General features: G+C 29.8%; 15 protein-coding genes across 28 annotated transcripts; 7 read left to right on the top strand and 8 right to left on the bottom strand.

Annotated features, from left to right (window-relative positions):
• Positions 1-39,363: 39,363 nt before the first annotated feature.
• On the bottom strand, positions 39,364-42,341 carry ergic53 (protein ERGIC-53). The gene is made up of 5 exons (XM_065503368.1): positions 42,135-42,341; positions 41,195-41,916; positions 40,463-40,947; positions 40,270-40,395; positions 39,364-40,200 (listed from the first exon to the last, which is right to left on the bottom strand). The coding sequence occupies exons 1-5, from the start codon at positions 42,328-42,330 to the stop codon at positions 40,164-40,166; spliced, it is 1,566 nt and encodes a 521-aa protein (XP_065359440.1). The 5' UTR covers positions 42,331-42,341; the 3' UTR covers positions 39,364-40,163.
• A 2,935-nt stretch (positions 42,342-45,276) lies between these two features.
• foi (fear-of-intimacy) lies at positions 45,277-50,856 on the bottom strand. Its single transcript, XM_065503992.1, has 6 exons — positions 50,144-50,856; positions 48,317-48,719; positions 48,010-48,179; positions 47,137-47,929; positions 46,592-46,860; positions 45,277-46,514 (listed from the first exon to the last, which is right to left on the bottom strand). Exons 1-6 carry the CDS (start codon positions 50,609-50,611, stop codon positions 46,377-46,379), a joined length of 2,241 nt encoding a protein of 746 aa, XP_065360064.1. The 5' UTR covers positions 50,612-50,856; the 3' UTR covers positions 45,277-46,376.
• A 17,514-nt stretch (positions 50,857-68,370) lies between these two features.
• Positions 68,371-70,296, bottom strand: Rcd5 (microspherule protein Rcd5). Its single transcript, XM_065505585.1, has 4 exons — positions 70,132-70,296; positions 69,305-70,025; positions 68,605-69,243; positions 68,371-68,546 (listed from the first exon to the last, which is right to left on the bottom strand). Exons 1-4 carry the CDS (start codon positions 70,236-70,238, stop codon positions 68,454-68,456), a joined length of 1,560 nt encoding a protein of 519 aa, XP_065361657.1. The 5' UTR covers positions 70,239-70,296; the 3' UTR covers positions 68,371-68,453.
• Positions 70,297-71,171: 875 nt separating this feature from the next.
• On the top strand, positions 71,172-74,797 carry LOC135955250 (uncharacterized). Its single transcript, XM_065505584.1, has 4 exons — positions 71,172-71,497; positions 72,589-74,097; positions 74,167-74,277; positions 74,347-74,797. Exons 1-4 carry the CDS (start codon positions 71,493-71,495, stop codon positions 74,468-74,470), a joined length of 1,749 nt encoding a protein of 582 aa, XP_065361656.1. The 5' UTR covers positions 71,172-71,492; the 3' UTR covers positions 74,471-74,797.
• Positions 74,798-80,748: 5,951 nt separating this feature from the next.
• Positions 80,749-83,053, bottom strand: ZC3H3 (Zinc finger CCCH domain-containing protein 3). The gene is made up of 3 exons (XM_065505583.1): positions 81,710-83,053; positions 81,456-81,651; positions 80,749-81,340 (listed from the first exon to the last, which is right to left on the bottom strand). The coding sequence occupies exons 1-3, from the start codon at positions 83,005-83,007 to the stop codon at positions 80,951-80,953; spliced, it is 1,884 nt and encodes a 627-aa protein (XP_065361655.1). The 5' UTR covers positions 83,008-83,053; the 3' UTR covers positions 80,749-80,950.
• A 1,552-nt stretch (positions 83,054-84,605) lies between these two features.
• LOC135955253 (coiled-coil domain-containing protein 6) lies at positions 84,606-88,320 on the top strand. The gene is made up of 6 exons (XM_065505586.1): positions 84,606-84,881; positions 85,372-85,489; positions 85,573-85,663; positions 85,747-85,896; positions 85,965-86,690; positions 86,759-88,320. The coding sequence occupies exons 2-6, from the start codon at positions 85,374-85,376 to the stop codon at positions 87,185-87,187; spliced, it is 1,512 nt and encodes a 503-aa protein (XP_065361658.1). The 5' UTR covers positions 84,606-84,881; positions 85,372-85,373; the 3' UTR covers positions 87,188-88,320.
• Positions 88,321-88,826: 506 nt separating this feature from the next.
• SMSr (Sphingomyelin synthase related) lies at positions 88,827-95,648 on the top strand. The gene is made up of 4 exons (XM_065505582.1): positions 88,827-89,847; positions 92,444-92,789; positions 92,877-93,034; positions 93,809-95,648. Exons 1-4 carry the CDS (start codon positions 89,136-89,138, stop codon positions 94,525-94,527), a joined length of 1,935 nt encoding a protein of 644 aa, XP_065361654.1. The 5' UTR covers positions 88,827-89,135; the 3' UTR covers positions 94,528-95,648.
• A 1,765-nt stretch (positions 95,649-97,413) lies between these two features.
• On the bottom strand, positions 97,414-137,986 carry LOC135955247 (uncharacterized). Of its 2 annotated transcripts, XM_065505581.1 has the most exons (7): positions 110,393-110,558; positions 108,093-108,300; positions 102,726-103,038; positions 101,051-102,297; positions 98,651-100,988; positions 98,309-98,578; positions 97,414-98,231 (listed from the first exon to the last, which is right to left on the bottom strand). In XM_065505581.1, the coding sequence occupies exons 2-7, from the start codon at positions 108,122-108,124 to the stop codon at positions 98,025-98,027; spliced, it is 4,407 nt and encodes a 1,468-aa protein (XP_065361653.1). In that variant the 5' UTR covers positions 108,125-108,300; positions 110,393-110,558; the 3' UTR covers positions 97,414-98,024. The 2 variants fall into 2 exon arrangements, with proteins under 2 accessions (XP_065361653.1, XP_065361652.1); XM_065505580.1 differs by lacking the exons at positions 108,093-108,300; positions 110,393-110,558 and adding an exon at positions 136,992-137,986.
• A 2,865-nt stretch (positions 137,987-140,851) lies between these two features.
• akirin lies at positions 140,852-149,192 on the top strand. 2 transcript variants are annotated; one of them, XM_065504224.1, is made up of 4 exons: positions 140,852-141,132; positions 141,791-142,268; positions 142,327-142,483; positions 147,679-149,192. In XM_065504224.1, the coding sequence occupies exons 2-4, from the start codon at positions 141,831-141,833 to the stop codon at positions 147,687-147,689; spliced, it is 606 nt and encodes a 201-aa protein (XP_065360296.1). In that variant the 5' UTR covers positions 140,852-141,132; positions 141,791-141,830; the 3' UTR covers positions 147,690-149,192. The 2 variants fall into 2 exon arrangements, with proteins under 2 accessions (XP_065360296.1, XP_065360295.1); XM_065504223.1 differs by having other exon boundaries at positions 140,853-141,058.
• A 2,353-nt stretch (positions 149,193-151,545) lies between these two features.
• Positions 151,546-162,301, top strand: Sh3beta. 4 transcript variants are annotated; one of them, XM_065503287.1, is made up of 6 exons: positions 151,546-151,797; positions 151,861-152,007; positions 156,346-156,768; positions 157,954-158,071; positions 158,160-158,227; positions 160,980-162,301. In XM_065503287.1, exons 2-6 carry the CDS (start codon positions 151,963-151,965, stop codon positions 161,979-161,981), a joined length of 1,656 nt encoding a protein of 551 aa, XP_065359359.1. In that variant the 5' UTR covers positions 151,546-151,797; positions 151,861-151,962; the 3' UTR covers positions 161,982-162,301. The 4 variants fall into 4 exon arrangements, with proteins under 4 accessions (XP_065359359.1, XP_065359362.1, XP_065359360.1 ...); XM_065503290.1 differs by having other exon boundaries at positions 151,546-152,007; positions 160,980-161,093; positions 161,172-162,301; XM_065503288.1 differs by having other exon boundaries at positions 151,546-152,007; positions 158,163-158,227.
• Positions 162,302-164,692: 2,391 nt separating this feature from the next.
• On the bottom strand, positions 164,693-169,040 carry Sec63 (translocation protein Sec63). The gene is made up of 5 exons (XM_065503285.1): positions 168,544-169,040; positions 166,450-167,159; positions 165,741-166,387; positions 165,055-165,671; positions 164,693-164,980 (listed from the first exon to the last, which is right to left on the bottom strand). Exons 1-5 carry the CDS (start codon positions 168,665-168,667, stop codon positions 164,802-164,804), a joined length of 2,277 nt encoding a protein of 758 aa, XP_065359357.1. The 5' UTR covers positions 168,668-169,040; the 3' UTR covers positions 164,693-164,801.
• Positions 169,041-170,290: 1,250 nt separating this feature from the next.
• Positions 170,291-182,492, top strand: velo (veloren). 6 transcript variants are annotated; one of them, XM_065505515.1, is made up of 10 exons: positions 170,291-170,716; positions 171,257-171,359; positions 174,253-177,663; positions 177,777-177,891; positions 178,945-179,057; positions 179,130-179,355; positions 179,433-179,628; positions 179,698-180,179; positions 180,256-180,989; positions 181,068-182,492. In XM_065505515.1, the coding sequence occupies exons 2-10, from the start codon at positions 171,267-171,269 to the stop codon at positions 181,383-181,385; spliced, it is 5,688 nt and encodes a 1,895-aa protein (XP_065361587.1). In that variant the 5' UTR covers positions 170,291-170,716; positions 171,257-171,266; the 3' UTR covers positions 181,386-182,492. The 6 variants fall into 6 exon arrangements, with proteins under 6 accessions (XP_065361587.1, XP_065361585.1, XP_065361583.1 ...); XM_065505513.1 differs by having other exon boundaries at positions 171,257-171,383; XM_065505511.1 differs by having other exon boundaries at positions 170,291-170,741.
• A 2,611-nt stretch (positions 182,493-185,103) lies between these two features.
• On the top strand, positions 185,104-187,307 carry Ist1 (IST1-like protein). 4 transcript variants are annotated; one of them, XM_065502834.1, is made up of 6 exons: positions 185,105-185,344; positions 185,402-185,790; positions 185,943-186,250; positions 186,449-186,532; positions 186,747-186,809; positions 186,944-187,307. In XM_065502834.1, the coding sequence occupies exons 1-6, from the start codon at positions 185,163-185,165 to the stop codon at positions 187,157-187,159; spliced, it is 1,242 nt and encodes a 413-aa protein (XP_065358906.1). In that variant the 5' UTR covers positions 185,105-185,162; the 3' UTR covers positions 187,160-187,307. The 4 variants fall into 4 exon arrangements, with proteins under 4 accessions (XP_065358908.1, XP_065358906.1, XP_065358907.1 ...); XM_065502836.1 differs by lacking the exon at positions 186,449-186,532 and having other exon boundaries at positions 185,104-185,344; XM_065502835.1 differs by lacking the exon at positions 186,747-186,809.
• Positions 186,943-188,228, bottom strand: Sbds (SBDS ribosome maturation factor). The gene is made up of 2 exons (XM_065502839.1): positions 187,998-188,228; positions 186,943-187,930 (listed from the first exon to the last, which is right to left on the bottom strand). The coding sequence occupies exons 1-2, from the start codon at positions 188,126-188,128 to the stop codon at positions 187,300-187,302; spliced, it is 762 nt and encodes a 253-aa protein (XP_065358911.1). The 5' UTR covers positions 188,129-188,228; the 3' UTR covers positions 186,943-187,299.
• Positions 188,229-195,019: 6,791 nt separating this feature from the next.
• Rsph3 (Radial spoke head protein 3) lies at positions 195,020-214,052 on the bottom strand. The gene is made up of 6 exons (XM_065503914.1): positions 213,483-214,052; positions 210,593-210,968; positions 210,409-210,535; positions 196,827-196,914; positions 196,017-196,432; positions 195,020-195,939 (listed from the first exon to the last, which is right to left on the bottom strand). Exons 1-6 carry the CDS (start codon positions 214,050-214,052, stop codon positions 195,447-195,449), a joined length of 2,070 nt encoding a protein of 689 aa, XP_065359986.1. The 3' UTR covers positions 195,020-195,446.
• Positions 214,053-268,149: the final 54,097 nt, after the last annotated feature.

The raw sequence follows: 268,149 nt of genomic DNA, 5'->3' as shown, positions 1-268,149 counted from the left end.
CAGAAACGTTAAAACTTTTTGCATCAAAATATATGAAAACTTTGTTCAGATGCATGAATCTAACAAGGTGAAATAAAATAAAATCGGGAGAACTAGATTAATGTTTTTATACAAAATGCACAACACTCGTTGCCCCTATTATTTTGGTGGTAGCCAAATATAACACAAACTCTTACTTCTTAAAGTTTATTTCGGATTTAGAGTCTTGATTTTTGTTAACATTTTCAAAATTTTAAAGAAAACTCAAGAGAATTTATAAAAAAAATCTTTGAAACTTAAGAATCAACTACAATAAATACTAAAAAAAACATAAAATCTTTTATTTTACTTTTCAGCCTAACCTCGTCCATGAACTCTTATACAACATGCAAAAACACACATTGTATGAATGGATTCCAAACACGAAACTTTAAAATATGGATCAAGTGGCCATAATGAATGCGAAATACACACATTATCTAGTAGATAGATGTATGTGTGTGAATTTGAACATTTATAAATTAATAAAACACCCACCATCACATCACAATGGCAAAATAATTACTGGCTAAACAAATGTAATTTAAACTACAAAAATTCAATTGAAAAGTCTTGTTTTTTTCTAAACAAACTATTCCAAAATGAAACTAAATAAAATCATAACAACAGCAAAAAAAAGCAGACTGTTCTACCGAGAACCATATGTTGCTGCTCATCGTTTACGAATACTACAACTCAGCTCATCAACACCAAAATACAAGAACAAAAAACGATAAACGAAATCCATATGTATAGAACGTAGTACATACATATAGTATATCGTATCTGTACAACACCATTTCAAATCGTTTTAGGGGCTAAAATATACACGATGCGTATATTAATATTTTTTTTTAATTTCTTCTTGTCTCCTCACTTCATTTTTTGTATGTTTAAATATTGTTGTTAGTTGGTTTTTTTTTATTATTCGTTTTGTTTAATTACTAACAATATCTTTATTTTATGTATTTATTTTTTTTGTTTTTGTAGTTGTTTTGGTATCAGAATCACACGGTTTTTACGTTTCGCCGTTTATTTCACTTACGAGTACACTAAGTAGCAGCTACACAAACTAACTGAATTCACTTTTAGTCTGACTAACAGCTCCAATCGGTTGTTGGTTACCTCAACACACAAAAAATATGAAAACAAATAATAACCATTCCATACATACACATGCAAGAAAGAGCTCCCTCTCTCTCATCAAAGAGCAGTCGAATTCTTTAAAGACTTGGTATTGGTGATGCCAGCTAATTGATGGGGTTTTCGGATTTTCCCGTTATAGAGATTTTAAATGAGAATTTTCGAATTAACGCTGAAATATAGGTAACATTATATTTTATATTATTTTACCGACCAGTAAAAAAACATTTTATTTAAGTGTTTGAACTTCCAAAATGTATTCAAGAAGAGATTTGGATCTTAATTTTGAAAAAAAAACATCTTTAATAAAATTATAAGTTTAGAAGAGGCTATCAGCAAAAGTGGTGCAACCCCAAACTATTTATTTAGGGGTAGGGGTAACTTACACTACTTTCGCTCTATTGCTTTGTTATTTATGCCCCGTGCAAAAATGATTTTTTCAGCTCCATCTGCTTTTGAATGTCAAAAGGTGGCTTCCTCCACTTTTATATTGATAGTTGGTAATGTATGGAACGTATGTAACACCAGAACAGCAACCAACAAAAATTGTCAGTTACACCACATTTGCACTGATGGCCTCATATATAATCAACCATATGATACCCTACACCTTGTTTTCCAACATAATGAAAACGTGCCCACGTCAATTGGATCTTCACTGAAACGACCTTAATAGTTTTCCTAATCTGAAAAAATTGCCTTAGAATTTCCAAGAATATTTTTTTTAAATTTCCGAAAAATTTTTGTCGCGAAATTTCGGGAATTTTTTTATTTATTTTTTAAGTTACAATATTAATTCTGCACAGATAAAACAAAATCGTTATGATTTCTTGTCAATCTACTAATTCGATTATATCCATAAACAGGAAATTTTTTGTCTACGCAACCAATTCCAATGTTATTAAACAGTATCGGGAGAACTTTTCCGTTGATAGAAAACCTGGTTCATGTAGAAGGAATGGTCCACCTGATGTTTCTAAAGCCAATAAATAGAAAGCATTTTCAAAAGAGCTCCCAACACATCCAGAAGGAAAGCAGTCCGATTAGCTCAGTACTCGGAATATTTGGTACGAAAAATTAAAGCAAATGCAGGTTTAAAAACATACAAGGCTCAAAAAAGTTCCTGACAATAAACTCTGCTAAGGCAAAGACAGGGGAAATTGAATTCAAATTTTATACAAAAAATATACCAGCTGCATAATGGATGACGAAACGTACGTATGGAAAATTTTTCGCAGCTTCAAGGTTGCTAATGCTCGAGGGAATGTTGTAGAAATGCTTAGCACCCAAAAGCAGAAAATGTTCCCAAAAAGTTCTTAGCATGGCAAGCAATATGAAGTTGCGGCAAAAGAAGCCAAACATTTGTTACAAAGGGCTCTATAAATACCGAAATTTACATCAAGGAATCTTTGCAAAAAAGGATGCTTATATTCATAAGACTTCTTAATGTATCCACTTATTTGTCAACCTGTTACTATGGTAAGCAAGGTGTGGTAGATTTTAAATGGAAATGGACCTAATGGAAGGCTTTCCGAAAAAGGTTCAAAAATTCATCACTTATGAGAGTGATGCCCTATTATAGACCGATCGTCATACAATTTGAAAATGATCTTCCAAAATGGGCCTTACAATTTTATGAGATTTATTCGCTTTAAAGTAATTTTAAGAATTGGGTGAGTGTTTTGACCCATTATGGACCGATTAGCATACAATTTTATAGCATAATATGTATCATAGGAACTTATTTCTGTTAAATTTCATTGATTTGTAAGAGATTTAAGTATGTTAAAGTATTTTTCGGAAGTAGGCCTTATAGATACATATATGGGAACCGTGACAATTTTTGGGTTTTTTTTTTTTTTTTGATAAAAGATTCCAAATTTTTCAATAAAAGTTTTGCAAACTTTCTGAACCATGTGAATGCCCAGATTTAATATATTATTTCTGGCAACATCTCTATTATTCCCCACTCACGCCTTTTAGTTGTATGGGTGATTTGTTTTCTTTTGATCTCTGTAAACAATATTTCTCAAAGATCACTACTACTTATTATACTCCCCAATTGGAGCGTACAATATTGAAGTACAAATTTAGTAAACAAGAGAAGAAAAAGACACAAGAGATAATAAGAGTACATATCTATAATATATACAATGTAGGTATATACATGATAATATACATATGTTAGTGCGTTAATGTTTGTAGATAAAGCAAATGAAGAAAACAAATTTGTTAATATAGAATTGTTGTTGATTGTAAAACAAAAACAATAAAATATATAATAAACTGCACGTAGTGAAGAAGAATGCAGTACAAATATATCACAACAAAATGAGAGAATACCCTCGCGCATTTGTTTATTTAATTTTTATTTTTTTTTTTTACATAAACGAGTCAATAAAAGATGACTAATTGAACGTGTAAATTATTGTTGTATTTAGTTGGCTCCTTTATAGTTTTCTTTAAGAAATGTATAATTGAAAAAAAACGTTCACTTTGAAGATTACTGTATTATTTGACAATATTTAGAATTAGTAAATAAAGATTTATAGAATAATTTTATAGTTTATAGATCTATAACTAGCTTGTTGAAAATATTTGCTAAAACAAATAATACTATTCCAATACTTGAAACAAAACCTATTAATGGGGGTAGCTTAAAGTACCCTCACTTTTTAAAACTATTATTTATGGGAACAAAATAGATATAAACTTTTTTTATAAATTGTTTTTATATGTAGAAAGTCTAATTGCTTATGGAGACCATAATAATGATCGAATTGTTATATTAGGAAAAGGAAGTATTGTCCACCCCTAGACTGAGAATATTAAAAAATGTTAGCATGCTTTTGTCTAGCAAGCGTTATTTCCAAAGTAGTAACACTCTATCACACTTTTTCATTTATGCTGATCAATTAAAACCATAAAACTGAAATAAAAATGTGATTTGCATAAAAAATTTAAAAAAGGCATAAAAAGAAATAAATAATTTTAGCACTCTATGCTTTGTTGCCATCATTGTTAACTTTTGTAATGTTTTTTTTTAGTTTTTTGCAATTTAAATTTTATGGACATTATCGTCATTAAGTGGCGTCAGAGTCAACTCCCTAAAAATTTAAAGCGACAAAATACTTATTGGTTTGCCCGTCCGCCAAAGCACACACTTGCCGGTTGCTACCGTTCATTCGTGCGACCGTCCCCCCTTTTGCCCCATCTAATATTAACAAACCAGGCAGGCAACTCATTTACATACTGCAATTATTCGTATTATGATGGTTTTGGTGTTATGAAGTGTTGTGGCATGGCATGTGTGTGCCCCGTCTGCTGTGAACATGTTGAATGTTCAATAATGATGATAATGAGTACAACACACATTGATGATGAATTATTTTAATCGGCAAAAGCACCAACAACAACAAAATTTATATTTCTTAACACAACACCCAGTTCTAGTCTTTTTTTTTTTGTTACCAAATCATAAAAACAGATGACACCTCACCCTGAAATCTTTTTTGCTTAGTTCGTTTAATTTCTTTAGTTGTATTGTTTTGATTTGTTTCTTTAAATTTAGCATTATTATTATGTCAGTGTTATTAGTAGCACATAATACGCCCTTTTTATTATTATTTATTATATTTATTTAATTAGATTCTTTTTTTAACACTTCACCTTATTCATTATTTCCTCCACCTCTTCCATGTTATTCTATCATTATTTCTTAATTTTGTGACTTTTTCTGGAGATGATGGGCAGAATGTTTTTTTGTGTCAAAATGCAGGTGAAATTTCATTTATATTGAACTAATTTTCTAACAAAACCACTCAATTACTTAGTTATTTTTCATACTTTTTATATTATATAGAGGTTTAATTAATTGTAACTCACTTTTATTTTCACATCAAACACACTTTAATTACTTAATTATTTAGTTGAAAAAAACTTATTAAAAAACTTCGTCATCTGTGAGAAAACTAAAAAAAATACTCACTCATATTGGTTTATACAGCACTAGCGAGTACTTACTACGCGATTGTCAAGTAACGAGTACTTGTCAGGTTGGTTGACGCAAAAACAGGGTTGTTAACTGAATTCATTGTACCGTTAATCAGGTTTTGTTTATTTTAATGAAATATTTAAATAGAATATACCTAACAATTTTGTAATTAATAATATATAAACATACATACATAAAGTACATTGACAGTAATGCAACTAGTATTTCTTTAGTAAAAGTAATTTAAGAAATTAGTATCACACGCTCAACAATTTTGTTAACATTGAGCTGACGACATATTTTATTTGACTTATTTTTATAGTGTAGGAATTCAAGAAATGTACAGGTAAAAATAATTAAAAGTTTGGTTTAAGTTTGCGTAAATAAATGGTTGAAATTAAATTTAGCAATTAATAAAATATTGCTTAAGTGTTTTTGAATTGTTGTTTTCTGAAACAAAAAAACATATCATCAATTTACATTTTTATGAAAAAATAAAAACTTAATTAAAAATATTTTTTTTTTAGTTTTCATTTTAAAATTTTTTTTATTTTAATTACTAACCCAGTAAGCACCAAAGCCCCAAAAATTCAAGCACTTGAACATTTTGTTGGAATTTGACATGAATGCAAATGTAATTATACTTTAGACATGAAAAATATTTGAAAATTTATTTATTTTTCAAACAAAAAACATATGGCTTGAATTTATGTTTCCTTTTTACTGGAGAATGCTATTGAAATAAAGTGTAATACAACTGTATTTCAATTGCTTGACTATAATTCAAGGCTTGAATTACACTTGCTTTCAACATGAATTCCAGTAAAAATGCTTATTGGGTAACAACTACTTTTTTAGACTAAAAAAAGTTACTTCATTAAATTTTCATAAAGACTGCAAAAATTATTAATTGCAACAATTTAAAAAAAAAATAGGATACTACCTAAAATAAGGTAAAAACGATTTATTAATTAATTACTCAAAGAGTATACGTTATTTTGTTTAAGAAAATCATGTACTTGATGATACTTTAGTTTAAATTTTGGTTATAACTTGGTTATTTTTGATAGTAAAAGTTTAAAAACTTTGTACACATATGTAATATGATGATAATAAATTGAATTTCGAATGTTTTGATGCTACGTTGTTTTGCATTTTAGGTGACGATATGCAATTTTTTTCACCATTTTTAACAAATAATAAAAATGATTTTTATTATTTTTAATATAAAAAATGTTAATATGAAATTAATATTAGTGCAATAAAATTGATTGTGGGACAAGAAATACTACTATATAAAATATTCCACAATTGAAAAAAGAAATATTTTAGTTTATTACAATATTTTAACAACATAATTAGAAATAGTGAATAATGTTTTACAAAATTTAAATGGGTACCCAATATGAATAAAATTATTAAACTACTCCTAAGTAATATTGACGGTATATAGTTGTCATTGAAGATTGTAAGGCATTACCTGGGATAAAATCAGAATTTTTAAATAGCGACAACAAACGTCAAATGTTTCTATTTTATGATTTTCATTTCTAAAACGTCTGTATTCTTTAACACTTCGAACGTATTAAAATTCCATATTGAATCTTTCAAGTTTTCTTTAATTCAAATAGAACTTAGAGAAATTTATGTAGATAGTCAGGCATCACTGAGGGCTTTGAAATGTCATATGGAACACTCACAATCAGATTGGGTTGGGTACCGGGGCACTGTAACATATAGGGAAATGAGTTATTTAACTAGCATGGCAAGGTTGTTATCTGGACTATATTAATAGGGACTGGGAGGTTAAACCTCTTATATGGAGGTTTATATAGATCTTCGAAAGATTCCGGGACTCTACGAACCAATCCTGGTGTCCAAGGCTATTTGGCCAAAGTTGGATGCAAATGAAACCGGAATACTAATTGGGTTGGATAGGAAAAGTCTCAGGTCTTTAGTAGGAGTGATAACCGGGTACTGCACAATTGAAGCCTTCATTGGTAAATGGGATATGGGCGCACAGGACTTCTGTAGGTTGTGCGAGGATAATGAGAAACTGGAAACATTGTAACATATTCTATGTAACAGTCTTAGATTACAGGGTCTCAGGCAAAAATGGCTAGGGGAAAGATTCCATGATGAATTGGGGGATATAGCTAGATATGATCTGGGAAATCTATTAGGCTTTATGAGGGGAATAGGCTGGCTATTTGAGGTAATGGGACTCTGAGAATCCCAGTCGTTGCATTTGAACTACAAAATACCCAGAAAGTCTTAAAGTTTCCCGATAATACCAATACATTTTAATTGGTGATTGGACTTTGTTTTCTAATGTTTTTAAACATTATCAATACTTGAATTGTTAATTGTTTTTCTTTAACAAAACTTCATACATCAAAACTTCATTCTTTACTTTTTAAAAAAAAATGAAATTATTCGAATAATTAGATTAATTTTAAACGTATGATCGAATTATTCGAACAAGTTAAAATCTCTTATTCATTTTATTCGAACAAAAGAAAAATCGAATAATTCGAATACCCTAATATGTACTATGTATTTATATTTAATTTATTTTATTTAGTATATATGTACATATTTTTATTTTATCTAAAATCATTAAAGCCATAAATAAATAAATTTTATTGTTATTTATATACAAATTGTTCAGCAACTTCCATAAAAACAGTAGACATATTTTTTATTGGTATTTTATACTACAATTGTTTATAAGACTGCTGCTGTTTCTACTTATACTTTTAATCTTGTTGTTGCTGTTGGTAGTATAATTTATGATTAATAGTTGAGATAAAATCGCACAAACTTTTCAATTTTTTTTTTTTGTTATATATTTTTCTGCTTAGCCACTATCCTCTACATATGTATTGGCGGCGAAACGTTGTTGTCGTTATATTTTACAAATCTTAACGGATTTGACAAATTTATGTTTGTTTCCCCCACTTGGAAGGAAGAAAATTTTGCAAACGATCATCATTTCCGCTAAAAACAAAACAACAAGAAACAAAATCTTCCCCCTTATAACGTCAAATGCTTGAATAAATTTTTCAAAAAAAATATAAATAAAAGAAGAAAAAAGTATGACGCCACACCAGGCAAATTCTAAGGACAATGTTAAATAAAAAAACAAGTAAGAAAGTATGGTCGGTCAAGCCCGACCATATAATACCCTACACTAAGTAAAAGAGCAAAACAAATTTTTCTTTTAAAATTTCAATAATTTATATTTTTGAGTGATTTTCGGAAGTGGGGTTATATGGGGGCTATGACCAATTATGGACCGATCACCATGAAATTAGGTCGTGTGATTTATGTCTATATTAAAGTTAACTATGTTGAATTTTGTGTGTTTACCAAAATTTTTAAGCGATTTATGCACGTTAAAGTGATTTTCGGAAGCGGGTCTATATGGGAGCTATGACTAATTATGGACCGATCGTAACAAAATTTGGTGACATGAATTTTGTGTATATAAAACTTATTTTGAGCGGAATTTGTGGAGATACATATATAAATTAAACATTTATGACCGATAAAGTCCAATTTCGGGAGGACATTTGTATGGGGGCTAGGTGAAATAGTGGACCGATTTCAGCCAGTTTCAATAGGCTTGGTCCTTGAGCCGAAAAAATAATATGTACCAAATTTTATCGAAATATCTTCAAAATTGCGACCTGTACTCTGCGCACAAGGTTTACATGGACAGCCAGCCAGCCAGCCAGCCAGCCAGCCAGCCAGCCAGCCAGCCAGCCAACCAGACGGACGGACGGACGGACGGACGGACATCGCTTAATCGACTCAGAAAGTGATTCTAAGTCGATCGGTATACTTTAAGGTGGGTGTTAGACTAATATTTTTGGGCGTTACAAACATCTGCACAAACGCATAATACCCTCCCCACTATGGTGGTGTAGGGTATAAAAATTATAAGTGAAACAAATCTTATTGTGAAATAGAAAAGAAATAAAGAGAGAGAGAGAGTAGTGACAAAACTATGACTGTATAATACAAATGCACAAGTTTGTCAAAGTCATTGGTCCGTAATTCAATGTGGAGGAGGATTAAAAATAAAAAAGTCAACAAAAACAAATTTAATACAAGATGTACATTAAGGTGGGACGATTTGTATGAAAGCAAAAATCGCAGGGGGAAATAATACTACGAAGAATTCGCGGCAATTCTGCCCTAGAAACCATAGGTCTAAAATAGATTTTGAACTTGCGGAAATTCTAAAATATGTTGTAAGTAGTGACTTTCTGTGTAAACTTTGCTTTAACAGGTAAGTATTGTGAACCTGGATAATAATTCTCTTTCATTTGTCAATTCGGCTCTCTGGTTTTACTAACACTTCAGAAGAAAATCTTATGGATTCTAGGGCAAAGTTGTCCCGAATTCTTTGTAGTATCATTCCACCCCCTACGATATTTTGTAAAAGAATCGACCCACCCTAATGTACGTATGTGTGTATTAGTGTTATTCGATGGCAAGGATATTAAGAAAACATATTCAATGTGGCGTCTTGCTGCGTGCGTACAAGAACTAAAATCTATAAAAAAAAATAAAGCAAATCATTTTATGGCTAGATATTTGAATGTTTCTTTTTACTGCACAGTGTTTCAGAGCTTAAAATAACCAAGGAACTGCTTCAGGATGTTTTAAGTCACTCTTAAACTTTACATCATTAAAGAGCCCGAAATACAGGCGTATTCCAAAGCGAACCTAAACTTTTTCTTATTTTTACCAATTTCTAAAATAATTAAATGCTCTAAATTTAATAGTTTGATTTTTGTTCGGTTCTATTTTGTTTCTTAATTTTGAACTATATTTTGAGAAATGGTTATTCTGGATGGCTTTTAAAAATCGATTGGTTTCTTAATAACTAACTTTTCCTAGGATTTGGATTATGAACAATTTAAAAATATATAAAGTATGTGATAAATATATATTACGAAAATAAAAAGCACAGATTCAAAACATAGTTGTCAAAAAAGTAATATCGAACCGTATGTTTATTTGGAAATTATACAACCATAATGGTTATGGTTTGCAGAGCAAGAGAAAAAATTCAATTATCAATAGCCAACGAGTATGATATATAGTTGTTCGTCTTTCAAAACCCCAACCATTTTGACATTTTCTTTTGTTTGTTTTCTATTGCCATATTACTAGAACCAGCTGATTCATATCTCTGTAATCTGCGATGAAAAGATTTGAAATCGAAAAAAGGATTTGAGGTATTTATTATTTTCGTTTTATTTATTGTGTAAACATAAATTTGTATACTTTTTTATTAATGGGGGCTATTCCTGTTCTCACTTTCACCATTCACCGTATTTTTGGCAGCATAATTACAACAATATTATGTAATTTCCTGAGCGTTTCTAATTATAAATGTTTACATGAGATTTTTTTAAATTTAATTATATAATTTTCGAAACTTTATTTAAATAAATATTGTTGTAATTATGCTTCCAAAAATAGGGTGAATGGTGAAACTGAGAAGGTCTCTCGTCAATTTGTATGGTAACAAATTTCCCTGCTTTTGAATGAATCCTGCTGCTCGCAAACGTTTTGAATTGAAGAAATGATTCCAATTTTTGGTTTTCAAACTTTTTTGGCTGGCCTGTGCGACCTTTGTCTTTCGTGTCAAAATCACAACTTCTGAACCTCACAAACCATCTCTACACGTTGAAACCGATGGAACACATCAACCATAAGCTTTGTTGAGCAATCGGTGTGCTTCAGCGGCACTTTTTATACCCTACATCAGCATAGTGGGGAGGATATTAAGCATTTGTGCAGATGTTTGTAACGCCCAAAAATATTAGTCTAACACCCACCCACCAGAATCACTTTCTGAGTCGATTAAACTATGTCCGTCCGTCTGGCTGTCCTTGTGCGCAGAGTACAGGTCGCAATTTTGAAGATATTTCGATGAAATTTGGCACATATAATTTTTTCGGCCCAAGGACGAAACTGACAGAAATCGGTCCATTATTTCACCTAGCCCCCATACAAATGTCCTCCCGAAATTGGACTTTATCCGTCATAAATAGTTAAATCATATAGGTAGTATCTACAAAAATTTCGCTTCAAATAAGTTTTATATATATGGAAATCATGTCATCTAATTTTATGATGATCGGTCCAAAAAAAATGTAGGTAGCCACATAAAATTCAACACAAACAACTTTCATATAGACATAAATAATGTGACCTAATTTCATGGTGATCAGTCCATAATTAGTCATAGCTCCCATATACGGCCCGCTTCCGAAAATCACTTTAGCGAGCATAAATCTCTTAAAAATGTTGGTATACACATAAAATTCAACACAAATAACTTTCATATAGACATAAATCACACGACCTAATTTCATGGTGATCGGTGCAATTGCAGGGTAGGGTATTATATGGTCGGGCTTGACCGACCATACTTTCTTACTTGTTTGAAATTAAAGAAGTAAAGCTAAACTTGCCGCATATGACGATTGGTTGGTACAAAATTCAAAATTTTCGAAGCAAAAAAACTTTGTTGTTTACACTATAATGTTAAAGAAATATAAATTATTTAAAACAAAAACCGCGTTGAAAAGATACGCCATATATTGAAAATTCCGCATTTTTAAGTCATACACCCAATACATTATAGTCAAATTCATAGAGATTATACATAGAGACACTCCGTTTTGTCAAACAAAATATACAATCATATATTTGTTACAACAAAAAAATATATTGAACAACATGTATTTTGTTGTTGCAAGAGTTAGGTTTTTGACAATGACTTCTCATCTTTATGGTCAAATCCAAACACTGTACATACAGTACTATAAGTTAATACAAACAAATAAACATGTCTTTAAGATTTTTCATGTAAAGAAAACAGTGGTTAATACATAAATATCATTTGTTTTTTTAAAGCATAAAATAAAATTGAATTAAAATCAATCGGACGCCTGTCGTTCACTTCCGCAAACACGCTTGCAAAAAGTCCATCCTTGTACCATAACACTGTTGTTTGTCAGTGCCGGAAGTATTGAAATAAGCAAAAGTATTCGTTTGTATTATCATTCATTCATTGATTCACTCATTCTTTTATTTACTTAACCCTCAAATATGTAAGTACTAGCAGCATACGAGCAATGCGTCTTGTATCACACACCAAGGAGTAATGAATAATAAAATAAAATGATGGGAATCAATATTTTTATGTACGACTACGAGGATGTATTAATTTTTTAAGCGTTTCACAAAATAACATTAACAAATAAGCGTAGCAATCGATAGAAGAATAATTTAATATTTTTGCAATTCACACACACTAGATGTGCACAAAGTTACTAGTAACGATTGTGTCTGTCACCCGTTTTGCCATTGCATTGCTACTGATGATGATACTGCTACTAATTCCATGTCCATGGTTCACAAGTGTCTGGTATTACAAAACAAAACATTTTACTTACTTATGGTTCACTTTGTTAACCATAAATCTCTTTCTTCATTGCTAGACATTAGGGTGGTCTTTTCATTTTCATTTCAAAGGACATCAAAGGATACATGTGATACATTTTATACATCACAACACAGCGTGATATATGTATGAGTTTGCTTGCTGATATGGATTTTTGTTTTTTAGTTCCGGTACTTTAAGATTTTAGTTTTGGTTACAAGATTTATGTTCGCAAATGGCAACTCAATTTCCACACATGCAATGAGACAACAATGAATCCATAATATTCCCTCAAATTTCGTTTCCATTGGGACACATTGACCAACCAACGTTCTAATTAAGTGATCTTCCGGTTTATCATTCTCATAATATTTTCATTAAAGTCTTTCTTTCTTTCTATCTTTTTTTTTTGGGAAAAAAGAGACTCTCGAAAAAATGCTGTGATAATTTGACTTTTTCCTATAATTTAATGGTCAAAATGAGATTTATTACTTTCTGCTATTAAATCATGTAGAAAGGGTTGGATTTAAATGCATTCGGATTTGTTGTTGATAAAGGATTTACATTTAAAAAGATTTATTTGTTAATATGAGAGGCAATCAAGTGATTTATAAGTTTAGTTCATTACAAGTTAATTGTATTAAAATGGAAATGTAATAATCATTGCAAAACAAGTTAAAATGATAAATGACCAGTAACCAGTGTAAGTATTACTTCGTAATGCCTTATATATAATTCTAAACAGGGTTTAATTAAATGTTTAAATGGAATTACTTATACAAAATCATCCAGGGTAAGTTGTTTTAATAGTTGGTTTTTTTTATAGCAAAATGTTAAATTTCACTAGCTCTAAAAATTGTTTTGGTCTGAAAGCTTTTTAGTGATCCTGTATTTCCCTTATTAACCCTCTAATGGTTAAGCATGCCTCAAGGCACTCATCATTCAAAAACTTTGAAAGCTTTTTAAAATAATTTAAGTGCGTTTTTTAGCAAATGTTACATGAGTTTTTGAAATGCAAAATTAGTTTGAATTTGTTGGCATTTTTGCTTTGGTGAGTGCCTTGGGTATGCTTAGGCATTCGAGGGTTAAATGCAAGATGGTAGTACAGCACAAACTATATGAGACGGCACAAAACAGGTGGACCAATAAACAATCCTGTGCTATAACGTGGTCGACTTTTTCCGTATATAATGCTGGCAGGACGAATCTACTTATGGAATTCTATCGTGAGCAAATACAACTACTGTGAAAGGTGACATAATGAAGAAGAGGTGGAGATTGTGTTTCACCTATTCTGCCAATGCCCGGCTCCGATAAACCTGAGGGAACGTATCCTCGGAATCCCATTCCTATCATGTTTGGATGAGCTGTCAAAGATGAATCTAAGACGAATCTACACCTTCATCAGATAATCTGGTCGGTTCAGCTCGGAGACGTATTCTAAATACCCTGTTGTTTAAACCTTGGGTATCACAATGGTATCAGTTTTGAATGGACCCAAGTGAGCTGCCCATGAAACCTAATCTAGTGATCCGAAAAAAATGTGGATCCCTAATAAAAGGTGAGATTTTCTATCGATTCGAAATGCTAATTCGGCTTATTTCGGTAACGAAATATTTCTAAGGAGACGATTTAATGTTTAAAAGCAAGTTTTTTGACTTGAAGATCAAATAGAAATTAATGATCAGATTAGTTCTAAAAATAAATATAATCTAACGTTAATCAACTTTAATGTTTTTAGGTTCCAGTTTAAACTTCATAGTATTACCAATAAAGCGTCATATGCGGGAAGTTTTGCTTTACTTCTTTAATTTGAAAAAAAGTACCGCTGAAGCATACCGATTGCTCTCCAAAGTTTATGGTGAATGTGTTTCATCGATTTCAAAGTAAGATAATTGATTCCATTACTCCATGAAGATTGTTTTAAAACTCAACAACTGCTTGCAACATCATTTGGAGCTACTCAAGCAGCAATTTCAAAATGTTTGCGAGCAGCAGGATTCATCCAAAAGCGAAATTGGATACCATTCGAATTGAAGCCAAGAGATCTTGAAAGGCGATTTTGCATATCCGAAATTATGCTTAAACGATATAAAAGAAAATCATTTTTGCGATGAAAAATGGATCCATTACGATAACCCGAAGCGTAAGAGATCGTATGGTAAGCCCGGCCAACCAGCCGAATCAACACCAAAGCCAAATTGTGTACTAAATCTTCGGAAATTTATTTCATTAAAACCTGTTAACCATCTTACAAAAACCGGTTTGTCAAAAAACCGAAAAGATAGTGTCAAGATGGTTGTGAAAGAGGAACAAATATATATCCAACTCGTTGCCTAATAAAAATTGTATTTTTTTTCTCTCGTTCTGCAAACCACAACCATTGTAGTAAGTCAAAATAATCATACGGGTCGATATTACTTTTTTGAGAACTGTAATAATCTATGGTAATTACTACAGATTTCATTAAAACAATTAAGGAAAACTATTTTTTTTTATAACTTAGAATTGTTTCTAGAATAGCGGTAACCGTATTTTGCAGCAAGGATATTTTAGCGGTAACTATAGTTCAGCTGAAAGGGTATTACAAGGGTACGGTAGCCAACCTTGATGTACTAAATTATTTAAATAAATATTAAAATGAAAGATAAATATTATCGTTTTTATTTGAATAAACTTAAAAAAACTAAAGTGCTTTAAAACTATTTGTAAAAAAACCATACAATTTAATGATGTTTTTCTTAAAATTTTGTAAAAACAAATTAAAATATAATGGTTTTGAATAAAAATAAGATATGCAACGACAATAATAATAACAACGATATTATCCTTGTAAAATTTTAGATATTTTATCACATATTTTTTTATTTATTTATTATTCATTTCAAGAGGGTTGTCGTCATTCAGTCAGTAGCTTTAAATCACATTCTCAGTCTACATCATTTTCACCCTAAAAAAATAAAGCCACAAATTATTTTTATGGGCACTCAACTACTACTATTACTTACTACGCATCCTTTATACAATCGTATCCATTCGTCGTCGAATAAATGTAAAGGAAAGCGTTTCAAAATCATTCATTTTACAAAGCACCACAAAACAAAAAAACTTTTAAGGATGACTCTGACAATTGTTGTCATAATTTCATATTTTATGATTTTCATCCGAAAAATAAGGACATCATCACAATCATCATCGTAATCGAACAAAAAAAATTAAAAACAAACAGCAACCCCCTTCTTGACGACAGGCAGGCAAGGCACACTTAACAATTTAAACAAATTTAAACGATACACGAAACAAATGGGGGGAATGGTGTAGAAATTTTAATTGATGACAATTTCATTAAGTTTTTATGTTCCTCAAAATAAAAATAGATGGACAATTTATGGGCGGCTAGGTCGAATATCATATTCACTGCAATGATAGTTAAAATGATGCCTCATATACATGTTAGGTATTGAAATTCGGAAAAAAGTTTTGCCCACACTGGCACGGGTCCTAAATTTTATTCTTTAATAAATTGATCCAAACCATAAAAAATATTTCATTCCAAACCCCAAATAGATTTCGGAATAGCTTAAATGTGTTTTGTTTAAACTAGAGTTGCTTTTTTGGAATATTCTCCGGTCCTGTAAACCGAATCCTAGTTTCGTTTTTAAAAGGAATTCACATATTTTGATGTTTTGTAAATTGAATACTTTCTAGTAAACAAACCTGTTTTAATCATGCGATTTGCAGAACATCAATCTGTCAATTATTCGTTTTTGAAATCACCAGATTTACAGAACATGGGCGAATGTGTTGATCATCATTATGTAGTTAGAAAAATATGTACGTTACTAACAAAATGATAAACCTATAATGCCAACATTCTAGGTCTCTAATAAATAAATAAAACTCAACTTAATTTTAAGAAAAGTATAAACATTTGTGTATGCTCATGATTTGATCATAAAAATGGAAAATTTATTTCACAAGTATGAGAGATTTAAATTTTTTGCGTTGGGGATAATTTTTATTTAAAACATGACATGGGATTGCAAAATACAATCCCATGACCCAAACACTTTTTGGCCAAAGTCATAGCGCGTAAAATATTTATACAGGCGGAATAGAAAGGAAGACAATTTTTAAACGCTCAGGCGGACAGATGCGTTAATGGTCTTCTTTCTATTAATGCCTTCTGTCGTCAGCAGTGTATAGAATACAATTTTGTATTGGTGCATGTGCGAAATAAAAAGGGAATGTCGTCGCAGTTTGAGTAACAATGTCATTAAGTGAATTGAAAGAAAATTTATGACTGTATAAATTGTTTAATGACTTTCAACACTGCCATCTACAAATGTATAAATATTCATACATTCACATTAATAAACATTAAATTAAGATTTCATTTTCACTTCACATATTTTGGGCATGTTTTCAATACGACAGGACTTTATTTTATTCCACATTCTCATTTAAAATTAAACCACATGTCTTGTTTTAAAACCTTAATTGTTGTACTATTTTAACAGTTTGGAATTTTATGATTTTTTTTTTATATGGATGTATGTATGCATTTCAATTCTATGGCAATTTTAATGTGCTGTTTGCTCAAAACATCTATTAAATTGATTTTATTGTTTTGAAATAAAATATCAATAGTTTTTAATATACTCTTACTTACTACAGATAATAAAATAGTTTTAGAGATCGAATCGTGATTAAAGTGGAAAAATTTTGAAATTAAACAAAGGCTGTCACTCAAAATTTTTTAGTTACTGATTACAAACAAGCATTTTGAGTCAAAATCACTTTTGACAATTTATCTTTCCGAATCGAAGAATTTGCAACAAAATGGCATCGATTTGTTTTTGCATATTTCGTTATAAGTGCATATTTTGCATATTTTTCTTTAAAATGCATATATTTAACATATTTTTCCATTTTATTGCATATTGAAGACCAATGTTTTGATCTAAGGGCTATAGACCTCAAGTATCCACTTCTAGTATTTATCTACCAGATCTTTGTTCCTACCACCCTAATGTCAGAATTAATGCTTGCAAGAAATCATTAAACTTTTGCTAACGAAATAATTCGATAATACCTGCAGAAGAGTCTGCATTTACCGTCGAATGTATACATATGCTATAGATAATTCGACAAAATTTGGTACAATCTTTTCTATTGCTCCAAGGACGAAGTCTTTTGAATTTGGTTAGAATCGATCCATTATTTCTCCTAGCCCCCATATAATTGCCCTATCTGAAAATAATGAAATTTATATTTTTCTTTTATTAATAAATACATTTCAAATAAAAAACTTGTTTTTATTGCTTATTTTTGTAATTTTTAGTGCATATTTTCTCTCTTTATAGTGCATATTATAAGCGCATATTTTTAATTTTTTAGTGCATGAAAATCCTTGCCTTGATTATTACAATCATTAGAATAGAAATCATGTTATTTGAACAGTTATTTATCTTCCAGGAAATTTGTTTCTATTTAAAAGCAAGTTTGGATACCTAATATTATAATACTAAATTATGGAAATACCCATTTTTATTTTCCGTAATCGAGTTTATTGAAATCTACAGAACTTAAAATGTAAAATAATACCATCAATGTTAATTTAATTTACATATTATTAATATTGGGTGTACACTTAAAAATGCGGAATTTTTTTTAAATTTTTATCGGATATTCTGTTCCAAAGGAAAGCGTATGCCAGAGAGAGCGTTCTGCATGGATTGAAACAAATAGTAGTCAGACATGGTCCTGTAGGGCACGGTCTGGACTATAAACAAAAATTAATTTGAATTCAAATTTTTTTACATATTTTACAGACAAATTTACGTTCATCTGGAGATATAGGGTTAATCTCCAAAAGATTTTTTACTGTAATTTTCATTAAAATAAATAAATCTACATATTTCTGTAAAATAATGCCGAAAGTTAAGGAGTTCCACAAATTTATTTCATATATGTAAATAGTAAAATTTTGCATATATCTGACCTCTATGTACGTCCCGAAATAGTTGTCCGATTTGGCTCAAGTTTTCACTTTTAGACCTAGTGTCACAATATTCCGGCCGGCAACCTTAAAAATTCAAACAAAAATTGTATCATACAACTAATTGTCACTCTATTAATTAATGAAAACATTCTCTCCACAGCTGCATTAGTTCCTGGCAGACTAAAGTCAATTTGAACAAGTTTGGACAGAAAAAAACAGGTGACCGGCGTGAAATAAAATTAGTTTTAATGTATAAAAATAAATATTGATCATACTTTTAAAAATTAAGATGACAAAAGATGTCAAATTATTGATAAAGATGACAGAAAGAGGACACAAATTTTATAGATGACAACCAGTTAAAATAGATGATTGTCCTCTAAAAAAAGAGGACGTATGGTCACCTTAATAAAGCGAATGAAGCAAAATTTCCCAACCACTTCATTCTAAATACTTTTTAACAGGTACTGCAATATGTGGCCGACCGTTGTAATGATGGAATATTACGGTTTCATGTCTGGCCGCATATTCTGTACGTATTTCGACGTTGGCCTGGCTTCACGTTCGATCTCTTAAGCTTCGGATTATCGTAATGGATCCATTTTTCATCGCAAGTAATACTTTGGTAATTTTGGACCAATCGTCTTTCAATTCGTATAGTACCCAATTTTCCTGCTTTTGAATGAATCCTGCTGCTCGCAAACGTTATGAAACTACGGCTTGAGTAGTTCCCAATGATTTTTTAGTGTCACTTTTTTTAAATTAAAGAAGTAAAGCAAAACTTCCCGCATTCGAAGCAAAAGAAAACGTTGTTGTATGACAGAGATGTAGATGAATCCCGGGAATTCCGCTAAATTTTCAATCCCGGGAAATTGTGCGAGAATTCCCGGGAATTATTTTCTTTAGTTTAAAGTGAAGTTTTTTGAACTTGACTTTTTCTAAAAGATGTTCATTCATTATTCAAAATATTCCAAAAACTCGTGAATATTTTGCTCTTTTACAAAGAGTAAACGAAAATTTTTGGAATAAAACCACCTTCCGTGGAATTGTATTTTGTTTAATATTATTGGGTGCGAGAATTAAAGTTTTAATTAGCATCTTTACTTAAACATTGCCAATTCAAAATTAAAAAAAAAATATTTATTTTTTGCGAATTAACAGAATTAATTGCAACAAAATCTAATGGAAAATAAAAGCCATTTCGATACAAATGACAAATTGTGACAGGTTTGTATATAACTAAAATTAGAAACCGAGTCAGTTTATCTCTTTATATTAAATTTTTGTTGGATTTTTTATTTGTATCCAATTACATTTTAAAACCAGACATTTTTATAGATTTTTAACGAAGTCTACATTCTTAAAATTGAATAATTTGTTCTAGTCGAGAATTCCCGTGATCCCGGGAAAAACAAAAACCGCGTTAAAAAGATACACCATCTATCGTAAATCCTGCATTTTTAAGTCATACACCCAATATTTTCATTCAAAAAATACAGAAAACAAATATTTCGTTTCTTTATTAAAATTTCTTCAATTGTTTTTCGAAAAAATTCTTAATTCAATTTTCAAAATCAAATTAAATTTTATCTTAATCATTCCCCTAAGGAATTCATTATGAATTAATTTGTAGCCTTAATTCTTTGGTAATTTTTCTTCAATTCAAATACATATATTTCAAAAAGTTTTTAGACAATTTTTTTCAATTCATTTTGTAAATGATTAAAAGCAAAACAAAAATAAACTGAATAAAGCAAAAATATTTTCATTCAATTTGTATTAGATTTGAATTCACAAAAATTTAATCATTCAAAGATTGAATGAAGTTTATTATGAATTAATGCAACAATGAATTAATTATATTCAAAAAAATCCTTTGAATGAAGCTAAAGAATTTGTTTTGTTGGGAATGGTTTTATGGAATGAATTGCTGACATTTATTATTCTGAATTAAGCTTAAATTAAATAATTCGATGCTCGTCTTTCGAATCTAATTAAGTTAATTAGTAATAAAATCAAAAATTAATAACTTCTATTTAAATAAAATCCTTTGAATGAAGCTAAAGAATTTGTTTAGTTGGTTTTATGGAATGACTTGCTGACATTTTGCAATTCTGAAATGTTAATAAGAAAAATACTAAATACTAAAGTTCTATTCGAATTTGCCTTGCCTTTAATTTTAATATTATTTATCTATTTGGATGTATGTGACTTTGCATCTTATTTTATATTAAACAAATTGGTTACAGAAGTAATAAATTTATGTCTGGCAAAAATACAATTTTGACATTTTAATAATTTTAAGTGAATTTTTGCCACAACCAAAAACGCATGAAGTATAATAATATTCGTGGTAGTTTGGATTGGTTTGTAAAACATTCACATAAAATCTGTTGAGATTTTTTCATCTTTATACTCTGAATGAATGAATGAATGAATGAATAAATACATAAATAAATTGTCAAACCTAAACGAATTTCATTTGTTCGACATGTTAAAATCAAATAGAATTAAATTAGTGGAACAGAACATCCATAAATATATTTATTGTTTAGAAATATTAGTCATGTGTTTAGCTTAAACAATTTTGGTTTAAAAAATTATGATTATGAGATGATGTGACTTTGTGATTTTCTCATCCCATTAAGCTGCTTAAAATAGTATTGCAAATAAAAAAGAATTTGCAACATTAACCATAAGGCGTAATATTGATAGAGTTCGCTAATAGTTGGGATAAACACACTCAATCTAGCTCTATTCCAAATTGTAGTGCAATCAATATACATATGTATGTGAATAAATGCTTAAACCACCCTTAAAAGAAAAAAAAAGAGGTTGTGCAAAAAAATCTTTTTAAACCGAAATATGCAGTGTATTTAACTACTTACTATACATGCAATTGTCATCAGAATTTTGAAAGAGTGTTGTCTTTAAATAGCGATTCAATTAAATAAATAATTTGAAAATTATAAAATTTTGCCATTCCCAAGATAATTCTTGATTAAAATGCAGGCTTGTATTCAGTAACCCAAAATCAATTTTGACCAAATACTCTTCCGAATCGAGGTATTTGCCATCAAATGGTAACAATTTGTTGTTGGAAATTTTTGCATATTTTATAATAAATGCCTAATTCTGCATATTTTAAGGGAATTAATTCATAATTAAATTCATTCAATCTTTGAATGATTACATTTTTTTTAATTCAAATCTAATAGGTATACACTTTACGATAAATCGTACAAAACTAATTGGGTGTATGTCTTAAAAATGCGGAATTTACAATAGATGTCGTATCTTTTGAACGTGGTTTTTATTTTAATAACTTATGAAGAATACATATCTGTCATTTAATCTCACTTAGTTATTGATCAATATAGTATAAACACAAAGTTTGTTTGCTTCGAAAATTTCGAATCGTCAATGCGGGAAGTTTTGCTTTATTTTTTTTTATTTGAAAAAAATGCTGCTGAAGCACACCGATTGCTCACCAAACCTTATGGTGAATGTGTTCCATCGATTTCAACGTGCTAGGGATGGTTTGTGCAGTTCAGAAGTTTTGATTTTGACACGGAAGACAAAGATCGCACAGTTTGATGACCAAGAATTGTAGGCATTAATCCATAATGGTTGTTGTAAAACTCAATCTTTGGGAGCTACTTAAGCAGAAATTTCAAAACGTTTGCTAGCAGCAGTATTCATCCAAAAGCAGGGAAATTGGGTGCCAGACGAATTGAAGCCGGGAGATCTTGAAAGACGATTTTGCATGTCCGAAATGATGCTTGAATGTTAAAAAAGAAAATAATTTTTGCACCGAATCATTACTTGCGATGAAAAATGGATCCATTACAATAACCCGAGATCGTATGTGAAGCCCGGCCAACCAGCCGAATCGACACCACAGCCAAATCCATGACGCTAAGATAATTATCTGTATTTGGTTGGGCCAAAAGGGTTTTATCTATTATGAGCTTCTGAAATTTGACCAGATCATCACAGGGAAGCTGTATCGAACTCAACTCATTCGTTTGAAGCGAGCATTGGCCGAAAAACAGCCAGAATATATGTGTGGCCAGACATGAAACCGTAATATTCCATCATAACAACGTTCGGTCACATGTTATAATAACTGTCAAAAAGTATTTAGAATGAAGTGGTTGGGAAGTTTTGCCTCACCCACTTTATAGTTCAGGTCGTGTCCAGTGCGACTACTATTTGTTTCGATCGATGCAGAACGCTCCCTCTAGGATACGCTTCTCTTTGTAACAGAGTATCCGAAATTGACTTGATTCGTTCTTGGCCTAAAAGATGAGCAATTCTTTTGGCTCGGAATCCATATGTTGCCAGAATGATGGGAAAAGATCATATTACACAAACGTTTCAAAATAAAAGCTAAACATTTTAAAAAAATTCAGCATTTTTAGGTCATAATCCCAATAGTAAACGTTAACATATTAGCTGTGTTCGCGTACTTTCCAGTAAAAAATATCCAGTAACTTTATTTTAGAGAGTAAAAATAAATTACTCTCAATCTGAAAAGTAACAAAAAAAGTACGCGAACAACAATTTGTAAAAATAAGTTTTATTTTATTATAAATTAATTTAAAACGTTTGTTTTGGGCTATCTTACTTCTTTTCTTTGCAAAACTTGTAAATTGTATTAATTTTCAACTTTTTAGTTTTGTTTGCATTTGCAACCATATGTTTTAAACGTTTTTTATGTTGATAGTTTTACTGGACAAAAAATGTACAGTAAACAATATCATGTTCTCTATCTACGAACTGTCACTTTTAACACTCTCTTGCTCTCTCGTTACAAGTTTTTAAAAGTAAACGAACGGAATCAAGGCGAATTTATACAAGGTGGAGTCAGTCAAACAGCTGATAATTTTTTTTTTCGCTTTTTGGTTCTAACAATTGTCAAATCTTGTTTTTATATTTAAATATCTACATATTCTAAGCTTATTAACAAAATATTTATTGTTTACATAAATAAGTAAAGCCCTCACTATTCAATTATCTACACTATATTAAGTTTAAATACTTATTTGTTAAATTTTTCATTTTGGTTTTTTGACATTTGTTAAGACCAATCGTTGTTTTTGTAGAACTAACACCACCTTGTATTAATTCGCCTTGAACGGAATCCCGTAACTTCCAGTGATAATTTGTACAAATTATTACAAATTATCAAGTACGCGAACACAACTATTGTTGTCGTACTAACGAAGTATGAATATCTAACATTTTTGATTTTTTGAGGGCGGAGCTTCGATAAGTGGGTAATTAGTATCGTGTGATTAGTATGAAATTTATATTTGTTCTTCATTCAGTTTGGTTTTGCTTTTAATTGAATAGAAGTTTAATCATTCAATACATTTTATTAAGCTATTTTGTAATAGATTTGAGTTAGAGAAAACTTCAATGATTCAATAAGGAATTAATTCTATAAAGAATAAATTCTCCAAAAATGTAATCAATGAATTAAGGCAGTGACTTAATTCCGTGTGAATGCTTAAATGAATTGGTTAAGAGAATATATTTAAGCAAAACTATCGATCAATTTTTAATATTTAGTAGTGCTACCATACTATATTTAATTTAAATGGCCAACGTTGACCATTTAAGTATCATTTAAAAAAGCTCTGAGAAACTCATTTTCGTATTTAAATAGAACTTAAAAATAATTTATATTTAAAAACGATCTCAAAAAATGGCCCTAAGAATTTGTTCACTGTATAGATATGTAAACAAAATTTATGAATTCACATTTTAAAGATCTGACTGATACTGCTGGTACTATGAATTTATTTTGCTCATTTTTTTAAATTATATCTATTTATACTAATAGAAAATCGTATGTGTTCTTATGCCGGATTTAAGGACGACGTTGTTGTTATTGTTTTCGAATACGATCGTACTCTAATAGTTTTATATGGCTATTGCATATGCTTTAATAAAAGAATGGAAAATATTGTACATATTTGTGCATCTATTACTAACTAACATTAATAAGTAAATGTGCAATCGAGCGTGGTTTCAATTCAATAATACTCATAAAAATTTATCAACACCCATGTCAAGTATTTTGTTGTGTTTACAAACTTTTACAAGACGATTTGACATGATGATAAGGGTGGTGATTTGGATGCTGTTGTAGTGCGTATGTCTCTCTGCTCTATAGTCAGTTATTTTGTTTATCGATGTCCCGTTTTATTTAACCCTGCTGTAAATACATACATACGATGACGATGACTACAACAAGAGCAATAACAACTCTAATAGCGACAGGATAAAAAAAAATCAAAAAAAGGCAGCAAATATTTTTATTTATGAGCACTTAATTCATTTGACATAGTGTTTTTGTAGCACATACCACCAAGTACACCACCTCCCCACCCCTTCTGTCAACGAGTGAGCTAGTATCTTTATACACATAAGAAAGCTGTTCCTGAAGTTCTTTAATAGCAGTATATGTAAATAGATTTAAGCTTTGAAGTTTAAGCACATAGACTACAGCATGCTATACAGCTACACGACTACAAATGCCGTTGCCAGAAATCGTCGCCCTGTAGTCAGCTACTTAATTATAATAAAAACGACCGCAACATCGTAAGCAGCTGACAAGAACAACTGTTTGCTAATCAAGCAGCAATCAAAGCGTTTTGCATATCCGAAATGATGCTTGAACGCTATAAAAGAAACAATTTTTGCAACGAATCATTACTTGCGATGAAAAATGGATTCATTACGATAACGCGAAGCGTAAGAGATCATATGTGAATCCCGGCCAACCAACCGAATCGACACCAAAGCCAGATATCCATGGAGCTAAGGTAATGCTCTGTATTTGGTAGGACCAAAGCAATCCTATCTATTATGAGCTGCTGAAATCTGGCCAGACCATCACAGGGAACCTGTACCAAACGCAACTGATTCGTTTGATGCGAGCATTGGCCGAAAACGCCAAGACATGAAACCGTAATATTACATCCTGACAATAACTGTTAAAAAGTATTTAGAATGAAGTGGTTGGGAAGTTTTGCCTTACCCGCCTTATAATCCAGACCTTGCGCCGTCCGACTACTATTTCCATCGATCGATGAAGAACGCTCTCTGGAATACGCTTCACTTCAGACAAGAGTATCCGAAATTGTCTTGATTCCTGATGATTTTTTGTTACAATAACAAAACACATGTAAAATTTAAACTTTAAGTACTCGCCTGTATTATAAAATCCGCACATAAGTTGGTTCCATCGGCAACGGTGGTCGTGTAGCTGCGATGGCGTCAAAATAATCGTATTGGTATTGTTGTCGGTAACCTGCTGTAGTATATTTATTTAAAGCATTAAAAATAACTTTTCAAATCGGCCTCGTACATTAGAACGCATCCATACATCATTATAATTTCTTTCCAGCCCAGAAGAAACAAAATTATGTGACGCAAAAAAAAAAATCTAAAAGTATTCTTGTCAAACATAAACATTAGTGGCAAGTTATGGTTAACTTTGTTTCAACTATCTATCCTTGTATGTATGTGTTCCTTTTAGATTTATCCCTAATCCACATCCAAAACCCATAATACAGTGCATGCGAATTCATGCTGCCATTCGAGTTTTAATTGCTTTGCTGATAGAAATCATGTTTACTTGTTTTTAGTTGCCCATTTTCCACATCTTTCCACAACTCACACATGTTGTAGGCTGAATGGCTACAAAAACAAGTGCATTTGAGGAAAATATAATAAATGAATTTGATGATGGACAGACAGACCGTTTAGATGAACATTACGGATAATGAATGGTTGACATCAATTTAAAACTCAATTGAGCTGAAGTTTTTCGATTCATTTTAAATAACTGCTAAACGCTACCAGTATTAACAACAACAATTAATACTCGTTCTTAAATGTTGTAATATGTTTCAAATAAGGGTTCGCAATATCGAATTTGGTGTAGTTCCGATTTTGGTATTCTTAATTAATATATGTTTTATACATCATCAATTGCCCAATTCAAACCCGGTTTGTGAACTGATTTTGTTAAAAATCGATTTTTCATATAAAATATGAGTGATCACAGATTAAGCTTGTTTTTCTTAAATTCGCAGTATTTACAAAGTTATTTGCGTTTTAAGATATTTGAGTTTTTTATACTAAAATTCGATTTTTCATATAAAATATGAGTGATCACAGATTAAGCTTATTTTGCTTAGAATCGCAGTATTTACAAAGTTATTAACGATTTAAGATATTTGAGTTTTTTATACTAAAAATCGATTTTCGATATAAAATATGAGTGATCACAGATTAAGCTTGTTTTTCTTAAATTCGCAGTATTTACAAAGTTATTAGCGTTTTAAGATATTTGAGTTTTTTATACTGAAAATCGATTTTTCATATAAAATATGAGTGATCACAGATTAAGCTTGTTTTTCTTAAATTCGCAGTATTTACAAAGTTATTAGCGTTTTAAGATATTTGAGTTTTTTATACTAAAAATCGATTTTTCATATAAAATATGAGTGATCACTGATTAAGCTTGTTTTTCTTAAATTCGCAGTATTTACAAAGTTATTAGCGTTTTAAGATATTTGAGTTTTTTTATACTAAAAATCGATTTTTCATATAAAATATGAGTGATCACAGATTAAGCTTGTTTTTCTTAAATTCGCAGTATTTACAAAGTTGTTAGCGTTTTAAGATATTTGAGTTTTTTATACTAAAAATCGATTTTTCATATAAAATATGAGTGATCACAGATTAAGCTTGTTTTTCTTAAATTCGCAGTATTTACAAAGTTATTAGCGTTTTAAGATATTTGAGTTTTTTTATACTAAAAATCGATTTTTCATATAAAATATGAGTGATCACAGATTAAGCTTGTTTTTCTTAAATTCGCAGTATTTACAAAGTTATTTGCGTTTTAAGATATTTGAGTTTTTTTATACTAAAAATCGATTTTTCATATAAAATATGAGTGATCACAGATTAAGCTTATTTTGCTTAGAATCGCAGTATTTACAAAATTATTTGCGTTTTAAGATATTTGAGTTTTTTATACTAAAAATCGATTTTTCATATAAAATAAGAGTGATCACAGATTAAGCTTGTTTTTCTTAAATTCGCAGTATTTACAAAGTTATTAGCGTTTTAAGATATTTGAGTTTTTTTATACTAAAAATCGATTTTTCAATATAAAATATGAGTGATCACAGATTAAGCTTATTTTGCTTAGAATCGCAGTATTTACAAAGTTATTAGCGTTTTAAGATATTTGAGTTTTTTATACTAAAAATCGGTTTTTCATATAAAATATGAGTGATCACAGATTAAGCATTCGCAGTATTTACAAAGTTATTAGCGTTTTAAGATATTTGAGTTTTTTATACTAAAAATCGATTTTTCATATAAAATAAGAGTGATCACAGATTAAGCTTGTTTTTCTTAAATTCGCAGTATTTACAAAGTTATTAGCGTTTTAAGATATTTGAGTTTTTTATACTAAAAATCGATTTTTCATATAAAATATGAGTGATCACAGATTAAGCTTGTTTTTCTTAAATTCGCAGTATTTACAAAGTTATTAGCGTTTTAAGATTTGAGTTTTTTATACTAAAAATCGATTTTAGCGTTTAAGATATTTGAGTTTTTTATACTAAAAATCGATTTTTCATATAAAATATGAGTGATCACAGATTAAGCTTATTTTGCTTAGAATCGCAGTATTTACAAAGTTATTAGCGTTTTAAGATATTTGAGTTTTTTATACTAAAAATCGATTTTTCATATAAAATATGAGTGATCACAGATTAAGCTTATTTTGCTTAGAATCGCAGTATTTACAAAGTTATTAGCGTTTTAAGATATTTGAGTTTTTTATACTAAAAATCGATTTTTCATATAAAATATGAGTGATCACAGATTAAGCTTATTTTGCTTAGAATCGCAGTATTTACAAAGTTATTAGCGTTTTAAGATATTTGAGTTTTTTATACTAAAAATCGATTTTTCATATAAAATATGAGTGATCACAGATTAAGCATTCGCAGTATTTACAAAGTTATTAGCGTTTTAAGATATTTGAGTTTTTTATACTAAAAATCGATTTTAGCGTTTAAGATATTTGAGTTTTTTTATACTAAAAATCGATTTTTCAATATAAAATATGAGTGATCACAGATTAAGCTTATTTTGCTTAGAATCGCAGTATTTACAAAGTTATTAGCGTTTTAAGATATTTGAGTTTTTTATACTAAAATCGATTTTTCATATAAAATAAGAGTGATCACAGATTAAGCTTGTTTTTCTTAAATTCGCAGTATTTACAAAGTTATTAGCGTTTTAAGATATTTGAGTTTTTTATACTAAAAATCGATTTTAGCGTATTAAGATATTTGAGTTTTTTTTATACTAAAAATCGATTTTTCAATATAAAATATGAGTGATCACAGATTAAGCTTATTTTGCTTAGAATCGCAGTATTTACAAAGTTATTAGCGTTTTAAGATATTTGAGTTTTTTATACTAAAAATCGATTTTTCATATAAAATAAGAGTGATCACAGATTAAGCTTGTTTTTCTTAAATTCGCAGTATTTACAAAGTTATTAGCGTTTTAAGATATTTGAGTTTTTTTATACTAAAAATCGATTTTTCATATAAAATATGAGTGATCACAGATTAAGCTTATTTTTCTTAAATTCGCAGTATTTACAAAGTTATTAGCGTTTTAAGATATTTGAGTTTTTTATACTAAAAAACTATTTTTCAATATAAAATATGAGTGATCACAGATTAAGCTTATTTTGCTTAGAATCGCAGTATTTACAAAGTTATTAGCGTTTTAAGATATTTGAGTTTTTTATACTAAAAATCGGTTTTTCATATAAAATATGAGTGATCACAGATTAAGCATTCGCAGTATTTACAAAGTTATTAGCGTTTTAAGATATTTGAGTTTTTTATACTAAAAATCGATTTTAGCGTATTAAGATATTTGAGTTTTTTTTATACTAAAAATCGATTTTTCAATATAAAATATGAGTGATCACAGATTAAGCTTATTTTGCTTAGAATCGCAGTATTTACAAAGTTATTAGCGTTTTAAGATATTTGAGTTTTTTATACTAAAATCGATTTTTCATATAAAATATGAGTGATCACAGATTAAGCTTATTTTTCTTAAATTCGCAGTATTTACAAAGTTATTAGCGTTTTAAGATATTTGAGTTTTTTATACTAAAAAACTATTTTTCAATATAAAATATGAGTGATCACAGATTAAGCTTATTTTGCTTAGAATCGCAGTATTTACAAAGTTATTAGCGTTTTAAGATATTTGAGTTTTTTTATACTAAAAATCGATTTTTCATATAAAATATGAGTGATCACAGATTAAGCTTATTTTTCTTAAATTCGCAGTATTTACAAAGTTATTAGCGTTTTAAGATATTTGAGTTTTTTATACTAAAAATCGATTTTTCAATATAAAATATGAGTGATCACAGATTAAGCTTATTTTGCTTAGAATCGCAGTATTTACAAAGTTATTAGCGTTTTAAGATATTTGAGTTTTTTATACTAAAAATCGGTTTTTCATATAAAATATGAGTGATCACAGATTAAGCATTCGCAGTATTTACAAAGTTATTAGCGTTTTAAGATATTTGAGTTTTTTATACTAAAAATCGATTTTTCATATAAAATAAGAGTGATCACAGATTAAGCTTGTTTTTCTTAAATTCGCAGTATTTACAAAGTTATTAGCGTTTTAAGATATTTGAGTTTTTTTATACTAAAAATCGATTTTTCATATAAAATATGAGTGATCACAGATTAAGCTTATTTTTCTTAAATTCGCAGTATTTACAAAGTTATTAGCGTTTTAAGATATTTGAGTTTTTTATACTAAAAAACTATTTTTCAATATAAAATATGAGTGATCACAGATTAAGCTTATTTTGCTTAGAATCGCAGTATTTACAAAGTTATTAGCGTTTTAAGATATTTGAGTTTTTTTATACTAAAAATCGATTTTTCATATAAAATATGAGTGATCACAGATTAAGCTTATTTTTCTTAAATTCGCAGTATTTACAAAGTTATTAGCGTTTTAAGATATTTGAGTTTTTTATACTAAAAATCGATTTTTCAATATAAAATATGAGTGATCACAGATTAAGCTTATTTTGCTTAGAATCGCAGTATTTACAAAGTTATTAGCGTTTTAAGATATTTGAGTTTTTTATACTAAAAATCGGTTTTTCATATAAAATATGAGTGATCACAGATTAAGCATTCGCAGTATTTACAAAGTTATTAGCGTTTTAAGATATTTGAGTTTTTTATACTAAAAATCGATTTTAGCGTATTAAGATATTTGAGTTTTTTTTATACTAAAAATCGATTTTTCAATATAAAATATGAGTGATCACAGATTAAGCTTATTTTGCTTAGAATCGCAGTATTTACAAAGTTATTAGCGTTTTAAGATATTTGAGTTTTTTATACTAAAATCGATTTTTCATATAAAATATGAGTGATCACAGATTAAGCTTATTTTTCTTAAATTCGCAGTATTTACAAAGTTATTAGCGTTTTAAGATATTTGAGTTTTTTATACTAAAAATCGATTTTTCATATAAAATAAGAGTGATCACAGATTAAGCTTGTTTTTCTTAAATTCGCAGTATTTACAAAGTTATTAGCGTTTTAAGATATTTGAGTTTTTTTATACTAAAAATCGATTTTTCAATATAAAATATGAGTGATCACAGATTAAGCTTATTTTGCTTAGAATCGCAGTATTTACAAAGTTATTAGCGTTTTAAGATATTTGAGTTTTTTTATACTAAAAATCGATTTTTCATATAAAATATGAGTGATCACAGATTAAGCTTATTTTTCTTAAATTCGCAGTATTTACAAAGTTATTAGCGTTTTAAGATATTTGAGTTTTTTATACTAAAAATCGATTTTTCAATATAAAATATGAGTGATCACAGATTAAGCTTATTTTGCTTAGAATCGCAGTATTTACAAAGTTATTAGCGTTTTAAGATATTTGAGTTTTTTATACTAAAAATCGGTTTTTCATATAAAATATGAGTGATCACAGATTAAGCATTCGCAGTATTTACAAAGTTATTAGCGTTTTAAGATATTTGAGTTTTTTATACTAAAAATCGATTTTTCATATAAAATAAGAGTGATCACAGATTAAGCTTGTTTTTCTTAAATTCGCAGTATTTACAAAGTTATTAGCGTTTTAAGATATTTGAGTTTTTTATACTAAAAATCGATTTTTCATATAAAATATGAGTGATCACAGATTAAGCTTGTTTTTCTTAAATTCGCAGTATTTACAAAGTTATTAGCGTTTTAAGATTTGAGTTTTTTATACTAAAAATCGATTTTAGCGTTTAAGATATTTGAGTTTTTTTATACTAAAAATCGATTTTTCATATAAAATATGAGTGATCACAGATTAAGCTTATTTTGCTTAGAATCGCAGTATTTACAAAGTTATTAGCGTTTTAATATATTTGAGTTTTTTATACTAAAAATCGATTTTTCATATAAAATATGAGTGATCACAGATTAAGCTTATTTTGCTTAGAATCGCAGTATTTACAAAGTTATTAGCGTTTTAAGATATTTGAGTTTTTTATACTAAAAATCGATTTTTCATATAAAATATGAGTGATCACAGATTAAGCTTATTTTGCTTAGAATCGCAGTATTTACAAAGTTATTAGCGTTTTAAGATATTTGAGTTTTTTATACTAAAAATCGATTTTAGCGTTTTAATATATTTGAGTTTTTTTATACTAAAAATCGATTTTTCAATATAAAATATGTGTGATCACAGATTAAGCTTATTTTGCTTAGAATCGCAGTATTTACAAAGTTATTAGCGTTTTAAGATATTTGAGTTTTTTATACTAAAAATCGATTTTTCATATAAAATAAGAGTGATCACAGATTAAGCTTGTTTTTCTTAAATTCGCAGTATTTACAAAGTTATTAGCGTTTTAAGATATTTGAGTTTTTTTATACTAAAAATCGATTTTTCATATAAAAATATGAGTGATCACAGATTAAGCTTATTTTGCTTAGAATCGCAGTATTTACAAAGTTATTAGCGTTTTAAGATATTTGAGTTTTTTATACTAAAAATCGATTTTTCATATAAATTATGAGTGATCACAGATTAAGCTTGTTTTTCTTAAATTCGCAATATTTACAAAGTTATTAGCGTTTTAAGATATTTGAGTTTTTTAAAATTGATTTTTTATATAAAATATGACTAAAAATCGACTTTCGATATAAAATATTAGTGATCACAGATTAAACTTGTTCTGTTTAGAATCGCACGAAAAAAAATTATTTTATAACAGATGAATGTTTTAAAAACTGTGTATGGATTTAAAATCTATTTGAGTAAAAAAATATACTAAAAAATGATAATTAATTAGAATGTGTGGTTTGTAAAACCATAAACAGATTTTAACATTTCCAATTAAATTCGACGCTCCTGAGACGTCCTTTTCGTGCAAAATATTAAGTAATTCAAGAAATGCCTTCGGCTCTATCCCAATCATAGGTACAATAAACTTCAAATGGCAACATTTAAAGTTTCCCAATGTCTTAAATGTTCTCTACACACTTTACTTAAAATGGAAGTAATTGTAATCGGTTTTCTAAACTTTTTGACTGCACCAAAATTGTTTTCTTTATTTGTTGACCTTTAGAATTATAATTAGTTTACAGGATATTTGGACGTTCGAGGAAAAAACTTGCATTTGCATATAAATCGTCCCCTAGTAATCGCTTTGATTTTATTTAATTAATTTTCAAAAAGTAATTCATAATAAACTGTGGAATGCTGAAGAAGAAAATGTTTTCTTTCGAAACAAATTATAAAAAATAATTATGTTTAAATTAAGCGTTTTATCATTTAAACAAAATTTCCTCAATTATATATTTTTTTTTTTGAAGATCACTGAAAAACTCACCATTTAGAATATACTGAACAATTAAATATCCAAATATTATGTAGTTATAAAGGTAATTATGTTGTAGTACCATATTTTAATATAACTAATTGTTTAACTTAAACAAAATTTAAAAATATTAAACAAACTCAAAACTAAAATTAATGGGGTTAAAAAAATATCTGGTTAAAAACAGTTATTGCTAACATTTCGAGTAGTTTCTAACGAAATCACTCAAATCATCTGGAACGCCATTTTCTTTGTATTTGGCCACAATGTGGTGATTGGTTAGAATTAAATGCTTTTTTGCGTTTTCCACCCCGTTGTTTATTTAACTCAGTAATGCAGCAACAACAAAAAAAAAAGAAGTATTTTATGACAAAGAGAATCCTGCGCGTATTACGACCAAACAAATATGTATGTACATACAATTACCGTTATTCATTGGGTTTTCCAATTTTTTTATGTAGGTACGTATGTGCAAATGTATATACATACATATGTATGGATGTTAATATAAATACTTGTACATACATATGTACAAGAACTGGCTCCATTTTGTCGGACAAATCCTGGCAATAAACTGTTAAAAATTCTTGCTACCGTTGATATTTATTGTCTGTGTAAAACTTTATTGTTGAAAATAAACATACATACATATGAATTTATACTTACGTATGTACATATGTATTTATATTAGGGTGTGTCCACTTTTTCACGTATACCCGTAAAATGGATTTTGAACTTGCGGATGTTCAGATAGATATAGGTTGTATAAGTGCTTCATGAGTTTGAATAAGAGTTTTATTTTTATTTTCAGTTTTAAATTTTAAATGATGATTACAACATAAAGAGTGAATCAGAAAAAACTTAAACTCACTTTTCCAGCCAAAACTTATTCTTGGTCCAACAAATAATTATTTTTTTAATCACGTTTTTAAATAGATGTATAGAGACTTTAGAGGAGTTGGTGATATTTTTTATGATTTTTCCGAAGCTTTTGACCTTGTAAATCATTCAATAATAGCTGAAAAACTAAAAGTTTATGGTGTAAGAGACAAGGAATTAGAATTTTTTAAAAGTTATTTGTTAAACCGCAAACAGTATGTACTATGTGCAAATTAATAAAAGCATAAGTTCAATGGCCAATGTTGAACATGGAGTTCCTCAAGGGAGTGTGCTGGAGCCTTTATTGTTTAACATTTATGTTAATGACATCAACAATTTGGGGCTATATGGAAAAATTATAATGTATGCTGATGATTTATGTCTACTATACCCATATAAGGAAAATTTAATTTTTAAAATATCTGCAGAAAGAGATGCATCTCTTAATTAAAGAATTTGCCAGAATAAATAAATTAGTGTTAAACCATAACAACACAAAACTAGTATGTTTCAGACCCCAACTTGAGAAGATCCTTTATTTTTAGATGGAAAAGAAATTATTGAAGTCGAATCAATAAAGTTTTTGGGAATTATCCTGCAAAATAATTTAACATGGAATCATCATATTAAATATGTTCGGTCGAAAATATCTCCATCACTTGGTATTCTTTTTAAACTGAGACATAAATTTGATGAAAAAACCAAATATATAATATTTCAAGCTCTGGTTCAAAGTCATCTTAATTATCTAACACTTGTTTATGGATTTAAAAAAAAAAGCTGATTTAAGGAGTTTACAAATTATACAAAATAAATCGCTAAAGGCTGTGTTTAATCTGCCGCAAACTGCAGCTATTGACTTACATTTATACAATAATACATGGAATTGGACATCACACAATCAGATTTTCTATCAACGCTCTGGAAAAACAGGCCAGGAATTTTTCGATTGAAATAAGGAGACAAAAATTTGGATCAGCCACACCTTCAGAAGGCACCTTAACAAATCACTAGAACTGCCATAGACTGGAAACCGCAAAGGAATTGAAGAAGGGGACGCCCAGCTCATACATGGAGAAAGCAGATTGAGGTCGAAGTAAATATCAGTGGCAAGAGTTGGGGAAAAGTAAAGGCGTTAGCACAAAATAGAGAGATGTGCACACATTTTATTGAGGCCCAATGTTCCTTGTAGGAACGACATGAACTTATATGTGACTAATTATGGACCGTTCGTTATAAAATTTGGTGACATGACTTTTATACGAAGATGTGTCAAAAATTCCGTGCCTTTTTGAATGAAACACAGGTTTTTTAAAAAATATTTTTTTTACTTTTCAACATAGTCTCCTGTGAGCTTTATACCCCCAAAAAAAATAAGATTTGTTGAGGTCATCCATATTTATTTTTTGTGAAACGATTTCATCGTTGGAGTCAAATCTATTTCCGCCGAGACATGTCACTCTGGTCTAAATCCGGAGAATAGGATCAAAGAGGGAGCATTTCGTAGCCTAATTCATGGATCTTTGCCATGGAAACTGAACATGTGTGTTCCTTTTTGTGCACCCGATTGTGAGCAAACGCGGCAGCCATCTTGTGGAAAGCTTTCTCATACCCAAGTGATCATTAAAAATTTAAACCACTGAGCAATGTAAGATGCCTATGTCTCGCACTTTTAATATCGGATAGGCCAACACCATATTGTGGTTTTTAGCCTGCTGAGCGTTCGACATCTTCCGTGCTTGTACTGCCACAATGAACTTCAGTAAATCGCTTTTTTACGATTAAAATGAATGGTGCAGAGTTCCCATAGTATTTATCAAGCTTATAATGCTTAATGAGCTGACGAAATTCACTTTTATTAAATTTCTCCTCAAGTCAAGTAGTCTGCTATCAATGGCTGACGAACAAAAACTAAATGACACAGCTTGTTCAAATTTTGACAGGAGTCAACTGAAAATGCCTGTTGAAAGGAGCAGTGCTGACCTTTCAGTTAAGAGCCGGAAAATTCAAAAAGTCGCGTAATTATTGACCCACCCACCACAACTATAGTGTATAAGCATATACACCATTTTATTGCACAATAATAATCTACATAACTGATTCTATTATGGTAACAAATTTTTGAAATTCTACTTCCACATAGTGGGTCAAAAGATCAATTGAAACATTACTTTTGTTCCAGATGTCTACCAACACAAACATTTTAAAGTCAATTGTTTCGAAATGGCAAAAAAATTATACACTATTGTTTTATTAAGGGGACGATATATAACTTATTTGTGTTGAAATTTATTTGAATACCAATATTTTTAAGAGATTTATACTCGGTAAAGTGATTTTCAGAAGTGGGTCTTATATGGGAGCTATGACTAATTATGGACTGATCGTTGTTGTTGTTGTTGTAGCAGCAGTGTTTGCTGAGTTGACAGCCCTTGGCCGAATGAACTCGGGTCATTCCGGTGCGTCGTAGGAATGATCGATCGGAACTGATCGTCATAAAATTTGGTGGCATGTTTTGTGTATACATATATGTAACTTATTTGTGTTGAATACTAACATATTTCCGAGATTTATGCTCATTAATGAAATTTTCGAGAGCGGTTATGGTAACTTATCCAATAGGCTTTGTCCTTTGTTTCTGCCAAATTTTGTCAAATTATATTTTAAAATGCGATCTGTAATTTGATTACAAGGTTTACATTAACGGACATAGCTTAATCGAACATCAGCAAAAAGCTTAACTAATGCCTGTTTTTGATCAACAACTAATTAAATAGTTTATGTTATTTAGTTTATTGTGTCAAATAACAATGTTTTTTACGTAATAGTCAAATCTATCTTAAATAAGATTAGATTTTAAGAATTTTGCACATTATTTTATACAATTTTGAACACCTAATAAACTGAGTAGTCACTATCCCGACAGAATTTCAATAACATTAAAAAAAAAAGGAATTGTTTTTGGCATACAATATTACAGCTATGGTAAGTGTTCTTCCATGAATCTTCGTAATGATTCAAATTTAATACTACATGATTCGGTTATATCCATCGATTCTTTCTCTGTCCCAATAAACCAAATGATATCATCTAGATCATTGGTAGGCGTTCATATTGTTGAGATTACGAACATTTTCGTGAATTTACACTTACACAACCCGAAAGTAAGCAAAACACACAGCAAGAGCGTAAAAAATACAAATAACTCATTTTGTTGGAAACAATAGAGCGTAATAATACAAATTATTCATTCTGTTGCTTGATGTTGTTGCGAATTTTTTATTTTTAACCCATACATGCACACAAACTACAATTTCTCTTTTTGCGCTTCCCTGATCTAGATGATATAAACCAGTGATGTTCAAAAATAAAAATGAAGATGTATTGGTGAGAGAGCTACCCAGCAAACATAATGTCAAACACTTAAAATAAGAACAAAATAAAGAATGTTTAGATTTAGAATTTTTGCCAGATATAACCGATTTATTAAATGAATGTAATTTAAATTTTAAGGAAATAAAAGAATACACATTATACGGCCGAAATTCTCTAAAATTTTTTATTTATTTCTGACTTTGTTGTTTTGTGTTCAATTGTAATTGAAACGCGTGTGTTTGCTTTGCTTCGTCCAAAAACCAACCAACAACAATGCTTAATGAATTTCTGGAAAAATGAGACATTTGTTACGCTCTTTTAAAGAGAATAAGAATATGTGTGTTGTTACTCAGCGCGAAAGCACAATGAAATGAACATCATTGATATAAACTATCATACATATCGTTTGCGTATCACAAACGACAGTATTTGCGCACTAAATTGTATTTACAATAAATCTGCATTAAGCCAACCTCATAACCTCAATCTGTTATAAACTTAAAAGTTTCATTAGATATAACATTTTTAATTGAAACATTTATACAATTTAAAATTGTACGTATACTACTCTGTTTAAGTAAAATGCAGTTTCTGGGAAAATTAGCATCATCTGTGATTACATCTACTCTTCTACGACCATATCAAAGTCTGTATAACTACTAGGGTATTCAATCGATTAACCGTTAATCGGTTAACCGATTAATTTTTGCCGGTTAACGGTTCGAATAATTTAAAATTGACGATTTTTAAATAACGAATAAACCGATTAATTTGTGTCGATTAACCGATTAACCGAAATGTCTATTTTTTTTGCACTTTATGCAGAATTATTTTGTAAAATTGAATTTTTTAACTCGTGAACATTCCCTTCTAGCAATAGTTTTTTGAAGTATAGTACGAAAACTGAAACTAAGGAATTTGGAAATGACATTTTTTCTAGAATATTCTATATTGAACTTTGTGATAATGAGTTGAAGGACGATATGGTAATAGACGAAACTAAAGACATTACTGAAACGAGTCTTTAATCAGAACTTAACGAAACTATTAAAGTATTAGAAATCTAAAAAATATGCTTAGAAAAAACTAAAAAAGAACTGAGAAATTGGACAGTGAGATAGTTTTTTCAAGTCAAGTTTAATTAAAAGAAAAAAAAATCGTTTAAAATTTCAGATTATTTCAGAAGATCTCCCTAAAATCGAAAAAAAAGAACTCACATGTGTATATTTTTATTTATTGTTTTGTAGAATTATTATGTTTTGTTTGTTTTTAACGATTTTGTTCTTTTTATTAACAAAATGCTTATTAAGTATACAAAATTCGTGTTTTTCTTTTCAATTTAAAATTAAAATAGAAATTATTCGGTTAATAGAATAATTTAATATTAACCGATTAAATCTAAACCCCGATACCCCTAATAACTACATAAATATCACATACCGCAGAAATCGAAAATAAAACACGTGTATGAATAATTTTTTTTTATTTCTTTTATTATCATCATAAAAAAAGACAAATTATATTCCTTAATAGAGAAGAACTTGATTCAAATTTATAATTATTAAGTAAATTTTTTAAGACTGGAATGTGGTCAAATTGATTGTAAAGAAAATTGCGTAGAAAATCAATTTAATAAAAAATTGTAATTTATAACTGTATAAAAACCAGTTAATATTTATAGTTATAAAAATAAAAAACTTAAATTAAAAAAAAGAAAAAAAAACTATAAAAGAATAAAACAACATAATTTTTTCGTCTAAAAACATTTAAAATAAATTGAGTTTGGAGAAAAACAAAAACCAATAAACATTAAGTAAGATGATATTATCATAGAAGATTTGCAATGAAACAACCTTTAAACAAATACATATTGAGAAATCGGCAGGAAACCAGTTATAAGAAATAATTATTTGTTTTTATGAGAAAACATGCAATAATAGTTCGTTGGAATTCAAAAGCTTTAATTTTTGACTTCAAAAAGTTTTAAAATCAACGCAATTCAGTCTGTCTGTTTGTATTTTTTTTGTTTCTTTTTGGATGGGCGGTATACAACATATAGATAGATATGATTTCGTTTTTAAGGTATTTTTACTTGTTTCTATTTGTTTTGCATATAAAATCTTTTCAATTTTTAAATTTCAATACATTAATTTTTGTTTTTTATAAGAAACAAACTTTAAAACATGGTATGTTTAAAAGAATAGCGGTTGCATTAATGTTCATTTATAACTTTTGTTGTTTTTTATCTTATCAAAACTTTTATTTTATTGACCTAATAGAATTTTTTAGCTTGAGCCTCACTTCTGCTCCTAGAAATATACAAAGAAATAAGTTTTAAAGACATTACAAACAAACACGAAATATTTTAATGAACTTACTTGAAAACAGTGTATAGAAAAACTAATAATAGCTGCACAGCCGTAACACTAAGGAACATGGTCACACCAACACAATTGCCAGTGGGGCAAGATGTCTGGCCTTGAGCTTGAGGAGATGCCCCCAATCTGAAAGGTAGCGTAAACAGTCAATTTAGTAATTTTATTAGTTTACTGCATTCGTTCATTAACTTACTTTTGGCCCACATGAGAAATGCCCTGTTTCACTTGATTCATGCCATCACGCATTTCTGCTATAACAGCCTGTATATCATAACCGCCAACAGGTTGTACTTGACCACTTGGAGCACGTTGTTGGTTTTGTAAGATGGTATCGGCTCTGGCGTGAATATCTCCAATAAGAGTGCGCAATTCTCTAGCAGTTGCCAACAAGGTATTTTGATTGGAAATTAGTATATCAACTTCAGGTCGTGTAATAGTACCAGCGATTACTGGTGCTGCCTGTCCGGCACCTGCTACTGGTGGCACTGCTGCAGCTTGTCCTGAAAGACCGCGTGATACTAAAGACAGTGTGTTTTCTTGTCTTCCAATCACTTCGTCCATTTTGCGTGATAATTCTCGTATGTGTTCAAAAATTTGACTTTGTCCTTGCCAAATTTGACGCAATTCACGTTGATTTTCTGATTCATAAAATTCATCCCATTCTTCATCGTCTTTGTGCTAAAATTTAGTTTATTAATATAAATAAAAGTATTTCGAAAATAAATAAATAACGATCGTTTTAGATTTTTTTTTTAACAAAAAGAGTAACAGTTTATCTACAAATATAAATTTGTACTAGAAATAATAGAACCTAAGCTGAGTAAATTTTTCTATAAATACTAAAAGATGAACATTTTACAAAGAGAGATTTTCAAACAGCAAAGTTCTTAAATAGTGTGTTAACAAAAAAATATGTATTACTTACATCATCAGGATGATCTTTTTTGTATTCCAGTTTTTGTTTATCCAATTTATCTTGATATTCTTTGTATTCCTGGGAGAGTTTCTCATTATCTTGTGGAACCTTAGCTTCGGTGGGTATTTGACCGGGTTGATGCAGAGATGTCGTCAAGAAGTGGAAGACATCGTGATCATCGGCCAAACCACCTGTGGCAGCTGATAAACCAAAGTAACCGTTCTTGGGTAACTGAACACCATCGGCACGCATACACATCTCATAGTCGTCATTATTGTTGGTCATGCCGTTGTGGAATAAGACAGTCAATACGTTGTTGTAGTACTCGATGCGGGCACGTGTTGGGAAAGGTTTGTTACGGAAATCACGTAAGCAACCAGACAAAAGCTGAGTGGTGCCATCATTTTGATGATCGAATTGTTTCGTGCCATCATTAACCACTCCCATAATGTAGGGATTGTTGTGTTTGTTATCGTTATCAAAGGAATCGAAGAATAGACCTAGACCATTCCAGCGGTCTGAGGAGCCAAAGACCGGTCCATTATAGTCACCCTTTTGTGTAGTATACCAAAAAGCTAAGCCATCAGCACCAATGCGGCCACGACCGGTTACGCGAAACACAATTTCGACTTCCCACCAGTCAAAATTTGTGGGATTCTTAGTCCAGATGGCACCTTTTTGGGAACGCAACGATGGTGCAACACGCACACTTTCCGAACTGGCAATGGCATCTGGAAAATATTAAACGTTTTTTTAATGATTTAAACGACCACAAAATGTAAACAATATTTTGTCTTTTCCAATGTCCACTTTTGCCACTCTGTCAACTTTTTTTCTTTCACTCTACCATCTCTTTTACTCTAACGGATAATCGGATTAACAGAGGAGACAATTGCATTTTCTCTGACGTGTCTGTGTTGTCAAAATGTTGTTATTGTTGTATACTTACTACCACCGTATTCCCAGAATGGCACTGTTCCATCCTTTTGTGCCAGATAAGGTGGCTTAAAGGAATATTTGTATTCAAATCTACGATGAACACCAACTTGACTAGGTACAGGATTCACTTGACCATTGGTAGTTAATACCAAAATTGGTAAAATTAATAAAAATGAACGCAGGAGAAACAATCCGGTCGCTGACATTTTTTCTGTTTGACACATACACCAAATTTAACAGGGTGCTCAATAAACTATTAATTCTATCACTCATTCATTGTATTCTTCTTCTTTTTCATGTAAGTAAAAATATGCTTAAAATGGTAGCACAATTATTTTTTTAAAAATTAAGTTAATTTTTTTAGTATGTATTAAAAAAATTTTTATTTTAAAGTTAAAAAAAGAATATTTATTGTTTTTTACGATTTTTATGTACATATGCTTGTATTTTAATAAACTTTAAAATATTAAATGTTATTAAACAAATTTCAAATAAAATAAGCAATATTTTAATTATTCTATGTAATTATTTGAGAGCTTAATGTTCCCCAATTATTGTTAGTCAATTTATTACTAAAACTATCCACTGTTTATTAACAATTTTTTAAATTTATAAAAGGTTTAAAAAACAAAATGTCGACAAAAAAATTGGTTTTTAAAACTTTGTTACGGTCCGTAACCAACGAGCTCATTGCTTGGAACCTCAGGGAGGTCCCAGCCGCGTATCCGCACAGTAAACAATGAAATGAACACTACACTGAACAGACACTATACAACCAGGGACAGGTGTTCGTCCATGTCGTAGCAGCATCCGCTTCACAAGTATCTACGACCCAAAACCCACTCCTAAACAAACTACCTCAATGTACAACATCATAACAAGAGCCGGCGTATTTGAACATTTTCATAAGGAAAATTCGACCGCAACATTTTTGATAAATTTAAAAACTGATTATGACTATAGGGGTAAAGTCATAGAATTCTCTTAAAATTATGCATGTAAATTTGGATCTTTAAAAATTTCAAAACATTAAATTTTGTTTTCGTTAGCTTAGTGTGTAGAGTATCCAAAACCGAAAACCGGTAAACCGGTTTTTTCATCTTTGTAAAGTCCATCGGTTTCGGTTTTTTTAACTATTCGGTTTTTTGGCAACCCGGTTTTTGGAAAACGGTTAACCGGTTTTAATTAAATATTTTTTCTAAAGCTCATTCAAACATATTTATGAAAAACTTTGATACCATTTTTAAAAATATTGATTTATTTTATAGAAAATTGTAGCATTTGACAACATCTCGTAAAAGATATTAAATAATTGCATAAAGAATTCAAAAATGCTAAATTTCCATTAAATAAAAATTTAATATAAACCGGTTAACCGGTTTTTTTGAAGATAAAAACCGAAACCACTTAACCGGTTTTTTTAAAAGACAATAATCGAAACCGGTTTTTTCCAAAACTCACATTTTCGGTTAAACCGGAAACCGGTTTTTTAAATTTGCCGGTTTTTTGGTCACTCTATTAGTGTGCAAAGGCGATTAATTGCATTTTTTAGTTATTATATATATCGTGTTATCGTATATATTGAGTTATGAATGTTTAAGTTTTACAATTGATGATTTATTAAAATCTACAAATTACATCATCTTTCAAAATTTCGTAGATGTTAAAAGTTTCGTTACCATTCTACAGCAAAATTGCAATTCAATCATATAAAAAGTTCTCTAAATTAGTTTTTAACAAAAGTTCTAGGCATCTTTGCCCTCAAAAGATTCACCAAAATAAATTCAAAAACACGTTTATTTTGTATTAAATTTATTTATTATTTTATTAATAAAAAATACACGCACTTAATAATTTATAAATAAATGTGTAAATTGATCTGTAGAATATTAAAGAAGTTTAAATAAAAAATAAAAAAAAATTCTTTATATTTTATGAACTAATAGTGCAGAGTGAAAAACAATAGTTAATTAGACTGTATGTACATTGTTAGATTTAATTTTTCTAAAAAATGTTTTTCTGAATTAGGATCAAAAAAACAGCCGTTGTTGTTCCCAAAAATATCAATATTTTCAAAATTTTCTCATATGTATTTGTTATTAATTGAACAATATAAAATATTGGTGGCACATATGTATAAAAATTAGAGTTGTGACGCTCTGAACTAAAACGCTCTTTTTAGAGATTCAGTTAATAAGTAGATGCAGTACAAACCTTTTAACTGAATCACTAAAAATAATGTTTTAGTTCAGAGCGTCACAACTCTAATCCAAAGGCAGAAACAATTTATAATACGTCGACCATACCAGCAAATTTGTTTCAGTTTAAATTTCAACCGAGTTATTCGATATACATACATTTTCAGGTTGTTTTAAGTTGAGATTTACCATAATAAATATGTATGTATGTAATTAGATCTATGTATGTAGTATAAATGTACATTTATAATTGAAGCCTTTTTTTTGTTTCTTGATGCCCCTATAAGTTGAAATAAAGAAATATTTGTAGAAAATTAGCTGATGTCATTTAAATTTTTTTGAATTTACATGACATGACGATTTATTTACAGACAGTCAATTGACTTCTGTTTTTCATTTTATTGTACCGTAAAAGCCTTTTTAGCATGCAGCTAGCTAACATTGAATTGAATTCAGCAGGGACGTCACACATTCAATTCGAAATGATTTCGATTTCGTTAGATTTAGTTAATTCCCAAAAAATTTAATAATTCTCTTTGATTGGTTTTAATTTTGATCTTACTTGTTTTGAATAACAAAAGAAAAACTTTATTTTTATTAAATTTATTGATCAAAAATGGAGAAAATCAAAAAATAAATACTAATAACAATTCCACTTACAAAACTAAAAGTTAGTTCATTCCGAAGCATATTTTTTGAAGAAGCAAATAACTACAGAATATTTCCGTTTTCGTTCGGAATGGATTTCTGCCACAACTATTTTTCAATCAAATACTTTGTCGGTTAGTCAACGAAAATTAGTTTTAAGACAAAATTCACTAGTTGCTAACACATTGTATGATTGGCTATTTATTTTTCATGCTGCACTGCCACACTTTTATATTGTTATATAGCGTACCAACCTTTGACTTGTTCTGTTTTTTTTTTATCAATTCATTTTGCTACGGACGAAAATAGTTTTAACTCGAATTGCATGTATTTCCATATAAAAAAATATCATAATTAAATCACTAAGTGATTGCTAATATAAAGAAGACAAAAAATATTTTCACAATTGAAAAACTTTATCTAATACTAATTATTCTTTTTCTTTTCAAATTATCTCATTTAAAATAACTTAAGACTAATTTTAAGTAAACGCATTATAAGGAAAACAAAATTAACAAGAACTAGAAGTTAAAAAAATATATATGTAGATTAATATATTAATTATAAAAAACGTATGTATACTAAATAATTAGTAGCAAAAATAAAGTAAATAAACAAATGTTGAATTAGAACACACTTTTAAAATAGTTTCAAATTTCAAATATTCAAAGACTTCTTTTCTCAGTTTGTAGGGTAGTGGCTTATTAAATTAGTGAATTGAATTAGTGTGTAGAAAATGTTTAAGTAAAATGATTTATTGTTGGTTCTTTTAAGCGTCAACAAGATAGTATGCTGAATTGTAAAACTGAAAATGTGTCTGAAATATGTATCGTTGCCTTAAATATATAAATAATTCTCCTTTAAAAACTGGAGAACAGCAAAATAATTATACTGTTGTAAAAAAAAAACTATAATATTAGATAGACAGAAGTTTTAAATTAAATTAAAATATCGTATTTAGAATTTTAAAAGATTTTAATTGTTTTCTTTTTTCTTTTGTTTAATTGATTGACTGTGTAATTAATGAGAAAAATATATTCGTGGTTTTTAGGCAACAAAAATAAATATTTATGTGTGTGTGTGTGTATGTACGTGTTTGATTGGCGATTGTGAATAATTAACATTTGAGCTTAATATACTTGGTATAAATACAAATGATTTTTCTTTTTTCATTTTTCATTTTTCTTGTTTTTAAATATATACTCGTATTACTAATATGACTAATAAATGGTTTGTTTATGTTCTGTTCCTAATGGTAGTTATATTGAAAGTGGTAGTTAGTAGTCGTGTGGTAGTTTCTTCTTGTTTCAAGTAAAAGAATACAGAGTTTGTTTTTAACAACTATTTTCATTTTTCTTATTTTTTTTAGGAATCCATTGTTTGTTCGGTTTAATAGCTGATTAATTTTAGGCGGTAGAAAACACATTTCTTAAATCATCTTCATAAATTGCTATCAAAAGCATAAGTAAAACGCCACTTGCCATTCCCAGAATTTGTAAAGCAAACTGTTGTAAAGACTTATGAGCTGCTGATATTTCGGGCATCTGCAATAAAATTGAATTGAATGATTTAGTTGTGCACTTTGTAGAAGTTGTTTTTTGTTTGTTTTGTGTATGCTTACCATGTCTACCATGGCTATGTAGATAAAAAGTCCAGCTGCTGCTGCAAACATCCATTGGGCAGTTTCATGTGACTGTCCGAAAACAATACCAAATATCATGCCTATAAAACTTAATACACCAGTCAAGAGATTATAGTACACGGCCGATTTTACAGACATGCCAGCCTTCATGAGTATTGCAAAATCTCCCAATTCATGTGGCAATTCATGACAAAATACGGCTAAGGCTGTGGAAAATCCACCGGCCATATTTTCAGCAAAGGCAGCACCTAAAAATTACAAAAGAATTCAAATAATTTTTACCATAAATAATACGTCATCATCATATTTCATATATACAATAAACAGAATACTTTTCACCAAAACTTTATTCGTATACCAACATTTTGTTTCAAAAAAAAATTATTTTATTAAATAAAGTTTTTTACTCAAAAAATTTGTTTTCACCAATAACAATTTTTCTTTAGATTTTTTATCTTAAAGTTATTTTATTTTATTAGCTATTTTTCTTGTTACTACATATTATCATTATTTGACATACATACCTATTGCCATGCCATCGGTGAAATTATGCAAACCATCACCCATAATAATCATCCAAACAACAGCACTTAATGATTCCGGTGGTGAATGTACGTGACCATGTTTGTGTGAGTGGCCATGATGGGAAGATTCATGTTCTCGCAGAATAACGGTAACGGTATTATCGTTTGCCAAATCTTTGCCATTCGTGGCTCCAGTTACGGTATTGATAGCACCATCACCCACAATATTTCCATCTAAATCGGTAGCAACTGTATTATTTTCGGGCATTGGTTCACAATGACCGTGTTGATGTTGATGTTGTTGTTGCTGCTGTTGGGTCTGTTGTTGCTGTTGATGATCATTATGATTGTGATTGTGTTGGTTGTGATTTCTCTCGGCTAATGGGGCATAATTATTTTGCGAAGTTGAGAGTAATGATTGTGTGGCGTTATCTCCACTTTCTGTGTCAACTTTTCCATTTCGTCCATTATTTTCAACATTTTCCAACGTTTTGTTAGGCAAATGTAGCCATACATCATTTTTGGTATCCATTGCAATATCATCATAACAATACGGATATGAACTGTATTTCGATTTGCAAACCTTGTCGCCAGCCACAGAATTATTTAAAGACGAATCGGGATCCCTCATAACTTTAGCTCTAGACGGCTGGTTGGCCTCTTTTTTGGCAACACTTTTACGCCACTCTGATATCATGGTCAAGCCATGTTCGGTTATATAAAAGAAAATAATGCCACCCATACAAGTAAGACCTTTAAAGATCATATTACTTTCATTTTGTCCAGCAAGTGACTATTCGAAAAGCAAAAGAAATTTTCAAAATTACATTATTTTTTCTCTCTCTCTCTTACTATATTAGTCATAAAACTTACATGGGGCAACAGATGGAGTAGAGCATCACCAGTCATAGTACCAACAGCCAATGATACCAAGAATTGAATAATGTGTTTATAGAAGCGTGAATTCATAAATGGTATAATTGCTACGCCAACTAAACCAAGAATACTGCAGGCTAAAACAGCGCTAAATGCATAAATCCATACTAAATAAAAAAAATAAAGAAAATATTATAACATTAATGAAAATATTGGAAAATAAAACGTTAGAAAAGATTTCAAAAATGTTAATATTCATGTGCGTTTTTTTATTTTTGAGTATCAATTCTGTTTTTATATTTACCCCAGAGTATATCCTCATTGTTTTGTTGAAATTGTTTTAGTTCGTGTTCATCTATTTCCAATAATAGCTCTTTGGATATACAACCTGGATTTGCGGGATTTATGGACGATGATAATTGATATAATAATATCGGACACACATTTACTATATCTTCCTGATTGAGAGCATAATTAAGATGTTCATTATCATCCTTATTTATATGCTCTGAGGTATTCGCTTGAGTACAACCTTCAGCTACGTTTGTACAATTTGTAGAGATTTCTTCGCTTCCATCATGATGATGATGATGGTGATGGTGATGATCATTACTGTGATTATGATGATTATTATTATTATTATGATGATCATGTAATGGAGGACTGTGAGGCTTAATATAATGTACCAATTTTGAATCAGCAATGCACTAAAAATAAATAAATTTTTTAGTTTTTTATTAAAAATGTTTGATATATTTTTGTTTAAATATTACATAATACTAAAAGCCTAAAGTCTTACAAAATCTACAATATACTAAAAATAATAGAAAATAGTTCAATTAAACCTTCAAATATAAACAATATATGTATGTTTTGCCATTGCACGTCTTATATATGACAGTTTAATGTAGATTAAACGATTTTTATAGTTAACATTGGTTTGGTTTGGTAAGAGCACGCTGTACAATCGTGATTTGTGATTGATTTCAATATTCATATTTTCCCTGCATTTTTCGAATCCCGGGAAATAAGAACATATTTTCATTACCAGGAATTCCCGCTTTTTAATACTAAATTAAGCAAAAAATTAGTAAAATTTTTTATTAATATATTTAAGAGGTTGAACTAGTTTTTCGCAATTCGTTTCGTTTTCAAATCAGAATGTATAATGTAAATTTGAACCAGTATTATTTTCGCTAAATTAGAAATTTTAATGTTCAACATATTAATAATACCTTTAAGAAATTATAATTTAGTTGAAAAATATATTTTCCAGTTTTAAATAAACATTTTTCTGTTTTTGTCACACAGAGAGGTTGTGATATCCGAATTATTCCTAATAAATGATTCAGTATAAATGGCCGAATTTCTCTGTTGTGGCTGAAAAATTTTAATTGAGGTGACAAAAATCCGGATATTTAAATAAAAATGTAAATAAAATTTTTCTGTTGCAAGTATAGAAACAAATCAATGGATATAATAGATTGGGAACAAATCTGTGCAGACTCATTTTCCCGATTAGGAACCCTTTTGCCAATCCAAATATGTCAGTCACTTGACAGTTTAATGAAGATTTATATTTTTTTTCAAGCGAACATAAAATTGAATTTAAATAATTAAAATAAAGGTTTGTATTTGCGTATGCTTTCGAATTGAAATTAAATTATTGTAAAATGAAACAAAAGTTTTATTTAAAAATATAATTAAAATTAAAGTACTTAGCATAGAATAGACATATAAAACGGAAGGAGAGAGAAATATCAATGGATACAATAACAAAATACATGGCAATACATTCTCATGAATTAGATTTTTGATAACAGACCTAGGTTTTTTGACTCTCAGTTACCTATCTAGTTGTCATCTATGGTACTTATGTAGTTTAAGTTCAGTTAAAGAATTTATTTTTAGTACACACATTTAAATACATATTATATTTTGTGTTCAAACGATTTTTCACTCATAACAATGCTAAACAATGTATATTAATAAAAGTAAACAAATATGTATGTACAATGTACATATCTAGGAATTACTTGTTTACTAATAACTAGGACAATATCTGTCGATAGATAAGGAAAACATTTGATTGTTATTTGTATCATTATAATAATAGAATATTTGCACTTACGGTTTCATTATCATTGATGTTGTCATCATGTTTATGTAAGTTTTGCGGTAGCAGTTGATGTAATCCTAATTTGTTTAACATTCGTTGGAAATCATGGACATGTATTGTATCATTTCCGCTACCAAATTCGTTGAAAATTCTTTTCAAGAAAGCTTCTGTAATTTCGGGTCTTGTATGTGAATCGTGCTCATCATGATCATGACCATGATCACCTGAATGTCGCTTTGTTCTTCTGCGTCTGCGATTATCACTACTCGATGTGGCATATGCAACGGTGGTTTCTGATGATTGTGTTTTAGATGCATGGGAGGAGGATAAATCGTTTGCATTGTATACAACAGCATTTAATTGTGTATACTCCGTATTAAGGTTTTGGGCAGGAAATAGTGTTTCAACATGTTGTTGGCACGGCAAATGATCTGCACATAACAGACATACCACACAAACAGCCATTATATGACGAGCCATTATGCATACTTTTAATTGTCAACCAATTTGATATCGTTAAACAATTCTAAGCTCAGGAACTTTTCTTCTTACTTTAAGTAATTAATTTAATTTAATTGTATTTATTTTGTAGTTGAATTTTATTTCAAATTCACCACTCACTACACTTGATTAACAAGTGTTTCTGCCGTTAGGTATACGTAGATAGTCTGGTGGTTACATACAAATGAGTTTCATAATCATGTAGTTATTCGTGAAAATAGAATCTGTAAGCAAAATTGTAAAAAATAAAATTAATTAAAATACAATTGAAACACATGTTTTTTTTTTTTTAATTATTATTGCCATATTAAGATATAATAAAAACAATTGAAAAAAACACTATCGAAAACCCACATTCTTTAAAAGAAAATCAAACAAAATTTGATCTATAGCATAAATGGATTGATTGTGTTAAGAGTTTCCGGTTTAACGAGAATGTATAGCAAACATTTATAAAAATAACGAATTTATTTAAACTCTTTTTTATAATTATAATCAAATACCTATTTAAATTTAACAAACAGAACAATTTTAATATGGTTACACTATTGTAGTTAGATATATTTAAAACAGCCGAACGCTTTATACAATTTTTAGGTGATACTATCGTGGGCGATGATCAATACTGAATGCGTCTATAACAATTCAAACTATAGTTAATTACTTTAAACAAACAATAGTAACCGAAAAAAATACGTCAACTATTTAAAATTTACCTAGTGTGTAGAATACAATAATTATGTTTGTACCTGTAGTAAATTGCACGTATTACCTGTACAAAATATTACCTGTTACTAAATTACTATCTTGAGCAAAATATTCAAATTCATAAATAGATTAGTAGCTGAAAATTGTTCACTAATGTGTGTATTTTTGCTACGTATAAACTACATATGACTAAGAGGTAGTTTTTGGGATAAATGTAACCTAAATGTTGTTTAAACCTAGCTTAAACTAAAATTTTGGGTTTTATTTTATTGTTTATAGTCTAGGTATGCACTATAGGACTGTCAATACACAAACAGCTGAAAAAAATAATTAAACAATTCAGCACATTAGTTTTGAAAGAAATTCCAAGGTTGCTAAGTTTTAAATATTATCTCAAATTATTTTTAAAAATTACTTTTGTGTGGTAACAACGATTGTGAAAATACCAATAAAATGCCACTAATAAATTAGAAAACCTTAAATAGATTGGACCAACATTGTACAACCAAATACATATATAGTTATTATTGTGATTTCAATTTCATATATATATTTATTTTATTAATAATAAAATTCATGTACAATACAATTCTCGTGGTTTTATTCTTAAGCCTAGTATTCCTTTTATTCTCCCTTCTCTATATTCATCTTTTGTAACTAAAGTTACCATATTGCTTATTATCTATAAGTGCTGCCAACACCTTCCCTTCTTAGTTAGTTCCTGGAAGGACTAAACCTATCTACAGGTTTCCGTTGTCTGGCTGATCTGCGTGGTGTTGAGGATTCAGCGACATTGCGGCTTAAAACTTCTTGTCCTCCTGGTACTTCAATGTGGGGTTTTATGTTTTCAAAAACAGTCGGGTTTAAAATTTGTCCTTCGTTCGGTATGTTACTGGCACAATCTTGAAGTTCACTGTTTTCCACAGTTGGTTGTTTATCCGATAATATAACTTCTGGGATGTAGTCCAGTCCAATGCCTAACCTACTGGGACTTGATGTTGTATCCCTGCTATTTCTTGGACGTAGTTGATTTTTGTGAGCACGAATCAACCTGCCGTTATCAAGCCTTACATTATACATGACGTTACCTCTACGCTCTACTATTTTTCCAGATTTCCAGACAAAACTCTTATTAGGTACGTGAATACTGGCGTAAACTTTGTCTCCTGTCTTAAATTCTTTTTCAATAACGCCGTGTTTCTTATCATATTGTTGTTTCATGCGTTCGACATGGCTATTTGTTTGAAAGGCGTTTTGGAATGTTGAAGGAGGATGGAGAAGATCTAGGTGTATACGCATTTTCCGGTTATATAAAAGCTCTGCTGGTGATTTATTATTGTTGCAGTATCGATTTGGTGTGGATCGGTAACACTGAAGAAATGTTTGTAAGTTTTCCCGTATATTACCCTCCTTATGTAGTTTTTTTAACGCTCTTTTGAATGTGTCCACGAATCTCTCAGCTTGCCCATTTGACATCGGGTAATATGGACTGGAGAAAAGTTGTTGAATACCCCTGGATGTAGTGAATTCTTGAAACGGTGTACTTTTGAATTGAGTTCCGTTATCGGAAACAATTGTGCGCGGTAGCCCATGTCTGGAGAATATTTCATTCAAAATATCTATTGTCTGCTGGGAGGTTATAGATTTAGTTGGAACTATTTCGGGCCATTTGGAAAAGGCATCGACCACAACCAAGAAATAATATCCTTCGATTGGGCCAGCGTAATCTATATGAATGCGCTCCCATGCGTTTTCAGGTGTAGGCCAGGGACTAAGCACAGTTTTTGTTGGCATTTTTGCTGCTGATGCACATTGGCCACACTGTTGTATAAATGCTTTTATATCCTGATCAATCCCAGGCCAAAACACATAGCTGCGGGCAATAGATTTTGTTCGTTCAATTCCAGGATGTCCCTTGTGAAGATCTTTTAGGAGGCGTTTGCGATAAACTTTAGGAACAACAACACGTTCTCCTACCATGATACACCCATCGATGACACTAATTGCTTCTTTGCGTTGGAAATACGATCGAAGTTCTGGATTAATATCACTGTTGTTTGGCCATCCGTTTTGGCAATATTCTATTATTGAACGTAAAGTCTGGTCCTTTTCTGATTGCTCTTTTATCATGATGTGTGTTATTGGAATTTTTGTGAGATTATCAGCAAGTACTTGATTGACTTCATTTTCGAATTGTATTGAGGCAATGACAAATTCGTCTGAATCAGTGTTTTGCTTATTTATAAGCCGTGATAATACATCGGCGTACCCAAAGCTGCTGGTAGATTCAAAACTGATTTCAAAATCGTATGCTAATAGTTTGGTTGCCCATCTCTGAAGCCGATTGGCTTGATGTGCACTTATACCACTCTTTTTTCCAAAAATTGCTATGAGAGGTTTGTGATCCGTTTTTAACTTAAACTTCCTGCCAAAAATCATTTTATGGAATTTTGTTGTTGCAAAAATGAGAGCCAGTGCTTCTTTCTCTATTTGGCTGTATGATTTTTCCGCTGCCGTGAGCGATCTTGATGCGTGTGAAATCGCTTTTATCGACCCGTCCTCAAATTCATGAAAGATGCATGCCCCCAGACCGTAATTAGAGGCATCGGCAGCTACTATAATATTTTTATTAGGATCATAATGAGTCAGTAGTAAGTCTGACATTATGATTTCTTTCAGTTTCATGAAACTATTACGACGTTTGGCATTCCATTCCCAAGGAATATTTGCTTTCAACAGTTCGTCAAGCGGACCTCGGTGCTTGTGCATCTGACTTACGAATTTTCCATAAAAGTTGATTGCCCCGAGAAATGACCGCAGCTCTGAGACGTCGGTTGGCTCTGGCATGTTGTAAATTGCTTCAGCTCGAACTGGGTTTGGTTTTAATCCATCTTTATTGATTTTGTAGCCCAAATAAACTATTTCGTGTGTTGAAAAGTTGCATTTTTCGAATTTCAATTTAAAGCCATATTCTTCGATGCGCTTTAGGACCTCGTATAGGTTTGTATCATGTTCCTCCTGATTTTTTCCAGACACAAATATATCATCTATATACGCAGCTGTGCCCTGTAACCCTGCAAGCATTGTGTCCATGATCTGTTGGAATATTGTTGGAAATATTTTAACACCAAACACCATCCGATTATACCGGTATAATCCCATGTGTGTGTTTATAGTCAATAGATGTTTTGATTGTTCATTCACTTCTACTTGAAGAAATGCATCTGCCAAATCAATGTGACTAAATACTTTTGCATTTGCCATTTTTGAAAAGATGTCATTTGGGTGTGGTAATGGATATTGGTGCATTTCTAGTGCGTCATTAAGGCCGGTTGAGAAGTCAGCACATAAGCGAATGCGTCCATCAGTTTTTCTTATGACCACTATTGGTGCTGCCCAATCCGTATAGTTGACTGGAGAAATTATACCTTCATCTTGGAGTCTGTGTAATTCATCTTCTACGAGATATCGAACTGCATATGCAACAGGCCGAGGAGGACGAAACACTGGTTGTTTATCTGGTTTCACTACCAGGTTTGCTGTTGTTTTATTGCACAGACCCATTTTTCCATCAAAGAGGCCTGAAAAATTCTTTTTGAGATTCAAAAAATTATCATTACTTTTACAGATACTTTCCTGATTGATTTGAACTGATTTGCAAATGGTGTTAATTGGTATGTCATTTAAATGTAAGGCGTTTATCCAATCAATGCCAAGTACATTTAAATTTTTAATTGATGTGACATAACCTGTTGTGGCAATATCATTGTTCATAAAATTTACATTGCAGTTGAATTGACCTATTAGTGGCAAATTTCCTGTAGCACTACGAGCGGTTTGTGTGACCTTTTGCAAGTCGTGTATGTGGAGTTTGTTGAAAACTTCTTCTGTAATAATTGTTATGTCCGACCCAGTGTCGAGTTGTAACTTTACATTAATTCCATTGATTTTAACTGTGGTGTATTTCCTCAATGAACTATTTATTGTGTTACATGTGAAAATACTTCTTGCTTCGGCACCAGAGTTGTATGAAGGGTTGGAGTGTTTTTTATTATTTTTCCCCTTGAAGCAATAACCCTCTTTGTGTCCCAGTTTGTTGCATTCTTCACACTTATGATTTTTATACATGCAAAGACGGGCATAATGCATGCCGCCACAATACCAGCATGGTGAATTTGGTTTGCTGTTACTCTTGTTTTTTTCCAGTTGTAACCGATGTACTTGATTTTCACCATGTGCATTTTCGATGAGAGCTGTATCAGTTTTTAGATTGATGATTCTTTGACATTCTCTTGATAAAATATCTAGTGTAATTACATTTGCTTCACTATCCAATTTACTTAAAAGTTTTGTACGCACATCAAAATCATCTGTTGACTTGAGTCCCATTACAAACATCAGACACTTGAACTGATCTAGAGTAAGATCATTTAATTTAAACTGCTCGCATTGTTTATTAACAAACCCTGTGTATGTAATGAAATCCATTTGTGGTTCTTTTGTTAATTGCAGACACTTGAAGCGAGTATTAAAAATTGATATTTGGCTTCCAAACAACTGTTTTAATTTTTCAACAGTCTCCTTAAAACTGAAGTCTCTAGGATGCTGTGGAAGAATATAATTTATGTATTTGTTATGCACTATTATGTTCATTTTCCGTAACAAGAGTCTGACTTTTGCAGCATCATCTAATTTGCTTGCATCTATTTCAAATAAGTCTTCATATCTTGCATACCATGAGTCGAAAGTTAGGTTAAGGTCGACATCATAGCAAAATTCACTTATATTGGATGCAAGTGCTTCAAGAATAAATTCATTTCCTTTCTCCATTTTAGGAATTGTATCGGACGAAGTTGTTGAAGCTGTAGACTGTTTGGACAGTATTTGGGACATAAGTTGATGTAATGCCATACTATCCTGATGGTTTTGACGTTGTTGAGCTTGCATTTGCTCCAACAACCCTTTGATATTTTCATCCATGCTTCTTGCACTTTATACAATATTTTTATTGTGTTAAAAATATGTATGTTCCTTTACTCCTCGTCGCCAATATTGTGATTTCAATTTCATATATATATTTATTTTATTAATAATAAAATTCATGTACAATACAATTCTCGTGGTTTTATTCTTAAGCCTAGTATTCCTTTTATTCTCCCTTCTCTATATTCATCTTTTGTAACTAAAGTTACCATATTGCTTATTATCTATAAGTGCTGCCAACAGTTATCCTTTTATGGTTATTATTTCCTCCCGGGAAAGGAAAATGTCCGGGAAATTAGGAACCCTAGTGGTCACCCACCCTATTATCTTCAATAGCGATTTAATGTTCCCCACCAACAGTGAGTTGTGGCTGTCCTTAAACCATGATATTCTTCAAAAAATGTGTATATCAATTGAGTCTTCTTATAACCTTAATTCATGGTTATAACAAAATTATCCCAAAGGTTAGTATAATCGACAATACTGTGTAAAGCGTTATGTTAATTAGTGAGATACAAAACTCAGATCTGTTTTACGACTTACAATTACCTACAAAAATTCGAGAAAATGAGTATGCAGTTGTTTTATTTTAAACGCGAAAACAAATTCCTGGGCAATTTTCAGAATTTCTTTATAAGTTTTCTACTTAAAGTAATGATTTGATGCCAGTCAAATAATTCAAATTTTTATCGTATCAACTAAAATTTTGCAGCCACCACATTTGATTAAAAATATGTTCGATTATCACAACCAAAACTACTTTCTGTGTGTGATAAAAAAAATATTTATTATACAAATTAAAATTGTAAGTTCTTAAATAAATTATTAAGACTACGATCGTCCGGTGGACAAAATTCGACCACTTTTAAAAAGCTTTTTACTTTTACCACTTTTATGAGAAAAATTAAAAAAAGAAACTGTGGCCTATTTATATATAAGATATGCTTAATATATAACATTCCAAGGACACTCGTATTTAGAGAAAATAAAAACTGGTTTATATTTGTTTGTGCATATATATTCTGATTTAAAAATGTTAGTGAATTTTGACCGATTATTTTAAACATTTTACAGGCATTTGTCTTAATTTAGCAAAAAGTCCGGGTAATTATGAACCCTAAATGAGACGTGTAAATTTGTTTCAAAAATTGTATACCTACTATAAGTTAACTTTCGGGTAAAGGAATATACATTTTTAGCAATAATTTTGTCTGTTTCACAATTATCATTTATACATCTGTTTACATAACACATACTTGATATATATATGTATGTACATACATACATATGTCTCTATTAAATTGTATTGGAAATATAAAGTAATTATTTTGCATTATTACTGATTTAAAGATAATGACAAACAAATTATTGTGTATTTTGTAAATACGTACTCATGTATTTATTTGATAATTAAAGGTACTTTCAAACTATGTTACAAGTCGTTAAATATTCTTTTAATTTTTTCAAAGCAAAACAAAATTATAGTAGTAATTGATATGATTATCAAAACTTTAACTTATTGTACATATTTCTTCTTCCGCTGTTTTCTATGCCTTCAGCAAGCTTCTTTTCCATGTGACCTTTGGCCAACCTCTTCTATTGCCTTGTGGATTCCAATCTAGGGATTGGTGGCTTATTTCATCTGGATCCTTCTTCTTTTAATAATAATTTGGATAGACTCAATGTTACATTTTCTATATAGTTCGTAGTTGGTTAGGACGTTTGACCACCAGATTTTCAAAATGTAACGCAAGCAGCAGTTTGTAATACCTTGTAGTTTACAGTTCAGTGAAATTATTGTCAGCCACGTTAAAAAAATAGAACGTTTGACTTGAATATGCTTATTTTAGTATTGAATGATATAATGTTGGAAGAACGCACGCGTCGATTAGTTGCAATAGTTTTTTCAAGCACATTGTCTATAACAATCAGAAAGAGTAGTGGGCGCATCCCTATCTTACACCCGATTTCGGAAGAAATGGTTCTCAGAGCCAGATTAGTTTATTAAGAGATTCCATGTTTTGCAACGGAATAAGCTGTCAAATGCGGTTCAGCGATAATTCTTAGTGTGTTGATGTAGTTCCTTACACAATTTTGATTATATTGTTTATTCTATTTAGGAAGATTCTTGTAAGTATTTTGGATGGTATAGAAAGAAGTGAGATTCCACGATAATTCTTACATTGTGAAAGATCCCCTTTTTTTTGGTATTTTTATAAGGATTCCTTGAAGCCAGTTGTCTGGTCATTTGTCTTCGTACCAAATTTTTTTCGAAGAGTTATTGAGGGTTTCCATAAAGTGCATCCTCCATCGTATTCATTGTTCATCTTTGTTCGTTAGTAGAGTTCCATCTTTGGATTTGTTGGAGTTTATGTCTACCAGTTCTCGTCTTCTCGTTATCTCATAAACAGTTTTAGTGTCGTTTTTGCTTGCGGCATCGTTTGCCTGGGCTGCAAGTTCATCGGTAAATATCCTTTTGTTTCTCCTGCAAGCTCTTCTTACTTCTTTATTCTTTATTGAATACGTATTGTCTAGTTCAATGCGTTTACTAAGCGACTTTTCTTTGATGATTTCAAAGATCGCCTTTCTATCAAGTCCAAAAAATGTTTCGTAAATTTTTTCGAAATGGGTTTCAAAATTTCAATCATGAATATTAATTCGATTTATCGAATGAATGAATAAAAGTTTTCTATCAGAGCTGTAAATGAATCATTAATTTTTGAATTAATTCGCGAATCATGCACACATAAAAATGAATTGAATGAAATTTGAATCAATTCTAATGAATTTGGTAAAAATGAATTGCAATTCGATTCGAATTCATTTGAATTGAATTGATTTTGAATTAATTCAAATGAATTAGAAAAAAGAATTAGAAATTCATTTTCAACTCATTTGAATTGATTTTGTAAGTAAATCAACAGTAAGCTGATAGTTTTATTTTTTGAAATAAATATAACATTCGTCGTTGGGTGGTCGTGGGTCACAAAATTTCAAAAATTATTAATTGCTTCTTGAATATTAAATGTGTTTTGTCGTTCAGCTTATTTCAAAATAAAAATCAGTTCTTCTTGAAGAAACAAACTCCAAGCACCATGTTTTCATTGATCTGGCGCGGATACAGGACAAGGCTTTTCAATTTTTGTACTGGATATTTTCATTTTGGTAGGAGACATTTTTCATTCCCCCCTAGAGATTTGCTCTTGAATTTGATTGATTGCAACTCATTTTTGATTCAGCCATTTGAATTGCTAATTCTTTTTTCTAATTCATTTGAATTAAGTCAAAATCAATTCAATTCAAATGAATTGGAAATTAATTGCAACTCATTTCTGCCTAATTCGTTTGAATTGATTCAAATTTCATTCAATTCATTTTTTCAATGCAATGAATTAATTCAAAATTTAAATATATTTTATTAAAATGTTGGAATAATATTTTTTACACGAAATTCTTTCGGATAATCGAGGAAATTTTAAAAATTAATCGATCACTCGAACAATAACGAAATTATAAACTTTTATTCGAATAAAATAAAACTCGAATAATTGACCACCTTTTTATCAATAGAGAGGTTAAAAGTCACATATTACACATATTGATAAATGTTACATTATATTTATAAATATTTTTATTTTATTGTTTCACCTCATATTAATTGAATTAATAAATAAATAAATGAAATGAAATAACGAAGGCCGAATTCAAACAAAATTCAAATTACATACATATGTATTGCCAATTAATTTCAATTTAAAAATAATGTATTTTTTTATATTTTGTACTCGTACAATTTTAATTTTATAAAACAATTTTTTGAAATCATCTGTTTGTTATTTTAATTATTTTATAATAAAGCACGATTTTTTTTTTTGATTTTGAATCATTCATTTTCACGAGTTCATTCTTAACAACATATTTAAGAGGGATATTTTTATAATTTTTAAACAAAATTAATATTTATTTTTTAAAATGTTTCGTACATTCCGTTAAACTTTTCAAAAACGTTTTTATATGCTCATATGTAAATTAACACTGCAAGAAAATGGTAAAACTTGAAATAAAAAAATCTAAAATAAAAAACGCAAAAATTATTGATAAAACTTATAGAATTTTGTTTAAAAGTTTGATGTTGAAGGTAATTTTTGTTTTTTGTTTTTTATCGGAAATAAACTTAAATGCCACATATTAAAATTACGTTAGAAAAACAGAAAGAAAAAAACTGTGGTTACACGCGATCATAATTTTTCAATGAACAATTACGCAGGATACATACATCAAAACTACCGTATGAAAATAACTTTGTATGTTTGATTGTGTTCGTTCACAAATAAGTTTTGCACTTCCACCCAACCAATAGACAACCACCCACCCGAATGACTGACTGACTGAATGATAATAACTATCAAAACAAAACAAAAAAAATAAAACAGAAAGTACAGTATAAACCTGTGTATGTACTTGTATGACATACGCAAATAACATTTTGTTGAGCCGTTATTTTTGAAATTTTGTTGCTTTTGTTGGTTTTTTCCAAATTAACATACCAAACATTTCAAGGGCAAGACAAAGTTTGTTATGCAGACAATGTTTTTACCAAAGTAACGAACGTACTAAAATTTGTAACATTTTAGAAGTCAACAAGTAGTGGCGTACATTGGAAAAAAATGTTCAACATGCGATTAATTCATTGAGCTAAAAATAAATATATATTTTCAATTTAAGTAGCCTAAAAAAATGTCGTAACCAAAAAAAAGAACGATATTTAAAGTACTTCTTTTAACTGCTTTAGTAACAGTACATATACATATGTATGTAATTAGCGATTAAGAATACTAATACAGTTTTTTTTGCCGTGACCCCAGAAAATTACAAAAATGTCCGGCTTTACCGGGAATTCGGGCTATTGAGTATACGCAAAAATATTTTTCACGTTTGTGTACAAATATACGTGTATTTAGATGTGCATAAACATGTTGTTTTTCAAGCCAATTTAAAACGCTTTTTACCACTTTTATGGAAAGATTTTTTAAAAATCTAGAGAAAATAACATTTTAAACTATATATTTTACATCAATATTGGTGGACAATAACATACTTAAAGTGTACCACAAAAAAAGTGTGGCCTATTTATATATAAGATGTGCGAATTTGTAGAGCGAAGCGTTGTAGAAATATAACATATCGTGCATATAGAATGAATGGGACGGATGAGAATTTCAGAGATTTTTTTCAAGTTGTGATCAAATGCAGTTATGGCTTAAATTAAAATCGATTGGTGTGCTCGGTACAAATAACATACAATATTTATTAAATCTTGATGAATTTAATGAAAATTCCAGAATGCCACAATTTTAGCCTGAAAAAATTTTCCCCATTTTCTTTCCGTAATATATCTATAAGCGAGCTTTGTGCGAATTCAATTGGAACTGATATCTGAGCATTATTCCTATATGCTTGAAGATTTTGGAGGTTTTACTAAGGGAACAGATTTTATTGTATTCGAGCTTAACTGGTAGTATATCTGATTTTCAGTCGGGTTTTAGAAGGAATCATTTCACCACCGGTGTTTTATAAAGGTTTTATAAAGATAAAGGGGATATTTCCAAATTAATTTTTTGGACTTTCGCAAATCATTTGATTTAATTAATATTTTCTCTGTTGATCTGAAATGTTTTGTATTGAAAACTGACAAACTCGATCAAACAGAAAAAACAATAAAAAAATAATTAAAACGCGAAAAAATCCAAATGGCGGGACACAAAAGCTAAATCTAAAATGTCAATGCAGTTTTTCCATTGGATAAAAATAAATAAATTTATAAATTTCTTTCGCTTTAGCATAACACGATTCCAAATATGATCTTCGAAATCCCGCTATTTGAACCATCTCACATGATAAAAAGCCATCTGGCCACGATGTATATGCCTAATGCGCACCTCAAAGTGCGTACATTTAAAAAAGTAACGAACTAATTGATTAACTGAAAATCAATTTCAACTTGCGGTCAAAGAATGATTTTTTTTATTTTTTTGCAATTATATTAAATTATTTTTAATTGAACTTAATTTAAAAAAATAAATCAAAGATTTGTTAAATTAATTTTTTTTTTATTAAATACCAGTATGTACGGGCCAAGCCTTTATCATTGTAATTTGATCAATAAAAGTATACAGAGAGCTATCTACTCAAAGCAATTAGAATATAACAAAATCATTAATTGGTCAAGTGTATACTTCTGTCCTCTTTTTAAAAATATTATAAATATCTATGTATATTTTTATGTTTTCATTCAATCATGATGTGTAATCGTTCATGCATTCGATCAAAAAAATAAAAACAAAAGTTTATTGGATCCTCATTTGTATGCAAAACACATAATTGTATGAAATTAAGTTTCAAAAAACGTATTGTAGGCAAAACCATTGTAATGTACAACAACCCGACATCAGAAATAAATAAAAATATTAAATGCAAAATGAACTCATATGTAAAAAATAACTTACATTTTTTTCTTCTGAATTTTCATGTGTTTTTACTTTTAGTTTTTATGTAATATTAACTATTTTAAAATTAATGATATAACTGCATTTTTCATTATACATACATATGTAATTATAATTTTGTATATCTCGTTTTAAGAACTAATTTTGAATACGTAAACATATCATATTATAAAATACGATAATGTATTAACTTTAAATTACAATTTATTTATAATTATTTATCAGTAGCACTATATCAAATATTTTGCTGTATATTATTTTAATTTTTATAAATTCAGCATTATTTATATTGAGAATACATATTATTGAAAATAGAAACTGGCTGGTAATTTTTTCTTTTTTTGATTCATTTAATACGTACACGTTTTTAATGATTTTTTTGTCAACGATGCGATCAACTTGCAAATTCTTTATAAACTAAACAATTTAAAGCGATATACTTATCATTTTATAGTCCCTACAGAATTGTTGTTGCACAACAAACAAATAATACTAATTTTGATAAAACTGAAATCCCTTTAATTAAAATAGGATAACAAATTTTATAATATAATTTAAATTCAGCATAAATAATTAGGAATATTAAATAGTATCAGTTATATTATATTCTAAATGAGTAATATTTAAACATTTCATGTATAATAATGTTAACAATAGAACAATTAAAATATCACAATGAGTTCAGTTTAAAGAAAACTGATCAATCAACGCAAACTTAAAAATCAATTTTAATAGAATTTCTAAACTTGTAGAATAATTAATTTTTTAAAAAGATAAATGTACTCACGAAAACTTTACGCATATTTAAATAAAATTACATCATCAAAATGTAAACAAATAATTGCTCTTATTTATCTCATATTCTTATATTTAATATTTATTGAACACGAAAATAAAATTAGTAAAAAAAAAAAACTGAATTAAGTTATTAAAATCACAAAGTTTTAAATACCGGAAATACGATTTGTAAAATAATAACTACCTTTTAATGCAACCGTTCAATTAACAAAAAGAACAACAAAACAACGACATGTAAGCACATTGTGGTCAACAATGCCATAAGTTAAATAGAATTATGACGATAAATTTTCTCGGATATAATTTCGAGATGTTACCGTATAAAATAGTTTTCGAGGTATCTGTTTTGAAGAAACAAACAAATTAATTATTTAAGGCATGAGCTTTTTCTACCTTTACATTTGCCAACTCATAGAAAAATTCTCTGAAATAAATTGTTTAGTTTTCGAGGTATTTCATTTATACAAACACAATTTTCATATAAGATGTGTGAGTCATACATTATTTCTGGTAATACTACATTTTGCAATTTATAAAACAATATAAATCTTTTTAAAAAAAAATACATGCATCTCGTACATATTTTCCAGATTTGTATTGAAAATTAGAAAATTTGTTCTAAAAATGGTGAAATTTTTAACAACTTTTATAATATTTGTTTTGTTATATTAAGCAAATGTTCTTTGTTATTTTTTATTACTAATGTTATATACAATTTAGCACAGCCGAAAACATATTTAAATTTTACATGTTTACCTTTCTTATCTACCTAAACTAGTTTTCGAGGTATCTGTTTTTAAGACATAAAACAAATAAATTACTTAAGGCATGTGCTTTTTCAAACCTTATATTTGCCAACTCATTAAAAAAATTAAAGTCTTTTCGAGTTCTTTATAACCATTTTCTTCTGTACATCGTTGAAATTACAATTTAGAATGAAGATACTAGGGTTTTTAATCATAAAATATTGATTGCAGACCCCATAATTTAAACATATTTTGGGTTCATATGAAATTTAAAACTATCTAGCATTGTCCGTAGGTTTGTCTGTAGAAGGTAAAAATATTTTTTCTATAAAATTTAAAATTTTGAAAGTTTGTATTGTAATTTGAAACCAAATTTTGTACATATTAGGAAGCCGCCATACATACAAAATATTGTTACGTTTTTACCTTTTAAAAAGGTGGTTTATTTCCTTTAAATAAACCGGATACTTTTAATTGCACGTAAAAGCAGTTTTTTATTTAAAATTGTAACAACTCTTTATTTATTCAAATGTAAAACAACAGAATTAAATAGTCAATCTGTGTTTTTTACACTTCTATAAATTCGCAGAAATACACACACTTTATAATACACTGGTAATGCAGTTGATGTCTTTATTTAACGATGCTATAAATTAGACTTACTCGTTTAGTGTTCTCACGGCCAATTTATATACGCTGCATTACCATGTAGAAAGCTCCATTTCTACAATGATGTTCAATATTCGAATTCTAGAGCTTTCGATGTTAATCATTAATCATTTAGTGTTGCCATACTTACAAACAATGCTATAATAATACCCAATAATACCCACAGATAACTTAAAGTTTGTGGAGCACTTTAAACCAGCCGTTAAAACAGTTATATTTAAATTCAAGTACAATTTCGTAACAATATCCATATTGTCATTAACATACACAATATGGATATTTAATGATAGAAATTTCAAAGACATTTCCAACAACGTATATAAAAATTCCATAGAAATGCGCACCGTAAATAAGATAAATTCGGAACAATTATTTTTAATCTGATTTTTTTTTCATCATAAGAATTCGTTGTTTTCTTAATATTTTGTTGCATATCAATTATTTCTAATAACAGCATCAAATCTTTTGGGGATTGAATTTAACAAACTTTCGCATGTAGATCGGGAAATTGCGTACCATATTTCCTGCCAAAGTTCTTCCTTGTTTTTCAATTTTTCAGGTCCGAGTTTGTCTTTTACTATTTTCCATAGGATTTAAGTCTGGTTATTGAGACGAATTTTGTTATATAAAAACCATTTTTTGGCAAGACCTGACGTGTGCTTTGGATCATTATCTTGCTGGAAGATATATTTTCTTTAATCCAATAAATTGGACCAACGCAATACCAAGAAAAGCATCCCCATATAATAATATTTCCCCAACCATGTTTAAACGTTTTTGGTTTTTGCCATTTTTTTGACGTCTAACCCATGTCTTATCATCACTACCAATTAAATTAATGGTCGTTTCGTCCGTCCACAACACATTTTGCCACTTTTTTATATTTTCTGGCCCACACCAATCCTTATGATTGCTCCTGGTTTTAAATGAAATATTGGTAATGATTCTATTGTAATGTCCGTCACTGTATATAACCGTAATTATGTACATATAAATACTACATACGAATCAACATAATTATTAACAATAAATAAATCATAATAAATTACACTTCCGTCAGTGATGCCCAATTAGTAATGATATCCTGGCATCGCGCAATTCAGACAAAATTGTTTTATTTATCGTTTTAGTTGTTTGCAAAAATTACTAATTTGGCAACACTTATGTATGATGCGATAAAGTGGAAAGAAATGGTTAACAAATATGGAAATATGTTTATGATTTATTTTTAAACTTTGTCATTCATACACACAGAACTTATATGGAGCATTTATGTTACAAAACCATGCAACTGTCGAACCATCCACGCACATTATGAAAATAGCATTTAATTAACGAAAACTTACCTCATTTTTCTTTAAACAAGAACTATTCCAATTTATCAATCTTATTTTTTACCCAAACAAAAATTGAATTTATTATCACTTATTCTCTATTCTTTTAACAAAATTTGCATTTTTATCGTAACACAAAATTAATTCTTTTATATACGACGATGTTATTTGAAACTTTATTTTTTCTCGGCGTGTCTAAGTGTTTTTCACCATTATCATATTTCTCTTTCTTTATATACTACATATACTACGAACATCATTATCGCATTTATTTATTTTTCCTACTTTTTATTTGCTAATTCGTTGAATTATGCTGTCAAGCATTATCTATTGTTTGCTTTTCCAAATTATCGATGTGTTCTTATGCTTATTTTAGTGACGTATTGAATAAAATTTATTAGCTTAATATTTTATTTTAGTTTTATGTTAGAAAAATATGTTATTTTTAATATTTAACCTATATTTTTTACCGCAACAGAGAATTAAAGACACACGGACAAAAGAAAATGCTGCCTCTTGATTTTTGGTGCTATTCACAACATGTGATTAGCAAGTAGGAAAACAGGGTTGTCGATGGTTTTTGTACTAAAAGCGTACTAAAACAAAATTTGAAGTAGGATGCTACCAGTGATGTAAAATTTAGAAAATGTTATGCCATTAACATAATTGCATGAAAAAGCTCCAAAAACTAGTTTTATATTTCCAAGAAAATGTACTTTATGCATAAAAGAAAATCCTTTAAGATAATTAAAGGATTTGTATACTTTAAGTGTTAATTAAAAACACGTAGTTAGTAATTTATATTAATTTATTGTAAGTTACAATTTGTAACATATCGAGGGACTATATTCAAAATCTCCTATCTTAAAAAACTGATGTTTTCAGGAGATTAATAAACAGTTTACTGTGCTAATTCATCAGGAATATTAAATTCTGTCTTGTACAATATATTGTTAAGTCCAATACTAAATTCTACATTTAATTTATTTTTAAAACTGCATTATTGGAAGTTTAATATTTAATTATTTTTTTCTGAATACCGACTGGTTCAAATGATCATAGAAAGAATTGTATTCAGTGAATTTTATGCTCTTCAAATCTTTTAAATTATTCCATATTCATTGGGTGTATTGTAAATGGACCAGAATCGAAGGGTTTCGGTTCAATATTACTTGTGTAAGGTTGAAATTGAAAATTTATTTTATACTTAAACAATAAATTGGTAAATACACGACCTTAGATCTGATACTGTGGCTTCCGAGTTTAATTTAATTAAACAATAACTGGCATAAATCAACATCAGCGAAACAGTTTGCATTTTTAAAATTTGTTTAGGGTTGATAGCTCTCATAATTAGAAGCACAAAAACGTTAACATTTTTGCCTGCTCTCTCTTAGTTTAAGAGTTATAGGAATTTAAAGTCAATACATATAATAGTACATTTCTCATATATTTGGAAAACAATCTGATCGTAATGATGGGTATCATTGAATAGTGCTTCACAATACCATTAATATGATATGTATATAATATGGTACAGTTTATTAATATTGTGAACCAAAAATTCCTTTTTGAATTTATATGACAGTACTTCAGAAAATATTGATATACAGAAAAAGTGATTTTAGCGGTGTTCGATACACCCCATAGTTCAAAGTCCCTTCGCCCGGCCAAAGACCGGCAATACCGAAAATATGAATATTAACAGAAAAAAAATTATGAAAATATAAACTGTTACGGGGATCTTGATTTGTTCCCAATAACTTTGAAGGGTATAAAAACTAGATAGTTGTTTTTTTTTTTCAGCTGTAGTTGATTTGACAATATTTTCCCGAGTTCGGTGCGAAGATCTAATTATTGTGGGAACTAAATTAGATAGTTGTTTATAATGTAAACTTAAATAACTTCTGGACTAATTTATTTACAAACGATAAAATCTCCTAAAAATTCCCGATCGCATACCTAATAATTTTATTTACAAATAAGACAGTTAATTAAAAGACAAAAATAATCCACCGTGAAATTTTATTAAAAATGTAACATATTGTATATGTAATGAAGAGATAAATCCTTTAATTTAATTAAGTGGCGACGTGGTTTTAGCACTTTCATGTCGTATAGCATTAATTAGTTCATAGTTAACCAAGAACACAAACCTCAGACCAGAAATCTAAAAAAATACATAAAGATTACGACTTATTTTTTTAAAAAAAAAATCATTAACTCACCTCTACGACGCAGTTGTTAGCCAATCTGGTTTTGTTGCCAGCCAATAAAGGAACTCCATCGATAAATATGGGTCGCTTACCTTCGTTGGCTATAAAGAAATCGCCATTACTGCGCAATTTAATGGTACCCTGTCTTCGTGAAATCTTTGTGGCTGGTCCTTCCAGAGACAGGTCAACATCAACAATACAATCTTTAGCATCGCGACCAAATGATATTTCCTTAGAACGCATAAGATATCTTACTAAACGTCCTCTTAAAACGGCCAATGTTTGACCATCAAATTCTGGTGCTATACCAACACCGGTCATCGAATCGACTAAAACATTCCAACGGCCGAGTTCGTTCTCTAACAATCGTATCTCTCTTTTATTTTGCCGATCTGTCAATGACAATTCTATTTCCAATGCTTCATCTCTTTGTTCATTTAACTCAGCATCCAATATTAAATCTTCGGCATCTGAGAAACTTAGTGGTTGATCACTAATATGAAGGGGTTTAACTACCTGATCGGTCAATAATTGATATTGTTTCATCATTTGCCAATGATTTTGTAATGATTTGGCTGTCCGAGCACTATAAAATATTGAAGCATTTTTGTCCAGTAATTCTTGAAATTGTTCCAGTTTTGGATTATCGGTCTAAATAAATGAGCATACAATACAGTGAATAGGATTAAATCAAATATTTCGCTATACTTACCGATTTTATATTGCTTAACAATTCTTCTTCTTGTGTGCTAAATAGAGCTTTTCTTTGAACCGATTCCACTAATTCTGGATGAAGATTACGCATAGCAGCAACAGCTATCCGCGAAATCGCAGGTTCATAGAGCAAAGAAAACCAACGTGCTTGTAACTCCGATAAAGTGAATTTACACGAAAATTTTGTTCCTCTATGGACCATACGCAAGTCGTTCGTTTGCAATATACCTATTATTAAAGCCAGGTCATCTATAGGTTTCCAACGGCCCAAATCTTTTGTCGTCACCTGACTAGGGGGACGACCGGATTTACGAGTCCTCTTTTGTTGAGAACGTGCTGGTCGTTTTCTCTCAGTTGTCATAAAACTCGATGGTCTATCCATGCTCATTACATTATGTGGTGTAATCGAACCCGTAACAATTTGAGCAGCAGCAGGTGGCGGCGGCACACTTACTACAGTTGGTACAGCTGCAACTGGTTTCTCACTATTTTTTATCAAATCCGGTGCCGTTGTTGTCAATGTTGAAACTGATGTAACCGCAATTGGCTGTAATATTGGTACTGGAGGAGGAGGAGGCGGCGGTTGCACAGACGGTAAATATGTCTGGGAAGTGGTACGTAGTCGTCCACCTCTAGATTGATCACTGCGCGATTGTAAATTTATACTATATTCCACAATTTCGTCATCAAAACGTTTACGTTTTATGGAACGTGAAGAACTAAATGGTTAATAAAAATAAAAAAAATTAGGAACACAGCAAAAAATTTCCAGCAGTCTCATTTGGATATAAACAAACAAAAAAAGCAGGCATCATGTCTACTTACCTTCTACGTTTTTGGTCGTTTTGCAATTCAATGGGAAGATTTTGAATGGGATTTGAGCCTGGTGGTATTTCGTTTACAGTGTCTGTACCAGACGTCGTAGTAGCCATTTATTTGCTGTTTTTTTTTAAATTTTCCAGCCTATTTGGTTAATTTTTTGTAATTTATTTATACTCGGTCGACCAAAACAAAACAATCAGAAAAAATTATTAAAGCATAACAGAGTTGCATTCAGCGTTGTCAGTATTTTGACAGTTCTCATCAGTGATGGCAAATTAAATTAACAATTTGTATCAAGTTTCATTACAAATTGTACCTTTTCTGATCTTTTGTAACAAATTTGACATTTCCTTTGAATTTACATATGCATAATAATTTTGCACATAAAACATGATTTACACATTCGGATTAAACTAGAAACAGTTCAAACGTGTAATCATTAACATTAAACTGTTTAAAATTTCACACTTTTTTCCATAAACTTAAGAAACATTTTTCATTTTGATTCATTGAAATATTAAAATCAAGTAATTTAAGCTCTTTAAATTCGGATAATATTTATACATATATCATCTTCTATCTTACAAAAACAATTAAGGTTCAGTTTGTATTCATTATATTTGTTAATAATATAGACTTTTCAAAAAATCGTCATTTTGAAAACTAAAATCGGTAAATCGTACTTTGCCATTTTTATAATCAAAAATCGCCAAAATGGCAACAGTGTCGTAACTAAAAACAGAGTCGTATTTTGAATTTGTTTGGCAATTTTCCACTATTGGAACGGCAGAGCAAAAAATATCGTTTGTCAAGCAAGCCTTTCAAGCAGCCAATTTAAAATCCCATAAGCGCTTGAAGTTGTTTGATGACCTAGGAAAAGTCATTTTATCATGCAGGTAAGAATTACATGTGTTCGTGTGAAGTAACTGCTTGAAGTTGCTTTCTGCTGCAGAGTTGTTTTTTGCCAGCAGAATTACATTTGTTTTTTTTGTTTTGACAAGTGAATAAAAAATACATTTTGTGTCGTAAAGAAAACGACGAACAACAAATAAAAGAATTTAAAGTAAGATAATAAATATTTAAATTAAATATATAAATAACTTTTTAAAATAAGTTATATTTCTACGGGTGTCATCATATTTTCGCACCAGCTTATAATAACTAATTATCGTTCGGACATAAATAAGTATCTAATAAAATTTTCACTGTTCTCATTGGTGTGAATAAATTTTGAAATAAAGAAAAACCAACAAAATCTTCAACAATTGCTGCTAAAATGTCACGGAATTACTAAAATAAAGTACAACGAATAAATATTTCTACATACATTATAATTAAGACATTTATTTAATATATCCAATACAATGAGGTAAATAAAACACAGTTCTTTTTTTGTTATAATTGTTAAAGATGATGACAAATCGATATACACACAGTCGCCGCTACACTGTCTTTAAAAAACTGATAAATATACGGAAATACATAAATAGCTAAATTACCGTCATTATATTCGTATCCTGCGAAGTTTGGTGATTGGACTCAATCTAATTTGTAATAAATAATTGGTTTGACTAATGAAATCGCTCATTTACTAGATAACATCATAACTCAAATTTTTCTATTTTTGAAAGGTGTACAATTCCCATCATATTTTCAACTTGAGAATGATATTTCTTCAGGAACGTTAGAATTAAAATTAATGTTTTTATATTTATTTATTAGTTGGTAATTTGTTTACCCTACACCACCGTAGTAGGGAGGGTAAATTGGGTTAGTGCTCAGGATCACTTTGTGAGTCGATTAAGCAATGTCCGTTAGTCCACGTAAACCTTGTAATCAAACTACAGTACGCAATTTCAAAGATAATTCGACAAAATACAGGAATTTGGTTACAATTGGTTCATTATTTCTCATAGAATCCATACAATTGCACTATCCGAAAACAGTTAATTTATCATAAATACCTTAATTATATAGATATCTAAACCAAATTCAGCACAAATAAGTATTATATAAGCCGAACCCGATTTAAAAAACGATCGGTTCATAATTAGTCATAGGTCCCATATAAGGACCACTTCCGAAAATCACTTTAACAAGCATAATTCTTTTAAAAATGTTGCTATTCCAATAAAATTCAATACAAATAAGTTATATGTTTTAATCAAGTACAACAAATCGCTTAATTTATTATTGAAAAAAGTTTTATAGCAAAAAAATTTTGTTGAAAAAAAAAATTCGGGTTAAAAAATATTTAAATATTTTTTTACTTTACATACTTTGTTTTTAATTTCTAAAATTTCAAAGAATTTTTTTCATGAGATTATAATGACGTTAATATCATTTATTTTATAAACACAATTTGACGGTGGACCCAGTTAATGGAAATGCCAAGTCTTTGACTATTATTTTTGCTATTTGTTATAAACATCCCATAGGGACAAATTTAACCACTTTCAGTTTGATTCATTCAGAGGATAGCCCATTGTCTGATGGTAAAATGGATATTTCCGAAACGACATCCTTAGATTCGGGGGGAACCTCCTTAAATGACAACACTGATCGAATGGTGAGAGAAAACCTCGACACCACATCTTTAATAGCGAAGAATACAACAAACTATAACAATCATGAATCACTGGTGGAGGAAAATACCAACACCAATTCGAGTGCTCTTGAAATGTATAATGACAACGAAGTTATGAATATTAAGACGACCACCTTAGACAACCGCATCTTAAAGCCTTTACAAAATCTCACTATTGAATCGCCAGAGGACACACAAACACAACAGCAGCAAAGACGCAGTAACATATCTCGCACATTAGCCGATAATCACCCGTTAATGCTATCGCCTACTTGCTCTGATTCGGATTCAGAATACGATAATCAGCTGCATAATCATCTTCAATGTGGTAAGCCTGTAGCCATGGATGATTTCATTGACGATGAGAAAATTAATGAAAATCAAAAAAACTATCCGGATGTTGTACCAACCCGCGAACGCTTACATATTCAAATACCTCAACCTTTAGAACAAGGGGAACAAGAAGTCTCTATATTGAATTCGAAAAATATCAACTGTGATAGAAAAACAATCTCTGAATTAGCGAAAAACAACAAACAGCAAATAACGTACAGTTTAAAGCCTAGCGCTTTAAAGGGTGCCACTACTAACTTTAGAACTAGTAGTCCGGATCTATTAAGTAGTGGATCAGAGATAAATGTCTCCCAATATCAGGCTACAGTAGATACCAACTATCAAACGGTAGCGTTGATGCCAAAGAAAGATGTAAATGAAGGTGCACAAAACAAACATTTAAAAAATGCCAAAAAAGCCGAAGACATTTCCTCTCTAGACTCTATTTCCAATCATAGTTTTGACGGTGATGAAGAACATAATTTGGCCTCTTTAAGTCCGTCGAGCTCTCTAATAGATGGTCTTGACGACGATGACGACGACAACGACGTCGATGATGATGACGATTGCGAAGGCCCCGAGTTGCTACAAGACGATGATGTTGATGATGAGCAACAGTTCTGTCATATTGCTGGTCATACAACACCTACTCCGGGTAGATTGTTGAATAGTCCCTGTAGGGATTCTTCAGATAATCAACAACTCCCTCAATATTCGGCCGCCGAAGAAAGACGTGATTCACGCAACTGGCAAAAGATCACATTGCCGGATGGTCGAACTCGTGATATCGATATGCGAGTTATTGAGCCATATAAACGTGTCTTATCACATGGTGGCTATCTTAAGGCCGGTGGTCATAATGCTATTGTCATCTTTTGTGCCTGCCATTTACCCGACCGTTCTCGTACCGATTACAGCTACGTTATGGATAATCTCTTCCTGTATGTTGTCAAAACGTTGGAACAGTTGGTTACAGATGATTATGTTTTGATATACTTGCATGGCGGATCGAGCCGTCGTAATATGCCACCTTTTCCATGGCTTAAAAAGTAAGTATAATTATTACTAGAAATAATACAATTGAAAATATATACCAAACAAATTAATTCTACTCTCAGATGTTACCAGCTATTGGATCGTCGTTTAAGAAAAAGCTTAAAAAATATGTATCTTGTACATCCAACATTTTGGATAAAATCTATAATTTGGATGACAAGACCTTTTGTTAGGTGAGTAATTGATTTTCTTTCTATTAATTTTAATAAAATGTGTGTACATTGTACATTTTATATTTACAGCACTAAATTTTGGCGCAAATTAGTTTATGTAAAATCCTTGGATGAACTTTCAAAGTATGTAACAGCTTTAGAAAAGGCTGCCATACCCGAAAAAGTTAAGCAATATGATTCTAAAAAACATTAAATGATCTACATATGTATATATATGTTTGTATATTCTTTTTCTCTAGAATACTCAATTACTCAGTTTACTACTTATTTATAACTTTCTATAATTTAATTTATCTCTATTTTTGTGATACATATTTAAGTTTGATTATTTTTTTCATTTACATACAAATATTTTTCTAAAACATGCCGTCATATACATACATACATACTTGCATAAAGAAATTATTATATATTTAAGTTTAATTTTCACAATAATATTTACATAATCGTACATTTTCCCATTACAGCGCAAATAAATAAATATGGTATATAATGATTTATGTATATCTATTAGAAAATATACAGCCCAATTATGAATAAAAAATTCCGCGGGAGTTTGTTCTCCGGGAGTTTTTTCTCATTGAAATTGAATAGGAAAAATGAGAAAAGGGAAAAAACTCCAGCAGAATTTTTATTCATAACTGGGCTGATAGTCTTCATTCTTCCACATCGTCACCTAAAATACAAAATCACATAAAATTCCATTATGTTAACGAAAATTAAGTATATATAGGAAATACTATTTATTTTTGCATTTTAGTGCAGGATATATCTCAATATGTGACTGAGATTATGATTGTGGTTTTGAAGGTTGAAGCATGAATTATAGATTTTTCCTCTAAAATGGGACTTTTTATCATTATTTTGGTCAATCAAACTCAAGAATGTAAGTTGCATAAAATAAAATATACATAAACGCTTGCGACGCTAAGTCTACCCTATGGAAAGTGGTATACATAGAGGAAGAAATAGCGAAGAAACTCTCCTGCTAAAAACCTAAGCATGTTGTTAAAAAACCTTATTGGAGAATGTATGTATTTGTAAAAAAAAATGCAATCAACGGAAATACAATCAGGCCTGTCACACATTTTATACGGAATGGTTCAATTCCGCAGCTATTCGATCAAGTTTGGTTTAGCTTCTTCAGATTCCGTACAAATATCAATTTCATTCCGAAAAAATTTTTAAATTTTTATTAAAACTTTAAATATTTCATTACATGTAAACTTAGTAACTACTATGTATAAATACATATGTTATTAAAACATTTACAACATTCCGCCTGAATAAATTATTTATACAATTTATTATATAAATATTAATTTAAGCTTGTCAGCACTAACTAACTTAGTGAGAAAATCTGCAACCATATTACTAGTGTCCACATATTTCAGTAACACATCATTAAGTTTCTTCTTCCAAAAGCATTCTAGCCGCTTCAAGCCAAAGAGCGATTTCTTTAAAAAGAAACACGACTGCTGCCGCCATTAAAACCTTTCGGCTTCATCTAGCTGATGAATTATTAGCTTATGTTTCGCTACCAAGGCAAGTAAAAGTCGTAACGATGTGTATCGCACTACAGGTGCACACGTCTTTTCGTAGTCTATGCCTTTTTCAACTAGTCTTGCTTTATGACATATTTCTTCACCATTTGCGTTGAATTTTGTTTTAAATACCCACTTAATGGGCTTTTTGCCTTGGGACAAATCAGTGGATTATTTGCCGTTTCAGAAATCATCGATGCCTCTCCTATATCAGCATTTGCAGATAAAATAGCTTCGTCGAAATTAGGACACTGTAAAAAACAATGCAAAAAAAGGTAAGAAAAAAAATAAAAATTATCAGCCCAATTATGAATAAAAAATTCCGCGGGAGTTTGTTCCCCGGGAGTTTTTTCCCATTGAATTTGAATAGGAAAAATGAGAAAAGGTGAAAAACTTCCGTGGAATTTTTATTCATAATTGGGCTGTATATTCGGCTTTATCGAAACTTATTACCAAGCCCCCATCATCATCATAATATTTTAAGATAAAGATTAAAAACAAATTTCTGCTGAACAGAATTTTGATGATAAAAAATGTTTGGTGAAACAAATTTTAAATAGAAATATAAAATTAGAAAAATGTTAAACAAATATACAAAAATGCAATATAATCCCTAAAAATGCAAAATATTCTCTAAAAAGTCAAAATATGTAATAAATTACTGTGAAAACAAAGAAATGCAAAAATATGCTCTTAAAGGCAAAAATATGTATTAGCAAACCGATGGCAAAATCCTTGAAATATTCTGAAACGGATACCTTACTTACGGCTCCATTGAACTAATAAAAAAAAAATGCATTTTCATGATTCCGGTTTCCCTGGTCAACACTAAGCAAGTTTTTCAATATTTATCCCATAGAGAACTACACAAGAGACGAGACACTCCGTTTTGTCAAACAAAAATACAACAAATCATATGTTACAATAATGAAATACATTAAATAACATGTATTTTGTTGTTGGAATAGTTAGATTTTTGAGAGCAACTTAGGTTTTTGAGAGGTTGCGTCTCGTCTCTATGTCATGGGTAGATTTATGGCAGTAAAATAAAGTAATTTTTTAGGATTTTCACAAAACACTATTTCATACAAAAGCTATTTTACTAAAATATATTAAGGGTATTCTTTTCCAAAAAAAAAATGGAAAATTTCACTCTGTTAAAAAAAAACAACTTTTTGTGTAATTTTTGTTCTTGTTGTGTAAAAGTGTAAAAAAAACAGTGTAATTTTCCCTTTTTTTTGAAATGAATATCCTTATTATTTAAAAACTATTTCGCTTTTCAAGAAATACAAATGATTCCATTTTAACAAAAGTTTAAAATTTTTTTTTTAATGTTTATCTTAAAGTATACTTTGGTGAAGATTATATAAGATTCTGCACAGCCGAATATAAGAATTCAATATGTATTAGATTTGAATTAACAAAAGTTTTGAACATTCAAAGTTAGAATGAATTGAATTACTACTATAAAAAAAATTTAAACAAAACTATTTGTGAGCGGTTTTATGGAATGAATTGTTAACACTTTTTCAAATTCTGAATTAAGTTTTAGTGCTTTTTGTTAGCATGTATGGTGAAAATTTGAGCTTATTGAAACGTATTAAAACAATACTATTTTCTAATCGACTTAAAACCTGCAGTACTTTCAGCTACAATATATTTTAAGCTCCTCATATTTCCTGCAAAACACTTGCCAAATCGAAAACAATATACTTATACAACAATGAAAATGTCAACAACTTTACCTTTATTTAACCCGCAATTTCACAATGTCTAGTTATTTTTTAACTTAAAGTTATACTGACAAAAAATATCCAGAAATCGTGAAAATTCCATCACAGCATTATACTTACATATAAATATTTTTTTTAAATAATGTAGCATTTTTTGTTAATCAAAAAGAGAGAAAACGGACACATCGAAAATGTATGTATATTAATTTTGAGTTAAAAATATTTATTTTACTTGTTATTAAAAAGTTTCAAAATTAAGTTATTTTAATATTTAAAAAAACATTCCTTTTCTATCGCCCATGTTCTGGAAAACGCAGCGTTTTCAAATCGCTTACGGTTTGAAAAACGCAAAACGCATTTCAGCATGTTCTGAAATCCACGCGATTTGCTTTCGTTTTGCTATTTTTCGAAGTTGTGTTCGAACAATGAAATCATATGTTTTATCATAACAAAACATAAACAAACAAATAAATTTAAAAAAAACACAAACAAATAAATTTTAAATTAAAATACCTACAGCGTTCTTGCTTTCTGTATTGGCTGTTTGCATAAATCGCCAGTTCATAAGTAAACAATTGAGACAGACAATTGACAAATTTACGGCATATTTTTAAATTGCATATTTTTAATTAAAATCGAGAAAAAATGTTACGGGTTATTCTTAAAATAAAAATAAAACATATTAAATTTTAATTGTGCATCATTTAATTCCCTCTTTAAAGTGCAGTTTAAATAAAATATACCAAATCGTTTCAGTATACACTAGCGGTTTGAAATCGCCAAATTTCTAGCGTTTTCGTTTGTCAGAACACCTGTTTGGCGGTTTCAAATCGAAAACGCCAAATTTCTAGCGTTTTCGTTTCTCGGAACACCTGTTCGGCGTTTTAAAATCGAAAACGCAAATTTTAAGCGATATGCGCTTTTCAGAACATGGGCGTATATCTTCAAATTACATACATACATACTAATTTACCATACCTACTTACATATGTATTTATAATTATTATATAATAATCCTGCATCATTATAAAAATATACCATTTGATATTATAGGTATATATGTTTTATGTGTATTGATTGATCATATCTCAAGCAAACATTAATTTACAACATAAATATTAAACATAATCAAATCCAATCATACATGCATAAGTATTAAATATTCCTTATACACATACATACTATATTTATTTTTACATATGTACGTAAACATTTGCAACACTGAACCACCTAAAAACTAAATTTAAACAAATCGAAACAGAAATAAACCCCATTACATATTACCTTAAGACTTACAATTTCTGTGAATAACATTATTGCTCCTAAGATCTCGTTCTACCTTTGACTTTTTAATTTCTGTTTAATGCATCAACAGAAAAATCTAAACAACACAATAATGAAAACAATTAATTCATAGCAGTTTTGGATCCAATTAATAACAACAATATGCTTTTTACACAAATTTGTTTAAGTAGTACCAATATATTTACATATATAAGTTTAAATAAAATAGGAACATTTAAATAAATCCATACTACATACTACTGACATAGTTAGATATATTGGTTTCATATACATACCCACATAATATTTATTATTAATTTAAAGCACTTCATCAAACAACAATAACAACAAAGTAAATTAATTATAAAACACAAATGTACTTATTGTTTATAAAATGTATTTGTCACTGTTTATTTAATTTAATAAGTAAAGAATATTGCAATATATACATACATATAAATAAATTAAAATAAATACAAATATGTAAGAAATATATGAAAAACCGTTCGGTATTTGTAGTTTTTATGTCTCCATTTGGATTCGAGTATGAATTTTAGCCGGCCTGGGGTCACATTAAAAAATAATTCAAAAGTTGTTGTTGCTGCGACGACACGAACCATCAAAATTTGTCATAGTTTATGTAAATTTCAGCTCAAATCATTGTATGCACCTACATATATATTTTTGAATTCCATTTTCAATTTTCGCCCGATTTTGGTATGGTAATTAATAATATGTAAAACAAGTAAGAGAGCTATATCTTATATACCCTTCACCAAATTATACTTCAAAATAAAAATTTTAAATATTTTTAGGTAAACAATTTTTTTTTCCAAGGTTGTTTTTTAATTTTTTGAAAAAAAAAATATTTCGAATTGTTTTTTTAAATTTAAAATTTTCTTTTTTATTTTTTTTCAACTTTTTTTTTAATATTTCGAAAAAAAAAACTTTTGGTGAATTTTGACCCATTGTAGGTCCAACTTACAAAAATCGAGTTTGTCCTGGTTTTTTCCTTATATCTCAGCCATTTGTGGACCGATTTTCTCGATTATAAATAGCAACGGAAAGTTGATTTCAACAGTCAGACAGACGGACATGGCTTAATCGACTCCGCTATCTATAAGGATCCAGAATATACTTTATAGAGTCAGAATATTATATTGTGCAAATTACAACTGAATGACAAACTTATATATCGATGCCTTAGTATAAAAAGGCCCTAACTCGTGTTTTTTTAAGTCGAGATTATTTTGGCTAATTATGATATATATTCGGACCATTTATCGAAATAAACGAAAATCTGGACTTACAAAATGTAATGTAACATATTGTCTATGTTAATGACTTAGTAATACAGATAAAGATAAAAACATGTAAGTGCTATATTCGGGTGTGCCGAATCTTATATGCGTACCCTTCATAGTTTTAGTGAAAAAGAAATTTTGGTGAAAAAAAATTGGCACATGTTAAAAAAAAAAATAAAAATAAGTGAAACAAGTAGGAATGTAAGTCGGGCTTGACCGATGGTCTAAAACTATAATACCCTACACTGAGCCGTATACGGGCATGGCTGTATCTAAAATGTCACAAAAGTAGCTAACAGTTTTAATTTTTTTAATACAATGTTAGAAAAAATGATTTGTTTATGAACATTTTTATCCCAAATGAATAGCGAAGATATGCTTATCAAAATGGCCCTACCATTGTCAAATATTCCATTGAAAGTTATTTAAAAAAATTAAATGAAATGTTTTATTTGTTTTTATCCAAAAATCGCAAATAGTAATTTTTATGTAAAACTAAAGGTTCTATACTATTTTTTATTTGTTTATTATATTCAATGTAATACTTAATACTTACATAGTTTTCCACAATTAATTTGTTGAAATAATTTTAAAATAACCATACAATTTACTTATTTTATATAATCACTTTTATTTTTAATTCTGAAAAAATGTTTTTTTATTAGACTACCACTCGATAGTCAATGATCAGTAAAACGTAATTGGATAAGACAATAAAAACTAAAAATAAAATTAATATAAAAAAACATACATGATATAATTTTGTACCTGACGTTTGGAATTTCTCTTGTTCCTCCACTCCTCTTTATCATAATGGTATATATGACGGTAGAACGCCTAATTTGGGTCGAGTTTTTCGACTAGGCTCAACATTTTCTACTAAACTTTCCTCCATATTTGTCTCAATGTTGTTGGCGTTGCCCTCGTTCGTAAATTGAGCCTTACTTTCTTTGATATCTTTAAAAGTTTTATCACATGGCTCTATGAAGTAACGATTAGATGACGGATTTTCTGTAACTTCAGCAGAGCTACTAGCTAAGGACAATTTCAAATTTGCATCTTTACTTTGAAGAACTTCCAATTTTTTCTCTATTTTCGATTCTTTTCGCCGTTTTGCTTTGCAATAAATACAGTTTTTGGTGGTACATATGTTGTTGCGTTCAATTTCAGGACATACAAATTCATGACGTTTGTTACACTTTTTAGTTATTTTTTATATATAAAAGAATAAAAGAAGAATTAAATAATTAACCTTTAGGATCTTATTAGATGCTAAGGAACAATTTCAAATTAGGAATAAACATTAAATTTACCTTATCGGCCAATTGGCAGAAACCTCTTAGAAATTCTGTACAGAGTTCAGCTTTGTTGCTTAATTTTTTGTGCAAGTATGGACAATCATTTCGTACACAAACTCCTTGTAGGAAAAACTTACACACAGGCATTTTCGATAACGAGATATTATGGGACAATAAACAGTTTGTATTAAGACATTCACCACGTAGAAATCTATAAATATATATTTTTTTTTTTGAAAATTACTTTTAATGACGAAATAAAAACTCACTTGCTGCATATGGTAACTTGCAACTTATTATGTACTTTAGAACATTTCCCTCTTTCGAATGCAGCACATTTGCCAATACGTTGAAATATTGGACATGGAATATTAGTTTTAACCAAACGTTTCGTTAGCATTTGCAAGCTCTTTTGTTTCGCATTGTGAACGTAAGCACGAGACAAATGATTTGTAGTCCTAATTAAAACATTTTTAGCAGAGTTGAGAGATATATAAGTATAGCCGCCAATATCAATACGTTGGCGTGTGGGAGCTTGGGAGCATTTGTTATTAGCCATAATATTGGTGGCAGCATTATCACTGTTTGTTACTCGAGTTAATTTAAACTTATTGGCGTCCATCACATATTTAGTTCCTCTTACAAATATAGTCAGACCTTGAACAGCTTTTAGGTTATTATTAGTATTTTTAATGCAAGAAGTTGCTTTGGATGATTTTAATATTGGATTATTGCAAGGCCGCACCGTAACTATGTTTTTCAACTTTAAAGAGTTTTGTGTGGATTTATAAAGCAATCCATTGATATTAAGAACTTGTAGCTTTTTGTTTGCGTTTTTATTAATTGCTATTGACTTCCTAGCTAATGTACTTGAAGATTGGCTACTGGAAGTTCTTCTCAATGCATATCGACCCACATACGATGTACGTTTAATTTTCGGGGTGGGTGGAAGTAGAGCTTTTTTTCTTACAACACGATTATCCAATTTATATTTTGTTATCCTTGCGTTAGAATCATCGCAGCACTCTGTTTCGGATTTTTTGAATGGTACTGGCGCAGCAGAAACCTTTCTTATTAGTTTACGTTTGCTTAACACTAACAATGGTGACAGAGGAATAGATGGTTTGGAAAGTTTTAAATGCTGGCAATCCGGTTTTTTTAACGGTTCTCGTATTAAACGATTTTTAGACTTGCAAATAATCTTGCGAGTTTCTGTAGTCTCACTTTGTTCACCTGGGCAATTTGTTGCAATTCCGTTGGCTTTATGTGTCAACAAATTATTTGGGCATTCTGGCAAGCTATTTCTTTTAATTGCTTCTTTTTCCTCATGTGCTTGTAGTTGCAATTGCTGGCGTTCTTGGATTTTTTGTAAAAATGCTGGATTCATATGTATTGTATGTCTGGATTTATGAGCCTCCAAGAATAATGGATTTATATGAGCATTCTTAGGAATAACAGATTGCGATTGCATCGAGACATCAGCTTCTGGTGTTGGCAGTATTCCTCTAAAATTAGGATTAATAAAAATCGTTTTATTTGATTTATTACTACTAAAATAAGGCAGCATCACGTTTGCTTAAGTTTAACAAATAATAATAAGTCTTTCAGAAAAATCACAAAAATTATCAGTAATCAAAATCACAAATTGACATTAATGTTACATATCAAGACGTATTCATTATAAGGTGAAATCGATTCTACAACATGTGAAACATTTACAAAAACCACATACACTTTGTTTTTGTTCATGTTGGCTGGAACTGTCAAATTCTGCCTGTTGTTTTTGTGGCTTTTACGTTTGTGTAGTATTCGCAACAACAAATACTAGCGATTTTGTCAATTCTAGCCTCTAAAAAAGTGAAGAAAAAATTGTCAGATGTACTATCGCCACCACCTAATGAATACGCCTTGTTACATATGATACATTACACTGAAGTTGGCTGCAGTTGGAGAAAACATGCTGCCATCCTTCGAAAATTTTACAAATGAGAAATTAACCTAAAATGTTCATTCAGTAATTTGCTACAGGGTGTCAGACATGGCGTAATTATTATAAGGTGTATGCTTTACGGCAACATATACAGCAATACAAAAACAAATAACTTATATAGTGTCAAAACTGCTGCTCAATGTGCAAATTACAGCAAAAAAAAATTTTACATGATGAAAGTTGTAATCAAACTCGAGCAAAAATCAGCTGTTTGATTAATGTCACCTTGTATATCATTACACCATGGTGTCAGAGTTCGACAAGCCAACTGTGATATTGCTTTGGAAATTAAAAATTGTAGTTTAACATGATTTTCATAAAAAAAAATTATTTTTTAAATTTATTATATATTAAATTAAATAAAAATGTCAAATAAAGTTAAATAACTATTTATTATATATATTTTTTGATGTTGACTTTAATCGAATAAATAGTATGAATTGATTTAAATTTTTCATTTATTTTATTTCCAAATAAAAAAAAAATTAAAAAAATTTTCAATTCTCATTTATAGTTGTTTTATTTATAATTATCAGCTACAAAATAAGAAAATATTCGCATTTTTGAAGTAGATGAAACGCTTTATTGTTAATGCATGTTTAATTATATGTTTAATGATATTCTTTACGTTTCAGATTTTGTTGATTCATCTTGAATGATTGATTGGTCAATATGAGGCTATTGTAAATATAAAATATCAACAAATTTATGTAAAAAAAGCTGAAAACAATCACGACTACCTCGATTTTTTGACCTATTTTTTACTTATACATATTTCGATAATTAATTCATGTACATAGACAGTGTGGATATCAAATGAAAGGCATTTCAAATACTCTTCCAATGACGTATATTAAGTCATAGGTATTCGACAAGTCGTCAACAATAGAAACACTTCCGAAGGAACTTTCTGATTCGATGTATATCGGAAATATTTACTAATATATAAAATAACTTTAAAGTCATTTATGTTTATAATTAAGAAATCTATCAATACAAAAAGAAAATTATTAAAATCCAAACTGTTATGATCTTGATTTATGCCACTTCACTACATTTTAAGACCATCGGTCCAATAAGTGGGCCTTAAAGGCCTTATACGTTCTAGTAACAACTTGTATTTGTTACAGAGATGTGGCAACACAGTCGCCTTGTTCGTCATTCATTTCATTTCTCTTCTTTTCTTTTGTAATTTCGGTCAAGTTGAAAAATCGTTTAAATAATTTTAATACCATGTAAATTATCGTATAATTTTTTATTATTCTTAATAAAAAATTAGCAAGTACATAAATCTATAAACCCTACCAACTATATATATTAATTATTAAACAAACGTTAAATTAATACAAAATAAAATTTTTGCAAACGATTGGCAGTGGCGACAGCTAAACAAAAAAAAGAAGAAAATCGCAGAAAAGAAAATAGGTGCAGACAAAAATTTCAAAAACCAAGTAAGTACAAGGATTAAAATAAAATATATTCTTAATTGTTAAACAATAATAAGAAGCCAAAAAATGTATAAGAACAAAAAAATAGAGGTTATTAAACTCGAATTTAACAAAAGACGCAAAAAATATTTAATTTACGATTGAGATACAATGTGATTTCTCGAAATAGAAAAAGAAGTCAAGTCGTAAGTACATGTACATACAGACACACTTACGTAGTGAATGCAGGCAAACAGGCGGCGCCATTGTGTCCACACAAAACATGCAATGATTGCAGTGGCAAAAAACGAAACGAAACCAATAAAAGAAATAAAATATTTTTCTTCTATGCTTCGTTGGGTTTGACAAAAGTGCAAAAAAAGCCAAATAAAATAAAGCGATTTTTTAATTGATAAATATATAAATAACTTTGCTAACATTTTGAATAAAAAATATAGATTTTCTGGAACATTCTATAATATTTATTAATATTAAACTTTTGCTTCCTTTTTAGGCATGGAAAGCCCCTGTGAATCCGAAAGCTCATTGGATGGTGGTACCATGTTACCACCAAGCCCCGTTTCTAGGGAACAATTGCAAAAACGCATAGAATCTTTAACGCAGCAAAATAAGTAAATAATCAACTGCCGCATTAACATTTAATGATTTTTTCTTTATCTGTTCTGATCATTATTATTTTATTTTTCATTTATAGAGTTCTTAAAGCTGAATTGGATACTATGAAAATCAAATGTAAAGTTGTCCAAGAAGAAAATCGCACTCTTAAACAAGCATCAGTAATAATTGTAAGTATTTACATACATGTACATAATAAATATGTAGAGAATTTTAAATAATAAACATACTGACTTACATTTAATTTCTGTAGCAAGCTAAAGCTGAACAAGAGGAGGAATATATATCTAATACACTTTTGAAAAAAATACAAGCTTTAAAAAAGGAGAAGGAAACATTAGCACATCACTACGAACGTGAAGAAGAATGTCTAACCAACGATTTGTCAAGAAAACTAGATCAGGTAATTTGAGAGACGAAGTCTTACAAAATATTATTAGTCTACAGTTTAACTAATGTTACCAATTATAGCTCCGTCAAGAAAAATGTAAATTAGAACAGACACTCGAACAAGAGCAGGAGTGTTTGGTCAATAAATTAATGCGAAAAATCGAAAAACTCCAAGCAGAAACGGATAACAAACAAACCAATCTCGAGCAGTTGCGAAGAGAAATGGTTGAACTTGAGAATACGTTGGAGCAGGAACAGGAGGCATTGGTAAATAAATTATGGAAGCGTATGGATAAATTGGAAACTGAGAAACGCTTGCTACAAATTAAACTTGATCAACCAGTATCGGATCCAACAACACCACGTGATATTACTAATGCTAACGGGGATACTGCCTCCAATTTAAGTTCGCACATACAAACATTAAGATCTGAAGTTATACGCCTAAGAGGTAACCTGGCTGCAGCCGAAAAAGAGGCTACTAAGAAAGTGCAACAGTTTGCCCAAGAGGAAAAGTCTATACGTGAAGAGAATGCTCGTCTTCAACGCAAATTGAAGCAGGAAGTGGAAAGACGGGAAGCATTATGTCGTCATTTATCTGAATCGGAGTCGTCATTGGAAATGGACGAGGAACGTTTTTACAATGAAAATATTTTGGCAACAGGAGCACCTTTGGCTGGATCAGCCCTGAATGCTCATCGCCAACGCACTATTAGTAGTCCAGTGTCACATAGTCCATCAAATAGCCGCCCCTTAAGTCCAGGCACTTCACAGCAAAATCGTTGTTACGCATGTGGACAAGTAGTTGTAGGTTTCATTGTGCAATTATATTATTGTTGTTTAATTAAATTTTGTTCTCTTTGATTCCGCTTTAGAATCGTCGTGCTAGTGAACGTTTTATAAAGCCAGCACTGCCTACACCCATGTTGGGTCTTAATACTTCAGCTCCAAATGTTTTGTCCGGCTCAACCGGAGCTGGCCCCACTGTTGTAGGTGGCTTATTCTCAAGTTCATCAAATGCTACGGGGCCATCAGCTAGTTTTCTCAATAGTTTGGGTAATGAACGTCTCTCTTTTAATTCAGCTTCTCTGCTAGGTTATAATGCTGCACCACCAGTTCTACCACCTACCAGTTCTTCCGCTCAAGCAAATCCGTTAAGTTTCAATTTACAAAATACGTCCAATTCAAATATGAATGTCAGTGGTACAAATTCCGCTTTTACACCAACTAACCCAACTGGTGGAGCCACTAATACTTTTGCCCAACCGGCCAGTCCCATGGACACTTCAACTTGCAAAGACTAGGAAGACGAAGCAAATAAAATAACAACAAACATAAACTGAAATTAACAATTATGTTACTACTAAATACATAAAAATTTATATGAACAGGCGAGGTAAAAGATTAGGAGGAGCCAAACAAAGATTGAGCTTTTAGAAAATGTTAAATTTGAATTAAATGATTTTGAGCAAAATAACTAACAAGTAATGAAAAAGAAATGAACAAATGGAATATTTTAAATGATTATTATATATCCTCCTATTCATTATGAATTTACTTTGTTTCTAAAATAAACTACATCTTTTTTGTATTATCGCAAACAGATTAAAATTTGTTGCAAGCTTAAAACTAATAGCATTAAATTTTCTCTCTTATGACAATTATGTGACAGATTTTTAAAAACATTTTGATCATTAAATGAGTTTAATGAAAAATATTCCTTTTATTGGTAATTGTTATAAATGCAATTGTAAAAGAAGGAAGAAAGAAAGGGTTTTTTCTCTATTTTAAATTTTCAAAAGCAAATACAAAAAAGTTTAAAAATCAATAGATATTAGATATTAACAAAAATAAAAACTTTAAAAATCTAATTAAATGCTACAGAAATTATAAGAAGAAAAAAAAACTATAAACTACTAACAACAATAAGTACTATAAACATACATATAAGTTAATGTAGGTATGCAGTGTTTCTTTGTTCTTTGAAATTATAAAAAAATGTCGTTGCACTCTCATCGCCTCTCATTTAAACTCTTATTTTTCTAATCTTATGGATTACTTTTAAAAATATAACAAGTCATTCAATGATTTTATATCTCTACACTATATAGTATGTATTTTAATTCATTTATTCTAAATTAAAAGTTGCATTTTATGTTTGTTATTAAGTTATTTCTTTTATTTTTAATTAAAAATGGGAAACAAAACAAGATTTTGTTTGAAATTCTTCAAAAGAAAATAACTAATTTATCTCTATACATATAAAATACAATTAAACATTAACCATTTTTCTCTTCATATACATAATGAATATATGAATATAAATAAATATATTTATTTAATTTAACGTTAAATCTAAACTAAAAGTACGAATAATGATTCAGACATCATAACAAATTAAGATTAAATAAAGAATTTAAAATAAATAAAAAAACAAGTGTTTGAATTAAACCTAATGAAGCTACTATATCTGTGTGCCGAATCTGTTTTCTATATATTCGCAATAAAAATATATAACCGAAATTTTCGCTTTTCTGAAAAAAACAATTTTTTGTTAAATAATGTTTAATTGGTGAGAAAAAAATCGTTTATGTGTGAAAAAAGGTCTTTTTTGAAATTTACATTTTTTTTAAATTTATGATTTTTGGTCTTGGCGTTAGTTATTGTGATAGAGGTTTTTATGAAATTATACTTTATTTTTGTAAACAAATAGTATGAGCCGGTTTATATGACTCGAATTATTATGAAATTTTATACTGACTGATTGAAAAGTACCACATTTCTTATTACATACTATTCTAATACAACGCTGTTTTCTTTTATTTGATTAATCAAATGGAAAACAAAGTAAAAGAGAAGAAAGAGAAACAACAAATATTCGCTGAAATTCCGTTTGTTGATTCATTTTATTTTTTTCGTGAAGTTTTTTAGTGCAGTTTACATCGAGAAATCCGTAGTGAAAATATATAAATATAATAAAATACTCATTTATAAAAAAACTGGTAACAGTTCCATCATTAAATTAATACAAAAATAATTCAATATAAACAAAAAACAAAGATCAGAGTGATAGTGATTAATTGAATAAAAGTAGAAAAATAAAGAATTTAATATAAATAAATGGGGATGTAATTGAGCGGCGCGTGACCTCATTTAGAAACTTAAAAAATTTCACTTCACCTGCATCACACAAAAATATAAGCACTTATAAACCAACTATAATTTAACAAAAATACAATATAGGTATAAATTATGAATCCATTGGAACCAAAATATGCATCAGCTAATATTCCAACAATCAAATGTGAAGAAAACAATACATTTAATAATATGGACAGCTTAAATGGCAATAACAGCAATTACATGGAAAAAGAAGATGTTGCTTCTGTCGATGTCAGTCAGTGGCAGGTTGACGATGTGGTGGAGTGGGCTACCAAAGTTATTCAATTTACACCAAACGTCATCAAATGTTTACAGCTGGAAGCAATTGATGGTCAGGTCTTATTAACGCTAACTGAAGAGGATATACGAGATTTCCGTTATCGCCTTAATTATAATTTACGTTTTGGAGAACTTAAAAAACTATGGCAAAGTGTCCACCATCTTCAGCAAAGTCGACTGCAGCAACGTTTCAACTCTCATACCGTTCATCATCTGCCAACAAATCACATACATCATAGTAAAAACTCAAGTAATAGAAATAATCCTAGTATAAGAATGGGTACTGCGGCAGATGGATCTCCACTTCATCATAATCACAATCATCATCGAGCAGCTCCCACATTCTCTTCGGCCGCCGCAGCTGTTGCCTTCTGTTGTAGTTGTGGCAATAGAAACTGCAGTACATTTCTAGATAGTTGTTCATTCAATGACTGCGAAAGTTGTGCGCCTGAAATGTCGTCTGTTTCGGAAGGTTGTTCTGCAAACATTCCACCAGAGTTCTTTAAAACTTCAATTAGTTTAGGTAAGTGTGTTTCCCAACAACATACATACAACATATATTCGTAACAAAGTGTGTGTCTATAATTCTTATAGCCTTATAAAACAATTTTTTTATGAAAATTTTGTTTTATAAACCTTTAATAAATTTAAAAAATGTTTATGCATATGGGGGTTATTTTCTAAATCCCGGCGTCAAGTGATAGTTTATATGAAAAAAAAACAACAAAATAACAATTTTAAAAATTTGTTTTATTTCCAATACAAAAAAAAAATAAATCAACTCCAAAATTTGTATTAGCTGCTTATTCTTCATATTTTAAACATTTTGTGAGATACCTTTGTCTTGTTTTAGCTGCGTTTCATTCGTGTTTTGTTGGTCTTAGCAGTTTTAAATACATTGCTACTGAGCAAATGATTTGGTTAAAGACCAAAAATAAATATATTTATCACTTGAAAAAAGAAAGTACGTACATATGTATGTAGGTAAATATTTTATTTGTAAACAAAGGCTGTTGTTAGATTCTAAGCAATCACAAGTGCAAGGTCACTCACTTATTGTTATTGATGACCAGGGCAACCAGAAATAGGCAACATCATATTTTTTGCTGTGCGTCGTCGTATAAACCTTTGAGTTAGTTATTTATCTGTTCAAGAATTTGTTAACGTTAATAAGAATATCTTTGTAGGTATACATAAGTATTTAAAAATTTGTTTACATTAATTGGACACCCTAATATACATATATGTAAATAATTGATATCTGAAGTTATTTATAAAACTGTTCGATTGTTCGATTAGTTGAGTAGTATACTTTGGTTGAGTATTTCAGTTACTAAAGTCTTATCAATTAAATTTAAATTATTCAAAACTGACGTCATTGTACATATGTTGCTCTTACATCGAAAACAATATTTATTTTCTAAATTTAAAGAACCTTGTTAATTATAAAAAGAAGCATGCATGTAAGAAAATTTTTCGTTTGTTATTATTTAATTTCTTCTAATCGCTATTGACAATTCTTTTATTTACATACGATTCGTTTTTTTCTTTGTCTTCAAATGTTTTCAATGAATATTTGTACTTTACATTAAAAACGAAATAGTAATAGACAAAAATAAATATTTTCAATTTATCAAACGTTTTATTTCGTAATTTAATTTGTTTATTTGCTTAGTGCATTACTACCCAAATGACCTTTATCTACATACACAAATTATTTTTATTTTTTGATGATACGTTTGGAAACTAAAACTTTTAAATTATTTAACATGTTATAAACAATCTCATGTAAACATAAGACTTGAGATTGAGACAATTTTAATATTATTTCAGAAAAGTTTGTTGAATTTTATATACAAAATATGTATTACCTAAAAAATGTTCCTTTATAATTTATACTAAAACTCCACTTTTGTTCAAATTCATATTACAACTGAATGAAATAAAATAAATTCCATTCCATCTGAATTATTAACTCAACTACACCATTTTCAATTGTATTTCAGAAATTTTCAATTATATTTCAGAATTTTTTAATTGAATTTCAGAATATTCCAATTATATTTTAGAATTTTCCATTTATATTTCAGACTTTTCTAATTGTATTTCAGAAACTTCCTTTTGTATTTCAGAATTTTCCAATTGTATTTCAGAATTTACCAATTGTATTTCATAAATTTACATTTGTATTTCAGAATATTCTAATAGCTATACAAATGGAAATTTCTGAAATACATTTGGAAAATTCTGAAATACAATTGGAAATTTCTGAAATACAAATGGAAGTTTCTGAAATATAAATGGACAATTCTGAAATATAATTGAAATATTCGAAATTCAATTAGAAAATTTTTATGTATGTATAAATTAAAAAGTCTGAAATACAAATGAAAACTTTTGAAATATAATTGAAATATTCTGAAATACAATTAGAAAATTCTGAAATATAATTAGTCAATATTGCCATGTCTGACCTTTAAATACGGATTGTTTTCGGATTTTTTTATCTATACCTGAATTACAAAGCCATTAACACTCATGGATATCTAATGATAGACATCTCAAAGACCTTTCTAACGACGTATATAACGCCAAAGAAATTCGGACCGATAATGTGTTAAAATAAGAAAAAATATTTTTTCACCAAAAACCTCTTGTTTTAATTTATTTTATTTTATTAATATTATATAGTACAATAAATGACACTACAATATAAGTTGGAAATGAGTGATAGTAACTATGACCTTCGACTCCACTGATTATAAAGTAATAAAAATATATATATTCTTAAAACATATATACTGAGGTAATTAAAATATATATATAAAATGTTTTAATTTATATTTAGAAACCTTACCAAAAAAAGGGGTTATCAGGGTTTCATTGTCTATAATACAAAGTCAAATTGATTGTCACACCTTTTGGATTTACACTACAATAATTTTATGAAAAGTTGATATGTATTAAATGATATGTAGGGAATATTTAAAAAATATAAACGTCTCTTGCTTAACGATATAAAGTTGCAGTGTTTGCACAAAAGTTTTAATAAGGATGGAAGAATAACTTTTGCCTTTTTCAAAAAATGTCTTTAAAAATTTGTTTATTTAAATTTTCAGGATATTCCTTTGTTGTAACATGGATAACATCATTTGTGATGGTTATCGTTCATGAACGAGTGCCTGATATGAAACGTTATCCTCCATTGCCCGACATATTCCTGGATAATGTACCGCACATCCCGTGGGCATTTCATATGTGTGAAATAACCGGTACGCTGTTGTTTAGTATTTGGGCATGTGTCTGTATCTTCCATAAATATCGCATGGTGTTACTGAGAAGATTTTTTGCACTGGCTGGTACAGTGTTTTTGTTGCGTTGTGTAACAATGTTAATAACTTCCTTAAGTGTACCGGGAACACATTTGCAGTGCAATCAAAATGATTACGCTATCGATGATACAGGGTAAGTTTTTATTAAGCTAAAATTAATTATGAACTCAAAAAATATTTCTAATATCATGTTTTTACTTAAATTCTTCTTTCCAAACAGTTTGACACTATCAGAAGCTTTGTATTTAAGAATCTCGAGAGCCTATACAATCTGGAGTGGTTTGGGCATGTCCATACAGGGTGTACGAACATGTGGTGATTATATGTTCAGCGGTCATACAGTGGCCTTAACATTGTTAAATTTTTTTATAACCGAATGTAAGTAAAATATGCGGCATGAAAGATAAAATTGTTGGTGAACAAATTAGGCATTGACCCCACTAGAGGCCTTAGAGAATTTTTAAAATATAAGTGCTTATAAATCGATAACTAATGACAATGAAATTATTTATATTTCTCCCCAAAATTCGATTTTTATATACAAATTGAAAAAATTTTAATTAGGGATGAAAATCTGTGATGATTTATGAAATCTAAAATCGATAGCAAAAGTTGTGTAATTAAAAAAAAATTCATTTTCATTTCAAAATTTTCTTAAAAAACATTTAAAAAAATTAATTTTTAATTTAAAAAAAAATGAATTTATTAATGAAAAAAATGTATGATAAAAAAATTTTTTTGCTGGAGAAAAAAAATCGGGTTAAAAAATAATTTTCCCGATTTTGACCCATTGTAGGTCCGACTTACTATTCGTCGTTGCAAGGACTCGATGAATAGTTTTTCCCTTTCGACTTAGATTTACAGTGTTTAGTTATGCCACAGCATAAAAGGTGTTTACTTTAAACTTTAGTACTTTATGACAATATGACTTGATAGTACACCGTGTGAATACCCCAAATGTGTTAATACAGTGTTGTCCGTTGTTAATATTTGTTTAACAAAACTCTTGAATCTTTACCTTAATGTATTCACTTTAGTGTAGGTAATATAAAATTCGGTAAAACCGAAGTACATATTATAATAGAGCTGAATAGGTAAATGTATATATAAAAGAGTAAATGTATTAAGTAGTTCTTTTTTTAATTTCTTTAGATACTCCACGCAACTTGTACTTTCTTCACACATTGAGTTGGCTGTTAAATATGTTTGGTATTTTCTTTATCTTAGCTGCCCATGAACATTATTCCATAGATGTTTTTGTGGCCTTTTATATAACATCTCGTTTGTTTCTGTACTATCACACATTGGCCAATAATCAAGCACTCATGCAACGTGATTCCAATCGTACTCGCATTTGGTTCCCAATGTTTAGCTACTTTGAAAGTTCCGTCGATGGTATTATACCGAATGAGTTTGATACAGTCGGCGAAATTGTCGATCAACTGACTCATTTGCTAATTGATATAAAAGATAATGTTATGATGACAGCGCATCGGTTTTGGTTGGAAGCGCCAAACTTAAACATGTCCTCGAGTAATGTGTTTTTCGTACCCAAAGAGGTTTTAAAGGCGAAACAACGTAACGCTGCTACATCGACATCAGCGACTGCCAGTAATACACCAACTGCAACAAAAGCTGACTTTTGGCGCAATGAAACCACTATAACGAATTCCACATCAATGCCAACTTCAACAACAACAACCAATAGTGTCTGTAATAACATTGAAGCGACCATATCAGATGCCAGACAAAGTGATAGCAGTAAAAATATTTCGAAAGTTAATGAAAATTTACAAAAACATGAACGACATCATTCTGTAACAAATAATAATACACAAAATAATGAGAATTCTAACAAGAAATCTATTTAACCCAATCGACAAAAGGACTAAAGCAGAAAACAAAACTAGCGCAAATCAAAATACATAATATTTAAATATGTTGTTCACTTTCCAAATATTATGATACAGTTTGTTTTATTTTTTCTTCTATTCTAACATTTTGCCAACATTTTCTATTTGTATTATTGTAATATCCATTTATTCATTCAATTAGTTTTGGTTATTAAAGTTATATAATTAAGCGTAGCTTGGTATAAACAACATTCCAAAATAACTAGAATGTCTTTTACATTTTTATTTTAAAAGAAGCTGTATATTGGTAACCATCTATATCTATACCTTCCATAATTGTACTAGTATTGGATTATTTTTTTTTGTTTATATTGTATAATATGAAACTACGACTGATTATTAATTATTTGAGTTTTTCTTTAATATGTAGGTAAATTATTTTTATTAAATTTCAGGGACCTTAAAACAAAATTATTACTTACTACTTTGATAAAGGAGTCTAGTTTGACTTACTTTAGCTTTTAAACCCCATTGTACATTATAACTAAAATTAAATTTTTTATTCGATAAAGTTAGAGTATTGAGCACAAAAACAATTAATTATAAAATAATAACGTAGTTTAAAACTATTAATTTTGTATAGAATATAGATCTGACATAAGTTATTTGCATCCTACATACTACATATACACGTAAACTCCTTCAGACTTAAACATTAATAATGCCTTTTTGATTCTGTAGAAAGAATTATTGTTTTTTTTTTTTGTTAAATATGTAAAATACTACTAATAGATTGTCTACTCACTCCATCAAAGAATTCATAACAATAATAAATTAGTATATTATATAAATTCTCATGCAAGATGACCATAGTTTTATTTTAATATTTCATTGTAATTAATTATTAGTGTTTTCGAATTTTAATTTTTCCTTCATTTAATAAGATGTGTATCTCTATATAATTTTTCATTGCATTTTACTTATTATTAAATAATTTATTAATACATATATTGAAATCAACGCATTTGTATTGAAAATTATAAATTCTTGTAATACAAAAGTTACAACTCTACCTAAATACATATAAAAAATAAAGAAATTCTATATTTGAATTTGATTCTGAAAATACATAACAAGAATTCTTATTTAATTTACAATTTAAATGGAAGAGTGTAATAAGATGAGAAAATAACTGCAAATAAGGATAATGAAATTACAACTTTGTGAACTTTGAAAGTACAATAAAGTATAAGGGCGGGTTTTTGACTTGAAGATTGGAGATTAAATTTAGTTTAATGTACGAATGTTGACACATACATTAGAAAATAACTTATAGCTGCATCATTCTCCTCATTGTGACAACCTCTGCAGTAATCATTATAATGGAGTCCAATACCTGGTTACTAAGTTGCATGATTTGTAAGCGCGAAAGATATACCGATATATTTGCACCAAGTCCAATCAAAGCCTTTACGTCCCCGCCCCCCGTATTATGTACGGTTTTTTCTTACTGTTTTAAATTCTCAATATTATTAGTTATGGGTGTGTTCGTAAATTCAGTATGATTGCATCACTGCAGCAAATTAAAAGTTTAGCGTTCGAAAAAGCATATTTGCGATTATTGCTTTACGTCAAACGTTTTTTAATGCAAATTGTTGGCAGTGATGCCGCAAATTTGTGCAACCAATGCATCATTAAGTTATATGTTGCAAAAGTTTGCAGGTCGTGACATCAGTGATGCACAAATTTACTGCATTTACGAACACACCCTATTTCTTTTTCATTTTGTTATACGTTTTTGTGCGATTTACTTTAGTATTTATTGTACGAGTGTATGAAATGTGATCGAAAAATTCACTGCTTGGGACGGAAAGGGTTATATGGAAACAAGAACTGTGCCCATTTTATTAAAAAAAAATTGGACAGTCAAAGTTAGTGTGTCAGCTTATAATTGTTTTGGCACACATCCAACAATTCGGTATTGAGAAAAACGACAAAGAAGTTTTACTTAAAGTTTTCTCAAAATGTTCGTCACAATTGTTTTTATTGTTTATACAATTAATTTCTAACTCAATTTATTTTGAAATGGTCGGTGGGCCAAAACAATAAATAATAAGCTGATTCAGTATGGGAATCAGTGATGTGTAATCTACAATTATCACGTTGCAGGATTACAAAATAAAGCAGTGGTAACACACCGCCACAAAGTATGCTTTATTTTCATTTTAATTTGATGAAACTGCATTACCATTATGAAACATCATTACCAATAATTTAATTTTTAATGCTGTGTTGCGTCAAGAGAATTGTAAAATTACACATTGAATTGTAATCACATTCATGCTTAACAGTTAGATAGCATTTTCCATACCTAACACCATAAACATTTCACAAATTTAGTATTCTTTAAAAATGACTTCTTAAGTTAATTTTGGAATAATCAATAATTATCGTATTAGTGAGATTCATAGTTTTTGCTGGTACAATGTCATGGCCGAAGTATTTCTTGAATTTTGAAACTACAATGAACAAATGTAAGAAATTGCTCCCAAATACAACTAACTTTTTTAAGAATCCTCATGATTTAGAGATTATTTTAACTGTTTTAACAAATGTTCGAACTTCATTTCGAATTTACCAACATAATATTGAATCGTCATCAGGTTTATGCATGATCGTGAGATTATTTAAGCAGTTTTATACATTTTTAGTACATAATTCGAATTCTTCGACTTTGATTTCGAATATTGGAATATCATGAATAAAAAAGCATGAATGCTAAATTTCAGCATATTTGGGTAACGAAAACTGATTCAAAATTCAGTTTCAAATTTTAACCTAAACTATCATATTTTACAAACTAAAATTAATAATAGCCATTTAAAAAAAAAAACAAAAACACAATTTTTTTTTAATTTAGTAATACAAAATTATTTTAATATTTGATTTGATTCTTTGTTTACAAAATTTAATAAATATTGCTTATAAATATTTGCGTATTGTTTTAAATTCCTGTGTTTCAGTTTGCAAAATAAATTAAAAGTAATGAATCTAAAGTTAGTTAGAACTAAGATTATTATTTATGTAATAAATACTATTGAATATTTGAACAATTTATAAATAGTGATTGTATAACTATATACAGTTCATAATTTGCAGAAGAAAAACAATCTACATACATTGTACATCTATGCACATTTCTTTTAAAAGAAATGCCAAATGAAATTATTTTTCTTAATTTTTTTCAATAAAACTAATGATGAAAATATACAACGTATGATTGCAATGAATGCAGGTATGTATGAATATGTATAAAGTCAATTAATGATATGATAATGTAATGATTGCATTATTTACAATATCTAATGATGGATGAGAGTGAGGATGGGAATGTGAGATTGAGTTTGTGATTGTTTGATGTGAATGAGTGTAAATTATACAATACTCGGTTTGGTTTGTTGTGGGCAATTATTAATTAATCGATTAGGTGGTGGTGGTGATGGTGGTGGTTGTCATCATCTAAAACTGATGCCACACTTTTTACTTATTTGAGGGGTGTGTATGGACGCAATTGATAGCAACAGTGGCACATCGTTTTCCGAAAGATTTAGGGCGGTTGTTACTGCACTCAATGAGCAAAAATCTGTTTCCAATAGAAATGCAGCTAATGTTTCAGAGTGTAAATAGATTTCTTGCAATTTAGATTCCATAAATGATAGACACTGAAAAATAAATAAATAAACAAACATACATACAACATTAATTTCGAATGTAAAATTGGAAATGTTGTCATTCGTACCTCATAGGCTGGTATGCCAGCATTGTGCATGGTCTGTACAGTTTCCAGCATTGTAGAGACCAATTGAGACATGCCTACGGGAGCACTCTGTCCGCCGGCATAAGGAAAATGCTGAGATTGAGATGATAGCAGTTTAACGTCCCAATTTTCCATATCGGCTATGATGGCAATGTTTTCAGCGGGCAGTGATATTAGAGAGGCAGAATGTGCAGCCAGTGCTAGATCTTCGCGTAAATTCATCTCCCATTTTTTAGGTGACGCAAGAGTTCCCTAAATAGATAGAAAATAAACAATAAGTAAAAAACCTCTAATACGATAATTGAAATGTAAATTGAAACTCACCTGTAATACCATATCGGGTATATAATGATCGTTGACACTTAAAAACAGTGACGGTACAAAGCCGACCGGCAACTTCATATCGCCTGGTGGTTCATCTTCCTGCGGCAATTCTTTTATGCCCGGCATGGGCAATTTTAATAGATGCATTGCCTCATTGACAGCAGCACATTTGGCCGCTACCGATGAGATGGAACCACGCTGAGATAATGGTTTCTTTTGATTCGCATTGAATTGTTTCTTGCGACCTTCTTTGGGTGATGTTACAATATTCGATTCGTTTCCGTCTACTTCCTGATTACAGCCACAACCACTGTCAATTGAATCCTTGTTGTTCGCAACGTCGCATGCATCCTCCTGACAGCCACCATGAGAAGTCGATGATATAAGGGTTTGTACAGAAGTTTGAGAACTGACCGTTGGTATTGAGGATGTTGAGGGGGGTGCTGTTATGTTAGTGTTAGCGTTGGCATTTGCATTTATATTGTTATTTGTAAAACTGTGCACCTCATCTGTCTCAAATTCTAGTTCCGTGGCATTGGAGGGGGTTTGGTAGGCATTAAGTAGACCATTGCATACCATACAGTTATTGGCATTATTCGTGGACGTTGCTGCTGCTGTTGTTGTTGTTGATTGGGGGAATGTAGTTTTGTTGGTTGCGGCTGTTGTGGATGTTGCCTGCAGAACTGTTGTTGGTGATTTGTCGAGATGTGTGGTTATAAAACCAACGCCACCACCACCACCACCTTGTAATTCGAGTTTTGAACATTTATCCATTAGCAAATCATAATTGGACATTAGCAAATTCTTACTTTTCATGTAGTTGGTTACGATTTGGGGGTATTGTTCGAAATTGAACTTAACTCCCGAGTGTTTTTTGCTCAGTTGTTGATGTGAGCTCGTGGCCGAATTGTGCATGCGTTGATGTAGGGGACACAACAATTGATTGTTACTCGTATCTTGGGTTGTCAATGATGGGGATGATGATGATTCATTTGGATCTGTTTGAGTCAAATCTTCGGTGCTCTTTTTAATATTTACTAGTGGCTCATTTTCGCCTAGAACGAAGACTACGCCACCACCACCACCACCAGATTTTGTCTCCTTGGACATGCAAATGCCGTGCTCACGTTCGATATTTTTCTGACACAAATCGAAATGAATTTTTTCTTCCAAGCAGAGGTTCTCCTTAACGGGTTCAATGCCCCATGTCATGCGTTCACCTTTACCCATACTGTTCTGGGTAATGAGATCTGATAAAGAGAGCTGTTGAGATTTTTTCTGTTGTTGCTGTTTTTGTTGCTGCTGCTGTTGTTGCATTTCTTGCTCCTGTTGTTTTCTAGTGAAGCACTGTTGTTGTATTTTGTTCAAATCATTTAAACTTAAACCTTCTTTGACCGTTGAAGAGGTCATGCCCCAAAAGAACGGTTTCTTCCTGAGTATATTCTTATTTTCTTTGCGTTTTAAATTAGCGGATTGATCATTTGGTAACGATTCTATTTCTATGGCCTCCATGGCACCATCTTCGTCAAGATGTGCGTCTTCCACATTCAGTTCAACATTATCGGGTGTGGTTAGAGTTAAACGTATACGTCCTTCGGATTGACGATTGCTCGTTGTCTCTTTCTGTTTGGATTGTTGATACTGTTGTATCGAGTTCTTCTCAATACCCGTATCCATGAGATAGTTACCAATACGCAATTCCTGTTGTACAAAACGTGAATCTCTAAATGCCAATACTGTGGGTATTTCGTTCTTTTTATAAGTTCTGATTGCTTCATCGGTCATTTGGTTATCATATTCATATTCATCGTTATCGTCGTCTTCCTCTTCATCTCTTTCCAACATTTCGTCGTTACTTTCACCGACGATGGAGCTGAGATTTTGTTTGCAAGTTGGCGTGCGCGTTAGAATTCCTTCCGATCGGTTTTGCACCAGCATCGGACCTTTTCTACCAAATAGAGTAGATTTTTTTAGTGGTTCATTTTTGTTCTGTGCCACAATATTGTTTAATCTCTCTTTGTTAAAATCTTCCTTTTTGGACGATCTGCGGACTTCGCCACATCTTATAAAATAGGTGAGTACATTTAACAGTCTTTCAATTGATAACTTTTCTGTGCCGTAGATGACGGTGCGCGCCAGTTTTGAGGGTAAACCGATGGCGCCAAATAAATCGCCCAGTTGGGCCCACAAAGCATTGTAAGGATGTTTTTGTGATACCTTCAGAAGTTTGGCTCTTTGTTCGATGGCTGCTGTTGAAGATGAGGAATTAAAGGGTGAAACGGTAGGTACCCAACCTAAATGATGAGTAAGAATAGCCGTTAACATGGTGCTAACAAAACTGAAAAAAATAACAATAAAATCATGATTTTAAATTACAATTACACAGATTTCCCAACTTACAAATTTGTATCTTTGGTATCGGCAAATGACAGCAGCCAACACAATTCCTTTATAAAACGATCCGCTACATTTTTCGAGTATTTACTACCACTGGTGGTAATGCTTAACCATACAGGACATTTTATTCGAGGTGCAGTAAATAAATCCGAAAACCATTGTTGAGTATCTTGCCATATTTGAAACATTATTTGTAAAAATTGACTGTGATGTATGTAGGCCCTCTCGGTGCTGGCCCTTAGACGGCTCAACATACTCTCCAAAAGAGCTATGTGTTCGCTACAAAATAATTCCATTTCCTCTTCAAACGATTCACTCATGGTTACACACACTGCCAGTCCTATGCGTGCTCTCCGTGAGTTTGCTTTCATAGTATGTGCATTTTCTCGTCTCTTACCCATTTCAGGATTGCTACGAGATTCGCTAGGACAATAATTTGCACGGGGATTATTAACGGCCAAATTCATGCCTTCACTACCGCCATGAGTGGTGGTGGTGGTAGCAACATTGGTATAATTGTCCGTCACAAAACCTATCAAATCATTCATAGAGTTCTCATTTTCAAACGAAGTCATCATGTTGCGCGATATACGTCTTTGCAAACTACCATCGCTAGACAATTCCAAAAGATTGCTACTCCCAGGACTGCTGCCACCAAAAAAATTCGAATCCATACTAAACTTTCGCACACGTTCCGATTCGGATGTCACCGAACCTAAACTGCTGCGGGTGGAATACTGATACGATGCAGACCACTGATCGCTAGACAATTGGCCACGACTAAGTGCCGAATAGCCCGAATCATTTCCCGTACTATACGTTGAGGAAAAGCGTGGCCCACTATCTGCAGCACTCTCACTGCTAGTGAGCAGTGATTGCTGATCTATTGAGGGCACATCCAGCGGCGAAGATACAACCGAAGAACTGAGATCACTGGGTGTCAGGCTAATGTGACGGCCAATACCAACTGAAAATGGCAGAGAATAGGAATTCATCGATACGCCATCCATAGAGCCATGCTCACTGCATATTGATGTTCGTGGAGTCGCAAGACTATTTGTGGATAGCGTGGAATATGGTGAATGACCACTGGCTTGTTTGGTTGGCGTTAAAAAGACCTGAGAACACAGTAGTCTAGAAGGCCCATCCAGCCAATGAACTTTTAAGGAGGTCCCACGAAATGACATGGCCAAAGCACCAAAAACCATTTCTCCCACACTGGATATATCCGAAGAATTTGGCCGATTGTGCTATAAATATAAAAGAAACAAACATTTATTTTTTATTTTCAATTTCTAAATACAATTAAATAATTATCCCAGGAAAAATATATTAGTTCCACAGCTAGTTCATGTACACAGCCATTGCTCGTTCTTGTTCTTCAATCAATGATTTTTGTTTAAAATTGTCACTCCCGGAACTAGTTCTAGAGAAGTTCTAGAACTAATTCAGTGTTGTAGTTATTTGTGATTTCTCAATATAGAACTAGTCTAGAACCAATGTATAACTAGTGCCATAGAACTTTTCCTGGGATCTTATAATTAGGACCTGATTCAGAAGCACGATTGAAATTTTTATTTTAAACTTTTTATATAGTGTTTGTTTATAAAAAATTAAAAACAATAGTTTTTGTTCGTGTTTCCAATTCAGGATGTTAAAATTGTCAAATTTAACTAACCTTGTAACCATATTCCTCACACACTTCAATAAAACTTCCATTGGAATGTCCTTTGTTGGATGTTTGTTGTTTGTTATTAAAATTTAAAATTTCTTTGTGATTGTTATTATTATTATTATGATTAATAGTTGCGTTGGCAGCAGCATGTCCACCGGTTGTTGATTTCACATTATGTTTGCTGCTTATATTCCCATTTTCTTCCTTTAAATAAACTTTTTCCAAAGCATTCGAATCGAATAGTAAACGTCTCCCTCGAGAATCGCACTCTCGGTAAACCAATATTCGTACTTGACTTCCATCAAAGGGAAACTGACTAAAATAATCAAAATAGAAAATGGTAAGGAAATTAGAAGATAACATTAACATAAAAAATCAATATGTATAAAAATTAAATAAAATTATACTTTTGTTTGTCTGGCTGTCTGCTGATTAGTTAGTTAGTCAGTCAGTCGAAGAATCAGTTTGTTTACCTTCTCTGACAATTTACTGTGAATTTCTTAAATGCAAAATTGCTTTAATCAAATGATCATTTCAATTAACACTTTTTGAACGTAGACACAGTCAGTTTATTTTAGAAATTGCTTTTGTTATGCTTATCATTCCTTATACGAATGTCTGCATCAGTGTTTCTTAAATATTAATTTTCATTATCGACATTATGTACTAATTCTATAGAAAACTTATTAGTTTCGAAATGCTTTTATTTCTTTTGGAAAAATAAAAAAAAATTAAAAAATTAAAAAAAATTACGGCACAAATCATTGAAAAATTAATTAATTTTTAACTGTCGATAGAACTAGCTCTAGAACTGTTCTTACGAATATGTGTTTGCTTTGTTTAGCTTCTCTAGAACTAGTTACGATGGTGGCAATATCAAATTAAAAATTAAAGAACTGGTTCGAGAACCGTTCTAAATAACGTGTGCTAGCTTCTCAACGCCTCTTTAGGAGCAGTTATGGTGTTGTTACTGGCTGTAAGCTTTTTTTCCTGGGAAAAAAAATATTTTAATTCAATTTGTATTAGATTTGAAATAAACGAACAATGAATGAATTCTGTTATGAATAAAAAAGCCTTTGAATTAAGCTAAGAATTAGATTTTAAGAATAGATTTATGAATGAATGAATTTTTTAATTCCGAATTAAGATTTTAATGAACTAAGCTCAAATTGAATTAATTCGAAAGTCTGGTTATTAAGAAGGTTTATTTTCTCAATTCAACTCACTGACATACCAGTAAAAAGAAACTTTAGATTGAAAACAGAAAATGTTAATTTTATAATTTTATCAAACTTTAAGAACCCCTCGACTTTTAAATCCTGGGAACTATTTTCGCATTGACAAATATGTTAGCTATAAAAAACCAAAATGGTTCCAAAGTTTTTAATCAAAATAAAAGAAATCCAACTACATATTTTTAGAATAGGAACTGTGATTTTTTTGTCAATAACTTTTATTGGATGAAATTTAACAACACAGCCTCGTATTGCTCATTTGTATAATACGCTATTTGCTGTTTTGTAATTGTCACTAATCATTTCATTGATACGTCTGTGGTCTTTGTAATGCAAAAACAAAACAATTGGTTACTTTATAGATCCCAGGTAATCTAGCGTGAAGTCAATTTCCACATTATTTGCTCTAAGTAATCTAAGATGTAGTCAATTTCAACTATATTGCACTCAACTTTAGAAAGTAGTTATTTTAAGATAGGGACCAACTAGCTGACTGAAATTTGCCAAAAATACTCTATGTTGATAAGGTATGGTTGGTATTTAAAATGGGAAATATCGGTCCATGATTTCACCTAGCCCCCATACAAATGTCCCCCCAGAATCGGATAACATTTGTCCCTAGTCCCCATACAAGGTTACCATCAGAAAATGAATTGAACATTCATAATTGTGTTATAATAATTAAAATCTTAATTGAATTGGACTAGTTTTATAAGAACCTGAATATATCTACCAACTTTTGTGAGGATCGGTCCATATACATATAGATATATGTAAGAGCTAGTGCAGAATTAAATAACCATCTTTAAAACTGCAGGGTACGTATTAACAGATACTTGTGTTATTTGTATGTGTACAAGTATTCGTATGAGAGTTATTAGTGTCCGTGACCGAGAATACATTTATTTGACGCATTTAGTGGGTTATTTTGTACTTAAGGTGCGAGTGAAAGCACAATATGTATAAAAGAGGTAGACTCTTCTATATTTAGAAAGCACGTGAGTATGATTACTCACGTCAAGGCATTTTTTTTTTCTAACAGATAATAATATTGTGTTATTTTATTTATACGTTGATAAATAAAGATACAAACAAATAAACAGCCAACTAAGGAACCCAACAACGTATCAATACAGCATACGATTAGATCAATTGATTGTCAATAGGGGCAAACATTTAATTTTAACTAAATTTCGCAATATTTTTTTTTTATATTTTATTTTTATTTTTGTAGTACATACGTAATAGAAAATATATAATTTGCGAAATAATAATAGTGCATATTGTGTATTTGTTTATAGCTTAAAATGCGTTTATACAAATTCTGTAACATCTTATAAGTACGATTTATTATTATAAATATTTTGTATTAATTCGATTAATCGATCAAAAAATTATATTTTAGTAACATTTCTCACAGAAATTTCAATAATTTTCAATGAAAATATATACATATTTTATGCTCAGTTTATTCCCATGAATAATAAAAAGTATTTGAAGATGTAAGTATTTAAATTAAGATAATTAATAAATTGGCAGAGTATTGCAGGTATCTTGGAAAATTTAAATCCAATGCTCAAAGTTTTTTCACTTATTTCACAATATTTAAATTTCAAATGTTGTGAAATAATATTTGGAATATATATATATAAGTGAGAAAAGAAATATAATTTTTATTCGAATGAATAACAATTTTTAATTTAGAATAAAAAATTAGTTAATCATTAATTGTCGATAATCGAATAGCCGAATAAATTTTCATGTTAAAATTTAAAAAAAAAATATGTATGGACAAAACTACGAGTTTATCAATGAAACAAGACCAATAGTTTATAATTGTATTCAATATTGGTTGCATTGAACATTTTATTAGAAACAAAATTCTACATTACACACCAATATCAGAACTAGAGTGTCCAAAAAAACCGCCAAATTTAAAAAACCGGTTTCCGTTTTAACCGAAGAAGTGTGTTTTTGAAAAAACCGGTTTTAATGTTTGTCTTTTAAAGAGTCTGGTTAAACGGTTTCGGTTTTTATCTTCAAAAAAACCGTTTAACCGGGTTATATTAAATTTTTATTCAATATGAAAAAGGTCTACTTAGATTTATTTTTATTTGTGGACGCTTATAAGTAATATGTTAGGAACTGTGTACAAAATTGTCGGAAATCTTAAGGCTCTATCTTTATGCAATTATTTTATATCTTTTACGAAATATTGTCAAATTTTCTATTAAATAACACAATATTTATTTTTAAAAATGGTATCAACGTTTCAAAAATATGTTTAAATGACCTTTAGAAAATATATTTTATTAAAACCGGTTAAACTCTTACAAAAACCAGTTTCTCAAAACAAAGATGAAAAAACCGGTTGACCGGTTTTCGGATACTCTAATCAGAACATTATGAAACCTAATTTTAAAACGAAGACCTAGGAAAGGTTAAAGTTCATTATTTTCAATTAATATTAAACAATAAATAAATAATTTATAATCTATTTTAGTGAAATGCCTCAAACATTTACTAAAAGTCTTATTCGAATTTAAAAATAAGAAATGCGCACGAAAAAAATTGTGTGTAAGTTTAGGTTTATAACTTTGTTTGCACACAAGCGAAATTGTTAATATTTTAGATTTTATATTTATCACTACCATCGAGAAACTTCATGCTTCTAAGTTGTATGCTTAGATTTCCTAAAAATTGAGAATTGGTAAAATGTACAGAAAAGTAATTTGAAAATAATGCTGTCCGGATTAAATAGTCTAAAGTTGAATTTCTTAATAATTACAGATATTAATTGAAACGAGAAAGAGTGTTATATTCGGCTGTGTCGAATCTTGTTTACCCACCACCAATATAAGGGGTAGGGTCAATTATGGACAGATACTCAGAATAGTTGGTAGAATGATTTAATTTTCTAAGACAATTATGAATGATGGGAATTTTGTAAGATTTTCGCTATAATTTATTATTGTATCAGGATTAACGCATAATCAACATATTTATGTTCCGGGGGAACATATGGATTAGGTAAAATCATGGAAATTTTCAGCAGCTAGCTCCTTTCGTTTGGGGCCTATCGTATTTTCAACAGACAGACGGACGGACAGACATAGCTAAATCTTCTTAGAATCTTATGAGGACCCAGAATGTACATACGGACGTAACTACACTTTAATTTATTTTTTACAGGAGAAGCCAAAAACTTTCAACGTCCGTTTGAGTTTCTTTAATAAAGTTGTGATTTTTGATCGCAGGGGTCTAAAAGTTTGCGTGAGTTTGATAAAAAGTACCATAATCAATGAAAAACTCGATTTTGAATTTTTGTGTAATTACGTCCGTTTGCATTTAAGGTGGCGATATATACGAAATAGGACCAATATTCCGATTTGTTGCAAACGCAATAACAACACCAATATAGCCCCCTCCTATTTTGATGGTGGATGGGATATTAAAAAATATGAAATTTAAAATATTAATAATAAAACAATTTCTAACTATGTACTCACGAACTGTCAAAATTGATTGATTAATTACTAAATTTTGTACATTGTGATTAAACAATTAATCATTTAAACGTACCTATTATTTAAATTAATATTTACTATATCTAAATATAAATATAAAAAAAAATGTTTACTAAACGAACAAAAAAAAAAGAAATAGACAATATTTAAAAATCAAACATATATAGAGTGAAATGTTTACGACTGGATCTTGTGACTAGAGCATCTTGTGACTTTCTTTATGAATACTGTGACAGTTTATTATTACTTTTAAAATACTTATACAAAATATGTATGTGAATGAATGAATGAATGTCTGAATGTTGTTTGTATATCTGAACATAACAATAGGATATTTTTTGTTTAAAGAATAGCGACGAGTATTTGTGATCTTTTGAATTGAATTGATTACAAAAAAATTAAATTAAAAAAATCACACACAAATAGAAATTAAGTCGCACTATTGTTGCGGCTTTTTTTTCGAACTTACAAAGAAAAAAAAAACTTAGTAGTTAGTTTGTAATTTATTTATTTTTAATTCTGTAATGATATATTGTTATTTAGTCCACATTCTATTATAAATATTTAAATATAAAAGAAAACTATCTTAAATGGTATTATTAACTTACTTTTTGGGTTTTATGTAAACTGGCGCCTTCATGCGTTTTATTCCAAAATGCAAATAAAGTCTTTGGATTTAATTATTAGTTTTCTTTATTTGTGTAATCAATATTTCAAAAGTAATTGTTTAATACTATTACTTAGTGGTGTTTTTGATGAATCAATTTATTGTAGTCTGTATGATAAATTTGTTTTTGCCGGTAACCTTTGAACAACCTAAATATTAATACACTTGAATTAACTATAATTCTACAATTCTAAGGACTGATAACACACAATGCATGATGCATGGGCGACATAAGCATAGAGCTTTTATACAAATTATTGGTCAAGAAAAATGTCAGTCAACAACCTCAACATTTCATTAATAATTATTTATGTGGTATTTAGGAACTCCTTCCTATAAGAAAATACGAACGGTTGTGAAGAAAAATGTATCAAACAAACATTAATATCATTTAATCTACGTTCTAGTAATCATCTTCTTATCGAATTCAATACTAACGGTTTTTAATGTTTTTTGAAATTTAAATTAAAGTAAAATTGTCACCTGTTTCTTTAATATAGTACGAAAATGCCAACGCCTTCCTTCCACGCCTTATTTAGTCAGTTTTAATCAAAATTATATTATTTTATCTTGAAACGTATCCCCACCTTTACTAAGAGTTGGTTTTTTTCATGTTAGCAACAGCGATCAAAACTGCTTTTATAAATTTTAAATTTGTAAAAAGTAAAAGTAAAGCAAATAAAAAGGATATTACAAATTATAATGATACAAAAATATCCAACAACTTTAAAACCAACGAAATATAATTTATAATAAAGCTGCTGTGCTGAATTGTTGATTTTATCAGATGTTTGTATTGTGAATGTTGTAATTTTAAACCTAGTTTATAATCTAAATAAACAGTAAGTGAAAAACATAAATTTAAGTTTAAGCTAGGTTTAAACAACGAATGTTGATTATCTTTATCCCAAAAACTAGCTTTAAGTGATAGATTAATATTTAACTAGGAGAATGTTTTGAAATTCCTATTATTGGGGGAGTCAGAAAAAACTTATATACATTATTCCAGCCAAAACTTATCCTTGGTCCAACAAATATTTATTTTTTTAATCACGTTAGCTTTTAAAAATATGTCAGATATTATCTTTTCTAAATCATTCATTTACAACTGTTATTTCGGTCAAAATGGTCACCGAAAAAATAATGAATAATGAAAAATTAGCTAAAGATTTGAAGGTAAATCGTCACACTGTTTAAAAAGCCATTAAACAGTATAAAGAAGACATGAGCATTGAAAGAAAACCTGGATCAGGAAGAAAAAAGGGTCTAACTGATATTGGTAAGGCAAAACAAGTCGAACAACTCTTTCGAAGAGCATCGAACACTTCTATGAGAAAAGCAGCTCGTAAAGTTAAATATTCCGATTCTTCCGATGCAGATCCAACTGTCCAGAACTTCGGTCTGTGGAAAGGTAAATTGAACAAATTTCTAATTAAGCTAAAATTCAGTCCATTCGAGGTCTCTATTTAATATCCGTAAAACCCAATTTTCCTCATAAAATAATACCTTTTCAATAAATTTGTAAGTTAATTGTTTTCAGCCCGGAAAAATTTCCATTTTTTTTTTTAAATTTCCAATGTCTCCTCACTCATGTTATTACATATTACAACATACAGACCTGTCACACATTTTGTTCGGAATGATAGTTTTTATTCCGATCGATTTCGTTATAGGTTCTTCAGATTCCGAGTAATTTATTAATTCTGTATTTCTGATTTTAATTTGACAGCATTTTTTATATTAAAACAAAAGTGAAGTTGTTGTATACAACATTTTAGAAAAACCGATAATTACAAAGAAATAGGTATCAATTCCAATTTGAAAACTGAAAGTGGTTAAATTTCGAAAGAAATTTTGGTTTTGCTTTTTCTAAAGAAGCGAAATACGGAATTAATTCGATCGGAATAGAATCCTGTGACAGGTCTGATAATAACAATCAATTTCAATAATTAAAATTTGTTTCATAGATTCAAATTCTATTTCATTCATATATCATCGACACTTGTTTAATTCTCTATAATCTTGAAAAACTCTCAATGTGGCAACACTTTATAAAGTGCGTTTTTTTTTATTGCACCCACGTAAAAAATTGTCAACATTTTTGTTGTTGCCGGAGATGTGACAAATTTCTGTATATTTTGCGATAATTATTTGAAGTTCAAGGCGCCAAAGAACCAACCAAGTATTAGATAACGAACTGACTGAATGAACTATATAGTAGATCCATATGTACGTACATACATACATGCTTACAATCACTTTCTGTTTTTCTTTACGTTTGTTGTATTTGTTGGTAAATTTGTATTATTAACTACAAGCATTGTTTTATTTTATGGACAAGTCATTCATTAAGTTTTGCATAGAATACGACCACTTTAAAGTATCTAAATATCCGAACATTTATTGCTATCATGATTTCAAGACGCGAGCTCGTTGATGACTGACTGCCTGCAGTACTCAGTGAAATAAACATTAAACATCAACAGTAACAGTAATAGTAACCAAACACATAGATATGTATGTATTAATAGAAGTGTGGTGGTGGTGGTAGAGTGTGTATGTGTGTATGTTGGTAACAACAGTCAACCAGCCATTTAGTCTGCCTCTTTGTCATTTAGTCGGCCGCAACAGTTAAATACGTTTTATGGTTTGCTCACATGATGTGTCCACAGATATCGAATTGCCTATCAAGCAAGCAACCAACCAACCGAACCAAAAACAAAAACCACAACAACAGTATCACAACTACTACTATTACCTAAATACTACTAGCTCTACAGCAACAATAACAACAATAAAAATAAAATTATCACACACCCCACTTTGTGTGACTCCCAATCAGTCCTGCCAGATTTGCTGATTTTTTTTCAAATCTAAAATATATGTGGCGATTTTTATTAAACTTAATTTAGGGAGTTAAAATTTCGAAAATTTAAAGACATTTTTCAAACGTCCCTAGTAAATAATAAATGTCAAATTCGAATATGCCTGTATTTTTAAGATGGTTGAATATTTTTTTTTAACTTTAACGATTTTTCAAAATCCAATTTCTGATAATAACTATAAATATGATGTATTTAACGATTTTTATACCCTTCAGCTTCGTGAGAAGGGTATATATAAGTTTGTCATTCCGTTTGTAATTTCTACATTTTTCATTTCCGACCCTATAAAGTATATATATTCTGGATCCTTATAGATAGCGGAGTCGATTAAGCCATGTCCGTCTGTCTGTCTGTCTGTCCGTCTGTCTGTCTGTTGAAATCAATTTTCTGAAGGCCCCAGATATCTCCGGGATCCAAATCTTCAACAATTCTGTCAGACATACTTTCGAGAATTTTGCTATTTAAAATCAGCAAAATCCGTCCATAAATAACGGAGATATGAGCAAAAATCCGAGACAACCTCTGAAAATTTCATCAAAAAACACAATGTATTGCATGCTTTGACAAAAAAACAACAAAACGATGTGCAAGTTTTGTGTATTTTGTTTTTTTTTGTGTTTTGTTTCTTTTGGCGTTGTTGTTGTTTTTTATACAACTAAACGGTTGTTTGGTTGTGTGTTGGTTTTTTTTTACAAAAAAGCAACAAAACGTAGGCTTGGATGTGCAGGCTTTGCGTATTTTGTTTTTTTTTGTGTTTTGTTTCTTTTGGCGTTGTTGTTGTTTTTTATACAATTAAACGTATGTTTGGATGTGTGTTGGTTTCATTGGCTTGCGTATTTTGTTTTTTCTTTTGGTGTTTTGTTTCGTTTGGCATTGTTGTTGTTTTTTGTGTTCTTGATAAATTTAGGATGCTGTACGCTGAAAGTGGGCAATGTACATACATATATACTAATTATAAAAAATAATAATGCATCCACAACAAAGGTGAAGGGTATATAAGATTCGGCATAGCCGAATATAGCACTCTTACTTGTTTTTTATTAAATTTATCTGGCAGCTCTACTCCTAACAGTTCGCTGCTATCTACTGTAGTTTTATTTACTCATTGAGAGACTCATCAAAACAATAAAATTTGCAAAATTCTTTTTTGGACATTAAACAAAAAATAACATTTGTTTACTATTTACACAAGTATCCAACATGTAAATTTATCTGTAGGAAAAATCTTACTGGCCTACCTAAACAAAAGCGTAAGGCGGAACGTTTTTTTCCACTTAGCTTTAACGCTGAAATGTCATACATAAATAAAAGCGTCAACGCTATGTCAAACAACAAAAACAAAATTATCAAAAAAATAAATATAACAACACGGATTATTTAAACAATAACGTAAATTACGATAAAAGTGTTTCTGATTTTTGTTTTGTGATTTGTAAACAAAAATTTTATAAAAAAAACTAAATATTAAAGTTTAAAAAATGAGTTTCTTGCTTATTTGTTTCTCCTTTTTTATTTATGTGTTTACATTTGTTGTGTTTTGCAACTAACTTCACTATTAAACGCACTGTCAAAATTGGATTTTCCAATTGCAAAGCGTTGCCGCCGCGTTATTTCGGTATGCTACATACAAATTGTATGGGCATGAGAATTTTTGACAACTAAAAAACGCTTGCCGCCCGTGTTTAGGTATGCCAGTTATGGTAAAACCAGGCGTTTTCACATATGAGAAAAATAGTTAAATGGCGCATGAAGTAGAGAAATGTCGCAGAAAGTCTGTGAGTTTCTCAAGTTATTAGATTAAGTTTTTACACAATAATCCAGATACCATTATTTCTATATTTATAAATTCGAATTAAAAATATTTTTTCTATTTTTATACCCTTCACCATGAGTGGCAAGGGTATATATAAGTTTGTCATTCCGTTTGTAATTTCTACATTTTTCATTTGCGACCCCACAAAGTATATATATTCTGAATCGTTATAGATAGCGGAGTCGATATAGCCATGTCCGTATGTCCGTCTGTGTGTTGAAATCAACTTTCTGAAGCCCCCAAATAACTTACATACACGAATGATACATCAATATCTCCGAAATTCTTCCGGCTCGGTTGCTATTTAAAATCGAGAAAATCGGTCCACAAATGGCTGAGATATAAGGTAAAAACTAGGACAACCTCGATTTTTTACTTATTTTTGACCCATATCTGGATTACTAAATCATTATTATAGACAATATGGATTAAAAACTAAAAAAAAAATTTTAAAATTAAAAAAAAATTTAAAAAAAAAAATTAAAAAAAAATTTTAAAAACAATTTCGAAAAACCAACTGGAAAAAAAATTTAAATTTTGTTTACCTAAAAATGTTTAAAATTTTTATTTTAAAGTATAATTTGGTGAAGGGTATATAAGATTCGGCACAGCCGAATATAGCTCTCTTACTTGTTTTTTACTTTTTTTGTTAGATATGGTTGGCATGCTGATTCAACCTCAAAACAGGATAGGTGATATGATCATATTATGGTTGAGCTCCACCATATAATGATAATAGCTCAATCATGTTGTGATTATTTCTAAACATATTAGATTATATGATCACATTATGGTTGTATACAATCAGAATATGACTGAGCCCAACCATATTATGATTTCAACTATAGAGTATTCAAAAACATGGAACCGAAAAACTCTTTCGAAGAGCACCGAATGCTTCTATCAGAAAAGCAGATCGTAAAGTTAAATGTTCTGATTGTTTTGTGCACAGAGCCAAATCTAAATGCTGGGTTGAAGTCGTATAAAGTTCAGAAAGTTTTAGAACGAGCGAAAAAATTGTGTTCACATTTTATAAAAAAATACACCTGATGTGTAATGGATGATGAAACTTATTTACTGGCAGACTTTTCACAACTTCCGGGTCAAGATTTTTAGGTGGCTGATGGACGAGGTAATGTTCAAGAACAATACCGGACAAGAAAATAAACAAAATTTCCGAAGAAGTTTCATGTGTAGCAATCAATTTGCAGTTGTGATAAAAGAAGCAATCTTTTGTGGCATCAGCCACGATAAACAGAGAAATTATATTACGGAGTGTCTACAAAAACTGCTTTTACCATTCTTAAAACAGCCCGATTTGGAATCATTCCACTATGGAAAAAGCCCATTGAGTGGTATTTAAACAATAATGTAAATTTTGTACCACGCGAGGATATTCCATCCAACAGTCCAGAACTTCGGCCTATGGAAAGATATTGCACACTTGTTAAAAAAAAGAATTAAAGAACACTGAAATATGTCCGATTTTAAGCGTAACGGTAGCAACGATAAAATCTTTAATGGGATTTACGGAAAAATTGGATAAATTTATAAAAAATAATAGTAATATTTTAATGTTTTATGAATTTGTACAATATTTTAATAAATTTACGTATTTTTTAGAATTTTTATATTGAATAGTTTATGTTTTATTTAACTTAACACTCTTTATTGTGAAAATAATAAACATAGTCTACAATTAATTGAAACATACGAATAGTGCGTAAAAATTTACACTGAATTTATACATATGTATAACATGATTACTTTGAATCATAATATGTTCACTTTGGATATTAATATTATTACTTCAGAACATATTACGATCATGTATGAAAATACTATAATCATATTGGGTTATACGATCATATTATGATTAATAGGAAAATATTATGATAAATATTACAATTATAATTGATCATGATATAATATTAATCATGATCATAATATGTTTTGACTACAATCATAAATCTTATCATAATCTAATGCTCTTAGATTATGATCACCAAAACCATGTTTTTTTCTCTGGGTGTATGTTTTTTCCCATTTAATATACATTTAATTTTATTGTTAATTTTTTGAACAGGATTCATGTGAGTTTAACTCACTAATCATATGTGTTGCAAACAATTTAAAGTCACAAGATCGCATTGCATGTTTGAATTTTCAACAATAAATGTGAATCACATATCTTCTGACCAAATATTAAAATTTGTGAGAATAAAAGTATATATTGTTTACTTTTGTTTAAAAATTCGTCATATTAAAATCAACATGTTAAGCTGTTTTGAAATTGTTTGTAAACTTTTCCGTGTTTTTTTTTTCTTTGGAAAATTCAATTTCTGTGGAATTGAAAATTTAATTTAGGTGTGCAACTTAATCACTAAATAAACGAAATATTAATATTAAATTGTAAACAAATAAAAACGCAAAGTCATATTGTCAAATACTATGTATCATCATGCATCATGGGAACTAATGATAACGCAAATAAAATATTTAGAAAATTAAAAAAAAATTGAAATAAAATCAAAAACGAAAAATGAGTAATATAATATGTATGTATGTATGTGCTATTAAGTTCGTCTTAAAATAGTCTATTTGATTAAATAAATGTCTTATCAAATATGTTTACCGGTGAATTATGGAGACTTTTAACCTCTTGTTGAGAACACAAAGTCCTCATTTACAGGTTTATTCATTTGTTAATCTAAATATTAGTGGTTACCTATGTTTGATAAATTGCTTGGATACGTAGAGGTAGTTGGGATATTATAATAATACACATATTGTGTGAATTAACTGATAACATTCTGAACAAATAAACAAATATGTATGTCTATCTATGAAGTAAATAAATGTTGATATATTTTCATACATTCATATGACTTTAATGTTATAATAAAGCACGCGCTGTTTATCTTAAATAAAAACAAATATATACAAATAAATAAAATAAAAATATTTATATTTATATGGCAGATACAATATGTTAGTGTTGGCATTTTCGTTGAAACCGAGAGGGGAATCCCATTATTGGTTCGCTGCTGCTTCGTTGATAAATAAATTTAGTAATAATATCATAATTAAACCCATTTAATACTTTCAAAACATATAATACGATATTAATAATTTATATTTTATTGCCCAGTATTGTTAACAAAAAAATAAAAAAAAAATAAAAAACCAAACGAAAATAATCGGTGTTGTGTTCGTTTACACAGCTGATTGACTGACTGACTTACTTACAGACACGTAAATTAAATTTTTGGTAGACATGTAGACGTCTTGTAACAATAATTATTATTGTTATTTTCTACAACGATGAAAATTTGTAGCCGCTAAATAAATAAGCAAATATTTACTGTAGTTTGATGATAACAAAAGAAATTAAAATTAAATAACAAGCTGTTTAAAAATGAAAATTTTTCCCATCGACTGGAATTGACAACAAATAAACATCATTCATTTCTTTATACGACATAGAAATATGCATTCATTAAGTTAAACTTATGTATTCAAAATTTATTTGTTGTTCAATAGGTCAATAACTTTTTTTAAATTGATTTATGATTAAAGAAATTATTTAAACCCTATAATTATCTTTCACTTTGCTTCCCATGATTATTAAATGTCAAATTAACAACACACGCAAAGTTAACAATAAACATGCGTGATTATGTTTTGAGACTTTAAACTCTCTCTATCTCTCTCTTGTCTGTTATTCAATCTAAAATGAAAAATCTATTGCTGGCAAAATAAAATTGGTTTAAAAAATTAAAAACTTGGGGGGACCCAGCTAATTTTTAGATTTTATGTCAAATTCTGAATGATTTGAAAATAATTTCAATAGCTTTTCCTATAAAAGCAAAATTTTTGAATTGTTCTCAAAGCTGTATCAAATTTAATGTTTTTTGATTTGGGAAGGATTTATTTTGATTTGAAAAATGTTTTTTTTTTGTCATTTAATTTAAAGGTAAAATTCAATAAAGAATTAAATTTGAGATCAATATCAACACAATTGTTCCAAATATTGACTTTATTAGTTGGGTAAGTATTAAATTTAAGCTTAATTCACTAAAATGTTAATTCGAAATTAAAAAATCCTTAAATTCATTACCGAAATCTAATTATTTAGCTTCATTCAAAAAAGGCTTTTATTTAAATAGAATTCATTCATCGTGATGAATGAATGATTAAATTTTTGTTAATTCAAATCTAATACAAATTGAATTGAAATATTTTTTCTTCATTCAATTCGTTATTGTTTTAAATCATTTACAAAAAGCATTGATAACACAGGGCAACAAAATCGAAAAAAAATTTATAAGCTTTTTAAACCACTACACAATTTTGATGTATTGTGGTTCCAGTAGTACAAAAATGGTAAAATTTTTAAATTCTATGGATAGATTTTTTAATTTATTTTTTTCTAAAATTGTGAACTTTTTTATATGTTTCTCCACATAATTTATGATAACTCAAAAACGGTTAGTACGATATTATTGAAGTAAACTTATGAAAGTTCAAATTTACATAACCTTTAATCTGTTTATATACTGCGTTTTAATCGACTCAGTAGTTTCGGAGTTATAATAACAAATTAAAGCAAAAAATATATTTTTTACGTGAAAATAGCAAATTCTTGTGTTTTTTAAAAAACTCATGAAAAATCGAAAACGGCAGAACTTGTTCAGGTTTTTTACTTTGTCGCAAAGCTGCATATAATACCAACAAAATGAGATATCGAAGATAATAATCGATATAAAATTTTTTTTTTGTTTAAATTTTTTAAGCCGATTAAAACGCAATATATATCCGAAAATTTGTACATTGCACGGGGAAAATGTTTTCAACGTTCAATCTATGAAAGAAGAACATTAACTACTCAATTTTATGTATATCAAACAAAAAAGTTAAATTTTGTGAAAATGAGCGAATTCACTTAATTGTGAATAAATTCGAAAAGAATCCATCGATTTTTATCTTCGATATATCATTCTGTTCCTATTATACGCGGCTTTGCGACAAAGTAATAAACCTGAACACGTTCTGCCGTTTTCGATTTTTCATGAGTTTTTTAAAACACAAGAATTTGCTATTTTCACGAAAAAATATATTTTTTGCTTCAATTTGTTATTATAACTCCGAAACTACTGAACCGATTAAAACGCTATACATATATAAACAGATTAAAGGCTATGTAAATTTGAACTTTTCTAAGTTTACTTCAATAATATCGGGCTAACCCTTTTTGATCATATGAGAAACATCTAAAAAAAATCACAATTTTAGAAAAAAAAAATTAAAAAAAAATCTATCCATAGAATTCAAAAATTTTACCATTTTTGTACTTAGGTAACCATGATGCATCATATCTATATAGTGGTTAGTAAAGCCTTTTTTACTGTTGACCTGTGTAATAGATAGCCTGCCCTATGTAAGTGACCTATATCAATAAAGCGAATGAACTTTGTGTTAGAACATTTAAAAGTTTCCATTCCCAAGTGCGAGTGCAAGAGCAAGTGCGAGTACATTCACTTTATTTCGCAAGCGTTTAGCTCATAAATAATATTTTAGTGCTGGCGTTATTGATAGTGATAAAAATAATTTTCAACACACATATCAACCATGAATAATTTTTATTGTTCACTTAATAAACATTAGTAGTAAGCAAGTAAGTAAGTAGGTAAGCATATTATTAAGTTTGAAAATCAGCAATATGATATTAATGATTTGTTATCAGAGCATTTGAAAATTGATTAGTATTTACTTATTTAAGCTACTATTTAATACGAATATGAGGCGTCGTCATGACAGCAACAGAAAAAAAAACAGCTTTTATCAGAATATAAACACATCCAACCGGTTAAATTTATGATTGATGAGCACAATTGATCGTTTTATTTAATTTATAACTCTCATATATTGCACTCAATTATGCCGTGGGAAATTAAACGTTAATCATATAAAACAGTTTAAATAAACAATTGAAAATGATAACAAAATTATATAAAATATATTAACACTTGACTTTAATAACAAATAGCGTTAGTTAGACACTTGAATTAACACTAACAGCAACCAGGCGGTTGTTATAATTTCAATGGCGGGATATTTATTATGAAACTGAAAATTGATATGAAAAAAAAAGAAATATTGCCTATAAATAACATTTTATTAACATATCAACCAACAATTACCGCTGCTGGGTTATAGTAGTGTTAAAAATGCCAATCGATACATTACCAGCTCAAATCAAATGTTAAATATTTACTTTGTGTGTATTCCCATAAATTTTGTTGTGGATGATCATGTGAGAAATTGTTATAAAAATAAATAGTAGTGGGGGAATAATAATAACAATAACAATAATAACATATGGCACGTGTTTTCATATATAAAATTTTTCCACAATAAAGAATTGAAACCAGTTAAAACACACAATAAAATTAACATAAAACAACTTGCACAGAAGACAATAAACAAATATGATAAAAATAATAATAAGGGTACTCATTTAAACGCTTAAGTTTCCCATTTGTTCAATTGTGCAAATTTGCACGACGTGTTTCATGAAACCACCTTTTAAATTTTGTGCAAGTTTATACATTAAATTTCTCTCTATTTGATATAAATGTCAAATAAAAATAAATTCAACAAAAGCCTTAAACAAAATTTTCAAATTCTATAAATTTTAATTTTAAAAATGTTGAATGAAAGTTAAATCTTTGGACAAACGGTGATATATGTACATAGTTTGCAAGATTTTGTTTATGTTCTAGCTGTTGGTTAATGTTTTCATACACAATGCCATTTAATACAATCATTCTGTTCCAAAGTTACACAATTTTCACATGCACAAAATTTTTATATTTTATTTGATTTTTGTTTCTTATGAATAAAAGCAAACAAAAGCAGCTGATTCATCAAATGCACAATAAATTCAAGTTTGCGAGTCTAAATTGTCGCGCAAACTTATCGGAGTTGTGCAAACGAATTTCCATACATTTTTTGACAGTTCATTTGCGAGAGTGTAAAAATGCACAGATTGCACAGTTTGCGAGGCATTTAAGCGTTTACATGAGGACCCTTAATATTGTATTCACAAATTGTGCAAAATTTTATTCATACATTAGGACTATAAGTTTTAGGCATTTTTAGCTAATATAAATAAAGAACTACGATTTAATTTAATTCACTAAAATCTTAATTCGGAATTAAAAAATGTCAGCCATTCATTCCATAAATCTATTCCCAAAATCTAATTCTTTCATTCAATACATTTTTAAAGCTTTTTGTAATGAATTAATTATTTAACACTTTCAAGACTAATTCTTGTACACAGCTCCAATAAAACTGTTAATTTTCAAAGATAATAAAAAACAAGTAAGAGAGCTAGCTATATTCGGCTGTGCCGAATCTTATATACCCTTCACTAAATTATACTTCAAAAAACAAATTTTTTTAGGTAAACAATTTTTTTTTCTAAAGTTTTTTTTTCATTTTTTTCCAATTGTTATTTTAAAATTTTTTAAATTTAAAAAAAAAATTTTTGGTGATAAAAAAAATCGGGTTAAAAAATATTTTTTCCGATTTTAACCCATTGTAGGTCCAACTTATATACGTCGTTGCAAAGGTCTTTTAAATATCTATTATTAGATATCCATATTGTACATATTAATGACTTAGTAATCCAGACATAGGTCATAAATCGAGGTTGTCCTGGTTTTTCCTCATATCTCAGTCATTTGTGGACCGATTTTCCTGATTTTAAATAGGAAACTTCTCGAAAGCATGTCTGACAGAATTATTGAAGATTTGGATACTGAAGATATCTGGGGTCTTGAAAAAATTGATTTCAACAGACAGGCGGACATAGCTTAATCGACTCCGCTATCTATAAGGATCCTGAATGTATATATAGGGACGGAAATTATAGGGTTGTGGAAATTACAAACGGAATGACAAACTTATATATACCCTTCTCACAAAGCTTCGCGAAGGTGAATGATTTAATGGAATTGTTAAAAAAAATATATTTAATTTAATTTTGAAAATTGTATTAAGAATTAATTCGTTCGAATCTTTGTATAAAACTAAATCAAAATATGTGAAATTTTATATTAATTTTTAAAACCATAACAGTGCATATTCTAAGTTTTCTGAGAGATGTGGTAACTATGAACAAATTCGGTATGACTTAAAAATGCTAGATTTTTTTTTAAATGTTTAGCTTTTATTTTGAAACATTTGTACAATATAAATTTACTCAAAGTATTGGCCATTGTTAGCTATGACTTTTTCTCATCATTCTGGCGAGTCAAAATAATTGTTCATCTTTTGAGGCCAAGAACAAATCAAGCCAATCCCAGAGAAAGCGTTATGCATCGATTGACACAAATTGTATTCGGATGGGGCAAGGTCTGGAATATAAGACGGGTGAGGCAAAACTTCTTCTTCCAACCACTTCATTCTAAATACTTTTTTCCAGGTATTGCACAGGCCGAGCGTTTTCATGATGGAATATTACGTTTTCATGTCTGACCGCATATTCTGGGCATTTTTCGGCCAATGATAGCTTCAAACGAATCAGTTGGGTTCGGTACAGGTTCCCTGTGATGGTCTCACCATGGATATTTGGCTTTGGTATCGATTCGGCTTGTTGTCCGGGCTTCACATACGATCTCTTACGCTCTGGATCCATTTTTCTAGACAGTAATGATTCGGTGAAAAAATCATTTCGGACATGCAAAATCGTCTTGGTACCCAATTTTCCTGCTTTTGGGTGAATCCAGCTGCTTTCAAACATTTTGAAATTGCTGCTTGTGTAGCTCTCATTGATTTTGCAAGTTCTTGTTGAATTTAACAACAATCTTCATGGAGTAATGGAACCAATTCTTGGTGTTCAAACTTTTTGGCTGGCCTGGGGCAATGTTTGTCATCCGTGTCAAAATCACAACTTCAGTACCGCACAAAACATCTCTCTCACGTTGAAACCTATGGAAAACATTCACCATAAGCTTTGGTAAGCATCGGTATGCTTTAGAGGCAGTTTTTTTTTCAAATTAAAGAAATAAAGCAAAACTTCCCGCATATGACGCTTTGTTGTCACAATATCCGTAATATTTTTGTATTTGTGAGAGTTAGGGCTGTGGTCACTAAGCCTACTATATCAAGGAATAAAATCTAGTGGGGAAAACCGAACGGCCTAATCCGGAACTAACCGAAACTATTTATAATGTATTACCGAAATCCAATGTTGGCTACCGATGGAATGGTTAAACTTTGTTATTTCTCTAACGATAGCTTAACTGTAACTGTACTCTAGTTGCATGGGTATTTAGCGGTAAAATTAGCCAACCTGGTTTTCTTCTTAAAATTATCGATTCGAGTTATTAAAGGATAAAGTTAACAATTTCCTTAATACCGAATTTAATATTTCCAAAATAAGCTGAATGTCATTAATGCAAATATTTTGCAACAGAAATATATATGACTGTTAATTAAAAGTTAAATATACATATCTGTGTGGACTGGACAACAGATGCTAACACATGCATGCAGTTAATTTACAATTGAAAATAGTTTCGGTTTTTTTTATCTATCTCAATATATGTAGATTGAGTTTGTACGATATCTACATATAATATGTGCTAATTTTGTCTATTTTATTTTTCATTGTTGATCTTTAGAAGAATAAAAAAAACCAACATCATATCAGGCCATTATTAAATGTGGCACAAGAAAGAGCTAATAACTTAAAAATAGCAAACAAATTTTATAATTTGAATGACAATAACAAGAAGAAAACAAAAACATATACAGATATTGTACAATACAAATGTTGGACACATTTTTAAAATAATAGAGTGGTGATGATGATGGTATGCCATGGAAAATTAAGTATAAAAATAAGCATAAACATATTTATATCTCTTTATAAATTTTGTATTTGATCTTTTAATTAGCAACATATTAAATATTCAAAAACACTTTGTACACAATTTCATTTGCATGTCTGTTTTCATGATTAAGACTACTATACTTTAATAATTGTGGATCTAAATATAGCTCTAATAAATTAGTTCAATCAAACATTAATTTGATTATCATTAATCATTTTAATTTAATAGTTAAGGAGATTTCATTTAATTATTTCTGTATGTGATGTTAAAAATAGTAAAAAAAAAAAAAAAAAAATAGTAAAAAAAAAAAAAAAAGTAATAAATATTTTTTTGTTTAAAAATTTAAAATGCCTGAAATAACTTTGAATTGTTCTTGTGGTAGACAAAAAGACAGACATAATAAAAATGATCAATGCCGTCAAACATACATAAATATGTATGTATTTTTAATCTTGCTTATTCTCATTTACGCAAAAAAATTTAACATTTTTAGGTTTCTTGCTAATTATAAACAAAGTCACGAGATTTTATTGTGTAAACGAAAAATCACCCAAAAACAACAGTCGACCACAATCTTAAAAAAACACACACACACACACATGCAAAATTTCATACACACGTCCAATATACATATAAATATGTATGTATTTGTGTGTCCATGTCCATTTATTTCAGAGTTGCCGTTTGGTAACAATTTGGATTTTACAGCCAGCCTACTTTCGCCACTTTTAATAATTGGAATCATTTAAATCACCATTTACACTTTTTTCACACTATAGTTCAACAAAAGTAATTGATAATAAAAACTAAGATTCGAAACGATTAAAAGGTAACGGTACCGCTAATTTGTATAATTTCGATAACGATATTTTGTATTATTACGGTATTAAAATAATAAAGGTCGGGCATCATCACTATACAAGTAACAACTTGTTATTATTATTTATTATTAGTTGACTAGTTTACTAATGTTAGTTCTTCAAGTTTCTCCAACCCACATACACCTGCCTGTTCTTATTCATTTGCAAATAAAATATATCAATTTGTACTGCATACTTTAGGGAGCTTTTTTATTACAGTTGAATGGAATCAAAAACAATTTTTTTTCGAGTTTTACCCGGAATTTTTTTTTTCTTTACAAACCATCTCCTGAAAACTTCGAATCGAATTAAAAAAAAAATCAGCCAAATCGCTCCAGCCGTTCTCACATGATGCCATTACATACATGGACCATTTCATTTTTATATATATAGAAGATTATATGCTTCATCATGATCCACTATGCACTATGCGGTTTACGCCTCTTTATAGCCATGTCACACAATAGTGTTGGAGGTTCAATAATTTTTTCGATGTTGTCTACAAGTTCCTCATCAAAACTGTAATCTTCACATTCTTCGTCACGTTCTGAACTTGTACTGAGTATTTTTTCTAACTCAGTATCCCATAAAAAATTATTTTTAGCCATTTCGTAAGACATTCTTATTTATAAAAAAAAACCTCTCTGTTTTTCAGCAGTAAATATTACTGACAGTAGACTAAATTCCAATATTGACGTTTTCGCAAAAAAAAAATGCTGTGGCCCCAGCATCTTATTAGCTGAAAGCGCCTTGGCAGTCAATGTGTTAACTTGTGTGGAACATTATAACATTGAATAAAAGCTTTGAGGTGATCATTGTAGAAATAGAACATTCAAGAAGCTTCGATAGATGGTGCTGGAAAGTTCTAGATGGTAATGCAGTGTATATAAGGTGGCCGAGAGAACATTAACATTTGAAGCGTCGCTAAGTAATGATAAATTTACTACATTGCAGTGTGATGCAGAAGTTGTGAAACTGTTGTTGTGTAGATCTAAATAAATAAAGTGTTGTTACAAATTTTAAACTACTAAACTGCTTTTATTTGCAATCAAAAGAATGCGGTATATTTAAAGGAAAAAAACTATAATTTTTAAAACGTAAAAACGTAACAATATATTCCGGATAGTTATAGATAGAGAAGTAGCCATATCCATTGAAATCAACTTGCTGAAGCCACCCAAATAACTTATATCAATCATGTATATATACCTCAATATATCTGCTATAGTCCCCGTTCGGTTGTTATCTGAGAAATCGGGCGATAAATGGCTGAGAATACCTTCAATTAAGCCATGTCCGTCTGTTGAAATCAACTTTCCGAAACCTCCAAATAACTTACATACACGATTCATACATCAATATCTCCTGATTTCTTCCGGCTCGGTTGTTTAAAATCGAGAAACATCGGTACTGAGATATAAGGAAAAAACCAGTACAACCTCGATTTTTGAACAATATGGATATCTAATGATAGATATTTCAAAGACCTTTGCAACGAAGTATATAAAACTATAGTAAGTTGGACCTACAATGGGTCAAAATATGAAAAAATATTTTTTAACCCGATTTTTTTCACCAAAAGTTTTTTTTTCGCTAAATATTAAAAAAAAAATTGAAAACACAAAAAAAATTTAAATTTAAAAAAACAATTCGAAAAAAAATTTTTTCATAAAAATTAAAAACCAATTTTGTTTACCTAAAAATATTAAAAAATTTTCTTCTCCACTAACACATTTTTTTATTACCAAAAAAATGTTCAATGACAATTTTTCATCGAAACAATTTTTTTTTAAAAAAATTTTCACCAACAACGAGTTTTTCACCCAAACATTATTTGAATCTTTATCTTAAAGTATATGTTGGTAAAGGGGATAAACGAAAATAGCACTCTTACTTGTTTGTATTATAACTATCAAACACTGGATATTTATTGACCAATCAAATAATTTTATACTCATTTACCGTGGAACATTGGCTGTAAAATTTGAAAGTATTTATATCTGACTATGATTAGTCAGAAATAAAGTACATTTTAAGAGAAATAAAGTCGTCTTTACTTAAGAGTGGACTTTAGGTCTACCATAGACAAGATAAAATATACTTTTGATGTTAAAGTCGACTGTAAATATAAAACTAGCTGAAGCTGTTTTTAACTCATTTAACAACAGCATCAGCTGTTCTTCACCAAGTAAAAAAGTTCGACAAAAAGACAAAAATGTTTATGTTACAATTTATTGGCAGAAATTTTGCAATTATTGAACAGTTGTCAATAAAATTGTACCAAAATATCTTTAATATGATATTAATCTTATTTATTCCATTTTTCCACCACAAACTGCTTTTTTCTGTAGATTCCGCGTTTACTTTTATTGTTTACCTTTTTGTTTTTTTTTTTTTTTAATTTTCTATATCAGCTGTTCAGCGGTGCCACTTGTCTATATTTTGTTGTATATTGTATGAAAACATTTTCTATATTTGAGGTGGCACCCAGTTAAAGTCGGTTCAATTTAAAACATACTTTAATTTTGATTATAGTTGCAAAATAATTAAAAGCTGGTTTTTATATTAAAGTTGTTTTTAAAAAGAACCGACTTTAGTGTTTGACTATGATTATGGGCCAATATTTATAATACAAAATTTTGAAATTTTCTTAAACTAATTCTAAAAATTAAAGTTTTATTAAATGCGATCGTTTTAACTTATTTATTTTTTTAATTGTTTTATTAACTGGAGATTTAATTACAATACATACTGGATATTTTACGTATGCACCAATGTATGAATATTTAATTTAATTTTGTTATTGTTGCCAGTTAAACAAAATGTTTCTTATCAAAATTGAGTAATTTTCTTCATTTATATTAAATTTATAAGTTTTCTACGAATTGCATGCAAAATTTATTATATGGCAACAAACAAATATGTGATAAACTTTTCTTCGATTTTATAGATTATTGCTATAATACAATGAATGATGAATAACAACAAAAAATGTAATTCTAAAGGCCATATTAGACTGTCATCATATGCATTTGCAAAGACATGGTTGATGGCCAAAACTTATCTGTATCTACCCATACGCTGCACCTATATTATATAATTTAAATTTTTATTTAATTTAGATTTCATTTCAATAAAAAATAAATTTTCTATTCCCAAAAATAACTTTTTGATGAACATGTTTTTTATTATAATTCTAAGCCCCATTTTCTCAATCTGTGGTTATTTTTTATCGCGACGATATACTGACAGTTCTCATACAAAAATTATATTAATTGGAAGTAATCGTTGTGAAAACCGATAACCAGAGATTGAGAAAATGAAATAATAAACTAATTCTTTTGGTTTAAAAAATGTGTTTACTAGAGAATATCGAGGATCATCTATTTAACACAATTTGAATAATGATGTTTACTGAATTTGATTATTTAATACGATCTTTTATATATTTCTTTATGTGATCAGTGAAAAATGTAACAGAATTATTATGTAATTTAAGATAAAAAGTTTTCCTTCCTTCCAATTACATGTGCAATTTTTGGAAATGCAAAATAAAATCATCTGTTAGTAAATTGATTTTCGCATTTTTTTTCTAACAGATCTAATCACATGATCTACAAAATACATTTTAACAATTTCGCCAGCGATAATTTTTACAAAGTCTTTATTTAAAATTCTGTTTATTTTTGTAAAACATGTACTACATACATATGTATGTATATAGATTTTATTTTATCATTAGGTTACTTTCACTACAATGAAAAGTTTACTGCCCTTTCCTAGATTTAATACAAATGCAAAACAGTAAATACAGTGTTGGTAAAAATAATAGCGATAATCACACCCTTTTAAATGAAATGTTTTAAACTTTTCCATAAACATGACACCGTTTAATAGGGATATACATTCCAAAATAATAATAAATTTTTAATAATAAAATTTCTATCAAGATTCACTTAAAACAATTCCAAAAAATTATAATGAAAATATAAATTATCAGTTCGATTCGATAAAGTTCTTATTCAATATCTGAAAAATAACCCATCTTGTTAAATTATACAGTTTTCATCTACAAACTCGACCAGTGATAGGATGAAGATAAAAGGTCAGAGTAAAAAATAGAACAACATACATATTAATCCATTACATGGACTTTGTGCATTCAAATCCTAGTTGGATACTTATGTACTAGGGTATTCATTCGACTAATGATCGTTCGATTAATCGAATAATTCCTTACGAATAATTATTCGAACAATTTAAAAATGGCCATTTTCGAATAACGAATAATTCGAACAATTTTATGTAGAATAATCGAATAAAACGAATAAATGTTCATATATATTTCAATTTATTAAATTGCTTAAAGTTAAATAAGTCATAAAGACTCACACAAATTGTATAGTTTCTGAAATTCGACAAATAATCACTCGATCACTGTAGATGAGTGTTCCAATAGCTTCTTCTATAAATATATAAATATTACTGCAAGAAGTTACAATTCTAAAATCAAATCTTTCAAAATATTTAACTTAGGACTTGAATCAATGAAAATAAAAGGTACGGAATGAAATATTTGTTATTTAGCTGTCGAAATATTAGAAGAATCGCAATTAATAATCAAAATTTAAACTTAGATTAAAGTGGAGTTGAATGTGATGGAGAATGTGATTTTGAAACGGTCGTCGAAAGTGATATTGAGGATGACATTTATAATGATTACATTGAAATATATATAAATGATGTTATTAACCGCGTACGTAAGTGTTGCAAAATATTTAATAAATCGAATGATAAACACAAATATTGCAAACTAACGTTTGTTGCAGGAAAAGCATGGAGTTCGTCTTATACATGATTTTGAACATCGTTGAACATCTTTGACTAACATGGTAATAAACTTTTTGTGTATTTGTAAATGCGTCAATCATGCACTGCCTGGCTTCAAATTAGCCACGTTCACTGACATTGATATCAAACTTTGGAAAGATTCCCTTTATTGTGTGTGTAATTCCCCAAGACCACTTTATTAAGCAAAGATTCGGCAAAGTTGATAGAGCTTGATGTATAATACAATTTGTTATAAATACTGTAGAAATAGTGAATTCGTAATGAATTTACTAAAGAATTAGTTACTCAATTTAAAACCCGAATTAATGAACGACATAACAAAGTTCTTAATACGTTTATATTGTATTTGAATTCAGGATCATGTCCAACTAGCTCAAATTTTTTAAAGCATAGCTCCAAAACGGTAACTAAAAAGTTTGCCAGTCAATTGTTTTGTAGATTGTTCGGGAGTTAATCTGATCAGAATATTTCTGATGAAAATTAAATGATGGACTTTGTTTTCAAATGTTTTTTAACATTATCAATACTTGAGTTGTTAACTTTAACGTTATTTTTTGTTTTTCTTTAACAATAAAATATTAAAAAACCGACATCCAAACTTTATACTTCAGTTTTTTAAAAAAAATTTAAATTATTCGAATAATTCGATTAATTTTAAACGTGTGATCGAATTATTCGAACAAGTTAAAATGTCTTATTCGAATTATTCGTTTTATTCGAACAATAGAAAAATTGAATACCCTAGTATGTACGTACATATGTACATACCGAGGGCCTATATTCAAAACCCTCTATCTTTGATTTTCACGAAATTTACTTTTTGATGGTAAAATGTTCACATTTTGATGGTAAAATTCACATCTAAGGTGTGAATTTCATAAAAAACATATGTTTTATTGCTGTTTTATTTGGATTTTTTATTCATCTATCTTATACAATTAATTTTTTCCTCTATCATTTCAAATAATTAATTTTCAACTATTTTTTTTTTAATAATTTCTTCTTACAATTCATTTTTTCTTACTAGTTTTTGCATGCTGAACATGAATTTTACATTTTTCAATCATTTATCAAAATAGTGAATTCCGATTCTGAATTGAATACCATGAAAATATTTTACCTTTTTGTTTTTGGAAAATATAATGTCCATGGCATAAAAATAAATGGCTAAAGTTGGAGTTTGCTTAAAAAAGTGTCTACTTTTAAAGTGTCATATATTATTTTACGATAATTTACAACAATAAAACTCCAAAAAACTTAAAAAAGCAAAAAAAAAAAATTTTTTTCTATAACAATTCGTTTAATATTATTTATTCTTAATTTTGTTTGTCTTATGTTGTATTATTAGCCGTTATCTTAAATAAATCACGTTAAAAACTGACAGATGGCATAAATGAAATCAAAATAATTTAATTTTATTAAAATGCAAAATCCTCTTTCTTATTTTCATACATACCTACACATTTAATATTTTGAGAAGAAAAACCCCCCTATAAAGTCCCCAATAATGCTAAATTTTAAAAACCAATTATATGTGAGATGCAGTAGTGGCTTTAAAAAATATTTGCCCAATTCACAATTGGTGTCGTAGAGTTGTATCGTTGTATGTCGTAATTTTTTGATTAATAATTTGTTTTTGTTTCGAATAATTTGTTTGAAAAATATTTATGACATACAATGCTACAACACTACGACATCAATTGTGAATTGGGCAATTATATAATACCGAATTTTAATAACTCATGTAATACTCGAAAAAAAAAAACAGCTTTTTGGGTCTCCTGAAAAGTTGTGTTTTTTAAGATAGAGGTTTTTGAATATAGGCCCTCGATATATCAAATAAAAAAAATTAACATGAGTTGAGGAATAAACTTCAAGGCATTCGAATCTATACGAAATTAGGGAGATCTATGAATCAGAAAAGTATAATAAATGTGACTTTCCGTAAATATGAAAATATTAAATAAATTCGATATATTTCTAAACAAAAAATAAAAATATAAAATGTCAAACGTTTTTATTCTAAAATAATTTATTTCAGAAATACTTGTATATATTTGGAATTTTTCAAGCTCTTTAAAATGTTGGTTTTACTTAATTGTACTATTTCCTGAAGGAAATATCAAAACTTTTGGTCGTCCCTATTATTTTTTCCAACACTTTTTATATACAATTTATAAAATAAACACAAGTGGTTTTAGGCTTAACAAATGAAATATTATTTTTATTATACGACTAAAGTCATATGAACAAACATTATTTAAAAAAAAAAAAAAAATTCCATCGTAGCAAATGATGTGCAACAGTAAATTCTCATGATCTTAATTTTCTTTGTACAAATTGTAGTAGTTTGTTTTTTTTTTTTAAAGAAAAAAATTTGCATGAACCAATTTTCAAAATGATTATAAATTAAGAAAGATTTTGTGTATATTTATGAACATACATCCGAAATGAGAATTTCTTTAATAGAAATATTAATTTAGAATGCATGAAAGAAGGAAAATAATAATTAATATTAATATTGTTTATAAATATGTAGTATATGATATGAATAAATATTTGTACCAGCAGCAACAACAACAACAACAAAACATACACACACAGAGTCATATTCATGAATATACACACTCACACTAGTGTATGACATAATAATCACGAGAGACATACAACGATTATCGAGCAAAAGTCATGTGATTGTTTTTTATTATTATTATTTTTTTATTTATTTACATTTTGTGAATATGCCTGTGCCTGCCTGCCTGGCTGGCTGGCGGGCTGATTGCTTTGCTTTGTTAGCTACTTGGTTCGTTGGTTGGTTGTTTGATTTGGTTTGGTTGGGTTTGCATGTGTGACTGCGTTGTCTGTGTGCACATTTACCTACCACCAAACACAGAACTGAGTACAATAAAAACAAATCTTGCGCCCCCTTTGACTCCCCTTGTACCCAGTTTTCTATATTATCACTAGTTTATTATTAAACAAGAAATTTCTATAAAGGGAACATTTACTCTCTCCCTCTCACTCATTTTCTTAATTGTTCTCTATTTGTAGCCAGCCACATACAATTTAACGAGTACTGTGAATTAAATGAGGTTTGCCTTAGAATTCAAAACAATAAGTTTAAAGTACTAAATGGTAAACAAAAAAATATGTAGTAGTAATTATAATAATAAAATTAAAACCATATAATTCTTTATAACAACTCTAACCGATATCGTGGAAAATTTATTATTCAGCCGTAAGTTTCTTTTATATTCATTTGTTGTCTGCCTCGAATCGTATACATAAAGCACAGGCCCTAATGTAATAAAACATATTAATACTTATTTTATGCTTTTGTTTTGCCATAAATATGTCTGAAAATGGCTGCAAATAGACACAAATTTAAATTTGGCCATCATTATTAATCAAGTTTTTGACACGTTTGCTGACATCTTAATTGGTTTGGATTTAATTGTCAAATTAGATTGTACAATATATGACTCTACATCAATAAAGATTACATGCATAGACTGGTTTAAAAAAAACCCACAGATTTTGATACCAAGGATTCATTTGGTAATATTTGAACAATAATTTTTATATTTTATAATAATACATTTAGTCTCAAATTGATGGGATAACCATTTTGTTCATACCAAAATACAAAAAATTAAAAATTTATTTATAAATTTAATTCAAATTTAAAAAAAAAAACACATTTTTTTTTTTTTTTTACAATTACTTATCTTCTTGTTAAATTTAAATGGTATGTTTAAAGTTTAACTAAACTCATGTTTTTTTCATACCTAACCTCTGCAGTGCATCAGTGCACTGATGAGATCAGTTTCTTTTTTAGTTCTAATATTTTATTATTCTAAACATTTATTTTTATATATATCATAATCGCATCCCACTAAGCGAACAAATATGTCTTAAAGGAATAGACCTAATTTTGCCAAAAAGTGAGTTACAAAATATTTATTTTGTTAGATATCCCACTTACTAAGCTACCAAAAAGGTCTTCAAGGAAAAGACGTAAGCTTTCTTTAGAGCAAAAAAAAATAAATCAACATAATTTTTCACACAGAAGAAAGTTTCAACATAAATAGTATGATTTGATTTCATTCAAAGTATGTATAAATATACAAAAAAACAACATTAATTTTGTTTGTGTAAAATATTAAGGGTCCTCATGTAAACGCTTAAAAGCCTCGCAAACTGTGCAATCTGTGCATTTTTACACTCTCGCAAATGAAATGTCAAAAAATGTATGGAAATTCGTTTGCACAACTCCGATAAGTTTGCGCGACAATTTAGACTCGCAAACTTGAATTTATTGTGCATTTGATGAATCAGCTGCTTTTGTTTACTTTTATTTATAAGAAATAAAAATCAAATAAAATATAAAAATTTTGTGCATGTTAAAATTGTGTAACTTTGTAACAGAATGATTGTATTAAATGACATTGTGTATGAAAACATTAATCAACAGCTAGAACATAAACAAAGTCCTCCAAACTATGTATACCACCGTTTGTTCCAAAGATTTAACTATCATTCAACATTTTAAAATTAAAATTTATACAATTTGAAAAAAAATTATTAAAGCTTTTGTTGAATTTATGTATTTTTATTTGACAAATATAAATTTTCTGTATAAACTTGCACAAAATTGAAAAGGTGGGTTCATGAAACATGTCGCGCAAATTTGCCCATTTGCACAAATGGAAAACTTAAGCGTTTAAATGAGTACCCTTATTGTGAGATTGTCAAAAACAATTGAAAATTTTTGCCACAAATTTCACTCACGTTGCCTTTTAATCGGGTCTTTTCGCACATAGAATAAGTCACCACTGCCACTTGTACATCTTTTTTGCACAATGATCAAAAACACATAATTTCAATTGTTATTTTTACTTTTATTGTTAAAAATTTTCAAAATTAATTTTTTTTTATTAATATTTTCATATACAAAAAATGTAAACAAACAGAAAGAAAAACAAAAAAAGTATAAAATTTTGACAATCTCACAAGTATTTACAAAGGAGAAAAATTTGAACAGCTGATCACGTACTTGTGCAAGGCGTATTAACAAGGTGAGTGCATAAAATCAGCTGTTTCTTAATTCGCTGTGGTTTTATGTACACTATATGTCAAACTTTGTTTATGTTTGATTTTGACATTTACCGTACATTTTAACAAAAACAAATTGCCTGTTGTTTTTGCATTTGTTGCCGGGACGCACTCACCTTGTTAATACGCCTTGTACTTGTGTGAATATACTTTGATTTCAAAAATATTTCAATTTTCATTTACAGTGCCGAACTTAAGTATTGGCACAGGATGCTCATTGTACTTTAAGGTCTATTTAGAGGCAGTATTGTAGAGATTTTTAATAAAAAAATATATTTACCAGATAGACTGTTGAATTTCCTATAAAATATTACCAACTTCATTTCAACAATTTAACCACTATTTATTAATAACAAAACAACATAAAAAATACTTCATTTCAATGCTAAAAAAAACATTTGATTTAGGAAGCAACATTGCAAAATTTAGTATAAAGTGATTTTTGCTTTATAACTGCCTCGAGTAGCTTAGGCATGAATCCACCAACTTGTTTGTGATATCAGACCCAATACTTTGCCATTCTTCAACAAATTCCTTTTTCACTCGCTTATCTAGCTCTTCCCACAGATGCTCTATTGGGTTGAGATCCGGAGATTGTGGAGGATGTGGTACGGCATGCGAAATATTGTATGAAAGCCACATACGTCCAGTATAGGCCGAATTTTTGGGGTCATTGTCATTTTGAAAAGTGAAAGAAAATGGTAAAATTAACTTTTCTGCACTTTTTCTGAGGTGTATCCATATATTTCACTTTGTCCATTATTTCGTCAATGAACACCAGCTCTCCAACCTCTGCAGCGGACATACAACCCCACACAATTACCTCTCCAGCACCATGTTTTACTGTTGAAGCAATATTTTGTTTTTCCAGCTCTTTATTGGGTTTTCTCCATACCGTTTGACGGCCATCAGAGCGAAAATTATTAATTTTGCTTTCATCAGAGAGTAGCACTTGGTGCTAAAAATCATGTGGCTTACGTAAATTCCTAAACGGCATATTTTAAACGCTTCTTTTGGTTCACAGATGAAATAAATGGTTTACGTCTAGCAATACGACAACTATAGTTTGTCTTCTGGAGCATTCTTCTGGCTATTGCTGCGTGAACTTCTTTCCCAAACTCTTCTTTAATCTCTGCAGCAACCTCTGTTAAAGATATTTTTGGACATAACTTGACCTTTTTGATTATATGGCTGCATTTACGCTCACTTAAGGATCTAGCACGACCTGCATGTTTAGCACTTTCAATTGTTGATGCAGTTTTTGATTTCCGAAAAAAATTTCAAACATTTTTTTTTTTTTCGAAATATTGAAGAAATGGCTATATAAACTATTTGGGACATACTAAGAACAATAGGTAATAAGTTACATGGATGAGAAAACACCAGCTTGGCCAAAATGTAAAATGTTGACCCCCTGTAACTAAGAGAGTTGACGTGAAATGCCCCATATATTTATTGGCCAATAATGGCTTTTTATATTACTATGAATGAAATAAAAATAAACCAAATATCGGCCTATTCTGTATTCAGTTAAAATTAGGTCCAAAAGAAAGTCTTTGGAAAATGATAAAAATATTTAAAATGCACGATTTATTAGCATAAATCTGACTAACAGTTCTAAAGTTTTTAACAGTTTCACTGTTAAACCTATATAAAATCTAAACTAAATCGAATTTCAAAATTCTGAAGAACTGTAAATTTTATATGGGCTGTAATACCATGTATACCAAATATTAACGAATTCGTTTCGTCCCAATAATATTGTTACGAACTTGATGTTTCTTAATACAATAGATAATTCTAAACATGAATTATGAACATGTAATAAATAAAAATTTTACAAATTACAAAATTGCATTTTAAAATTGTAAATTTTTTATTTCTTTCATTACAGATTAGATAAAGAATGATTAAAATATCTTTAATATCGAAATGAAAATGTCTTCTTTTTATGATTAATTTACAACTAAGAAATAAATTAAGTAAATTTTAAAAAAACATACTCCTACAAGTCCAAAAAAAGTTGGTGCCAAGAGCAAAATATATATAATAATTATTTTTACTTCTTTTAATTATTAATTAAAAACAGTTAAAACTATATCAAATTTGCTTATTTTTTCTTAGTATTGTTTTTTATATAAACAGAAGTTATTTGGATTTCTCCACACATTCATAACAATAAACATTTTCGAAAAAAAAAAAAAAAAACTATAGAGATACACATAAGCATAGAGCAAATAATGTATTTTTAAAATTGTTTACATTTTACAAGCCAAAATAAACAAGAGCATTATCAATTTGTTGTGGCAATTAGTTTAGTAAATATTTAAACAAGGGATTTATTCCTATACTTCTTTAATATTTATGAATTTATGTATTTAAAAAGAACAAAGAAACCGCTTTTATTAGTTTAGCGGTACGTTTGCATTATTTAAACAACTTTTAATATTAAAAAAAATAACTTAAACATTTTGCAAATAAAACATATGTTTAACTAAGAGAACAAAGGCGTTAAGATCATTCATAAATTTAACTAAGGGCGGGTTTTTTACTTGAAGATCAATTGCCAATTAATTATAACATTAGTTAATATAAAAATAAGTATAATCTAATGTTAATCCTCTTTGATGTTTTTGGGTTGTAGTTTAATCTTCGTAGTATTTCCATAGGCAGCGTAACAAAGTGTTACATTTTGTTATCAAACCCGTGTTTAATTTCTGAAGAAGAAGAAAAGTGTAGCAGGCTGCGTGTGTTGAGAAAATAAATTGGATAAATTTATGTTTTCCTGCATAAATACTTATTCATCAGCTGTTTGTACTTTCAGATTTTTTGAAAGTATATTGGCCGCTTAAACTACACAGTAGAAAGTCGGACCTACAATGGGTCAAAATCGGGAAAAATATTTTTAAAAGCTACTTTTTTTTTAAAAAAAATTTTTTGTCATACAATTTTTTGTTCACTAATAAATTATAAAATAAATTTTGAAAAAAATTTGTTTGCCATAAAATTTTTTTGCACTAATAAAAAATTAAAGATTTTTTTTTTTGTTGGAACAAGAACATAAAATCTACAATAGTTGCCCTCACGAGACAAACAGATATCTTGTCGATACCGGAGGAAAATTATGGAAAAACGTAATTTAGAAAATGTTTATAAGCTCATATATGACTTTTGATGAGCCAACTGCAAAAATTGTGTCATTTGAACAATTTAAACTAATTTAAATATAGAACAGTAGTTGGAGCAGCCCACATTTTGTTGCAGTCATACTGGTATTCTCTTTATTTCAATTAAGGTTATAGCTTAAATATTATTTTTGTTTAATCTGTTTAAAGTATGAATTTATTCAGTCCATTTTTTCGAAAACTTTGAATGAATCCTATAGAACAAAAGAAAATCCAAACTCACCTTAAATAGTTTTTTGAATGTGTTGTTTGATTGTAATTAGATTTTTTATTGCTGACGCCACATTTACCAGCTGTATTGCGTTGTGAAGACAATGATGATGTGGATGCAGCTGTCGCAGTAGCAGCGCCACTACTTGACGATAAAATACTCGCCAATGAAGATGTACGTGACAAGGTGTTTGTTTGGCTTTGGTGTTGTGTAGACGACGAAGATGGTGTTGCTAATGCAGCAGCAGCTGCCGCCGGTAACGGTGATGGAGTTGGAGTTGTTGTCGTTGATGATGGAAAAAATAGTTTATTCAACAAGGCCATAATAATGCGTAGTAATAGAGTAGTAGTATTTGCGTGTGTACATAAACAAACAAGATATAGTACATATATTTATGACCGTTATGACTGTGTAATTGAAGTTTGCCGTTAAGAGATGTTTGTTTGTAGTTGCTGCTGTTGTTGTTGTTTTTGTAAATTTTTATGATTTCTGGTTCACTGTAATTGGTTTCTTTCTTACTTTTCTTTTCAACAACTTTCTTTAAAAATTTGTTTAAACAACGTTTTTAGTAAGACCAACATATTTTCAACCGGTTTTTGTGTTTAGCTATTTACTTTTATTTTAAACGGAATGTTGTACAAATATTTGTCCAATAGAAATAATTTTCACACAACAAAAGCACTGTTATTTTGTTTACATAAATAAGCACTTTAACCTTTATTTTTTATTATTTTCTTTCTTTTACATTCATCCATCTATTTGTATATCTATCTCGCTCGTTCTTCTTCTTTTTTAACCCATTATGAAATTTATTTCTTTAAATATTTGCAATTGATTTTTTTGTTTGTGCATGTGTGCAAGTACATACTACATGCATATCTATCTATATACGATTTTTCTTTCTTTTAATTGCAAAGCTATAAGTGCAATTTTCTTTTTGCTCTATATTGATTATTTTCTTTATTTCACTTTTATATCTTTGATATTTTTAAACTATAATAAATCTTAAAATATTGCAATATTATAGATATTTTAAATCAATTCACTTTATATATGTAAATTATATCGTAACGTTTATTTAATTATAAATATTTTTTTTGATTATAGAAAAAAAACTTTTAAATACACTTTAAACCGTAGGAAACAACTGAACTTTGTCATGTCTTTGTTAAATGAATACTTGGAGATCACTAAAATATTATTTTGCTGCATATATTCAATTTACTCAAAAAAAAAAGTATTTTCTTGTGATTTTCTGATGTAGTAGTGTTCGCTTGTTCGTTAATTTCTTTGTTTAGTTGTTTTTTGCCAAACGAAGATCGTACCAACAAACAACCTCACTTTTTGCCCCCCACTGGTTTTTGTATATACATTTATTAGTACTTTTGTGTCAGTGACGTGATAAAACAAATTATTTTTCTCACTCTCTCTCTTTTACACATATTTTCTTTAATTTTGCACCTTGTGTTTAGTTTAAGTGATGTCTATATATATTCGCCTTCGAAAAACGCTGGATATAAACATTAAATATTTTGAGAAATGTAGGAATTTTTAAATTTAATTGTAACAATTTTTTTTTTGTAAAATTGAATTTGAAGAGTGCGATGAAAGTGTGTTGAACACCAATACATATAAATCAAATGTTACTAATACATTCTTAGAGTTAGGTTTTTTATGACAACCGACTTTGGTTTTTTGACAGTGTTTCACTTCTTGTTATTCTTTGTATAAAGTTTTATTTATTTTTGGAATTCCCTTATTCGATATCGGTTATAATTTATAGACATTTATAATGCTAAGAGCATTTGTTTCGATTACGAATGCGATAATTAGCACCCAATCAAATAGTACATATACTAATATGTACATTAGGGTAGGTCGATTTTTTTCATGAAAAATCGTATAGCAGAAACGCATTCTATGGAAAATTCTAAGAAAGTTTCCTCAAGAAACCATAGGTCTAAAATCAAATCCTATCTTGCGAAATATCATTGGATAAAATACGAAATGCGCAAGATAGGGTTTGATTTTAGACCCATGGTTTCTTGAGGAAACTTTCTTAAAATTTTCTATAGAATGCGTTTCTGCTATACGATTTTCATGAAAAAAATCGAGCAAATGTACATATTAGTATAAATAGAAAAAATTGTTTTATTTATCAAAAACTAATTTTGGGTTGGGTATTTCGAAAGCAGAATTACAAAATATTACGTCTAAAATTGGAACGTTAATTTTAACAAAAATCAGTAAAATTTGGTAAATAAAGGATTAATACTTTAAAATTTAATGAGTTATTAAAATTTACTAAAACTTATAAAAAAAAAATATTTTTCAAGTTGACATCACCGATTTAAATAAATGAGAGAAAATGAGTACGAAAAAAAAAACGAACGCGCCTTCCGGTAAACTAACAAAAAATAGTGTACACAAGAAAACAAAATAATATATTTACCACAAACAAAGGCACATAGATATTAAAGTATACATCTGGATTGCATTTAGTTATTTACCTTATACATACTTATCTATATAAGTGTGTACTTCCTACTTAAATCCCTTTTCACTAACAAAAAAAATGCATCTGGCACTTCCATTTGTTTTGTTATATTTTGTTGTTGTTTACAATAATAGTATTTAAATGATGTATTTTAACTTTTTTTGTTTCTGTTTTTGGAACTGTCACGTGTTTTTTTTATAAATCATTAATTCACTCACACATCAAATATTTTTTTCTTCTTATTTCCGTCTAAAGGTTATTAAATTAAACTTTAGCACATCAAATATTAAATTAAATCCTCTGTTTTCAACACATCCATGGTGTTTCAATGATTTTTTAAAAGTTATAGGTATTATATTTTAAATTCAATTATTTTTTTAATATTCATAAAACTGAGACTCAATCCATAAAAATAAATTTGCTTCTGTTTGTAATAAACAAGAATAGATTTTTGCAATTCGTCAGAAATGCTAAAAAACACAGAGTTGTTTTAAGTGTTTTAATGTATACGAAAATACGCACAAAAGAAGAAATACAAAAATCCAATTTGAATTGATAACAAATAGAAATCGTAACCGAAAACGATTTGATATATTAGAAACAGTTATGATATTTACTCCCTGTCTATACTTGACAAATATTTATCATAACAATGACGTTTGTTGTCAAGACAAAGTTGTCTGAGCAAAAGCACTAACAATTTTGTCATAACGAAGCAATAATACTAATAAATGAAGACTATACCTGATAATTTTTTATCTTGACAACGATGTTGACGTTTATCATGATAAAAATTTATCAGGTATAGACAGGGAGTTAATCTGTAATAGCATCTTACTGACATTAGCTCTTGTTGGTTTTTGATTATGTATTTAAACTACAAAAGTTGCTCAGCCAACTTTGCCTTGATAACAAACGTCAGTAATTGTTATGATAATTATTTGTCAAGTATAGACAGGGGCTAATACACTAATGAAAGTCGTTGTTTGCATGTGACTGAAATGAAAACGTCTCCGTTAGTCAAAATATAAATATTTATCCTACTTGGTAACTCAAGCCCTTTTAAATGATGAAAACATTTGGGTTAATTAAATACTTTATTTAAGATTATACTGCTTTAGAGATCTAAATTAATAATATCCTGGTTCTGGCAAACTTATAATAGGACTTTGCAAATTAAGTACACATTTCTGAAAATCTAAGTTTTTTCTACAAAAAACTATTAACATCAACGATTTCTTCCTTGTATAACAGTTAACATTTCTGAATACAACTCTGTTTCTAACAGAAATGAGACAACTATATTATGAAAGCATACATAAAAAAGTTGAAAGAATAATGCACGATTACCAACCTTTACGCAGCCATATTGCTTTTTTAGAAGTCTAAATCCATTGTCGTTTCGTATTCACACATACAATTTTGAAAAATAAAAATATATTTAAAAGCATTTAAGTATTTTTAAAAAATACTATCTCACAAAAACCAAAAAATAACTTTCAACTACTCAATAGTAAAAAAACATTCATTGAATAATTGACTTCAAAATTAATCAACAAAAATCATTTCTTTGTGCATCAGAGTGAGTGTGGCCTTTAATAATTTGTGTGAAAAAAAATATCAAAAGTTCTGTAGAAATATTAACGTAGTTATAAAGTAAGTGTAAAATTATTACGCGTCCATTTCCAAAATTTGTGAAATTCGAATTTGAGAAAAAAAAATGTATTTGTGTTACACACGAATTAAAAATTTCGTAGTCATTTTTACTTATTTACGCCTTCCATTTTAAATTTAATCATTTTTGACAAATGGCTGTGGCTAGTTTAAGTGTTTTTATTTCTCTTTTGTGATTCCTTTCTCCACATTTTCTTTGCGTTTGTGTGCTTGTGTTTGTAGAAGAAGAAAACTCATGCATTCCTTTAAAATCGTATTAAAATCAAAACAAAACAAAAAAAATATTTTTCATTTTTAGAGTTGAAAGATGAAATGCGTATAAAAGGAATAGACAGATGTTTAAAAAAAGAGCAAGAAGATTGCATTGTTTTGTTGTAAATAGACCTACCGATTTTGTTGTTGTTAATTCATGAAATAGGCATGTTCTTAATTTCGGTAAAAAAAAGAAAAGAAAACAAAATGAAATCCATTCTCTACATCCCTACATAACACAATAATTTGGTGGTTAATCTGTTGTATGAAAGTATTCACACAAGCCACCTGCCTTTTTTGAGAATTTATTATTTAAAAAGATTTTTTAGTGAAACGTGTTAACAATTGAAAATATAATTGACTAAAGCTAATTTTCTTTTCTGCTAAGATTTTAATATCCACAAACACCATAATAACATTACACTAACATGGCTTGTGCAACTTTAAAACGCACTCTTGACTGGGAAGCTTTAAACCAACGTCCCACCAAACGTCGGCGTTGCAATCCTTTTGGACAAACTGGAGCTAATGGCTCACCATCGCGTTCAGCTGGCAATGATGGCGTAACTGGTTCATCGAATCCTCAATCACCCTCAACACGTTTTGCTAGGGAACCTCAACCCAGTCCGTTTGCCGAGGCCAATAATCTATCGAAAATGTCGCCGGACAAGATGTCACAGAATATACGCGATGAAATCAAAAGATTGCACAGACGTAAACAGTTGCCTTTCACATCGGCCGCACTTGAACGCATGCAAGACTCAGAATCCAGTGGTTCAGAAATGGGACCAGATAGTCCCAGACGTCCAGACAGCCCACCAAGTATGGTCCGTCATCCAGAAAAGGCATTATTTACTTTCAAACAGGTGAGTAATTTTTTTTTATTCTACATTGAATTTCTTTATTAAAGTCATTCTTCTGCAGGTGCAATTAATATGTGAGCGTATGCTTAAGGAACGTGAAGACGAATTGCGCGAAAAATACGATGCTGTACTGACCACAAAACTTGCTGAACAATATGATGCTTTTGTTAAATTTACTTATGATCAGATTCAAAGACGCTATGAAGCTGCCCCCAGCTGTAAGTTATACATATATTTTTAGACTTTTCCTTGCACACATTTTTAGGGACTCTACTTAGAGTAGATGTTTAAAATATTAACAATTTTATTTACAAAATTTTAAGAAACTAATATGAATTCTGTATTTGAAAGAGCCGTACATATCGCATTTACATGTTCGTTTTTATAAAACGTACGAAATACTAAAAAAGGAAAACAATTTCGGCAAAAAAGAAAATATTCATTGTTTTTAAATTTGCGGTTTTCTTCAGTCTTATCATGTAAGGCGTAGTCGTTTTACGACAACGACAGTTTCGTACTAGATTTATTTATTTCTGTTTTATAGTAATACAAAGCCAAAGTATCATATATTTTGAGTAAATATCAATAAAATAACAATATAAAAATATTTATATATCATAATCATTTATAAATGAATTTAATTGAATAATTTCTTTAATCTAGTACGAAACTGTCGTTGTCGTAAAACTACTACGCCTTTCATGATAAGGCTGCTTATAAAATTGTTGTTACCAGAAATATACAGTATTAATACATTAACTAAACGAAAACTGTTATTGCATTATTCACCACAGCAATTGTTTGGTTACAAAATAATGTGATTCACAAAAGCAGCTAATCAATATGATTGTTATGAATATACGAAGAGCTTTTTGAGTAAATATACAATTTCCTATATATGAGTATGTTTGAATTAAAAGCATCATTTTCAATATTTTTTATTATTTCGGAGTTCATTGTATCAAAATAAGACGAAATTTTGTTCTTGAACCATGCGCGATAACGTATTTAAAACACATTAATGCACTGAGTTTGTACTATGCATTCAACTTATCATCGAGCTTTTGTATATCATTTGAATACTTTGCATACAATATCAAAACACAGTAATCATTTTTGAGTTGTGTTGTATATTTAAAAAATTATTGAGAAAAATGACAACCAATTGTGAAAGGGCAACACAGCAAGCAATTTAATTAGCACATGTTGATGATTGAAAAAACAACAAGTGCAGTGATTTCATTTCATTTATTATCACAATCATATAGAAAAAAATCGAATCAACTCATGTTCATCTCTGATTCGCAATACAAACCCAACACGTCTTATAGGTTATTAAAAAGTTTCTAAGCAACCCATTAGCTAAACTTAAAACTGTCATCTGTTCAAAATGAAGTAAGTGTTGTAATTAGGGTTCCTAATCGGAAAAAAATTCCCGGGAAAATTTCGGAAATTTTATTAAAGTTACAGTATTATTTCCGTTCAATCCAATCGAATAATTCAATTATATGCATAGGTTTTTCCGATACTAGCAACAGAAAATCAGTTGACACCGAAGAATAGCTATTTGAATTACCATTTTAAGCGATTATTTGAATAATTTTACTTGTTTTTGGCTTTGGATTATATCCATTATGATCTTTATTTCTTCGACACTCTGTTAAAATTCGCGTAAAAAGAATCGAAGAAGTTAAGAGTGTACATATGGATAATTTTAGTTCATAGTTCAATATTGAACTAAGTGACCAAACGATTTGAACTAGTTCATTTAGTTCAAATAAGGGAATCGTCCAATTGAAATAGTTCGTTCATAAACTACCCAAGTCTAGTTTAAATCTTAGCTTTGGTTTTCTCGCTTACAATTGATCGTTTATTTCTAGAGTGTGACCGAAAGTTTTTTTAAAGCCAAAACCGTGCCGAATCTAGTATTTCTCATATTAAGGTTCCCTGCTGCTACCCACTTTACATTGTGGACTCTGCTTATTCTTTTAATTATATTCAATACTAGCTTCTCCTTTATAATAGATTCGGTATATACCGCCCCGCCCGGCTTCGCCCTGTGGCATTTACTAATGTTAGTTCAAGTTTCTCCAACCCACCTGCCTGTTCTTATTTATTTGAAAATAAAATAAATAAATTTGTACTGCAGTTTTATTACAGTTGACTGGACTGAAAAAAAATTTTTCCGAGTTTACCCGGAATGTTTGATTTTTTCTTTACAAACCATCTCCTGAAAATTTCGAATCGAATAAAAAAATCAGCCAAATCGCTCCAGCCGTTCTCACGTTATGCCATTACATACAAGGACCGTTTCATTTTTATACCCTTCACCTTCGTGAGAAGGGTATATATAAGTTTGTCATTCCGTTTGTAATTTCCACAATATAATTTTGAGACCCTATAAAGTATATATATTCTGGATCCTTATAGATAGCGGAGTCGATTAAGCCATGTCCGTCTGTCTGTCTGTCTGTCCGTCTGTCTGTTGAAATCAATTTTCTGAAGGACCCAGATATCTCCGGGATCCAAATCTTCAACAATTCTGTCAGACATGCTTTCGAGAATTTTGCTATTAAAAATCAGCAAAATCCGTCCGTAAATAACGGAGATATGAGCAAAAATCCGAGACAACCTCTGAAAATGTCATCAAAAAAACACAATTTATTACAATCTTTGCCAATAAAACAACAAAACTTATGTTTGGATGTGTATTGGTTTCATTGTTTTGTTTCTTTTGGCGGTGTTATTGTTTTTTATACAACTAAACGTATGTTTGGTTGTGTGTTGGTTTTATTGTTTTGCGTGTGTTGGTTTTGTTTTGACAAAAAAGCAACAAAACGTATGTTTGGATGTGTGTTGGTTTCATTGCCTTGCTTATTTTGTTTTTTCTTTTGGTGTTTTGTTTCGATTGGCGTTGTTGTTGTTTTTTATACAACAAAACGTATGTTTGGATGTGTGTTGGTTTTACTGCTTTGTTTTTTGGTGTTTTGTTTCGTTTGTAACTTCTATAATTTTTAAAAGTGTTCTTGATAAATTTAGGATGTTGTACGCTGAAAGTGGGCAATGTACATACATACACATCTGCTCAAAATAATAGATACACCTAATTGGAAAAAATTTAAATGGCGGTAACATTGAAAATTTCCTCGCAAGCGTTAAGAATACATCATATTATTAAAATTTCTATCTGGCAATGTCATGTCAGTCAAAAATCTGGCAACTATTTGCTTTCATGTTGATTTTTAAAAACGAATTTATTTGAATTACAAAAAATTATTTGCTCATAAAAATAGATACACATCAGTAATTTGTAATTTGTTTATATACAATTTTTTTTTTGTGCAATTTTTTGTTCCTATTTACGTGAAACAGTAAGTATAATTTAAATTTTAGCAACAATTTTATAAAAAATAGGAATCTTTTGAAGAAAATGGGACGAAATCATCATTGTACCGAAGATGAGAAAAAAATTGTTCAAACGATGAGAAATCAAGGAAAATCATTACGGGAAATAGCAAAGAGCATAGGAAGATCTTTACATTTTGTCCAAAATGCTTTATCTAAAAAACAAAAAAGAGAAACTCGCGGTAGACCAAAGAAAACCAGTCCAGAAACAGATAGGCGGATCGTCCTTATGGTTAAAAAAGACCCTTTCATATCATCGAAAGCTATTTCTGCGGAGCTATGTAACGAAATCAGTCCACAAACAGTTCGTCGTCGTCTTTTACAAGCTAAATTGCCGGGAAGAATTGCCAGAAAAGTGCCACTAATGCGCCAAAAAAATATCAAGACAAGATTAGAATTTGCTAAAGAGCACTTACAATGGTCCGGGTGTGAAGGCGAAAAAAATGGAGAAATATTTTATGGAGCGACGAAACAAAAATAAATTTGTTTGGAAACGACTGCCAAAGAAATGTACGCCGACCAAAAGGAAAAGAATTCCACGTTATATTTACAAAAAAGACGGTAAAACATGGCGGGGGAAACATAATGGTTTGGGGTTGCTTTTCATGGAATGGTGTTGGTCCGATATTCCGAATAGAAGATACCATGAATGCTAGTGGGTATAGAGACATATTGGAAAACGTAATGCTTCCATATGCATCGGAAAATATGCCATTAATATGGACATTCCAGCAGGACAACGACCCAAAACATAGTTCAAGATTAGTTAATAACTGGTTCTTGGAGAATATCGTACCTGTTTTAAGCTGGCCCAGCCAATCCCCTGATTTAAACCCAATAGAAAACTTGTGGAGTGAATTAAAGATAAGGCTTTCGAAGGAAGTTTTCAAAAATAAAGACGATTTATGGGAGAAAACGCAAAAAATATGGTACGAGATTCCATTGGAGAAGTGTCAGAACTTGATATCCAGTATGCCCAGAAGAGTGGAGAAAGTTTTACAAAACAAAGGTGGATATACTGGATACTAGCTTTACTTTAATAATAAACTAATTTTTTTAAGATAAAATTTATTAGCTTTTGTTTAATAAGAATTTTTAAAAATGTATCTATTATTATGAGCACCAAATTTTTCGAAATTTAAGAAATTTAATTTACTTTATAATATTTATTATTAATTATGAAATATTTTGTTTTTGTTTTTTACTCTCCTTTTAACTATAAATAAAAATCGACTGAATTTTTTTTATAATTTTACAATATACCATTATTTTTTTTCGTTTTTAAAAAATAAATTTTGGTGTATCTATTATTTTGAGCAGATGTGTATATACTAATTATAAAAAATAATAATGCATCCACAACAAAGGTGAAGGGTATATAAGATTCGGCATAGCCGAATATAGCAATCTTACTTGTTATATATCGTTTCCTTAATATAGAAACGCCCTAACTCGTTTTTTCCCAAAATTTAGTTTTTTGCATCTTCGATAGTAATCCCGTAATACACCATTAATAAAATAAAATTAAATGTCACAACATTAAATTGGTTGAAGACCTTCATAAAAGTCTGTGTTAAAAAAAAATTGCAACTACAGAACTTTAAGTTTTATTAATTTGTTTCCTTCTCCTCTAAAGTAATGAAAATGTTAGTTAGGGCCTTTCTATATTAAGATACCGATATGTAGATTTTTACCGAATAGCAAATATTGCTAATATAAATGATATCCATATCAAAATTTAATAGTAGTTTTTAAAAAAAAAATTTTTTCGGCAAACAAATTTTTTTTCACACTTAATTTTTTGTTCGTCAAAAATTTTTTCAGCTATTTTTTTTTCATAAAATTTTTTTTCAATCTATATCTTAAAGTGTACTTTGGTGAAGGATATATAAGATTCGTTACAGCCGAATATAGCACTCTTAATTGTTTAATTTATTTTCATCACAAAAGCTAATACATACATATATAATTACAAAAATTTTTCTATTTTTAAATATTTTTCTTTCAGATCTATCGTAATTCGGACCTCAGGCATACAATAAGTTCGTAGACGCTAAGGATTTTTTAGTTTTCCAGTCTTCACTTTATCGCCCATTTATCTACGTTCATTTGTCATGCTGTTTAATAAATTGTTTTTTATAATTTACAATTATATTTAAATATTTTTGAAACTGGGTTTTTCGTTGCAAACAAAAAAAAAACACTCAACTCAACATTTTGCTAAAAAGAAAACCAACCAATCAATAATTTAACAATATAAATTAATTTTGTAATCAATTTAAAATGACACCTCATTATACCGGCAGGTAAATAGTAAAAAAAAACACACATATTTGCATACCAATAATTATTTTTTAATATACCTATTAAAATAATAAAAATAAAAAAGAAACAACAAAAATACTATACTGCTACAATTTGAATGATTTATTATTATAAAAATAAAAACTATATATAAATAACATTACAAAAATGATAATGAAACTACAAAACTAATAATTTATATATAAAATAAAAAAATAGTGTATAATTTTAGTAATAAAAACAACTACAACAATTATATAATAAATATGTGGATAATGAAAACAAAATGCATACTATTTATATATACACATTACATACATATATAAAAAATAAAAAAACATACAAAACAAAATAACAGTAATTCTAAAATATATTGACAAATACAAAAAACCAACCACATGAAGTGCTGCTCTACTGTTAAAATCTGAGATACATTCAAAGCAAATACATAATAGAATGAAAAAAAAAAATTTCATTTTTTAACAGTAGTACTCTTATTCTCAATTTATATACAAATAAACAAAGCAAAAAATAAATAAATAAATAAACATACATAAATAAACCTCAAGCCTCCACACACAAAGTGAAATAATACAATTGAAATTAATATAAACAAAAAAGAATACAATACAAACCTAGTTTTATAGTTTAACTTATAAATAAAAAAATTAAAAAAAAATAAGAAAATATTGGTTAATTCTTAATTAAAATGAATTAAACTAAATATAGTATATAAACAGTTTAAATTGATTCTTCTTTCATCTTATTTTTAGTTAACATAATTTTTCTTTATATTAAAAAATTAAAATGTTTTAAAATTAGTTTCATATCTCTTTTTTTTGCTAACTATACATTTTAAGTAGTTTCAAAAATGTTTAATTTTATGTCTTAAAAAACAAAACAAACATTATTATTATTCATTTCAAAAAAAAAATGGAAAATTGCACTCTGATTTTTTTTGCATTTTAAAAAACAAACACAAGAAATTTTGGAATTTTGTTCATGTTTTTGTTGTGTAGAAGTGTAAAAAATCAGAGTGTAATTTTGCTTTTTTTGAAATAATAACATTATAAAAAAGTAAACTTTATTTTTTTCTACTTTATAATACTTTATGATTAGAGAAATGCCATTTTTATAACTAAATAAACAAAAAAAACATGAACATTTGAAATAAATAAAAACCATACAATTAAAAGTGGATATTTTTAAAAGTCTAAATTTTTATTGTGTTTTTGTGTCTTCTAAAACAAGTTTTAGACTTAACGGGGAGAAGTTGTAAATACAACAAGAGTTCTTTAGTTTCATAGAAGACAAAAGCTTTTAAAATAAATAAAAACAGTATAATTAGAGTCCGATCGAATATTCTAAACTCCTACAAAGGAAAACGGTGTGTTTAAAAGGTTTCAGTATGGATCACAGATTATCATCCTTTTTCATTTGGAGCATATAATAATATCGATTTGGAGCACTATTAAAGGAACTAGAGTCTATTTTAGGTATCCATACAAAAAAATCGATTTTTCTTAGGAAATAAAAGTGACCACAGATTATCATCCTTTTTTGATTTGGTGCACTATTAGAATAAATAGAGCATATATTAGGTTTCCATATCGTCCGGGATGTCGCACAACAAATTAATAAAAATCGTAAACTAGTAATCAAGGCAAGGCGAATTAAAATATTACCATGTTATTTACAATAACAAATGTAAACATAAACATACAGTGTCACTCAAAATCGTCCAACATACTTTTTTTAAAATCTTATGAAATTATACAGGCAATAATAGGTGATTATATGAAAAATTAAAAGTCATTTTATTAATTGGAACAAAAAAATTGTATTTCAACAAAAAAGTTAAGAAAACCTCAATTAAAAAATATCACAAAATTCATATTTCACTTAAATTCGTACACTTATATTAAATTATAATTAAAACTTTAAAAATTAAAAAAAATTTTAATATTAAATAATCCTAATACTTTGTAGGGTATCCATTGCTATTTTTGTAGAGCCTGTACGATTTTAAATGAAGCGTTGATATTCTGGGCACTGACAGTGTTACCCAATTTTTTTATTTGTTGATAAGTGTAATTAAAATTATACCATATTTTCTGATAGGTAATAGCTCTCACAATATAAAAATAGCATTTTAAAATATTTCCAAATCATCAACTTTTTAAAAGTAATGAATACAATTTTACTACGATGGTGTACGATTTTAAGTGACATTCACTGTAGTTTGACACAGGGCACACTTACAGTGGGGAGCACTTATTATTTAATAAAAAATAAAACTAATAAAGCAAATCCAAAAATTTGTTCTGTCATTTATTTCATGTTTAATATGTAACAAAATGAATTACAATTCAAAACAAAAAACATCCAGTTCTAAATAAAAAAACAGACAAAACTAAAATAAGTCGCATGTACCAATTTTGCACCCCACAATAACTTTGCATTTTTTAGAATTTTTTTCAAAATCCGTTATTACGTAATAAATTTTTACACGCGTTGACATATTTTCTACTAATTTTTCATTAACTTTATTTAGAATACTATCCCTCCATGTGCCCTGCATGTACTCATGTGTGCTCCCAACTGTAGATAGGTGACAGCATCACTACAACAAATACAACAATACAAAAACAACATGTGTTTGTTTTTGTTAAAAGGTAGGTGAACTTTCAAAGTTGCCTGTTGTTGTTTTTGCTTTTGGGTTTGTTGTATTCTTCTCCACAACAACTACAAGTGAATTGACAGTTCAAACCAGGGCACACTTAGAAAGGTGACTGTATCACTACAACAATACAAAAACAACAGGTACTTTGTTTTTGTTAAAAAGTAGGTGAACTGTCAAAGTTGCCTGTTGTTGTTTTTGCTTTTGGGTTTGTTGTATTTTTCGCCACAACAACCACAAGTGAATTGACAGTTCAGACTGAATAAAAAAAATAGTCAGCTGTTCTACTGAGTCTACTTTATTAATTTTCTTTGATTTCGCCCCTATTGTCACCTTATGTAAATTCGCCTTAGTGTATTATGGGTAATCAAGGCGTATTGAAATAAATACAGGCGAATTCACTTATTTTTTATATATAGAGTTTGACATACGGGCGTACGGGCGAATATTTTTTATATATGTAGTTTGACATTTGTGCGAGCTATTTCTATAATCAGCTGTGCTGCCGATGGCACCTTATTAAATGCACCTTGTTTTGGAGTCTACTTTATTAATTTACTTTGATTTCGCCCAAGGTGCATTAAATAAGGTGCCATCGGCAGCACAGCTGATTATTGAAATAGCACGCACAAATGTCAAACTACATATATAAATAATATTCGTTCGTACGCCCGTATGTCAAACTCTATATATAAAAAATAAGTGAATTCGCCTGTATTTATTTCAATTCGCCACTGCTGTCACCTTGTTAAATACGCCTTGATTTCGCCCCTATTGTCACCTTATGTAAATTCGCCTTAGTGTATTATGGGTAATAGTGCGATATTAAGCAACTCTGTTGCTCGTAAAAAATACCCTTTTAAGCAACCACGCGTTTTTGTTCTTTGAGTTTTTTTTTATTTCGAACACAGCAAGTGAAGTGGCTAAAGAGGCAATAAGGAAATTTCTGTGCAATTATTTAAACATATTTTTTGTGAATTTCATTTAAAATACATTTTATTGCAATTAGCAAAGTCTACTCTACGTCTAAAGTTTTAAAATCCAAACACACTGCCTTGAAAAATACCATTTATGCGGAATATTTGAAAGAAATCATATTTTTCATTAGCAGAACCTATTATATCGAAAGCAATCAATTGAGTGGTACGGCGACGTCAACGCAGTAAAAATCAAAATCTAAAAATATTTCTTCTTTTTTTTTTAAAGAAAAGTGTATTTCGCAAAAAGTGAAAAAGTGTATTTTTGCATACGCTTCTATACAAATTGAATTAAACAAATATTTAATTGAAAGCAGTAAAAAAAATAGCCATGGTCTTGAACGTTTACATTAGTGGCATGTCTGGCAATAAGGAGGTGAGTGTAATTTTTATGAATGATGATATGATGTGGGCGGGGCACAACAATACCCTGTTTGCAACAATGGGATATTTATATGATAATGCTAATTAAAATGAACTGGTTCCGTTGTCTTTTATTGTTCATACTTGTGTATGTTTGGGAGCCAGCATACAAGGGTTTGTTAAACATTTCTGATCATTTTCGTATGTACATAAATGTGTACTACGTACATATATGTATATGCATGCATATATGTATGTACATATGTATTAATATCTCATCCGTTTTTTGTTTTTCTGAGGGGGAGTATTAGAAAAAAGAAATTAAACACACTCATACAAACATAGCCGTCACAAAATTGTTGTTAATTTTTTTCTTGGCTATTTCTGTGGAGATTTCGTTTAAAATCTTATTGTATATATTTATATTTACTTCCTATAATCGTCAACCATCAAGTGTCATCATAAACTGAAATAATTAAAAAATTTCAAGTTTGTTTTATCGTAATTGCTGAAGGCGTTTAATAACAAATCACCATATAGAATTTAATAGTCCAACACAATTTCGCTTTTCTAACAATATGTATGTTGAAACTTTCGAGAGTCTTCTTTTTTCTGAAAAAAAAACGACAAAGAAAAAGAACTGGTTTATTGTAAAGTAGAAAGGTATTTATTTTATTTGTTTCCAATCACGAATACACATTAGGCTTTTATAATAGAATTCAAAACATAAAGAGAAATTGTTGTTTGTTTTACAGTTTGTCCAAAAAGTAGCAATAGTGGAACAAATTTTGCATACAAAATGAGCGTATATTTTGTATGCAGATTTCAGATGATGCATCCACCAACTTCAATTGGCATTGTTCATAGGTACATACCTACATACATTTTTTTTTATTTTTTTTATTTATTTAAATTCAACAATTAAATTCACATTTCTCAAATTTTCTGGAAAATTTTAAAAAGTTTTTTTCAGTATTGGGCCAAAAACGGAAAACAAAATTTCAATTAGTTTCCGAGATATAACCGTGAGAAAAATTTCATGTTCCTTGGAAAAGTCTATTTTTAGCCAAAATATACATGAGACCAAAAAACCCATATAGTTTCGATAAGTACTTCGAGAAATACCACACGAGAAAGAGTTTGCACTCGATTGCTTGAAAAATGTTGCACTGTGTTATATTAAACCGGTTTTCAACTGTTCGGATCAGTAACTACTTTATCAACTGGTTTCAAAATTCAGTAAATTAGAATTTTAGTTTAAAAATTGCAACCAATTGGGGAATTCAAACGCTCTGCTATTAAGTCATATTGTCATAATGCCCTAATATATTATGATAGTTTAAACAAATTGTTGAATGCCCCAAATATATTTAAGATTTCAAAAGAAATGTATTTATTAAATTCAATGAACCTAGTAATACAATGTCTTACAGGTCTCAATAATATATGTATAGTAATAGTAATAAAAATCCTGATAACTTAAGACTAATTTACATATGTACATACATCCTTAAATATGGATTGCTTTTGGAATACATATTAATAAATTAATCCAAAGATAACTAAAGTGACAGTTCTATAACCAGAAGCTTTATCACCAGTGAAAAACTAATTAACCCTGTTTTAAAAATTTTAATTGTACGTACGTAGCTTACAAAATTGTTTAAAAAATGTTACTCATAAATTTGCTAAATCCAGTATTTTAGAATGAATCATCTAAAAGAGTGGTTTGCTCACATATCAACAATACCTTTGAGTAAAATTTATGTTAGAAGAAAACATTTATATTTTTTTTTTAATTTAATTTACAAAAGAATTAACACAAAGTCTTGTTATGTGTCAAATTATAGTTATACTGTCGGTTAAAATAATTTTTGTATGAAAATGGTCAATTTAGGATAAAATTAGGTTAAATCAACTATTGTATACATTAACTCCCGTATTCATAAAAAAATTAAAAATTTAAACAATGTTTTAAAGCAAAATTTCCATACAAAATTTGATTTTAAAACGTTGTTTAAATTTAAAATTTTTGTAAGAAAAAAGAATTCCACCAAAAGTTGAATTTTTTCACATGTGTTTGTTGTAACAAAAATAAAATTTTTCCATTTTTAAATAAAAAAAAAAAAATTTAAATGAATACACTTATTGTAATAATATTAATACTACTAGTATTTCTAACAAATTTTTCGATTACTAAACGATTTCCCTTTTTCCAACCAAGTCAAAGTTATTTTTAGGGCAAGTTTAAGTTATATTTCTCTGTGAGTTTGTTGTCATTTGTGTTATCTTTCTTTTAAACACTATTGTTGATTGCGTTTTGTTGTTATGTTTACTTCATGGGTGATATCATCATTACTGTTAGTGTTTTTGCGCCGATAAAATTTTACCGATATGTGTTCTATAATAATATTAAAATGATAAAATGTTATAGGTAAAGTTAGTATGTACGTATATACACACATATGTTACAAGCTAAATGTGTGAACTTTTGTTTTGAATTGAAAATGTAACAAAAACATGATAGATAACATTCGGTAGGCTAAAATATGGAGGGGAATGCAAAATTAAGTGCATTTTAGGTCTTATACATATGTACGTGCAGTAGAAGTATCGTAAAATTCTGTTTCGTTAGGATACTTGCATACAATTTATGTTACTACTCACAAATATCTCCATGAAGTGGAAACAAACGATTATTTGTGACTTAAGTTATAAATTTGTATATATAAGTTTGTCATTGCATTTGTAATTTCAACATTTTTCATTTGCGACTCCATAAAGTATAGATATCGCTAGAGTATCCAAAACCGGTCAACCGGTTTTTTCATCTTTGTAAACACCACCGATTTCGGTTTTTTTCAAAAAACCGGCTTTTATAAGACGGTTAACCGGTTTTAATGACATATATTTTCTAAAATCCATTCAAACATATTTATGAAAAACTTTGATACCATTTTTAAAAATATTGATTTTTTAGAGCCCTAAGAATTCAATAATGCTAAATTTCCGAAGATTTAGTACACAATTCTTAACACATTTTCTATTACCGTCCATAAATAAAAATACATTTAAGGAGACCTTTTTCATATTAAATAAAAATTCAATATAAACCGGTTTTTTTGCAGACAAAAACCGAAACCGTCAACCGGTTTTTTTTAAAAGACAATAATCAAAACCGGTTTTTTAAAAAATACACTTTTTCGGTTTAACCGGAAACCCGTTTTTTTTTAAATTTTACGGTTTTTTGGAAACTCCCCGGGAGTTTTTTCCCTTTTGCCATTTTTCCGTTTCAAATTCAATGGGAAAAATCTCTCGGGGAACAAACTACCGGTGAATTTTTTATTCATAATTGGGCAGATAGGCATGTCCGTATATCTGTTGAAATCAACATTCCGGAGCCCTAACTTACATACATCAATATAACCGCTATTGGTTGCTGTTTAAAATCGACCCACAAATTGCTTTTTTATTTATATCTGTAGCGAAATTCGAATCAAAAATTTTTAAATCGGGAAAATTATTTTTTACCCGAATTTTTATTTACAAATTTTTTTTTATAGAAAGAGAACTCCACATTGCTTATAATGTCAAATGAAATAATCTTTTTATACCCTTCACCTTCGTGAGAGAGGTATATATGTTTGTCATTCCGTTTGTAATATCCACAATATAATTTTACGACCCTATAAAGTATATATGTATATTGTGTATCCTTATAGATAGCAGAGTCGATTAAGCCATGTCCGTAGGTTTGTCTGTCTGTTGAAATCAATTTTCTGACATGCTTTCAAGAAGTTTCCTATTTAAAATCAGCAAAATCCGTCCATAAATAACGGAGATATGAGCAAAAATCCGAGACAACCTCTGAAAATTTCATCAAAAAAAGATAATTTATTGCATGCTCTGACAAAAAAAAGCAACAAAACGTATGTTTCTATGTGTGTCGGTTTCATTGCTTTGCGTTTTTTTTTTTTTTTTGTTTTGACAAAAAAGCCACAAAACGTATGTTTGGATGAGTGTTGGTTCAAAGCATTGAACGTATTTTGTTTTTTTTTTTGGTGTTTTGTTTCGTTTGGCGTTGTTGTTTTTATATCCTTCACCTTAGTGAGAAGGGTATATACATATAAGATTGTCATTTCGTTTGTAACTTCTACAATTTTAAAAAGTGTTCTTGATATATTTAGGATGCTATACGCTGAAAGTGGGCTAATTATTATAATAAAAAATAATAATTGATCCACAATAAAGGTGAAGGGTATATAAGATTCGGCATAGCCGAATATAGCACTCTTACTTGTTTTTTTTTTAATAATTTTTCTGATTTTTTATATTACGTATTTATTTTTAGGTCAAAAAACGCCAGCAACGTGTTCTTATGATTTTGGATAGTAAAAATATTAAATATGAGGTTATTGACATCACAGAGCCTGGCCGCGAAAGCGATAAGGAATTTATGCAAAATAAATCCACCAGTAATGGCGCAACAGTAAGTGATCCTGAGCCGAGACATGCCTTACCTCCACAAATCTTCAACGAAGAGGAATACTGTGGAGACTACGATGCCTTTGATTTAGCCAATGAAATTGATACGTTGGAACAATTCCTGAAAGTGGCTCCACCCGTCGATACCACAGCCGAGGAAGTATCGAGTGCGCAACAAGAAAACGGTGATGCCAAGCCGGCCGATGCTGCAGAAGGTGAAAATAAAGAGAATGAAGGCGAACAATCGTCCGATGATAAAATTGTTAAGGAGGGTGAAGAAAATGCAGAGGTTTGAAATGATTTACTTCTTTTTTGAGATGTTAACAAATAAAAAGAATTTGATATATTTTTTTTTTGGTTAAATAATTGCAAAGCAAAAAATTAAACTATGTGAAAAACTTATAAACACTATTAACCGGAAGTGCTTTAAACACTTCCAGCAAACACTCACTCTCACACTCAAGCAAACATTTCCACTGACACTTTTTGTCTCTCTTATTTTTTTTTTTTACCAAACTCTGCTAACATTATATTATTCTCTTAGTGATTATTATTTATTTTTTTTATTATTTTATTATTTAATAATTTAGTTTTCCCTTTTCCCATTCCACTTGACACAAATTTATTTTATTTATTATAATTGAAATTTTTATTTTTTGCTAACCACAACATAAACAACAATGCTAAACGTATTATTAAACAAAACACAAAAACACACAATACTACTACATAAATAACTATGTAATAATTATTTAGACATCGTAAATGCTGCGATTATATGATAAATGAAAAACAATTAATAAAACAAATTTGTATTTTGAAAAATTAACACTCACACACTTATTACTTACTCAACTTAAGCGCATTAAGCATTTTGCATTTAGTTAAAAACAAATTAAGCTTTCAATATTTGTAAATAACCCCAAAAAAAAAAAAAACAGGACTGAAACTTGTAATCAAACATTTTGTAGTTTCAATAGTCTTTAGCTAGCAGATTGAGCAGCAAAATAACTTTGAATTTTGAACGAATTTCAAAACAAATAAACTATAGTCTTAAGAATTTGTCAATAAACAAGCTTTTGTATAGTATGGAACGTTAACGTTAAACATTAAAAAAAACTCAGTGAATATCCTGCAAGATGGCCACTTGTATGTGCACGCGCTTTCTATGTAATTGGGTGTAATGAGTACAAGGTCAATCAATCATCATCAACACCAAGACAAAGAAGAACGCTAAAAACGTGTAACAATCAAAATGTGTGTAAATGAGTTTTAAATTAATTTTGCAAGTACTGACTGGCATTGTCTCTATATATGTATCTGTCTGCTCTCTTTATCTCTCTTTGACTCTATCTGCTTGCTTAAATGTATCTGCAAAAAAATTCAGACTAAACAGCTCGCCAAGCGCCCAACTTTACGCAAAGCTGCTGATCAAGTCATCTTAATAATGAAAGTTTCCATAAAATTTTTAAAGAATGCCGAAAAATCTAAAGATTCCGAGGACACTGAAGCCAAGGAAAATGAAAACGCCGACGACAAAAAGGATGATGAGGATGCCAACGAAACTGAAGAAGGTCACAAAGAAACTAAAGGTAAACGTGTGAAGGTGTAAAATCAAATGAAATGTAGAGTGAATAACGAATGATTTTTATTGTTTTTTTTCCAAACAAAATTAAAAAGAAGATGGTGATGATAAGAAAACAGAGGTAGAAAATGAGGTAACGGACGATAAAGATAATACCGAAGAGGTGGGTGGTCGCTAATTTTGTTTGCATGAGAAAATTTAATTAAAATTTGTGCATGTGTAATATTTGTTTTACTTTTTTCCATGACCTTTTGTTTTCACAAGTTTCATTTAAAACCGTAAAGGTACTAAAAAATAGCAAATGATACCCTACAAAGTATTAGGATTATTTAATATTAACATTTTTTTTAATTTTTAAAGTTTTAATTATAATTTAATATAATTGTACGAATTTAAGTGAAATTTGAATTTTGTGATGTTCTTTAATTTTCATCAATATTTTTTTAACGAATTGAGGTTTTGTTAACTTTTTTGTTGAAATACATATATTTTGTTCCAATTAATAAAATGACTTTTAATTTTTTATATAATCACCTATTATTGCCTGTATAATTTCATAATATTTAAAAAAAAATATGTTGTACGATTTTGAGTGACACTCACTGTATATGTATGTATGTATGCTTTACAGATCGAATTAAACTTCAATTTCAATATTTCTCAAAACAAACAATATTGTATAATAATCATTAAATACAATTAATATTTTAATATAGTTTTTGCTTTTAATATTTCAACTAACAGTGTTGTTCTTCTAAGATTTTTACACTATTATTCTCTTTCCTTTAATAAAAATCGAAATTACCTTTGTAAAATATTTAAAGCACGATGTGCTAAGAAGTTTAAATACCGTTAACGATTTACTCGTTGAAAATAGTTTTCCAACAATGAAAGCCCAGGGCTCGAATGTTGGTTGTAGGCCCCATAACTTATGAATACTTTGGGGTCATTATGAAACTTAAAGACCATCTTACTATGTATCTTTAATTTATATATATTTTTTTCATGTATTTCTATGCTATTTCCGGCATATTTTCCTGTTTTATTTTTTTGTGCATATTTAAACTTGGCCCTTGTCGTTATTAATAAAAATTAAAATTACTTCTACAACAAAACAATTTATTTTCTCTTACTAATATTAATTTAAAATGCAAATTATAAAATAACAAAATAATTGAAATAACAAAAATAAACTTGTCATTATAAAAAATTAAATTTGATTATATAATTATTCCCAAATATTACTTTGTTTATTATAAAAATAACCGAGCATGTTGTTAAAAATTCCGGAATGTTATTTGTTTTATCAAATTTGATCGATTAATTAATTACCTTATCTTCTGCATTTTACGTCTACAGTTCTTTTAAGTTGAAAGTGAGAAAATTTAAATTAATACATATTTGGGAATACATACAACAATTTTTTGTAGCTTCGAGACTATAATGTACAGTAGAAAGAAGTTGTGCATATTTAGCTGGGGGTTATTATGTAATTCCTTACGAAAAGAAATTATAAATTGTATTTCGAAAGTGTTTCGATTCGAATTACATAATAACCACCGTTTTGAAATATAGTTTAGAGAGTTTCCAAAAAACCGTCGAAATTCAAAACCGCGCTTTCAGTTTTGTAAATTGAATACAGAACGGGTTTGGACATGTTTCTTAAATATTATATTATAGACACAAAAATCATGTGATAATATAAAGAATGCTATAAAATACATTGCTCATATGTTGATAACCATTTGATTATATCTAATATCAAATTATTTGACAAATTACTTTGATAATTTCTGGCAGTCATAACTGAATTTCATCAGAAGCAATTGTTGAAGAACAAATTCATATAATATTATGCAGAGCTGTAAATGAATCATTAATTTTTCAATTAATTCGCGAATTATTCATGCACTGTATTAGCAAATTTTGAAATAATTCTTTTCACACAAGAAAATGTATTGAATTAAATTTGAGTCAATTCAAATGAATTTGGTAAAAATCAATTGCAATTCGTTTCCAATTCAAATGAATTTTTCAAAGTGAATTGCAATTAATTTGAATTCATTCAAATGAAAAGAATTAGCAATTCACTTCAAACTCATTTGAATTGATTTTGTAAGTAAATCTACAGTAATCACTGTCGTTTTGTTATTCAACTATTTTTTTATGTAAAAAAAAAAATCCCATGAAATGAATTAATTCAAAATTTAGCTAATTTGGAATGAATTAAAATCAAAAAAGAATGATTCATTTACAGCTCTGATATTATGAAATAAAAAACTTTAAAGAAATCTTTCTTCACTTAATTATGAATATTTGTTCTTGTATTTTCTATATATGTAGATGGAAATTAACATACAATATAATGACTAGTTTGTTTTCCAGTTGAAAATTTTTAATTTTTCTGCTAAAAAGAAAAAAACCGATAAACAAAAAATTATATGCAGGATTGGTTTGTTTTCCAGTTCAAACTCTAGTTTTAACGCTATCCAAAAAGTCAATATCAATCCTATCTCAAATTAAATGAAAAGTCATTTTTAATTGCTGTATGTCATTTTTCAGTATATTCGAACGTTAATTCGACAAATTTTACACATCTTGGGTCATTGTACAGTTTTCTTATCGATTAGCCTATATCTCATAAACTTTTTCAGTAAAAGTCCAATTGATAATTTCATTCGCCATTTCAAATAATAATATCGAAAGCGATTTTCCAATTGAATTTTAGGAAAGGCCAATTGAAATCAGATTTTCTACATATTTCAATTTCAGACAAAAAACAATAGAAAGTGTGATTTTTCAATTCAAAGAACAAACATACAAATTTTCCCAATTTCAACTTAAAATGATACATGTAGGTAATAATATATACTCAAACCAATATGTACAAAACTCATATTCACCTCCACGAACAGAAACCCGATAAAAAGGAGAAGGGAGATGACGAAACTAATAATGAAACAAAGGAGGAGAATGAATCTAAAGATCAGTCTGCGGAAGAAAAGACTGAAAAAGATGAAGAGTCTAAGAATTACGAAAAAGAAGAAGAGTCTAAGACGGACGACAAAGAAGAAGAGTCTAAGGAAGTCGAAAAAGAAGAGTCTAAGGAAGAAGAAAAGGAAAAAGAATCCAAGAAAGACGACAAAGAAGAAGATTCTAAGGAAGGCGAAAAGGAAAAAGAATCCAAGAAAGACGAAAAAGAAGAAGAGTCTAAGGAAGACGAAAAAGAAGAAGAGTCTATGGAAGACGAAAAGGAAAAAGATTCTGAGGAAGAAGAAAATAATGAAGAGTCTAAGAAAGACGAACATGAAGAAGAGTCCAAGAAAGAGGAAAAAGAAGAAGAATCTAAGAAAGAGGATAAAGGAGAAGACTCTAAGAAAGACGAGATAGAGAAAAAGGAATCAAGCGGCAAGGATTTGGAAAAAGAACAAGAAGAAAATGCTGAGACTCATGAGGCTAACGAGGAAAATAAAAATAAGGATCAAGAAGATGAGACAAAGAAGGAAGAGACTGAAAAAATAAATGTAGAAGAGAACGAATCTCTTGAAAAAGTTGTAGATGTTAACGAAGCCGAAAAGGCTGAGGATAATAATGGTGACGAAAAAACGGAAGACAAAAAGGAAGATGATAACGATAAAAAAGAAGAGGAAAGCGATGTCATTAATGACAAAGAAGAAGATAAGCAAAATGAAAATTTGGAAGAACCTAAAGAAAATGATGTCAACGAATCTAAAGAACAAGAAAACGAATTGGAAAAAACGAAAGAAGTCGAAACTAAAGAAAACGAAGACAATAAAACTATTGAAAAATCTGCTGAGGATGAAAAAGATCCAAAAGAAACCAACAAAAACGATGCTGATGAAATTAAAAACAATACAACGGAAGATAAAACAGCAAGTGAAAAAGAGGAGAAATAATGAGAAGGGCTAAGAAAAATATTTAACAAAAATCTTCAATAACGACTGATGACTGATTAATACACACACCCCTTCCTCGCTCACTACATAGATCTTATTACATCAAAACGATTGTCTAGTTTACTTACCAAACACACTTATACTCACAATCAATACACATCATTTTAATTAAAAACTGTATTTTAAAAGCACTTTTCTCCTACTATTATAATAACTTGTAGAGAGAGTTTTATTTAATACTTCCCTTATTACTTTAACTTATTGTCCTTGTAAATAAATTTTATTCAATAAAGGGTTTAAAGTTAAGGGTTTTAAATATATATTTATTTTATTGAACAATCAGAAGGAAAGCGATTTTAAAAGGTTTTGTACGATTTTAAAAAAATATTTTAAATGTTAAACCTAGGCTATATATATTTCCAGATGTTTTTATAATTATTTCCAGATGTTTCTCTTCATAAAATGTTACGATTTTAGATAATGGGGGTTATTATGTAATTCGATTCAAAACGAAACACTTTCGAAATGCAATGTATAAAGCATACAAATTCGAACGAATTTCTTTTCGAAACGAATTACATAATAACCCACAATACTTAAAAAATAAGTAAGAGTGATATATTCGGTAGTCCCGAATGAAAAAATCTGCAATTTGTAAGCATATTGATGTATCAATCATGTTTGTGAGTTATTTGGGGGCTTCGGAAAGATTTTTTTAATTGACGGACATGAATACATCAACTCCGCTGTCTATAAGGATCCCGAATATATGTATGAGTACTTCATGGAGTCAGAAATGAAAAATTGGAAATTAGAAACGGAGTGACCAACTTATACATACTACACTCATGAAGAAGGATATAATAAAAATGTGCGCTTTTATAGCGTAATCTGTCTGTTGAAATAAACTTTCCGAAGACCTCATATAAATTACATATCGTCACCTAAAATGCAAAACAACGTATCATCAAAAAATTCGAAATGGATTTTATTATTGATTCATTACATCATATTACATATGTGTACAAAATTTTAAACTTTTACTATCAAAAATAACCAAGTTATAACCAAAATTGAAACTAAAATATCATCAAGTATATGATTTTCTTGAACAAAATAACGTATACGCTTTGAGTAATTAATTAATAAATCGTTTTTACCTTATTTTAGGTAGTATCCTAATTTTTTTTTAATAAATTTGTTACAATTGAATATTTTTTGCAGTCGTATGTGCTGTTTTTCTATAGCGAATGAACTTTTTGAGTGGACGTTTTACATGTATTTTGTTTTTGTTACAATAACAAAACACATGTTAAAATTCCACTCAAAGTACTCGCTCGCTATAGAAAAACAGCACATTAATGAAAATTTATTGAAGAAACTTTTTTAGTTTAAATTAAAATAAAAAAAAAATAATAAAATTAAAAAAGTATATATAAACTGCTTTTATTTAAAATAAAAAAAATATTTTTATTTTTTCATAAAAATTTATATTGATGATACGTTTTTTTGTTTCAGAAAATAACAATTCAAAAAACCGTAAGTCACATATCTTAAAGTGTGCTTTGAAAAAATTCTTTTTTTTTCATAAAATATACATATTTCTAGAGTCATTGTAATTCAAATTTTAAAATTTTGTTTCAATATCTCAAGTAGTTTTCATTTTATATCGTTTTTTGCTTCTCCTATAAACTTATGAAAAGTGATGTTACGTTATTTTGCATTTTAGGTGATGATATGTACATGATTAATATATCAATATATCCGCTATAATGATAAACATTTCAAAGATCTTTCCAACGACGTATATAACGCCATAAAACCGACAATGGGTCAAAATCCCAATTTTTCCACAAAATTTTTTTCTTTATTAAATTTTTTTTTATTATTTTTATTTTCAAACTTTATCTTAATGATATTTTGGTGAAGGGTATATAAGATTTGGCACAATCGAATACAGCTTTCTTACATATTTTAATTTGAATTGGGTATAAAATCGGTTTTTGGTAAAAACACTTTTCTTTTTAGGGAAATTTGCATTAATTTGAAATAGTTACAAAAAACCGGAAACAATAATTTTTGAATAATTGGGAATAAAAAAAAAATTGGTGTATGAAACATAATCGCTTTCCTTGTCTTTTGTTTACCTTCATTTAAATATTGCTTTCTTCCTTCTCTAATAATCAAATTTAGATAAATCAACAGCAACAACAACAAACGTTGACTACAAATAAACAAAATGACTCAAAACATATTGTGGATCAGTTCATCGAAGGTGAACAGCAGGCAGCTGAGAATTGAATGCTGGATAAATAAGCACATTAAATTGAAGCAGCTAATAATTAAAATACATTATTTAAATTTATTTTTTTTTTCATTTTTTATTAATAATAAAATGATTTCTTTATTACAAAACTAGTAAAAATGCTTAATTGATTTTAACTATAACTCAACATATAAACCTTTTCGTGTTTTTTTTTATCATTTGCAGAAGTTATTCTTTTTTTTATAAATCAAATTCATCCTACAAAATATTGTTATATTAAATAAAAAGAAAGACAAAATAAAAAAATGTTTACAATGTTTACAAAAAAAAAAAAATAGATAGTGATGGAATTAAAAGAGTTTCTACAAAACTCTCAACATACATACATTGGTTGGTATATAAATATGGTATTATAAAGTTTTTGTTGACGATTTTTTTAATGATTTTTCTATAAAAAAAAAATGGTAGTAGTATGTAATAGTTATTGCAGGAGGGAAAATTTTGATGTGGAGGAAGGATGGTTGGTGGTCTTTTGTATGTGTCATATAAAAATTTTATTCGGAATCTTCTTCATCGGAAGTGTCAGTCGTATAATCGCTCAGATTTTCAGGTTGGTCATTGTTTTCATGCTCAGATTCGCTCAAATCCCATTGAGGATGGTCTGTAGGTGGTGCCGGTGCTTTCTTTACATCCAGTTTAAGCTCTTGTTGTTGGTCCATGCCAAGATATGAATCTGGAATGAATTTGAAAATTTTATTATTTTTTAATATATGTAGTTATAACAACAAGTAAGAATACTACACTAACCTGAACGCAGACATACGGTGAATGTGTATAGACCTGGCCAGCGTGGTGCTGTAAACTTCAATTGAATTTCTTCTTTTTCCACCAAATTTGTGACATGATAGGGAGCTGTCAATAGCGTACGTGACTTGCGATCACAGATATATGTCCACCAATATTCTTGTTTCTCTTCGGGGAAGTAGGGACAATGTACAGTGTGGGAAATGCGAGATTTTCCTTCTAGTTTTTCGCGCTTGTTAAGCTTTGCCTGCAGTCTCTCCCACTCCTCATCGTCGTCGTCATCTAACGAGGAATTATTTTTTGTTTGCTTCTCATTGTCTTCGTCACTGCCTGAGACGGAATCTTTAACATCATCCACATCACTAGCATCGACATCAGAATCAGCATCCGATTCATGTTTGTTCTGTTCCTGGCTTTCTGCAGTAGCAGCGGCCGCAACAGCACTAGCCTTGGGTGGTGGGGGTTTTTTCTTTTGATTTGCAGATGGCTTCTTACCACCTTTACCGCCCTTACCTTTGCGTGGCTTAGCCCAAGCAGAAGATTTCTTGACGGGTGCAGCGTTTGTAGCTGTAGCCTCTTCGTCATCACCGCCAGCCCCATTGCCTGGTTCTTCATCGTCCCTAGAATAAAGAACACCCCAAATTAGCTTGTTTTTATCATAATCATTTCATCATTTTGAATATACTTACTTGATACCTTGCTTTTGTGGTACCTTGGAATCGCCAAATAATGTTTTCATATCTTTGCGTATCAAAGTCACAGTTACCGTAACTATAGCTCCGGCAGTAACCACATTTGTGTTTTCATCGTCTATGACCTCACAACGTATCGAAAAATCAATTGAGGGCATCTTACCCAATACCTTCATTACATTTTCATATTCTTGATCCGATAATGTCTTCAAAAGCTGGCGACTTTCCTCCGGAGCCAATTGAGCGAACTGTTGCAAGTTTTTAATGTGTCTCTTTTTGTTCATAAAGTACAAATGATCCTCAGTTACATGGGGCAATTGCAGTAAGGGCGATTTGAATTCCCATAACGCTTGAATAATCATTGGAGACATTTTCATGCAATTCTCAATTGTCTCAATGCTGGGTAAACGGGGTACGCGTCTTGCATACGCCAACATTACCAACTGATGTACACAGGATACCATTTCTTGTACCAAATATGGACATTTCTTAACGACAAATTGACGATCTTTTTCCAAAGTCTCGGCGTTCAAGGGCATGCGCGATAAATGAGCATGAAGAATGGCGCGAGTTTTGATGGAATACATGCGACATAAAGGATGCTCCTTGCATTTCTCATTTAAATTGGGCAATTGACGTATTAGCTGAATTACAATAACTTTTAGTTTGTATCAAAAACATAATTAAAATAAAATTTAAAACTTACCGCTGGTACTTCCTCATTATCAGACTGACGCTCAACCACCTGCGAATTGTGACGTTTATCGAACTCTAAACTTGCAGCCAATACCATCAAAGCACGTTTCAATAGCATGTGTGGTGTCTTGTGTATGAAGTAGAAATACATTTGGGTCGTATCCAAGAGAACTTTATCGCCTGAATAACGTATGGAGCGATACCACCACATGCCTACCACCGAGGGTAAGGCCACCATAAAGATGAGACCATAAAGACCCAACACCCAGACAGAGTTCTCCTTTTCAACAATCCACGACGGCAGGGCAATACCAAACGACATGGCTCCTGGACCATCGGGATTACCATATTTCTCATAGTTTTCTTTGGCCACGTCATCGGTCAAGGCTTGATAAGCTTTCGAAAGCTTCATAAATTCTTTTTCGTCACCAGTCTCTTTGTCCGGATGCAGTATAAGTGAAAGTTTACGATATTGCTTTTTGATTTCGGACATTGAGGCAGTCGGTTCAACGCCTAAAATTTCAAAAGGATCAAAACTGGCCATTTCATAGTCGAACTGAGAGACACGATAAGCCAAGAAGATCAATAGAGCCCAACCTAAAACCAGACCGATCTGTACGCCAACACTTTTCACAGTGCGATATGGCTCTGCTGTAGCTAAAATTGCCTTTTTCTTGATGCAATCCGGACACTGACATTCTTCTTTTACTCTATGTGGGTCTGAAAGAAAAATAATAAATGCGCGTTATTTCATTGTGATAAATTTTTAAATAAAAGTATTGTTATTATTAACATATAGACGACACAAACAATTGTGTAAATAAAGTTAATAACTGTAAAAATATGGAAACAACTCTTATGTACTTGAGTTGTTTAATGTTTTGTTGTCTTGAAACTCATGTAGCTACAAACAAAATTTATGAATTACTTTACCAATTACGTGTAATTGGCATTTATTAATTAGTAACTGGTAAATCTCAATTATCAATAATTGCAACGCTCAAGTCTGATTCTTAGAATTCAAAACTCACTATTAGTTTTATTTATAAAAAATTAATATTTTTTGTCAACCAGAAATCAACTAAAAGGTATTATTTTGAGTTAATACAAAAATGGAAATAGAAATAGATCGTATATTTTCATAAAAAAGGTGTTATTTTGAGTTGAGCCTCTATTCAAGTTAAAAATAATCAAATTGTTTTATTTAAATTTGGTTGTATTTTGGGTTAATACTGTTTTGTTGATAAAAAAAATACAAACAAATATCGAAAAGTTTCAGAAAAATGGTATTAACTCCAAAAATTGCAAACATTTAAAAGAAAAACAATAGAAACGGACTTAAAAATATATTGTAGAAGAATGAATTGAATATTTTCCTCATAAATAAGCCAAGCAAAATGTTTTTTTTTTGCTCTCCTAAAACTTGTTTTTTTTAATATAGTCAGTCCCTCGATATGTACTTACATATTTGAACTAATGTCATTGATTAAGCCATAGTTATTAACTATCTCTTTAGAATCTGCTATAAAACTATAATAGAAACAACCGATGTTCTTATCGTTATGGATTTTATAAACTTCTACAAGTGTTATTGGTAGAGACCATAGAGAAATAGCAAGTCAGGTGGAAAATTCAAAGTTCTCAATCCAACAACAAAAGTATTATTATCGTTTTGATTTTCGAAAAAATATTCAGTCAATTAATCACTCACTCACAAATACATACACATGTACTAACTGTGCGCTAGTTTATTTAGTTGACTCTCTTAAAAGGCACTTTCACCAGTCATCAGTAATTTTACATTTCGAAAATAATTGGTCGGCCACACTAACTGCATAAGTAATTGGAACGTAACAAACCATTTATACTTTTTTTTTGTGAAGCGGGCTCAGTTAGTTTTAATACACTCATGTAACACTTACGAGAGAAGTGGAGTTAAATCTACTGATTTTCTTATTTCTTTACAAATAGCGCAATAATGTTTCATGTTTTCCAATAAGAAAAAGTATATTCTGCGGTTTTCATATGCACATACACGTACACTCAACAAATGTATATTTTTACACACATACATACACACATGCGGATCTATCGATGGACTCACCTTCTTTCTTCTTACGGGGCCAATAGTATATTGTGGTGGGAACTAGCACCAGTGCCAAGAAGGATAATAGGAAATAATAAAACGTTCCACCGCTTTCATCATACTGAAATTTTTGACCCGCCATGATATTTTATTTATTAAGTTGTTACTTTCTTCTATGGCCGCTGCTGCTGTTCTAGGTGTTGTTCAAGTTGTTGGTGTATGTATTATTCTACTGCTGCTTCAAGTTCTGCTTTCTTCTTTTTAGGCCCTGACGATATGGATGCATTCGTTAATTCACTACTTGTTGAACACGTTGATTTAATGCTTCTTTATAAATATTTCAGTGATTCGCATAATATTAAAATGTGTTTAATGTACTTGAATTGAATGTTTAAAGTATTATAATTATATTTTACATGGGTATAAAATAATGTTTAACGCAAAATTTTCTACGCCGTGTATTGAAAAATAAACTTTTCTTCTCCAACCGCTGGTTTTACAATTACATTCTCTTCGTTTTGACACGTCTCCGAAACAGAGTTGCACTTTTGAATTTAATACCCAATGAAGCAACCAATAGTACATAATAGTATTGCCAAGCTAACATTTGACACAGATAAATTTGGGCAATTGTCTAGAAAATTCAAAATAGCTAAGAACTCTTTTCCACTCGGTCGGTTCAATAACAAAAAACTATTGAGAATTATCACAAATTGTTTATAAATTTTCCAGTTTTTTAATACAAAATTTAAAATTTTTGTGTGAAAATTTGTAATAATTCGTAATAGTTTTTCGTTATTGAACAGACCAACTATTGTTGAAAATTAAAAATTTCGAAATAAAAGAGAAAAAAAGCGAATCTTTTTATAAAAACTACCTTATTTCTTGGAATATACATACATTTTATGAAAACTTAATTCTTTCTTGGAATATTTATTTTATGAAAGCTTATTTCTTTCAAATTTTTAAACAATTATGGATGTTTAAATTTTTGAAATCGGTCTAATAAAAATATATGAGTTAGGAGTAAAATAACTCATAATTTTGAGGGTGTTTCAAAATCTTTGAAAACGGTTTTAGTATGTCTCCACCTAGGCCTACAAGCCTCATTTGGTTGCTTTTGGAATTCTGAAAAATTTTTATTTTGTGGCAGAGTGCTATTTATTAATTTTAAAAAATTATAAATAAAATTAAAAAAAAAATTAATTTTGTTTACCTAAAAATATTTTAAATTTTTATTTTAAAGTATAATTTGGTGAAGGGTATATAAGGTTTGCCACAGCAGAATATAGCTCTACTATATAATTCTTGGATGCGCCTTAGTTCTACTAATCGCATAAAATATATAATTTTCCACAAATCATATGGTGGTATTTAAAAAGAAACATATTGATCTGGCATCTTTAGATTGTTTTTTCTACATATGAGAAAAAATATAACATGAAGAAGCACAGGCAAACAAAAGGCGAATTATTAAAGGGGGAAATCAGTCAAACAGCTGATTGGTTTTTTGTCACTTAATTGGTCTAGTGGCTGTCAAAACTTGTTTTTATATTTTAATATCTACATATTCAGTGCTTATTAAAAGAAAACTTAATTTTTACAGAAATAAATTAAACCACCACTATTCATATATCCGCACAATTATACGATTTAATACACATTTATTTAATTTTTCGTTTCTGTTTTCTGACATTTGCTAGAATTGCCACCACCTTATGTTAATTCGCCTTGAGCACACAGAAAATATAATAGAAAACAATAAAATAAAATAAGCAAAAGTAATCAGAAGTTTGTCAAGTAAACTCTCAAATCGGTGTCGTTACAAACTCGCAAATACAAAAACTTAAAAAATAAACAAAATAAATAGTGTTATAAATTTAAAAAAAATTTGAACAAAATATATTCAATTGGAAAATTTAATTAAATAGTTAAAATGATAAAGTTATACAAAATAATAGAAATGTTAATGTTTGTGCTAGTGAATAAACAATTTAGTGGTACCACGGAATATGGTTGATAAATGTATATAATTTAGTGGTCCCACTTTTTTGAAAGAATGTGAAAAAGAAGTAAGAAAATGTCAAATAGAAATTACTAAAGTAACTTTACTAGTCGATACCAGATGTCGCCCAAGTTGCGTGGAATACAACCTTGTGGAGCTGCCATACAAAGAGTGTTGTGTAGATGTGTGCGTACAAAACCCATATCGAAATGTTAGTAGTAGAGCCACACGCCATATTTAATTTCTAAAGGCAAAGAAAGCCATTTTTCATAAAATATCTGCAATTTTTATGTAAAATTTTTACAACCTAAAAACATGTTAAATGTGCATTAAATAGTGTTAATTATAAAAGTGCTATTCGACAAAAGAATTAATAATATTTTAACAATTTGTGCATAACAAGGTTTGTTTAATTTTCGAGTTTAAAAAATTCATCAAAAGCAATTTGTTCATCTCTTTGGTGTTGCTGCTTTTATGTCATTTTGTTAATAATGGCTGCTTGAAGTGTATTTTTTTTAATTTTTTTTGCTTTTAATGTCTTGAGTCTAAATTACTTGTAGTAAATAATTAGAATTACTGTGAAATTTAAGATTAAATAACTGAAGTACGTAAAAAGCATAATATTAAAAATAAATCTTTCTTTTTTTTTTTGTAATAAATGTCTGAATTTATATCATCAATAATCAACTTTTGTATGTGTATTTTTTCTTCCTATTTACATTGCAGTGTTGCCAGTATGGCTCAATATTACCAAATACAAAATCTTGATGACCTAAAACAAATTTACGCCGATGTCCAAGTGGTTCATGTAGCCAGTGATGATGTTGGTGTCAGTAACCCAAATAGAGCTCAGGTTCATAGTTTTAAAAATTACTAACCTCATATATTTAAGATTTTATTTATTAGTTTAGAAATCAACTATTGTAACTTGTCTAATGGAACCTGTTTCTTTGTTTTTTATTGAGAATTGCAATATGTTGATTGCGCAGATTAACAATGTTATATATAATGAACATTGTTAATCTGCGTATATATATATATATATATTCCTAGGAATTGCTAATGAGGATCACAGCATTAATGTTTATGAAGATACCTACATTATTGTCGTTTTTTTTTTTTTTTTTTTTAATTTTAACTTTTTGGGGGTTTTTAATTAGATCAATAATTTTAAACCCTAGTTTTAAATTTTGGTATATTACAAAATATTAGTGAAGACGTAAATGCAATTGAGAGCCTGCAATTTGTATTTTATAAGACAAACTACATATTATTTACAAATGCAGTGAAAGTTTTAATAACGGACAGTTACCTTAAACGTAAAACGGGGATTCCCCTTTAACTTATGTGTAAAGGTCGTGAAGAAGGTCGGGAATGAAAATTAGATATCAAGGCGTATTCATTAACAAGTTATTTTTTTATTCACTTGTTTAGAGGCTCGAACTGTTAAATTCACTAGTGTTTGTTGGTTCAAATACTACAATAAACGAAAAACTATTTTTAAATTAAAAAGAAAGTGGACCCGTTATTTTCGGTCTCTGCTATCCAGTTGTTGTTTTGTTGTATCAGCAGTGTTTGCTGAGTTGACAGCCCTTGGCCGAGTGAACTCGGGTTATTCCGCTGCGTAGAACCGGCTGTTGTGGGAATGCTGCTTCTAGGGTTATATAAGTCGATTGTTCGAACAATCGACTTTTTCCTGAAAAAAGTCGAAATCGACGTTTGATGCTAATATATGTAAATAATCAATAAATGTTTATAAAATAAAGCTTTTTTTACACAAAATTCTTACAACATTCTTCTAACTATTATCGCCTTGATAAATTTAATTTTTATTTTTATTAAATAGTCGATTAACTAAAAAGTCGAAAGTTCGATAAGTCGACTTTTTAAAAAACGGAAAAAAGTCGAAAGGTCGAAAAGTCGACTTTTATTTTTATTTATTTATTTACGAAAAACCAACCGAGCCCAAGGGCCATATATAGTTGGTAGACTAGCAAATATTTATGTTAAAATAGGCAACTTAAATCAATATTACAGATAATTTCATTAATACATAAGAGGCTGACTACAAAAATTAATTTCTTATATGTACATATGTGTGTGTAAATAACTTCATATATGATCATATCTATTAGCGCTGTATACTTTTAAAATTCATTGCAATCTTTAAGAAAAAAGTAATTAATTACATTAAATCACATTAGTGGATGCATATTCAAAAAGCTGCGTCTTAAATGTTGTAAATTGTAAATCAAAACATCTAAGAACTCGAGGAAGAGAGTTCCAATGTTTAGCAACTCGCACATGAAAAGATCTTTCGTAAGTGGTTCGATTTATTATAGGAATTAGAATTTGAGGATTTCTGTCAGAATGCAAAAATTCAAAAGTATTTCTAACATATTCAGGGCAATTAGCTATTACTACCTTATAAAAGAACAATAACAATCGGATTTGAACAAAATTCATAAAAGAGCAACCCGAGAAATCTCTAACATACTCAGACACATGATCATGCATTTTTAATTGATAGACATAACGTATTATTCTATTAAAAAGTAGTAAACACTTATTAAACTCCTGAGCATTACATCCAGAATAAACTTCAATACAATACAATAGGTTAGACATTAGCAAAGAATGTGCAATAGTTTTTCGAATAGAAAGTGGTACATACAAATTTAAGGAATATAATTTCCTTAGAGTAAAATTAATTTTAGAGCTCAGAAAATTAATATGTTGGGAAAAAGTTAGATGTTTATCCGGCTTAATACCAAGTCGAACTCAATAGGTTCATCATCAACTGTAATAGATAAATGCACTTCGGTTTAAAAAGCATAGCTTTAGTCTTTGCAGGGTTTATCTTTAGATTATTTTCTTTCATCTGACTACGGGAGCTTTCACTGTATATGTAATAAAACATACACCATTAATTGTATCTATATATGTACATATCGCTCATTTGCTGCAACAACGTCATAAATCAGAAAAAGTCGTTTCGATTATATAGAATTAGTTGAGATAGAAAGCTGAAAATTTCAGTGTATGCAAATTTGAGGCTGCTAATTAAGAATATAAAGTCAAATTACAGGTAAATCGTCACACCTGCCTTAAAGGACATGTATCTCATAAATAAATTTTAAAAAATGAATGTAATTAATTGCAATTAATACACAAATAGCTAAACTAATACTCAATTAATACTTACACGTTTTTATTAGAGTTTAAAATAATGTTATTATCATTTTAAACTAGCACTGAATATTACTATGTCTAATACATTCTTATAGAACGCTAACGAACTTATGAAAATACCTTAATTTAACAAAACCCAATGAAAAATTAGATGTTTAGATCACATGTATATACAATCTATTAAAAACTCTTTTGATAACGATATTAACTGTAAAAATATATCCATTTGCGTCAACGCTACATGACTTTAAAAGGAAAAACCCAAATGTCCAATATATTGGACAAAATGTCTGAAAGGGTTATATAGATAATAGAAGGCTTTCTGTCGGAGAGAATCGAAAGCATATTTTTTATTTTATTTATTACGTTCAGTAACGCCTATTGGCCATAATCGGTCATAACATTCTACCTAAATAACTCAATAGGTACAAACTAACTCTGTTAATTATAAACTAAGTTATTATTAGTGAAAAAAAAGTTCTTTTCATTCGAAAAATTCACCTTTTCGTTTTTGTTATTCAAATATACAGCAAATTGTTTTAGACGAGACACAGCAAATTCTTTTACAAAATGATGGACCCCAACAAGTTGTCTATCAAACACAAGGAACACCAACGCAATACCAACCGCCGCAAGCAGGAACTCACTATACCATATTGGGCGAAGATATGAATCAGCCTCAAGCCCAGACAGTACAACATCAACAAGTTCAACAACAACAGCAGCAGGCACAAACACAACAACATCAGCAACAACCTCAACCGCCTCAACAGCAGCAACAAGTACTGATGCATCAACAGCATCATCAAGTTATAGACCCTCAACAGCAGCAGCAACAACAGCAACATCAATTGCAAGCCGCGTATCAGTTGCCACAAGAAACTCAACAGCAACCGCAACACATGCAAACACAAGATCATCAAATGCAACAGCATGTACAAGCACAGCCACAACAAATCTACTATACAACAGATCATCAATTGGTTCATCAACAACAACAGCAACAGAAGAAAGTGTATATACAACAACAGCCCCAGCAATTGCAACAGCAATATCAAACACATCCCCAGCATCAGCAACAAATGATACATCAAGCTCCACCGCCTCAAACCCAAACACAACCTCAGCAACATATTTTACAAAGTCCACAGCATCATGCGCAGCAGGTGCAAGTGCAACATCAAGTGTCTCCCAGTCATCAACAACAGGCCCAACAACAGCCCCAAATTATTTACAGAATGCAGCCACAACAAACGCAACAATTGCAGCAGCTAATAGTTCAGCAACCATCGGGACAACAAGTCTTAATACAACAGCCGCAACAACAAGAACTCATAATGAGGCAATCAATGCCTCAGCAGCGCATCATCTACAATAATCGTGTTCTGTACTCGACCCAACAACAGTCACCACAGCAGCAGCAACACACGGTGATGGGACAATCGCCACAAACACATCAACCACAACACATACTCCAAACAACACACACAACGATGCAGCAACATCATAATCCAACACATTTAGTGCAACAGGCCCGTGTTGTTCCCACTCCCCATCAGCAACAACAGACACAACAACAAACGCCACCAACTCCGCCACAACAAATGCAACAAAATGTTGTGTATCAACAAATTCAGGTTCAAAATAACCAAATGCCGAAAGCTCTAATGCCGCAGCAGCAACAAACACAAAACTCTCCGCAGCATCAGCAACATATACAGTTGCAACACCAGCAACAACAACAGCAGCAACAAACCCAAATGGTGACTCAAGCTCCAAATCCAAATGGGACAACAATCATACGAGCAGGTGTAGCTAGAGGCGGCAAGATTGGTCGAGGAGCAATGAGTGGCACATTGATAGCACGAATGCCTGGCATGGCGGGAGTAGCAAGAGCAGAAATAAGACCTGGTTTTAATGCAGCCGGCGCAATTGGAGGCGGAGGAAGTCAAATTCTACGCACTCCTCGTCCTCGTTGTAGCACTACAGTTGGTTCAACTTCAAGGGGCCGAGGCAGAGGAGCTCGTGGAGCAGCTGCGAATGTCGCTGCTGGAAGAGGTTCTCCCATTCTAGCCAACAATCAACAACTCGGCACACTGCAGCAAGGGAAACTTGTTACACAATCCCTTCCCAACCAGGGAATACGACAGGTTTACAGAACCCAAGTTAGTGATGCAAGCGCAGCTGCTCAACAGCAACAACATCAGCAAATTCATTTAGTACAAGCCCAACCCCGGATGCCGGGAGTTGCATCGCGGTTTCGATCTCCCGCCATAGGTGCACAGCAGCAACAAACCCCATCAGAAAGTACCCAACAGACACCCTCGTCCTCTGGCTCTGCCACAACAGGTGGTGGAGCAGGCGCTGGTCTGGGTGATCTTGACTTAGAAGATAGTATTCAAGCAGTATTTGTGAAAAAGGATGCACAACAACCGAAATCAGCTGGTCCCCCAAATCAAAATACAACAGCAGTTCTCAGCAGCGGCAGTTCAACACCAGTTGGTGGCACAACACTCACATACTTTACTGCCAAAGACGATGACGAAAATCGTATGATTCGAACACAAAATGGCACATGTATGTCATTGGCGGAGTTTAAAAAACGCAATGCCAATGGTGGTGGTGGTGCCCCTGGTGGCAACCAAATTATACAAAATTCCGCAGCAGCTGGTGGTATCAAGCCTCTACAGCAAACTGCAGGTGGAACTAAAATTTCCTTACCAGCAACTGGCCAGTCTGTGCACAGTGTACCAGTAGCTCGGGTTGCACCACAAAAGCATATAGTCAGCAAAGAACAAGGTGGAAGTGTGGCAGTGGTTGGAGGTGGCGCAGTTAATACAACAGCCAGTTCTGTGGCAAATATCCAAGTTGCTAGCGGACCTCCAGCTGGTTCCTCGGTGTACCAAACATCGCACAACAACTATGAAATACAAACGCATCATGTACTAAATAATCGGGCCGGCCAACAAATGGCTGAAAAGGATCGCAACAGTGCAAAGATGTTGGTAATTTTGGTATCTGGAGAGCAACGTTTGATTACATTCACTCTTCCACGAGAATCGTGTACCGTACAGGATCTCCTGGAACAGGTGGGAGTGCCGTTTGACAATAGCACTACCATACAATGTGTGGAGAATCCAGGAGCCAATATCGATTTTGTAGTAACTGTTGGATTTTCTGTACAGGAATCTGCAAGTGAGTTGATATCGAGAGCGGAACAAAGTCTACAAATAAGTAGACAACAAGAGAGTATGCAACAGAATGCGGGAACTTTAGCGGGCACTGCAGCTGCTGTGGCTAATGCTACCGAAAGTAATGCCCAGACTAATGCAGCTGCGCCGGCAGCGGCTACAGCATCAGCGACACCAAATGCAGCAGCACAAACCACAGAAAATTCTACAAAAGATATAAACAACCCGAAACAAGCTGCCACTGCAAATGCGGCGGCAACCACTTCAGCGGCGTCAACTAGTGCTAAAGCCACCGAAGAATTGCCCCAGCGTAAACTTATCCAAGGCTTTTACGCGATTTGCCAGAGTTGTGGTTTCAGTGGTTACGACCATGCCAAATGCGAACGGTGTAAACGTGTCTTTATGGAACCACCTAAAAAGATTCCTATTAAACAAGCTACTGCACCATCGTTGGGAAATAATTTCGCTAATTCAAATAGCTCGGGATCTGCAGATTCACCGACACCGTCGTCATCATCTACATTGCCAACGATTGAAAAGAAACGTCATTCTGAAACGGCCGCACAAAGAGGAAAATCATTGTTGGCTTACAATCAAAATACACCAGCCACCCGAGGACGAGGCGGTTCGCAGTCGGGAAGAGGACGTGGTTCACGATCTGGTCGCAGGGCTGCCGAAGTTGAACCAGTCATATTGACACTTAGCAGTGACGAAGATGATGATGAATCATCAAATAAAGGAAATTCTAATGTAAGTACATTCTAATATTTGGCAACATAATACATAAAATTTATTTACAACATAAGTGACAAATGAAATGCTAACGTACATATTTTCGGTTACATATAATTTTGTCTTTGCAGATGAGTGCACTAGCTAAACCCTCAAATACATCTTCCAGTGCATCATTAGCGTCGTATAAACCATTCTCATTTGAGCCAAACATGCCAGATCCAGATGAAACTGCATTATACAATGGTAAGTGTCAATATGTAGTAAAAATTTTTAGTATTACAAACAAATTTGAACAAAGAATTTTTTATTTAAAGAAAAAAACCTAATTCCACCGAAGAAAATTACTTTAAATTAAAAAACTAAACATTAGTGTATGGTTTATTTTTACCAGAGCTACATATTTTTATTCTGAACATTACAGTATAGGGTGTTTTTGCCTGTCCATAGTTTCCGAGATATTATATACATATGTTGTTTTTTATACTATTTGGTCATTATATCATTGGATAGCTTATAAAAATACCTCTTATACCTATGAGATATAAATCTTAAAATTGTTGAACATACGGTTACATTTACTTTCTGATTCCCGACTTATGGGTCACAAAAGAAAACTATTTTATGTGAATCGAAAAGTTTGATTTTTTTTTTTCAAAATCACCTAACAACCCCTATTTTAAGTTTTTTCTTTAATAATATACTAAAATTCATGGAAGCTATGTTTTGATTTGAATTGGCCAATTTAGTTAAAATGTGAAAAATTTTAATACATATTCGTTAGAATTATTAAAACTTTTTCCCGGAAAAGCTATTATTTATCTGTTAAAAACATCTGAATTTTCTCAGAGACTTTTTACTTGCAGTTATTAAGTCTGGCAGCATTGTATTAACATGCCGTGCAGATTTTCGAATATAACCTTATTTGTGTCTTCTTAGTTACACTACTTGCCGCCAGATGGCCAAATGAAACTGACATTCGGACGCCATTATTGCTTTTGATTTGTCAAAGAAAAATGAGATAAAGTATGTTGAAAGGCAAATAAAAAGTGACTTACAATAAAAAAGCATTGTAAATTTTAGCTAAATTAGTTTTATACATTTTTATTAAAATTGTTAATTTTATTTGCAAAAATATGGATATAAATGGTAAATAGAGCATGCTATGAACAACGAAAACAAAAATAATAAATTTTCTATCGGTAGAATGAATTTTGTAACACGTTTTTAAGAGTTTGTGTAAATGTGAATATTTTTTTTTTTTATTACAAATTTGTGTTTTTTCTCTTGTGCTTATAGATTTTACTCGTGGGGATGTTACTGATCTTACAAATTGTATCGACAAGTTGAGTTGTAGTCTGTCTTGCAAATTAATACGATTTGGAACTTACCGTTTTGAGCCATCGGAACAGGTATGTTTTTTTTTAGGAGTTTGTGTTGAACTAAATAAATGGGCCGCCACAATAACAATATTTGTTTTCTAGGTAATAATAACCTCTTTAGGTATACGTATTGTTGCTCCGTTGGAAACGAATCCAAGTGAAACGTTTCCATTAAATATTTACAAACATGAGGTGGTTAAGATTATTGCACACTTTTCCAAAAGCCCCGGTGTCAATTCCATGATGTGCTTCTATACTTTACGTAACTGTGCCCATTACATACGGACATCATTAAATATGACAGAAGTCCCTAAACATTTGGACGGTGGTAAGTAACGAAATCGTATATTATTAGATTTCTGTCTACAGAATTAATGTTTATTTATTTATTTGTTAACATTGTAGTGACTTACTTTTCTGTTAATGGTCCATATCAAATACGTAAAATTATTATACAATTTGAAGCCATATCGGAGCAAGCTAAAAGTGTTATACGATCTATATGGGATTTTCTTGATGAAATTTCCGAAACTGATGCCCAAGACTTGTTGCAAAGAGCTGCAGATTCAGACAAAAAAATAGCAAACAACAAAAACAATAGGTAAACGATTTTAATTCAATAATTTAATTTAAAATAAAATAATTTTGTTTATATATTTTTGTTTTTTAGTGAAAACATTCCCACAACCACTCAATTGCAACCGAATGAAATACGCCAGCTTCTAATATATCCACCAGGAAAAGGCGGCATATCGATCAACACTGAAGATTATATGTGTCTGGCTACCGATCAATATCTAAACGATATTATTATAGATTTCTACTTGAAATGGGTTCATGATAATGTTATACCGGAAGCACAAAAGGAGCGTACTCACATTTTCAGTACATTCTTCTATAAACGCTTAACTACTTTAACACGCCATACGCATCATGATAAGGATGGTGGAAAATTGACGCCTGCCCAAAAACGTCATGCTCGTGTGCAAAACTGGACGAAAAATGTAAATCTTTTCGAAAAAGATTTCATTGTTATACCCATCAATGAACAGTCACATTGGTTTTTGGCCATAATATGTTTTCCTCGCCTTAAAGGTCCGGTTACCTTTGATACAAACACTCCCGTGGAATTGCAACCCATTAAGAAAACTAGTAAGTAGTGACAAACACTCATACTCATAAGAATGTTCTAAATAGTGTTAACATATATATTTTTTTTACAATTTAGAAGGCAAAAAGGTGTCATTGCAGATTGGTAATACAACGATTACCCCCCTATCGAAACGTGACAGTGCCAATGTCCTGAGTGAAATTTGTGCAGTTGGTGATGACGACAGTGAGCGGGATGAAGCAGAAGGCGATGATAGTGATTTGGCATCAGAGGACAGTGATTTCGATAACACATCATCATCTACAACGCTTAACAGCTCTCAACCAGCCACACCAATAGTAACGGGTACCCCGAACACATCCGCCCACCAACCCATTAAACAACCACTTATATTAATATTTGATTCTTTGGCGGGTGCCTCTCGCAGTCGTGTTGTTGCCACCTTACGAGACTATCTGACATGTGAATACAAAATAAAAATGACTGGAGCACCATTGCACACGTTCAACAAGGACAATATGCCGGGTCATTGTGTTAAAGTGCCTCAGCAAAATAACTTTACAGATTGCGGCCTCTATTTGTTGCAGTATGTGGAACAATTCTTTAAGGATCCCATTCGCGACTATAGAGTACCAATTAAACAACTCGCTCAATGGTTTGACACCTTGACGGTCACTCGGAAACGTGAAGACATTTCGAATTTACTTCAAAAGCTAATGAACGAACGCAATGGGCCAAACAATAAAATTATTTTGCCAGAAATTCCATTTCCAACATTAAATGGCCTGCTGGTTGAACCGGAAGGTTACAACATTGAATTCGAGGAAGAAGAAATGGAAGATGACGACGAGGTAAGTTTTTTTTTTTTTTTTTTTGTTTTTTCTTTGATTCGAATATTAAATTACATTATTTTACATTTCTTACTATAGGAGGAAAATACCACAGGGGATATGGATGAACTTTCTACAGACGATACTAGCAAGAGTAAGACACCTATTAAAATGCCTACAGCAACCACGGTTGCAGCTAATACAACCACAACGGCAGCTGCTTTAGTTCCCACACAAGGACGAAAAATCGTCGTTAAACGACGCATGCAAATAAGCGGAAACAATGATTTAAACACTACTCAAGTAAGTGCTGCCGCCGCTACCACCTGTGGAACACCACCTACAGCGGCTTCAGCGGGGTCCTCAAGTCACCAACGTACTAGTATGGCAAAAATACGTAAAGTTGATTCAGCGTAAACAAAAGAATTTTTTAAGATTTAAGTATAGGTATTTCATCCATCACTTCACTCACTTGCACTTGCAATATTTGCAAGGTTGCCAAATATTCAGCTCAGAAAATGGCTAGAAATGGCTAAACCCAAAAATAACTGAATACAAATTCATAAATATTACATTTCTTGCCCCCATTACCACGAAGTCTGGTTTTCAAAAATAATTTTTACCGACTTCGTGTTAATGGGGTTTAGCGGATTAACCCCCATTTTCTCAATCTCCGGTTATCGTTTTTCGTAACGATATACTTCCAATTAATAGAATTTTTGTATGAGAACTGTCAGTATATCGTCACGATAAAAAATAACCAGAGATTGAGAAAATTTCTTTTTTGATAAATTTCTGGGCACTTACATTCAAAATCGGATCCATTGAAGAAATGCAAAAATGGCTAGATCTTCCGGCTAGATTAAATCTAGCCATTTTTTTATGGCTAAATGAAAATAAAATCGCTAGATTTAGCCGGAAAACGGCTAAATTGGCAACCTTGACTGTCAGCATCATTGTCATCATCGTTTAATTTTAATATTAACATTATCATTAGTTTTGTTGTTAACTACTCAACGTATCTCCATAGAATTAAATACTCTAAGCCTTGTTTCATTTTCTGCAATTATTTTATTACATCCTATTTGTTTATTATTTCGTAGATTGTTAGGACCATAGAGAATAGACATAGAGCGGAAACTCTGCTGTCAAAGACCTAACTCAGTTGTCAGAAACCTAAGAAAAAACTGTGAAAACAAAAACAACACTCGTATGTGTGATTAATTTGAGTTAGGTCTTTGACAGCAGAGTTTCCGCTCTATGGTTATAAATTTTGATTTTTTTTTATTGTATTACTGTAAATATTTGATTAATTTAAACAATAGTGCAGGGCACACTTAGAAAGGTGAAACAGCTGATTATTTTTTTATTCAGTTTGAATTGTCAATTCACTTGTGTGCCCTGCAATAGTGTATTAAACATATTTATAACCACTTAAACTGTGTTAAAATAATTTAAAAGTGGTTGGTTAGTTTATAACCTAAAATATAAAAAAAATAAAATTTATTCATAAAAATAAACAAATTTGTGTTTTCATTCTTAGAATTTATATCCTACAACAAGCTATTCATATAGTGAGGTAGTCAGAAAGTTTAGCTTTGCTTTGCCGCGAAACTACCCCCCACCGAACTCACTCTACGGATCAATTCTGTTATTACGCATTTTTGCCTTAATGTATATTTCTCAATTTTTTTTTCCATATCATTTTTCTAACATGTATGCCAACTATGTTTAAATCCGCCAAATTTACTGCAGTTAATTTAAAAATGTTGATCCAAAAATGCTCGCTAATGTTTTCTTTAGTTTTAAATTTGTATTTTATGCATTTTAATTGAGACAGGCCACCACAATGTAACTTTTAGCCAACGAAGTTGTCTTAATAAAATTTCACCATGTATATTTATAGTGTTACAATTTTTTGGGTCTCCATTTGAAATACTCATCATGTATATTTTTTGTACGTAAAACAAAAACAAACAAAAAGTGTGGTTATTCATTTTTATTTACATTGAGAAACATTGAGTGAGTGTTTATTTGTTTATTTTACTTTACCTCTTTTTTTGTGCTCTCATTTGTATAGTGATTTATTTGTGCTCATTTATAACATTTTTGTGTTTAAGTTCAGAGTTGCCAGCTCCCTTTTAATTAAGTTTCAAAGCTGATTTGGATTTAAAAGGGGAATAATAGTAAACAATATACATAGTTAGTCATGTATAAATAATTACCAGAAAAAACCAAAAAATCCAGAAAAATCGGTGTTTATTGCAAAAGTAGCTACAAAAAATAATTTTTATTAAAATTATTTTATATTTGTTATGTGTTTTTTACGTTTTTCACATGGGTTGTTATAGTTTTAGGCATAAATCAAGATCATCGAAAAAGCTTTCATTTTAATAATTTTCTTGGTGTTCATAGCTCTCATAATTATAAGCACAAAAATGTTAAAATTTTCCGGCTCTCTTTTAGTTAAGGAGTTATAGAAATATAAAGTCCATATATATAATGTTAAATTTCTCATATATTTAGAAAATAATCTGATCATTATGAGTATCATTGAATAGTGCATCAAAATTACTTTAATATGATATATAATATGGTACTGTTCATTAATATTGTGAACCAAAAATTTCGTACTTCAGAAAATTTTGAAAATATGAATATAACTGAAAAAATTTGAAAATACATACATATGTATAAACTGTTACTGGGATCTTGATTTGTTCCTAACTTTTAATTTAAGCGGAAACATGACAAAAGATCCGTTTTGTTTAGCATATGGAAATAAAATTATTACTTAGACCGTGTGCCAAACGGTAGCAAAGAAAATTTAATATTAAAATATTGACTACGATAAATTTTGACAATTGCCTTGAAAATTCAAAATATCTAATTGGAAATAATTTTTTCCACTCTTAATTGAAATATTTTCAATTTGTTGAAGATTTAAAAATTAAATACAAATTAATTTAAAAATATATATTTTAGTTTTGTATATTATACATCTTTATTTTAATTTTGTCAAATATTTCTATTCTTTTGTTAAAAATATATGTATGAGCTAATAATGAAATTTTATTCCACAATGTTGATACAATGAATTAATATTTTAGTTATTATTTGGCAATGAGAAACTCTGCACAATTTTTTCCTACTAACATATTTCTTCTTTGTCTTTTGTTTTGTTATTTTTCTTTTATTTACAACTGCATGTAAATTGAATGACAGCAAACTACATATAAATGTACTAAAACAACCCCCCACACTACTCACACATTAGATCATTTAAGTAAAAGAGGCTGTCTCTTTTAATATAGGCTGGTTTTTCTTCTTTTTTTGTTGTTGTTGGTATTCCCTTTTGTTGTTGCTTTCATAACATTCTCCGCATCATGTATGCATTCGAAAAAAAACAAACATACATGATACATCATAATGACTTTAAAAATTTGAAATTATTAAATTCTGAAAATACCCACATGCTGTAATTTAATTAAAACAAAACTTATATTGAGCTATAGTTTTAAATAAACTAATATTCCTTAACAAACTATAAATTTAATTGTGTAATTTGTTAAAACTATATTAACATTTGCCACCATGTATGTTTCATAATTGTCGTTAACATTAAAGTGAGGTTAATTTTAATTTTGTTAAGTGAGTACATTTTATTAAAATTTCTCGCTCTCCCTCTCTCATTCGCTGTATTTTGGTGTAAAATTCTCATTGTTTTGATTTATTTGTTTTCTTAAAAGTTGTTATAAACCAGGGTAGCCAGGACACAATAAATTCATTTAGAACAATTAGAAAAATCATAAAATACTCGTAATATAAATACACAATATATACAATAGATGTATTTTTTCAGTAGTAGCTAATTTTGTGAAATTTTAATAAAAGAATTTGAATTTTTATTAACTATTTTAAAGGTTTCAATGGTTCTTGTTTTTGTATTGGCATCTCTTTTCGAATGTTCTCTTTTTGTGACGTCAATATTAATGCATAACTAATCTATTGTTTTTCTTTTTTGTACTCTTTGCACAACAAAATTTACTACACACTACAGTTTTAGTGAGTCACTGTTTTTTTAATTGGAAACTTTTGTAAAAGTAATTTTTATTTCGGATATTCAAAACAAGAAGTTAAGAAGTGCTAGAGCGTTGTAAAATAAAAGTTATATTTTTAGTTACAAGAGTAAAGATGTTTTCCAGTGGTCCCAATTATACTAAACTAAAGACCAACCTGCGATTGGCAGTAAATCGTTTAAAATTGTTAGAAAAGAAAAAAGCGGAAATTGCCCAAAAATCTCGCAAAGAAATTGCTGATTTCTTGGCAAATGGCAAAACTGAAAGGGCACGTATACGTGTCGAACATATTATTAGGTAAGTACAAACGCAATACTTCTACAAAATACATATTAAAATTATGAATAATTTTAGGGAAGATTATTTGGTGGAAGCCATGGAAGTAGTTGAAATGTATTGTGACTTACTATTGGCCAGATTTGGCTTGGTGACTCAAATGAAGGAACTGGACGACGGCATAGCAGAGGCAGTTTCTAGTGTTGTGTGGGTGTGTCCCCGTTTGCAGAGTGATATTTCCGAACTGAAAGTGATTTCCGATATATTCATTCAGAAATATGGTCCGCAATTTGCTGAAAAGGCCAGAACAGCAACGGGCGATCATCATGTTTCGGAAAAGTTAATGCACAAACTGCAACTACAGGCTCCGCCCAAATTATTGGTGGAAAAGTATTTAATTGAAATTGCCAAGAACTATAACATTGAATATGAGCCTGATCCACAAGTATTAAATGAGGAAAAGGAAGGTATGTATACATACATATATCTACAAATAAAATATTTCATGCAAATTAATATTAAAAATGGATATTTTGGGCTAGAAGCTTGCAGGCAATAAAAGCTCCTAACTTCTACAAAAAAGTACTTTCATATAAGATTTTGCGGTCTTTATTTACAGATCGAGATCAAAACCTTATAGAGTTAGCAGAACGCAACAATTTGGGTGGAGGCGGTGGCTCTGGTGTTCCACCACAAATGGGCTTCATTGGTTATCCAACAGTACCACCATTACCTCATATGCCTGAACCACCATCTAATAAGCCATTCAACTATCCACCCTATGGCGGGGGAGGTGGTGGAGGTTCTGCTGCTCCTCCATTGCCATATGGTGGTGGACCGGGTGGAGCTCCACCATTTCACTATAATATACCACCCATGTCACCACCCAACAATGAACACAAGGACTTGAACACACAGTTTATAAATGTAAGTTGAAAGAAAATTGTGATTAATTACAATTATGACATTTTTGCATGTCTGCTGTAAGTTTTGAATGGCCAACAATCTAAAGTTTTAATAGTATAATAAATACAATCATAATGATTTTGTTGGCCATTTTTAAGAGTAAAATTTTAAGGCACCCCCCTTAGCATGATTTAACCTAACTAACTTTAACACGACTAGGAGGAAATATCTCAGGATGTACAGCCTTCTGCAGCAACAGATAATAATGTTGATGAGGCAGCTGGTTACGACGAAAGTATTTTGGTAGGTTTCTTTACACATACTAGTATTTCCGTGTTTGTAAATAATGTTATCAGCGTGTGCGTTATAGATCATTGTGTATATTTAATTCTTACACTAATTATCATCTTCATCATCTCTATTAAAGCTTTTGCACTAACCCAATTGTTTATGTTCCCCAATGTTTTATGTTTATCCTGTTGTTTTTCATCTTTATTTTGTATTTATTTTTTAATAGCGGCAAAAAATGCACAATGATCCACCACCACGTTACTCTTCAATTAATCCTGTTAATCTACAGGTAGCTTTTACTAAAATCTAAAACAAGTGTATTAATTTCAATTCGTGAATATTGTATATAACTATAATTTTAATTCTCTGTTTTCGCTAAATTTGGTATAGAGTTTAATTTTTTCTTTTTATTTCATTCTACAGAACGCGAACAAGCCAAAACCTCAACCACGCAGTAAATTGCCTCCAGCAGTTCAACCTTCTGCTCCACCTTCATCCATGGAAATACCGCAGTTACCAAATGTCCCCATGGACTTGCCAGATATTCCAACAGATGAAGTAAAGCCCAATAATAACGATGATGACATTGATTTCGACGACTTGTCCAAACGCTTTGAAAATCTTAAAAAACGCAAATAAGCAATAAAAGTGAATAGATTAAGAACATTTGTCTGCTATGAAGTGTTATTTAAAAAAAACTTATTATATTTTATCCATACTGTTATATTAATAAAAAAAAAATCAAATAAATTATAGTCGTAAACGTTACAACAAAACGTTTAGAAAATTTCATCTGTTTCCACCACTTCTTTAAGTTCCAACAGTTCCACCAAGCCTTTGCCTTTGGTTTCATTTCGCACCAATTCATCAATAACACGATAGTTTCCCGGATCGATTAATAAGGTCATGTGCAAAGTAGATTCTTCCCATTCTTCATGATCGACTGCAGTGCTCAGTTTCAATATAGATTCCTTTAGTTTGGGCCCATTGTCCTTTTTGGCGGCAAAGGAAACTCTTAACTTCATACGAGACCTTTCAATAGGCATGTGTTCCTTGAGCAATTTAATGGCATCCAATGTTTGCTGTTTGTTATTACGATTCGGTTTAATCGAAAAGTGTGCTTCCTTAAGCGATTTCTCTATTATAGTTGATGGGTAGGGTCTTCTGGTCTCGGGATTAACACACAATGCTGCTACACTATTGATAATACTGTTCAATTGTGTATCATGCACCGACTGCCTTTCTTTTTCAGACACTTGCAGTTCACCTTTCATTAAAATTTCTTTGCAAATTTCAGTTTCTTCAGATTTACCAAATGCTTTCATCAGTTCATCCTTTTTGGCGGCTTGTCCTTTAGAGACGTTTGTAAAAACGGTATGAGTTTGTAAAACTTCATCGATATCTTTTTCCCTATAACAACAAGGCAATATTATTAATTAATATTAATATGTAATTAAGAAATTCTTGAAATACTTACACATTACTTCTCCAGGATAAAACTTTATTTTTGTAACATGCAATTTCAAATCGCTTTCCTCCTTTTTTCAATCTCACCACTGCTACATTTGTAAGACGTATTTGATTTGTGGGCGTGAAGATTTTCGACATGATGACAATAATTTACTTAGTATAAATAAGAAATTCTGGAACAATACATACAGCACAAAATTTGTGTTATTCTGCGAAATTCTTTTAAACTAAGCAAAGCAAAACGAAAAAGAAACAAAACAAAAAACATGTGTTTTATAAATGTCAAATTTTCTTATTGTCAAATGATCGTTTGACTTGGCAACTCTAATAAATAGAATGCAAATTTAAAAACCGTAAAATCGCGCCGGAACATGCAACAAGTCGGTACTCTCCCTTAAAAACGTAAAAATTGCTTAATTTAATGGTGTTTAAATTTAAATTATATAATAAATGAGTAGAAATAACTTAAATACATACGGGAATTAAGAAAGATTTTGTGAAATTTTGGTTTCTAAGATGATTTTTCAATCATGCAATTTTCGCAACTCTCTTTTGAATTTGCTTTTATTCCACGCCTCTTGTCAACGAACTCATAAAGTCACAAAAAAAGGAATACTGTAAAAAACCCGTTGTAAATAGTGATGCAAATATTTGTTGGCAAAGAAAAGAAGGAGGGAAATTCGTAAAATTGTATGTGCGTGTGTGTGTGAGAGAAAATCGTAGAATGCAACAAGTGTTTTAAAATGTACCATACTGTTTTAAATGAGAAATAAAGATGCCACTCGAATTATCAAATTACAAAAGTCTAAACCAGTGATGTTCAAAAATATAAATGAAGATGTATTGGTGAGAGAGCTACCCAGCAAACATAATGTCAAACACTTAAAATAAGAACAAAATAAAGAATGTTTAGATTTAGAATTTTTGCCAGATATAACCGATTTATTAAATGAATGTAATTTAAATTTTAAGGAAATAAAAGAATACACATTATACGACCGAAATTCTCTAAAATTTTTTATTTATTTCTGACTTTGTTGTTTTGTGTTCATTTGTAATTGAAACGCGTGTGTTTGCTTTGCTTCGTCCAAAAACCAACCAACAACAATGCTTAATGAATTTCTGAAAAAATGAGACATTTGTTACGCTCTTTTAAAGAGAACAAGAATATGTGTGTTGTTACTCAGCGCGAAAGCACAATGAAATGAACATCATTGGTCTAAACGAATGTTGTAATACGCGAAAGTTTCTAACTATAACGGTACAAAAGACATTGTGTTTCCGTTCATTATTATGACGGCATGTAACGGTTAAATTCGGTAAAAATTACAGAAGTGGTAATAAATGATTAATTATGTACATATAATCATAATGAATACTTTGTGCTAAATCTCCTATTAAATAAATCCAAAAATTCGAAATTAACCCTTTCGCGATTTTGCTGCCATATGGCAACATCAACTTTGTTAGCCTGTGGTTTTTTTCTAAATTGATTAATCCATAATTTTTTAATTGTTTGTAATTGTTCGATATAAATCTAGGTACTAACATCAAATAAAAAAATATTTATTTTGGGCACAATAAGTAGGTAATAATGGACTTTGAAGTATCCTCTATATGCATCGGTATTTTTTGGAAAAAAAAACGATTTTTCTAAAACACTTTTTTTAATATAATTTTACAATAAAATTTTTTTTTTTTCATGATATACATAAAAAACATATTATTTTTTTGGAAAAAAACATAAAACAATATTTTTTAAAACCGCATTATTATGTAATGATATTTTAAAATCGGCTTGTCATATGGCAGCAAATCATCGTTGCGTATACAATTCAGTAACAAACGTTACTTTATTTTTTGTATGGAATTCATTTGGCCATCATGAAATTGAAAGTAAAATTGAAAAAATTCTAGTAAATTTTGAAATTTTTGATTTTTCAGATATAGAAGAACTGGAACTGGAAAGAACTGGATAGCTATGAAGTTAATATTGAATATGAAGAAATAGAAGTTGTTGAAGATCAATCTTCGGAATACGTTGTCATAAAAGCGTCCAATATTTTATGAAAAACTGAAGGTAAAATATTTCTGTACTATTTAAATTTAATTTATTTTAAGATTACTTGCAAAAAAACCTTTAAAAATTTAAACTTGTTAACAAACAATTTTTAAAATCAATACGAAAAGCAAACATTTTTTTACATTGAAGAAAATTGTTGCCATATGGCAACAGTCTAAAAAACACATTTGTGTTTCTTTGATCAAAACCATTGTAGAATTAGCAAGGTACAATTATTATATTGGAAATGAATTGAAATTCATTTCCAATTCATTTGAATTGAATTGTTTTGAATTAATTCAAATGAATTAGAAAAAAGAATTAGCAATTCATTTCCAACTCATTGAATTGATTGAAATTTGAATTGATTTTGTAAGTAAATCTACAGTAAGCATCACTGTCGTTTTGTTATTCAACTAATTTTTTATGTAAAAAAAAAATTTAAATTCCCATGATATATTGGAATTGTTATCAAGATGCGAAAATTCTGTTTATTTGCTAAAAGAAACTTAAATTTTTATTTCTCATTTGCAACTCATTTTTGATTTCATTGATTTGAATTGCAATTCATTGTTCTAATTCATTTGAATGAATTCAAAATCAATTCATTTGAATTGGAAATGAATTGAAATTCATTTCTGCCTAATTCATTTGAATTGATTCAAAAATCATTCTATTAATTTTTTGTTGTGAAAATAATTAATACAGATATGAATCAGCTGGAGAAAATGTGAAAATGGTTGTGTTTTGGAAATTGGCAAAAATATATATTTCACGCGTTGTCTATTGAAATTTTATATTTTCTCACGCTCTGTAAACCATAACCATTGAAAATCAAAATAACCATACGGTTCGATATTACTGCCTAGGATATCACAGTGTTAAAATAGTAATTTAGCTTTATTACAAACTAGCTGACCGCCTGAATAAAGTAAAAATGCAATTGTTTTGATTTTAAACTTATTTATACACAAAAAAGCGTGGCTGAAAGAGTTAAAAGGCCAACAAATATTAAAAAAAAAAAATCTAATAAAAACAAACAGAATTTTTTACATTTATCAAGTTTAAATTTATCGTTTAAGTAAAAAAAAACTCAAAAAAAAATCGTTTTAGATCTCGAGTAGACACAGATTAGATGGAAAAAATACAAATGAAAATGAAGAAAGTAAATTTTCAATGACATTCTGAAACCCAACTTTTCATAAGCTTTAAACATGTCATTAACTAGCCGTTCTACTTTTTCGGCTCTGTTGTTCTATAAAAACTAGGGTCATAGAGGATACACATAGAGCTGAAACTCTCCTGTCAAAGACCTAACTCAGTTGTCAGAAACCTAAGTGGTGAGAATGTATTAGTAGAAAAAAATATGTGAAAACAAAAACAACACTCGTATGTGTGATTATTTTGAGTCAGTTTTTTGTTTGAGTTTTTTTCTAGTTTCCGCTCTATGTTTCTCTATGCATAGAGCGGAAACTAGAAAAAACTCAAACATAAAAATGTCTGACAACTGAGTTAGGTCTTTGACAGGAGAGTTTCTGCTCTATGTCTATTCTCTATGGCTCTATGTTTCTCTATGACTAGGATATTCAATTAATCGGGTTTCTGGTTTAATCGGTTAATCGAGCAAATAATTAAAAAATGGTTTAAAGTGCAAAAAAAGGAATTTCGGTTAATCGGTTAATCGACACAAATTAATCGGTTTATTTGTTATTTGAAAATCGGCAATTTCAAATTATTCGAACAGTTAACCGTCCAAAATTAATCGGTTAATCGATTGAATACCCTAATAAAAACTCTGCTTTCATCGATAATTAGGCATCAAGTATTTGATCATAATGCGGATCTTTCTTCAATGTGCGTATTTATGGTAGCAAACATATTCCTTCTTTGAGTTTATCATCATTTAACTTGGAAAATACTGCTTAAATATACTAAATAGAATGAACAAAATGTTTCATCAAACCAAGTTTAATGTGGAGTGATAGATGGTAAAATGACATATTTAAGATCTATCAATGGTATATGTTTCATATTCGATTTTCCGTAAACAAACGCTAAAATGTCTGGCCATGCTTTTGGTGCATTTAACGACCACTTAGTTCAGTATTCATATTGGATTTTCAATTAAATATGAACAAATATGTCGACGTTATCGAATAGGAACGATTATTAAACAAAACAAAATAATAAAAAAATAGAATACATCGAAAACAGTAACTGTTTCTTTTAACCCTAAAGTGAGGTTAGTAAAATAATAATTGACATGTACCTCGAAAACTAGACTTGATGAATACCACATATGTTTGGAACATTTAATCTATGACTCATTACCAGGGCAACCAAAAATATGCTCTAAAAAAAGTGTTTTATGCGCATAAAATATGCCCTTAAAAACGTAAAATATGCTATTAAAATATAAAAAATATGCACTTAAGAATAGTTGGTTTTTGTTGAATTTCAAAGTTATATTAAACAAATAAATTACTATGTATTTACTTAAGTTTTCAAATTCTTTGTTTTAAATTTCTGTAGAGTTTTTTAGACAATCTTAATCAATTGATCGATTCAATTTTAAACTGTCTAATACTTCAAATTTGTTTAGTAATTATTAGGATAATATTTGACTTTCTGAATTCATGTGCCCCAATATGTATAGGATCAGTAGGGAGAGGATGTTGTGCATAAATTTCTCTAAATGTTTCTATTCTACATGTAGATTTAAAAACCACTTTTTTATCATTTGAATTATATTTTAAAAAAAAACTCGTTGGAGAGCGTGTTTAATTTTTTGGTGAAAAAATTTAAAGGGATTTTGGAGCATTCATCATGTATTTAGGTTAACATCTAAATAAATTCGGCTTCAAAAATTTAAATAGAATTATCAAAAAACCTTACAATTGTTAAATGATGTTTTTTATTTAAGACTGCGGCGATTATCATTGGGACTCAAAATGGGTGACCCGATATACTAGAAGATAGTGTGCTGGACTATCAATCTGAGAGTTGCGAGTTCGATTCCTGCCAGAGACTCTGGCTGTATCAGCAGACAAGCAAAACGCTTCGCATTGTTTCCTTTATCTATCTAATATCTTCGTTAGAATTTGTGTAAATCTATCAACGAACAATGAATGTGAGGTTATCAAAGGATCTTAATATTCTAAACATTTGTTTAATAATTTTATATTAGTGGTAAACTGTCAATGCCTAATCATAACTGTCTACAGAAAACTTAAGTTTTTTTTTGTATTTTGAAAATGTATCCAAAATTTTGTTAAGAAATTGTCCATAATACATAAAATTTTGAAATTTTATTTACCCAATAAGCCTTTTTACTGGAATTCAAGTTGAATGCAAGTGTAATTCAAGCCTTTAATTATAGTCAAGCAATTGAATTACAGTTGTGTTTTTTGTTTGAAAAATATTTAATTTTTCAAGTTTAAAACATAATTACATTTGCATTCAAGTCAAGTCAAATTCCAACAAAATGTTCAAGTGCTTGAATTTTTGGGACTTTGGTGCTTACTGGGTAAATTTTTTACGTATTTTTATTATTTGTTAAATGTTGATATTTGTGTTTGTATTTTTTTAATTTAATTCAAATATACGGAAATTAAGCTGCCTTAAATCCACGAAAATTCAATGAAGATAAGGCGATTATGGGTATTCTAATTTTTTCTTTAAGTAACTTAGGCCAATTATCATTGGACCCTGAAAAATAGTAAAATATAGGAATGAAAAATTACAATGCAAACAATAAAATTATATTAAGAAAACAAAATAATTAAAAAAAATAAAATATGCGACAAAAATATGCAGTTATGAGCTAAATATGTCAAAATATGCTATAAAAATATGAAATATGATAAAATATGCTGTAAAGAGCAAAAATATGCACTAACTAATCGATGGCAAAATTCTAAAAATTGTCTGAAACGGATAAATAACTAACTCATATGTTTATACGACGCACAGTAAAAAATATGATATTGCATACTTTTGGTTGCCCTGCTCATTAACTATTCATTCCAGCTAACAGTTAAGGGGGTACCAAAATCGTGTAACGCAGTATAATCATTCTGTGTTTTATACGGAAATACTTTTATAATTTACTTCAATACACACACTTGAATTACGGTTTTAGAACACAATAAACTGAACTGGTTCGTGTTCTTGTTGCCACTATTTATGCAACAGCGGCATCTTCTAGCAATTTCCAGTATTATCTAGCGCAGACAAACGAATGTTCAATTTCTGAATTGTTAACTTTACATTGTGGGCTCCATTAATCTTGATTTTTCATCTTGAACTGAAGAGCTTTGTTAGCCATTTTTAGAGGATGCTTATAATACAATAAAATATTAGTTTTTGTATTCTCTTAATTATATTCAAAACTTGCTTCATCTTTGAGCGAATACTGAATTCTGCTATTAGGACGATTTTTGACCTAATCGGGTTGGACTCAACACCTAACTACACCATTTACAATTGTATTTAAAAAAAATCAGAAAATTCGAATTGAATTTCAGAATATTCCTATTCAGAATTTTCCAATTTTATTTCAGAAATTCTCATTTGTATTTCAGAAAATTGTAATAGCAATACCACTGGAATTTTATGAAATATACAAATAAAAATTTCGGAAAAACAATTGGAAAATTCTGAAATACAATCAGAAATTTAATAGGAATTTTCTGAATTATAATTAGAAAATACAATAAAAATACAACTGGAAATGGTGTAGAACATAAAGTGGCTAAACGCCTGCGTTTTAGAATTAGCTGTGGAACTAATAATTTTTTTCTGGGATCTTCTTGAATTTAAAAATGCATTTAAGGATATAGTACATATAGCCAAACTACTAAAAAAGTACCTCAAAAAATTAGAAACTATTCCATTTGGAATTTAGTTCCAGACTTCTTCAAAATGTCGCCAGTTCCAAGTTAACGATAAATTAATACTAATATTGATTTGTTTGTGTTAAATTTTATATACATTTATTACTTTAACAAAAATATTATAAATCCTAAATGGATAAACTTCTTAAAAATCAAACCTCAAGCTACAATTACAGTTGCAGTGTGTTTAATTTGTAAAAGGTTTTTGTTTAAGTTTTCAATAATCATTAAAGACAAAGATACATATGTTTTGTTTTGTTTGTTTTTGTTTAAAAGTACTAACAATTTTGATTTAATTTTTGATTTTATTGAGAAAAGTAACCTTCATGTGTGCTTTTCTTAGAAATGATAATGATTTTAGTTACATATGTATATCCAAAATTTTTAGAGGAAATTAAAACTTAGTAACATTAATCAATAGTTGTTAAATGAAGCCAGTTTTAATTAGCGAAATAAAATAAAAAAGGTAATAATTTAGATATTTCGTTTAGTTTTTGTTCTATGATACATCTGGTGGACAACGTGGCTGGTGTGGCTCTGCTTCCGTTTCACACAATTCCTCAGCGTTATGTTCTTCTTCGTCTAAGAGCTGTAATGTGGGGGGTGGTGTGTCTTCTTTGTAACCAGCATAGGTTTCGGCACGTTGCTTAATGATCTCTTGTATGATGACCGTAAGTATTTCCCGGGAATCAACTATTTGACCCACTTCTTCGGCCACTTCGGCAGACAGCCAAGGGCAAATGGTCTTCATTAGTTGTTCTTTTTTGGCGGCATCTGTAGCCGGTTCCAGACTATCCAAGACTTCGGGCAAAATGCTGGCAATATGGCCTTGCAGTAATTTGGCGGCTGTAACTCCACGCTGCATTTCATCGTCCAAGGATTTGGCAATGTTATCTTGACGCAAACGTCTCTGCTTTTCGGCTTGCAATCGCAACTCTTCCTCTTCCAGACGTCGTAGTTCAGCCAATTCTGTTTCACGTTCAGCCAAAAGTCTAAAATATGTAAATAAAAACAGTTAATTTTATTACAGTCAGTCAATTAGCGGAAAATTTTCAGTATGTCCACTTACTGCTGTTGTTTTTGGCGTATGCCGGAAATTTCTTGTTCATGAGCCACCTCCAAAATGCTTAATTCCATAATACTATCAACCATAACATCAATAATTGGCTGGGCCTCGGCATCGAATTGGAAAAGTTCGCCGTCAGCAATTTCTGTGGCTACATCCACGCCTATTTTGGCTGGTATATAAGGAGGTGTTGGTGGTTTCTCTAAAAATAGATCAGTTTGTGTTTCTGTGGAAGTTTCTGGAGGTCTTGCTACCAACTCTTCCAAATATTTATCGGTTTGCACGTCTTCATGTCGCCGTCCCTCTACCGGAGGTGGCGTGCCCAAAACATTGCGCTGGTTCCTGTGTGTGACATTCTTTTTGCGTAAAACTTGTCGCCTACGATATTCGGCTGCCTTATCAAAGGGATCATAATCTCCCTGTACAAAAAACACAAATGACACATTAAATATACAATAATAAAATAAACAGTTTAATAAAAAACGAGGTGTTGCAGCCATTTGTTTTTTTATTTGCAAAAAATATTACAAAAATAGCAGAGAATTTTGAAAATTGAAACGTCATATTATTTTAATGTATTTTTGGCTACGAAATACATAAATTTTATTTATTAATGGTCTGCAAACATGCCAACGTAATTAATTTGTTAAATTATATGAATATATCTACAAACGTTTGATTGAAAAATAGGACATTTAAATGCGAGGGTTGCAATTCTACGAATTTGTCCAAATTGATTAATTTGCAAATTTAAATTCTACAATAAATTTCTTTAATAATAGAGATTTTGAAAAATGCTTTGATACTACCTACCAACAATTGATTTCCGACAAAATTACTGCCTCTTACAATTCGCCTCTCATGCATAACATTTTTATAGGGTTCGGGAGGTGGAGTTTCTCTGAAATTAAACAAATTAAAATAAACTTAATTGCCAGTTAACACTTGAACACTTCCACACACTTAAACAATTAACAATTAAATTTTGTTTAAGGACACTTTGACCTTTCATGTTGTTTTTGTTTTTTTTTTGAAATTCTAAATTTAATTTTGTGTGTTTAAGATGAAAAATTACGTAATTCTGAATTTGTTTACATTCTTACTTACTTATTTAATTTTTACTTAATTTAAGCCGATACACAAATTCTTTATTTAAAAAATAATTCATTTATTTAAAGAAAGTCATGACCTATGCAAATTTGTTGTTTTTCTTTCATTTAGTTTTGCAAAAGTTTCAAAGACCGGAAGTTAAGAAATAAAAAATAACAACTTTACATTTGTTGGTAACAACAACTCGTCGGACATGTGTACAGTTAGAGAAATTTAAGTGGTTAATTAATGTCTTCTTCTCCAACATTTCGAAAGCAACATTAAATTGAAAACCTGGTTTATTCTAAACAAAAATATTTTTTAGTTTTTTTTTTTTTTAACTCAATATGCTATTGAATACCACTTTTGTATTGATATTGGTAATTTGAGGAACAGCAAGGTATGGGTTAGACCACTCTTGCGCTGATGGCTTCATATATGTAGGAATGGCAAAGAATACAGTATTTGACAGGGGAAAAGGGCAGAACGTTCGGCTAGGTTGATATGACAGAGGAGACAGGACGGAACAGGAACACGAGTATAAAAGACAAACATTTGGGAAAGTAATTATTCAGTTGTTAGTCAGTTGTGGATTTCAGTCACTGAGTGAGAGTTACTCAGAGTGACAAATGTAAATGTTCATGATCGCATTAGAGTAATTTGGGTTATTGTTTATTAATTTAAGTAACATGTAAAAAAAATGTAGAGTTTTTTGAATGAATTTGAATCGGAAGAAGTGGAGAGATATTGGATCAAATAATTAAGCAAGAAAGAGAAATAAAGTTCTACAATTGGAAGTTAAGCCAGAGAGATAGAGAAGGAAAGATAGGTTTCTACATATATACCCTTGACACTCATGGAGAAGAATGGAATAAATATGTATGTATGTACATCAGTGTGACCATTTTGGCATTTTTGCAGCTAGATTTAACAGTTTTTATTTTGATTTAACATTTGGCATTTTGTTTTTATTTTTCATTTTTACAATTAAAATTTGATTGATTGTACACTGTATAAGTTACAAAACATTTATTTTGATATATATCCCACTCGCATCCCACTAAGCGACTAAAACCCTCTTAAAGGAACGGACCTAAGCTTTCTTTTGAGCAAAAAAAAAAAAAAAATTAAAAAAGGAACAAAGTTAGATTTTGCAAAAAAATGTCAAAAATTGTATGTCTTGTTACGTTTTAACCTTTTCAAAACGTTTGATTTATTTCCTTTAAATAAACCGGATACTTTTGATTGCAAATAAAAGCCGTTTAGTAGTTTGAAAATGGTAACAACTCTTTATTTATTCAAATGTACAACAACAACAGAATGAAATAGTCACTCAATGTTTTTTTATACACGTTTGTAAATTCGCAGAAATACAGACACACTTTAAGGCACTCAGTTGATGTTTATTCGAAAAGCGTCTCTGATAAACTCACTCACGACTGCAACCTCTGCCACTATTTATAACACTGCCATCTGCACTCTAGATTGTTCTTTAACTGTCAAAGTTCGAATATTCTAGATCTTACTAATACATACGCCATCTGTGGTGTACTTTCTACAATGTTCTTTAAATGAATATTCGAATTCGAATACATCGTTGCCAACTTACGATCAAATCAACTTAAAGCTTTTATTTAATAATGCCCACATATATGTTACAGTTTGTTATTACAGCACTGTTATTTGAAAGCATTATGCTACTTTTAAATCAACCCTTAAAATCGTTACATTTGTATTCAAGTACAATTTCGTAACAATATTTATTTTGATAGATATCCCACTATCGTCCAATAAGCGACCAAAAAAGTCTTCAAGGAAAAGACTTAAGCTTTCTTTGGAGCTTATTTGCAAAAAAAGTCAACAAAGTTTTAGATTTTGCAAAAAAGTCAAAAATAGTTTGTTTTGAGTTACAAAATATTTATTTTGACAGATATCGAACTCGCATCCCACTAAGCGACCAATTAGGTCTTCAAATAAAATATCTAATATTTCTTTTAAGAAAAAAAGGGCCCATTTTGAAAAAAAGTCAAAAAAGTTTTTGATTTCGGAAAAAAATATTAAAATTTTGTTTTTTTTTTTTTTGTAAATATTTTTTTTTGAAAGATTGGAGAAATAGCTATCTAAACTGTTTGGGACACATTTTGCTAAGAACAATAGGTAATAAGTTACATGGATAAGAAAAAACACATGTTTGGACAATATGTCAAATTTTGAACCCCTCTAACTCAGAGAGTTCTTGCCCGATCTTGTTGAAAATTTGTGTCTGAATTACTATTCAATAGGTCTAGCCTTGGTGCATCCCGATCGGAAGACATCGATTTTAAAAGTTGGTTCACTTGACGTGAAATCCCCCCATATGTGTAAAAACTGAAAAATATTCATATATTTTTAATTTTTGTTTTTTAATTTTAATTTACGATTCTTGAAGAGAATAAATAATTTGTTTTGTTTTTGAGTTCGATGTGGTTTTATTTATATAATCAAACATAATTTGTAGAAACAGCGGTAAAAATAGTGAAGAATTTCTTCATTACATTATTAAAAAAATTTTAGCATTATTTTTGGCATTTAAAAATCCATTTAGCATTATTTTGGATAGGATTTAGCTGCAAAAATGTTTGAGACCTGGTCACACTGATGTACATAGAACGGAAGGAGAGAGAAATGTCAACGGAAGAAATTATACAAAATTACTCTTTTTTCACATAAATAGGAGATATAATAACAAAATACATGGCAATACATTCCTATGAATTAGGTTTTTGACAACAGACTTTCAGTTTTGGTGAAGGGTATAATAAATGTAGAAATTCGTTTCTAATAAAATTATCAAAGATGAACATTTTTTTAGCTCAAAATTTCGATTATTCTAGAATTATTAATCGAATATTTTTTTATTCTGTATTAAAAAAATTTATTAATTCGAATAAAAAAAAATATTTGTTTTCCTCGATTATTCGAATGACAAACCTAATCAGTACATGTGTAATAGTGGTGTAGGGTAAAAAATAAACAAAAAAATATTTGTTTTCAACTGGTTGAGTTGTTACAAAGAAAATACGTTTACGACTGAAATTATAAATTCTACAAAAATAATACTCATACCACTGGTAGTCCATTGACATATGTTTTAATTTGTTGTACTATGGGTGGTATGAGTAATAAATATTTCTCTAATAACCCTGTCCAATAAATTGAGACTTTTTGATTGGCACAGAATAGCTACCCTATATTCTGAAAGGTCATGTTGAGTAGATCATTTTTGTAGAAAAAACTTATAGTCCAGCTGGATCAAAGTTTTAATTTTTTAAAACATAAAAAATACGTCCAATTTTACATGTTCCAACTTTGGATGCGTGTAACTTTTTATAGGGACGAGATAACTGTTTTGATTTTATTCAGAATTTTATAGCAAAAAAAATTTCGACCCTCCAACAAAAAGATCGAGCTGAATTAAAAAAAACTAAATAAATAAATCTAAATATGTCTTGAACTAAAAGCGATAACTTGTTTTTCGTAGATTTTCTTAAGTACTATTTATATTTTAAATTTCAGCTCAGTCAGATCATATTTGGATTTTTGTTGATTCTTTAAAAAAATGTGAGGCCCAAGGTGGCTTTTAATTTTTCTAATTAACCGTAAAGAGCTTTATTTTCAACTTTGGTATCTTGTCGTTGAATATTTTAATCCTCAAATGTCCCTTTTGAAAGGACTTTTTTTTGATTTACTCAAAAAAGGTTCAAATTGACCCCTAAATAGAGGCGATAGAGGGTTAAGATCTTCCACAAAAATGATCGCCATACAATTCCACAATATAACTCTGACAATAAGAATTCACTCAGACATTAACTTACAACATTTTTTTCAGTTAGTATAATGATCCATGCTCGATCAAAAAATTAAAACTTTGACCCACTGTAAAAAAAAATTCAGACCAGCTGGACTATAAGTTTGTTCTACAAAAATGATCTACTCAACATGACCTTTCAGAATTATAGGATCGCTATTCTTTTCAAAAATGCTGTTGGACAGTGTAGTTAATTTATAATTTCTACAATTTTTCAATAAGATCGGTCAAGTACTCTCTGAGTTGGCCAAATTTGACATTTTGGCCAAACATATGATTTTTTTCATCCATGTAACTTATTACCTATTGTTCTTAGTAAAATGTGTCCCAAATAGTTTAGATAGCTATTTCTCGAATCTTTCAAAAAAATATTTAAAAAAAAAATAAAAAAATTTTAATATTTTTTTTCAAAAATCAAAAACATTTTTGAATTTTTTTTAAAATGCGCCCTTTTTTTCTCTTAAAATAAAGCTTAGATATTTTCCAATAAGACCTATTTGGTCGCTTAGTGGGATGCGAGTTCGATATCTCTCTAAATAAATGTTTTGTTACTCAAGCAATTTTTGACTTTTTTTGCAAAATCAAAAGCTTTGTTGACATTTTTTTTCAAAATGGTCACTTTTTTTAATTATTTTTTTTTACTCAAAAAAAACCTTAGATATTTTCCTTGAAGATCTATTTGATCTCGTAGTGGGATGTGAGTTCGATATCTATAAAAATAAATGTTTTGTAACTCAAAACATGCAATTTTTTTTTTTTTGCAAATGGGTCCTTTTTTATAAAATTTTTTTTTGCTCAAAAGAAAGCTTGGCTCTTTTCCTATAATACCTAAAAGCTCTTAAAGGAATAGACCAAAGCTTTCTTTTGAGCAAAAAAATTAAAAATGGCCCCTTTTGGAAAAAAATTCGATTTTGCAAAAAAAAAAATATTAAAAAAGGGACCCATTTTGGAAAAAAGTTAGGGAGTCAAATTTTGACCCCCTATAACTCAGAGAGTTCTTGACCGATCTTATTGAAAAATTGTGTCTGAATTACTATCCAATAAGTCTAACCTCACTTAACGTGAAATCCCCCATATACATACATATTTGTTAGAATTTTAGAAAATACATTTAGCAGTTTGGTTACTTGTTTAGTATTGTATTTCTCTCTGTGTATATTCTACAGACGAATTACGTACGGAGGTAAATATTTAAGAAAAACCTTTATATTTTTAAATTGAGTAAAAATAAACCGCTGACTATTTAATTTCTTCTCCATAAGAAAGTTCCACACACAGAAAATTAAATCCAATATGAGTATGGAAAAAACCTTGTATTAGTTTTAAACTGAATACATATGTAAAAATGTACTCAACGCTCTTAGTGTTTTAAATTTAAATACAATCCTGACAATGTTAGTGTGAATGTATGTGAATAAGCGCTAAATAAATACAGTTACATTTACAGTTGCAGTTGCAGAGTACAATTTGTTTTTATTTTCCCAGGATATTCAACTGTTTCGTTGATAAATTTATTTATGCCATAAATATTTAATGATTAAGTCCTTTTTTTAGGTTTGTTTTGTTGTCTTTTTGTTTTTTTGTTAGTGGGTTTTTACATGTTTTTTATCTCTTTAAATTGTAATAGATTTATTCATTGATAATTAGAGTGAGTGAGTGTTGCTTAGCTCATGGGTTATTTCGTTTGGTGTTCGTGATTTGACGCATATGACACAATTTCCATTTAATTGTTCTCCCTAGCGGGGCATTAGTTATGTAGGTTCTTTATTTTATATGCACATGAATAAAATAAATGTCCTGGTTTATTTTTTAGTTTTTATTTTTATGATAGAAAATTGTCGTTTATGAGTGATGAGTTTACTGGACTCTTTTTTTTTTCGTTGTTGTATTAAGGACATAAAACTAAGAAAAACAAAACTGATTTGAAAACAAAATAATTATACGCTCTTAATATTTTATTAGCCTACATATTGGTTATACTAAATACTAGTATTTAACTGTATATCTAAATATATTTTAGGGTCAACAATAACAACAATGAAATACTCACATGTACTATATTACTAAATACATATATAAAGTGGTTAATCATTTAATTCGATAAATTCATTTAAATAATACTTTTTTCAATATAAAACAATTTACTTTAGAAAATTAAGTTAAAAAGAAAACGAAACAAATCCCATGAAATGAAAACACAATGATTGGGTGCTTATTAGGGGTTGTCAATTATTCCAGTTTTATTTTAATCGAATAAAAGTTTAAATTTCTATTAATTGAATAAAATAAATTAAAGATTAGATAATGTTTAATAACACTGTAGAACAGCATTTTTGAAATAGAATAGAAAGGGTCAAAGTTTTAATTTTTTGATTGAAGGGGATTATTATTCTAAATGAAAAAATTCTTATTATCAGAGTTATATTGTGAAATTTTATGGGGATCATTTTTGTTGAAGATCTTAACCCTCTAACCCCTCTTTTTAGGGTTAAATTTTAACCTTTCTTCGAGAAAATCACAAAAAGTCCTTTCAAAAGGGACATTTAATGATTTCAATATGCTACGAAAATTGTGGCCGAAAAATTTCCGTGGTGGTCACCAAAGTTGTACATAAAGATTTTTACGCTTAACCCTCCCTCATGCACATGTTCCGATAGTCACGTACGTAGCGCATGTATCTGGCCAGATACACTATGTATTTCAGAACATTTATATGAAAAATATGCTATTTTAGTGATAATATTATATTGTTATATTGTTATCACGCCAGGCAGATATATATTTTGTATTTTTTTTGTTCTTAGTTCATGCTAAACCACCTACCCGTGCAAAAAAATTTAATGAGAAATAAAACAAGAAAAATTTTATTTTTGTGTTTAATTTCAAAAAAATATTGTAATTATTGTTTCAAGTTCGAATTTTTATTTTACAATGAAGAAAAATATTTTTTTCTTTTCATACAAATTATTCAATGCTTATAATATAATTACAAAATTTAATAATTAAAGTATAAACAAAGTATTTTATTTCTACACTCCTCCTCTTTGTTTACAAATTATATAAGTCCTAAAAGTTTTCTTAACATTAACAATCGTGTTTTAGCAAGTGGTTTTGTTAGAATATCTGCTATCATTATATCAGTAGGACAATACTTAAGGTTTATAAACTTTTGAATACAATAATCCTTTACAAAATGATATTTTATGTCAACATGTTTTGTTCTAGCATTAAATTTTTCATTTAAAACCATCTTAATGCAACTCTGATTATCTTCCATAATTGTAATCGGTGTATTTACTTTATTATTCATTTCTTGAAGTAGTCCATGAATCCACTTTGCTTCTTTACATGCTTCTGACAATGCTATGAATTCGGCTTCAGCTGTAGAGAGTGAAACACAACTTTGCTTTCGACATGACCAGCTAACAACTCCACCATTTAAATAAAATGCGTAACCACTATGCGATTTCCTATCAATTTTATTTTCAGCCCAGTCTGCATCCACATATCCATATAACTGATTATTTTCTGATGTACTACTTAATCTTAACGATAATTTTGCTGATCCTTTCAGATACTTCATAACTCTCTTTACTTCCTTCCAGTCTTCTTTAGTTGGTGCTTGAGTTTTCTGAGCTAATATTGCTATACTTGCTGTAATATCTGGTCTTGTATTTACTGATAAATATAGAAGTGATCCAATAGCTTTTTGATACAGCTTATTGTCTAAAAGTATTTCTGATTCTCCAATTTTGTTATATGAAGGTATTAATGGAATATCTGAAGATTTTGAGTCTTGAAGTCCAAATTCATTTATAATTTTCTTGATATATTGTTCTTGACTAATTAAATAATGACCTTCTTCATCTTTTGTAACTTCCATTCCGAGATAGTGTTTAATTGGTCCCAAATTAGACATAGTGAATTTTGAACATAACATTTTAAAAATTTCTTCAATAAATTTTATATCTTTACTTGCCACAATCATATCATCAACATATACCAAAATATAATCTACATTCTCTTTTGATTTTCTTATATATAAACAAGGGTCCATTGAACTTTGACTAAATTTGAATTCGGTTAATGCCTTATGAATACATTGATTCCACGAACGAGCAGCTTGTTTCAAACCATATAAACTCTTTTTAAGTAAGCATACTTTATTTGGATACTCTTTTGACATAAACCCTGGAGGCTGCTTCATATATATCGTTTCATTCAAATCCCCATTCAAGAATGCTGTCTTCACATCAAAATGATATAAATTCATTTTCTCTTTTCCAGCTATCGACAATAAAATCCTTGTTGTTGTTTGCTTAACAACTGGAGCAAATACTGCATCATAATCAATACCAAATTTCTGATTATATCCTTGAGCCACAAGTCTAGCTTTAAATCTTTCAATTTCTCCTTTTTCATTTGTCTTTTTCTTATATACCCATTTGCAACCAATTGCTTTGCGATCTGAAGGAAGATCAACAAGAACCCAAGTATTATTTTCTTTTATCGATTTCAGCTCCTCCTGCATAGCACCAATCCACTGTGACTTCTCCTCCTTAATTGAAATGGCTTCATTGAAATTATTTGGATCTGGTGATATAATGGCAGAATTGATTTGAAATCGACTTGGAAGTACTCCTTTATTGACTCTATTAGACACGCGTCGAACAGCATCAGGACTTTGAATAGCATCTTCAAATGTTTCTCCAGTACCAGACCATTCAGAATCAGAAATTTGGTTATCAGTTGTAAAACTGTCTACACTTACTACCGTATTTTCTGAAATGTCATCAGTATCTTCAAAATAATTGCTCTCGTCTGGATTTGCTACTTCATTTTCGACATTTTCTACTTCATTTTGGGTTTCATCAATATTTTCTAAATGTTCTTCATTATCATGAGTAATATTCATAGGCAAATAAACAACTTCCTTATTATTATCTTGAATTTCATTATGAAAACTGTTGTTACAATTATCTATAGAATCTATGAAAACAACATCACGAGAAATCTGTACCTTATTAATTTTTGGATCTAAAATTCTGAATCCTTTTGAATTAAAATCATATCCAATAAAAACTTTACGGATCGCCTTTAAATCAAGCTTCTTCCTTTTTTCTTTTGGAACATGTACATAACATAAGGATCCAAATGTGTGAAAGTTCTTTAGTGATGGTTTCTTTCCATATCTCATTTCGAAAGGCGTTTTTGATATACTCCTTGAAGGTAGACGATTTTGAATATAACATGCCATCATTAAAGCCTCACCCCAAAAATGTTTGTTTAAACCTGAATCAATCAACATACATTTCACCATTTCTATTAAAGTACGATTCTTTCTTTCTGCGACCCCATTTTGCTGTGGACTATATGGTACGCTATATTGAATTTTAGTTCCACATTTTGATAAGAATTGTTTAACTTTTTCGCCTATATATTCTCCACCTCTGTCTGATCTTATAGCTTTTGGATAATGACCGACTTGATTCTTTATTAAATTCCAAAATTCAACTAATTTGCTATAAACTTCACCTTTTGTCTTTAAAAGATATACTGAACAATATCTGCTATGATCATCGATAAATGTTACAAAATATTTATAACCACTACAAGTTACAGGAGATATAGCGCCACATACGTCAGAATGAATAAGTTCAAAACAATTAGAAGATCTCGAAAAACTTTCTTTCGGAAATGGAGTTCTCGCAAATTTTCATTGTAAACAAATTTCACACGTTTCCTTATCATTCTTGCATTCATTTATTTCTATGTCTGTAGCTAAATCATTTTTTAACAATTGTTTAATACCTCCTTCATTATGATGACCAAGAACTCGATGCCAATAGTGTATACAACCTTTATTACAATTACGAACTGAAAAAACTTTTTCAGAAGTTGCATTAAGTGTGTACAAACTATTTTTAAGATAAGCTTTACAAATAATCTTAGAATTTTTCTCTAAAATACATTCATTTTTAATAAAACTTACAGAATAGCCTTTCTCAGTAATTTTCCTAACTGATAATAAATTTGAATTGAAATCCGGAACATAGTAAACATCACTCACAATTAAGGACATATCTCCAATCTTGATTTTGCACATCCCCTTACCTTTAGCCTGAGAACTGTTTCCATTTGCAACACAAATTGACTGACCTTTATCATTATAGTTGATTTCACTAAATACTTCTTTATCATGGGCAATATGGCAACTTGCGCCCGAATCTATTATCCATGAAGCTTGATTCCCGTTCTCCAAATTAGTCATCAAAACAAATTCATTTTCACCTTTATCTTCTATTTCTTCAATAATGTTTGCAGACTTTTTATTATTTTTACACCACATTTGATATTTATGACAATCTTTTTTAAGGTGACCAGGCTTCTTGCAAAAGAAACAGGATTTGCTTTCTTGTTTCCTCACGGCCTTCGACTTCAAAGCGGAAACATTCGACCCATCATCACGAGACAATTTTTTAAAATATTCTTCTAATAGCTTTCCTTTAACAGTTTCCATTGTCAAATCTTTATCTGGTCTTACCTCAAGAGCAGTAATTAAACCGTCATAGCTTGTTGGTAAACTGCTAAGGATCATTGAAACTTGCCAATCTTCTGAGAAATTCTGATCTCCAATTGCCCGGAGTTTGTCGAATAATTCCATCATAGAATTTATATGAATTTCCATATTCTCACCTTCGCCTAACCGCATGCTGCATATTTTTCGCATTAGGTGCACTTTTGAACTTAATGTAACACGTTCATGTTGGTTTTGCAGTTTACTCCATGCATTTCTGGCTGAGATTTCATTCCGAATATGTATAAGTTGGGAATCTTCGATACACAAACTTAAAACTGCAAATGCTTCCAAATCTTTCTTTCTCCAAGCATCTGTGTCCTGAATTGGCTCTTGAATCACGGACCACAGATCTTCCTTTATTAGATACATCTTCATCTTGAATTTCCAATTATAATAATTGTCTTGATTCAGCTTTTCTATTCCATAAAATCTGCTTTCGCTCATCTTGATTTATTACCCTTGATTTCTTGATATCCTTTATTGAATGTAATCCTTAAAAAATGCGTCTTATGAAACAACAATGGCCCATAACCTATTGTAATTATTGTTTCAAGTTCGAATTTTTATTTTACAATGAAGAAAAATATTTTTTTCTTTTCATACAAATTATTCAATGCTTATAATATAATTACAAAATTTAATAATTAAAGTATAAACAAAGTATTTTATTTCTACAAAAAATAGTTGTTCATTTCAATTAAATTTAGTAGTTATAAAGTAAGTTTTAATTAATTCTAAATTAAAAAAGTCTTACACAGCTTCAGGTAAGCAACTAAAAAAAATAAAAAATACCAATAAAGTACAGTACTCTTCTCACAAAATGTGGGTGTATCTGGCCAGATACATGCGCTACGAATACGATGTATAGATGAAAAAATCCACATAAATTTTGTTTGTTGTTTTTTTTTTTAATGTGTTTTTTCATAAAACGATACCTAACAATATTTGTAGAGGGTACCTGGAGATTCAAACCCCTAGTCAAATTAGAAATATATTTACATCACATTTAAATTCGTAAAATATCTGGCCAGATACATGTGCATGACGGAGGGTTAATTAGCAAAATTACACGCCACGGTGGGTCTCACATTTTTTAAATATATCGATATTTGCGATAAAATTCCGCATAAAGTAAAAATAACTTGCAAATAGTTATATAAAGTCTCTAAAATATTTTATGAAATTAATGAAAAAATTTAAACTTTTCGCACTGGTTCCTCTCAATTTTGAGCGTCAACTCAAATTTTTTCAATTTTCACTTTTTGCAAGAAATCGATGTGAAGAAGTCATATCTACCCACTGTAAAAATCTGATATCATTTTCACTACTCTTTCGCCAAAAAATACAGTTGTGTCCATACAGTTGTTTCATTGTAATGTAAAACAAAATGTTAAATGTTAAAAACAAAATAGTTTTTTTGCTTCTACTGAACATTTATAAATTTTGAGTTGAATCTCTTTAGAGGATTTGTGCGATTTGTACAATATAAATTTAATCAAAGTATTGGCCACTGTTAATTCTGACCTTTTTCCATCTTTCTGACAACATATGAAACTGCTCCTCTTATGAGGCCAAGAACGAATCAAGCCAATATCGGATACTCTGTTCCAAAGTGAAGCGAATTCCAGAGAGAGCGTTCTGCATTGATCGAAACGATTAGTAGTCGGACGGTGCAAGGTCAGGTCTATAAAGCGGGTGAGGCAAAACTTCCCAACCACTTCATTCTAAATACTTTTTAACAGTTATTGCAACATGTGGTCGTGCGTTGTCATGATGGAATATTAGGGTTTCGTTGCGTTCGGTACTTATTCCATGTGATAGTCTGGCCAGATTTAGGCCCCTTTTACTCCCACCAAATTAGGTGTCGATCTCTTACACTTCGGGTTATCGGAGTGGATCCAATTTTCATGATTTTCTTTTACAGCGATCAAGCAGCATTTCAGATATACAAAATCGTCTTTCAAGATCTCTCAACTTAAATTTGTATGGTACCTAATCTCTCGCACGTTGAAACCGATGAAACACATTCACCGGCATTTTTGTTAAATTAATGAAATAAAGCAAAACTTCCCGCATATGACGCTTTGTAAGTACAAAATTCGACATTTTCAAAGCCAGCAAAAACTACGTTGTTTACACTATAATGTTCAATAAATGACAGATATGTTCCCTTCAAAATGACATATAAGTTATTAGAAACAAAAATTGCGCTCAAAAGATACCCCATCTATTGTAAATCCCAAATTTTTAAATAATTAAATTTTAATTGGAAAATTATTCTAAATATATTGCAGATACTTTAACCTTAGTAATCCAACGATTTTCTTTTTTAACTTAAGTTTCATATTGTTCAGATCTTGGTGAGCTAATACCAAATTGATTGGAAACTGAATGTAAAAAGTCGTTTCTATTTAATAAAATTTCCAATGTAACCATCTTATAATTAAATGTGAAGCTTTCTGCTTGTCTACAGATACAACTTAGATTGATAGCACAGCACACTATCGTTTAGTCTATTGTGGCACATTATAAACAATTGATTGGTTTTGTTTCGTTTCGTTGAGATATTTTTTTCCAAATGTTTGTTTAAAAAATGATTTTTATTTAATTTTAACATGAAAATAATTTTATTCGAGTATTCGAATAATCGACAATTTCTGGACGAATAATTGCTATTATAAATTGAAAAATATTATTCATTCGAATGAAAAATTAATTTTTTCTTCGATTATTCGAATAATTTTTTATTCTAAATTGAAAAAATGTTATTCAGTCGATTAAAAAATATATTTTGTCCTCGATTATTCGAATGACAAACCTAGTGCTTATTTTTGAAGGCATATGCATGTGTGTATATTTGTATATTGTGTAATGATTACCTTTTTGAGCGATTTTGTTTAAGTTGTTGATGAAATTGCTGTTTGCTTATATGCACACCGCCCGGTACAGGTATGGAGGAGGCATATGACCCCCTAACACCATTTAAGGGTAAAGATGTTTTTGCTGCTGCCGCAGTATTATTCGTTGTCGCCATTAAATTCTTATCATTTAAGGCGATCGCACTGGCCCCTCCATCATTTGCAACGTTAGTGCCAACGATGCCGCCACCACCACCACCACTATTATTATTATTATTGTAACTGATGTTGTTGTTGTTACGATATTTGTCCTTGGCCATTGTTAAAGTGTTTCTATTGCTGTAGTTTTGTTCGCTGTTACCTTTTATTTTATGACCATTGTGCGTGTTGTTGTAGTAAGACGTCGGCAACGTCGACGACGTTGTTGTATTGTAAACAACAGGATGTGAGGCATATGCATACAATTGCCGCTTACGTGTTGGCGAAAGAAGTACAATATCTTTTGGCGGTGGCAAGAATATGCCTCTGGGTACAGTGGTAATGAAAAGTGGTCGTTGGTTGAATGTCTCTTGGTTGCTACCCTAGAAAGCCATAGAAAAAAGTTTGTGTTTTTTTTTTTTGGGCAAAATCTTGTAATAGCGACTATGCACTGTAGTTGAGTTTTTATTTGGGAAGTGTAAAATTGAAGATGAGTTGGAATTTAAGTTTACTTGTTTTATATAATACTAGTTGACCGCCCCGGCTTCGCCCGGTGGCATTTACTAATGATAGTTCTTCAAGTTTCTCCAACCCACATACACCCGCCTGTTCTTATTTATTTGCAAATAAAATATCTAAATTTGTACTGCATACTTTAGGGGCTTTTTTATATTACAGTTGACTGGTCTCAAAAAAGCCGGCTTTAGCGGGAATTTTTTTTCTGTACAAATCATGTCCTGAAAATTTCGAATCGAATAAAAATGAAATGGTCCATGGTAATGTCATCACGTGAGAACGAACGGCTGGCTCGATTTGGCAGATTTTTTTTTATTCGATTAGAAATTTTCAGAGATGGTTTGTAAAGAAAAAAAATTCAAAAAATCCGGGTAAAACTCGGAAATTCTTTTTTGTGTGAGTCCTGTCAACTGTAATAAAAAGCCCCCTAAAGTATGCAGTACAAATTTAGATATTTTATTTGCTAATAAATAAGAACAGGCTGGTGTGAGTGGGAAACTTGAAGAACTAACATTAGTAAATGCTACCAGGCGAAGCCGGGGCGTTCAACTAGTTAATAATAAATTTCACACCCTTAGGTCCTTTTGTTTTGGCTCTATCGCACTTAAAATTCAGTTGATGAAAACAATTCAAATATTTGTCTTAAATAGCTGGCCGCCACTGTAGATGGCTGAGATTATGGAAAAAAAACAGGACAACCTCAATTTTTGAACTATGTTTGATTTATATCTGTATTACCCATTAATTAGTCATTAATATAGACAGTGTGGATATCTTATGATAGATATTTCAAGGTCCTTTGCAACTGCGTATATAAGGTCATATTAAGTCGAACTTACTTGTGGGTAAAAATCAAGAAAAATATATTTTAACTCGAATTAACAAAAATAAAAATTTTGTCATAAAATTTATTTTTCACTAATAAATTTAAAAATTTTAGTTTTTTTTAAATTAAAGAAAAAATTAAAAAAGAAATTTTAAAACCAAATATTTTTTTAAAAATTTTAGTTTAAAAAATATAAAAAATAATTTTTTTAAATTTTGTATATATACATACTTACCCCCATTTTCTCAATATCTGGTTATCGTTTTTCGTAACGATAAACCTCCAATTAACATTTTTTTGTATGAGAACTGTCAGTTTATCGTCACGATAAAAAATAACCAGAGATTGAGAAAATGGGGGTTAGCAGAGCTGTCAATGAATCATTCATTTTGAATTAATTCGCGAATCATTCACACAAAAAAATGAATTGAAAGAAATTTGAATCAATTCAAATGAATTTGGTAAAAATTAATTGCAATTCGTTTCCAATTCATTTGAATTGAATTGTTTTGGAATTAATTCAAATGAATTAGAAAAAATAATTAGCAATTCATTTCCAACTCATTTGAATTGACTGAAATTTGAATTGATTTTGTAAGTAAATATACAGTAAGCATCATTGTCGTTTTGTCATTCAACTAATTTTTTATGTAAAAGACAGCAAGCCTTCAAATGCTTGCTGTCTTTTACATAAAAAATTAGTTGAATGTATATTTACAATTGATTCAAATCAAATGAATTAATTAAAAATTTATCTAATTCATAATGAATTAAAAACAAAAAAGAATGATGAGCATTACAGCTCATCTGAACATTGTCATGCCAACAACATCGATTTCGAGGGTATTTCTTAAATACTTTATAAAGTAAAGCGAAACGGATTAATTAATGGTAATTATGTTAAGGTTTTCGCTTGGAAATTAAAAATATTCTGGTTTCCAGGGAGTTTAGTGTTATTTGGAAGCGATAACCTTAACAGAGTTAAATGAACCCATTAATTAATCCGTTTCGCCTTAGTTTATAACGACAGGTAGTATTTTAGAAATACTATAGAAATCGATCATGTCGGCATGACAATTTCCAGATGAGCTGTAATGTTCTTCTGAGAATTGAATGTAGAACGTTTGATTACAGGAAATAGGTCTCATATAGGTTTCATAAGGATTAGTCAATTTTCAATATAACTAAATAATTTGGACCGCAAAATTTGCAGTTAAATATCCATAAAGGCAAGTGATCGGTTCAATTGAATACAATTTTAAGGAAATACATACATATTGTATCAAATTAGTTTTTCTGTGAAGAAATGACATTACATTACAATTCGTATGTTATTTTATGATGTTTTATGAAAGTAAAACAAATATTAAAGCACTGATAATTGTTTTAGATTAGTTGTCTCTACATCAAGTTCAAGGGACTAAAACGAAAAACTTTTAGTAGAACAATTCTTTTAAGCACTGTAAACAATTGAAGTACAAATTTCTTACACCAAATAAAAACCCAATTCTTTAAAAACAGAACAGAAAATTAAAACACTTTATCTTCAGCCTACATGTTGTGAAGAGTTTTTGAAATCACGACTTCCTTGGCTAGAACTCAGATGACTTAATTTGCGATTAAGTTCCTCGGCAAAGTGGCGCGCATTCGAGGCACCCAATTGAGGATATGTTACCGACAATGATGGATTATAGCCAGTAACCATAAGTTCTTGCTCAAGGCCATTGTAAGTTTTCGGCAATGCCGCCTGCTCCGAACGTCTTATGGGGTGCACTATGGCGTTGGGTTTATGAGAGAACGACGAAGATGTAGCGTAATCGTTATTAAGTACGGCAAATGAAGGCACCGATATTGGTAGATTTGAGGTGTAGTTGTAGGATGCCGATAGACCGGAAAAGTGTTGGGTGGGTGTGTAGTCTGAAGCAAAGGAAAATTTCGGTCGAGTAGCGCCTGTAGTTGATGTTGTTGAATCTGGGTTTTCAGTATTCAATTCATCACTGTCATCTAATTGGTTGGGTTCATTTGTAGAGTTAGCTGGGTAAAGAGTGTTTGTAGTGGTTGTTGCAGAAGTGTTGAGGAAGTGATCTGGATTTGTATTTTCCTTGTTGGATTCCAAGTTTTGCATTATTTAATTTATTTTTTTCTTTAACATTTAGTATACGAAACTTAACGGGCTTTTCACATTTTTTCTTTATTTTTAAACCAAATAGTTTTTTTCTTTTAGCATTAAAGCTACTTAACACAATGTTCTTGCACAGTACTTTTACAGAAATCAATAAATGAATACAGCCGGCTTAAGGGATAATGAAAAACTTAAAACGCCACATTTAAAACACAACCGTTGTGACTATAAATGGATGTTACACGGTCAACACTTAGTCACGAAATGACCAAAACATATGCTTTTTACGATATTAAGTTGGCTAGCTGGGCTACTACTGCTGCTAACTAAATGCTCGTCTAAAAGCATTCGTGTGCTCATTGTACTCAGGAAAAATACCGATGGTCATTATGACGACCACTACCACCAATGACTACTTACAGCAACGACAATTTAAAATAGAAAGTATTCCTGTCAGTAGTTCAGGCGCTAGAAATGAGTTGGTTATAATTGCGCAGAATTTCCCTGAAAACAGCTGTTGGGAGGTAGGTAGAGTATTCTTGAGAAACCTCAAGTTTTTAAATGAAAATATACACATTTGTGTTTGTTTCCAACATTAGTAATACCATAATATTCATAATATTCGTGTACTATTATTACAAGTTAAGCGTTAATACTATTTCTTGGCTCTCCACATTGAGTGACCATTGTAGGTATATAAAGTATGTTATTATTATTATTTTAGTTTGCATTTTCTCCCTACTTAAGAAAAGTAATTTTAGTAGTAGTTTTATGCAAATTTTTGTGTTCACCACATGAAATAAATAATAGGAATATTGTACATTTATTATGAAGTTTTCTAGTTTCTTAATAAATCCGTGACTTCCTTTGAACTTTGCCATCCAGTTTAGTGAGTTGGAAAAAAAAAATCACAGAAACCTTTAGGAATTTTCAATGTCAGTGACATAATTGCTGGCCAAGTAATTGACAGTTTGTTTGTGGTTTTTGTTGTTGTTGTTTGTGTTGCCTTATGGATTAGTTCAACTCACTCACTAATATGTTAATCGCTTTCTTATCTGGGCTTCTTTCTTACACTTTTGAAGAAGGCCTTTTGAACAACGCATAAGGGAAATTTCAAGAAAATCGATTACACATGTTTTATAAATAGCAAACATTATTTGAATATTGTTGAGATAATAAATCAAGAGTTGGGGCAAACAATTGCTGAACTATGGTAGTGGTGGTCTTGGAGGTTTTACATTATATTGATGTTTTACTTTTGAATTATTAATTTTTAAAGAAGAAATGTACTATTACTTCCCATATTGATTAATGTGATAGTTAATTTTTATCATAAGTTTCATATACATATAAAGAGTGTGACAAAAAAAGACTTGTATATTAAGTTAAATAAAACTTAAACCGTTTAATATGAAAATTCTCAAAAAATACGTAAATTTATTCAAATATTGTACAAATTCGTTAAACATTCAAATATTGTTACGTTTTAACCTTTTCAAAACGCTGGTTTATTTCCTTTAAGTAAACCGGATACTTTTGATTGCAAATAAAAGCCGTTTAGTAGTTTGAAAATTGTAACAACTCTTTATTTATTTAAAATGTACAACAACAGAATTAAATAGTCACTCAATGTTTTTTTTATACACGTTTATAAATTCTCAGAAATACAGACACTTTATAATGTATACGAATTCACTTGAAAAATAAAAATTAAGTTTCGCAATCTTCATAGAGAGACAAAATTTCATCTGAAGATTAAAAAGCGTGTAATCCAGAACTCTTGCGTATAAAAAGGAAATAAATACCTTATCCATGTTTTTCGACCTGGGGGAGATTTGTGTATCGGTTAATCAGACCATTATTGAAAACACTAAGACTGAAGACTCTAACAGAATAGACATCCTGAAGTTAAATACTATTTTTAAAAATAGTACTAAATATGGAAAACACTGACTTAACTGACAATAATTTTAATAGTGAAAAAGTACATTTTTTGTTTAACTACAATTTAATACTATTTTGGGAACATTTTTTATTAAAAATAATTTTTTTACTTTTTGTTGAGTACTATAAAAGTACTATTTTTAATATATTAAATTTAATTTTATTAGAAATTAAAATTTGTTTGTATTATTTTAAATATATTCAACAAAAATAAAAATTTTAAACATTTCTAAAGATTTTGAAAAAAGTAGTATTTCTACTACTTTTTTAAAATAGTATTAAATATGAAGAAACTGCAATTTAAGTACTTCTGCCTTAATTGACAATAAGTTTAATAGCTAAAAAGTGTTTTTTTTAATAATACTACTACTACTTTTAATACTATTTTACTACTTTTTTTGGGAAAATTTTGGATAGAAATTTAAAGTTTTTTATTTTTTATTATTAATTTTATGAAAAAACTAAATTTATAAATTTTCAAAACTTTTTGAAAAAAGTATTATTTCTACTACTATTTTTGAAAATGTTATTAAATATAAAAAAAAATATAATTAAGGTTTATCGTTCATGATAAGTGATAATTTTAGTAACAAAAAATAAGTTTTTTTATGAAAAGTACTATCTTAACTACTATTTTTGACTACCCTTTTGCAACAATTTGTTTGGAAATAAATTTTTTTTGTGCTTTATATTAAAATACATTTTTAGCATTTTTAAAGGTTTTAAAAAAGTAGTATTTTTACTACTATTTTTAAAAATTGCTGTAAATGTAAATAAATTGGAAAAAAACTTACATTTTCATATAAAATTTTTATAAATACAAATTTTTTTCCAAAATCTTGCTTTTTTTGATGGTAGGAAAAATACTACTTTTTTAAAAAAGTTTTAAAACTCTGGAAAATTGAATTCTTGTATTTTATTTAAACTAATTTTACGATTTAAATTGAAAATCTATTTATTATTTTTAAAGACATATTTATTAACCGAAAAGGTTTTCTTTATAACAAATAAACTATTTGAAAGTACTTTGTTGGTACTATTTTTCAAAAGGTAATATTTCTAAGGGTTCCTTGAGATCTTTAGTGACTTAAATTGTTTTCAAGCATTTGCTATTTTTGCCCGTAAATATTTCTATACATAAAAAATTACCAAATGAAGTGTGCAAAACTTTTAGCAGGTAGAAACAAATTCTATGGACACCAATATTTGGGTAAATATAAGATATTCTGTAGCATAATACGATCTGCACGAAATCCAAAAATCTATGGTATAAAGATATAAAAAAATATCTCCTCTACGTCATCAGACCATTAATGATTGGAACAGATTGTGCTCATAATCAAACATCAGCGCCATTAATTAACAAAAAATATATGGATCTCAATCTCAATACGAATTCTCTAAGCGAAAACAACCGTACTGTTGCTGATGATCCAAATGTATGAATTCGTCATGTGTTTAGTTAAATTTAAAAATCTCCGCCTCTAATAAAATATCCCATAGTTTTCGTACTAGATACCTTAACTTCAAGGCCATTTAAGACAAATCATAAACATTCTGCTTCGCAAAATTCTTCGCTTCCAAACTATAACGTCTTGTAAATTGAGAGTCACGTCACAATTTCAATTAAATATTTTCTTTATATTCAATATAAGGTCAAAGGTCATTTACCTAATTACTCTGACATAATATAATAATTCAAAATTTGTGTTAAATATTTATCTGTTATTTCAATAGATATTTCTATGATTGGGCTTAAATATATTACTGCTTTATATCATCTAATCATATCACAACTTCTTATGAAATTCAAATTTAAACACAATAAAAACTACAACTAAATAATAAGAAATAATTTCCATATGTTTAACTAGTATTTGTATTGTATACTTGTGTAATGCCCCCACACTCTGTGTCCTTTTCCTTATGATAGAAAAGTTCACTGACCTTCAAGTTATTTTGACCTTTAACGGTTATTTGTTGTCTATTTCACACTACTAGCTAAACGTGCTATAAATCTATGTAATTTTCTCCACAACATACCAACGACTAAAGAGGTATGTACATATGTATCTAGGTTTGTACAAACAAACATATTTACTTAGAATTGTTTGCCAAAAATAATTGCAACTAGATAAATGGGCAATTTACTTACTTGTGAGCCTTGGCACTTTTTTTGCCCACCGTTTTGGGGGGTGATGACCACCAAAATGTGTATTTACATGGTGGTGCTGCTTGGCAGTTTTGCATACCCGACGATGTCCATTTCAATTGAACTTCCGTAACTTCGGAACGATTGGCGTTTGTGGGTTGAGGGGTGCCCAATAGGGACAAGGTATCAGCGGTGTATTTTTTATTGCGACCAAAATTACGCGCTGGAACTGTTGGCATTTTAAATCAATGTGTATAATAAAATAAATATGTATTTCTTTGCAAATGCTTTAAAAAATAAAATTATGTTGTTTTTTATACAGTTTTATTATCAAAATAAAATTTGTGTATGTTTTTGTAGGAAAAATTTTTAGCTGCACAAATTTATTTGACAGAAAATACAAAACTGATGTTTAGTTCACATTTTGGTAGACAGTTTTTCTTTAATTATCATTCACTACTTTTTGTAATTTCATTATTATTTGTGGCTATTTTTAGCTAATTTTGAAGGAGTTTTAAAAGCAAACAAAATATGTAAATAAAAAAATATAATTCCAGAAAATAACTGTAAATAAAAAAGTCAACAATCAATCAAAATAATAATAGTGATGGTTGCCATAGAAAGTTGTCAAAATAGCGGCACATATAAAATAATTCTCAAACAAAACTTGACATAAAGAGTACAGCGTTTACAAGAAGCGACCTCTGTATGTGAAATACAAGTGGTGCATGAATCTACTAAGTATGTTTAGCTCAGACAAAATCCCTTGTTAGGAATTACTGTGAATGAAGCAGCATTGCCATATGGAATATTTATGGTCAATGTTATTTTCCAAAAGATGTATTGTATTTTAAGGGTTAAAATGAGGTTAATTTATTACTTTTGTATAATTAAGACAATATTTAAGAAACAATTCATTAATTATCTCTTGAGGTGGTAGATAACAAACCCTCATATTGTTTTAGCACGGCCACATTATTTTGTTCTTTTATTTCCTTCAAGAATAAAGAATTTTGTCAAATGATTTTTCAATATTTGACATGGTTTATTTCATTATTTGTATGTTTAGGGTTGTGTTAATAGATGTCAAAGGTAAACAAAAACAATTAATAATTGTATATTCTTCAGATCTTCCAATATTGATATGCCCAAGACATTTTGTTACATAATTTCACTAAACAATTCACTCTTGCTCATTTAAATAAAAAAATATAATGTAAATAATATAAACAATTATCAAACATGCCCACACACACACACGACGTTCTTACCTCTTTAATGAGTAACTGTCAAAAAACCCCTGTTGCCTTAACTGATGTAAAGAGCCCATGCAAAATAGATATTTTTTTTCAAATTTTAATTTCTTGCTACATACTCGCTTGTGATCATTCTCATCTTTCCTTGAATAGAGAGGTTATCAAAGATTGTATTTTGTGTATGTTTTTGCTTTCTTTACATTGTTGTAATTGGCCTGTAGTTAATAGTTGTTTGATAATTTGTACACAACAGTTGGACATGATCTCTTAGTTTGATAAGTGTTGGTACTCGTATTTAGAGAATTACTACTTACAATATGGAGACATTGTCTGTCTACTGGTTTTCTTTGGAAAGGTCAATAATTTCGTCTCCATTACTCGTAACAGTTTTCGACTGTTTAGGTGTGATAATAAGTATGAGAATTTCATAGAAACAAATTTATTAGATTTGTGTGAATAGTGTCAAGATCATGATATATAAAAAAAATAAAAATCTATATTTATGCCATGGTCAAGACTTTTACAGACACTTCTACAGTAGTACTTACTGCGAGTTTTTGAAATGAAAAATTTTCTAAATTTTTCCACTTTTGAAAGTGTCTGTATTAGAAAAAATAATTTTTTTCATAAATTGTGTAAATGCAATGGGAAGTACTCAATTGCTCTTCTTTCTTCAAATTCCCATCTTAAGTACTTAAATATGTATGTATTGTATTTCGTATTTCGCGGGCTTCTTTTATCTTAGGATCCAGAAATCCACAACTCGTGGATATAAAGAGGAAATAAGTATCTTCTCTACGTCTTAGGTCATGGAGGAGATTTGCGTACCGGGTCTGAGGACTCGAACAGTGTGCTCTACATCCTGGAGATAAGTAATGATATATTGTTCCAGACGTTTAAAGCTATCTGAGAAATAATTACTTCCTTTACGTTTTTAGATTTAAAGATTATTTGCATCCTTGGCCTTTACACTTTAGTCAAACACATAATTATTGCCATGCATGTTGTTATCCTTTCACAATTCTCTCTCCTTCCATTATATGCATATTTAATCTATGAGTAGGACATTTATAAAATACTAGCTGACCGTCCCGGCTTCGCTCGGTAGCTATTAATAAATTTTTAATTCGTATGGGAGGTGCCACGCCCATTATATAAAGATTTACGTATTTTATTTGGAAATGGGTTTGTAATCCATGTCAATGTTTTCATGTCTAGTTTTGCATTTCCAATTTCATTGAATTTTATCAAACTATGAAACTCGGGAAACACGTTGAAAATTTCAAATAAGGTCATAGGACATTTCATGGTGTCTAGAGCTCAAATCCTTATATCCAAAAACTCATTCTCCCAACAGCACACTCTGAGGATAGTTTAAAAAATAATGGTATTTACTCGTCCTTCTTCAAATATTTCGCGGGCTTTAAGGGAAGAGATTGCCTCATGCAATCTATGGTGCAGTTTTATTGAAACTATTGCTTCTGATGTTAGGTATAACTTCTTTCGATTTATATCAAGCCTCCTCAGAGATAGCATCATCAGTGTTCAAGCTTGAATAAGGTGTACCGCAAGGCTCCGTCCATTCTCCAACATCACTCATTATTTTTCTAAATGACCATCTACATAAAACTTCCAATCCTATCTATTATTTTGCAGATGATATTTTTGCCATTAGTATTCATTCAACTATAGGTCAAGACTGTTGGAGATTGGGTTAATATTTAATGAAAATTTCTAATTGATTGGGCACGTAAGACTCAAAGCTCATACATTTAGTACACAAACGCTTGACAGATCATGTTGCTTCATCTGTTTTCCAAGAAAATATTAAGGAATCAGAAAGAAGCTCTTGATATTGTGGGCTTGAGATTTCAACGTGACGTGGACTAAAGACATTTTTCAAGGGTCGAGAAAGCATTGAAGTTGGTTTTAGCTGAAACCGAAAACCAACAATTATTCCTTGGTTTCGGTTTTTCTTTTAGAACAAATTTCAGCAGAAAAATTTTAACTTTAGAACTGAAAACAAGCTTTTTATAATATTAGGAGTGTGTTCTGTTTATATTAGAGAACTTGTTGCCGATATCCTCAGTTTTTTACGTAATGTACGTTCTTCAGAAGAACACAATTTATTCGTGGTTCATTGGAGAGCGAATTGTACAACACATTATTGGGAAAATTTGGGAAATTGTTAGCCACTTCCTGAAGTCTTTCCTGTCGCTCTCAATGTAGGAAAATTCAAATTGAATAAACTCAAACACTACTTCCTCCCATAATCTATTATCCAACACAATGAGCTTTAGTAAAGATCAGTGAGTGCTGGTCCAAGAAAATAATTTAACGTTTAATCTTTTATTTAACGACTTAGAATAGGTAGAACATCTTGATTATTTTGATATGGAGAAACATTTTTGTTTTTCATACATGGTGGTAAGTTTTAGACAGACTAGGACCGGGAAGAATGCAAACATTTGCTTTAAATAATTGTTTTGCCAATTCTGGATAACTAAAAGGGTAAATCTCTTTACAAAAAATAGCAATTAAAGAAAAAACGAGTTAGAAGAAAATGAAGTTTTCTCTACTTCTTTAATTCTAAAAATGTGCCGCTGAAACACACCGATTGCTCACCGAAACTTATGCAGCCTTCCCCGGGAGTTTTTTCCCATTGAATTTGAATAGGAAAAATGAGAAAAGGGGAAAAACTCCCGGGGAATTTTTATTCATAATTGGGCTGATGGTGGAAGACGAAGATCGCCCAAGTCAGCCAAAAAAGTCCAAGAATTGGAGGCATTACTTCATGAAGATAGTTGTCAAACTCAACAAGAGTTTGCATAATCATTGGGAGCTACTCAATCGGCAATTTCAAAATGTTTGCAAGCAGCAATATTCATCCAAAAGCAGAGAAATTGGGTATCATACGAATTGAAGCAGAGAGACATTGAAAGACGAGTTTGCATGTCCGAATTGATGCTTGAGCACAATAAAAGAAAATCATTTTTGCACCATTACTTGCATGAAAAATGGATTCATTACGATAACTGTAAGAGATCGTATGTGAAGCCCGGCTAACCGGCTAATCGACATGAAAGCCAAATATCCATGGCGCTTAGCTAATGCTCTGTGGTGGGAACAAAAGAGACATATCTATTATGAGCTGCTGTAATCTGGCCGGACCATCACATGGAACCGAACGCAACAGATTCGTTTGAAGCTATCATTGGCCGAAAAACACCCAGAATTTGCGGACAGCCATGAAACCCTAATATTCCATCATGACAACGCTCAGCCACAAGTTGCAATACCTGTTAAAAAGTATTTAGAATGAATAGTTTGGGAAGTTTGGCTTCAACTGCTAAATCCCCTAAATGCATATTGTTGCCAATTGTCTACATTCCAGTTCCACTTAATTTTAGACGAATATAAGCTTGATACTAATTCAGATTCTCCTTCAGCAAAATCAAATGGAGTACGATATGTCTCAGCTAAAGAAATTATAAATCAAATTAAAGCAATAGGAAATATAATAACTAAAAATCAACTAAATATTTGATAATTTATAGAAAAATAAAAGTAAAAATCATGCATTTAAGGGTTATAGTCCAGATCTTGCCCCGTCCGAATACTATTTGTTTTGATCGATGAAGAACGCTCTCTCTGGGATACGCTTCACTTCAGAACAGAGTGTCCGAAATTGGCTTGATTCGTTCTTGGCCTCAAAAGATGAGCTGTGCTTTTGGCGCGGAATCCATATGTTGCTGGTTCTATTTTTTGTCAGTTTATTTTAATGAATTTTGTAATATCTATCTATATATATAAACGGCTGGAGCGATTTGGCTGATTTTTTTTGTAAAGAAAAAAAATTCAAAAATGCCGGGTAAAACTCGGAAATTTTTTTTTGAGTCCAGTCAACTGTAATAAAAAAGCACCCTAAAGTATGCACTACAAATATATATATTTTATTTGCAAATAAATGAGAACAGGCAGGAGTATGTGGGTTAGAGAAACTTGAAGAACTAACATTAGTAAATAGCTACCGGGCGATGCCGGGCGGTCAACTAGTTTTAAATAAATAGTAGTTAATATTTATTTTCATTCCTATTTAAAAGTGTTGTTGTTAATTTTAAACATTGATTGTCTTTAAGTAAAATCCAAAAATACTCAATGCTGAATTGTGGTCTTGACAAGTTTGTAAACAAAAACTAAAACAAATCACAAAATCACTTAGAACTAAATGTGTACGACTACTAGCATCCTGTAAAACAAATTACTATTTATGTAAATTCAATATAATAAATACTTTACTCAGCTATTCAAATGCAAGTAGGTAGCTGGGCAAGTGCAGCAAACACTCAATAATTGCAACAAACTACACAGATTTAAGGGAAAATCCTTGCAAAACCACAAAGCTTTTGGCAATTATGCACATTTGACCACAATTTTTTTTTTTGGGAACATTTTTACTAAATATGCAGATCAATTTTAGAGGTTTCCTTTAGCTGCAACAAAAAGAAAACTCTATGGGGAAAAGTAAAGATTGTGTAAATAAACTTAATTGAATAAATGATGGAATAAAAAAATTAAAACAATAAAGATTTGTTTTACGAATTCTTTGTAACCACAAAAAAAGAAATTGAAACATGCAATAAAACTAAAATAAATAAATAGATAGATTTTAGTTTGTGGGTTTGTATTAAATTTGGGATACTTTTGTCTGGATTGACTGTAATTTTGACAGTTCTATTGTTGTTCTAGTGTTTTTTTTTTTATTTATCGGGCACGTAGTAGGTGTGTAGACCAATGTTACGTGTAATTGTTAAGATTGTTTCCTTGTAAAACGGAAGTATTTTCTAGCACCTCATAAATGATGGTGAGGGTAGTAATATTGTTGCTTTGTGCGTTTCCTAATAAATTGGTCTGGCTAAGTATTTCTGTATAATAAATGTTTAATCATTTAACAAGACCAGCCAATGATAACTCAATTGTCTGATTGCACACACATCCAAGCAATAGGAGTACGACTGAATAAAGTCTGAAGTCAGAGTTTAAAATTGACCTGTTCTTTTGATTATTATCAGGACAGACATGCAATGACAACTTCTATCTATCTATCTTCTGTGTACTCTTCTGTGTATTTATCTTATCACATTGAGGACATCGCGTGCACGTCTCACCCCTAAATCTATGACCATAAAACTACAGGATTTCTTGCTGCTTGGGTACTGTTAGTTTCCTGTGAATTGCTTGAGGAGAGAATTGAAAAAAAAGATTGCACGTGTGAATTTTATGGTTTGTTATTATTATTATTGGGCTGCACCTAAACATAAATATTTTGGGTAAAATGACTTTAACACTAAGTCAGTGTACTGACTAACTGACTTTAGATGTTAGTGCACTTGCTTTTCTAAAGAGTGTGTTGTTTGTTTTGTTAATAAACGTTGTTGTCCTTTTCCTGCTGATCGTTTATTGTTTTCTTGAGAAAACAACAGTTTAATAGATAGTGAAAGTGTTTGCTAAGCATTCCTCTTTCTCTCTCTCTCATTTTACTATTTATTTTAACACTACATGTAGCATTAATTGTACGATTTGGTCTTTGGTCACGACGGGGATTTGAAAACGCCTGGCGCCTTAATTTCCCATAGAGACAATACCTGCGAAAAATCATAATTTATGTTGTACAAAAAAATATGGATTTCTTCCTAAAAAAAACAGAGTTTATTTATTGCATTTTATAACATTTTATTTTGAAACACATTTCAAAACAATTATGTACCCGTTTTATTGAAATAGACCAACAATTATTTATGTACTTTAATTTTGTTATTTTATTTTATTTGTTTTCCAATATTTCAATAAAAGTTCAGAGCTACACTTAAACATTTGTATATGTATGTACCTACATAGTATATCGTCTGATTATAAATAATTTTGAACAATAAATAAAGCGAATAAAAAAAAACAACGGTCAGACAGTTAGACCGTTGGAAGGCCAGACGGACAAACAAAAGAAATGTATGTAAACAGAGAACAATTCAACTCAATCCAACCAACGACAACGACGACTACAATTGACGCATCAGAATTGCAAATTTCTTTTTACATTTTGTTGTTTTACTGTTTGACATTTGTTCATAATGGACGATCGACATAGACTGTCACCGGTTTTTTTTTGTATTCCAAACCCAATAAACTATTTGGTATGACATTGATCGTTGTATGTACTAGACTGGATGATCAATGCTTTTGTTTTAAATCAGTGCAAAATGGAAACAACTATAACTATATTTACACCAAATCAAAATTAAGAAAATACAAATTCAAATCATCAACAAGTCAAATTATTATAGAGAAAGAACAAATTGAAATTAAAAAATCCCAATTGATATTGAGAAAAAGCAAACTGAAGATGAGAAATCCAATTTAATATCGAGAAAGTAGAAATTGTAATTTAAATGTTTAATATTACCAATTATACAGAAATGAATCAGCTGGTAGCAGTAATATCGAGCCCATAGCGCCAAATTATCGTAAGCGACAAATCACAAATTTTACAGGAGAAGGTTTTTTTTGAATATTTTGAAATTTATACATAGAATTAAAAATGTTATGATGCAATATAATAAATATAATTTCGTTCAAGCTATTTGTTTATTTTTAAAAAATATTTATAACTTTTGACAATTAAAAATTCATGGAATACTTTATAGAAAAATATGACAAAAAATGTTTTTTATTGAATTTTTGCATCAATACAAATTTTTCGAATTGAAATTAAATTTTTATTTATGAATAGTTTTTAATGAAATTTCACAGTTATTTAGATTTTTCTATTTAAAATGGAAAAATAAAAACGAATTTTGAAATTTTGAATTGCAATCCCGCAATTCCCAAAAAATTGTTGAAAAATTCCAAAAGTGGTAATTTTTAGTTTTTTGGCTATAATATCCATACCAGGGTCGGTGTTATCGGGACCCTTTACAAAATAATTAGAAATATATTGAGCCACCTATAATCGGTTACTATATTTTGATATCGGATACGCGATTTGAGAATTTTTGGCCTAAAGTTTTATTTTACATAAAAAATAGGTGTTTTGTGAAAGGAACTGGTACCCTCGGTAACAACAATTTTGAAATTGGTTTTCCTTTAAAATATTTTATGAAGACTAAGCTTTCAGAAAGTAGAAATTCCTTATACATCCTCTTAGAAATTTTTTGTGATAACTTAAAAAGAAAAAAAGTTCTTTTTTTAAAATAGCGAAAAATTGCTTTTTAATTTTTTTTTAAATTCAAATGCATATAACTTTGGACTTAGTCATTATTTTTAAACAGTTCTTTTTTCCATTTGATACATACATGCGTTGTTAGTCCAATAAAGGAAAACTGGAAATAATCGGAAAATATTTGGATACGCTGTTATCAAAAAACTGGAGTAGGCTGGTTAAAAATGATGAAAATTTAATTTTCAAAAGCGAATATCTCCTAAGCTATAATAGATAATTGATAGCTACGACGATTCTAAATTTATAATGTTTTTGAAATCGGAACTCAAACCAAGAAATAATATCGTTTTAAAAATGTAACATACCCGAGGTGTCCTACTTTGAGGGCCCTTGGTCGCGCCCCTGGTGGGCCCATGCGGTCCACGTTCAAAACTTAAACTCGACAACACTTCTTCTTTGCGCGCGTGAAATTTCATTCAAACCAATCTAACCATTTAGAAGTTACAGATTTATTTCCCTCTTTTTTTTCTATACCACTGTGTGTATATCGATAAATTTACTTACTTACGATAAAATTACTTACTTACTGTAAAATATAAACATTGACTTACGATAAAATCTTACCCCCTATATTTTTGATGTTATTAACAATTTTGATATTCTGAGAACGCCAAAACATCAGTCGGTCCATAAAATTTTAATTTCTGCAATAAAACTAAAATTTTAAAAATGTCGCTTACGATAATTTGGCGCTAAGGGCTCGATATGACAATAGAAAACAAGTAAGAACCCAGCAAAAACTTTACTTACCTAGTAAGCCAGCAAGTATAATTGGAGCAAAGCGATAACTACTTATTATTTGACTGAAACACTACTTACCGTTGTTCGAGATTTTTAAAAAATTCAGGGGTCAAGCTTACAAATGTACTTACAATCAGTTGAGAAATAAGTAGTAAATTCACAACAAGAATATGTAGCTAAAAAAAAAACACAAAAAATATTGCCTTGTGTGGGAATCGAACAGTCACATTATTTGCTTGTGTTTGATAGTCAAGTTGCTAACTCACTGCTCCATGTACGAGTTATTTTATTGTAAGTTAACAATAGTTTTAACATCAACATATAAATGAATATGATATGAACAAAAAAATTAATGGCTTTGACAGGTGGCGAACCACTAACCTCCCGTTTTCCAGTCAAACACACTAGATAGCTGTGCTAAATGCAAAAGTTCATTACCAGCCTGCATAAAAATAAGTACTTATTCTAGTAAATAAAATAATGTGCTGGGTAACCACCACTCCTTACAAAAGAATGCATGAAATAACTAGTGGTCATTACAAAAATTCACAAAATTTTTCTGGGAAAGTATAGTCGGTCAAGCCCGACCCTATGATACCCTACACCAATCTAACTATGGACCAATCGCAATAAAATTAATTGGCAAGACTTCTGTATATATGACACCTATTTGTGTAGAATTTTATTTGAATACCAACATTTTTAAGAAATCTACACTCATTAAAATGATTTTCGGATTATCTTTCAAATTGCGGCCTGTAGTTTGATTATAAGGTTTACATGGACGGACTGACGGACGGACCTAAATCGACTCAGAAAGTGATCCTGAGCAGATTGGTAGGTTGGGACAATATTTTGGTATGTTACAAACATCAGCACTAACCCAATATACCCTCCTCACTATCGTGGTGTAGGGTAGGGTAATAAAATATGTAAGAGAGATATATTCGGCAAATTATACTTAATATACAAATTTTGAAATTTTTCAGGTAAACAAAATATAATTTTTTTTTCAAAATTGTTTTTGAAAATTTATTTTTTTCAAAATTATTAATCAAATTTTTTTTTAAATTTTTTAAAAAAATTGTTTATTAGTAAAAAAAAATGTATGATTAAAAAATTTTTTTGTAAAAAAAAATTCGCGATATTTTTTTTTTAAAAGGTTTTGAATTTTTTTTTTCAAATTTGTTTTTGAAATTTTTTTTTTCCAAATTGGTTTTTTAAAATTTTTAAATTTATGACAAAAACATTTTTTGGTAAAAAAAATTCGGGGTTAAAAAATATATCGTTGGACTTTGAAATATCTATCATTAGATATCCATGTTGTCTATATTAATGACTTAGTAATCCAGATATAGATCAAAAATCGAGGTTGTCCCGGTTTTTTCCTTATATCTCAGCCATTTGTGGTCCGATTTCTCGATTTTATCAATCATGTTTGTAAGTTATTTGGGGGCTACGGAAAGTTGTACAGACGGAAATGGTTATATTGACTTTGCTATCTATAACGATCGAGAATATATATACTTTGTGGGGTCGCAAATGAAAAATGTTGAAATTACAAACGGAATGACAAACTTATGTCAAAATTTTTGTGGTTTGGAAAGTGGGTAAAATACAATTGAAAATTCAATTTTTTTCTCTCGCTCTGCCACAACCATTGAAAAGTGGTTGCAGAACGTTCGTTATTACTGGGAATTGATTCAATTCCGTATTTTTATATAGCGATCGATTTCGGTTCTTCAGATTCCGTATATTTAATAATTCTTTTTTTTATTAATAATAAAAGCCCTTAAGGGCCTTATATGGTTAATAAAAACTACAATTAATAATTCCACAAAATATTTAATAATTCTGCATTTCTGATTTTAATTTGAATTGGAAACATAATTGTGATAATAAACAGTTTTATTATACAATAGAATAATGTGAAATAACGCGTGTCGTCCTTTATTTTGTATAAAATTTTAACCTAAAATTTAGATTTTTCATAAGGGTGTTGAATTCCCACATCATCCGTTTATATAATACAGTAATTTTAAGAAAATTGAGAGTCGTTGTACTTGTTATACTTTGATATCAATCATGATTTACAACAAAGTTTTTGATACAAAGGTACGAAAGAATTAATTCATAATTAAAATTTCAAAATCAAATTGAATTTGATCTTTAAAAGGTTAATTCATAAGCTTAAGGAATTAATACATTGATTTCATTCATTGAATAATGTATGAATTATTTTTCAATACAAATGGATTACAAAATAGCTTTAAAAGTCAATCATGTAAATAATTAGAAACAAAATTGACGTATTTTCATACATTTTGTACTAAATTTGAATAAATAATAATTGAAGCATTTCAAGGTTTAATCAATTCCAATATTTATGAATTAATTTAACAATGAATGCATTTTATAGGAATAAAAAAAACCTTTGATTGAAACTAAAGTACTGGAAAGCACTGTTTTGAATGAACTCTAGCAAAAGACTATTTTCAAGGCCGAATGTTTATTCAATATTTTATGTAAATAAAACTACCGTGCACACTTCGAAACGCTAAAATTTCACGCCGATATTTCAATATCAGTTCACACAACAATCATGCAGTATCGGTTCCATTGACAGTTCCTTCTAAAATTATTACTTACGCAATAATATTTAAGAATAATACCATAAACATTGTAAACGTATGTATGTAGATTACGTTTCACCCAACATGTAGCAAAGAGAAAATCAGTTACAGAAATCCATTTCTTAACAAAATGTGAGGTAATTATATGATATTTACGGTATTACTCTAAACAGATCAGTAGAGTGCTGACGAAGGACGTAGCAGGCCAGATCATGCTATCTGAATGATGTTTTACATTATTTCAATAAATCTTTGAACTTGAACTTGGGTCAAAATAAAAGTTCCTCATGCATTTTAAGATGATTTATTCTAGCTGATTGAATTCAAAGAACTTGAGAAATCGAAATTTGAAAATTATTAACACGGGTTTTAGATCAAATCATCTTATGAAATAGGTTGTTCATTTTAAAAGGTCTCTATTAGAAATGAAAATTAAGTTTTTTTGATATCAAAATTATGTGAGTGTGAATGTTTTGAACAGACTTATTATACAATATTTGCTGGGTTATTTTACGTTTATATATTAGACTGCGTTAATATTGTATGGCGAAACACTTAATCCATCAAGAATTTTATCGAAAACTTGTGGATAAGCCTCTCTATGCCAAAGAAACTATCCGATTCCTAAACGAAATTAATAATCTAGTTTTATTAACATTTGAAGATCTTTGGAAATTTCATATCCTGGTTGTGGTAAACATATTGTAATCTAAGAGCAACATATTATGAAAGGATTTATGATTGTGGTAAAAACAAGTTATGATCACTATTAGTATCAAATGATCATAATATAATAAATATCATAAATGATCATGATCATATATTCTTTAATAATCATATTTAGATCCAAAGCGATCACAATATTGTTACGAAATTGTACATGAATTCAAATATAACGATTTTAAGGGCTGATTTAAAAGTAGCATAATGCTTTCAAATAACAGTGCTGTAATAGCAAACTGTAACATATCTGTGGGCATTATTAAATAAAAGCTTTCAGAAGATTTGATCGTAAGTTGGCAACGCTGTATTCGAATTCGAATATTCAGTTGAAGAACATTGTAGAAAGTACACCACAGATGGCGTATGTATTAGTAAGATCTAGAATATTCGAACTTTGACAGTTAAAGAACAATCCAGAGTGCAGATGGCAGTGTTATAAATAGTGGCAGAGGTTGTAGTCGTGAGTCAGTTTATCAGAGACGCTATTCAAATAAACATCAACTGAGTGCCTTAAAGTGTTCTGTGTTTTTCAATTGAATTCGTGTACATTATAAAGTGTCTTTATTTCTGCGAATTTATAAACGTGTTTAAAAAAACACTGAGTGACTATTTAATTCTGTTGTTGTTGTACATTTGAATAAATAAAGAGTTGTTACCATTTTCAAACTACTAAACGGCTTTTATTTGCAATCAAAAGTATCCGGTTTATTTAAAGGAAAAAAACTAACGTTTTGAAAAGGTTAAAACGTAACAATATGATAAAAAATAATCATCTTATGACCCAATTAAATCATACTATGATTCAATGTAATCATGTTATCATTAAATTATTTTTGGGAATTCAAAATTTAATTTTAATAGCTTTAAGTTTCAATTTAAATTTTATTGCTAAATTCATAGAAATTTTATCTTGTTCGCTTTAGAAAAATCGAGAAATTTACATAGATTTATCTGTGATTTAAAGCTAAACAAATTCAAGTACAGCGCCAGTGTTACTAATCAAGTTGGACCACTGGACTCATAATATCACACCCACTTTCTACACTTTCCAAATGTTTAAAAACGAATAGTAAAACGTCCCCGCAGAAATCTCGATCTCCAGCCATCATGTCGAGGTATATTCTTTATATCTCGTAATTGCATGCAAAAGATGATGAGAGTCATCAAAATCATCTCCGTTTATCGAACTGATCAAAAATATGTAAACATTGTTTCATTTAACATAATTCTGATAAATGCGAAGGACTTTTTTTATATTATCCCAATAAGCATTTTTATTGGAATTCAAGTTAAAAGCAAGTGTAATTCAAGCCTTGTATTATAGTCAAGCAATTGAATTACATATGTATTACACTTAGGGTTTTTAATTTCCCGACCTTTTTTGATTCCCGGGAATCGGGAAATTTTGTTCTACATTCTCGGGTATTCCAGAAATATATAATGATACTGTAAATTAGGAATATTCATCTAAAAACTTAGTGTTATAATTATTAAATATCAGAACTTCGAATTAATTAATAAAATTTGTGTTTAATTCACTTAAATCTTAATCCGTAATTAAATAATATCAGCCTTTCATTCCATAAATCCTTTCCTAATATTTATTTTTTTAGATTTATTCCAAAGCCTTTGTTTAAACTGAATTAATTTTAAAGTTAATTAATATTTATTCAAACTTTTAATGATAAAATTTTTGTTAAAATTAAGCGAAAAAATTGTCTTAAGCCTTTTTGTATAGATTTGAAGTGAAGAACAAGTTAATCATTTAATAAATTTTTAAAGCTGTTTTCTTATGGATTTGAAGAAGAAATTTAAAGAAATTAGAATGATTCCATATGAAATAAATTCTATAAATAATGAATTCACTTTTTAAATTTTCACCAAATAAATAATAATAAGCGGTCTATTATTGCCAAGATATAAGCAAAAAACTGTAAAAAACTTTTCAGTGTTTTTTGGTGAAAAAAATAGAGTTCTAACTTGTTTTCTATGTATTTTCGTCAGTTTTTAATTCCCGGGATTCCCGACTAAAAATCCCGGGTAGTGAAAAATTGGCAAAATTCCCGGGAAATTTGTTCCGGGAATTCCCGGGATAAAAACTCTAATTACACTTTATTTCAATAGCATTATCCAGTAAAAAGGAAACATAAATTCAAGCTATATGTTTTATGCATGAAAAATATTTAATTTTTTCAAATATTTTTCATGTTTAAAACTGGATTCCAACCAAATGTTCAAATACTTGAATTTTTGGGGCTTTGGTGCTTATTGGGATTATATTGTACAAAAACTAAAAGTCCTTAGATGAATTTTATATTTTCAGCCTGATTAACACGAATGGGAAAAAAATGTTTGTATGTTTTTTTTTTTGAAAATATTAAAATCCATGATTAATTTTTATTTCATTGTTTCAATCATTGATTAATACATATAGATCTCCTGTGAAAGACCTAACTCAATTGTCAAAAACCTAAGTTGCGAGAATGTATTAGTAATAAAAATTATAAATTAAAATTCCTGAGTGAGTTTTATTCATAAATACTTGTTATTTGTAACCAAAGAGAAATATATGTATATAGAACGGAAACTCACCTATCAAAGTCCTAACTCAGTTGTCAAAAACCTATGTGGGAGAATGTATTAGTAAAAACGTTATATGATAACAAAAACAACACACATTTTTATTATTTCGAGTAATATTTTCGTTTGAGTTTTTTCTAGTTCCCAATCTGTATGAAAGAAAATGCAGAGTGATTTTTTGAGTTGAAATTTTCATAAAAAAATTATTTTTCGTCTCTGTAGTTTATATTTTGCCAATTTGTGTTGTATTTGATATTCAATTGGACTGATAAATTTTATTTTTTAGTAAATCATGTAAATTTTCAGTTTTTTTGTTCCTACAATTGTGGAGCAGTCTAATACACATATAATTATTCATATACATACATAATACTGAACATATGTGAAAAGTTCTATGTAGATCGTATGTTTGTTCTTTTTATATAAAAATAAAATCATACAAGCAAGTATTTTTGTTTGTTGTTGGTGAACCCATTGATAGACCTTTGTTTGTTTTTTATTTCTATATAAATTTGTTATTTGAACACCGGAATCATAGAGAAATGGATGGACAAAGTATCATTAAAATATAGTTACATACCTACATATATCGTCACCTAAAATGCAAAATAACGTAACATCACTTCTCATAAGTTTATAGGAGAATCAAAAAATTAAATTGAAACAAAATTTTCAAATCTGACTTACCGTGACACTAGAAATACATATATTTTATACAAAATATAATATTTTCAAATTGTTGTTTTCTGAAATCAAAAACAAATTAAAAATTTAAATAAAATTATTTTTTTTTATTTTAAATTATGAATAAAAATTCCCCGGGAGTTTTTCCCTTTTCTGATTTTTCCTATTCAAATTCAATGGGAAAAACTCCCGCGGAATTTTTTATACATAATTGGGCTGATAGATATAATATCATAACTTTAATGGTTAGTGATAGAAAGGAAATATTGGTGCCGTTTTGCTAAGCTTAAAATGTCTTTTCATCGTACATGTTTAAAATAAAAAAAGATTATGAGATTTGCGCCCCTTGTTGTGATTTTTTAGAACCATTTTCAAGGAAAAAACATCAATTGTTTAATTTTTGATGCAGAATCGACTGGTGAAATCATATTTTTTTGAAACTGCTTTTTTTGTAATCAAATTTAAAAAAAAAAACAGATAAAAGTCGCGAAAATATAACCCGTTTTTCGTTAAAAATTAAGCCGCCGCGATAATTGGCAAAAGTAGTAAAACTACACTTTTTTAAGAAAGTAGTAGAAATACTACCTTTAACAAAGATGTAGAAATACTACATTTTCAAAAAGTAGCATATATACTGCCATTTAAAAAAGTAAAAAAATAGAAAGTAGTAAAACTACATTTTTTTAAATAGTAGTAGAAATACTACTAATATTTTAAAATAGTAGTAGAAAACTACATTTTTAAAAATGTTGTAGAAATACTAATTTTTTAAAACAGTAGAAATATTACCATTTTTTAAAATAGTAGTAGAAATACTACTTTTTTTAAATAGTAGTAGAAATACTATCTTTAACAAAGATGTAGAAATACTACGTTTTCAAAAAGTAGCATATATACTGCCATTTAAAAAAGTAGTGAAAATACTACCTTTTTTAAATAGTATATTTTAAAATAGTAGTAGATAACTACTTTTATGAAATGGCAGTACAACTACTACCTTTTCAAAATTGTAGTAGAAATAGAAATATGTACTACTTTTTAAAATAGTAGTAGAAAAAACACTTTTTTAATAGTAGTAGAAAACTACATTTTTAAAAATGTTGTAGAAATACTAGTTTTTTAAAATAGTAGAAATATTACCATTTTTTAAAATAGTAGTAGAAATACTACTTTTTTTAAATAGTAGTAGAAATACTACTTTTTTTAAATAGTAGTAGAAATACTACTTTTTTTAAATAGTAGTAGAAATACTAAATTTTTTTCAAATAGTAGTAAATGTACTACTTTTTTTTAAAAATAGTAGTTGAATACATTATTTTAAAATAGCATTAGAAATACATACTATCTTTTTTTCAAAAATAGTAGTAGAAATACTACCTTTTATTAAAAATAGTTCTACTACTATTTTATCTTTTTTTAAAAATAGTAGTACAAATACTACTTTTTTACTACTTTTTTAAAAATAGTAGTAAAAATACTACTTTTATTAAAAATAGTAGTAGAAATACAACTTTTTTAAAAAAATAGCAGTTGAAATACTACCTTTTACTACTACTAGAGATACTACCTTTTTTGAAAATAGTAGTAAAATACTACCATTTCTAGAAATAGTAGTAGAAATACTACCTTTTTAAAAATAGTAGTAGAATTTGTATGTATGTATATTTTTCTCTGGCTATCTCTGGGTATACATAATTACTGCAAAAAATTGGCTTATTTTTGATATTTTTTGGAAATTGTTTTGTGAAAGTTGTTTTGTTTTTCTTTATCAATCACTTTGAAATTTAGAAAATTTGTCTAAAACTGCATACCTTAGCAATTCATTGAATTCTATTGTATCTATGTAACTGAGTCTTACTGAAAAATCATTAAGGTGGGAAATAATTTTAATTGTAAACGAGAAATTTCCAGAACTTTAAATGGGCTATCGATTACAATATCTTTTTGCTGTTTTTTTTTTGGTTTTATAAAAACAAAAAATGCAAGTCTTAGAATTTGTTGCAATGAATGCCTTTTACAGGTAAGATCATGAGAAAGTTACAACATTTTCATTAAAGCTTTAGAATTGTCTTGGTTGACTGACTGAGTGTTTGACTGGCTGGTTGGTTGGATGGCTGTTGCTGTTATTGTTGTTGTCATGGCGTTTTAAAAAATTTCGCAAACAACACTTGTGCCAACTTGTCATTGCAACACTTACACGAAACAAGTCATAATTCCATAAAAAGGTTTCCACTAGAAAATGGCAACGAAACACAAACCAAACAAATCTCAGCCAGAGCAAACAAAGGACAGACAGACGACAGCCAAAGTAAATGTGTTGCAGTTAGAGACTAAAAATGGCGATTTTGTTGTTGTTTCATGATTAAAGTGGAAGTGGCCATATTGGCCACAAAAAGCTTTAAAAAGATTAGAAAAACAAACAATGCAACAACAGCAGCAATGCAATGACAGACTGTATGAAATGTGATCTTTTGCAAATGCCTGCCATGGCTGCCATAAATGATGAAAAACAATTAGAATTCTCTATGGGGCCTAAAAGTTTTTTGTTCCTATTTCTTTTAAATCTCTTCTAATATAAAAAGTTCTATAGCTAGAAAAAAGAACTACATAGAAGTACAACTTTCAATAAATTGAAAATATTCTGCTTTTAAAACCATGTTATTTTGTGTTGTGGGAAAAATCTGGGAGTCGTTAGTAGATTTCCAAAGAAAAAAGCAAGAAAAATCGGAAATTAAACACAAATCATTTTATATTTTTATAGAAAATTTTAATGATTTATGGTTTTGCACATCATCCATTCACATTGACCATCAGTGACATCTTTATTTCTGTAGATAATTTGACTGTTGTAAGGCGTATTGTATGACCTTACACCGGATGTTTAGATCATTTACTTACTTGCAACAGTGTGGCGAGTGTGCCACATTAAGCCAAAGTTTTTTACTTATTTTTATTTTCCGTTTTTTAGCATTATTTTTTGCTAAAATGTTAGAGGAAAACATTATTTAGTAAATTTTGTTAAAAAAAACAATGAACGTTGCAAAAACCCAGAGATACCACCACCCTCTTCATTGTTGTTTGTTTAACAGCGGATAGATTAAGATGTCATTTGGCGTTCTGCTTGTGCAACCATAGTTGGTCATAATTCATTATCAACTACCGGCTGATACAGCTGAAAACATTCAAATATAGCAGATAGGGTGTTTTATAGCTATTATTCTCCCCCTTTTTTTATTTATTAATGTTTATACCTCCCAATGCAGACGTTTGCGGAAGTATACAAATTTAATTCAATAGTTTTCTAATTGTTTGACAATGTTGGCAAAAATTCCAAATTTAAATAATACCAAACTCGAAATTATACAAGATAATTTTAAGAAATTAACTGAAATTACAAAAACTATTTCACTTTTTATCTTGTATCGTTGCACAGTGGTTTAGAAACTTTTTTATTTTGGAAATAATTCGGTAGCTCGTTTACGATTGGAGGTACTTAATGAAAATAAACAAGTAAGAGAGCTATATTCGGCTGTGCCGAATCTTACATACCCTTCACCAAATTATACTTTAAAATATATTTTGTAGGTAAACAAAATTAAATATTTTTTTTCAAAATTGTTTTCAAATTTTTTTTTAAAAAAAGTTTTTTCATATTTTTTTTTGGAAAAATTTTTTGAAGAAAAAAAAATTCGGATTAAAAAATATTTTTCCCGATTTTTGACCCATTGTAGGTCCAATTTACTATAGTCTTATATACATCGTTGCAATGCACTTTGTAATATCTATCATTAGATATCCACATTGTCTATATTAATGACTTAGTAATCCAGATATAGATCAAAAATAGGCCATAAATCGAGGTTTTCCCGGTTTTTTACTTATATCTCAGCTATTTGTGGACCAATTTTGTCGATTTTAATAGAAACCGAGCCTGAAGAATTCCCGATATATTGATGAATCATGGATGTAAGTTATTTGGGTTCTACGGACAGTTGATTTCAACATACAGACGGACAGGCGGACATGGCTATATCGACTTCGCTATCTATAACGATCCAGAATATACATATGTATATACTTTGTGGGGTTGCAAATGAAATGATGTATGGATACCCTTACCACTCATGGTGAAGGGTATAAAAAGAAGTCAAAGGTGTTTCTGAGTTGTTTTGTATTTACAAGGGTTCGTAGTTGTAATGGGGGTTATTTGGCGGCGCCTCAAAATTTAAAAAAAAAATCATCAAAAATTCAGTTTTTATGCGAACATCAGGAAATTTTACATTTATTTAGATAAATAGTATTTGAAAATAGGCTAACATGTGTGGGCTAATGATGCTTAACAATAATATCAGTTTGAAATTAAATGATTCAATTTCTTATTTAAATTCGCCTTTAATTCGCCCTACCTTATAAGTTGCAATGTTAGTCGCATAAACTATTTTATTTTATTTTAATAGCCAGCTTTTCTCTTAATTTAAAATCACATTTTGTTTTACCATTCACTTGTTATACTTTACTGAGACAGAAGTTCGACATCCTTTTTGCATTGTGATGATCACACACACCTATTTTTGTCAAACATACACGATATAAGCTAAAAATCGTTTGGATCACCATCATTCTTATACGTTTAACATTTCACAATTTGTTAATGAAATGAAATGACAAATTTCATTTAAATCATATTAACACGTACTCACTCTAGGTAATTAAATTATAAAATTGTTTACCCTACATTAGGTAATTGTTTGAAGTAATATGGTGTCACATAAATTCTGATATTTCCATTTTATATTTTTAAATATTCATAGTAAAAGTTGCATTTTTGAAGTTTTTATCTTAGAGTGTATTTTTAAATGTTGTGGATCGATTAGAATCAGAGATCGAAAATAACTCGTCCATATACCAAAAATCCCAAATTGTGATTTATATTTGTGTGATAAAAATAAATCACTGAAAATAACAGTTATAAAATGATTTTAATTTAAATGGTTGGTATGACTTTTATTCGTTTTTGTTGTTTTTTAATGGTTGGGTGTGAGATAAACAATTCATTTGTTCTTGTTCTTAATAAATGGCTGCGAATGAGAATTTACTATTGAAATGAAAGTGAACCCGTTATTTTCGGTCTCTGATTAGAATGCATTAAGCTTTTAATTCTAATCTTGATTACTTTTTTAACCTTCACAAGATCTTCGGGTCAAATTTGACCCCTTTTGAAATTAATATTGAATTTTTTTCTAAAAGTTAGTGGTTGATATTTTTGATATTTTATGAATTTTATTTCATTTCAAATGTTAACAACTACGTTAGGTTTTTAGAAAACATATCTATAAATTTTTTTTGATTTTTTTTTGGGGTCATATTTGACCTGGAGCAAAAATCTTGAATTTTTGATACGCACAATTAAGTTAAATGTTTTCAGAGCTTTGTAGCACTAATATATATCTGTCTCTTTTCATCATACCAGCGGAACATTACACTTGTATGAAAACTTCGATTTTCCGGTTAGAAACCAAAGCTATGTTTTTCTTATCCTTCATAAAGTCTTCGGGTTAAATTTGACTTTTGTTTAATTTCAAATTGCCAAAAAATATATATATTTTCTATTTGGGTCAAATTTGACCCGAAGATCGTTAACGTCAGTAAATTTGAAACCCTTATGAAGGCTAAAATAACCTCTTAGGAATAAAACACAGTTTAAATGCTTTGAGTATATCGATTTTTATAAAGTTAGAGTTTTTAATACACTAAAACTAAAAAAAAAACACAATTTTAGAAAAAACCGGCTATTCGAGGAAAAAACCCGGTTTCTTCGATATTCGAAATATGGGCTTTTCAAAAAAACCGAAACCGACTTAATCTAAAAAACCGGTTATTAAAAACCGGGCCGAACACCCTAGTATACATATATATTCTGGATCGTTATAGATAGCAAAGGCGATATAGCCATGTCCGTCTATATGTTCAAATCAACTTTCCGTAGCCCCCCAAATATCTTACAAACATGATTGATACATCAATATATCGGGAATTCTCCCTTTGCTATTTAAAATCGGCCTACAAATGGCTGAGATATAAGGAAAAAACAGGGACAATCTCGATTTTTGGGCTATTTTTGATCTATATCTGGATTACTAAGATTACTAAGTCATTAATATAGACAATATGGCTATCTAATGATAGATATTTCAAAGTCCATTGCAACGTTGTATATAAGGCTACATTAATTTGGACCAACCGATTTTTTTTACCAAAAAAATTTTTTGTCGTGAATTTTTTTCACGAATAAATTTTAAGAAAAATTTCGAATTTTTTTTTTTAATTTTCAAAAACAATTTAGAAAATTGTTTTTTATTTTTTTTAAATTTTCAAAAACAATTTTGGAAAAAAATATATTTTTTTTAAATTTTCAAAAAAATTTTTGTATTTGAAAGTATAATTTGGTGAAGTGTATATAAGATTCGTCATATTATTGAAATAAAATGTTTAAGCACGTAGTCGTTTGTGGCAAAGTTGTAATTTTGAAGATAATGCAACTTTGGCAAGTGACCTATTGGGTGTATGACTTAAAACTGCTTGATTTACAATAGATGGCGTATCTTTTGTACGCGGTTTTTGTTATTTATTATGTAATTTTGAAGGCTACATATCTGTCATTTATTCTCACTTAGTTATTGAACATTATAGTGTAAATAACAATGTTTTTTTTTTGCTTCGAAAATGTCGAATTTTATGCCAACAAAGCGATATGATGAATGTGTTTCATCGGTTTCAAAGTGCAAGAGATGGTTTGTTCGGTTCAGAAGTGGTGATTTTGACACGGAAGACAAAGATCGCCTAGGCAAAACTCAACAAGAGCTTGCAAAATCATTTTTAACAAGTTACTTTCAAAACGTTTGCTAGCAGCAGGACTCATCCAAAATCGGGGAAATTGGGTACCATACGAATTGAAGCCGAGAGACCTTGGAAAGAAAAACATTTTTGCACCGAATCATTACTTGCAATGAAAAATGAATCCATTACGATAACCCGATGCATAAGAGATCGTATGTGAAGCCTATTATTAGCCTACTATCTATTATGAGCTACTGAAATCTGGCCAGATCATCACAGGGAACATGTACCGAATGCAACTGATTCGTTTGAAGCGAGCATTGGTCGAAAAATGACCAGAATTTGCGGTCAGACATGAAACCGTTATATTCCATCATGACAACGCTCGGCCACACGTTGCAATACCTGTTAGAGTGAAGTGGTTGGGAAGTTTTGACTCAACCTCCTTATAGTTCAGACCTTGCCCCGTCCGACTACTATTTGTTTCGATTAATGCAGATGGAGCTCTCTGGGATACGCTTCATTTCAGAACAGGGTGTTCGAAATTGGCTTGATTAGTTCTTGGCCTCAAATGAATCCATATGGCTTTTGGCTCAGAATCCATATGGCCCAAAAAGGAAACAAAAATCTCAGAGATTTTTAGTCAATTAACATATTGAAAGTCAGAATACATATAAAAAGATTATGACCCATTATTCTAATGACAATTTAAGTTCTAAACAAACCACTTTCCAAGTGTAGAGTACCCTACATTCGTTTCTAATTAAACAATTAATTCGCCAGCTAAATTTTCAAAGCAAAATTGTTTATCAGGAAGTTGTCTGCTTATATTAATCCACATAACATGATCAGAATTAATAATTATTTAGTTTTTTTTTCTTTCTTATAAATCAGTCTTTATTCTGCTGTATGTATTTTGTTTTTTATGATAGTACCATATTACTTTTGCGTTGAAAACGTCGTTTGTTGACTGTCTGTCTTTCTAAGGTTTTTTGCTGCTACTGCCACTAAATAGTAGTGACTGTCACCACAGCCAGTGGCTGCTACTGCTTAAAGTAGCCAATTTGCAAATTTGTCAAAACGCCTGAATTGTGAATGATGTTGTCATCCGTTTGTTAAACGTTCAAATAAACAAACTCAAATTTATTAATCTACAAATAAACGAAACGAAACGATTCGAACAAAAAAGTGCTATCATGAATGCAAATCTTAATTCTTATTCACACCAAAACACACCATTTTTGTAGCAACATTTTTTTTTCTTCTGTTTCTTTTGTGATTGTTTTTCAGCAAAAAAAAAAACACATGAATGCATTAGGAATTGGAAGTAGAGGAATGAATTACAGAAATTATAAAAAACAAAATTAACTACTACTAAATAATAATTATAATAATGATGATACAAATGTATATTTAAACAACAAATATTGTTTAAACAAGATGTCTACATAAAAATAATACTTATTTACTTACTGGCACTACATCCATAGAAATGTAATAAGTAGATAGATACATACATAGATAGATACATATTGTAGATACACATGTACATATTGTTGTATCGTAAGTAAATCCAACAATAAATAGTCACTGTAAAGTAAAGTGGTTGTTTGATTGGTTGGTTGGTGCTACAGCATTAAGTACTCGGTGTTTGAAATTAAAATTTCTCAAGTGTAACTTGAAGAAATCAAGTCTAGAATACAAAATTCAAATCAATTTATTAACTCTGGCCATATTAGCCGGGCATTATTATTTTTTAAAATGTTTAATAAACAAATTGTATCAGTATTTAGAAAGAGATACGAACGTATCCACACATACCCACTTAGAGTGTATTTTCCAAATGATTTTATTGTTTTTTTTTTGTTATAAACTTCTTCGTTTATTGTTGTAGTTGTTGTTGTTTTGGATTTAACGACGGCAAGCCCCAAAATTGTTTTAGTATTGATTGTAAAAACGTACTCACACACTCGTCTCGTTTGTACTTTTATTTTCGAATACACCTTGGAATTTGGTAACGAGTGGTAAATACGCCATTCAGCCTTATTTTTGAGTCCCTGCTTCTCTTCCCCATTTTAAATATGTGTGTGTGTGTCTTGTTAAAAAGCAAAGAGTTTGAAATTTTTAGAAAGACATGCATTTTTATGAATTTCAAATATTGTTAATCCAACACAATTCATAAATTCAAACACTATTTTAACTACCAACTACCAACCTACTATTGCTTAGATTATTTTGTTGTAGAAAATAATAATAAAAAAAACCAAATAAAAAAAAGAAACCGTGACAAACAAATGTTGACATAAATTTTTGCTTATTTATCCTGCCACGATCAGTGGTACTTACAAGTTTAGTGTGTTGAGTTGACACCATAAGCACATACTCATTGGGTTCATGCCACACTGTTTTCTGGTTGCCATATTTGATCTTGATCAACAAAACAAAACAAAACTCTACTACACTCACTGACTTGTATTCTTGCATATTAGCACTAAAAGTCTGCATAAGAGTACAATTTAATAATGGTCCCTGATCTTTGACCGTTTTGAATGTGTTTAAAATATTGTAAAGTTGTTGTTTAACAAAATTCATTGGCCACAAATTTTGCGCCACAGGCGAATTTTGTTTATAGTCGTATAAGAAGGATGAAAACAAATTTGTTTTAAAATATTTATACACTACAAGGATGCTATAAGGACAAATAAAATGTATAACTTTTAAACGGTATTATAATATCCTGTTGGAACTAGCAAAGCTAGTAATGGAATAAAGATTGAAAGCAGTAGTATTTATGGATATTTGATTTAATATTTTTATACCCTTCACCTTCGTGAGAAGGGTATATGTAAGTTTGTCCGTGTGTCTCTCTGTCTGTCTGTTGAATTCAGTTTTCTGAAGACCCCAGATATCTTCGGGATCCAAATCTTCAATAATTCTGTCAGACATGCTTTCGAGAATTTTGCTATTTAAAATAAGCAAAATCGGTCCACAAATGGCTGAGATATGAGGAAAAAACCAAGACAACCTCGATTTTTGACCTATTTTTGACCTATATCTGGATTACTAAGACATTAATATAGACAATATGGATATCTAATGATAGATATTTCAAAGACATTTGCAACGACGTATATAAGACCATAGTTAGTTGGACCTACAATGGGTCAAAATCGGAAAAAAAAGAACAACTGCAAACAAAATTAAATTTTGTTTACCTAAAAATATTTAAAATTTTGAAGTATAATTTGGTGAAGAGTATATAAGATTCGGCACAGCCGAATATAGCACTCTTACTTGTTTAAATTGAAAGTGACAGAAAATACTTCTTTCTGCACAAGTTAATTCCACATACTCGCCCAGAGAAAGATTATAGTTCGACATTAGAGTGCCCCTTAGAATTAAATTTTTTGAAATGTTGAAGCGGTACCCCCTGAAAACTTTCGTAATGACGTAAAATACCACCAAAAAAATGTTAGCTTGTTCTAAGAAGTCTAGTATTTACAATAACAGTACAAAAATGGAAATTAACCCCTAAGAGCACTAGGGGTTCAAATGACCCTGAATTTTTGATATCACGAAAAACACAGTCATTTTGACCCCAAGTACTCTTAAGAGTTAATTTCCATGTTTGTATTGTTATTGTAAATACTAGACTTCATGTTACATTTTTCTTAAGTTTCATCAAAATCGGCCAAAAAATATATAACATTTCGCTATCTTTCCATTAGAAATTCCAAATATTGAAACATTTTACTTTTGACCTTCACGATTTAAGGGTTAACGTTTTCCGATTTTAGGAAAACTTTTAGACTATATTTAAAATTACCTGGACTATAATATTCTGAATTGGTTTTACATAAAAATCATAACACTAAGGAAATTCGGCTAATTCGCCATAATATGGGCAAAAAAATTAGTTTTTCTAGAAAATCGTAAAATTAAAATCGCAGGTACGGAAAAACTATAGCAGGTATTGACATATTTTTATCACATTTTTATTCCCTATTATGTTGTAAATAAATCCCCATGTGATGATCAAAAAATTCTGAAATTTGTTTAACAAAATTTTTTAAAATTTAAAATTGGAGTTTTGAAACTGCCGTTAAAAAAAATATTTTTTTTTTTGGTTATACCTTCGAATAGGTTAACTGTATCCTATGAAGATAAAAACTTATATACAAGTAAATATGGATATTTTTTAAGTAAGAATAAACTTTTTTTTAATATTTCTCAAAATATGTTAATTTTGTTCCTACATTTCTTGTTCTAGTGTCCTGAGACACGTTAATGGCTTGGCGATTTTTTAATAACTTTAAAATTGTTTAACCAATTTTCATTGTCATTTATATCTCATTAGAATGATAATTACGTACACATTTCGATTCTTTTAAATTAAATTGCTAAAGTAATTACTTAATAGCAAAATTTAAAAAAAAAAACTGAAAAAATGCATTTTTTCCACTTGAAAATACACCTGAAAACTAAATCGAAAGTCGGCATAAGCTAAAATTTTTTTTGGTGGTATTTTAGGTCATTACGAAAGTTTTCAGGGGGTACCGTTTCAACATTTCAAAAAATTTAATTCTAGGGGACACTCTATTGTACATGTTTACCATAATTATTTCAACATGTTTACAAATGTTTTTACAACACTATAAATGATTGCAGTAACCATAATATGTTTAAGTTACCATTTACATCATTGTAGCAATCATAGGTTGCGGAGTTTGGGTGACCCGATAGACTAGTCGATAGTGTGCAGGACTATTAATTTGAGGGTTGCGGGTTCGATTCCCGTCAGTGACTCTGGGTGTATCTGCAGACAAGCAAAACGCTTCGGAGTTTGTGTTTGTTTTAAATAGACAGACAGGTAGACAGTCTGTTGAAATCAACATTACGAAGCCTTTCATACATGTTTGATACATCAATAAATCCGCTATCGTCTTAGCTAAATCTAGAAAAAAGCCAAAAACGAACAACAAATTTTTTTTTATCCAAAATTTGTTGTATCCTTTACCATGATTTGCAGTATATTCTGGATTGTTTTAGATAGCGAAGTCGATATAGCCATGTCCCCCTGTCCGTCTGCATGTTGAAATCAACTTTATGAAGTTCCCAAATAACTTTCATGTTTGATACATCAATAAATATATCCCATATAGTCCAACTTAAGTTGCTAAGAAAATCGGCCCAATGAGAAAATGACAGAGATATAAACAAAAAACTATTTTTTCCTTCAAATATTTTTTAAAAAATTTTGGATTTTTTCAAATTTTTAGCTTTTATTTTGAAACATTTGTACAAATTATTGGCTATTACTAGCTTTTAGCCTTTTGTCATCTTTCTGGCAACATATAGATTCCGAGCCAAAAGAACTGCTCATCTTTTGAGTTTAAGAACGAATCAAGCCAATTTCGGATACTCTGTTCTGAAGTGAAGCGTCTCCTTGAGAGAGAGAGCGTTCTACAACGATCGAAACAAATAGTATTCGGAAGGGCTAAGGTCCGGACTTTAAGGCGGGTGAGGTAAAATTTCCCAAGCACCTCTTTCTAGATAGATTTTAACAGGTATTGCAACATGTGGCCGTGCGTTGTAATAATGGAATATTACGGTTTTTCGGCCAATGTTCGTTTCAAACGAATCAGTTGCGTTCGGTACTGGTTCTTTGTGTTGATCTGTCCAAATTTCAGCAGCTCATAATAGATAGGACCAAATACAGAGCATTACCTTAGGGCCATGGATATTTGGCTGTGGTGTCGATTCGGCTGGTTGGCCTGGCTTCACATTTTCATCGCAAGTAATGATTCGGTGCGAAAAAAAATATTCAACATTTTCGAAGCAAAAAAAAACTTTGTTGTTTACACTATAATGTTCAATAACTAATAATGACATATAAGTTATTAAAAACCGCGTTCAAATGATACACCATTTATTGTAAATCCCGCATATTAATTCATACACACAATATTTAGAGATAAGTTTGACGAATTAAATTGATCAAAATTGTTGGTGAATTCATATGAGTTTCATTTATGTCAATCTCGAATGAACTAAAATTAAAGTCGAGGTCGTTTGAAATTGTGATTCTCTATATCAAAAACTATCTTTCAGCTAAGTTCGAAAACAAAACAGCGAGTGAATGATTTTGACTTTTGTTCGAAAAGTTGAAAATGTTTATAAAAACCCATAGAGATAAGACCTGGAATATGGATTTTAATAACCTGTTAAGCTCCTTCTTTATCTGTTGTTATCTCAAGCTATTGATTGCGATTTGTGTTTCTTCTTTCAAATCTTTTATAAACTTCGTTGAAAAACTTGTTCTTTAAATGATCATTTTTGATCCTTGGTGGCTATAAGTGACTGTCGTTGATCTAATGCCACCACTTGACTTTCGCCAAAACAATAAATATAACTTTGAAAGTGGCCGATCACTTTCAATTGTTGTTAATATCCTCTCATTGCATTATCAACCATTGTCAGCTCTATATAAAGTGATGAACAGGTTAGCTAATGGATTAAGTAACCATATGGATCAGAATGGTTCCTCTCGGGATCTGATTGCAATACTGCACGCCTGACTAAGCCAATACTAACATTCTCTTCATACTTATTAGACTGCGAAGTACGAATAAAGATGAAGCTCCTTTTGTTGATTCAGTAAAAATTTTCAAAGTTATTTGCTAATTTTTATCACAGTTGAGCCTTTTTTTCGATTAAAAACATAATTACAATTATTTTTGATTGCTTTCGATTAAATGTTATTGCAGATTAAAGATTTTTTGAGATTTTCATATAAAAATCGATTTTAGATAGAAATTGTTGCAAGTGATATTTTCTCGATTTTTGTATTCCCGGTAAAGGTGTTTGTTCTGTTGGTATCTTAAAATGTTAAATTCATGACGATCACTGATCATTTGCAATCCAAATTAAAGAAAACAACCCTGACTGTTGCGGTTGCTGGCCTTTCTCTCATACACGCTCAATTGATATTAGCTGTCCAACCGTTATTGTTTAAAAAATATTTGGTTTTCCTCTACTCGACCCAACAAACTTCATTAAATATGTAAACTTTATGCAATGGAGTTTATTTTTGTTCCATCTTGAATATCATTACGCTGAAAATGATTTAAATCAAAAATACTGTGATCCATTGAAACAAACAGAAAGAAGCTGTATTGTTTATGTGATGAACAACATTTCTCTGCCATTTGGCCATTCATTGTATGATGACAATGCTCGAGTGTATGAATGGGTAATGGGTAGGGAGGTGTGCAGGAGACCATTGTAATCGTGTATGTTAAACATTGAGATTATCGATATTGAATGTTTGAAAATACGCACCATCAACAGCGACAGCAGAAAAACAAAAACCGTTGTTGCCCTTTAAAGCGAAAACATTGCAGAAAGAAGTAAAGATCCACTCACACACATTTATCAGTTTTATATGCTGACATTCATCCATCTCCCTTCATCAAAACAATTCGACATTATTTATAACAAAAAAAATGAAAATAACCAGAAAAGGAATTGTTTAGTAGTGAAAAACAGTTTAAAATTTCATTTTCCCTGGGTTTTGTTTGGCAAACTGATATCTTATCTCATGCTCAAGAGTAGAGAAGAGACCTCCAACGATAAACCAGGTATAGAAAATACCTTATAATCAAGTTTTTACAGCTCCAGTTTTATGTTTTATATGTCAGATATACAACATATATTCACCGGAATTGATGGCGTAATGAATTCTTCTGTTTTGTTATATGAATTGTATTTTGATATTTTTTTGTTGCTTTCGTTTAAATCTTTAAGATAAAAGTAACAATTCTTTTTACTATTATTACACAGTAGAATCACATTCATACGTATGTACATAAGTACATACAACACTTACCCCATATTTAGCGACATAAAAAAGATTTAACAATGCATTTTGTTGAATTGAAAATAAATAAAAAATAAATTCAAAATCTACATCATTTACGTCAATATGTGTCTTTTAACCTTTAATTGTGGCATCTTACAAATGTGAACATGTTAATTTCTAAATAGTGATTGAGATTTTAGTTAAGGAAGAACTGGAAAGCTAGCAGATTGAGTAAATGAGGTACAAAATGTCCAAGTTTCAATATTAATTTAGCAGTTACAATTTAAGAGATATTGAAATAATGACTTAATGAAAGAAGACTACAAATTTCAACTTGAACATTGTTTTATAACCTTTACCATGAGTGGTAAATGAGTTTGTTATTCCGTTTGTAATTTCTTCATTTTTTATTTGCGACCCCAAAAAGTAAATATATTCTGGATCGTTATAGATAGAGTAGTCGATATAGCCATGTCCGTTTGTATGTTGTAATCAACTTTCCGTAGCCCTCAAATAACATACATACATGATTCAAGACATCAATATCTCTGCTATAGACCCCGTTTAAAATCGTGAAAATCGGCCCTCAAATAGCTGAGATATAAGGAAAAAATCGGGACAACCTCGATTTTTGACCTATTTTTGATCTATATTTGGATTACTGAGTCATTAATATAGACAATCCAATGATAAAAATTTCAAAGACCTGTGCAACGTTGTATTTAACGCGATAGCAAGTCGGACCTACAATGGGTCAAAATCGGGAAAAATATTTGTTAACCCGAATTTTTTTTCTTCAACATTTGCTTGTCATAATATATTTTTAACTAATAAATTTAAAAAAAAATTAAGAAAATATTTCGAAAAAAAATTATAAAAAAGAAAATTTTTAAAATATTAATATTTAAAATACTCATTATAAAGTATAATATGGTGAAGGGAATACACAGTTCAGCCAAATTGGTTTTTAGCTGCTGATGTTACATATGATTTCAAAGCCAAATTATTCAGCTGTGACCATTTATTTAATTAGATTAATTACATCATACATTTTCTGAATGACTGAATATGATCCTCAATAATATTTGCATACACAGCATTTTAATTGAACCAGTTGTTTTGGTGACATCTTATTTTCAATTTAGTTTGAAATCAGTCCCATTTTTCATATGAATAATATTATTTTGGTTCATAGCTTTAAAACTAAACGAGTGTCCACTTTGCAGGATAATTAATGATTGCATCCAACCATATTACGATATGACATCAACCATAATATGGTTGTGTAAAAAAAATGATGGTTGTATTACAATCATATTATGGTTGAACCCAACCATATTATGATTTCAGCTCAATCATAATATGATTATTTTTAAACCTGTTATATGATATGATCAGATTATGGTTGTAACCACATGGAGTATTTGTAATCAAGTCATGATTAATTTTTTTGATTTTATTTTGAAACATTTTTACAATTGAGGGATTCAAACGGTCTCCTATTAGGTCGTATTGTCATAATGTCGTAAAATATTTTTTTAGTTTAAACAAATTCTTGTTGTGCTGCAAACAAAAAAAGTGTTATTTTATGACAAACTAATAAACATAGTTCAAAAAGTTTTATTAGTTTATAACTTTTTTGTTTGATACCCAACACAAATTTATTTAAACTAAAAAAATATTTTATGACATTATGACAATACGACCTAATAGGAGACCGTTTGAATCCCCCAAATATAAATGTATTCATAGTATTTCCCAATTTTCCGGCAACATATGGATTCCGAGCCAAAAGAACTGCTCATCTTTTGAGGCCAAGAACGAATCAAGCTAATATCAAAAATAATCTGTTCCAAAGTGAAGCGGAACAAATACACAGAGAAAACTGATTCGTGATAGCAACCGAATATGTTGCCAATCGAATGATTTGGTTGCACACATATAATTTTTCAGTCCTATCAACAGAAAGCCAGTTGATAAAGAAGAATTTCGGTTGAAGCAACCAAACTTTAGTTCCCCCTTCCAAAATTGTGCAGCCACAACTGTAAAATTCGGTCACTAAGGTAGAATCATTCTATTGGCAACAAATTCGGTTGCTATCACGAATCTGTTTTCTCTGTGTAGAGTTGGCTGGGGCACGATATGGACTATAAAGCGGGTGAAGCAAAACTTCCCAACCACTTAATTCTAAATTCTTTTTAACAGGTATTGCAACATGTGGCCGAGCATTGTCATGATGAAATATTACGGTTACACTCCTGGCCGCATATTCTGGTGGTTTTTCGGCAAATGATCGCTTCAAACGAATCAGTAACGTTCAGCAGTTCATTATAGATAGGACCCTTTTGCTCCCACCAAATATAGAGAATTACCTTAGCGCTATAGATATTTGGTTTGACCGGGCTTCACATACGTTCACTTGCGCTTTGGGTTATCGTAATTGATCCATTTTTCATCGCAAGATATAAAATAATTGCATAAAGTTTTCAAAAATCCTAAATTACCATTAAATACAATTTTTTCGGTTAAATCTGAAACCGGTTTTTTAAATTGGATTGCCAGGGCTTCACAGACGATATTTTACGCATCGAGTTATCGTAATTGATCCATTTTTCATCGCAAGTAATAATTCGGTGCAAAAATTATTTTCTTTTATAGAATTCAAGCATCATTTCGGACATGCAAAATCGTTTTTCAAGGTCTCTCGGCACCGATTCGTATGGTACACAATTTCCCTGCTTTTAGATGAATCCTGCTGCTCGGAAACGTTTTGAAATTGCTGCTTGAGTATCTCTCAATGATTTTGCAAGCTCTTGTTGAGTTTTACAATAATCTTGATGGAGTAATGCCTCCACTTCTTGGTCTTCCGTTTCAAAATCACCACAAACCATCTCTCGTACTTTGAAACCGATGAAACACATTCACCATAAGCTTCGGTGAGCAGTCGGTATGGTTCAGCTTAACTTCTTTTCAAATTAAAGAAGTAACGCAAAACGTCCCGCATGTGATGTTTTGTTGTCGAAGCAAAAAAACATACATATTTCCTTAACATACAATTTTTTTAGAGCTTGTAATTTGAAAGGTTGAAAGGTTAAGATAAATTCTTCCTGTTGGAGGTTGAAATTGTAAAATAAATTACGGTTTACATCTGAGGAAAAACGTTTTGAAAACAGTTCAAATTTGACAATAATTAAGGAAACCGCCTTTAAATTTGTTAGCGTTATATGCAAATGATGATCTTAAATACTACATGAAACCTTATAAATGTCAAAACATTGGTTTTAATATTCTATATAAATCTATTGATGGAAGAGATCCTTTACTATTGTTTGAAGTTTTTTAAACGGAAATTGTTTTAGATTTAACGATGATATGTCCTAAAACATCTGGTCAATAAAAAATCCATCAAAGGGTTAAAAGTCAGTGAGTGCATTTAAAAAAAATCATCTAAAAAAGATCTACAAAATTGTTGTCAGTCTCATATGTATATGTAGAGGTACCTTACATTTGTGTATGTAGACTGAAATATTTGTATGTATTTTGTTTTATTTTTTTTTTTCGTAATTTATGACAATTTATGCAGCGTTAATGTTCTGTTTTTCCTTTTTGAATACTTACAAAACCATACCAGACACAGCTAGAAAGACAGACAGACGGACAGACGGACAGACGGACGTACAATAATACTACTGATGATTGTGAGCAGTAGGCACTAATCATTGTTGTTATTGTTTTCGATATTGTGGTTTTTGTTGATTTCAAACAGCGATTCGGCTTGTGTCAATAGCAGTTTTTTTCCTCAAGTTTCTTTTCTTTTTATTATTTGAGTATTATTTTAAACATAACCACCGTCTTATATAAAAGTCATTGGGGAAAAGCATTAAAAATTGATGTTAATCGATTTGGATGGAGTTAAGTTGATATCAACAAATCTACAAAAAATAAAATATCACATAAGAAAAAAATAAAAATAAAAAAATGAATAGAATAGAATAGAATATATTTTTTTTCTTAGTTGACCGTCTATTACCACCAAGTGTGTCTTTCTTTTAATAAACGGAAAATCTTATATAAGTTTCTTTTTATTTAACATATTTTTTGAATTCATTAGTGAGAAGTGAAAAATAGTTATTGGAAGTAAGGGGTTGTCATTGTTAAATAAATATTTCCGATGTCACAGACAAATTGAAACATTTTTGCATAAAACTTTTTTTTTTTTTTTAAATATTTGTCTGATATGCATGAATTTTGTATATATTGCATTTGATCACCTACTTTGGTTTATAATTTTAAATCAATTTCCGTTGCCTTGAGAGTTATTCAATTGTAAAGAATTGATTTGGAATGGGCCAAATATGTGATTGGTTAGTAGGATGACTCCATTACATCACTAGTCAATTCAATACCAGGAGAAGATTTAATTTTTTACAAGAAACCATTTAATATTATTAGCAAGTCCCATTTCCGATATCCTACTTTAATGTGTTACAAACGGAATGTCAAAAATCAGTATTTGCCGAATTTTATGTATCCTTCACCAAATTATACTTCAAAAATTTGTTTTTAGGTAAACCAAATTTTTTTTTCTTTTCCAAAGGTTTTTTGGAAAAAAAATTTTTCGAGTTGTTTTTTTTAATTATTTTTTTAAATAAATTTTTTTTTTTAAATTTAATTTTTTTTAAATTTAAAAAAAATTTATTTTGTTTTTAAAATTTTTTTTAATATTATGATTTTAAAAGTTTGGGGTCATTTTAACCCCAAGTGCTATATAGGGTTAATTTTAATTTTTCTGCTGTTTTTGTAAATACTAGGCTTTGTGTTATATTTTTGTTAAATTTCATCAAAATCGGCCTAAAAATATACAACATTTCGAACATTTCGAAATCTTTCCAAGAGAAATTCCAAATATTGAAAAATTTTACCTTTGACCTTCACGATTTAAGGGTTAACGTTTTCCGATTTTAGTAAAAGTTTGAGAGTATATTTAGAATGATATGGACTATAATATTTAAAGGTTAACGATTTACGATTTTAGTAAAAGTTTGAGAGTATATATAGAATGATATGGACTATAATATTCTTAATAAGTTTTGCTAAAAATTCATAAGAGTAAGGAAATAGAGCTCATTGGCCTAAAAATTGCCAAATAATAGGTTTTTCTCGAAAATTTCAAAATTTAAATCGCAGGTACTGAAAAACTATAAGAGATATTTTCATAATATTTTCACACTTTTATTCCCTATTATATTCTTAATAAATCCCAATGAGATGATCAAAAAATTCTGAAATTTGTTTAACAAAATTTTTAAAAATTTGAAAATGGAGTTTTAAACTGCCGTTAAAAATTTTTATTTTTTTGTTCTACCTAAGAATAGGTTAACGGTATCCTACGAAGACAAAAACCCATATACAAGTAAATATGGACATATTTTAAGTAAAAATGAGCTTTTATTTTAATATTTCTCAAAATATGTTAATTTTGTTCCTACATTTCTTGTTCTAGTGGCCTGACACACGTTAATGGCCTGGCGAATTTTAAATAACTTTAAGATTTTTTGACCAATTTCGGTTTTTTATGTCTCATTAGAACTACAATTACGTACACATTTCGATTTTTTTAAATTAAATTACAAAAGTAATTTTTAAATGGCAAAATTGTTACAAAAACTGAAAAAATGCATTATTTCCCCTTGTAAATGCATCTCAAAACTTCAGAGGTCTTGTGGCACGTCTTAACCCCAACCGATTTACCTAAAATTTTTTCAGGATGATTTTTTTACTAATGTTCACCAAACTGGGGGGTGAGAATGGCCAAAATCCAACTTTCTTCTATTAAAGGCCACCCTAATATACCCTTCTCACGAAGGTGAAGGGTATAAAAAGCCAGCACAAGAAAACATCAATATCGCAGAGAAGAAATATAGTTGTATATGTGTACTGTAACCAATTCCAAAATATTTAAAAGTGTTTGAACAATATTATAGTCAGTAATTGTTTATATGATTACGGTAACCATAATATGATAAAGTTTCGATTCACTTGATTCATTTTGGTTCATAACTGTGGTTTAACTTGAACGATTTTGCCGAAAATGCCGAATTTTTTACCAACGAATCGTCATATGTGGGAAGTTTTGCTTTACTTCTGAAGCCGCTGAAGCACACCAAAGTTTATGTTAAATGTGTTTTATCGGATTCAACGTACAAGAGTTGGTTTGTGCGGTTCAGAAGTAATGATTTGGACATTGAAAACAAAGATCGACCAGGCAGGCCAAACAAGTTTGGAGACCCAAAATTGGTTTGAAGATTGTTGTAAAACTCAACAAGAGTTTGGAAAATCATTGGTAGCTACTCAAGCAGCAATTTCAAAACATTTACGAGCAGCAGAATTTATCCAAAAGCAGGGAAATTGAGTACCATACGAATTGAAGCCGAGAGTCTTTGAAAGCTATAACAGAAACGCTTTCAACGCTATAAAAGAAAATCATTTTTGCATGGAATCATTTCTTACGATGAAAAATGGATCCATTATGGTAATCGTAAGTGAAGCCCGGCCAACCAGCCGAATCGACACCAAATGCAAATATCCATAGCGCTAAGGTAATGCTCTGTATTTGGTGGGAGCAAAAGGGTGCTATCTATTATGAGCTGCTGAAATTTGTCCAGACATGAAACCGTGTTCCATCATGACAACGCTAGGCCACATGTTGCAATGCCTATTAAAAACTATTTAGAATGAAGTAGTTGGGCGATCGATGCAGAAATGGGATACCATTCATTTTGGAACAGAGTAACGATATTGGCTTGATTCGTTCTTGGCCTCAAAAGATGAGCAGTTCTTTTGATCCGGAATCTATATGTTGCCAGAAAGATGGGAAAATGTCATAGCTAACAATGGCCAATGCTTTGAATAAATTTATATTGTACAAATGTTTCAAAATAAAAGCTAAAAATTTAAAAACAATCCCGCATTTTTAATTCATTCACCCAATATCATTAATGAATGCAATTTAGAAATTACACACAATGTCAAAATATGTTTTAAAGAATATTAGGAAATCAATCTTAAATTCGTATAATGAGAACCCTTAGAAAGATCAATATGAATTGAGAAAAATTATTAGCGACTCCATAAGCGATGAATGGGCAATGTGACTTCGAAATTTTAATTTCATTCTTCCAAAAGTTAGGCTAACATTAGAAAATCATATTTTCAGTAGCTAGCTACTGAATCAATTTCGATTTGTAAAGCCAAAGTAATTTTTTCCTTTAACCAAAATGTCACAGAAAGTGCTCGTAACAAAAAGAACAAATTTTCTATTTTGATTTTCTTTAAGTGTGTCAGTGTATTGTAGTACATCAATTAATTTCATTTAATGCCAAGTACTAAACATATCTTTTCAATTGAAACTACAAAATTTGAAACTCATACAAGTATGGGCGGTATTTTTGCTTGATATTCTTTGATATTTTTTTTTTAAATAAAGTTTAAGAGTTCGTGATTTTAACAAATTTCAATAATGTTTAACATTCTGGCCGATCTACGCGCATCAATGTGTGACTGACTGGACACTCATATGCAGCACTTTACTTGCATACTGTACTCTACTTCATTTAGCTGTTGTGGCTGGAATCGTGAGTGCAGCTTAAATTCATTCATAAAACGTAAGCGAATCAAAACCTAACAAAAAAAAAACATTGTCTCATGATTTTGCATAAGTTTATGCTAATTTTTCCAATACAATATTTTTTCCTGTTTTGATTTTCTACCTCTTCACTTCACAATCTGTCCCCACAAGCCGCTGGCCTTTTATTCAGAGACGCCGAATTCCTTAACAAACAGATACTCATTCTTAGTCTAGTTGGCAGACTCTAAGTGAAGACAAAAAAAAAGGAGTATGAAAAAGAAATAAAATGGAAGACAAACTTAAAATGACAGGAGGAGATGCTTTGCACGAGTATGTGGCTTTGGCACTCGTGTGCTTATGATTCGTTTTATGCAGCAAACGGCACAACATATGTGGCAAACAGTAGCAATTGTATTTTGTATATGATGTTGTTATGACTTTAATATAAAGAGGACACGACATGGATGAATTATAATGGACAGGATTGTTTTCTTTTTCTTGCAATTTCTATATACAGCTGCAGTTTATGGGATCGTGAATTGGTGGCAGCTTCTATTTTTTGTTGTTTTTTTTTGCCAAGGAGGGTGATGCTAAACTGTTGTCAGCCATGTTTTAATGTTATTTTTTTTTGGTTTGGCTTGGTTTTGTTTTCTTTCTTGTCCATGTATTCATACATTGTTGGAGGCAACATGTAGTTTTATGGCCAGAATACTTCTTATTTTTGAAGTGCAAAATGTTAAGTTCATACAAGTTGTTGAATGATATTATAATTTTAGAGAACAACCAGTATTTTTGTGGGGGATAAGATATTGCCACATGTTTGTGAAATAGGTTTCGTGCTATTTTTTCAATAAAATTTAGTATTTAGAGGTTTTACGTGGTATTTTGATAACTGCAACCAATCAAGTAGAATCGACATGACTAAGTTTTAACAAAACTACATCAATCGATTAACTGGATGTTAAAGAAATGAGTACTAGATCAAACCTGTTGCTTTAAGGAATTCTCTATACTATGTATGTCTTAACAAGTGAAGAGTCGGAAATTCACCGAGAAGTTGAAATTAAAGTCTTTTTGCGTGCTTTTCGATCTCCTAATGAAAGGAGTAGAAATACTACTTTTTTTTAAAAAAGGAGTAGATATACTACTTTTTTTAAAAAAGGAGTAGAAATACTAATTTTTTTAAAAAAGGAGTAGAAATACTACATTTTTTAAAAAAGGAGTAGAAATACTACTTTTTTTAAAAAAGGAGTAGAAATACTACTTTTTTTAAAAAAGGAGTAGAAATACTACTTTTTTTAAAAAAGGAGTAGAAATACTACTTTTTTTAAAAAATGGAGTAGAAATACTATTTTTTTTTAAAAAAAGGAGTAGAAATACTACTTTTTTTAAAAAAGGAGTAGAAATACTACTTTTTTTAAAAAAGGAGTAGAAATACTACTTTTTTTAAAAAAGGAGTAGAAATACTACTTTTTTTTAAAAAAGGAGTAGAAATACTACTTTTTTTTAAAAAAGGAGTAGAAATACTACTTTTTTTTAAAAAAGGAGTAGAAATACTACTTTTTTTAAAAAAGGAGTAGAAATACTACTTTTTTTAAAAAAAGGAGTAGAAATACTATTTTTTTTTAAAAAAAGGAGTAGAAATACTATTTTTTTTTTTAAAAGGAGTAGAAATACTACTTTTTTTTAAAAAAGGAGTAGAAATACTACATTTTTTAAAAAAGGAGTAGAAATACTACTTTTTTTAAAAAAGGAGTAGAAATACTACTTTTTTTAAAAAAGGAGTAGAAATACTACTTTTTTTAAAAAATGGAGTAGAAATACTATTTTTTTTTAAAAAAAGGAGTAGAAATACTACTTTTTTTAAAAAAGGAGTAGAAATACTACTTTTTTTAAAAAAAGGAGTAGAAATACTATTTTTTTTAAAAAAGGAGCAGAAATACTATTTTTTTTAAAAAAGGAGTAGAAATTACTTTTTTTAAAAAAGGAGTAGAAATACTACTTTTTTTACAAAAGAAGTAGAAATACTACTTTTTTTAAAAAAGGAGTAGAAATACTACTTTTTTTAAAAAAGGAGTAGAAATACTACTTTTTTTTAAAAAAGGAGTAGAAATACTACTTTTTTTAAAAAAGGAGTAGAAATACTACTTTTTTTAAAAAAAGGAGTAGAAATACTATTTTTTTTTAAAAAAAGGAGTAGAAATACTATTTTTTTTTAAAAAAAGGAGTAGAAATACTATTTTTTTTTTTAAAAGGAGTAGAAATACTACTTTTTTTAAAAAAGGAGTAGAAATACTACCTTTTTAAAAAAAAGGAACAGAAATATTACTTTTTTAAAAAAGGATATAAATACTACTTTTGTTTTAAAAAAAGAGAAGAGTTAAAATACTACCTTTTTAAAAAAAAGGAATAGAAATAAAAAGGAGTAGAAATACTACATTTTTAAAAAAAGATAAGAGTTAAAATACTACCTTTTAAAAAAAAGGAATAGAAATATTACTTTTTTTAAAAAAGGAGTAGAAATACAATTTTTAAAAAAAGGTGTAGAAATACTACTTTTTTTTAAAAAAAGGATTAGAAATATTGATTGGATTGTCCCTTAGGCAGAACCTTGCAGAGTTATAGGTATTCTCAAGAATTCACAAAAATTCCGTTAACGCTTAACTTTTGACAACTATTTTGAATCTTACTTTTATAGGCAGAGTATTAAAGGCTCTACATGTTTCTTTGTGTAGTTTGGAGAGTTCCGAATTCCATCATGAGGGCAACTCTTCATAAAATTAGCTTGGGCTCAGGAATTTCTAAAAGCTTTGAACTTTCATTGACCTTTCAAGGCTGGCATTCTATATAAGTCTATGTTTCAGGAATTCTTCCAACTATGGTCTGCATCCAACTATGGTCTGTTGGTCGGTCTCAACTAAACTCCGAAGATAAGGGGGTTGCTTGAATATCTATAGCAATGGATCAAATGATACTAGGATTTGAAATTCAAGAGCAAGTTCGTGAGCTATATCTTGTATTGATATAAAAATAGCTTCACTTGGGTGAACAGAGCCCACTCTGTCTAGTAACAGCGTCCTTCTACAGATCTTTGATCTATAAATGCCATCCGTTTTACTCTGCCTTGTAACCAAAATATTTGAAATTAAAGCATAAAAACCGATTATACAAAAGTGTGCCGTACAAAGTCTAGGAATAGTTTGGTTTAAGAATTTTACTTACATATGTATGTATGTGGCACAAAAGAGTCAATTAAAGCCAATTTGGTATGTAAAATATTTATCTCATATTAAATCATATTTATTCTTCGGGTAACTCAAGTTGCTAAGGAAACATTCATATATGTACAAAAAAAAACTACCAACCATGTCTAGGAGATTTACTTACTTACTTTAAAAAATACATTCATATGTCTGTAAATAAATGTCTGAATGACTGGCTGACTATTTCGTTTTGTTGATGTTGTTTTGATTCAGGTTGGCAGTAGCAGACAGCAACCTACAACAGCAACTAAATACAAACAACGGCAACAACATGATATTTTACTTGCTAAATTTAGCGAATCATGTGTAAAAATCTTAAGTGCAAACAATTGTCGGTGGATCATTTGCAGTGGAAAAGTAACGACCACCTTGGTAGTGTCTGTTTCTCGGGATGTTTATTTAAAGTTTCCTTTTACTTGCAGACTTTGATGGAACTCTCTGTGTTTTGTGGTGTACATACATATATAAGAGTGTATGCAACAACCTTTACCTTGTAAAACTTCTCCTCAGTCCTGCCACCAAACATGATGCATACATGTGCTGGCTGGTTGGCCTTTTTGGTACTCGAATTCGTATTGATGGTTTAAAGAATTGATAAGAAAGTTTTTTGTTTTTTTATTTTTAATTAAATTTAACACCAAAAAAATGAAAAAAAGGGAAATAATTGTTGCTGGTAGTATTTTCTAAGCTTTTAAAAAATGCTGTTTTTGCTGAGCAACACATTGTTATTTTGTGGACAGAAATTCATCAACCATCGAATTATTTTTTAAATTTTAATCAAAAGTCATAAATCAAAAATATGTTCACCTTTAATGTTTTTCTGGTTTTTTTGTTTGTTGTTTTGGTCTCATGTCTCATGTCTTTTGCTTTTTCCTTTGAATGCTGTTGCACACATTGTCAGTTTGCTGGAATTGGCCTTAAGGTTTCATCCTTTTTCATTCAAACAAATTAGTTAAAAGTGGCCTAAAACCAAAGTCTAACTAAACATTTAAAATATTGCGATCGTTGCTGTAGCAGTTTGACGACAAAAACAATTTCATTTGGGCTATAAAGTGTGCCAGGTTTTAAATTATCGATCTTTAGACATTTAATTTTGAAAGGAATAAACAAAAAATACAATATTTTTAATAAAAAACGTCAAAATAAACCATTCTGTATGATTGAATGCCAAAACGTTCCGTTATAATAAAGGATTATGTATTTTGTTTTCTCGTTTCAAATAACATGACTTTTTGATCGCATGCTTCAAAAATAATTGCTGTTGCGAAAAATATCAAATTTAATTTGTAAAATATTTTATTAGCGAAAAAGTAAGGGTTCTGGAATTTTGCAAATCTTTTAATTAATAACATGAAGGGTCAGTCCTTTGTGCTAAAGCGAAGCTCTACATTATTTGAAAAATATTATAATTTAAACGAGTTCGTTCATTCACTCATTCTCTAAACTACTAAAGGTATTTATAGACGGCAATAATGAGTATTAACACTTTTCAAATTTAAAATATTGTTGAAATCATTCGGTATTTCAAAAAATCGTTTCGAAAAAACATTTCTTGTTTACACTATAGTATTACAAATATTTTATTTCTTTGTTGATTGATATTTTTTTGAAAAATTTTATTTTATATTTAATATTTTCTTGACATTTTTGTTGGCCTAATACTCATATGTATTTTTGGGTCATTTAAGGTGTTCTTTGTAATACAAAGATAAGTTATTTGGTTACTTTGCATATTCCATGTTGTCAACTGTAGTGTCTTTTAGTAATTTAGTTTGTTTACGCCTTTTTATACCCTTCACCACGAGTGGCAAGGGTATATATACATAAGTTAGTCATACCGTTTGTAATTTCAACATTTTGCTTTTGCGATGCAACAAAGTATATATATTCTGAATCGTTACAGATAGCAGAGTCGATATAGTTATGTCATGTCCGTCTGTATGTTGAAATCAACTTTCCGTAGTCTCGAGAAAATCAGCCCACAAATAGCTGAGATATAAGGAAAAAACAACCACGATTTTTGACATATTTATAACCTTAGTGGGGAGGGTATAATGCGTTTGTGCAGATGTTTGTAACGCCGATTATTAGTCTAACACCCACCTTAAAGTATACCGATAGACTTAGAATCACTTTCTGAGTCGAATAAACGATGTCCGTCCGTCATTCTGGCTGGCTGTAAACCTTGTGCGCAGAGTACAGGTCGCAATTTTAAGGATATTTCGATCAAATTTGGTACATATTATTTTTTCGGCCCAAGGACCATGCCTATTGAAACTGGCTGAAATCGGTCCATTATTTCATACAAATGTCCTTCCGAAATTGGACTTTATCGGTCATAAATGTTTAATTTATATATGTATCTCCACAAATACACACAAAATTCAACATAGTTAACTTTAATATAGACATAAATCAAACGATCTAATTTCATGGTGATCGGTCCATTATTGGTCATAGCTCCCATATAAGGCCCACTTCCGAAAATCACTCAAAAATATAAATTATTGAAATTTTAAAATAAAATTTTTGTGCTCTTTTACTTAGTGCAGCGTATTATATAGTAGGGCTTGACCGACCAAACTTTCTTACTTGTTTTTATCTATATCTGTATTACCAAGTCATTAATATAGACAATGATAAATATTTCAAAGACCTTTGCAACGACGTATATAACGCCATAGTAAGTTGGATCTATGGGATCAATGGGAAAAATTCGGAAAAAATATTTTTGAAACGAATTTTTTGTTTTCACCAAAAAAAGTTTTTTTTCATAAATTTTTTTTTACAATAAATTTAAAACAAATATTGTTTACAAGTTTTTCACTAAAAATTTAATAAAAAACTTGAACATTTTTTTTTTCAATTTTGTCAATGGTCTTTCGACCAGTTACCATACTGTTTCCTTGTAATCTATGCAGTGTCAATGCATTTAAAAGAGGACGTTGCACGAAATAACCCAATAAAATTTTCTGATTGTTTCATTTGCTAGAATCAATTCGAAACGCGTATTACATGGCATAAGTGCAACATACATAAACATGTCATGTGTAAACTGTAAATTGCATAAATTCTAATTTGAGCAGCCTCTAAGGACATCAGAGAGAAGGCCCAGTGGTTACAGAATCTCAATAAAGGACGAAGAACAGCAGCAGCATCAACAGCAAAGTCTTTATGTGGCGGAAAAAGTAGTAGCTATAAGTCACATGCAAACCGGGTACAGACCGGATACAGGAACCATCCCCGCTAACGTTCACTCCTCATTTATTAAATACCTTCCTAGAGTATTCATCAAACCTATCAAATATCTGCTCGTCCAGTAAGATCCTACTTACATGGGGAGGGTTGGGATGCTATGTCATCGTAAAGCGAGCATTTATTGAATGTATGACTTAAAAATTTTTAAAATTTTGTACATTTTATTTACTCAAAGTATTGGCCATTGTTAGCTATGACCTTTTCCCATCTTCCTAGCAATATATGGATTCCGAGCCAAAAGAACTGCTTATCTTTTGAGAGCAAGAACGGAAAGGCATCAAGCCAACATCGGATACTCTGGTCCAAAGTGAAGAGCACGTTCTGAACTATAAAACGGGTGAAGCAATACTTAACAAACACTTCATTGTAAATACTTCATTACATCATTAATTGTCTTGTCATGATGGAACATTACATTTTCATGTCTGGCCGCATATTCGGTCAGTGTTCACTTCAAACGAATCGGTTGCATTTGGTACAGGTTCCCTGTGATGGTATTGTCAGATTTCAGCAGCTCATATTAGATAGGACCCTTTTGCTCCTATCAAATACAGATTATTACCTTAGTGCCATGGATATATGGGTTTGGTGTCGATTCGGCTGGTTGGCCCGGCTTCTCTTACGCTTTGGGTTATCGTTATGGATCCATTTTTCATCACAAGTAATGATTCGGAGCTAAAATTATTTTCTTTTATAGCGTTCAAGCATCATTTCGGACATGCAAAAGGTCTCGGCTTCAATTCGTATGATACCCAATTTCCCTTTGGATAAATCCTGCTGCTCGCAACTAAGTGTAGAAAGACAAGCTTGTGGATTTCAATGAGGATTAGAAAATGTAAATTAAATGAAGCGACGCGGATTTGATTGTCATTTTAATATTGTGGTTTGTATTTCATAGAGGTATTTTCTCTCTTTCCTTGTCATTTACAAACATATGTGAGAATATTTGTTCGCATGGCCAGTGGCCACTCTAACTGACAGAGAGAGAGAGAGAGTGAAAAGATGAGAGCTTTAGAGAAATCGCAATGAAAATAAAATAGATTTTTATTTAGTGCGGATTTCGTCTGGTCCTCAAGTTTGTGTTTTCTATTCTTAATTTAGTACAGATTCTGTCTACGTTTTTAGTTATCAAGCGTGTATTTTTTTACTCTAAGAAGGGTGTACAAAATTCGTTTCATTCTTATTTATTTGTCTTAAATGGTTTGCCAAAGTTTTATTACTTCGATATGCTTGTATCAAAAAGTACTCGCAAGGATTGTGACCCAGTAATTATCGGAAATTGAGAGTGAAATTTAAAATAATCTTGGTAAACATTTATTGGTCCTACAGAAATAATTGAATCAAGAAAAGAATTTCATCTAAAACGAAAAACTTATAAAATGCCAAAAGCATCAACCAGCTTCATGCACAACAACCCTCATCTAACTAATATTGACTGACCATGATCATATACCGTTCAGACAGACAGAATGTTTGGCATTTTTTATTTTTTTTTTACTCTAAAGGCCGGTTGCATGAAATTCTTAACATACAATATGGCTGTAAGCATTTTCGAAATAAAATGCGGCTAAGAAAGTTTTCTTTTTTCATAACTTTGCATTATTTTTCGATCAAATAACACGAGGAGGAGGAGGAGGAGGAAAAAAAGAGTGAGTGATTTAAACGCATGTTCAACGCACGCGACATCCACATGGTTGGTGATTTTTTAAATGAGTTTTTGCGTGTCATAAAAATAAGAAGAAAAAAATAGTTGAAGTTTCATTTTATCAATGATTTGTTGCGTGTTTAACGTAATAAAAACCAAAAATTAGAAGAAGTTTGAAAGAAATCAAGTTAAAGCAACAACAAACTAACTAACTCAAACAAAAAAAATATGATCGATTGCGTCTGATAATTTGAACTCAATGATAATGAAATTATTTTGGTTTTTCTGTCTCTCTCTCTCTCTCTCTCTCTCTATAATTTAATAATTATTTTAAATAGTATTTTACACGAGGGTAGTGCGGAGAATTCTAATGTATTTTGTTTGAAAAGAAGGGCTTAAAGAAGCATAGTTTGTAAGTTATTAAAAAGTCGTAGAATTTGATAGTTTAGATATTTCAGTCTTTCGTTTTTACTCTGCTGTCAAGTGATCCACCCTCGTTTTGCCAGCAAAAACCAAAATCAGTGAAATTATATTTTGATTGTTTTCTATGTTATTTTGTTATTATTTAATCAAATGAAACAACAATTATGTGTGATTTTCAACCAAGGATGTGAATGTACGAGTATTTAACATGCAATTTCTCCCAACAAAATATGTAGCACTCACTTTCACTGTGTGCGAATCAAAAATTTGTTTGTTTTTCAAATAAGATTTCTTTTTAAGGTCTAAAGGAATTATTGTTGTTTTATTTCATATTGTTTTAGTGGGATTTGTTTACAAAAAACTATTAGCAATTGGTAACGATAACGATATTTTTTGTTTGTAATTCCCTGCTGCCACCTTTTCTTCCTCCACTTGGGCTTATTAAACACCACACCCTGAATGTTCAAACATACAATTTTGTTGTTTAGTTTCTATTTTTTTTTTGTTCAACAGAAATTTAGCTTTATTTGCCAACGTTTGCTAAAATGCTTGTTGTTTTTTATTTATTTTTTGAAATGTGGAGGCGCGTCAAGCCCTTGAATGACATTTTTCTGTAATCACTTCAAACATTTTTACAATTTTAGTTTAAGTTTCGTTCTACATCTACATACAGCTGCTGTCAGTCACTCAGCCATCCATCCAGTCACTCACTCACTCTCTACTCCTTTTATAATAACTATTTCGTTTTTTCTGTTGGTGTCTGCTTAGTTTTTGCATTTATTTATTTAATTCTTTTATTGTTATTAAAACAGGCGTGAAATATAATTCATATTTTCTTTTATATATTTTATTACTCATGATTTTGTCTTTTAGTTAAACTTAAGTAGTTTTATTGTGATTGTCTCTAGGTGTTTCTTGAAATTGTGTCTTGTGTTTAGCAACAGTTTACAATAAAGATACTAAAATGAAAAGGATAACTTTGTATGTAAACATAGCCATAGTCATAGAGGGTGTGTATCTATTAGGGTATAATTTTTGTCGGTTAACTGTTCGAATAATTTAAAATTGGCGAATAAACCGATTAATTTGTGTCGATTTACCGATTAACCGAAATGTCTCTTTTTTGCACTTTATACAGAATTATTTTTTAAAATTTAATTTCTTAACTCGTGAACATTCCCTACTAGCAATAGTTGTTTGAAGTATAGTACGGAAACTGAAACTAAGGAATTTGGAAATGACATTTTTTCTAGAATATTCTATGATGAACTTTGTGATAATGAGTTGAAGGACGATATGGTAATAGACGAAACTAAAGACATTACTGAAACGAGTCTTTAATCAGAACTTAACGAAACTATTAAAGTATTAGAAATCTAAAAAAATATGTTTAGATGTTTATTTTTAATCATGCCTTATTTTCGATTTTTCCAACATCTACAATCAGTGAGATAGTATTTTCAAGTCAAGTTTAATTAAAACAAAAAAAAAAATCGTTTAAAATTGAAGCATTTAAATTACATTCTTTTTTTAAAAGATTATTTCAGAAGATCTCCCTAAAATCGAAAAAAAGAACTCACATGTGTATATTTTTATTTATTGTTTTGTTGAATTATTATGTGTTGTTTGTTTTTTTTTATGTTTTTGTTCTTTTTAGTAACGAAATGCTTATATAAGTATACAAAATTCGTGTTTTTCTTTTCAATTTTAAATTAAAATAGAAATTATTCGGTTAATCGAAATTAACCGATTAATTATTTGCTCGATTAACCGATTAATCCAGAAATCCGATTAATTGAATACCCTAGTATCTATCATCTTGCCACAAAATTAGCAGTAGAGTTTTAAAATACTAGTTGTGATTAACCAAACTGTTTATGTTTCAGTTATTAATTACACAAAAAAAAAATACTCAACTTACTCGTAAATACTCATGGCATGATTTGAATTCGTTGATTTCAGTTCATAACATTTAAATATTAGTAATTTCTTAAATAAAATGTATTTTCATCATATTTTCATCATCATGAATAGATTAACGCTTGAACAACGTTACCAAATTATACAAATTTACTTTAATAATCAGTCATTGATTCGCGCCTATAAGTAGTCTATAAGTTATAGGCAACAGATCCTACAGACCCCATTTCATGGAGAAAAAGGCACAGTTTGGTTTTATTTCTTCAAAAATTAAACCCGTGTCGAGTTACGGTCGATGGAGATCGTTACCGCACCACGATCAGTAATTTTTTGTTTGAAAACATGGATAACATTGCTTCTGGCAAAATGTCATTTTTAGCTAATTTGGTCTGATTTCATATACAATATCTCGAAAACTAGTCTATAGTTGCCATATTTTCAAAATAAGTTCTTTGATTATTTCTTTACCTAATATCTAAAAATGTCAAGCTCGTCCTTGCCCTAATTTTTGCTAGAGATAAAATTTTTAAAAAAGTCATGGTTAAATTTTTGGACAATTTATGACATATAACCGTTAAAACCTGTTTTACAAAAAATTTAAAAAAAAAATTTTAATTTTTTTCTGGAATAATTTTAAATCATAAAAAATCTCAAAATTTTAAAAAAATATTTTATTTTACATAAAATTGATTTTTCCATAAATTTCAACTCACAAATTTCAAGTAGGTACCTAAAAGGCGTAGGGCCCGTTCCAAACACATATTTCATAGGTTGAAAAAACTTTTTGCAAAAATTATAAGGAGTGGTCGTCGAGCGCTGAAATTTTGCACCGAGCATTATATGGACCAAACTAAGAAAAAATAAAATTTTATCAAAATCGACCACGCCCAACGCCCACTGCCCATACAATCCAAATAGATTTTTTCGCATAAAATTTTTCCTATCCAAGTAAAAGTCTAGAAATTTGGTACATATACATATTTTCTGAAACAAAAGAAGAACATATGCTAAGTTTTATTAAAATCGGCCATGTCCACCGCATACCGCCCATGCAATCCAAATGCAATACATTTTTGTGCAAAAATTATAAGGAGTGGTCGTAGAGCATTGAAATTTGGCACCGAGAATTATATGGACTCAATTAAGAAAAAAATAAAATTTTATCAAAATCGTCCACGCCCAATCCAAATCAATTTTTTCTCATAAAATTGTTTATATCTAAGCAAAAGTGTAGAAATTTGGTATATACATTTATTGAAATAAAAAAGGAACGCATG

The sequence above is a fragment of the Calliphora vicina genome, chromosome 3 (genome assembly GCF_958450345.1).
Source record: "Calliphora vicina chromosome 3, idCalVici1.1, whole genome shotgun sequence".
Classification (NCBI taxonomy): Eukaryota; Metazoa; Arthropoda; class Insecta; order Diptera; family Calliphoridae; genus Calliphora; species Calliphora vicina.
The sequence above is the reverse complement of the archived record's forward strand: the minus strand, read 5'-3'. Positions and strand labels throughout refer to the sequence as shown.

Bases quoted from the DNA above. Each gene is read 5' to 3' on its own strand.
- ergic53 (XM_065503368.1), bottom strand. From the start codon at position 42,330: ATGTCAGCGACCGGATTGTTTCTCCTGCGTTCATTTTTATTAATTTTA. The intron at 40,948-41,194 runs GTAAGTAATACA...ACTAAATTTTAG, and splicing joins AAAAAGATCATCCTGATGAT to CACAAAGACGATGAAGAATG. The intron at 40,201-40,269 runs GTAAGTTCATTA...GTATATTTCTAG, and splicing joins TTTCTATACACTGTTTTCAA to GAGCAGAAGTGAGGCTCAAG.
- foi (XM_065503992.1), bottom strand. From the start codon at position 50,611: ATGGCTCGTCATATAATGGCTGTTTGTGTGGTATGTCTGTTATGTGCA. The intron at 46,861-47,136 runs GTATGTATGTCA...TGTAATTTTTAG, and splicing joins CACCGATGGCATGGCAATAG to GTGCTGCCTTTGCTGAAAAT. The intron at 46,515-46,591 runs GTAAGCATACAC...ATTTTATTGCAG, and splicing joins ACATAGCCATGGTAGACATG to ATGCCCGAAATATCAGCAGC.
- Rcd5 (XM_065505585.1), bottom strand. From the start codon at position 70,238: ATGGCTACTACGACGTCTGGTACAGACACTGTAAACGAAATACCACCA. The intron at 69,244-69,304 runs GTAAGTATAGCG...TCATTTATTTAG, and splicing joins TGTTAAGCAATATAAAATCG to ACCGATAATCCAAAACTGGA. The intron at 68,547-68,604 runs GTGAGTTAATGA...GTATTTTTTTAG, and splicing joins CTAACAACTGCGTCGTAGAG to ATTTCTGGTCTGAGGTTTGT.
- LOC135955250 (XM_065505584.1), top strand. The intron at 74,098-74,166 runs GTAAGTATAATT...TTCTACTCTCAG, and splicing joins CCTTTTCCATGGCTTAAAAA to ATGTTACCAGCTATTGGATC. The intron at 74,278-74,346 runs GTGAGTAATTGA...TTATATTTACAG, and splicing joins ATGACAAGACCTTTTGTTAG to CACTAAATTTTGGCGCAAAT.
- ZC3H3 (XM_065505583.1), bottom strand. From the start codon at position 83,007: ATGCTGCCTTATTTTAGTAGTAATAAATCAAATAAAACGATTTTTATT. The intron at 81,652-81,709 runs GTGAGTTTTTAT...ATATATTTATAG, and splicing joins CAAGTTACCATATGCAGCAA to ATTTCTACGTGGTGAATGTC. The intron at 81,341-81,455 runs GTAAATTTAATG...ATAACTAAAAAG, and splicing joins TCTGCCAATTGGCCGATAAG to TGTAACAAACGTCATGAATT.
- LOC135955253 (XM_065505586.1), top strand. From the start codon at position 85,374: ATGGAAAGCCCCTGTGAATCCGAAAGCTCATTGGATGGTGGTACCATG. The intron at 85,664-85,746 runs GTAAGTATTTAC...TAATTTCTGTAG, and splicing joins AACAAGCATCAGTAATAATT to CAAGCTAAAGCTGAACAAGA. The intron at 85,897-85,964 runs GTAATTTGAGAG...TACCAATTATAG, and splicing joins TGTCAAGAAAACTAGATCAG to CTCCGTCAAGAAAAATGTAA.
- SMSr (XM_065505582.1), top strand. From the start codon at position 89,136: ATGAATCCATTGGAACCAAAATATGCATCAGCTAATATTCCAACAATC. The intron at 89,848-92,443 runs GTAAGTGTGTTT...TTAAATTTTCAG, and splicing joins TAAAACTTCAATTAGTTTAG to GATATTCCTTTGTTGTAACA. The intron at 93,035-93,808 runs GTAAGTAAAATA...TAATTTCTTTAG, and splicing joins AAATTTTTTTATAACCGAAT to ATACTCCACGCAACTTGTAC.
- LOC135955247 (XM_065505580.1), bottom strand. From the start codon at position 137,302: ATGGCCTTGTTGAATAAACTATTTTTTCCATCATCAACGACAACAACT. The intron at 103,039-136,991 runs GTGAGTTTGGAT...TGATTATTTTAG, and splicing joins CATTCAAAAAACTATTTAAG to TCAGTTTCCCTTTGATGGAA. The intron at 98,579-98,650 runs GTGAGTTTCAAT...CTATCTATTTAG, and splicing joins TACCCGATATGGTATTACAG to GGAACTCTTGCGTCACCTAA.
- akirin (XM_065504224.1), top strand. From the start codon at position 141,831: ATGGCTTGTGCAACTTTAAAACGCACTCTTGACTGGGAAGCTTTAAAC. The intron at 142,269-142,326 runs GTGAGTAATTTT...ATTCTTCTGCAG, and splicing joins CATTATTTACTTTCAAACAG to GTGCAATTAATATGTGAGCG.
- Sh3beta (XM_065503287.1), top strand. From the start codon at position 151,963: ATGGTCTTGAACGTTTACATTAGTGGCATGTCTGGCAATAAGGAG. The intron at 158,072-158,159 runs GTAAACGTGTGA...AAAATTAAAAAG, and splicing joins AGGTCACAAAGAAACTAAAG to AAGATGGTGATGATAAGAAA. The intron at 158,228-160,979 runs GTGGGTGGTCGC...CTCCACGAACAG, and splicing joins ATAAAGATAATACCGAAGAG to AAACCCGATAAAAAGGAGAA.
- Sec63 (XM_065503285.1), bottom strand. From the start codon at position 168,667: ATGGCGGGTCAAAAATTTCAGTATGATGAAAGCGGTGGAACGTTTTAT. The intron at 165,672-165,740 runs GTAAGTATATTC...TCTTTATTCTAG, and splicing joins CCACAAAAGCAAGGTATCAA to GGACGATGAAGAACCAGGCA. The intron at 164,981-165,054 runs GTTAGTGTAGTA...AATTCATTCCAG, and splicing joins CACCGTATGTCTGCGTTCAG to ATTCATATCTTGGCATGGAC.
- velo (XM_065505510.1), top strand. From the start codon at position 170,713: ATGTGTGCGTACAAAACCCATATCGAAAT. The intron at 171,384-174,252 runs GTTCATAGTTTT...TCAAATATACAG, and splicing joins GTAACCCAAATAGAGCTCAG to CAAATTGTTTTAGACGAGAC. The intron at 180,180-180,255 runs GTAAGTAGTGAC...TTTACAATTTAG, and splicing joins GCAACCCATTAAGAAAACTA to AAGGCAAAAAGGTGTCATTG.
- Ist1 (XM_065502834.1), top strand. From the start codon at position 185,163: ATGTTTTCCAGTGGTCCCAATTATACTAAACTAAAGACCAACCTGCGA. The intron at 186,251-186,448 runs GTAAGTTGAAAG...TAACACGACTAG, and splicing joins TGAACACACAGTTTATAAAT to GAGGAAATATCTCAGGATGT. The intron at 186,810-186,943 runs GTAGCTTTTACT...TTCATTCTACAG, and splicing joins TTAATCCTGTTAATCTACAG to AACGCGAACAAGCCAAAACC.
- Sbds (XM_065502839.1), bottom strand. From the start codon at position 188,128: ATGTCGAAAATCTTCACGCCCACAAATCAAATACGTCTTACAAATGTA. The intron at 187,931-187,997 runs GTAAGTATTTCA...TTGTTGTTATAG, and splicing joins TTATCCTGGAGAAGTAATGT to GGAAAAAGATATCGATGAAG.
- Rsph3 (XM_065503914.1), bottom strand. From the start codon at position 214,052: ATGCAAAACTTGGAATCCAACAAGGAAAATACAAATCCAGATCACTTC. The intron at 196,433-196,826 runs GTAGGTAGTATC...TTTTTTGTACAG, and splicing joins TTGTCGGAAATCAATTGTTG to GGAGATTATGATCCCTTTGA. The intron at 195,940-196,016 runs GTAAGTGGACAT...TACATATTTTAG, and splicing joins ATACGCCAAAAACAACAGCA to ACTTTTGGCTGAACGTGAAA.